Genomic DNA, 264,385 nt, shown 5'->3' with positions numbered 1-264,385 from the left:
CAATATTCTATTAATTTCCTTCCCCCACCTTATTAGCCGACCATGATTTGCTGCCTCCTCTTTTCTGCTCTCATTGTCCTCTTCCTATTTCTGGTCAAGTCTTTCTCCTTTCATCGCTCTCTCTCCCCTTCACCTTGACAGCTATTTGCCTCTCCTCTACCTTTTCCTCTCCTGTGATCTTCACTTTCTGACTCATATCCTATATTCTTTCTCCTTCACTCTCCCCCCCCATCTTTCCTTTCCTCCTCAGACCCCCCGCTGTTTGTTTGGATGGTGGATCAGTTAAGTAGAAGATGCCCCATGTGGTGGGAGACATAGAGGGAGCGCTTAAAGCCTTGCCGCTCCCTGACTTGAGCATGCGGTCCGTTCATCAGCCTGCAAGCTGTCGGAGGCAAGAACCCCATCATGTCAAATCAAACGATCCAGCCAGCTGCTGAAGATAATTGAGAACCTCTCCTCCGTCTTCCCTTTCTTCTTGCCCCTTCATCTGCTCTTCTTCCTCACTTTCTCCTGCTGCTTATGAGCTCCAGATGCAAACAACAGAAGCAATATAAACAGAAAACAAACAAGGTAACTGAAGAGTCAAGTTTCATCCTTTGGTTTCGAACCACTCTGAATCTGTATATTGTTTTGTTGAGAGCTTAGAGGACTGTGTTGTAATTCTATGTTCTATTGACTGAGGCTTTCCTCCCAGGCTCTTGTGACTCTTTTCATTCACATGTATAAATGTCCCTGAAAGGATGTTGGTACATTTGGTTTGAAGCACGTTCTGAGTGAATACAAGAAGGTAAAATGGGAAGATATTCATTCTTAACAATTACATTGTGCAAAACTCACCGTGATGTCACCGACCGTCCTCCCCTATACATCTGATGCTCATTTCCAACTGACCAATTGCCAATTCAAATAGGCACCATCCATCATTTCATATTCAGAGAGGAGTAGTCTGACATTAAAGGAAATACACAAAATCGCTTTCTTTCCGGGCGATAAAGGAGAAGATTAACACTGCCGTTGTGTTTGTACGGTATATACACTTGGCAACAGCTAGCAGCTGGTTGGCTTAGCTTAGCACAAAGCAGCACCACTAAAGCTCACCAATTAACGTGCTGTATCTTGTTTGTTTAATTCCTACAAACACCTTCATGTAAAAATGGAGCGGGCGGGGATGGACTTCATTGAAGTATCTGTTTTGGGGTGACGTCATCTCTTCCTTCCCTCAGTGTCATCATCCCAATTGGACGAAATCCCTCTTGGATTGCATTCAGATGCCATGAATGGAATATGCATTACGAGGAGAGTTACATAAAAAAAAAAAGGACTCGTAAAAGACAGGCCAGCATAGAGAAATATGTTGCGTGACAGTTGACAAAGGAAGTCATTGTTGATCCCGCAGCAGCGGTAACAGCTTGCCTCCCTCTTACCACCTGCAACTATTTGTTTTTTCACACTGCATGTGTGACTTGTAGAGAGGCTCCTTCATTGCTGTTCATTGTGGGCATGACGGCAATCATTGTTCCTGACATCTGACCTCCATTCTGTAAACGCGGTTCTGGGGTGTTACTATTCTAGAAGAAGAAGAAGAAGAAGAAGAAGAAATTCCACCTCAGATGATCAATGCAATCCCTTATTCTGCAATGTATCACTCCTTTATGTGTTTATTCGTCCATGCATGACCTAAAGCAATAATGGTGAACGATACATTTGTTAGTTGCCTGCACAAGGACACACACACACACACACACACACACACACAGTATAATCAAATGTCAGTTCCAAGCAATGTCTGCTCAGTTTGCAGGGCGCACACAAACGCACCCATGTCCACATGCTGTCCAGTTAAACATTCACACAGCTGACTGTGTTTACCTTTCCGTGGAATCGACAGGGAGCCGTGTGGGTTGTGTTTTCATACACACTATCAAGCACACACACACACACACGTGCACTGGAGTATCACAGAATGTAATTTCACAGGCTATTGTTACAGAATATTATTGAAATAGAAAAAAATAGAGGAGGACCAAACAAGCAGAGGGAAAATAAAAGACTTTTGATCTCTCGTGTGCGACCTTTCTCTGCGCTACAAACACATTTAAGCCATTGTCAAGGGGGACATGATGGAAAAAGGTCAATTCCTGACTGAGTATAGCTCCTGACAAAGTAGCTGCCCCTAAAATAAATCACATTCCCACAAATCAATTAGGACCAAAGTCTTGAGTATTATAAATTCTTATGTGGGCCTTGGCCCAACATGTCACCCCCCCAGGTCCACCAAGGCTCAAACCTGGAGCTTCAGTACGCCTATCTGGCTTCAGATATACATGAGGTATGTCACAGATGCTTATTACATATTTTATTTATAGTTCTTCACTTTCGTATGCAATTGGTGCAAAACATTCACAAATTGCCAAACTCTTATTAGGCTTGTAGGTCGTGGAGAAACATATGAAAACACAGGCGGAATGGACACGCTCAACACACACACACACACACACACACACACACACACACGCACATGCACATGGTGTTCAGCACAGGTAAACACTGTCTATCAAAACAGCAGCCCGGCGGCATCATTTCCTCCAGCTCCCTCTCCTGTTTACAGTCAGAGGGGGGAAAAACAACAACCAGCGGAAGCCTCCACGTTTGCTTTCCCACCATCCCTCTGTCCCTGTGAAAGCATTAAATCATCAGAGACAGATGAAAAATAAGCCTGACGTTATTAGAGAAACACACGTGCTCCTGTGAACGCCCCATGTGAGAGACAAAGAGGCCAATGGTTATTGGTCACAACACTCACAGACTGCACATGCAGACACACGTTCACGCTCATTTTATTTCATTTGAGACGCCGCTCAGCGCCGTGTGTCAAGGTTTTTCGAGTCATAAATTTGTTGTCGACATTGCGTTTCGTTGAGGTGAAAGTTGATGTTGAAGTGTAAAAGGGCTTCGAACATTATGATGGAGGCATATGATGTCATCCCCATGCTCACTTATGTCTCATTAGTTGTTGCAGCAAATTTTGGATTGATACCATTTGTTGCACAGATTTGATAGAACATGTTACAGTTTTTTGACCATTCGAAAATGTACACAAATGGTCAAAAATCCCTCAAATCTACCACATTAAGACTGCACTACTCACAACAATAAAATGGCTACTATGAGAACTAACATCAACACACACGAATACAAGTGGGCACTTTGAATCCACAAGAGTCTCAGCTTTCTTTTTTTTTATTAAACTGCATGCAAAAACCTGCATGGTTTTGTAGTGTAGAGTGAGAGTCTGATCATCTGATGGCTGAGACATTTATGGTGCAGGTGCAGAGAACCACATGCCATCTCCTCAGTTGTCTTCAGTTTACCCGTTTATCTTTTTCCGGTGTGAATTCTTGTTTGGTCTGTCTGTCTGTCCTGCAGACAGTCTGTAGCATGAGCCAACGCCAGACACCCACATAGAACAATGCTGTGCCGCCAGCAATAGCAGCAGACAGGAGAATGTTCTGAGGGTGTTAATGTCGTCGTCCACTCGACATCTTTGGCCAGAACAAAAGATGAAGAACTGTACTCAACTATATGTAGGGGACAGAGGATGTTGTGAACACAGCATTGACATATCATCATCACCTTTTAAGTCGATACGGCAAACAGTTGCTTGTTTACACATCCGAAGGACTTGGAGCAACATCTGTATTGATTTTACAGATATGTCTCTGGCCACCTGAGGAATGTGTGGTCCAGTATTTACTCTCTTTTAGCTCTGTCTTTTGTCTCTACCAACCCCTGAGAGAAACGTATGCTTCATTAGCTGTTAAATGCTCCACTCTGTTCACTAGCTATAGTCACAAGCTGTATTGGTTTGTAGTTTAGTGCCAAGTCGGTGGGCTTTGAGAGCTTTTTTGTTGAAAACACATGTCTGCTGCAGCCAGAAACGATACAAAGAGAGCAATGAGGGTGAACCGAAACCGTAGGTGCAGGTCAGGCAGCTAAAGAATGGGCTGAAACTCACATTGGAAACATTGTCATTTGAAACAAGTGTGTGTCCGTAGCCCTGCCACATACTGGCAAATATCTCCTTCCTTCCTTCCAGAGGCATGCTGGGATCTCGAGTAGAAAACGAACAGATAGATTCAAGGAATACTGCTTTTTTTAAATAACTTTTTGTAATGTGACAGGAGTCACTCTTTCCACAGGGAATTATCACCTGACTCTGCAATTCCCCTCCGCTATATGGAGCATTTTAGCCAACCTATTCTCACCCCCAACTCGTCAAGCACTGAAGTTAGGTCAGTATCCCTCAGCATCTGGTACCGACTCACCTGTGCACCCTTTAGTGTCTGTATGAGACGCACCAGGCTTTCAACCAACTCCAGTGTAAACCCATCCGTGTCATTATTAGACCGTCAGAGCAACTGATGGAGTATGAAGAGTGAAGTGCACTAAGGGTGGCCTGGAGGGTAAGTTGGACTGATCAATCAAACATGGAACTGTTACCCAGGAGACTGCCGTTCATGTCAAGTCAATATTGAACTATTTCCCTCGGGAGTTGGTGGAGACCAAAACGGAGCTAAAAAGGTGAGTAAATATTGGACATTCATTGCTCAGGTGAACAGAGAGACCATATCTGCTGGATGTGCAACAAATGTGATAGCGTGTCCTGCATTTCCTTCAAGCAGCCCAAAAGATCATTGAACACTGCCTTAAAAATCAACCAAATCATTGCCAGAACAAGCTCACTTTCATCATTATACTGCATCAGTGGACTGATGCAGTATAATGATGAAACTCATCTGTTCAAAACTCATAAAAAGGTGTCATTGTCCCTCCTAGCTCTTACAACACATATTCAGGTTTCCCGGCGCTTCAGTCTAATATACTAAATGAAACTAAGGGTCATTGGATCTGCCTGAGGTTTCAGATTGACCACGAGATTACGTTTGCCTCCAGGGCAGCTTGGCCTACAAAAAAATGAGACACCAAGGCTTCCACTCTGCACAGAGGCCAACTGTGCTGTAAAAAGGAAATCAGCCCTTCCATTCATGAGCCAGGTTTAGCATCATAAATCAATTTTCCTGCTCCTTATCCATCCATCTCTCCATTTACCCTGTTCACAATAATCCATTCATCCATCCACTCATCAACCCATCCAATAATCCACCCATCTGCAACCAGTTATGGAAAGTGATCTGTGCTGTCTCTTTTCCCTGTACCATTATGAGCTTTGGCTTGTGGAGCTGGACCCTGTTGGCCAGTTCATTATACAGTGTCAGACCAGTGCAATGCATCTCAATAGGGATGAGTCAAACAACGCAGGACAGGAAATTGATAAGCACAGCAAATTTATCAAGGGAAACGATGGAGATCACCCTCGTGTTTATGCCGCTATAAACTGGTGCCGCTGTCGTCAGCTCAACTGAATTAGCACGGATGATGATCCTAAAACTCGTCACAATTTGGTACTGTACAACCCGTCCTCTGATTTGCTACATTGTGTTGTCCCTCCAGCTGTAATTTACACAAATTTACGCCAATTAACTCAGGCAAAGAACACATTGATGCCTACGTACTAGTCACTGTAAATTACAGTAATCATTGCTAACGTAATACTTACAAACAAGATGAACTGATAGTGTATATGTATTCGGGGGGTTTCTTGTAATCCAGGGCGTCATTGGGTTACGCATCTCAAGCTTATGCTGTGTGGTAACGGATGCTGTTGTTTTTAGTACAGGGGGTGGACACATGTGCTGCAAACTCATCCTCTTTCCAGTTGGCAAGTAAACAAGCAGTTATGCGGTGACAGCTAAATGCATTTCTTTATCTATTCTTGAGTAGCCCTCCTCCCATAAAAACCTAAACAGAGAGCAAATACACAAGGAAGCCAAAGTGACAGGTGCGTGCCAACTGCATCGACAGGACAATAAAGACAACAAAACAGTCATTTGCATAAGAAAGACATGAATACTGTACAACGTGCATCCATTCAAGTCCAACTCAAAGAAGACACAGTCCGAAAGTGTATGCCATTATCCCCATTTGTACCATTCGACGCATACTGACACCTCTCTTCATCATCTCTTTCCTCCACCTTCCCTCTCGTTTCTGAAACCCTTTGCTAATTCATCACACCATTTAACTTCTCTCCCTTCCTGCTCTTCCCCCCACAGCTCTCCGAATCTCTTTCCATCTTACCCTCCCGTAAGCTGTCCCCTCCCCTCCCCTCCCCTCCCTCCCCCGCCATCAGTGGCAAATGAGGCGAGAAGCCATTGAGCGCTGCTTGCGTGTAAACAAGAGAGTGGCCCTGTCACCGTAGGTCGATACAGCTGCCGACTGCCGCGTGATTGTCGCAGCAGATTGATGGGAAACGAAAACAATGTAAGATCATTAAACGTGATTAAATACTAAAAATGCCTGCAAGCGCCAGTCGTAGGCCGTCGCCGAAAAGGCCATTTCCATCAATCATGAACAGAAAGTCCTCTGCATATTTAATAAATCATGATTCGACCATTAATGAACTATAAATAGATTTTGGATTGCAGTTATTCTTGCTGCAGTCCTGACGCTGAAAATGACGCCAGCTTCAGGAAGTCTTTAACGACAGTCCCACACTGAATATGTTAAGGGTTACACAATCGAATATATTCCCCCATTAAGACCGCATGTGACAGAAGAAAGAGGCTTCAACTTCCTCATCTTTCCCTGGCCACCAAGAAACGTGCGTCATCTCTCTGTGGAAGGCTCTCTTCAGTCCGCCCATCGGAGGAGATTAACGTGGTTTTTCTAATTTGATCACAGTCATTTCATGAGTCTGTCAACCAGAGGCCTCTGTCGCAGTGACGGAGGCTGCTCGCAAAGAGGCCTCTCATTTTGGCTGTCAGTCTGAGGATGAGTCACAGCAAGCACAGAGTGGCAGCGTTCGATCAGTTGGCCGCTCGGTGTTTGCCGGGGGAGTTAGTGATGAACAAACGCATACCAAAATGAACACATAAAATACCATTTCCCTCATTCCTCTGTTCCCCTCGACGTTTTCTCTCACACATTGAAGCACTGACTCTCTTCCAGCCAGTCTCTTCCTCCTGCTACCTCCATCCTCTCTTTTTCTAGCACACACTACAAAATACACTCACTGGCTCCCCTGGACCTGCGAATGAACTAGGTCTAAAGCTACACCCCACACACACACACACACACACACACACACACAACTCTTGCCCTGGATCAGGCCACTGTGACATCCATATACAAACATACCCTTTGTCTCGATAATGCAAAGACATTACACAAACTGTTTGATCCTGCCCGTGAAATTAGTTTGCAACCGCATGACTGCTAAAAGCAAAATGTATGATGCTTACCTACGTCAGCAGTTGCTGAGTGAATATGCGTGTCGTGTGCTTATCGTGGACACACTTGTTGACCGTGGAGCCACATTTCTGTAGAGGAGGTGTGCGGAGCTGCCGTTGTGCTCTTGCACAGTGTGGGGCTTATCGAGAGAATGTATCTATGAGCAAATTCCTGTGAATTCATCGAATTTACATGCAAATTATTAGATTCATAGCGAGAGCGTGAGAGCAGAAATCGAGTTTGAAACACACTGAGCAAACTGATGAACAGTTTGAGGCAATTTGCTGGATATTTGGGTACTTTTTTTGTTGTTTTTCTCAGTCAAACCGGGCCACTGCTGGAATTGATTATAACTGATGTGAATCCGAACCGTCACGCTCTGTAAAAGAACAAGACGTATGACTTCAAAGTTATAATTAGTCGGATTTTCAGTCCTTGCTGTTTTGGTTGTGACCGGCAGTAACAGCAAGTGGGGGTTTAACACGGCTGTGTTTGAGCAATAATGCTCTGATACAGCTGAACTGTAAAGAGTGAGGCTGATATGCATGAGGTTAAATAACAAAGGGTAGCGCTTGATTGGATGCATACATTGTTTCCTGTGAATCCCTCATGTGTAGGTAGTATCACTCCCTCCAGTAAATACACGACACCTTGGTTCTCTCAACTGATGGATTTATTCTTCCTCCTACTTCTCCGTCCACAGTCGAACTGTTTAAATCACATTTAGACATACAAAACAATCAGACGTTTACATTACATAAAAACACAGTTTGCGCGCGAATGTGCGCAATGGCGAATGTACATAAATAACGTACCTCACTGGCTGCACACAACTGAGAGGGAAATGAGTCCACTTGAAACACGAAAGATGATCCCTTGAAACTTGAACTGAAAACTTAGTTGACTTACTTTACTTTGACTTTGTTTACTGACTGACTGACTGACTTATGACGCTTCGCGCCCTTCTGCTGTCACTGTGCAACGGTCAAACACGTCCCGGTACAACACAGCACGCAACAATAGTTCCACCCCCCCCCCTTTTATACAAAACAAAAAAAACATTCGCATTAAAAACAAACCTTACAAATAACAACATGTAAACAAACATACTAAACAATGAGATAAATAACCTTATGGCAGTTAAAGGTAGGTCATTTGAATCCAGCAAGGAAATGGCGGATTTAACTTGACTTTATCTCCCAATGCTGGTTTCAGAAAGGTAGCGGCCTGAGCTGCAATCGCTGTGAACGACTTCCTGTCTGCACCAGTCACCAAATCGATCATCTCTAACAACACTGGAACTTGAGTGTTAGACCGTCTTATTGTCACGGTTCCCTTTATTCTTCTTTGACATATAACTTACTGTATATTTCCGACACTTGTATGTATTTTATCAATTTATCTTTATATATATCTTTAAATTATTTATTTTCTTACCTGTTCTTTATTTATTCTCTTTATAATATATTCAGGATGACAAATGAGGCCGTATAACAACATTGTATGCAAGCTCGGTCTGGGGCCGCCAGTATATGCTATGAGATAATCTTTGGGATTTTGTCAGCAGATTCGAACAAAACAGACGTTCATCCTTCACGAAACACATCTCTAACAACGAGACTTGCATTTCAGTGATTGACCTTCTTATTGTTTCCTATATTCTTCCTAGACGTGAAACTTTAGGCAGAGCACACTGGATAACATGTAAAAGAATTTGAGTCTGAGATGAATACAAGAAACCAATTAACAGAAACAAGAGAAAGAGAAACAAGAGAATACAAAAGGAGGGGAAATGAATTTTACATAACCCATCATGTCCTGATTACTTAACAGAGGTCTGAATCACAAGGTGCAGGCAAACATTACTGTCGACCTTGAAGAGAAACAGGATGGTGCTCTTGCCATTACCGGTGAGTTCTTGTTGCATAAAGCGGAGAGAATCAGAGTGCTGATGAGAACACCCACATCTGACAGGTGAATGGTCCGTCTCTGATGCTTAACAATGTGCTCTCATTAATTACAAAGTTTCGAAAGTACACTCAACAAGGCCGTCGCTGTCCTAAAATGCTTCCAAAGGATCCTTAAAAACACAACTTGATGCACACAGTTTGTGCTGCTGGTCTTGCACGGCTTCATTCGGTGGCATGACTAATGGAGAGTTACTGTTTAACAAGTTTGCATAACTATTCCCTCAGCTGATAATCTGTAACGCTCATTGTTGACTATTAACTATATGAGTAAACGGTATTTCAATCCGGAGAGACGAGTGAATGAAGTAAAGTCAATTATTTATTACATCAGATGATGTGTGATAATTAAGAATTGACAGAAAGTCTACAAGGAGATGTTTAATTAATCGAGGGGCGTCTACCCAGAGCATGTGGAAAGATAAAGGATGATGATGAAGCTGATGAATCCGTGAAGTCTGGGCGCTGTTGGGGAGGAGGAGCACGTGCAAAAGCAGAATGACCGTACTAGAGAGGGTCTTATTTATAAGAGACAGCTGCAAAGTGATAGGCTAACAATGGAGGTGTGTCGGTGTGCTATTGGATAGATGTGACCAGCTGATAAGAATGGCTTTTATTGTCGTTTTTTATAATGGCAGCGTGTGAGAGAAAAAAAAAAAACGACAGGCCAAAGAATAGTCTTCCTGACTAAATTTAGAGCTTAATGTCCTATAGGAGCTAATTCGTGAAAGTTGCTTTTCACGTGATTTCAAGCAGAGACTCTGAGCAAAAACCTGCCCGGACCAGAGGCCTACTGCTACTACCTACTACGAGTTCAACACACCCGGGGTACCCAGCTAACAGCTGCGATCCTGCTAAACGGTCCTACGACAGTGGTTACCAACTGGTTAAGTCAACCCAGGGTTTCTCTCTATCTGGCTGTGAGCGTGTTCACATCAAAGGCCGGTGTTTGCAGCGTATGACCAATCACAAACATGGACAAGTCTGCTGTCAGCAGAGCAGCATATTTTACAAGAGGAACAAACTGTAATTTTAAAGAAATACGAAGTAGTTAACACCATCCAGGCTGAAAGCAACACAGTTGCAGCTGCTAAATTAAAAGGACAGCTTGCAAATGATCGCAGACCGTGTGAATGATTACTTAATAATAATACTATCACTGCCGCATCCAGGGTACAAGTACATCTGAATATAATTACATTTGTGGAAGTTAATGTGATGCTGAGATGCAATCTTTTATTATAATAGAACAGAAGATAATGTATTCATCCCCTTGGGTAAATGATGGCGTGTGTGTGACCATATTTTAGCTTTATACTTTGAGATGCAACACCGGTGGTGTGCAACGCAGGAGACAAAGAATAAATAAAAGAATATATTCATAGCGGGAAGCAGGCATACTTTCATTCTCAGGATTGTGGCTGAGCAAACAAGGCTGGAATATTGTCATACTGTATACGCCATAAGAATATCAGCACATTAATTTCACTGACACATGTTATAGTCATATATACTGAGCACGATGTGGGACAGTGATATTATAAATCTGTTCATTTACACATTCACACAGTCTGTGCTTTCTGCATTTGGCAGTTTAAACTGTGTTGCTTTTAGTCTGGATTAAGACTTTTAACTTCTTCGTATTTGTGTCATATTATCATGTGATGCGTTCACTGAGCTTTGATTGGTCAGTAGGCGGTGCTTTTATACGAGTTGATCTCTGATCTGGGAACATAAAGGGCACAAAACAGGGCCTGAAAGAGGCACAAAACCTTGATTTCTGGTCTTCCTCTCGGTACTTGTCCATATCCCCTGTAAAGAACCATGAATCAGCAGAAACATTTCTCTGCATAAACATTGATGAGGTGCTTTGCATGGTTGAATGTGGACGTGTAGAAGGCGGGATATGAGGCTGATCCACGTGCGCACATGTCCAAGTTGTTTTGTGATTTATAAAAGGAAATTGCGTACTAGCAGGTGTATGCGTGGTTCTAGTTCACGGTCTTTTGTGTGAACACAACGCTCTGTATTATATTGAAGACTGCTCCAGAACAGGTTAGTTGTGCAGCATTTATTACCATAAATACCAGTCTAACCCGCTAAGAAGTGAACCAGCGTAGGACTGTAAAACCAGGGTTAACCCTGAAATAACCTCGCAAATCCCAAATCCTGCTCCGTAGTATTAGTTGTATTATTATATAGCCAGATTAAAGGAGAGCCGCCTTCATAACAACACACACAGCACTGCTGTTGCTTTCGAAGTGCTGGTTGGCATATTTTTGAAGTTTGTAAGCAAATTGAATCTTTGCTTTTGGAGGATCTTGGATTTGTTCATTTCTCCATGTTCAATAAAATGTTCTCATTTCTGGACGGCAGTCTTAATGTCGGGATGAGCAAGAAGGGAGGACAAACATTGGTAGAGACAGGGAGGACATCTGTGGTCTCTGTGTCTTATCCTGCTGCTATAGGTGCTAGCGTGTAACTGTACACTGAAATCATGGTTCAGTTCACACCCGAGTTTAAGAGTCACCAATTGGTGCGAGTTCGGTACAGCGAGAAAACAAAAACAAATGCGGAAATAAGGAACATTTTGGACACGAACACTGAACAAACACTTTCCCAAAAGGCAACAGGTCACAATAGGGAATACAACTGAAAGGATGTCTTAGGCTATGAAATTGAAAACACAAAATACAGGTTGCGTTTTCCTCGTTCCGGTGACCGGCACATCTGGGAATGTTCTGTGTTTCCATTCACACGCCCTCAACGGTCGCTCAACGGCGACACATCGCAGAAGTTACTCGCTTAGGCTAATATTTTACATATCTGGTAATTTTGTCAAAATTAGAGGACTTGTGCTTTTCCTAACGCTGGTAGAAATGTCAAACTCTGCATGCAGGTTCAGGGTAACTTTTTTAAATGTCAAATGCACTGCCTCTACAGTGGAAGTTCATCGTGCCCATACAAATTATTGTACCATCTGCTTCCCTGTATTCAGTGCTGCATTTGGGCACCAAATGTTCTCGTACAAAATCTCCCTATTACTCTCCATCATTGTGGGAACCTTGGGTGTAATTACAGAACACACACACAGCACTTTCAACACCTTCACTGTGTGGGTGTATTTTTGTGAATATCATATTATATGTCTGGTATACTTTTGTGTGCGGGCAATGCAATAAATGTGTGACGATCTGTGTGCATGTGTATTTCTATCTCTTGGCAACAGCGAGACGATGATAGCTTGGTTTCGGACACGTGCGCACTCAGTTTGATGTCTTCATTTTGGCATTTGAAGATCCAAAATCAATCGATCTCTTTCTGAGCTACACTCGTCCTTTTCTTTTCCGTTCTCTCACTGTATTGTTTGCAGGAAAATTCTGCGGAAACCCAAATATCCGTGCCTGTCGACCTGGCTATTCGTTCGTTGACCTAACCTTTCATCCACATGTCTTCATTCAATATGTCTGCTTTGTCACAAGAGTCCTTTCCTTGCGTCTTAGCCCCTCCCACCAGGGATGCATGGAGGAAACCATGCGACAAGAGAGGAACAAGGAAATGACAATTAAGACACTTGGGATGTACCCACTGAGCGCACTTGTTCAAGGACAGGAGGGGCCAGGGATCGAATCCCCTCCAGAGCTAATTCGCATTGTTTTTTTGCATTTTCCTCTAAAATTTGCTCTGTCTTCAGTCTTTAGGTTTGAAAACGACTAGAACAGAAAACAATCAGACAGAATATAACATCCCAGAAGTTTTTAGAAGTGAGAAGACACCAAGCAGGCAGAGACACAGTAAGCTGCTAATCTACAGGTGGATGTGATGTTGTCTGTCTCACCATCACAGCGAGAACAGCACGTACAGACTATAGGATCCAGCTCACAAGCAGCACTTGCTTCTGTTTCCACATGTCTACGATCCCCAGAGTGTCGATCTGAACGGACTGCGCCGTAACAGGGTGAACTAAAGCACATTAAACCGACAGGAAAAGTCACATGCGTTCCATTTGAGGAATGGACAGAGGCAGTCAACATAATACAGCCTCAGTCATTCCGGCATTAACACGGGAACTCGTAGCACATGATTACACAAGACGAGCCTCATTTGCATGGAAGGACGTGATTGGAAAAGCATTATTCATGATTTGTCCTTGAGTGGAAAAGACACCACGATCTGGAACTGACAGTCCGGAGAAAGAAATGGTTACGGCTTTCAAAAAAGAGAGATAATGGGCACAAAAAGAGAGAGAGAGAGAGAGAGAGAGAGAGAGAGAGAGAGAGAGAGAGAGAGAGAGAGAGAGAGAGAGAGAGAGAGAGAGAGAGAGAGAGAGAGAGAGAGAGAGAGAGAGAGATTGATTAAGAATCAGCCACCCTCCATCCTCCCCATCATTACTGACCATTCTTCCCAGAGCTCTCAGTGAGTTACAGTGTGCAGTGGGAAGAGTGAGGTAGAAAGAGAAAGTGGTCAGTATGCACACGTTTAGTCACCACATGAATTGAAAGTTGTCATCTTTAATGAGTTCGCACCATGCTGCTTTAACGGTATGCACCCCGTTGCCATGGCAGCGGTGGCAATGGTGAGGACAGTCGGTGTTTGATTTTAAGTCGCACTGTTTTGTCAGAGAACGCTTTTTTTGTTGTTGTCGTTTTTTTTGTTCCAACCAGTGATTGCACGGCAGTGACACAATGTCCAGTCTGAAATAAAAGCACAAATCCAAGTGGTTTAATTCAAATCCTGTCATCGTATTAATGAACAGATTTTACCGTTAAAATTACAGTTGACAGAAACACAACTGCGTGGATGATTTGCATACACTGCTGTACACTATGTCCAGTTTGTAGAAAAATTAAACAATATCAATATATTTCACTTCAATGTACCGCACACAACCTGGGGCTTTTGAGGTGCATCCTTGCCTCTTTAAGTGGTTATCATTGTGACCTCGTCCTGACCGTCAAAGCTTTAAAGGAAATTCTTTGGACAAAGACCAAACTGTTGACCGAAAACGATTTTCTGAGGTATTCTGCTGAGAGACAAACAAAGAAAGGGCGAAGTCATTATCGTTATTACAATCAATATGCGGCGCAAAAGAGACCAATGCGCTTTACTCAGGTTTTGTCCGTTTTGAAAGGGTATTGTGATCAGCTCTTACAAAACTTGAAGGCTTCAACAAACCTCAGTGTTGGATGATAATTCTCTCTCATTGCATCAATTCATTTCACCCTTTGCATACATGAAGAACATTAATAAGAGCAGCTTTTGCAACATTCTGCTCTCACAAGATATACATCGTATCGTTTTGTGAGGTCTACGTTGGATGTCTCATGTATGAGCCTGCATGAAGGGGAGCTTGATTTTTGCAAATTTTTGTATTTGTTTGAATGCTAGAAAATGCAAAACAAAGCTATTTAATTTTAGCCATTCAGTTAACAATACCCTTTTAATCATTTTAGCATTTCAGTCCTTAAACAACAGAGATAATATTTCATATTTAAGTGAGAATTCTTTTTGTATTTATTGAATGCAATTGGTCAGTATAAGGAAGATCAGTTTGTTCGCACATTTAAAAAAAATGTAAAATCCAGTCCCCCATCAGGTAGGCACTCTTTATATTCAAAAGTGCAGCAGATGCAGACTGACAGCAGCCAGAAACAGATGGAGGGAAACGATCGCTTTCTTGTTCGAGTGTTCCGTACTCGGTGATCCCTCGAAACGAGACTCTGCCATGATGCAATGGCTGACTTGTCACGGGGCATGGTGGAGGACTCAAGCGCAGACCAGGCAGAGTAGTATGAAGAGAGTAATTTTAATGAACAAAACAAACCAAATGTAGACCATACAGGAATCGGCAGGGGATCCACAGAGCAGAACAGAGACGAGGGAGGAAATTCCAGCAGGACAGGGAAGACAGACGGGAAAACCGGGAACAGGACAAGCCGAACGGGCGGGTAGACAATACAAGGATCTGGCAAGGAGTGATTGAGGGGCAGGAGTTTATGTAGGGGGAAGAACAGGTGAGAGGAGTTGTGCTGATGAGGGGGAAGTGCTTGATTGGTGATCAGAGGCAGGTGAAGGGAATAGGCTGAGGGAGTGACTGACAGGTAGAGTGAGGAGGGTAGAAAAACACAGAGGCAAAGCCTAATCATGACATGACTGCTGGAAACTCCGGAGGAAATATGGGCTGTATATTCAGCGGAGTGATGGATACATGAATCACTGCAGGGTTGTGTTCTTGGTGAACAGGTTTACTGTGTTCTCACAGGGTAATCCCTCACTGACTCAGGTTACTTAGAACACAGTGACATCCACACTGTGCGTGAATGTGTGTATGTGTGTGTGCGCGAGTGCACTCTTTGTACAAATTCGGACAAAGTCACGGCAATCTCCTGTTTTAATGATACTCACTTGAGATGTCCTAAGGGACACATAATGACTTTGTGCTCTTATCACATATAGTAATGGGAAAGTTGGGTTTCGGGTGGGATTTTTGACCACATGTCACAAACTCATGGATGCCTTCTGTGAGTCTCTATTTGCCAGACTTCATCCCGGAATTGGTCGCTGACAATAAGTTTTAAAATTGGCCAGAATTTCTGCCAGATCTCTTGTTGTTTGGCGTTCAGTTTGAGGGGGTTGGTATCATTGCCTATTGGCTGTGCGACAATTGGATGGATATCTGGCATGTTCAAAATTCAAACTGTCTTGCAGCTTGAACAGTTCTGTAATTTTAAATATCATATCTGCATCTTCCCTGCCATCAACTGTTCCAAAGCAGGCCTGAAGTGGCGCTTTCCGATCTAATAAGGGGTTCGTTCATATTGTGAGCACAAAAGTCATAAGTTTGAACCATGCAGAAATTATGATGATGAACCCAGGTCTAAGCTATTGTGAACCTAATTTTGGTCCGCCTGGTCTTCTTTTGTAATAATGCACCTCAAAACTGTATTTCACAATTGTGTTTCACTATATTGACTGCTTCCCCTGCTTGGACTGCCTGCATGTACACAGGTCCCACATCCATACAAGGTTATACTTCAAACCAACACAATTTATTCAGCTACCGTTATCGCAAAGCAAACAATGGAGTGTGCAGATCAGCAAAGCCAGTGATGGAAGCAGTGTATGTTTGGCATGTGTGCTGTGGAGGTGCAAAACCAAAAAGAAGCATAATGCAGGGTGAACGTCCAGCTGTGGGAAGATGAGAGTTAACGAGCACCAGCTTTTTAATCTGGGAGGCCCAGGTGAGCTTAATCAGGCTAAGGACCCTCCCTTGTCAGCCAACTGCCTGCTGACGGTGGTCAGGACAGCCTCCAACACAGTGGGACACACATGTCAAAAATAAGTCATAAAAAAGCCATAGTTCAGAATCTGAAAAAAGTCTAAGCATAGTGTGACAACAAAGTCATTGTATAGTGTGAATAAAAAGTCATAAAATAGTCATTGTATAGTATGTCGAAAAGAGTCATAGTTTTGTGAGTCTAAAATGTCTAAAAAGTAATATTGAAGTATGCCAAAAAGGGCGTAGTTTGGTATGTCAAACATGCATAGTAAAGTAATTCAAAAAAGGTTTTAGTTCAGGAGATCAACAAAAATCATAGAATAGCATGACGAAAATAATTCATTAAAAGTCATAGTTCTTGCATGTTAATTAAAAAAGGTCAAATTTTAGTATGTCATAAAAGTCCTAAAAAAGTCATAGCATAGTATATTGAAAAATTCTCAAAAATGCATAGTATAGCATTTATGAAAAAGTAATACATTGGATTGTGAGTAAAAACAAAAAGATCAAAATACAGTACTTCAAAAATGTGAAATTCAAAATATTATAAAATGACTTTTAATAACTTTATCTACACACTATACTTTGACTTCCATGACCTACTTTTATACATACTATTTAATGGCATTTTAAGAGTATGTTTGACAATCCGTCAGATTTGACACCACTTTTCTTAGCTTGGCCTCTATCATCTTTCCGCCTTGGATCTCTTTCTTCACCTCCTCCGTGGATATTTCCAGGGGTACATTTGAAATCACACCTTCCAACTGTGACGACATTCCTGTTACGTGTGCCGTTATCTTTCTGCCATCAAGGTAACCTGATTACAGAACCCCTTCTTGCTAGATTAGAATCCTTCTATTACGAAGCAATTTGGTAAGCTTTAGTTTTCCAATTTCCTGCTTTAGTCAATTGGACTGGATGGATGTGCCCTTTATTATTATCGAGTGTACAACAACTTTCTATTGCTCATAATTCCTTTGCAATTTAGTCTACTCTTTAAGAACAGGCCTTCGCTCTCCTCAACTACTTTCCTTCAGACCATGACTGTTTCCTTGTAAATTCTGTTTGTCTAAACTCCTTCTCCGAAGGCCACTTGCCTCCGTCAGAACTCTCACCCATTGCTACACTCTCACGATACAGCTTGCTTTCCAAGAACTTATGTGACACATCTAAAGATAAGGAGAACTTCATAACTTAAAATAAGCATTCCAAAGTGGAATGAAAAGTTGCTATATTCTCAGGAATTCAAACCGGCAACTTTCCAACAAACTATCAACTAAATCTGATTGGATTTGTGATGCCTCTGAGCTTGTGTTGTTCATGTTGACGTGTGACAACTTCCCAAATGCGCCTCTGGGAATCCATCTAAAAAGGTCATTGGTGAAATAAAAGGCCCCAGGGGACCTTTGACAAACCCAGGCTGATGAGATTCTAGTCTGCATGCCGTGCATGTCTACAAACAACAATGTATTCCAGTCTGTGACTCATATTTTAACACAGCCCCGAGGCTATGTCCACATCTAACTTGAGCTGCATTGTGAGTGATAAATGCACCTAATTTGCCTGTGCACGACTGGAAGACATTACGCCATACTGGATGGATCCCCTGATCCCCTCCAGGGCTAACTTTGGCTGCTTAGTCATGAGGCTGTCGGTGGTGCTTTGTTCATTTACTTTTGGAAAGCAGGTAGAGAGGGCTCTGAAGTTGTGCTACTTCCTGTTGGAAAATATTTCAAATACACAATTTGGACTGGATTCATTGAGTCAATGAGCAAAACTACAGAGGTAATTATGAGAGCATGTGGTGCCAATTAAGACTTTTGTTTGAACAATTTAACTGCCTTCTTATTTGTATGTTAGTGTCAAGCTCTGTACAGCTATATTTTCAGCTCAATGCTAAGATTTGACAATGCGAACATGCAGAGCTCAGTGATTACCGTGTTCACTATCTTTGTTTGGTGTGTTAGCATGCTAACACAAAGAAAATAACACAGCAAAGGATGAATAATAGCTGATCTGGTTCATATTGACAAAGGCTGTGAATGAATTAAGATGTACTGAGATGGGCGAAGACAAATATAGATCAACTTTGTTCTCACCACAAAGCAATGGGGGAAAAAGCATTAGCACATCTATTCAGTATTATCTTTTTTTGATTTACATTCATCCCAGTAGATACACCAGCAATCACTCCTCCACCATCTCCCTCATCAGCTTCGGACTCCACAGTCATCACGGGACCAAATCAACTTACAAATGCAGACAATGTATACAAGTCCTCATCAATCGCAGGGCTAAAAATACTGTCCATTAAAATCATGCCCCATCATCTCTGCACTTACAGAGTGCGCTTTCCCTTTTGAAATTACTGCGGGATTAAGGCCCCACAAGGGCACAATCACTCTCAAGCCTGCTGCCACAGTCATGCTACCCTCCTTTTAGAGCAGCCAAGTAATTTCTCGGGGTTGCTAAATGGTTGCGAACGCCAACCTGATTATTTGGGGGGGTCACGACTCGAAGTGGTTGAGAACCACTGCTTTAAAGTAGCAGCAGAGGCTGCACACGGTAAAAAATGAACCCAAAGAGTCCAAGCTTCTGTTAGACACAGAAGGATTGCTGAATCCCTCTTTCCATGGCAGATTTTTTCGATATGAGATTACAGCTACAATCATTCAACCTTCTCTCGTCAATCACCGATGCAACCCCATGCACATACACAGATACACACTTATCTGCCAGAAAGTGAGGTAACCTGCGTCCATAAATCCTCAATGGGGAAAATCCAACACTCGACCAGCCAATGGTGTGACTTCATCGCTCAGTTAGTAAATCAGGGACAGACTTGTACGTTTATGGGGCTGGATTGCTGCGGTCCAGCCAAAAGAGAAAGGCTCAAATCAAATGTGGAGAATTACCTGCACTTGCAGACTTAGCTAACTTGTATTCATAAGGTCCAGAGTGCAAAGAGCTGTACTCAGCAGGGGCCTTTTTAGCTTTTTGCTGAATTTTTCTACACATGAATTTGTCACATATTGTATATATTTAGTTGGATTACATGGTCAAGATTACTGCCATTGGTCATATTTAGATTACTGCCATTGGTCATATTTAGATTACTGTCATTGGTCATATTTAGATTACTGTCATTGGTCATATTTAGATTACTGTCATTGGTCATATTTATGGCATCCTTAATGCGCATTTAGTGCATTTCAATGCCCAGTGCCCTTACAGACTTGATAGGATGACAGTAAGCACTTCCAACACATCACACTAAAAAAGACAAACGGGCCCAGTCCGTAGGACCAACAGTGGAAATATTTGGATTCAGCCACAATATAAGTTAATTGGAGAAATTTAAGCTATACCTGTTTATAGCATGGCTTTGTCTAAGTGCATCCTACGCTTTGCAGGGAGGAGTGGCTTACGGAGGCAAAGTCAATATTTTCTTGCAATCATTCTTATCTAGCTCTTATTTACATTATAAAAACTGGATTATGGGACTCAAAAATGGCGCTAATCCATTCAAAAAGAAATTGCTCGCCCAGTGTATATGCCGAAAAAAGCTAGCTTTTGTTGAGGCTGGAACTTCACGAGAGGAGGTAGGCTGCAAACTTTCGCCGCTGCTGACTTCCAGCAACGGAGACTAATCAAAAACGAACTGGATCCACTTAAAAGTCAAAAATAGTATTTAATAAAAAGATAGCAGATACAACTGCAACCACGAAGGTAAACAATGCAAACTGATGCACTCAATTGCAACCTAATGTTTTACAAATGCAATCTGAAATACACCATGCATGGTAATGTTCTCGAGAACAGAGTCCACGTGCAATTTCACTCACAGGTCCGACCTGGCCGGGTTCTGAAAAACGAATATTGCCGAGAACTGAAACTTTCTCTCTCAAACATTCTTTTTATGTTCTTTGATGGGCGGAAAGCGCCCCAAGCCGTCGCAAAACATAAAGGTCGTCATCCGGGGTCAGTGATTGGTTTCCGATTGATCTGACCCCACCTCTATCGATCCGTTGCTCATCTCAGTGGCTGGTTCCTTGTGACATCACCTCTGACATCACCTCTGACCTGGGACCGCATGGTTTTTCCCAGGAGTCCTCTCTGTTACTTTATGGCCGTCTGCTTCCCTCCGTCGTCTCCGGTTCTCCTCCTCCTTCCTTGGCCATTTGTCCAGCACCTCTGTGTCCCCTTTGATGTCTCTGAAAAGCCTTGCCTTGAATTCCCTAACTTTCCCTGATGGCTATTCTTTACAGTGTTTAAATCCTCCAGTGTTTATGCATTCATGATTTCAATACATTCAATATGTCAATATACTGTAACATATAATATCCTTCATGTAAACATATTACAAACATAATTCATTCTTCAGTAAATATTTTGTGACTCTTACATATTTTACATTTTATTATTGTGACACTTCTATTCACCACTAAGGGTGCTACAAATTCTACTACTTCTACTTCTTAATACTGTAATTCTCCACACTTTCTGTCTTTTCCGCCATGCGCGGCCCTCTGTAAATGCGAGATTTTGTATTGGGATGACGGGTTGAAATTCCTAATACAGTCACATTTGAGTTTGTTTGTCCTGTCAGCAGTTCTCCAAACGATCTATATGCAATACCACAGTTTATAAGTGTGGGCAAATTTGAGGCCTTGTAACCACCTCTTCTAAAAACATCCATCTGCCTTTCCTGTCAAAATCCACTGGCACTGTTGGCCTTAAGCTGATGTGAGGGTTAAGGAGTCACATTGTCCTTAACAGAGATTGCTTTCATTGCTCGTTAGTTATGTTGCACAATCCGATTTCAAACAGCCCTGCTCAGAGTAAACACTAATGAGCAGAGGATACATGGTTTGCAGACTGCAATGAGACGGTTGATGGTATGTCTCTTGAATAAACTGTCCTAACTGGTTATGACCGGATAGCGGCGAGCTAGCAAGCTAGCTGTCCGATAGTTTCCAAAGCGTGTTCCTTTGCTGGTGAGCAAATTGACCGGTGTTTGTGTATATAATGTAACGAATGAAAGGTCATCATTTGTGTGTTTTGTGTTATCAGTGGCTCGTGGATAGAGGCAGAGGTTGGGAGGGAGGAAAGTGTGTGTGTCACACTAACATGTTTTCCTCTTGCCTGCATTTTTATCTCTCACCTTGCTCTCCATGCACGCCCTGGCCCCTCCATCAGTCCTTGTGTTAAATGTGAATGAACACAGTACGGTAGTTGCACGCGGCCCATCCTGAGTACTCCACAGGAAAGCAAACAAACCGGGCAGAGCCTGTGTGTGTAATGTGTGTGTGTCGCAGCGGGAGGTTCTCCTCACTGTTTGTTGACGTTCTTCGGCTGAGTGGAAAGGAGGAGGCTTATCTTAATGGGACTGCATTGCTGGAAGGCCAGTCGTCTCCACAACAGAAATATGGGAAACCCATGTCATATACTGTAAAACAATAACAGAGCAAGGATTTATCATATTCTATCCATTACATTTCACAGATCAAATTGTAACTTTAACTATCATTATATTTGTACAGCTATCTCTTTTATCTTTGTGCCCTTTTTATTCTGCGTTGGACAGTCTGTTTGTTCTACGAAATCTCAGTTCCTGTCCAGTACAATCTAATCCAATCAATCCCAGACAGGTCAAATCATTTACAGTCCAATATGGTCCAATCCAGTCTGGCCTAATCCATCCTAGCCCTCTTTAGTCCTCTAATCTAACCAAACCCAATCACAGTCCTGTAAAATGTAATTCACCCAGGTCTAGACCAATCTAGTACAATTCATCCCAATCTAGTCCAAACCAGTCCAGGTCAGTCCATTCCACTCTAATACAATCACACCCAGTTCATGTCCAGTGCAATGCAATCCAGTCCGATCTAATCCAGTCCAATTCAGAGCAGTCTAGTATTCAAGTCTCATCAAACATTATATCCTGTTCATTTCGGTCTGTTCCAATCTAACCAAATCGGGTCAAGTCCATATCAGGCCAATCCGGTCTATTCAAATCCATTCCAATCAGGTCCAGTCCAATCTAACCCAATCTACTGACCCAGTCCACTTTAATCTGGTCCAGTCCAGTCCAGTGAATCCCAGTCTGGTCCAATCAAATTCAATACAGTCTATAGTGTAGTCCAGACCAGTCTAATTCATCCCAAACCAGTTCAGTCAAGCCGTGCAGATCATTCTTCACGTATCCAATCAAAGTAAATCCAGTCCAATCCAGTACGACCTAATCCAATCCAGTCTAGTTCAGTGCCTTCCAGTCCAATCTAATTTATAACATGATGTGACATGACCCAGTGAGGTTACGAACATGATAGATACAGCAGAAAAAATGACTCTGTAAAAAATGATATATAATGTGGAAATATGCCTTAGACGTTCATCTGTAGCGCACACAATTACGTTCTATGTACGACAGACGCCCCCTGGCACATTGTGATTTGACTTAAAAGCACTGTTAGGACATTGTGGAGATAGTAACAACAGTGAAAATGAACCTGGGCGGTCGCTAGTTTAATCCTCACGGCATGCAGTGCCTTTCATGATTGTAACATCAGACAGTGATCATGCTGCTGACTTCACTGTCTGTCATTGCAACAAGGACCAGTGAGTCAGGAGGAGACAGACAGATAGACGTAGACACAGACAATGACAGCAACAAACCCCAAAAAAAGAACAAAAAGACCACCATGTTCCCCATTACTCATTCTCTGTTCACTGTCTCGTCCTATAAATAGCTCAGATCTTTGTGTGGTGTCGTTACATGCAGTGTTACTGCTCCAGGCTACTTCACACACTGTGAATAGGGATCTTTCAAAACAGCACAGCTCGGTTGCTGTGCGAGAGTGTGCGCAGTTAGTACGGAGCACTTAAATGAGCTGTATTTAAGATTCTGAACAGTACTATAGCATCAAACAACCTTTGTCTATGTAAAGATACAGGGGAGTAATGTCTACCTGAGCAGAGAATGAAGTCACTTTGTGTGCTGTTATCCGAGCTTATCCTTGCTATGTTGACTTATAGCCGGGGAGGCCGTGCGTGCTTTTAGTGCACGTTACTGGCCACCACTGGCTAGCTCACGGCCCTGCTCTGCCCTGCTCTCACACAGCGTTTAAAGCTGACAACGCCATCCCGACCGACAGCGTCGTCGCGAAAGCAGAGAGCCCCCACCCTCCAGTGCCCCCCTCGAGTGAACACCGTTCGCTCTGTCAACACTTTTGGTGTAGTGTGCGCTGTTAGCGCCATCAGCAATATTAACCCGTGGCTCACGGCCGCCATGTTGAGAGCCGTTGAGAGGCAATCGAGAATGCTCCTAATCTCAGATATTGCACCTTTATGGATTTTCTAGAAATTTAGAAGACCTTTTTGCCTTTTAACCTGGAGCCAACAGGTGATTTGTTCGTGCCGGACTGTGTTGACCGTAGTCCTCCTCCTCCGAGGAATCAGCATTTCTACACACACACACACACGCATCACATGGTTTTGTTTGGGGTTCCTGGTCCCTTTAGTGCAATAGAGTGGACTGCTTGGCAACTCATGATGGATGAGACTACAGGAGAGCCATCAGGGTTATGGTGCCCTCAGGTCGGGTTAATGGCACATGTAACAGATGGCCCTAAGTCATATGAGGGCCTCTGTTAGCAACTATGACCCTCTATTATTTACTTATTCACACCATTGCACACATTTACACATATTCGCGCAGCATGGTCACTCCTGGACTCATTCTCTATCTCCTGCTTGCCTCTCTGTTTCTGTGGATAGAAATAAAAAAAATAAAAAAGTGGAGCATTTATGTTCTCATGATTAGGCTCCATATACGAATAACTCATTGGCAAGTTAACCTTTAGACAATACAAATGTACAATAAACCAAGACCCTCAGCAGGAATAGAGTGTGGAATCTGCTGGAGTACTTCACACATGGCAGGGATCCAGGGGGAAAGGGGCCCCCATTGATCTCCCCTGATCATCCACCCTCTGGAAACTGTGGATGTATACCTGGACAACCTCCGCGTTTCCATAATGTATAGCGCTTACAGCAGACTACACATAGCAGCTTCATTATTTGCCCTGAACTGAGAGACCAACCCATAGAATGGACCAACAGCTATATTCCTATGCTGGAGTACCTTCCCCCTTGCACCTTGTGAGCACAATATGAACCAAGGTAATAAAACTCTCAAAACTAAATATTGTGACAAGATCGGTCCACAACGAGGATCCCCAATCTTTAGGTTATGACACCTTGTAAAGAAGCCGAGTCTACACGTGGCCCATCATCGTTACTTAAGCACGACGTAACATCACCTGCTCCATTGTATACATCACGTGGCCACGGGAGTAGCTCATGCAAGATATTGTATGGCAATGGTGCAAATTGTATAACCCATTTGCAATAATTAAAATGACCGCGGGGCTAATTCAGAGCAAATTGATGTAAAGTTCCAGGCTGGAACGCATGAAAATGTAACTTATTAATCACACTGTAGGACCCATTGAGCTGTTTCAAAAACAGTTCATCTTAAAAATGTAAAACACAAAGTTGAATGCATTTTTTTTCTCCTCATCTCTTACATCAGTCCAGTCTTGAACAACACAGCAGTGAGCAACAAGTGCTGCCTGTGGCTGCACAGCAAATCTGTAATAGAAGTCTGACCCCTGCTGAGCATAGAAGGCATTGCAGCTTGACCCAGTTTGACTGCAGAGGGCCACTGTATTCTGATCCTTTTTACGCAAATTCAATTACTAATATCACACTGCATCACAAATGTATGAAATAATAAGTACAAATATTGGAAGTATTAGATGTAAAATGACTCAGTAAACACAGAAAGTCCTCACATGACATGTTATCACATGAAAGATGACTGGCTAATCATTTAGCTGCACTTGTAGGCCTATGTATTGTTGAGTGGTGTCATTTATAATTATATTTGAGGAACTCTTTGTGTTTTATGTGCAAAAATCTTCATCAAAGATAGTAGTAAGAAAAAATGTAAACTCACATTGTAACTACAGCTGTCAGATAAATGTAGTGGTGGAGAAGAAGTACAATATATAAGGATGAAAGTGGCATGAAAAGAGTACCTCAAACGTGTACTTAAGTACAGTAAATGTACTTGGTTACCTACCACCACTGCCTGATCATGAGTGTGAACACTTTTGCATTGTGGAGGACTGATATTTGTATGCGATCGCATGAGATTGTGATTCATTAAGCAACACCAGAGGTACATGTGAGGTTTATAACAGCCTGGGAGACGTGGCTGATGAAATGAAGGATCAATCGGTCACACTTGAAGCACTTTCAAGCTTTGTGTAGTTGCAGCGCGGTTGCCATAGAAGATCAGGTCAGCGTGCCTGCCACTCATCTCTGATTAAAGTCATTGTTCCGTGACCCAGTGTGTGACAACACTGATTCAGGTCAGGCCCACCTTCTAATGAGTGCCACTGAGAGAGAGAGAGAGAGAGAGAGGGAGATGTTTGTGGGCGTCATTGTCATAATGTTCCAGGCCGGGACGTTTTAAGGAAATTGGAATAACTATTAGTCAGAGCCTGAGTGAGAGGCCTGTCGATCGCGTATACACGGAAAAGTATTTTCCCCCTCGCAACGAGGGACACAGTAACAGAAAGAGAACACGAGATTGAGCCAAAGTGGACAGGAACGCTAATCAAATGAAGTACGTCTTCGTCTTCAACATCAAGTTGTGGGCAAAATTGGTCTAAACTGAAAGCCTGAAGAAAATCAACCTCATTCATATGACTGTGTTAACAGGATAAGACTCCTCATAGTTGGTTAGCGGAGGTTCTTATATTGAAGGATCCTCAAATCCTAATCTGTCTTAATGAACATGGAATACATTTGTACTCATTTGATATGATGTTATGGCGTTATTCATCTGAGCTTGCAGATTTCTCCGAAATTAGGACTAAATTGTTCATAACATGTGCGTTAACATGCAACACCAGTGCAGAATGCATACACAGAACACACGTCTATGTTTACAAACGGCAACATTGCTGCAAAGAGGACTCCACCATCAAACAATATGCATTATGTGTCCATGTCTTTAAAGATCCCCTCCAGACAGGTTTTATGACGCACATACAAATAATTTGTGAATAGTAATCTGTGACCGATATGGTTTATTGACAAGAAAAGTTCAGTTACCATTTCTTGAAATTACATCTCCTCTCTTGTCTCTCATTGAAAGTCCACAATCTATGAATGAGTAAATGTTTTTTTTTTCAATTCAAAAGTTTCACTGCTGGACATGAAAGTCCATTGTCAGTGTTCACCGGAGGTTCCAAGGCTCCACATCGCACTTGTGTCACAAAATCCTGCCAACATGAGCACGAGCTGAGCTGAGGTCTAAGCACAGAGAAACTCCAGGTGACGTAACAAAGAGCAGAACACGTTTCTGAGAGGAGGGGGGGGGGGGGGGGGGGGCTTTGTCTGGGCTTTTTGGAGAAATGTCATATGACAATGCATGTTGTGTATCGCACTACGTCACTAGAGATGATGCATGTGAGTGGCCTGCTTCGTGTATTAGAATTCATTTCTCGTCATGAGGGGGTAGTATTAGATATTATGAGGTCATATTTAGTGGGATTAAAATGAGCCATGCATGTACATTGTTATCTACAGTAGTCATTTTTTATTTATTTTTGTAAATACATGCAAAAGATTTGGTGTGTTTTGTAAGAATGTCCGAGCTGCTAGCGTGGCTGAAAACATTGTATACTGAGCTTTGTCATGTTGCGTCTGCAGTCCTCACTGATTAAAGCTTCACGATTCTTTTCAGTGCTAAAATGTGCAAATAAATAAAAAATACAAATAAAAAAAATTAAATATATAAATCTATCTTCACTTCCTGCAGCGGGTCATGATGTTCTCTTGCTCACCTGTGACATTTGTTTGTGGCATACTGTGTTGACCTGCTGTTGGTCCTTCTCCTCTTTCTCCTCTTCCTCTTCCTCTTCCTCCTCCTCCTCCTCCTCCTCCCCTTTCACTTTCTTCTGCCATGTTACAGAACATCACGGTGGATTAGGTATTGACCGATGAAGAGTTAAAAATGTTCCTGCACTTGCACTGTGTTATATTTGAGTCGAAAGAAAACGGTTATTTTATTATTTTCTTTTACTCCCAATGTTCCACACCCACACCGCTACACACCGTGTGCCCCCCGAGGTTAGTGCGGCCTGGCCTCTCAGTCTCCACTCTCCCTCCCACCTACTTGCATAATGAAGTGTCAGGTATCATAAACATTTCTAAGAGCACACGTGATCTTACTGGCTGCTTCACAGGATGAAGGGACACTTAAATAGCAGAAGACTGAACAGTTAATTACAGGGCACATCAATTACAACATTTCATCTGACAGCCTTTGAGATATATACTTTGTTTTATTACTGAGGTGAAAACTATCAAATCAATGAAGATATATACAATAGCGCTGCTACTTAAAGGAGTAGTGCATAGGATTAAAGGGGATCATTTTTATAATATATAATATTGATTATATTCAGTTGGTTGCAATATGCAACCTCACCACTAGATGCCACTAAATCCTACAAACTGGTCCTTTAAATAAGCACAGCAAAAAGCCTTTAATGCACCACCATGGTGCACTCTGCATCATTTAACAACGTAAGAAAAAGAAACCCTATCGTTCTATGAGGCCTGGCTTCCACCCGTGGAGACAGGTACGGGTACGATTTCAGGGTTTGTGCACATTTCATTCTTTCTATTTCACTGCGATTCATTTTGAATCTCCAGCCTTGTTTTGCTCGTCTCTTTAAATTACGTCCAAGACATTCGCAGACCTAAAGCAAAAAATGGAAATGTCCACATGGATGAAACATTGAGATGTGGACTTTTATTAATCAATGATGCAACAGCGACCATTAAGAGCAGAAGTAGTAGAAAGTGTTTTGAGTAATTTTGGCAGAAACAGGACTCTTTGGCTGTGTTGTCCTTTGTGTGGCATGCTGTCTTCAGGTGTTTCCGGTCACTTGCTTTGGTTATAAATAACTAAACATGTGTGGAAATTAAAGTGTATACGTCCAGTGTTACTGTACATCCATGAAGTCATGTTTAACGCGGTGTTGAAGAATCAGTCACTTCAAAGCTACCGAAGATTCAAAAGGTCAACAGAAAGCTGGATGTAGGCACGAGACTACGTCAAACATTGAATGATTAATATGGTTTCAAACTGTAAATAAAGAAAAGAAGAGACACATTGAACTTCTTCCTGTGTGTTTAATATACCCCACCTGTATTCTTGTCCCAGTGCTGATGGTAAGACGGAGTCAGTGCAGTCGGTGTTATGGTATGTCCAACAAAAAGGGGGCCTTCAAAGAGTTCCAGGTTCAGTCTGTTCCAGACCTGAGACCATAAGGGGGTACCAGAGCTCGGATAAAAAAAGGACAAGAAGGTGAGGGTAGCCAAACGGGTCATGTGTTGAGAGTGTGTGTAGCCGTAAAAGCAACACAAACCGGATTAAATGTTCTAAGGCAGTGTAAAGAGATGGCGCTACATCAGACATAATCTAACCAGCCTCTGTCCATGGAGCAATAACAGGACTCGGCCACACGGCGGCGGTCTAGACCCACGCGTGCGCTTCATCGCTGGTCGTCCGCAGGCAAGAACAACTCATTCACTGTTGATTTGATTCTTTATTTGTGAACACTGGAGATTGATACGATACAAATCATTTCAGTGAAGATACAGTATACATAGAACAAGTTTACACTGATTCATACTGAAAATCTATTGTAAAATCTGGATATCAAGATGAAAGCAAATGTCATTGTATTTATAGTATTTCATGGTACAATTTATATTTTCAACACGAACAGAAGGCAGAATGAAACATGATAAAACATTTCACAAAAAAAAGTAAAAAGATAACAATGCCCGTGGAACGCCATAGTTCATCAAAGAGCCAATAACAGTTGGTACATCTCTACGCAACAACAGGTAAGCTATTACAAAACCCCCCAGGAGGGAAACACAAGAGAGAAAGAGCTTCAGTCAAACCTTCCTCTCGCTTTCACACATTCTAAACACTTCTACGAGGTTCACTTTTTTACATTTTCTGATCATGATTGAAATGTACAAGACTGGCACTTTGCATATCGGCTGTGTTCATGTTTATTTTATCTTGCTTGGACATTTTTTAAGCATTGAAATTAAGCCTGGCGAAGTAGAGGAACAAAAAAATCTAAACATCTGTTGTTTAACATTAACATTTATACAATATTCTGTATAGTTGAAAATTCAAAGTATACGTACAAAAAGTGGAGGATAAGCGATGTTCTATAGAACCTCTATCTCTAAGTCCACTTACTAGCTTTATCTGCAGCTTTCAGCCACATCTCATGGTCTTCATCTGAGGATGGAGTAGATCTGTTGAATATGTAATAAATCAATATCGTCATGTTATGTTAAAGCTGACCGAGTCAATCCCGACTTCATCAGAAGATCGACTCCATGTGCCGATGAAGAGAGTGCGATGTGACGAAGAGCTCCATAGAAAGCCAGTGCTGTAAGTGGACCTTAAAACTATATTTTTCTTTCCCCCAACTTCTGTTTCCAAAGTCAAGAATGAACCATATACGATCAATATAATATTTAAAAACAAATCCCAGTTAAAACCAGATTATACATGTACCCTGTTGCTTTGTGTCACATAAACGATGTTATTTGTCTCTTGCACTTTTCTTTCCTTTTCTCAAGAATGACCATGCTGGGAGTGCTTTCTTTGAAGAAATAGCACTCTCCTCTTGCAACGAAGCATGTAACTGATTTCACCCCAAATCTGCCAGCCGCTTTGAATATTATCGGCCGATTTAAATGTCCGTTAACAGTTAGAACAATAGAAGTAAGGTGGTGTTGCCCTCCTCAACCTCCTAATTGGCTCAGTAGGCTGTTATCATCTATGGTAAACCGGATTACCGGAGGTTCATAATTGTTTGGTGGTCGTAGTAATTACGACGGGAGCAACGGTCCGCCGTAGTATATAAAGAGCAGCAAAGTCTGCTTATTGGGAGGAGGTCGGTGTGGAGGGATGGGTCAAACAAACACAGGACTTTCACCCAGGAGTGTTTGTGTCCCGTGTGACGCTAAAAGTCAACACGTTGACTTATTTTAGGTTATGTAACTTACGTAACATATGCAATATACGTAACATACTACGTACTTATCTTATATTACATCACCATAACACTTATTTTAACCCAAACCATGACCTTTTCCTAAACCTAAAGCAGTTTTGTTGCTTCAATCTAACCTGTTAACCACATGTTACAAACTGCTACCATTTCACAACGTGCAGGTAGCTGCAGTTTGCCCCGTCTGAAGCATATTATTGGTCGTGATAACAGCTGGTCATGGCAAGTCATATATTTTTATATTGAATATCGTCTAAAATCACGGAGGGAGGTTCTTAATGCTAAAATGCTTCACAGAACAATCTGCGTATAAAAAAGGTAAAGAGCTCAAAATAAATTCCACACATTAGTATAATAACAGTCATGACCATAAAAAGCGTTATCACGTGATATCCTGTACACAACGGCACACAGTGCCATTTGGCAGCTTACATTAGGTGCAATATTGTATCTGTACACGTACGTTCATGAGATCTAATATTTCTATTTACTTTCAGATTGATTTGATACTCAACATGTTTGTGTCTGTATTCTTCTGTTTCAACAAGACAGGCATTTACAAACTACAAAGCTTCAGGGCACCAAACTAAACTTACACTGATAATATGTACATCACACGCGTGAATGAAATGGATTGACCGAGCTACGAAGTAGACGTACAAACACAGCCGTACGAGTGTGTCCGTGTGTGTACATGCATGTGTATGTGCAAGCATGTATCGGAGTTATATTACATTCACAGTTGCAGAGGATAGGTGGGTTGGGGGAGAGAGAGAGAGCATACTGGCCATGTTACCACTGATAGAAATATTACAAACACTGAGAATTGCATGATAATTCCCAGACACAGCAGATGAATTACTACTTTAATGGAATGTACCTGTTCTCTCCCTCTCTCTATCTCACACACACACACACACACGCGCGCGCGCGCGCCAACAGGCATAAGGATATGGTCTACGAGCGGCAGCAGCCGACAGTCCTCATTTCTTTGTCGACGTACTGCTGCAGCTGAAACTTTGGCTCATCGGGCTCCTTCATGGTCCTGTGCTTCAGCTCTCTGAGAGAGAGAGAGAGAGAGAGAGAGAGAGACAGTGGAACATGAGGCTGCGCTAACTCTGCTACTGATAGGTGGCGACAGAGCAGAGCGGAGTCAAATACCTCCAAACAGAATGTGAAAATCAAAATGTTTCCATTCATTTCAGCTCTTGGAAACTTGATCCAGGTACCATTTCAAAACAGTGTTTGGTTGATGAATTCCAGGATGGCCTGACACGACCATCTGATTTTACAGTTGGATGCTTGTAGCAAGAGGAAATATGTCGGAATTATGCTGCTGTCTTTGCCATCAGCTTCAGAAATTGCCATGAATTGCTTTCCTGTTTTTTTTTTAACATTAGTTTCATCATCTGGGTTGGTGTTTCCTGACAGATGGTACTAGAATTACCGCCCCGTCAGGTTGCAGTTTACATCAATGTCTGTCCAAAATGTCAATAAGTCATAATTGTATCCGATTAAACATGTGTATGAATTTGACATTCTGATTCATTCTGGAGTTACAGCCAAAAACGTGTTTTGTGAGGTCGCAGTGACCTCTGAGCACCAAATATGAATCGACTCATCCTTGAGTTCAAGTGGATGCTCGGGGCCAGATGTAATGAAACTCCCTCGAGGCGTTCCAGAGACATCGCGTCCACACACGTACAGTAAAGATCAACAAAATATATATTTTTTCCACAATTAGTTTGACATTTTAGAAAATACAGTGATTGTCCAAAGTAAGAGAAGAAGATGTTTATGACTCTCATATCAGTCCGTCAGATGTGAAGCAACAGCCAGAACGTGTTAAGATGGGAAAGCTCAATGTTCCCGTCTTAATTAGCTCATTAGAGCGAACAGAATGGTGACCTGTTGACCTCTGTACAGAACCTTAATCGATAAACCTGGATTATCTTTCACTGTAAAAAAACAAACAAAATCCAAGCAACGAAAACAAGTGAGGAAGAAAAAACTGAATTTACAAAGAACAAAGCATATAAATAGATGCATGATGCTTACGTTACTGTAGTCAATTAATGAGTAGTGTGACAAGAGACCATTGTCGTTGACAAGCATCATTATCACAGTTTCCAGGTGATTCATTTTTTTTTTTGTACCCGTTCTTTGAGGCTTTTAGTTTGCATAAAGCACTTGTGTGTTTTATGCAAATAAAGCACTCACAACGTGAAATGGACTGCAGCACGATGCGGTGGAAGAGTGAGGGATGAGAGCGGATGGAGAAGTTTGGAGTGAGCGGGCCAAAAAAAGAGGAGGATGCAAATAGTGAAACGGTGTTAACATGAGCTAGAGGACGGCAGCGAGAACAGGGCTGCTCTCGTTTTTCCGTATATATCTGCATGGTGCTGTGTGCCAGACTGTCACGCTATTCTTGGCAACAACCATACAATGCCAGCCTGTTGCCATAACGAGGCTATGAATGTAAAACAACTCCCACACAAACTGTCCGACACCACACATTTAAGTGAGACACAGAGTTAAAATAGCATCCTCATTATAAAGAGAAACGAGATGGAAATAATGGAAGGAACTGTCGGATGTCTTGCTGTCAATACAAACTTTTGGTTTGGATAGTAATCTCATCATAACAGCTGGATTTATCAGTTCTGTCTCTTTCTATTCGAATGCTGGAGATACCATGGCTGCAGGGAACAAATACAAATGTACATTATGTCAGAAATAAATGACCCTCCTGTGCCCTATCATTACCAGACTGGTCTTGTTCATACGTGGTTGGTATTGCTAAAGTCTTCCATCTGCACCTGTCCGCCATTAGCGATGCAGAGTTTTTTTTTTAAACGAACATAAAAGACCTCAAATAACTTCACACAAAAATGTTTCAGAAATCTCTGTGTGAGAGCAGCACTGCAGCAGAAGTTCAGCTGATCCGACCTCTAAAAACGGCTTCATCCGTGCAGCTGACGGAGCCATTGTTCTCTACTCTGTGGTTTATGGAGTTGACCTGCTTTAGCATTGATGTGTTCCACTATATATATACCTCAAGAGAGAGGGCATTGTCCTTTCTTTAACACTTTATTAAGGTATTAGGCTGATGTTCTCACAGAGAGAAGTGCACGAGGGTTTGGGTGGGTTGTTTGACACATGCACTATTTAAAAAGGATATGTGTTCACAGGAAATAACTTGGTAAAGTTTCGGTTTGTGGTTAAGATAAGTAAGTAACCACTTCTAATAACTTTACTTGCGTAACTTAAAATAGGGCAAGGGTGCCTTCTGGTTTCACACGGGACTCGAACAGGGTCTCCTGAGTGAAAGTCCTGTGTTTACTGTCGCTCTTTACACCGTGGTCACCTGACCTCCTCCTTTACTCCCACCATAACTGCGGCCACCTAGAGCATCATAGTTTGACACGTAGGGTCACTGACCGAGCTGCTATGAACAAGTCGGCGGCGGGAACGGATTATTGGAAGTTTATCATTATTATTAAAAAGTACTTTTCTCACACATCATGTCTAGAGCAGCAATTCATCCTAATATCAGTTTAATGTCAGTTTAATATCAGTGTTCAGGAAAAAAGGAGAGCAGATTCACAAAAATGCAACACATTCATGTACCTACTTACAACTCATAATTCCCCACATATAATTAAAGGCTACTTATGATGTTCCCTTCTCATTTTCAAACTGATGCAATGTAACAGGGGACAACTGATCCTAGCTAAGCCCCACCATCCCAGTTACTGTTGATACGCAGCAAGTTTCCCCATTCTCAAAACGTCACGTTTTCCCATTCTAGCACGGCACAAGTGCACCGTTGTAACGATGGTTTCCACTCAAAAATATATATTTTTTTAAACAATAGATTTTTTTGGATTTCACACCAAAGTAAAGGAAAGCAGGTTCCTCTCGTGCATCAGATGGATTTTGTCGGCTGAAATGACGCCTGTTGCTATCAGCTTCGGCTATAGCTACCGTGAGATAATGGCAACGGTGAAAGCAAAGGCAGGAAACAGACCGCTGTCTGGTGAGCTACAGCGTGATAACTTTGTGTTTTACTTTTGTGATAAAACCATTGAAATGTTTATCTGTGACGTTTGAACCGAGGAGGCCTGTGTTTGAATGCTTTAACACTTGTCGGCTATACTGTTCATGCAACACCGGAGCTGTCGAACTCAAGGGCCAGTACCGTTCTAGTCGTCATCGCTTGGGAACTTTTGAGAGTTTGTGTGCTCTGCCATTGTGTGTTCCTTCATGCTGCGGTGTTTTGTGTTTGTGTGTGTGACTCACTTGGCCACTGCAGTGAAGGCCAGCTCCACATTCAGTCCAGATTTAGCACTCGTCTCCATGAAGGGCACTCCAAACTCCTGCACAGAGAAACATCTGTTATTAGGGATGTGTGTGTGTGTGTGTGTGTGTGTGTGTGTGTGTGTGTGTGTGTGTGTGTGTGTGAGTTGCGTGATGTGGACTTGGCACTCTTATGTGTCTGTTGTCGAAAGAAAAATTAGGTTTTAGATTCATTTAGGTTTAGGTCGATACCAATAATTCAACAATCATTTTCATGGGTGCTGATGTTTCTGGCTTTGAAAACCAAATGTTCTCCCCTCTTTGTTGTAACTTATAAGAAAGAAAATGAACACAGTGTGTAGTCAATGAAAGATGCTCCCAGGTATAGCAATCTCATTATGTCTGTGTGTCTGTGTGTGTGTGTGTGTGTGTAAACATGTCAATATTCCCGCTGTGTGTGTGTGCCTCTACCTTGACAGCTGCAGTGCTTTTCTCACTTCTCTTCATATTTACTCTAACACGCCTCTCAGAGCTTATCTGAGCGAAACATGGCGTGGAAAATTAAGTTATCAAGCCCCCGTCATTTATTCCAAACAATAACAACACTATGTGCCTCCATGAATACGTAATTGCACACACTGATCAAGACTCAGCAGCTACATGGGGGGAGTTTTAGAGTCCACGTGGCTGCGTGGGCAGAGCACAGTACGTCTTTTATCCTTGTTACATGTGTCAAATTGAATGTGAATGTGTGTGTTGTGTGTGTTGAGTGTGTGTGTGTACGAGGAAGTTCACCTTTGCCAGTTTCTCTCCCTCCTCTCGCTTCACCATCCTGTCATGCGTGGAGTCGACCTGTAAAACAGTTAGAAAGTGTCATTCTCACACACACACAACGTTTGTCGTCCATGTTTGACATATGTAGCATCACTTTGTGTTATTTGCTATTTTTGGTTTCGATTTTCACGACCATCTCCTGAAAGAAAATGTAGGATTTGGAGATAAATGTCAAGGAAATAAGATGTATAAGACGTTGACTGCATTAATGACTTATTTTGGTTCACTTGGATGCAAGGCAGCGCCGTAACAAGCAAAACAAATGCTACATCTGACATTTTATCGCCTTACAAAACGTGCAAACAGTTGCCTTATTTGCAATTTTAACAGACGCAGAGAAACATTAGCATACATTTGGAGTTGTATTTCTGGCTACCTGAAAAAATGTAGGTTCATTTACTCTTTCTTGAGCTCGGTTTTGGTCTCCACCAACTCCTGAGAGAAATACCTGGCTCGATAGCTTTAGCTAGCTCTTTAGCTAAACACTCCACAGTGTTCAGCAACTAGTTGCATTCATTTGGCACCGGGCGGGTTGAGTATACTGAATTAATCAGAGCTCTTGCACTGAAAACAGCTGCCTCTTGAGGCCACAACCAAAGTGGACGAGAGCGGTGAGAATGAATCAAAACAGCGCAGTCGTAAACTAAAAGCTAAAAGATGCTAAGCTACGTAGGACTGAGTGGAACTGCAGAGCTGTGTGATAAATCTCTTTGGTTGGGCTCTGTTCGTATTATTTGATTTATTGTTAACATAAAATGTCATATATTGATGAGTTAAGTTAAGATAATTAGATCAGAGGATCTGTTGAAATGACCAGTACCAACTCCAAAGTCGTTTTGTGTGAATTACATCTCTTTCCCTCTTTCCAGACACATCCATAAATCCACTCCAGCTCCCGCCACACCCCCCTCCATGATCCTCCCCATCCCTCCCTCTATTGAGTCCATCTGTCCATCCACATCCCAGTGTTGGCAACAAGGTCTCACCTTGTTGCCCAGCAGCATGACGACCACGTCCTGCTGAGCGTACTCATGGATCTCTGTCAGCCATGCCTGGAGACAGAAAGAGGGCACAAGAGTGGTGAAGCGATCCAAAGCGGGAAGGGGGGGACAGGCGTGATGCGAGGGAGGGATTGGAGAAAGTGTTGAGAGAGGAGATGGATGGAGCCGCGGAGATGGAGAGAGGGAGAAAGACAAAAGATAAATTTATTGTTCACTGGCTCCAGATCCCCTCTTCATCGTTCGTCTCTCCTCCTGCATCTCTAACCATCCGTCTTCTTCCAATTACAGGCCAGTAGTGTCTTGGCTCTCCGCTACCTGGCTTTGTTAAAAAGCACTTCATCTCTCTGGGGGTCTTCGACCCTCTGATACTATAACTCACACGCACTCTCCTCAGGAGATCTCGTCGTTTAGTTCACTCTGCGTCGAGACAAAGAGAGTTTCACTTCCACTTTCACACAGCGGGTTGTGCGAACTTTCGAAATGCAGCGGGGAGCAGCTGAGAAACGGAGTTACACGGGGGTGATGAATGTAGCTAAAAATAAGGAGAGTGAGAAACGGTTGCAGTCCTTCCAGATCTGATTAGTATTGGACAGGTCAGTCTTTAACTGCCAGCTGATATTTCATCTAATTTCATCAAATATTCCAGTACACTGATTAAAGTTAACACAATCATGAGGGGCTCTGTGTGTATGTGGGATCAGCAGAAGTAGATGTGACATCTCTGTGAGGCCGTGATGGACGTACATTATACATCATTTTGATTTTTTTTTAAATGTATTTACCGTTGTCTGAGACCTCGTCCTATTCTATTCTAGTCTAAGCAGAAAAATATGGGACAAATCACTTCTCTTATTGATTTATTAAGGGAAGTGAATTATATTTTTCTGTACAGGAAGATCCAGTATTATACAAGGCAACTGTAGCCTCCAGTTATTTTGACTTGTCTGCACTGCAGTGTGGCGTCTTTTCTCTGAACGGTAGCTCTGTGTCGCTCTCTCCGGGACATGAGCAGAAACACAATCTTGCTGAGACACATATGGGCTTTTAAAGTCCAGGGGTTTGTAAATGAATAATTCATGTATCATTTAGGCGGACTTCAAAAACAAATAACACGGGAGAAAATAGTTTGCCCTCAAATCACATTGACAATGCAATTTCATTGTACGGGAGCGTAACATTTAGGAGACTGTGAAAAAAGATAAAATAACTTTCCACCATTGTGCAGTATCAAATTACGTGGAAAAACCTTCTGGTTTCTTCCAGAAACAGGATTTACTCTTTATATGTAGCTCTGATCCCCCCAGAATACGAAACCTGTAGCTTATCACTGTGGTTGTGTCTCGTCACGATGACCGTGAGCCGTTATTAGAATAGGATTGTTAATGCAGGCTGCGCTAATTTGCATTCAAGCCGAGAAGCTTCCCTACTTTCATGTCTCTAATAAACCCAGATGATTATGGAAATCATTTCAGGGATGGTAATTACTGTCCCTTATCATTCTCTGAGCAGATACTGTATTGTGTGAGTGTACTTTTGTGTGTGTGATGAAATCTAAATCCGATCTCGCTTTCAACCGTTACACGTGGAAAAATCCTGAAAAGTTTTTTTTTTGGGCAGTGAAATAAATTCTCAGAGAGCTGAGATACTAAATAATGAGCCACGAAGGATCACAGGATTCGTATTTACTTTTTTTTAGCCTGCCTGTTTTTTTTTGGGGGGGGGGGGGGGTTCACGGGATATCATAACGGACATAGATTCCGCTGCTAAGCCTGGATAAAGAGTGAGAAGAAGATGAAGGTAGGTGTAATGAAATGGAGAGCTTATGCAACAGAAAGGTTGTGTCAGAGCACCTCTTGTGTTTTGAGGGAGGAGAACAGGAAGGTTATGACAGAACACAATGGGACATTTCATCAGTATTGCAGTTAGTATATAAGAAGCTGGAAAAAAAAAGACATCCAAATGTGTAACTCTTTGTCTAAGATCGTGGGAAGAAAGTAAATCGTTAACAGCAATTTCTAAAAGAGCGAACTGAATTGAAAAGATCCCAGCATGGGGTTTTCTAACAGTGACGTGATCTACAGAAGAAATGTAGCCTAACCTAACCTTAGAGAGGGCCAGCTGGGCAGACAGCTGCTGTTAACATGTCAAGCATCAATAAGCACACATTGATCGCTTCGGACCGGCGGTTGGGGGGGGGGAGGTAGAGGTAAATATATTTCATTGCTATCGAGTGAAACACTCTCTCACACTCACACACACACGTACTGCACTGTGCACACACATTTCCTCCTGCCTCCCTCCATCTCACTGCGAGTGTATCATCGGGCGAATAATACTCGGATCAGCTGTAATCCCTCCTCTCGTCTGCAGGTTTACAGTACTCTGCGCTCCCTCCCCGGGGCTTTACCTCACTTCATTACACAGAGATTAATGTACCGGAGCCCTCACCTAGAAGCCCCGACTCCCGGCAACACGCCAACCTGCCAATTACTCCTCACACAGGCCTTGGAAAGATCTCGGCGGCCTGTGGGTGGATTACGGGGAAGTGAAAGCGGGAGCGCGGCTGCTGCGCCCCAAAGTGATCAAACTTCAAAAGGCTCGCTGTCGACGTGGAGCGTTAGAAGTCACGCGGTGTGTGTGGGAGCACGGGAGGAGGACACGTGTGGTGTGTTGGTCCGCATGTGACAGCTCTTGACACGCAGTCAGATTAACAGCCGCGGTGCAGCTTCTGATCGACAGACGGGGGAGACAGAATGTTACGGCCATGGGTTTCGAAAGGGCCCATTGCTGAGTCATGATGAGTTTTGCTGGGTGCTTAACTTTTTACTAACTTAGAAAGGTGACATAAGTGCAACCTAATGCCAAGAGAAAACGAGTTGAATCAAACCAATTACAGATAGCGTTAGCGGTCACCAGAGGTCACCAGGAAATGTCCCGTCCTAATTTGCACAGAGGCTAACAGCTCTCCGAACTTTGTGGGTTTCTTCAAAAACAGATAAGCCCCCTGTTTGAATAAAGTTTCAACATGAAGAAGTTGTCATGACGGTGGGCTGCCAATTCAGAGTTTGAAAAGAGATTTTGCATTTTTAGTGACCAAGCTGGTATTAATATTACTTTTGGTAAAAGAAACGTTAAAAAAGTTTTAATAGAAAATTAACCAAAAACATTTTCTCATCAATAAGCAGCTATGGCCCTTTATCTTTCAAAAATATTCTCATGACACACAACACTGACTGTACGTCACCAGTGTTTTGGCAGCACTCACATGGAAACACACAGGCTGTGGGTGAAATGGCCTTCTGCACACTACTGTAAGGGTTAAGTATGCTCTTACCAGCGGACTGTTCACACAGAAGTAAACCTAAAGCAATGTGCCTTCTCTGCATCACATGACTGTATCGATCACCACGTCACCGGCCCTCTACTACCGTTTCATAAAAATGTATCCTCACAAATCACAATCAACATCTTCCACTCAAGGTAATAACAATCTAAAGAGCCGCAATGCATTTTGGGGGAGGTTGAGTATGTCCAGGAAGCTCACATCGGAAATTCTTGCCACACACATCCAGCCTTTTCCAAGACGCTGATCTTTAGCAGGTATCGTGTTCACCTCGTTAACCGTCTCAGCTTAGCGTGCTAGCATGCTAACTTTGCTAAATAGCACCAAACAAAAACGTACAGCTGAGGCTGATGGGACAGTTAGTTTTGCAAGTATCTGGACGTAAACCAAAGTGTGAACAAATGTCTGTACCACAGTTCACTCAAAACCACAAGTGTCAACCTAATAGTCACACTACGGGCAGTTGTGAAATGCAGTTGTGAAAACAGCCGTTAATCAATCAACCTTGACTAGTGTGTGTGTGTGTGTGTGTGTGTGTGTGTGTGTGTGTGTGTGTGTGTGTGTGTGTGTGCACCGGCGCACCTATCCAACAGTGGGCTTAGGCGTCGTTACACAGCCACTAACTGTGCACCGAGGAACAAACAGGGGACATTTTTTAGGTCCCCTGATGGTCATGCCTTATATCAAGCTGAAATCATGTCCAAAGCCCTCTGGTAGATTTTTTTTAATTTTAGCCAAGTGGGGACTTGCATGTGTGTGAGTGTTTAAGTCCATGCGCAGCACTTATCCTACAGGCTGGGGCAGGGATTTTAATGAACCCATTCACACACGTCGTTTAAACACTCCTCCATTGTGTGAATGGCTTGCAGCCCCAAGCCTGTCTTTCAGACTGTGGAGGGGCTAACAGGCCACTTAGTGAAGACATCAGTCTCTTGAAACATGTTTGTTTTAGAAAAATGGTAACAAAATAATCAACTTTAGTGGATACCTTAAGTTTTATTTTTGGCACTGTATTAATTTAAATGGCTACCAAGAAGGCAGGAGAGCAACGTGTATTTTAGAATCTAAAAGAATGGAAGAAAATACAAAAACCAGGGTTAAATTAAGAATATAATACTTAAGTACCTAAATACTTAATAAGATTCTTTCTTTTCAGTTTTAGTTCACTAAAAACTGATTTGTCATCAGCCTTTCCAAAATACTTGCCTGACCGGTTTGCACAAGCACTGGATGTAAATCAACTTTTCAATATACTAGTGTGCTCAGTCTACACTTGGATTCACTTTACAGTAAAAAGGTCCACACTTGTACTGTAAGGAATGACAGAGGTCCACCGTTGGTTGGTAAATAATGACACAAGTTCCCTCTTGGATAGCATGGAGTGACATTAAAACTCCACGTATGAAAAGAAATAAGCTAAATTAATAGTACTTGTGAAACAAATTATCTAAACTAAATAATTCTATATTATTCTTTAAACATGTTGTGTTTTTGAAAAATATACATAAAGGCACAGCTGTAGTGGATGGCGTAACCATTTTCAATCTCAACACTATTAAAATGAAGTGTTACCCAGAAGGCAAGGAAGTAATGAGAACTTCAAAATTTAAAAAAAACAGGAAAAAAAACAGGATGAAATTAAGAATAAAATGGTCACATTTGGATCCTTTCTTTTCACTTTTAATTTTTTAAATATTTTTTATTATGAGATTTTGCCCTTGGACAGTTTTTACAAGCACTGGATTTCAAACAATTTTACAATGCATCTCTGTCCTCAAGCTTTATTTATTGGAATTATTGTTGTTGATTCATAGTACAGGATGAAAAAGGTCAACACTTGTATTGTATGGAATGACAAGAGGTCCACAAAAAAAAAATCAATATTGTATGTCAAAAACATTAAAGGTAAAGTATGTCGAAGAAAGTCACAAAGTCATTGTATAGTATGCTGAAAAATTATCAAAGTATAGTGTGTCGAAAAGGTCGTAAAACGTCACAGTATAGTTTGACGGATATAGTCACACTGCCACTGTCACAATAATATGTCATAGTTTAGTATACCATAAAGAAATCGCCCCAAAAATATCAGATACAATAAAAATTAAAGCTGCAAGCAGCATTGACCGGGCCCTCGCACATTCACGCACGTCGAGGGTACTGGCAGGACTCTGGAGGACGCTGCCGTGCGTTTCTGTGACCATCAAACACTGCGTGCATGAGTTAGATGATATTTCCTGCGTCGACCAGCAGCGTAACAAGATCGCGTTGACAGGTCTTAAGCCTCAAATGTGTTGAGGGTACCTCCAATACAATCATAAATGAAAGCCTGTTAAGATCATCAAGAAAATGAATGTGCGTGAATGCGCTTCAGGGTTAGTAACATAACAGACTGTCAGTTTACTGGGATGGGGTTCAACTCCCTGCAGTGTCCTGATTTTATTTGGACTTACATGAAAGTTAAGAAAACAGTAGTATCATTTGCTTTTACTTGAACACTTTAATTTAACACCGTTTTCTTTTTAAGCTCTTCTGTAACTTGTAAAAAAACGACACTATAAATTCATACAAAATTCAAAATGGCTGACTTCTGGTTGGGTTTAGAGCTTAGACCCCTAAGACCTTTTTTTAAGTCTATATGTGATACACCTACTTCCCAAATTTTATACATCTAGGTGTGACGTACTGCGAGGGCTGAATCGTCTAAATATTGTAGGGGGCGCCATCGAGCCGACTTGCCTCTCTGAAGCATTAAAATCACATCAGATCACTACATTCACGCTTTTAAATGTGTGTGACAAGTTTCGTTATGTTTTGAGCATTTTTGGCCCCTCAAAAACACCTTAATTTTTCATGGCGAAGAATGCGTTGCCACGGCAACAGCTTTTCACGAAACAACAAGTTTTGAGTAATTTTTCATCACAAAGGTCTTTAGATTGTACTGACCAATTTTAAAGTTGATTCGATTATTTCCCTAGGAGGAGTTCGTTAAAGTGCAGCGCCTGGAAATGACAAAAACGACACTAGAAATTCAAAATAAATTGAAAATGGGTGACTTCCGGTTGGGTTTAGAGCATGGTCCCAAGAGACTTTTATTTAAGTCCACATGTGACACATGTGCCCACCAAATTTTGGAAATCTATGTGAAACGTAGTGCGAGGGCTGCTTCGGCGAAATGTTGTAGGGGGCGCTATTGAGCCGATTTGCCACTCTGAACGAATAAAAGCATATTATATAACTACATTTTGGGCTTGTAATCTGCGTACAGAATTTGCTTATGTTTCGAGCTTTTTTAGCCTCTCAAAATGAGCTTCGTTTTTCACGGCGAAGACTGCGTTGCCACGGCAACGGCGTTTGACGAAACATCAAAAGCTTCATGAACTGGCATTATGAACTTCTTATATTTGTGTGGAAGTAGTTTGATGTTGATCTGATTTACCTACTAAGAGAAACAAGGCAAAGTATAAAGACTTTAACTTACTGTTACCAGTAGGTGGCGCTATGACTATGATTAAAAATTGGCCTGCAGATGTCTTCAGGCCTGGAGTCTAATCAAACATGTGAAACCTGGTAAAGATCTGATGATGTGGATTCGAGTTACATCAGTTTATTCGTTCATGGCGAAGGATCGAAATTCGCCGAGCCGCCACGTCGCCGCCCTTCGACAACTTCTTACAATCTTCACAATGAAGCATGATCAAGGTCTTAAGGCTTTCCTGGCAACATTTGAGAGGGATCTGATTAATCTGTGAGGAGCAGGATGTCAAAGTACAAAACGTACAACTTCCAGTTGCCAATAGGTGGCGCTCTTACTATGATTCAAAATTTTCATATAGATGTGCTCTGAGTCAGGATGATATGACATATGAGAGATTTGGAGCAGATTAGACAATGTACGGCCGAGTTACAACAACTTCCTTTTTCATGGCGAATGGTGTCTTTTTGACGCCACGCCACGGATACATAGTTCGATAACTTTTTGATCTTTGAGTAACATTTCACTGCCAAGGCGTCAAGAGCATACTGACCAAGTCTGAAGTCGATCGGGTTCAATCTCTAGGAGGAGTTCGTTAAAGTATGATGCCTTGAAACGGTCCGAAAACGCCATACACTTAAAAATGGCCGACTTCCTGTTTGGTTTGGTGAAAAATTCCAAGAGGATTTTTTGTACGCCCCATCACGTTCCACATACCTACCAAATTTCATACAGCTAGGTGAAACCCAATGTTGGGGCTACTCAATAGGGGGCGCTAGCGAGCCAACATTTCATAACGCAGCTGGACACCCAAATCAGATCAAAATTTTCACAAATTCTGGCTTGCGTGCAAAATTTCAAAGTTCTGCCAGTATCCCAAGCACCTCCTTTTTGAGCAAAAACAGTAAAAATAATAATAATTAAAGCTGCAAGCAGCATTGACCGGGCCCTCGCACATTCACGCACGTCGAGGGTACTGGCAGGACTCTGGAGGACGCTGCCGTGCGTTTCTGTGACCATCAAACACTGCGTGCATGAGTTAGATGATATTTCCTACGTCGACCAGCAGCGTAACAAGATCGCGTTGACAGGTCTTAAGCCTGAAATGTGTTGAGGGTACCTCCAATACAATCATAAATGAAAGCCTGTTAAGATCATCAAGAAAATGAATGTGCGTGAATGCGCTTCAGGGTTAGTAACATAACAGACTGTTAGTTTACTGGGATGGGGTTCAACTCCCTGCAGTGTCCTGATTTTATTTGGACTTACATGAAAGTTAAGAAAACAGTAGTATCATTTGCTTTTACTTGAACACTTTAATTTAACACCGTTTTCTTTTTAAGCTCTTCTGTAACTTTAGACTGTTTTGTGAAGCATTCATTGTGACATTTAACCTGATTCTCGTGTAGAAGCTCTGGACAGATCATTTATACTAATGTCGACTGATATGGTTTGGATAACCTACTGTTATCTAACTTTTGCTCTCCAAGCATCTTAGTTTGCACATATTTAGATCAGAGAAGTCTTTTTCTCATGGTGTGCCCACAAACCCTTTTAATAAGTTCAGTGTTTGGTCCGCTGTAATTATAGAATCCTGCTTACGTCCGTGCTTATCAGTAGGTGGCGCTATGACTATGAGTTAATATTGGCATGCAGAAGTCCTAAAGTCATGACAGTCAACAACCATGTCAAGTTTGGGACAGTTTTGACAAAGTACAGTAGAGTTACAACAGCTTGATGGATGATGGTGAACCATGTAAAATGGCTGCCACACCAAAACCTAAAGCTTTTAGTAACTTTTAATCACTAAGGTCTTGAGATTGTTCCGATCAAATTCTAAGTTGATCTGATTATTTCCCTAGGAGGAGTTCGTTAAAGTGCAGCGCCTGGAAATGACAAAAACGACACTAGAAATTCAAAATAAATTCAAAATGGGTGACTTCCGGTTGGGTTTAGAGCATGGTCCCAAGAGACTTTTTTTTAAGTCCACATGTGATACATGTGCCCACCAAATTTTGTAAATCTATGTGAAACGTAGTGCGAGGGCTGCTTCGTCGAAATGTTGTAGGGGGCGCTATTGAGCCGATTTGCCACTCTGAATGAATAAAAGCATATTATATAACTACATTTTGGGCTTGTAATCTGCGTGCAGAGTTTGCTTATGTTTCAAGCTTTTTTAGCCTCTTAAAATGACCTTCGTTTTTCACGGCGAAGACTGCGTTGCCACGGCAACGGCGTTTGACGAAACATCAAAAGCTTCATGAACTGGCATTATGAACTTCTTATATTTGTGTGGAAGTAGTTTGATGTTGATCTGATTTACCTACTAAGAGAAACAAGGCAAAGTATAAAGACTTTAACTTACTGTTACCAGTAGGTGGCGCTATGACTATGCTTAAAAATTGGCCTGCAGATGTCTTCAGGCCTGGAGTCTAATCAAAGATGTGAAATCTGGTAAAGATCTGATGATGTGGAGTCAAGTTACATCAGTTTATTCGTTCATGGCGAAGGATCGAAATTCGCCGAGCCGCCACGTCGCCGCCCTTCGACAACTTCTTTCAATCTTCATAATGAAGCATTATCAAGGTCTTAAGGCTTTCCTGGCAACATTTGAGAGAGATCTGATTAATCTGTGAGGAGCAGGATGTCAAAGTACAAAACGTACAACTTCCAGTTGCCACTAGGTGGCGCTCTTACTATGATTCTAAATTTTCATATAGATGTGTTCTGAGTCAGGATGATATGACATATGAGAGATTTGGAGCAGATTAGACAATGTACGGCCGAGTTACAACAACTTCCTTTTTCATGGCGAATGGTGTCTTTTTGACGCCACGCCACGGATACATAGTTCGATAACTTTTTGATCTTTGAGTAACATTTCACTGCCAAGGCGTCAAGAGCATACTGACCAAGTCTGAAGTCGATCGGGTTCAATCTCTAGGAGGAGTTCGTTAAAGTATGATGCCTTGAAACGGTCCGAAAACGCCATACACTTAAAAATGGCCGACTTCCTGTTTGGTTTGGTGAAAAATTCCAAGAGGATTTTTTGTACGCCCCATCACGTTCCACATACCTACCAAATTTCATACAGCTAGGTGAAACCCAATGTTGGGGCTACTCAATAGGGGGCGCTAGCGAGCCAACATTTCATAACGCAGCTGGACACCCAAATCAGATCAAAATTTTCACAAATTCTGGCTTGCGTGCAAAATTTCAAAGTTCTGCCAGTATCCCAAGCACCTCCTTTTTGAGCAAAAACAGTAAAAATTAAAGCTGCAAGCAGCATTGACCGGGCCCTCGCACATTCACGCACGTCGAGGGTACTGGCAGGACTCTGGAGGACGCTGCCGTGCGTTTCTTTGACCATCAAACACTGCGTGCATGAGTTAGATGATATTTCCTGCGTCGACCAGCAGCGTAACAAGATCGCGTTGACAGGTCTTAGGCCTCAAATGTGTTGAGGGTACCTCCAATACAATCATAAATGAAAGCCTGTTAAGATCATCAAGAAAATGAATGTGCGTGAATGCGCTTCAGTGTTAGTAACATAACAGACTGTCAGTTTACTGGGATGGGGTTCAACTCCCTGCAGTGTCCTGATTTTATTTGGACTTACATGAAAGTTAAGAAAACAGTAGTATCATTTGCTTTTACTTGAACACTTTAATTTAACACCGTTTTCTTTTTAAGCTCTTCTGTAACTTTAGACTGTTTTGTGAAGCATTCATTGTGACATTTAACCTGATTCTCGTGTAGAAGCTCTGGACAGATCATTTATACTAATGTCGACTGATATGGTTAGGATAACCTACTGTTATCTAACTTTTGCTCTCCAAGCATCTTAGTTTGCACATATTTAGATCAGAGAAGTCTTTTTCTCATGGTGTGCCCACAAACCCTTCTAATAAGTTCAGTTTGGGCCGCTGTATTTATAGAATCCTGCTTACGTCCGTGCTTATCAGTAGGTGGCGCTATGACTATGAGTTAATATTGGCATGCAGAAGTCCTAAAGTCATGACAGTCAACAACCATGTCAAGTTTGGGACAGTTTTGACAAAGTACAGTAGAGTTACAACAGCTTGATGGATGATGGTGAACCATGTAAAATGGCTGCCACACCAAATCCACGTCGTTTGATGAAACCTAAAGCTTTTAGTAACTTTTAATCACTAAGGTCTTGAGATAGTTCCGACCAAATTCTAAGTTGATCTGATTAATTCCCTAGGAGGAGTTCGTTAAAGTAGAGCGCCTGGAAATTGCACAAACGACGCTATAAATTCATACAAAATTCAAAATGGCTGACTTCTGGTTGGGTTTAGAGCTTAGACCCCTAAGACCTTTTTTTAAGTCTATATGTGATACACCTACTTCCCAAATTTTATACATCTAGGTGAGACGTACTGCGAGGGCTGCATCGGCGAAATATTGTAGGGGGCGCTATTGAGCCGACTTGCCACTCTGACACATTAAAGTCACATCAGATAACTACATTCATGATTTTAAATGTGTTTGACAAGTTTTGTTATGTTTTGAGCATTTTTAGCCCCTCAAAAACACCTTCATTTTTCATGGCGAAGAATGCGTTGCCACGGCAACAGCTTTTCACGAAACAACAAGTTTTGAGTAACTTTTCATCACAAAGGTCTTTAGATTGTACTGACCAATTTTGAAGTTGATTCGATTATTTCCCTAGGAGGAGTTTGTTAAAGTGCAGCGCCTGGAAATGACAAAAACGACACTAGAAATTCAAAAGAAATTCAAAATGGGTGACTTCCGGTTGGGTTTAGAGCATGGTCCCAAGAGACTTTTATTTAAGTCCACATGTGATACATGTGCCCACCAAATTTTGTAAATCTATGTCAAACGTAGTGCGAGGGCTGCTTCGTCGAAATGTTGTAGGGGGCGCTATTGAGCCGATTTGCCACTCTGAATGAATAAAAGCATTTTATATCACTACATTTTGGGATTGTAATCTGCGTGCAGAGTTTGCTTATGTTTCGAGCTTTTTTAGCCTCTCAAAATGACCTTCGTTTTTCACAGCGAAGACTGCGTCGCCACGGCAACGGCGTTTGACGAAACATCAAAAGCTTCATGAACTGGCATTATGAACTTCTTACATTTGTGTGGAAGTAGTTTGATGTTGATCTGATTTACCTACTAAGAGAAACAAGGCAAAGTATAAAGTCTTTAACTTACTGTTACCAGTAGGTGGCGCTATGACTATGATTAAAAATTGGCCTGCAGATGTCTTCAGGCCTGGAGTCTAATCAAACATGTGAAATCTGGTAAAGATCTGATGATGTGGAGTCGAGTTACATCAGTTTATTCGTTCATGGCGAAGGATCGAAATTCGCCGAGCCGCCACGTCGCCGCCCTTCGACAACTTCTTACAATCTTCACAATGAAGCATGATCAAGGTCTTAAGGCTTTCCTGGCAACATTTGAGAGGGATCTGATTAATCTGTGAGGAGCAGGATGTCAAAGTACAAAACGTACAACTTCCAGTTGCCAATAGGTGGCGCTCTTACTATGATTCTACATTTTCATATAGATGTGTTCTGAGTCGGGATGATATGACATATGAGAGATTTGGAGCAGATTAGACAATGTACGGCCGAGTTACAACTACTTCCTTTTTCATGGCGAATGGTGTTTTTTTGACGCCACGCCACGGATACATAGTACGATAACTTTTTGATCTTTGAGTAACATTTCACTGCCAAGGTCTCAAGAGCATACTGACCAAGTCTGAAGTCGATCGGGTTCAATCTCTAGGAGGAGTTCGTTAAAGTATGATGCCTTGAAACGGTCCAAAAACGTCATACACTTCAAAATGGCCGACTTCCTGTTTGGTTTAGTGAAAAATTCCAAGAGGATTTTTTGTACGCCCCATCACGTTCCACATACCTAGCAAATTTCATACAGCTAGGTGAAACCCAATGTTGGGGCTACTCAATAGGGGGCGCTAGCGAGCCAATATTTCAAAACGCAGCTGGACACCCCAATCAGACTGCAATTTTCACAAATTCTGGCTTGCGTGCAAAATTTCAAAATGTTGCCAGAATCCCAAGCACCTCCTTTTTGCGACGAAACATGAAAAATAATCGGAAGAATAATAATAATAATAATAAACATTACGATTACAATAGGTCCTCCGCTCCGACTACGTCGGTGCTCGGGCCCTAATTAAAGCTGCAAGCAGCATTGACCGGGCCCTCGCACATTCACGCACGTCGAGGGTACTGGCAGGACTCTGGAGGACGCTGCCGTGCGTTTCTTTGACCATCAAACACTGCGTGCATGAGTTAGATGATATTTCCTGCGTCGACCAGCAGCGTAACAAGATCGCGTTGACAGGTCTTAGGCCTCAAATGTGTTGAGGGTACCTCCAATACAATCATAAATGAAAGCCTGTTAAGATCATCAAGAAAATGAATGTGCGTGAATGCGCTTCAGTGTTAGTAACATAACAGACTGTCAGTTTACTGGGATGGGGTTCAACTCCCTGCAGTGTCCTGATTTTATTTGGACTTACATGAAAGTTAAGAAAACAGTAGTATCATTTGCTTTTACTTGAACACTTTAATTTAACACCGTTTTCTTTTTAAGCTCTTCTGTAACTTTAGACTGTTTTGTGAAGCATTCATTGTGACATTTAACCTGATTCTCGTGTAGAAGCTCTGGACAGATCATTTATACTAATGTCGACTGATATGGTTAGGATAACCTACTGTTATCTAACTTTTGCTCTCCAAGCATCTTAGTTTGCACATATTTAGATCAGAGAAGTCTTTTTCTCATGGTGTGCCCACAAACCCTTCTAATAAGTTCAGTTTGGGCCGCTGTATTTATAGAATCCTGCTTACGTCCGTGCTTATCAGTAGGTGGCGCTATGACTATGAGTTAATATTGGCATGCAGAAGTCCTAAAGTCATGACAGTCAACAACCATGTCAAGTTTGGGACAGTTTTGACAAAGTACAGTAGAGTTACAACAGCTTGATGGATGATGGTGAACCATGTAAAATGGCTGCCACACCAAATCCACGTCGTTTGATGAAACCTAAAGCTTTTAGTAACTTTTAATCACTAAGGTCTTGAGATAGTTCCGACCAAATTCTAAGTTGATCTGATTAATTCCCTAGGAGGAGTTCGTTAAAGTAGAGCGCCTGGAAATTGCACAAACGACGCTATAAATTCATACAAAATTCAAAATGGCTGACTTCTGGTTGGGTTTAGAGCTTAGACCCCTAAGACCTTTTTTTAAGTCTATATGTGATACACCTACTTCCCAAATTTTATACATCTAGGTGAGACGTACTGCGAGGGCTGCATCGGCGAAATATTGTAGGGGGCGCTATTGAGCCGACTTGCCACTCTGACACATTAAAGTCACATCAGATAACTACATTCATGATTTTAAATGTGTTTGACAAGTTTTGTTATGTTTTGAGCATTTTTAGCCCCTCAAAAACACCTTCATTTTTCATGGCGAAGAATGCGTTGCCACGGCAACAGCTTTTCATGAAACAACAAGTTTTGAGTAACTTTTCATCACAAAGGTCTTTAGATTGTACTGACCAATTTTGAAGTTGATTCGATTATTTCCCTAGGAGGAGTTTGTTAAAGTGCAGCGCCTGGAAATGACAAAAACGACACTAGAAATTCAAAAGAAATTCAAAATGGGTGACTTCCGGTTGGGTTTAGAGCATGGTCCCAAGAGACTTTTATTTAAGTCCACATGTGATACATGTGCCCACCAAATTTTGTAAATCTATGTCAAACGTAGTGCGAGGGCTGCTTCGTCGAAATGTTGTAGGGGGCGCTATTGAGCCGATTTGCCACTCTGAATGAATAAAAGCATTTTATATCACTACATTTTGGGATTGTAATCTGCGTGCAGAGTTTGCTTATGTTTCGAGCTTTTTTAGCCTCTCAAAATGACCTTCGTTTTTCACAGCGAAGACTGCGTCGCCACGGCAACGGCGTTTGACGAAACATCAAAAGCTTCATGAACTGGCATTATGAACTTCTTACATTTGTGTGGAAGTAGTTTGATGTTGATCTGATTTACCTACTAAGAGAAACAAGGCAAAGTATAAAGTCTTTAACTTACTGTTACCAGTAGGTGGCGCTATGACTATGATTAAAAATTGGCCTGCAGATGTCTTCAGGCCTGGAGTCTAATCAAACATGTGAAATCTGGTAAAGATCTGATGATGTGGAGTCGAGTTACATCAGTTTATTCGTTCATGGCGAAGGATCGAAATTCGCCGAGCCGCCACGTCGCCGCCCTTCGACAACTTCTTACAATCTTCACAATGAAGCATGATCAAGGTCTTAAGGCTTTCCTGGCAACATTTGAGAGGGATCTGATTAATCTGTGAGGAGCAGGATGTCAAAGTACAAAACGTACAACTTCCAGTTGCCAATAGGTGGCGCTCTTACTATGATTCTACATTTTCATATAGATGTGTTCTGAGTCGGGATGATATGACATATGAGAGATTTGGAGCAGATTAGACAATGTACGGCCGAGTTACAACTACTTCCTTTTTCATGGCGAATGGTGTTTTTTTGACGCCACGCCACGGATACATAGTACGATAACTTTTTGATCTTTGAGTAACATTTCACTGCCAAGGTCTCAAGAGCATACTGACCAAGTCTGAAGTCGATCGGGTTCAATCTCTAGGAGGAGTTCGTTAAAGTATGATGCCTTGAAACGGTCCAAAAACGTCATACACTTCAAAATGGCCGACTTCCTGTTTGGTTTAGTGAAAAATTCCAAGAGGATTTTTTGTACGCCCCATCACGTTCCACATACCTAGCAAATTTCATACAGCTAGGTGAAACCCAATGTTGGGGCTACTCAATAGGGGGCGCTAGCGAGCCAATATTTCAAAACGCAGCTGGACACCCCAATCAGACTGCAATTTTCACAAATTCTGGCTTGCGTGCAAAATTTCAAAATGTTGCCAGAATCCCAAGCACCTCCTTTTTGCGACGAAACATGAAAAATAATCGGAAGAATAATAATAATAATAATTAAAGCTGCAAGCAGCATTGACCGGGCCCTCGCACATTCACGCACGTCGAGGGTACTGGCAGGACTCTGGAGGACGCTGCCGTGCGTTTCTGTGACCATCAAACACTGCGTGCATGAGTTAGATGATATTTCCTGCGTCGACCAGCAGCATAACAAGATCGCGTTGACAGGTCTTAAGCCTCAAATGTGTTGAGGGTACCTCCAATACAATCATAAATGAAAGCCTGTTAAGATCATCAAGAAAATGAATGTGCGTGAATGCGCTTCAGGGTTAGTAACATAACAGACTGTCAGTTTACTGGGATGGGGTTCAACTCCCTGCAGTGTCCTGATTTTATTTGGATTTACATGAAAGTTAAGAAAACAGTAGTATCAATTGCTTTTACTTGAACACTTTAATTTAACACCGTTTTCTTTTTAAGCTCTTCTGTAACTTTAGACTGTTTTGTGAAGCATTCATTGTGACATTTAACCTGATTCTCAGGTAGACGCTCTGGACAGATCATTTATACTAATGCCTACTGACATGGTTTGAGAATCCACTGTTTAACTTTTGCTCTCCAGGCATCTTAGTTTGATCATATTTAGATCAGAGAAGTCTTTTTCTCATGGTGTGCCCACAAACCCTTTTAATAAGTTCAGTGTTTGGGCCGCTGTAATTATAGAATCCTGCTTACGTCCGTGCTTATCAGTAGGTGGCGCTATGACTATGAGTTAATATTGGCATGCAGAAGTCCTAAAGTCATGACCGTCAACAAGCATGTCAAGTTTGGGACAGTTTTGACAAAGTACAGTTGAGTTACAACAGCTTGATGGATGATGGTGAACCATGTAAAATGGCTGCCACACCAAATCCACGTCGTTTGATGAAACCTAAAGCTTTTAGTAACTTTTAATCACTAAGGTCTTGAGATTGTTCTGACCAAATTCTAAGTTGATCTGATTAATTTCCTAGGAGTTCGTTAAAGTAGAGCGCCTGGAAATTGCACAAACGACGCTATAAATTCATACAAAATTCAAAATGGCTGACTTCTGGTGGGGTTTAGAGCTTAGAGCCCTAAGACCTTTTTTTAAGTCTATATGTAATAAACCTACTTCCCAATTTATATCCATGTAGGTGAGACGTACTGCGAGGGCTGCATCGGCGAAATATTGTAGGGGGCGCTATCGAGCCGACTTGTCACTCTGAAACATTAAAGTCATATCAGATAACTACATTCATGATTTTAAATGTGTTTGACAAGTTTTGTTATGTTTTGAGCATTTTTAGCCCCTCAAAAACACCTTCATTTTTCATGGCGAAGAATGCGTCGCCACGGCAACAGCTTTTCACGAAACAACAAGCTTTGAGTAACTTTTCATCACAAAGGTCTTTAGATTGTACTGACCAATTTTGAAGTTGATTCGATTATTTCCCTAGGAGGAGTTCGTTAAAGTGCAGCGCCTGGAAATGACAAAAACGACACTAGAAATTCAAAATAAATTGAAAATGGGTGACTTCCGGTTGGGTTTAGAGCATGGTCCCAAGAGACTTTTATTTAAGTCCACATGTTATACATGTGCCCACCAAATTGTGTAAGTCTATGTGAAACGTAGTGCGAGGGCTGCTTCGTCGAAATGTTGTAGGGGGCGCTATTGAGCCGATTTGCCACTCTGAATGAATAAAATCATATTATATAACTACATTTTGGGCTTGTAATCTGCGTGCAGAGTTTGCTTATGTTTCGAGCTTTTTAAGCCTCTCAAAACGACCTTCGTTTTTCACGGCGAAGACTGCGTCGCCACGGCAACGGCGTTTGACGAAACATCAAAAGCTTCATGAACTGGCATTATGAACTTCTTACATTTGTGTGGAAGTAGTTTGATGTTGATCTGATTTACCTACTAAGAGAAACAAGGCAAAGTATAAAGTCTTTAACTTACTGTTACCAGTAGGTGGCGCTATGACTATGATTAAAAATTGGCCTGCAGATGTCTTCAGGCCTGGAGTCTAATCAAACATGTGAAATCTGGTAAAGATCTGATGATGTGGAGTCGAGTTACATCAGTTTATTCGTTCATGGCGAAGGATCGAAATTCGCCGAGCCGCCACGTCGCCGCCCTTCGACAACTTCTTACAATCTTCACAATGAAGCATGATCAAGGTCTTAAGGCTTTCCTGGCAACATTTGAGAGGGATCTGATTAATCTGTGAGGAGCAGGATGTCAAAGTACAAAACGTACAACTTCCAGTTGCCAATAGGTGGCGCTCTTACTATGATTCAAAATTTTCATATAGATGTGCTCTGAGTCAGGATGATATGACATATGAGAGATTTGGAGCAGATTAGACAATGTACGGCCGAGTTACAACAACTTCCTTTTTCATGGCGAATGGTGTTTTTTTAACGCCACGCCACGGATACATAGTACGATAACTTTTTGATCTTTGAGTAACATTTCACTGCCAAGGTCTCAAGAGCATACTGACCAAGTCTGAAGTCGATCGGGTTCAATCTCTAGGAGGAGTTCGTTAAAGTATGATGCCTTGAAACGGTCCAAAAACGTCATATACTTCAAAATGGCCGACTTCCTGTTTGGTTTAGTGAAAAATTCCAAGAGGATTTTTTGTACGCCCCATCACGTTCCACATACCTACCAAGTTTCATACAGCTCGGTGAAACCCAATGTTGGGGCTACTCAATAGGGGGCGCTAGCGAGCCAATATTTCATAACGCAGCTGGACACCCCAATCAGACTGCAATTTTCACAAATTCTGGCTTGCGTGCAAAATTTCAAAATGTTGCCAGAATCCCAAGCACCTCCTTTTTGCGACAAAAGAGTAAAAATAATAATAATAATAATAATTAAAGCTGCAAGCAGCATTGACCGGGCCCTCGCACATTCACGCACGTCGAGGGTACTGGCAGGACTCTGGAGGACGCTGCCGTGCGTTTCTTTGACCATCAAAAACTGCGTGCATGAGTTAGATGATATTTCCTGCGTCGACCAGCAGCGTAACAAGATCGCGTTGACAGGTCTTAAGCCTCAAATGTGTTGAGGGTACCTCCAATACAATCATAAATGAAAGCCTGTTAAGATCATCAAGAAAATGAATGTGCGTGAATGCGCTTCAGGGTTAGTAACATAACAGACTGTCAGTTTACTGGGATGGGGTTCAACTCCCTGCAGTGTCCTGATTTTATTTGGACTTACATGAAAGTTAAGAAAACAGTAGTATCATTTGCTTTTACTTGAACACTTTAATTTAACACCGTTTTCTTTTTAAGCTCTTCTGTAACTTTAGACTGTTTTGTGAAGCATTCATTGTGACATTTAACCTGATTCTCGTGTAGAAGCTCTGGACAGATCATTTATACTAATGTCGACTGATATGGTTTGGAAAACCTACTGTTATCTAACTTTTGCTCTCCAAGCATCTTAGTTTGCACATATTTAGATCAGAGAAGTCTTTTTCTCATGGTGTGCCCACAAACCCTTTTAATAAGTTCAGTGTTTGGGCCGCTGTAGTTATAGAATCCTGCTTACGTCCGTGCTTATCAGTAGGTGGCGCTATGACTATGAGTTAATATTGGCATGCAGAAGTCCTAAAGTCATGACAGTCAACAACCATGTCAAGTTTGGGACAGTTTTGACAAAGTACAGTAGAGTTACAACAGCTTGATGGATGATGGTGAACCATGTAAAATGGCTGCCACACCAAATCCATGTCGTTTGATGACACCTAAAGCTTTTAGTAACTTTCAATCACGAAGGTCTTGAGATTGTTCTGACCAAATTCTAAGTTGATCTGATTAATTCCCTAGGAGGAGTTCGTTAAAGTAGAGCGCCTGGAAATTTCACAAACGACACTATAAATTCATACAAAATTCAAAATGGCTGACTTCTGGTTGGGTTTAGAGCTTAGAGCCCTAAGACCTTTTTTTAAGTCTATATGTGATACACCTACTTCCCAAATTTTATACATCTAGGTGAGACGTACTGCGAGGGCTGCATCGGCGAAATATTGTAGGGGGCGCTATTGAGCCGACTTGCCACTCTGACACATTAAAGTCACATCAGATAACTACATTCATGATTTTAAATGTGTTTGACAAGTTTTGTTATGTTTTGAGCATTTTTAGCCCCTCAAAAACACCTTCATTTTTCATGGCGAAGAATGCGTTGCCACGGCAACAGCTTTTCACAAAACAACAAGTTTTGAGTAACTTTTCATCACAAAGGTCTTTAGATTGTACTGACCAATTTTGAAGTTGATTCGATTATTTCCCTAGGAGGAGTTTGTTAAAGTGCAGCGCCTGGAAATGACAAAAACGACACTAGAAATTCAAAATGGGTGACTTCCGGTTGGGTTTAGAGCATGGTCCCAAGAGACTTTTATTTAAGTCCACATGTGATACATGTGCCCACCAAATTTTGTAAATCTATGTGAAACGTAGTGCGAGGGCTGCTTCGTCGAAATGTTGTAGGGGGCGCTATTGAGCCGATTTGCCACTCTGAATGAATAAAAGCATTTTATATCACTACATTTTGGGATTGTAATCTGCGTGCAGAGTTTGCTTATGTTTCGAGCTTTTTTAGCCTCTCAAAATGACCTTCGTTTTTCACAGCGAAGACTGCGTCGCCACGGCAACGGCGTTTGACGAAACATCAAAAGCTTCATGAACTGGCATTATGAACTTCTTACATTTGTGTGGAAGTAGTTTGATGTTGATCTGATTTACCTACTAAGAGAAACAAGGCAAAGTATAAAGTCTTTAACTTACTGTTACCAGTAGGTGGCGCTATGACTATGATTAAAAATTGGCCTGCAGATGTCTTCAGGCCTGGAGTCTAATCAAACATGTGAAATCTGGTAAAGATCTGATGATGTGGAGTCGAGTTACATCAGTTTATTCGTTCATGGCGAAGGATCGAAATTCGCCGAGCCGCCACGTCGCCGCCCTTCGACAACTTCTTACAATCTTCACAATGAAGCATGATCAAGGTCTTAAGGCTTTCCTGGCAACATTTGAGAGGGATCTGATTAATCTGTGAGGAGCAGGATGTCAAAGTACAAAACGTATAACTTCCAGTTGCCAATAGGTGGCGCTCTTACTATGATTCTACATTTTCATATAGATGTGTTCTGAGTCAGGATGATATGACATATGAGAGATTTGGAGCAGATTAGACAATGTAGGGCCGAGTTACAACTACTTCCTTTTTCATGGCGAATGGTGTTTTTTTGACGCCACGCCACGGATACATAGTATGATAACTTTTTGATCTTTGAGTAACATTTCACTGCCAAGGTCTCAAGAGCATACTGACCAAGTCTGAAGTCGATCGGGTTCAATCTCTAGGAGGAGTTCATTAAAGTATGATGCCTTGAAACGGTCCAAAAACGTCATACACTTCAAAATGGCCGACTTCCTGTTTGGTTTAGTGAAAAATTCCAAGAGGATTTTTTGTACGCCCCATCACGTTCCACATACCTACCAAATTTCATACAGCTAGGTGAAACCCAATGTTGGGGCTACTCAATAGGGGGCGCTAGCGAGCCAATATTTCAAAACGCAGCTGGACACCCCAATCAGACTGCAATTTTCAAAAATTCTGGCTTGCGTGCAAAATTTCAAAATGTTGCCAGAATCCCAAGCACCTCCTTTTTGCGACGAAACATGAAAAATAATCGGAAGAATAATAATAATAATAATAATAATAAACATTACGATTACAATAGGTCCTCCGCTCCGACTACGTCGGTGCTCGGGCCCTAATAATAATAAACATTACGATTACAATAGGTCCTCCGCTCCGACTACGTCGGTGCTCGGGCCCTAATAAACATTACGATTACAATAGGTCCTCCGCTCCGACTACGTCGGTGCTCGGGCCCTAATAATAATAATAATAAACATTACGATTACAATAGGTCCTCCGCTCCGACTACGTCGGTGCTCGGGCCCTAATAATAATAAACATTACGATTACAATAGGTCCTCCGCTCCGACTACGTCGGTGCTCGGGCCCTAAAAAGACATAAAGGTCTATGGTACCAAAGTGAGAAAATAAAAGTTACAACTGACTGCATTTGATAAAGGTTCCAAAAAATAGAAACACACACGGCTAATTTCACCCTTTAACAGGAAGCAGTCTCACAGGCAATATACATGTTAGCCCCATTGAAGCGTGTTGTCTCCACTTTTGTTTAGAGCTCTGCTGTATGTTAACATGTATTGGCGAAACAACCGTGTTCTTTTGACATTTACTTATTCTGAAAACCACTCTGTCCATATTCTCCACCTCTTAACTCCACAAGGAAGTAAAGAACGGTCATCAATGGCAGAAAGTGTGTGAACTGAATCACTTCTCTGTGCCCACTTCACGCTCAGTGGGAAATATTGCATCTCATCATCGTGGTTAGCAAGACCAAACACTTTAGAAACAAATTTCTCAAATCAAACACTATAGAAATGATCCCTGAAAATATAGTCTTAACAATCTTATGGCTGAAAACAGTAAGTCATTCACAGGACAATAATTCCCTCTGAGGGTTCCTCTCTGCCATCAACAAGCTCCTCCTCATCCTGCATCTCATCCAGTCATGTGTGTTTATGTAAATTACACAATATTTCACAGCTAATCTCTGCATGACTCTGACAGCACAGCGGTGATACAAAGAGATATCAGATACAAAAAAAAAAAAGACATAAAGGTCTATGGTAACAAAGTGAGAAAATAAAAGTTACAACTGACTGCATTTGATAAAGGTTCCAAAAAATAGAAACACACACGGCTAATTTCACCCTTTAACAGGAAGCATTCTCACAGGCCATATAAATGTTGATCCCATTCGAAGCATGCCAACTTTCAGAAAGCACAGCGGTGATACGAAGAGATCACAGTTCCGTTTTTCTCATACTGCACGCTCACTAAGATAGCAAGCCTGCAGTTTAAGTACTTCAGAGATCCTACAGCATCGTCCTCCTTTACTGGGACCCCAAAAAGAGGAATTTTAGAAAGCTTTCAATTAAAAATGAATATTTGTACTGAGAGTCCACAATACCTTTTACATTTTAAACATTAAGCAGAACATCCTTTGTCGCAAAATATTATGGACCAAGTCAAAGAAAAGCCACATTACAGTATGTCTAAAAAGTTTAAGTATTGTATATTGAAAAAAGTCATATAAAGTATGTCCAAAAAGTTTTTGCCAAATCCATGCAGCATAGCTAAATTACAGCTAGCTGGCTAACCTTAGCTTGCTTGCTCGCTAACATTGTAGCTAGCAAAATATGAATTACTTCACAAGCTAAAAAAGTCATAGTTTAGCTTTAGCATGTCGAATAAAGTAATAAATAAGTCACAGTATAGCATATTGAATAAAGTCATAGTAGGCCTATATTATGTCAAAAAAAGTCATAGTAGTAAAATGTAAATTGGGTAATCTTTTCTTCCAATCAGAGCGGTGAAACGTGCCACGCAAACAAAAAATAATTAATAGAAAGACTTATAATTATTATTTAACTATTAACCACCAAATACTTCAGTTCAAAACAGTTTTAAGGTCTTAAATCCATCAACTGACTAATTCCCAAACTCAGGAGCAGGTGAGATTGGATGTTGCTATAGTTACCATCAAGTACACGGGATGCAATATATTAGCATTTGAATATGAATTTGCAAACATAGACAGCTTATTAACTTAAAAGGAGAATTTGTTGAGTTACTTGCAACAGCTTAAACTTTTGTTCTGACTTGTGACTCTGCAAAGCAATAGACACATTTTATTTGTAATATACTGGGTTATTTCATTACTGCTAACGAGTCATAATGTGTGGAGTTTTGTGAAAACTGTGCCATGGAAAACATAGTGAACGCTGGACTAGCAAATAGTGAATCCCTAAAAGAAGACATTATCTGCCCTTGAGAATAGAATAGAATGCTGGATGGAACATGCACTGTTCTGTGACTCGAATAAATTAGAATGTTGACGTGTCATCTTATGTATGAAGCCAGGTTAATATGCAAATTAAACTCAGTATCTTCCAAAACTTTACAGAGGACAGCCGGACAGCTCTGAGGCTCTGAGGTAGGCCGTGGGAAAACAACTGCTCATAATTTATAGTACAGTTTTATTTTATTTGACTGTGGTCAGGCTTCCTGGGGGGCTCCCTGTTGACGTGAAGGTCTATCATCCGGCTCGTTGGCTGAGGCTTTTCAACCTATTACAGTCGGGTGTTGCCCTTTCATGTAAGCAGATTCATGCTCACTGTGTTGAGCTGTTTGGAGAGTGTCCTGCAGTATATGTTAACAACTACATTCTGGTTAGTAGCCCATGGCTTCTCGAAACCAAAGGTGACGGTGAGCGTTCGAACTGTGGGGAAGACTCAGTAGCGCTCTGCCAACTGCAGTTGTAGAAATGTTGTATAGTATGGAAAAAAAACAACTCCACACAGGACAGCTGGACAGCTCTGAGGTAGGCCGCAGCATATTTTCAGAACTGCCCCCCAGGTAGTAGCTGGCTTCTCGGAGCCATGCTGACGGTGAGTGTTTGAACTGGGGGGAAGACTCAGTCGCGCTCTTGAGTCCTGCCAGTGTTAGCTCGCTGTGTGGGGCAAGCCGCAGGCTGCCGTCAGCAGAGTGTAAGGATGGTCGGCCAGTTTTCAGTGCTACCTGGGGGCAGGAAGTCTTTGTGCCAGTCTGCCTCAGAGCTCACTTCAAGCTTCCCGTGGGTCTGATGTAGGATGCTGTGGTAAGATACTTGCACCAAACTCCTGTCGTGTAAACCAGTAGCATATCTGACCTGTAACTTTGGATTCAGAATAGACTTTGAGTGCTACCACTTTTTGTTATTTGGCTCAGGATGTTTGGTGCCACCAGACTGATTTTAGGATTACCAAATCCCTCCTTGAATATCAAATTGTTCACATTGATTATTTACTTAGTAGAATAAAAAAGAGCTTAGCTTACAGGACAGAAAGGGAAATGTAGACATCTTTATTTAAAAAATATAATGAAATTAAATGTATTATAGTCGTCATTATATACATATGAAATTCAAGCTCTGCATTTAACCAATCCCTAGCATATTGGGAGCAGTGGGCTGGGTTTAGTGTCTTGCTCAGGTATACTTCGGCACAGGACATGTAGCAGCCAAGGATGAAACCGCCGGCCTTGCGGTTACCGGACGACCCTCTCTACCCAATGAGCCACGGTATTTATAATCACACAGTTGTAGAAATGTTGTATAGTATGGAAAAAAACAACTCCATAGAGGACAGCTGGACAGCTCTGAGGTAGGCCGCAGCATATTTTCAGAACTGCCCCCAGGTAGTAGCTGGCTTCTCGGAGCCATGCTGACGGTGAGTGTTTGAACTGGGGGGAAGACTCAGTCGCGCTCTTGAGTCCTGCCAGTGATAGGTCACTGTGTGGGGCAAGCCGCAGGCTGCCGTCAGCAGAGTGTAAAGATGGTCGGCCAGTTTTCAGTGCTACCTGGGGGCAGGAAGTCTTTGTGCCAGTCTGCCTCAGAGCTCACTTCAAGCTTCCCGTGGGTCTGATGTAGGATGCTGTGGTAAGATACTTGCACCAAACTCCTGTCGTGTAAACCAGTAGCATATCTGACCTGTAACTTTGGATTCAGAATAGACTTTGAGTGCTACCACTTTTTGTTATTTGGCTCAGGATGCCTTGATTTTTGTACAATTACACTTGTTTTAACTTATATTCAGGAGGTTTTCATGTCACATAAACATGAGCAGCCTCCCCTCTCCAACCCAAACACATTAACCAATGTACCTGTAGTGTTACCTCAACAATTATGGATATAATAGAATAAAAATAAATACAATGAAATAAATGAAAGGAAATAAAGGAAAAAAGAGAGTTCTGTCATCGCCTGTATTAATAGAGAGCTGGCCAACCAGATTTTAACTTGAGTTTTGTTCAAAAGGCAAATTATTATTTCACTTTTGTTATGACTGCGAGTCATAATATAGGATTTTATATGCTGTGTGCCTCCCTGCCTGAGGTTGGGGCTGTGTAGTGTGACAGTTTTCAGTGCTACCTGTAGGTGACCGGTGATTGGACGGGGGACTCATGAGGCGGGACATAAGAAGGCACCTGTGGAGGCCGGCCGTCTCTCTCTCTTCTCTCCGACTCCCAAACGGACCGTGCTGCATCGGATACAGATCGGGGCGACCGCCCTAGTGCATTCTATAAACAGTCCCTGTAGTGGTAGGGGTGAGCCGCTCTTTTGTTTACTCTGTTTTCTCCTGTTTTGGGTAGGGAGTTAGGGAAGCTGCCTCTCTTTTCTTTTGTTCAGTTTGGGTAGGTTAGATAGTTGATTAACGAAGCTTGTTTTGTTTATTATTTTGGGCCAGGCTCACCCTGACGTATATCGCTACCAATGGCGTCACTAATAAATATCATGGACTGAACATTGGGATAACTGGTCGTTCTTGGGAGTGGGAGAGAGAGAGGAAGTCCTTATACTGTGTTGCGTCCAGGTTCCCCTAGACCGGGCGTAACACTTTTCACAATAAAATGAATGAATGTGAAAAGCAAATTCCTTCTTTAAGCTGAAAAGGACAATTTGTCCGAAGAAGAATGTAATAGATTTCTTTTTTTCTGCATTGTAACATAAATGTACATTATTTCTGCTCTTGAGAAACATTTTAAGAACTCCAATATGTTGATACTCTTTGAAAAAAACCTGCTTTTTGTGTGCTGCCAACCTAAAGTCCTCACGTGAAGTCATTCGATCAGAGGAAACGCTTCGTCAGGCTTCACGTGAAGAGTATGTTGTTTGAAATTCTGCCTCAAGTTAGTGTGTGTGTGTGTGTGTGTGTGTGTGTGTGTGTGTGTGTGTGTAGGTGTGTGTGTGTGTGTGTGTTTCTTCTGGGTGTTGGTTTGAGGAAGCTGTGGTCAGATGTTCGTGGGTCCCTGGGTGGGGAAATACAGAGAGAGAGTGATATTAACAAAGAGATGTGAGAAAGAAATTAGTCCCGTTTGGATGAGAAGTAAGATCCACGCAGCTCTGCAGGTAAACAATGTTTTATATTTTTATAATCACATTGTAAACATGTCAGTGTTCATTCCTCTGTGTTTAGGTATAATAATTTGATTATTTTAAAGTACTACGTTTTAGTTTACCGATTGAGTTCAGAGTTTAGCTCAGTTATTTGGTGAGAATGTTTATTGGTGTTTGCAACACAGCGGTAGTTTAATCGAACCTCTTTATTCATCATTTTAAGCAAGACTGTAATTGTTGCGAGGAAAATAACACAATCCCTCAAGTACAAAGCAGAATTCATGGTTAACATTAAAACTGAATATTTAAAGAATGCACTGCTGCAAAAGCTCGACTTGGTCTGGTATGCTGACCTCGTCTTTTTCTGGTGTGAAAGTGATCAAACTTGAAGCTGTATGAAGAACACAACTGAGTTATTTGTTCCAGTTACAATAGCGATAGCATTTTAGGTAAAAGCTTAACAATAGTTGAATAACTATATAAATGTCATAAATACCTTTTCATATTTAAACAGGTGGTTTTCAGTTGATCAACAACATCCTTTTATAAATCCACACTGCGGCTCATATCTCTTGGTTGTGAAACTTTAATGTGAGAAGTAGAGATGGGCGTTTCCTGTTCCTCTTTTCAAAACTGAAAACCAAAACCCTCCCTGCGTCCTCTCATGTTCTACACGTTTGACTTCACAGGGTTATTCATGCTCGCCAGACCTGCCCAACACTTCAAGGAAGATGAATAAACGCTCCCTCGCTATTAATGGCGGTGCTCGCCCAGCCTGCGGCAATGGCAGCAACGCTCAGTGTGGCCAGCTGAGTGAAAAAGTGTCCGAAGCTGATCACGTGCGCCTCAGCGCACAGAACCGAGACTGCAAGAACAGACGAGGACCGGGACATGTCGCAACACGCAGCCAGCAGCCCAGAGAGCGCTCTTCCTCAACAGTCTCCGTCTCTAACGTGACGCCACGTTCTCACCAGCGGCGGTGGTCACACGACTTTGGCAAGTGTGGGACCTCGCCGGTCATCACTGTGAAGAAGGACAAGAAGGAACCGCAGCCTCCTCAGCGCGGAGTGTCTCTCCCCCGACCCCACGCTGCACCCCATCATTCATTCAAACGCTACTCCTGCCCCCCCTTCGGAGTCTTCGGCTCATCCTCCTCTTCCTCGTCGTCCTCCACTTCTTCCTGCTCCTCTCCTCCTCCTCCTGTCCAGACATCCGTCATCACCGGCCACGACCCTCTAGGTTGGAAGCTGCGTCCCAAGTCCAGCTCCACGTCCCCCCGGGCTCGCGCCAACAGGCTGTCTCTGCAGATCCCCCTCCCAGTCGTCCTCCCCGAACCCGAATCTAGTCCTGCTGTTAACTCACGACCAGTCGACGCTGCTAATCCGGACCCCCCTCGTGAAAACAAACCCCCTCTCAGACCCAAACCACCCCGTCGCCGCCACTCCGACTCCTCGGCCTTCCTCGGGTCCCTGGTGACCCCTCTGCCCGTGGTGACCCTCGAGGAGCTCCGCGACGTGCACCTCCGCCCGCTCACCCTTTTGGACGAGTCCGACGACGTCTTTGAAGAAGAGGGGGCGGGGGGGACCGCTCGGCCGCGCAAAATTCCGCCACCGGTTCCAGAAAAAACGTCCATGGCGAGACAAATAGCAAAACTGATGACTCATTCACACCAACGTCGTGGGCCTTTGACAGCTGATGAGGAAATCACTTACAGCAGTGTCATAAAGCCACGAGCTAAACGTTCACACCAGACCGAGGACCACAGCGGCCTGAATGCTGGAATCACTGGTAAGCACTAAAATCTCCCAAATCCACTGCTATATGAGGAAGAATGCTACATGGACACAAAGACAGAATTCAACATGCAGAACGTGTCCGTGGGTGATTTTAAAAGTTAGGATCCAACGGTGTTGAGCACAGACATCCTCCTTGGAAGCAATATTTATTTTCAACACCAACATGGAGAATAACTGAACCGGTGGTAAAACATCAGTAGGAATGATAAAAGTACAAGACATTATGCTGCAGGGATGGTGACAAACTGATGGGATCAACTGGAATAATGAATGTACTTGAACGCAGAGGCTTGCTCTTCTTTTGTTCAATATTAATGAAGCATTCATCTTCAATGATTTTAATCATTCAGGTTCAGCCACAGGATTAGAGTTAGAAGAGAAGGAACACGAAATGTAAAAGAAGAAATAAAGATCGTCCTCCAATGAGGAGGGCGGAGGTTTCCATTCAAACTGTTTTCTTCCAGCTCCAGCTAAGATACCCCTTATGACACCACCAGCTGTTCTTTATACAGCTACTAGTAGTACGAGTAGTACTCCTCATGCTGGTGCAGATATGTGTTTAAGAGAAATGTGTTGTACTGTACATGAAGATGATGCACAACACTGTCTTCAAAGTTTGCAGAAGATCTAATTTGTAGATGCCCGGGTGCCTTTCCTCCTGATTTACTTTCGATTGATTTCCTTTCTCATGTGCTGAGAGGAGAAGTGGGGCGTTACAGTAGCCAGTCAATAGTAACAGCATTGTCTTGTGTTTCAGCAGGACTGCGTGTGGACACCAGCTGTGACAGGGAGAGGTCAACGCCACGCTTCCCCGGCTGAGGAGACACTTCTTAACACTTCCAACACCCCGAACTACCAGGAGCAGTTGTACAGATTACAGTCCATGCACTGTATGTCCTGGGGTTGGTTGGCACATCATGGTCCACTTTTTTTACTCAAGCGTATGAGATTGCTGGAGTTGAGAGACACTTTTGAAGCCGCCCCTCTGACACAGATGACTATTATTACGTCAGCACTGCGGGATGTTTAACCTCTCCGCCATACAGTCCGGTTAGATATCTGCTGTGAATATTTGGCTAAGCGCTCTCTGTTGTGGAAATATTAGTTTGTTCTTTGTGTGAGTATTGCTTTTTAGGCAAATGACGTTCACTTCCAACTAAACTGCATTCTCAATTAGGCTGCGAGGGAAACATATTTGCTCCCGAATTACAGTTTTAAACCCGCGATTACCGTTACGAATTGAAACAAACCACAAATGCAACAAAGCTACTTGGTTATGTTTAGTAAAAGATCAAGGTTTGGCTTTAAAAGTATGTTTGTTACGTCAATCGAGTAATGTGTGGAACGTAAAACCTTTAAAGTAACATTAAAGTAATTTGATGTTGACTTTTGGTCTCACAGTTTTTCATTAATGTTAGTTGAATACAATATTATCAACTTTTTAATACATTACTTTGGTCTCTGGTAAGGTGTGAATGTTATTTGTGATATTTTACAGATGATTTAACCTGTTAAAAGACGATCACAGCCCTAAAATGATTGGAGCCATGCGAGTGTAGAAATAGGATTACTGTTGTTTATAAAGTTTGTGAAGGATTCGTGCTTCTTTTGCTTGTTTTTATCAGCAATTCCCACAGTCTGATACCTCTGACACTCTGCCTCCAGATGAATGTATTCTGCTATGCTCCAGTTCAGGCTTGGCAGGCCCCTTACTTACAATACAATTTTGCCTGACAGATGCAAAAACACACACTCACAATGCGCGGCAGCAAACATCTAACTTGCTTGTGGCTGCGATGTGACTGGAATCGTAGGCGGACTACACACAGGTGCAAAGTGCTGAGAATCTTGCTGCTTATCTTCACGGTCAAATAAACAGAAAAATGGGCTCACGATGGCAAAAAAGCTTAAAGTTTACACAGACCGTCAAATCACAAAGGAACAGCTGCTTACTGGGAAATCGCTGGGATAATTGCAAGAAAACCACGTCTATGTTATCTCTGTGAAAATACTGGTCACAACTACAAACAACAGTCTTATAAATGCCAAGGAAAGCCCTTCAGACACATGGTGTTTATACAGCAACAGTAAAAGTTGCAATTAAAACCATTGAGAGGACCCAAAAGACAATATAAAAACACAAAATATTGGCCTAAATTCAAGAAGTAGCAGCCAAAGACCAACACTTGTTTTTTTTTTACCTCTTGTTTCCTCTGCCCAGGTTTGCAGACTTACCGAATTACAATTGTTAAAACACAACTAAATGTTGCAAGAAACTGTCCCGTTGCCACTGTCCCAGAGGCGTAGCACCCACCCTCGGGTTCCCCCAGAGGTAAACACTATCAGCTCAGTCAGCACGTTTGCCGTGGTATTAGCGCTGTCAGCGCCGTTAGCAAGAAAGGGGTAGGCTAGTATGACTCAAGGTCCACTTACTATATTTTTTCAGAGCTTATATCGGCGTCTCGAACCAAGACGAGATTTTCTAAAGCAACCTAATGAGATCTTTCCTATATCAACCTAATGAAAATAACATCTTTCACAGTCAAATATTTAGTCATATTTCATCAAGATATAGTTCAAAGAAATCTATAAGTGTTCGAATATAAATGAAGGTAAAAAAAAGATGCAGACAGAGAAGTCTGGATGCAGTCAGTTGTGTGAATCTGGGTTTGGTCCGCTGAGATGAGCTGCTGGGTGTCGAGCCGAGCGGAGAGAGATCTGCCGTGCAGGCTGGAAGCAACGCTGCAGGCAGGTGAGCGAGCGGTGGGACTACGGCGCTGATCATCATTCGCACACATAAACACATGCAGAGACCCCACACCCATACACACACACACTCTGTAGCAAACCCTGCACATGCAGATCTGAAGCTGCTGCATCTCAAAGAGGAATCATTCCACAACATATCTATTGCTTTCAGTTAAAACTAGCTCACACACTGAACACTACTTTCAACTGTGGTAAGGCCTCTTTATGTCCATCAGCGACTGGGAAATCAACTCTTACTGTCAAGAAGGGACGGCAGCTCTAAACTCATTGCAATAAGACAAATACAATGAAGAGGAGTCTGGTTACACAAGGGTCATTACAGAATCCCTCTGGCAAAACACACTGTGTGCAATCAGACCTACAGTTATTTGCCTTTGCTTCAAGTACGGGATGGAAAACAGAACCGACTTTGCGTCGTCGTATTTGCTTTGTATCCGACCGTCAAGAGTTTCACTATTCATTTCTCCTTCTGTGGTGACTTCTAACGGGACTGAACCTGATCCGCCACATTGTTCGTTACACAGAACCATCTGAGAGGCCGTGATTGGAAACTGTTTGGAAAAAGGGCAGGCGCTTTCAAAAAAATACTTGGCAGTTGATTATATGAACCATCTGTCAACCGAACCTCTTGCCCAGGCTCAGAAATGCTCTCCAGTTCTGATATAACTGATGCAGCATCTATGCTAATCTCTTCAGGAGCCGCCATTGTTGTTCAGAACGGTCACCTCTCCGTGGCGTACTCACACGCACCGAAGCCAGGCCCGTAGCTGCCTGTAGCTCCTCACGGGACGTCGATTGGTCCGTGTTCTGGACACAAACGCGTTACTCGAAGCCTGGCAGAGATTTCCGTGTGATCTCGTGACATTGACAGAACTGCAGCTGCAACATAAAACGAGACTGCTCTCCCCAAAACAAACGGCAGAATTGGACAATTGTTGGAACACTTTAAACAAGCAAACAAAATGTGTTTCGGTTATCCTGACAAGTGTCCTGTGATATTTACATTTAACGACGGAAGTCAAATGTGACTCCCAAGGTGCATTGCTGTAGGCATCATCCAATCACTGATTCTAACAATATGTTTGTGTGTACCTGATGCGCGGAGGAGTTGGTAGTTGAGCTTTGCACAACTTTGTGAATAATTTCATCAGTTGGATGATGATAGATTAGGCATTTTATCCCCATTGCAATGATGAATGCAACACACACACACACACACACACACACACACTGGCTGCATCGAGCATTGCATCATTTGATGCCCTTCGTCAAGATCCAGTAGCTGGGACGTGCCAATCCAACGAGTGGCGGTGACAAAAGCGCTGCTTCGCTGTAGGACGTTGGTGTGTGTTGACGCTGCCAGCGTGTGGCCACACATACACATAAGGCCTGTCGCCTTTTGTTTTGATTATGGAGGTATTCAGAGAACTGGATGAAGCGTTACAAGATGGAGCTCCATTCATTCTAATATAAGATGCTCACTGGATGCATTTGGCAAAAAAAAAAAAAGGAAGAATGAGAGCCTTTCAGCGAGCTCCTGCATACTCTGCTTTATGGTCTATTTGACTCTAAATGGACCATCATTTACTAAATGAACATCATGCTGTATTGAAGAAGACTTGAAACTAGAGATTGAGACCATAAACTCATGTTTACTGAAGTAATATATCAAGAGAGAAGTGGAGTCCTTTTCTCATAGACTTCTTTACAACCAGACTTTATTTTGCAACCAGAGGAGTCGCCCCCTGCTGGTCAGTAGAGAGAATAAAGTTGCCACCGGGGAAAGACATAGCGGGTTTGGTAAACACCTTTATTCTCACTTGGTGGGAATAAACCTCAGAAATACAGCAAGCTTTCCCTCCAACCGAGAGATTAATAACTAAGGCTTGAAGTGTAAAAGAAGTAGCATTATTCTCAAGTGGGATGCACTCCACCTCTGAGGAGGAACACGGAGAGGAAGATGAAAAGGCAGAGAAGAAGAGATCATTCCCCATTTCAGAGCGAGGCAGAAGAGTCTGACACTTATTAGCCTGCTGCACTCTCACTCTCGGTGTGTGTGGTTTGTGTGTGTGTGTGTGTGTGTGTGTGTGTGTGTTTGGGATAGCGTCAGGTTTTGTGTTAGTGGAACGTGTGCGTTAGAGAATTTACATGCGTGTGTTCTGGGTCGCGGTTAAAACAAGCTACCTTTAGCTTCCTTACATGAAACCAGACTCCTAATCATCTTCAGTATGAAACCCTCCTGTAGGCCAGAACTACAAGATTAACATTTCCCTGAAAGAAGTACGTCTTTTGTTCTATGAAGTTATAAAGTGTGTGGGAGCCTCAATAACAATACCGTACACAGTACTGTAAACAAACTAATCAAACAGCCTGCAAGACTATACTCTGGTAACAGAAAATACTGCATTGTGGTGGCTGCATATCTAGAGGTGTCTGAATCTGCTTCTTTATAATTAGATAGCATCTTTCACTATATATATATATGAGGATAAAATAATGTGTCACCTGTATTACAAATATGATACAATGATGAAAATGTGCATTCAGCTTAATATATGAAAATATCCATCATTTTGGGGTGTACCACACGTAGTGTTGGGATTTGGATTCCGTGTGATAGCTGGCATGCGTCTGATGTGAAGATCACTGTGTGAGTCAGAGTTTAGGGCAGAGGTGTCAAAAGGGCCCGAGTGCCAGAACCTGTTCGCCAAAAGGAGTGTGAAAATTGCAGAGAAGTCATTATTTCTTTTTAATTCAATGCACGGCTATTCCTATTTGTCCACTGGATTTCGTGCTGTCCTAATAAGAGCAGCAGGCCCTGTGTTTGATACGCTCTTATAGATCCAACTGGCTTACCTACAGGCTATAGTGAAACAACAACACTGTTGAGTGCAGGCTACTGTTCATGCAGAACAATGGACCAGTTCCTATTTCTTCACAGAGGTAAATGGGAAGCCGGTGTGCTCGGTGTGCTCATAGCGCCGTTCAGTGCACAAAGAATATAACATTCTGTGCTACTGTCAGACTCATTATGGCAAAAAAAGATACAAGAACTTGCAAGGACAAGAGATGATGAATGAATTGTTGGCCGGTTTGAGGAAACAGCAGCCTGTTTTTTATATCAGCCAAGAGATCAGCGAGACATCTTAGGCCGTTCATCATCTGTTTTTTTTCTAATGGATTGTTCATTAATTGGGAACGTTTTTAGAATGTAATTGTACTTCTTTACACTAAAAGAAAAGGAGGGAAATTTGTAGTTCTTGATTTTTTTTTAGAGGTTATCATGCAATGTTTTCACTGCTCCGGCCCACTTTAAAATTTGGGCTGTATTTGGCCCAAATAAAATGTTTTTGACCCCCTTGTGTAGGGCAATATCACATGCATGAGTGTGACTGTGTGTGGACTCTTGTCAGGTACTTAACATACTGCAATAACTCAACTACAGATTCAAGTTTCTGACAAATCCCCCGAAAGACTAAATAACCAATTAGCATCCAAAGAGCACAAATCGCATCCTAATCTCCTGCTCCTTGTCTTCTACATATTCATGAGACACTCGTCGGCCCTTTCAAGCCTGTTTTCTCACTCCTGTCTGATAAGCGGTGGCCGACGCTGGGAACGATTTTAAGTAAACTGGCTAGAAATGAAAAAGAAATGCTGTTGCTAAAGCCGTTACTTAGGGTTGGAGAAGAGAGAGAAGAAGAAGAAGAAAAACTTGGATTTAGAGAAATAAACAGAGGGAGGAAGAAGAAAGTGAGACAAAGTGTGAGGACTGGCGGGATGTCGCGTGGTAGATGGAGAAAATAAAACAAACATGCCCGTGAGTCAAAAAGAGAGACTGACAGAAAGGCAGAGAGAGGAGGGAGCTGGAAGGACAAACATTATTTGATTTAGTTCAATAAACGAGGCAGAGAGCTGGAGTGTCTTTTTTAATTGCTTTTCGTTGTTCGCCCCAAATCATTGTTGGAGTCCCTGCAGCTCAATTAGGCACTGAGATTCCTCGCCTATGTTAGTATTAGAGAAGCTGTGCTGGAACTTTATCGTTTTTCTTCTTTTATTTTGGGAAGCCAGCCCCCCCCCACCCAGTCTAATTTACTGTGATACATATTAAAAGTTTGTGTCCCATGTGAAACCAAGGCAACATTGACTTAATAACAACAGTTATCAGAATCAGAAACGGTTTATTGCCAAGTATGTTTGCACATACAAGGAATTTGGCTCGGTGATTGGTGCAATAGTATCAGACACAATTGAAAGATAAAAATATGAAATATGAAACGTAACAAGCATAGCTGTTTTACGGAACAAACATTTATTTTAACCCAAAACCATGATCTTTTCCTAAGCCTAACCAAGAACTTAGTAGTTTTTTGGCAAAGTAAACCTTAAAAACTAAGGATTTCTACGTTGGAAGTATATTTTGCACACGCTGTCCCCGACTCGTCCAAAAAGGGATGCTAGAGCGTCATAGTTTGAAGCGTGAGGGCCACTGAGCAAATGTCTGTGTTTGAAGAGTTGGGAGTGAGAATGGGTTGGACCGTACAGAGGATCAATGTGTGTGGAACTGATTGGTAACAATACATGCATTCATTTTTGTCAAGTCTACCTTAATGGAATACTAACATGCTGTAAGTCTGAAGTGTTTTTTAGTGCCGGTGATTGTTCGGGCTGTCGGTTGATGGAAATTACCGCCTCGCGTTTGTATGCCTCCGCCAAACCCTCATGTTGCAGATTAAATGTCTTCACTCACTCACTTCATCACTTTTTCCTCTTAGATGTTCGTGTGATATTGTCATACTTAGCACATGAATTCTTGAATCGTGGACAAAAACGTGTTTTGACAGTGATCTTGACCTTTAACCACCAAAATCTAATCAGATCATTCATGAGTCCAATGGGGACATTTGTGGCAAATTAGATGATCACTTGATTGGGATGAAGTCGAGGACACAGTGACTTTGACCTTTGAAATCTGATCAGTTCATCCCTCAGTCCAGGTGGACGACTATGTCAAATTTAAAGATATTTCATCAAGGTATTCCTGAGATATCACGTTCACGAGAATGAGCTGGATGTGAGATAGCATTGACTTTTGTCTTTCACCACCACAATCTCATCACAGAATGGACAGGATGGACCGGGTGATACACTTGTCATAATTAGCATAATACTTCTTGAATTATGGACAAAAACGTGTTTTGAGAGGTCACAGTGACCTTGACCTTTGACCACCAAAATCAACTATTCTAATCAGCATCAGTTGCCTTTGATCTAAATCTAATTAGGGGATGGACAGGATGGGCGGACGAACAACCCAAAAACATAGTTCCTCTGTCGCTGGATCTTACTGAAGCTGTGGTCTTACAACAGCTATGACGCTGTGTGCGTGATTTGTCTTTAGGTGACACTTCCGGTTAACCACATGTTGACACTTGTTTTTCCTCCCTATCATAATTGCAAAAGAGAGATCTGCCTGTTCCATCCTTATCTTTGATTGAACATTGGATGTAAAACATACGGAGGGGTTTGCAATATATTTGTCACGACATGAGTTGCAAGAACACGACGCAAATGTAACAGATTACACAAAAAGATAAAAATCTCCACTGATCGTATTTAAACAAGGAGGCTGTAGTTCCGGTCGCTACAGTCTGTTCCACTGCTTTCCCCCCCTCTAAATATTCAGCTGGCCATGCGCCAGCTGACCCCGAGTGTACATCAAATAGATTTTTACTTACTTGTTGTGGGAATCTTTTGAACAACAAAGCCTTCCTGCTGTGAAAAGGCCGTCAGTAATTTAATGATTTTTCTCTGTGGCCTCCAAGCGTGCTGGTCGATACCAATAAAACCTGTGTGTGTGTGTGTGTGTGTGTGTGTGTCGCCGCGTATATTCATGTGTGTGTTTGGCGTGTGAGTGAGTTGTCTCAAGCCAACATGGAGCCAAGGCAGCAGCTGTAAAGCCCTGATATGAGGTTCTTCTGGATTCAACGGTTTAAAGACACCAGGCTCCTGACAAATTAACACTAGATTTACATGAATGCAATAATACGTCCAAAATGAATATTGCAACATGGGGAAAAAAAATAACCAGAAAAAAAAATCTCAAGCTCATCGCTACGGCGCGGCTATGGCGGCTACGGTTAGCAAAACATTTTCTCTCCGACTCTTGTCAGTTTTGCGATGACGTCATCTCAAAAGGGCTTTACAGGCCCAAAGTTTGCAAAAAAGACAGTAACTCTCATAGAATTTAAGCAATATAGATCGCATCTATATCACAACCACTATCGGCACGATGTTTGAAATGAATACCTGCACTAGTACTCGTACAGGTTACTGTATGAAGCGCATGCATGTGCCCATGCTCATCTGGTGGGAGGGGCTAAGGACAGAGAGGGGAGAGCTGCAGGATGAGGGCTGTATGTACGAGGTGCTGTACTTTTAAATGCTTTTTGCCTTTTCCAGAAAACAGCCTACCCCAGCGTACCACTTGAAATACAATATGCTGAAAGCTTATTATGACATTTTTGCCAAGTTAAAAAAAAAAAGAAAAAACTACCCTAGCCTTAATTTGAATCCGACCATTATGGTTTCCACAATGGGAGACAATCAAGGTCCAATCAAAAATGCTGTCGATGACGGTGGAAGTGATTGCCGTACTGGTGCTAAAAACTCACAAAAAAAAGGAATCATTAACCAGTTGTCATGACAACCATAAAAACACAACATATTCGATCAGCATGTCCTTGACCAATGAGGAACCCGAAGATTGTTACAGATTGTAGAATCATGCAGGGCATTATGTTTTACTAAAGTAATGATAGAGGTTCATGAGGTGTGTGTGTGTGTGTGTGTGTGTGTGTGTGTGTGTGTGTGTGTGTGTGTGTGTGTTCATTGCATGTGTGCATCTGGAATTACTTTGTAGCCTTGAAATGTTTCTAGTGTGCTGCTCTATAGATAGTTTTCTTTGTTTCTTTCTTGTGACAGGACAACATACAGTAACTGTCACACATGAAGAGAAGCAGAGATGGAGACCTCTTCCCTTTAAGCCCTTCATGTATTGAACGTCACTAATTCATTGTCTTTACTGCCAGCAATGTTGTAAATTGATCGTGACGCAATTGGAGCAAAATGAGAATAGATTTTTTTTTTTGTTGTGCTCTTAAAAAGGCAGGACAAGACGCGTTTCCAACCTCTCTCTGTGTGGAAGCAGCCGTTGCGTTACTCTCAAAAGATTCAGTTCCAAACTAATGAAATTCTCATTGTGTAGTAGTGACTCAGGGCTTATTCATACGCAAGACCTACGCGTTCAATTAGCAGCACATTTACGTAAGAAGGTACACGCCTGAACGGGGAATTAGGAAGCCAACTGCGGGATGATTGTGGATTGTTTTTGTTCCCTCTATACTTTTATGACGACGATACGCATTTATCAGAATCCCTGCGAAGGTACTGGTCTTAAAAAAAATACACAGAATGTTAAGCAAAGAAAAAAAGCTGGACTGGAAGAAACATGGAGGCAGAGAAAAGGGGCAGATAGAAAGCAGCAGTGGCCGTGGCCATGGTCACAGACGGTATGGGCAGTGAAGAGAGAGGTGAAGGAGCAAAAGAAACACATGGGAGGCAGAAGAAGAGAGGGATGAGTGATGGAAAGCACTGGGCACAGGGTCTCCATCTCTTTATCAACCAAATGCTCTCCGGCCTTCAGCCCAGAGGCTCTGCTGCTAATGGATTTACACTGTGGGAGACATCAGTGTGTGCGGATATAGTGTGCTGCAAAAGCCTTGAAAGAGAAATGTGGACAGCGAGACCAGAGCCTTGAACAAAGAATGGACAGACTCTTAAATGTTCATTCTTCCCTAAGCCAGTATATGTCTCATATGTTCAGAGACCGTAACGGTTATTTATAGCGACCATGTGAAGCGCCGCTACGAGATAAAGTACAAGTCCTTTGAGCAAACGTACCCACTCACATCCGAAATGAAGACACAGATAATAAACAATCTAAGAGCCCAGAATCCTAACCGTGTTATGTTGCCTATTTTATTTCTAAATGCGTCCCTTATTTCACATGAGATGAGAACATTTGTTTATGAGTGTTTATTATTTAGAATTCATACAGTTCAATTTGAAAACTGAGATATTATTTAATTGAACTTTCATTATTTTAAATGACAGTCGGTTGTCGACTGCATACAGATGTTGATACAACTACTAGACTACTTCAAAATATATGGAACAAAATCATAACGCAAGTTAGACATTATTGTGATGTTCCGGTATATCTGATATATCTGCTCTACTCCCATCTGGGTTAAAGCTCAAATGGGTCATTTGCAAACCTTTTGATTTTATTACATGTCTGTTTGGCTTTATTTTTGCCACTTTGGTAGCTTTCACGGTTGCTTTCTGTGTATTTAGATGTGACAGCTGGTGGAAGAATTCATAAATGTGACACATAAGCAGCAGTGAGTTGAGTAAACAATACTAGTATTTAATAATCCACGGGTACTGCATTCAGATTGGTACTTAACTCCTGATCATAACTGGAAAATATGTATTCAATTTCAGAATGATCTTTCGTTTTTTCACAGTCGGGGATAGCCTCATGCAAACAACATTGACTTTGTATGTATGTAAGTATGGATTGGTACACAAGAGGAAAAGCTCCACATTTTGGAATAAACTTGTTTTCCAAATAGACATATTTCCTGAAATTTTAAACTATGAATGCGTATATCATTATACAAAATCACCATGTGTCTTACATGTACAATCTTCATCTGAACCAGTTAACCAGTTACATTTTAGCCGGGAAACACAAGCAGTGAAGTAAAAATTATTTTTCACTTCAAAAGTTTGATAGTAACATAGAAAAGAAAAATGTAAACTACAAATACCTAGAATTATGGAATAAGTACGGTACTTGAGAAAATGTTTTGAGTTCACCTTACACAATGTACCCACATTAAGGTGTGTGTGTGTGTGTGTTTGCACACAGTAGGCCTGCTGGATCTGCCCTTCAGTTGTAATTAGAATTGAATTGCTTTATACGTAGAGGATATGATAAATACCACAAATAACGAAGACAAATGATCAAAGGGACATTGGAGGGGAAAAGTCATGTCGGATAAAGGAAGATTTATTATCTGAGCCCAAACTCTGATATTTAAGACGTGCAGTAACACACAACCAATACACAAAGTAAGTAGAGTGCTGTTGCTTCATGAATTCAAATTAAGCAAACAAATCGATGCGCGAACCTTGTGCGTGCCACAGGTACACGCTCCACCTATACATCACCTCATTTAGTTCCATCCCCAGTTCCAGTTTGAACACGTTTTCTGATTTAAAAGCATCAACACTCCTTTTGTTCCTGTGTTCTCTGATTGCTCCAACAATAACTGGCACTGTGATAGGAGATGCTCCTGTGGGTTTTTAGGAACACTTACACGCAGAGACCCATGACCTGATTGTGCCATTTGTGGCTGTGGGACAAAGCGAGTCACCCTCTTTTAGACTCATCCCATACAGAGAAGCAGCCAGCTCAAAATACTGGAAAACAATACAGTTTAGTGCATCCAGGACAAGGACCCATTTATGAAATGATATACATTTAAAGAGGAGGTCATAGGACAATTTGGTGTTCCACCCAGTACCGTGACAGACTGTCTTAAACCATGAGACATATTTGTTCTATTGTAAGGCTGTTATAGAACATAAGAAAAGATAGGCTAGCGTGTGTTGAATGAACCTGCCCGGCACGCTGATTCCAGCCAAACATTAAATTAGCTGTATCGGAACCGATTTGCAAGTTAATGATAACTTTACGTTATCTTTAGCTCGCTAATCGGACAGGATTTGGCTGAAGAAATGGGACATTCCCGAAGGTGCCGTATCAAAGAGTCGGCTCTTTTCAGTGTACCCAACCAATCTGGACTAGTGCAGGTGGCTGTTTCTTGACTTAATCCAAGAGGTTAAGGTGGTGTAGAAATGTAGGAAATTTGTTTTAAATTACGATTCATGGATCTTTCCAAATTTGCTCACACATTTTGAACAAAATCATGCATCGGTTTCTAAAAGGTGGGAGGCTAAAAGTTAAGGTTGAACCATAAATAATACCAGATGGAAGATAATTACTGAAACAATATGAGTTCTAAAAAAGTAAGTTGAAAAAATACACTTTGTTGTGGATTTATGGTCATTTTTTCTCGTCTTGTGCGTTGTCTTGATCCTGAAAGTAATTTAATACGCTGCTGACTGAAAACAACCCTAGACACCAACTTGACGAGGGTAAAACAGCGTAATATGTTTGGTGTAATGGGGAAGAGTTGTGCAACACACACACACACACACACACACACACACACACACAGTCTCCAGATGTAAATGCATCAAACCTGACAGCCGGCTATGGAGCCATTACTCTCCTTTATGCGTGAGAAACACACTCTTGTAATGGCCATATTCCGCCTTTAACTGCACTCTGCGCCAATCAAAGGAGAGTAATGCGCAGACATAGGACGAGGGGAGAGGCACCAAATGGGGCAGGAAATGGCCGGATAATCACAGTAGGAGCAGAGACATGCTGCGACTACAAAGAGATGGCTCCATTTGAGGAAAAAGTGAGCTCTAATCTATGATCATTTGTTGCCACTGGGGTCATCGTTCATCATCCGAACCCTGCTGCGAGTAGAAAGCACAGCGGGACCTCCACGCATCACTTTGAGCACTTTTGTATTCAACTGCACGTCCAGTGGAAGAAAGACTTTCAGTGAGCACTATCCAAAAGAATTTATGTTTCTGCTTTGTTTACATGAAGGGGAATCATTTGACATTATACAGCATTGGATTGATGGTGTTGTTGTCCAAAGAAATATACTAATCTACAATTTGTGTCAGACAACATGAATCTACAGAGCTCTCAAACAGGCAGCACCATTCACCTGCACCGTCATCTACATATTAGAGGGGCAATGAATGAGTATGTAGCACTAGGTATCATTGAATTTGTTCTTTCAGTGATTGCAAGCACCCATGAATCATTGCACCCTCTCAATTCAGGCAACCAGACAATGTATTGCTGGTATAAAGAGTGGAAATAGTCCTGAACATTGTTAATATACAAAATAGCCACTACATTCAATTTTCCCGCCTCTTCTCTGGATAGTCCAGACAAGAGACGCACGGATACTGACCCAAACAGCTGGATCGGGTATCAGTGTAATGGGCCGATCTGGTATTGGATTGCCAAAGAATGATCCCAGGCAAACAGCTTATTAATGTAACACTGGTATCAGACTGGTACTCTGTATTGGCCGATACCCAAAGCTCAGGTATCAGGACTGAAAGAGCTGACTCGGAGCATCCCCAGCCAAGACATCCCTCTCCCCAGCAACGTCTTCCAGCTCTTCCTCTGGGATCCCAAGGCTTACCCAAACCAGATGATACATATAATCCCTCCAGCGCACCCTTAGTGCATGTGCGGACCACCTCAACTTGCTCCTTTCAATGCAAGGGAGAAGCGGATCTATTCCAAGCTCCTTACCCATCTTTTGGCGGTGAGCCAAGACAAACTAGGGAGGAAACTCATTTTGGCCACTCGGTCAGTATGCCCAAAAGGGGGGGATGAGTGGTGAACAGACAAGTCCGAGTGTGGTTGTTCTTACCCGGATGTTGTCGAAGGATGCTTTGTTGGTGACGTCATAGAGGAGGAGGAGAGCTGAGGAAAGAGAGAAGTAAAAACATTAGCAATGCTCCTGTACCTGACTGTTCCAAACACAATCAGTGATCTGATTTAGAGAGTCATTAGATGATAGAATGCTCATGGGGAACATGCTGGCGATTATCAATCCATACTTTACAAATTCACGAATAGCTACAGTGAGTAATTTAACAAACACTGGTCATGGCCACGCTGCTGTGGGAATATCATAAAGCTTGACAAAGAGCGTGAGGACATGAGAATGAAATGGAAAACATGTAAGTGAACATGGCTCAAGGTTGTGATGAATCATGGCATCGCACAACATAACAAAGTGAAGTCTCCCTGTATTCTCATTCCAATTATCTTTCACAGCATCATTTTCTTTTCATCCTCAGCCTAAAATGCTCTGTAATTCTGTCTTTCATCTCTGCCAGAGTTTGTCACAAGCAGCAAACCTGCGTAGCCATTTATTTTCAGCGTCCTTGTCGTTATATGGGAAGCTTTTGATCCAGCAACAGAGTTACTGTATCTATTAGCAATGACAAACAACAATTTGCATTGATAGCTGATGTTATTTCCCGCCTACAGCGTCAATGTCGCCTACACTGGGGGACCCCTGGGGATGAATAAAGTATCCATCCATCCATCCATACACAGTAAAGACAGCAGCATGACAAAACAATAAACACAATTAAAGAAGCCTCTTCAGGACGGTTTTCTGTAACATGATGTTTTTATGAGATGTTTGCTTACAAATAGTAATGCTAGTTACTTATGGTGAATACTGCAGTACTGGGAGTGTGATGTCAAGCCCTTTCCCATTTGCCATTATGGTCTACAATGCAAGAAAGCAAAGGTCAGTACCCCCATAAAAGCAAAAGACACTAGGAGCTAAGATCTCAAAATTTGTATTTGCAAGAAATCTTCAAAATTAAAAGATATAAGATTTACTTAGGCCATAGGCGACTGTCCTCACCAGAAAAACGTCAGGATCGGTCATTGGTTCAAAGACATATTTTGGATTGCATCATATAACTTAAGTCACAATGGACGTTTTTTTAAAGAAGAATGTGATAAAAATGCTAAAAGTGGCAAATGTAGCCTCAAGCTGCAAGCCTTGAGAGCAGAGATCTTGAGAGCACCTACCGAGGTCTGGTAAGACATCTAAATGCATCCTGTCTCCTGCCAAACGTCAGCATTGGTTTCTTTGAACCATTACCATGACCTTTCCCTACCTGTAAGTAGCTAAAGATACTCAATGGGCATGGTTGTGAGATTGTTTTGTCAACTTGTTGTTTCAAAGTTCAAGAATGGACTTTCACTCTTGAAGTCCTTCAAGTGCTCAGAGGACAGGAAATTAAGAGTTTCTACAATTCCATGACAAATGGGCAAATATCTGCTGATCCGATAGAAAGTTCTGGAACAACTACTGCATGGACCTTGTGTTAAGACTGTTGAGGGAGTTTCGGTTGCTTAAATCTGAACAAACCTTAAAACTGAGGTGACAGATCAGAAATCTGTCGATGAATCTTTGCTGTAATGTTCATTTTGTTAAGGTTTTGGAAGGCACAAACGTTTTGTGATTTATATATGTGGACTTCCTGGTGCAGCCCCAAGATTTATTCACATTGTAAGACACATGTATCCTATCTTTGTCGAGCACTGTGGGCATTTTGATGGCGATTTAGAGCTTGTGGAGCGTTGGGGAATGTATGCCCTGTTCAATTATTTCATGCCATTATTTCATACCATAAAACAGTTTTTGCTCAGAACTGGGCCACTCTTTAGTCGCAAATTTGCAACAAATGATGTAAATGTGTTAAATAAATCAAAAGCACGACATGTCCTGTTGTTTGACCTTTGAAAGAAAACTGCTAGCTGAGCAAAGTGCTGAGCACTACCATTGAACACAGCATTAGTATCGCACATTAACCACCCATGTGAATTCTAATTACCTCCAAGTGCACCACGCTGCCATGCAGAAGAATATCACCTCAGGTGTTTTTCAGCACAAGCTGGAGGATGTGCATCATAAAGCTCTGTCAGACAGAAAAACTCATTACACCTACCAGGGCAATTGTAACTCATTTTCTCAGCTGGATCAACTTTCACTTGGGATGATTAGCCTAAGCTAATTACATCCACGGCACCATCTTCTCCTTTACTTACATCACTCCCCGTCCTCATTCCAACATAGTTTTCTAACCTCTACGTATACTTCATCTTCCCTCTCGGTCCTCTCCAACCCTCAACCGTGGCCGCATTTTCACCAATCTATTTTGGATTAAGCCCTCCATTTGTTTGTTTCTTCCAGCCAGACAAGTCCGTGAAGAGTGTTTAATGAGTCGTTATCACCGTGAGCGTGGCCCGGCTGTGTCAAACTGAGAAAACACACTGAGTAAAGAAAAAGAGACAGAGGGAGGAAGAGGGGGAGAGAAAGAGAGAGAGAGAGAGAGAGAGAGAGAGAGAGAGAGAGAGAGAGAGAGAGAGTGAGAGAACCTGCCCCATGAGTTCATTTCCTCTCGCGTGGCTCTTCTGTTTATCACTCACCAGAATATCTGAGTAAACCACAAGGGGTTGCTATCTTTCACCCTCCCCTAATCCAATTACGTCGCACAAGCTGGACAATGCTTAGGAACTTTTTCACAGCAGAGGAGACGCAGAGGGTTTCGTCATTGCAGGCAGCTGCATTGTGGTTGCAAAGCAGAATGCACAGGACTGGGAGACGGTACTTTGAAAGACGGGAGAAGTCAAGCCCAAGGGCAGAGGGAGAGACGGAGAAATATAGAAGGCGGTGATGGTGAGAGAAGGACTGCAGGTGATGCAGACAGGCAGAGACAAAAAGGTGAGCAACATCAACCGTGCAAAGGGAGATAGACATACTGATGGATCGGCCTTTTAACCTCACCGAGAAACGGAGAGACGAGACCATCATGACAATAAAATATGCTAATGAAAGAGGCTGACGGAGAATATAAAGTGCATTCCTCTAGAATTTTGTAATAATGGCTGTTTTAAGAAGAAAAAAAGTTGTATATATATATATATATATATATATATGATCAAAAGCAGCATTGCAACAAACCAGCGTAAAGTAGATTATAAAAAAATATCAAACCCAACACCCAGCTCAGTGTTGCCAACTCTTTTCCAATGAAAGGAGCTAGCAGCACTAACTCAAAAAGTCGCTAAATCGAGTGAGAAAGCGGACAAGTAGGAAACACCCATCACTTTCAGTCTCCCTCCAAAGCCACACCCCCAAAATTATCATTAAAAACGTAAACATATCAATGTGAACGTAAACTACGTAAATGACTATTGTTAGTACTCACAGATGTCAAGCTAGCCTCTTGTGGTGATGTGCAATGAGTGCACAGGCAGAATAAGCGCAGGCAGTCAGGTAGGTAGACAGGTAGGTAGGTCGTCCAATCAGGCGTCCAATCATGTCATTCGGCCCAAATGATTGGCCGTCGTGTTTACATGCGTGTCTTGTTTACCTCGAATTTTTTAAATATTTTTTTTCACATTCAAATGTCTCAATAATTAAAAGTGTATTGCTCTTTGAAAGGTTGTACTTTACATTACATTATTATTCTATTCTATTATTTATTATATCAGATGCAATAAATGGTATTAAAATGACAGTAACATTGTTTATCACAATTAAAAGTAGTTATCATGGGCAGTTAGTAGAAACTTGCATTTATATTTTTGTTTGATACTGTGCTTTATGCTCCATGTTCCTGGAAACAGAACAACAAAACCTTCAACCCACGTGTAACCCGCCGGCACACCAACACTACACACATTGACGCCTGCAGGATTTGACTTTGTGAGCCACTACTCCCGTGACGATCAAAGTACCTGCAGGAGACTCTGAGCGGGAAGGGTTGCAGGTTGATGGAGTGAAGTGATCCAGAAAGAGCACTGCCATCCTTCATCTCTAAGATGATAATCTGTGTAAATAATCACTGGCTGACCTTGGCTGCTCTGCTTCCCATCAATGTACGCCAAATAAATAACATGACAGGCAGGAATACACATATAAATATGAAATACACATAGGCCTGCAAAACACCTTGGGTTTTGTGACTTTGGTCCATAACTACTTTTAACCACATCACCCTTTATATGATGGGCTGACAGCATAGAGAGAGGGAGTGTTGGCATGCATCCTAAACCAAAGGAGTATTACAGGCAAAAACAATGTCACAGATTAACAAGAAATCACACAAAATGTGGAAAATAGTTATATAGTTATTTCCATTTCGCTGCTTTAAATTTCTATTTCGCTCAATCTCCAGGGTGAAAAAGCTCTTTACAGGAGCTACATTCTTTGGGAAAGATGGATGGTTGGATGAGAGGACTGTCCGCTACATATGAAGCTAAAGCCAAGTGATGGTTATCTTAGCTTAATAGCATAAAGACTGAGAGCAGGGGGAAAGAGATTACAAATGGTTAAATGGTTAAATGGTTAAATAATTGACCTGAAATAATTTTTTGGGATGGTGGTGAAGAAAGTCTGGAGGCTTGTCGTCAAATATAGTTCTTAAAATCAAAAATCAGAGGGACAAAATTGCAATCGCTGCATCTCTTATGTCAGCATGAAACTCCCTGTAAAAAAGACAAAGCTTGCAGTTTTTAGACAGGCATTTTTGAAAACAGGGCCAGGGTAGCTGTTTCACCCTGCTTCTATTATGTGTGCTACTCTATACTAATCACCTGCTGGCACCTTCATATTTAGCATGCAGTGGTACCTTTCATAAAGAAAGCAAATAAGAATATTTCCCAAAATGTCAATGGCTAACTAATCCTTTAAGTACATTTAGCTGACAATACTGGTGTACTTTTACTTCAGTAAAACATTAAATGCAGTACTTTGACTTGTCTGTCTTATTGATAGCGTTTCTACTGTCACAGTATTTTTCAGTAAAGCATACGAGTGCTTCTTCTGCAGTTTGAGAGAAGTTCCCTATTGTGACAAAAATAAAGTTGGGGTTTAGAGGTGACTTTTGCAGATCGACTCACTTGGGCATTAAAACTGCTGCCAGAATACTTCTATCAACTTCCAAACAGCAGCTAAGTACCAAAAGTCCCTCGTCTACCTTCAAAGTACCTTGAAAACTAAAAACACACCTTGCTCCACAGTACATCTTCTAATGAAAAGCCAGTGTTTGTGTGTGTGTGTGTGATATCTGACTGATGAGTTTCACTTTACTCTCTCAGGCAAGTTGCTGCCCCGGCATTGATGTCGCTGTATGACAAAACGAGAGTGAGCATCTGAAATCGCTACCGGCGTCCCCCTCCTCCCATCACCTTCATTATTCCCGTGACAGCTCCAGCAGCAGTTGTCATTTCTACCTCTTCTCCGAGCTAAGCACGGCCCGCAGGGCTCCCAACTCTACGGCCTCCATCTTACAGAGGGGCGGCTCAATCCCGGCGACAAGCGATTGCTGAATTCACCAGGCGTAGTGACAGCTTAATGTTTGAAGCCAGTCCTTTTTGGATAAACGTTAAGAGAGAAATGAACAGGTAAAGCATGCGGAATATGATAGCTGGATCAATATTTGAAGGCGATTAAGTGAGACGGATATTATACTGTATGGACAATTAGCTCAATGGGGAGTAGAAACGGAGATACATTAGCGAGCGCACACACCTCGTTTCCAGCTTCCTCTCAGCTCACTTCACACAGATAACAGAGAATAAAGCCTCAGAAACGTCTTTGTCTCTGACCTTGCACATCTGTTTTCATATGCAGGAAGCCAGAAAGGCGCGTGTGTTTCTGTGTGCGCAGGAAAAAGACACACAGAGAGAGCTCGATGACGGATCGCACAGCTCACGGCTAGCGGAGCAATACCTCCAATGTTTTGTTTCCAATCCCTCTTCTCCATCCATCTCCCTCCTTCCCTTTTACTCTTCCCTCCATCACTTTCCCTCACCCCTCCGCTCAGCTCTCCTCTCCTCTGCCGCTGTCCATCCTCCCGCCTCAGATGGGACAGGCTTCGCCCCCACAATCAGCCGCCACCGCCGCCGATTAAGGCCTCCAGTCGCTCATTAGTGACGAAAGTACCGACCCAAGAAGATGGAATAAAAGATGATACAGGCAGCATGGGATGGGGCAGAGCAGAGCGGCGACATAATGAGGTAATGACACTGATTCGGTATGCAGTTGAGGTAGTCCCCGTGAGACCCACAGTCGCCGTTTGTCACGACTTTTCTCTCTTCTCGTGTCCTTTGCTCCTTTCCGCCATGTCGGTGGCGTTGTGGCACTCAGAGTCGACAACAGGTCGAAGCAAGAGGTGAGAAGCTATTAATAGCAGAGCGCTGCCCATTACGTGTGAAGTACCTGGACACAGCATCAGGATGATTAATTGCCATGGAGTCAGTTAGCTGTGGGCTACATGTGAGCTGTATTAATTTGTATTGTGTCAATCTAGATACAATGTCTTCTGCCCCCCCCCCCGTACCACGACGGTTCAGCATGAATACGCAAACCGTTACAGCCTCATACGACACCCACGAGTCTTCGCCACTGCACACGAGCAAAACGACCTGGGAGCTGTAGTTGTAGAATCGTTTTTTGATTGTTGTGTTGTCTCGGTCTAGAATAATTGCACATCAATAATCAACAACTTAATTGCCACTGACATTTATCAGGTAGGGTGACTTTCCTGTGCACTTGCCTCACTTGAAGAACAACACTTCCTTTATAGTTTCACTTCGATGAAATTAATGAGCGGTTCGAATCCCCACTTGGGCTTAGAATATAGACAGAAAACCTCAAGGAATAACTCCGAAAGAGGATAAAAGAAACCCTCTGTGAGGATATCCGCTGAGTTACAGACGCTGGTGGAACTGAAGCTATCTAGGGGAGAGGGAGTCGGACGCCGACTCTGATGGAGGCCATTAATAGGGGAACAAAGCAGCCAAAGCGCCTCATTCTGTGCAACACAGCGCGGCACAACCCTTTTAATCTTATATACCATCATTTGAAGCATTCATATGTAAGGCAGCCATAACTCGTGCCGTGAAATGTATTAACTCTGTCATTCTGTTCCTTAACATTCATCATGTTTTTTTATTTCCCGCGATAAGGTAATGGTAAAAGGACATTAGAGGAGTTTCATTTCAAGCGGAAAGGTCCATCACCAGAACATGTGCTATATCTATGTCAGACAGTGACTGCTCTCACAGAGGGAACGGTGGAGACAGGCTGCTCACTTGGTGATTCCTCAGAAATAAAATTGTTTCAAAACTATACTTTTAAGGAACACGTTAAGTAGCACATCATTCGTCATGAAGGATAAGTGTGTGAAGGGGCTGCTCACTCTCCTCTTTCACCTGAGAGCGCTCTTGACAACCTTGAATTCAATTATCCTTTATTGCCTCTGTACTCTTAATAGGGTGCAGAGGCCGAATGCCACTTCATTACAGGGCGAGCTTCCATTGAAAGCTCTATAATGATTTCTCTCTACCCTATAATGTCTCCTGCTCTCTTTCTCTATACGTTGGGGGATTCGTCCAGCAGTTGTTGTTTTTTTCGTTTTTTGGGCTTCCAGCCTCAGCCAGCCTGGAGGGCTAAAGACAGGTGGTTTGCATATTTGAACATGTTTCCTTTGGTGATTTCATAGATTACATGTATCTTTCATAATATTTCCTTCATCTTTTACCTTGTCCCACTCAATCTCTCAATATCCTCTCTCCTATTTTACATCTCTGTCCCTCCCTTTCCCGTCTGTCCCCCTTCATTACCTGTCTCCCCCACTGGGTCTGCTTTTGTCCTCTTTTTTAAACACCCTGCGGTTTGGCTCCATGCTGTTGGAACGGCGAACTGTCAGCTCCACTGGGGAAGATGGGGGGGGGGGGGGGGGGGGGTTCTGGACCTTCTTGGCGCTCTGTACACCAGATGGGCCAACAACCAGCTCATTTGCATTCACTGTCTGGATCGTCTTGCTTTCTCATTAAGGCTTTGATGACAGCAGAGATTGGGGCCAACGCGGATTAAAATAATAGCTGCAATAGCTGCTTAAGGGCACAGTATCAATTTGGGATGTCATTAAATGCTTTAAACTGTAACATTTGTACGCTTCCGAGGTTGTCGCATTCTCACTCCCAACTCCTCAAATACCAACGCTTGGTCAGCTGCCCCTCTAGTGTCGAGGCAGGGACAGCGGGGCAGTTTGCACTCGTCATGTGTCTTTTCAAAAATAAACTTCACAGGAAGTTAGGTTCAGGCAACAAAACCACTAAGTTAGGTCGAGGGAAAAGAGCGTGGTTGACGTGAACTTGACGAACGACTCATGTGACTCACAACACAATCGTACTCAACGCGACATGAATGTCAACATTTCTTTTTAGTTTCGCACGTGACCCTGAGCGGACCGTCTCTCGCTCTTTATAATCCTAGAGTTGCTCTGAGCGTCGTAGTGACGTGGGTCATCCCTCACTGAACAGGAAAACTGAGTGTGTGCACAATGTATGACCAAAGTTAAATCACAAACTCGGTGTGGTTCTCGGTTTTGTCTTAACACTTGGACTACTCCTGCTTGCCCCCTCAAGACTTTGTTTTAGCATTCCCACATCTGAGCGATTAACAGGTTGTGTTAAGTGGCAATAGTACTAATATTAATAACAAGATACAGATTTGAGGAAGCTGGAATTGCCAAGAAACTTCTTAAATAGCCAAACATGTATCTTTGCTGCCAGACTTTCTGCACTGCGGTGTTTTTTATCAGATGATTCATACTAGGTATGACTTATGAAATATGCTGTGATGCTGGGTTTACATCCGCCTCCAACCGAGAGAAACAGCCCGCTAAGCAGACGTGTATTCATAAGAAAGGACTACGAGTTATGACTCATTTGAAGAATATGCTTTTTTAGCTTGAGTGGTGACATCAGCGGCAGTCTGGAGACGTTCCTGTTTGCTGGCAGGCTGGCTCACTTGACATTGTCGTTGAGACTCGTGGACACTTTTTTCGGCTTAGCACCTTATGCGCTCAGATCTCTTTCTCAACTAATGGCAGATGGCGGTGGAGCCGTTTGGTGGCAGAAAACTTGGGCTACAGGGAGGGGCTCCCGAGAAATATCTGCCACAGAGAGAAAGGAGAGGACTCGCCCGGCTACTGTTTCATGTCGAGATGAAAAAGAATGATAAATACCAAGAAAGATTTTAATCTACATAATTAGTGAGGGAAAAACTGCACCATGCCACACACTCATATGGATCAATGAATCATTTACTAATAATAACTACAGACTTTAACCCCCTTGCAAGTATTTAAATGATTCATTTTTGGCAGTGTTTGTGTCCAAAATGGATGCGTCATGCTTTGGAATGTAGATTTAATGTCGAGGCACAGCAATCGCTGAGTCTTTTTTCAAGACATCGGACTCGCTCACTTCTACCTGTCGATGCTGAGCAACGCGCCAGAGCCCTCGGACTGTCGGATCTTTACATTTCAATGTCGGGAGTCACGGAAAAACCCATCCATTAGCTCACAGGAATTGACTGCTTCCGTGACAGCTGCACTCTCGCTGCTTCTTCTCCCCCGGTCCTGCCCGTCAGACCGAATGGGCTTTATTTAAAAGTCAGTAACAGACGGACAAATCGGAGGAGCTGGTTCGGGGAATACTCCCTGGGTGCCTTGTTAAAGATCACAGAGGCTAAACTGTTGACAGAACAGAATAACACCGGGCAACTGGCCACACACACACACACACACACACACACACACACACACACACACACACACACACACACACACACACACACACACACACACACACACACACACACACACACACACACACACACTGCAGTTACAGATAACGTGAAAACACATGTAATTCTATACATGTGCATACCCATTTAAACATAAACCTGTACACACACATGCAGACACACACTCGTACATAAAGATAAAAACACCCGTTACGATGCTATTTTGTATGCAGCCGAATGGTTTTCTAGTTTGAGATAATACGTGTACAGCAGCGTGTGTGTGTGTGTCTGTGTGTGTGTGTGTGTGTCCCACAACACCTGCTCATTGAGGTTGGCCCTGAGGCACACTGCTATCTGTACTCAGCGGGGTTGTTTCGTGATATTTCTGCTACACACACACACACACACACACATGGGACTAGCTCATAGCTGTACACCCCCCCCCCCCCACCCGCTGTGTGAGAGGCAGGCTCATTTTCCCACCCAGTGGTTAGCCTTTCTCGCTTAAGGGAACCTGCACTCCACAGAGCCTCTGGCGAATGCCTGCACACACACACACACACACACACACACACACACACACACACACACACACACACACACACAAGTCAATCAAATCAGTTGCAACTTGGGTGTTTTTTTTGCTATCCCAACAGGAAAGAGGCAGCAACAGCGAGACTGACGTTGTCAATCACACGTTTGAAGTAAACAAGGGATGTGAGACATAATTCGAAGCAGCTTGGCTGTGTCAGGAGGAAATAATAGAGAGTAGAGGGGAGGATGTCAGTCACAATCAAAGAGGCTCACAGAAACCAACACAGAGGAATCCTACCGTTAGCATCGCGGTAGTAAGCGTGCGTGACACTCCGGAAACGCTCCTGTCCAGCAGTGTCCCAAATCTAAAATGGAAAAACAAGAGGACATCTTTATCATCATCATCATCATCAGTCACCATGACATTGAGCATGTCATTGATTTTGCTACAACGGTAACTGCAACTCATTTCTAGACATGCTGAAGTACCTTTCTCACTTCCAACTCGTCAAATACAGCAGCTTTTAGTCAGTGGCCCTGCGCTCTAAACTATGATGCTCTAGGCACCCCTCTAGCATCAGTTTGGCATGTGTCAATTGCATGCACACACCTTTCAAAATATATTTTTGTATTCTTATAGATTGTGTTTTGGGTTAAAATAAGTACGTTTGTTACGTAGTTAAGAAGGCTACGTTACGTACGCAACACAGAAACGTTTACGTAGGCCTAACGACAATAAGGGGGTATTTATTGGCATATTTTATATCGTAGAACAAAATGTTGAAATCTTCATGTTAGACAAAGACCTTATTTCAGGCATATACCCAAAGCCCATTAAAAAAAACATTGACTCTGAGGGAACTAGAGCTGCAAAAATGCTGACTTATTTCCGTGTTTTAGGACCGATACCTGCAGAGCTCTATAATTACAGCCATGTAGAGCGTCATAGTTTGACAGGTACGGCCTCTGTTGCCGTATTGGATTTGATGAGTTTGGAGTGAGAACGGGCTAAAGAGGTGTGTATGGAGACTGAGTTTGAGTGACTTGGTATTTAACATGGAGGGTGTTGCCTTTTTTTAGCCTTTCAAAAATAAAAAAAGGTGAGACACCAACAGCGTAAGGAAAAGACAGTGTGTGTTGAAAACACAGAAAGTGTGTCTGACCTTACATTTTTCCTTATCGTACTTACAATACTGCACCTGTGCTTTGTATTTCATTATTATTTTACAGAGGCAGATTCATTACAAAGATAATGACACTGACAATGATCACTGGATGTTTAAAGGGCATTTACATTTGTATCTGACCCCCCCATATTGTATTCCTTTACACCCTGTTGGAGCTTTGGTACACTGTCTCTGTCATTGTTTTCCTGATTGATTATTTCTCACAGGATCTTGGTCACGTTTTTTAACTTAAGTTCAGGTCATTTGTTCTAATCGGAGAAACATTTAAGATAGAATAATAAAGTTTATACAACTTTACAATGAATCAAATCATCCTAAGAGAATGCGTCCTAAAACAAAGTCAGGCACAAAGGCAAAAACATGGCCAGTAAATGGTAAAGAGGACATTTTCCAAAATAAATTTATTTAAAAAAATGCAGATGCTGCAGTGCTGATGCAGATTAACTTATCACGTCACACAGCTGGTGCAGGTGCCCTCAGCTCTACGGACAGTTTTAGCATCTTTGAGCTCATTGTTTTGGTTTCACGGCCCTCAACTTTAATATTTTCACTCCTCATTGGTTTCCAGATGAAGCAGGCAACTGAAAATGCTCAGCTAAATGAACAGTGTGCTACCTGTCCTGTTAGTGATTACCTGGTGAACATAGTGGAGCATTTAGCAATGAAAGAAACGGGTTTGCAAAACTGGACCTGTGCAGGACTCTGCTGTCATGTTTTAATTTAATTTCTGTTTCACAATTTCTAAGAAATGTGCCTGCAACTTATCATGAAACCTATCCCTGGGAAATCACCTGAAATATCACATTCGACATGTGACTGATGGATGAACACAGATCCATTAAAGATGAGGAAGATGGAGGGAGCGAGAGCATGAGCGTTGTGTAATTGACGTGAAAAACTCATCAGACAGTATCTAATGCTGTTTTTTGAACGACGAGGATTCACCGGCATCTCTCTCTGTCTCTTGCTGATAACTTCCAGGCCTGGTAATCTGATGGAAAGTCTGTTATTCCCCCTCGTGTCTTCAGTCAGGCAGAGCAGCGGGCTAATTGACTGATAGAGATTAACTCAGGCCTCATTAAGTCATCGTTTCCTTCGTCTTAGCCCTCCCAAGGCAGGCAGTGAAGATGTATGGGAGGCATGTGTGCCATGGGAAACAGTCGCTGGTGATTTGTTTTTAAAAAAAAAGAAGAACTTTGACGAAATGAAAGCCGATGAAGACAAAAAGATTCAAAGAGATATATTGTTCTTACCTGCAGTTTGACCTTCACGGCATCAATGCTCATTACTTTATTCTGAAAGACAAAAGAAAATCATAATTAAAAAACTTTTGAAAGCAAGGAACAGAAAAGTGATGAAGACAGATGATTTCAAAACAGCTATTCAAAACATTACAGAGGCTTCAGAACCAGATTAAATAACGATGCTTTCAATGGCCGCCGACGGGGAACACTCTTTTCTAAAGGAGATAGAGTTTGGAAAGGATATAGCTTACTATCTAGGGTTCTATGCAAATGAACACACACACACACCTTTTGTTTTGATGAAGACCTTTGTTTCAGGGAGTTGCATCATTTACCAACACTGTAGCTGCCAAGCAGTTAAGCATAGTGCGCACACACACACACGCACACGCACAAGCACACGCAATAGCTTCCCAATACCTCTGTGATATCTTTTCATGGGGAATATAAATGGTCGCCTGGACCTTTACAAAATGACACCAACTTGACGGTCACCAGTTGAAGCAGCCAATCTATTTGACCAAAGAGAGGGCAGATCTAACTTTGCCATCTATCATTACACGGCATGTGATACGATTGGCAAACAAGATTGATGAGCACAAAGCCTCGGTCAGGACCCGGTGGGAATATCAACAGCCCTGTGTTTCACAGGGAGACAGGTTTCAACTGGTGCAAGCGCGAAACATGTGTGTCTCTGCATTTTAAACGTGTCTTGTTATCCCCTGTTGGGGTAAATCCGACGCACATCGCTGTCCATTAATGGCTTGCTGGGATGCTATTGCTGCCTGCGTCTGTGCCTTGATGAGGATGATGATCCCCGGACGCATTATAGATTTGCTTTATCCTGACAGTCATCCGATATTCTGCCTATCAGGATGAAGCAGAACAGGATGGCAGAATTTCTGCATGCAGATGCTAAGGCTGCATACACTCTGGTGTTCCTTGGAGGATTAGACCAGAGATTTGCAAATTCAGTCACATGCTCTGAGGTCTCTGTTGGGCAGAGGATGAAGATCTCAGGGGAACTGCGTAAGCACAATCACGTTCAAGTTAGAGTGATACTCGCCATCTTAACAGTTTGGAGGTTGCTTTCTTTTCTAGTCCTAAAGTTAACATGCACAACTATAAAGACACATTTAAAAAAAAATCTAAAGTACATGGTATCCCGCAGACTGTATATAAGAAGTGGATGTATTCACAGTGACGACAACCATTGGCCTGTAGACTGCTGTTTTGAGGTCTCTAGTTTGGCCTTTTGGCAGTCGCCATCTTAGTTTTTGGCTGTCGCCAATGTTCGCTTTTTGCAACTAGAAGTAATACAAGAAGGTGGAACTTAGTACAATTGAACGCTGAATGAAGACATTTCTAGGCAACCAAAATGTTACAATCACTTTTTATGAACTGAAAACACACTGTGAAAGGGTTAAAGTTGTAAGGCGGAAACAACGACAACTCTGACCTGTCAATCACAAGGTAGCCCCATCCTAAAGCATACCCTGCTTTATGGTCTATTTGACTTTAAATGGGGCCATACTTTACTAAATAAACATCATGCTGTGTTGAAGAAGACTTAAAACTAGAGATTGAGACCATAAACTCATGTTTAAAATCGTTACTGAGGTAATAAATCAAGTGAGAAGTAGTCATTTTCTCATAGACTTCTATACAATCGGACTTCGTTTTGCAAACCAGAGGAGTCGCCCCCTGCTGGCCAGTAGAAAGAATGCAAGTTTAGGTCACTTCCGCAATGGCCTCCCTTTTCAGACCTGGAGGTTAACCAGTCAAATGACTCAACAGTTTAAAACTTCTACATGTTTGTCCCCCCCTGGACCCATTAATGCGAATACAATAACTTTTTTTGCTTAAGTTGCTCATATACCCTGAGACCAGTGCTGAGGATACAGTATGCACATCTTGGGAATAGAAACTATGGTAAAAAGGTTTAGCATTTTCTCTTAGAGTTGAGTATTAACAAGCTGACCAATAGTCCAGTACTGTCCTGTCCAGCCCCCCCCCCCCCCCCCCCCGCGACCCTGAATAGGATAAGTGGTTACGGATAATGGATGGAAGGAAGTCTTTTTTTTTTCTCCAAGTGAAGAACCCGTTACAACAAGTAAGATGAATGTGACATGAATTGAAGTTTATAGTTCACTCTCTCCAAAAGTGAAGGTTAGTCAGATAACTGCATCAAAATCCCAGATGAAAACCGTTTGGGGTCTGATCTGTTGGCCCATACTCAGCAGAGAAATTGAAGTTGTGATTGCTTTTCACTCGCAGTTGAAAAAGCCTCTTTTTTTTTTATTGAGGTGGCATCTCCTCTCAAACCCAACTAACCACAGCGGGCAGGTTGGCAGGTCAGACAAAAAGAAGACCTCAGCATGAAAGAAAGCAAGTGACCTTATGATAGAAAGCGGCTGAATATAGTAGGAGGAGGGTACAGTAGGAGGCAGTCGACGTTAAAAAGCATGTCATACACGCAAAACTGCATTCCATCAAATTGAATTGAATAACTGCTGGCTAGGTTGAAGTGGACTATATTAAAACTGAGTACCAAATCACAGGCTGGAGCGATCCTGCAGGCAGGTGGCTCAGCACAGTGTGCGTGTGAAAATAAGGCTATCACAAGAGCAAATAAAGCCTAAATTATGTGGTCACTCTGTTGAATGATGCATCACCTGCACCAAAAGGGTTTGCATCCAGTTCTCTGCCTTAGAGTCAAATTGTAGATCCTGAGGCTGTGTTGGTGGCTTTGACGCCTTGAGCAACTGGCCCAATCACAGGCAATGTACTTTCCCCTCATTCTGAATGCATTTCATCCATATTGCATGGGGCACGGTGAATTATAGTTGGTTTACCTTACAAATGGGAAACACTTAACATCTTCGAAGAAGCATTTGCTGCATGTTTACTGCAATATAAGCCTGGAAAGAGTAACTGCCCAAGGGCAGCCTCTGGAAACAAACAATTAGGTTTTGCAGCGGGTCTATGCCCATAGAAGCTCAGGAGAAGTCTTTTATGATGGCTGTTGAGAGAGAGTTACAGACTAGAACGTTAATTACTGTAGCAATCTGAGACACTCCCTAATTTCTGAGCAGCTCAATGAAATACATGTTATTAAATGTAAGGAGGATGGCTCCATCAATGGCTTTTCTAGCCTAACCCAGCACCAAAACTCAAGAGTTGCAATGCATAACGTTTTTTAAATTTTTCTCTAAGCCTATAAGCCTAAATTCGCTTTCAGACGGACAACAGCCCTGCTTGAAAATCACAGTCACTCCGCCAAGGCCGCTGAGTGCAACAGCATGAAGGGTTCTCCGACAAAAAAAGTTGACTTTTGATAAAACAGGAGACTGTCTTCCCAAGCAGAAGACGGTATCAATTGTTCCAGCAAGTGCCCCAAAATGGCATGTTTGCATTCAAGTGACAAAGCCCTCAAGCAGCCGTTGGAATCATGAGTGGACAAAATATTGGACTTCAACACGGGAAACCTCTGTTGGTTTTATTTTCCAGCAGACCGTCAACGCTGGTTTCTCAAATCAAGATCGTCTTTGAACCTTAGCGTTTGGTATTACAACCGTGACAACGAAGCTTCCCTTTAACTAAAGTAACTTTAATCCAAACCATGAGTAGTTTTTGTGCCTGTCAAACCTTAACCACTTGCATCATAAAACAAGATTTTTTTTGGAAGGTACTGACAATGTCAGTCGTCCTGCCGAAAAACACATTTTGTCATTTCAGTCGTTTAAAAACCTATTTCTTTTCACTGGCCTGTCACCTTTGATCTTAACATGGCACTTTTGTGTGATTTGTGTCAGTTTGTCTTGATTTTAATGTCACTTACTCTTATTAATCCAGTCGTTGTTTGTATGACTGCTTATCTACTGTATGTGCAGCACTTTGGGCAACCTTTGTTGCATTTTAAAAAGTGCTGTACAAATACATTTTGATTGATTGATTGATTTAATGTGGAGGACTTAATACGTGCAAGCACAATTCCAGGTGGATCACTTACTTGAACGGCTAGATCATTTTACATCTCACCGGCACCTGAACACACACCTCTACCAATACAGCCCTGTTTTTATTACAGGCCTGTTCTGTGGCCTGAACTGAGTGCTTGAATTCCCTTCCACCAACCAACTACAAGGCCATGACCATGGGTCAGACCAAAACTGCAGGCCATCAATTTTGCAGTCTCTTCCCCAATGGGGGCCAGGAGGTTAAAGCCACTTAGCTTTAGCCTTGCTGACCTCATAATGTGCCACAAACAGGCCCTCACAACATCCCATGTCTGACTGTCTCCCAAAGAGGGAATGTGTGTCCGATAGAAGTGTCTGAACAGAGCACAGGTCAAGAAAAAGACCCGCTTAACACTTAAACCCTGAACTACCACCAGGCAAGCATTACTCACAGCCAGCGCATTGTGCCACAACTATTTCCTGGGTTTAACTGCGCCGATTCTTCATAGGGGAACTTATCGGGATCTGATACAATAATTTCATATAACTAAAAATAATAACCACGTTGTACATTGCCCAGATGTGTAATGAAAAAAGAGGAAGCTGAAGTTGAAAAAGAAATGAAACACTGGGTGAGATTTACAGGTGCAGCCATTCCAAAACCCATTTGCTATTCAGCTGCTAGGAGCGCATATTTCAAGGCCATCATAAGTAACCAGAAATGGTTATTCTGACTCACTGGTAGTTTGTTGAAATATGCAGGTGTTTTTGTGGGTTCTTTTCATGTAGGAGTCAACTAAGGCGTCTGTGTTAATGTCTGATGGAAGCAGGACTAACAGGGGTCGGTGATGGAGTGCTACAGCGACAGAAAAGTGTTACTCGTGTTGTACTTTACACACTGTGTGTAGGCTGGGTGTTTATATAACTGTGAGTCCACGACACCATCCGGCAGAATGTTTCAGCTTTGATGTGAAATCTGTCAGCTCTCTGTGATGAGCAGATGAAGATAGGAGAAGGCTTTATGTAGAAATTAAAAAATTACAGGAAATAATGGTCCATGTGTTGTATTTTTCTCCTTATACATGAGGAGATCAGAGACCTAAGAGATCAAGCCTCCTCATATGATTTGTGTTGTCTTCAAATATTTTTTTTAATTCCTGTTTGATATAGGCAACCTTTAAATAAAGTTTGATTTGACTTATAAAAACTTAAACAGCTACACATAAAGATAACAGTGATCTCCAGCTTAATGTGGCATTTACACTGAATCTAAAGGCTCATACCTACTGACCTGGAAAAACAAACAGAGGCTGGGCATTGGTTTTACATACAAGGACACATATGTGAACCAACACACCTGTACTCATGTAGACATAAACACACACACACACACACACACACACACACACACACACACACACACACACACACACACACACACACACACACACACACACACACACACACACACACACACACACACACACACACAAAACCAAAGATGTGGGCGTCTCAGAGCAGGAATCCAGTCCTGAATAGCCCTAAAATTGTAAGATATTAACTTTATTAGCCCATGAAATGACTCTTATTGTACTTCTGCTGATATAAAAACTAGTCCTAACCTGTTAGAAGTTACCAAGACATGGTGTTTTTGTTGCAGTATTGTCGATTGTGTGGCATTACCAACAATTTGGCCAGTGAGAGTCAATCTTTGATAATTCTTAATGCACCTAATTTCCCCAAGCTGCCTTTAGCTAAATCATAGTTTAAATATGTATCCGTTGCTGTAAGTACTGATGGCAGAGTGAAAATAGTTGACAGATATATTGTTAGCCGTGGTAGTGAGTGGCTCTCAATGTCTGTCTTCTGGCCCAGACTGAAACATTTGATGGGTTGCATTGAAAATTTCGTACACCAATTCTTGGTCCCCAGAGGGTGAATCGTATCGACTTTGCTGATTCCCTGACTTTTACTTTAATGCCATCATCAGGTCAAAATGCACTATTTTAAAACTTTGTGAGTGGTGAAATCGCATTACCTTGATACCACGGTCATGAGACTACCGCGGGGTTGAGCTCATTACCGTAATCCTTGTAATATTTGGGGGGGGGGGGGGGGGATTTCATTTTTTATTGCTGGTGAAAGTTACAGGAGCTCTATATGATGCGTGATATGAAATATAATAAACACCATAATCATATAGCCATCATCCCCAACATCTTTGTCTGTTTGTGTTGGATTTAGTGAAAGGTGATCTGCATAGACAGCTGTTTAAATCACATAAATATGCCGCTGTAGATGTCTTTTGAACTTATAAACTGTATCTACATTGATTGATCAAGGGTCCCAGTCTCCCAACAGGCAGATACACTCGCTATATGGCCCGGGACAATGAAATCAATGAATCAACAAGCCTACATACCAACACTAGATTTCCTCCCATGGAGCCGACATGAAAACTATTTTGGTTTCAGAAAATGTCTACTGTCAAGTCAATCTGGTCAGAGACGGGGACGATTGGACAGCTCACGTCTCGCATTGTGAAGTAGTCTCATGGCAGTTAGTAGGTTACAGTTTGTCCATAAATAAAAACTGCAGCTCCTAAGAGTTCCCAAAAAATCCACACAGCTAGAGACCAGCATCATCTAATGCAGCAGAGTCCAGCTTATTTTCTTTTAAGGCCAATTGAGTTGCTTGACAGTTTTGAGTTAAAAGCTGTTCTGCAAATGACGAGCTATTTATTAAAAATCAAGTTACTTTCATTATTTGCCTATATACATAAAACAAACACATTCAAAAGTGGTACCCTTTTTCTGTAAATACAGTATTTCAAATGCAGCTGTACAAAGCATCATCTCAACTTCTGCTCTGCGGCTTTGAGTGTCTTAAAACAGTGATGTCACCCTCTTTATGAGGACTAGTCCTGAGCCATGAGAGCAAGTGTAAAGGTCTTCATAAATAACTCTTGTGTCAAACTCTGAAATATGAGTACTGTTAGCCCAAGTTGAATTTTCAGCACAAATACTGAGATGTTGGATAAATCCGGGCCCAGGTCCCTCCATCTTTGTTCAGCGCTTCTGAAAATGGTGGAATTCCATCTTTGCATGCACCAAACAACTCACACACATGTCATCAATAGGAACTTAAATCAAAGTTAAAATTCAAACTTTTATGTTGACAAATCATCCTCATTGTGAAGGAATCACAGACATTCCCGCCCTCTTACTATTGCCCACTCATATAAGCAGCAACCTGCTTTGCTGATCGATAATGATTCTTCAATAACCCGATGCTCCAACTCCATCTCATCTTCTCTCTTATCTAACCCTCTTTTTCTCATTGTACCCTCGACCTCTTCACTTACTTGGTCTGTTTTTACTCTCCCTCTCGTTTCGATCCCCTTATATTAATGATGAGGTCTGCCAGAGCTGCTCAATAACCAAAGTAATAAAAGTAGAGACCAGCGGAGAGAAGGACGTCTGAGTTAAAGAAAACATTAAAGGTTGAAAATAAAGAGTTTGTGTGCGATTTTGAGAGCTTCTCTCTCTTTGTTTTCTCCCCATCTACAATATCAACAGACATCTGTTACACCAGAAAACTACAGTCTTCCAGGGTCATTTTTGGAAGAACATCCACATTACTCATAATAACAAGTTGACAAAAACACAGAGAGTTAAGTGTGAGCTCAAGGATGACTGCGGTCCAGCCTACACACCTTGAACCACATCCAAATTAGATTACACTAATGTGGGTCAACGCAAGCCAGCTCATTACAATAAAAAGGATTCATTCAGGATTGTAGCTCATTGAGTCGTCGCCTCAATTTAAGCCTTTCAGAGGTGCTTGTACTATACTTGATTATGCCTATTTTACTCTTATTTATAGTTCCAATTTACTACATTTCAGAGGCAATTATTAAACTCTTTACTCCACTTCTTTCATTTAAAAGCTACACATTAACTAGTTTATCATTTTACAGGTCATACAACATATATGATAAGCTTATAAAACAGAATGCACTGTTACAAGTTAGGGCTGCATGGGGGTGTGGTGGCTCGAACTGTCACCTCACAGCAAAAGGGTTCGATTCCCGGGCTGGACGGCCCTTCTTTGTGGATTTTTGCATGTTCTCCACGTGTCAGCGTGGGTTTTCTCCGGGTTCTCCGGCTTCCTCGCTCAGTCCAAAGAGGACTTGATGACTCTAAATTGCCCGTAGGTGTGCATGTGAGCATGACGGTCTCTACAGCCTGGGGACCTGTCCAGTGTGAACCCTGCCTTCGCCCAATGTCAGCTGGGAGCCGCGCTGATCACAGCAAGCATGAAACAGGTTTAAGCCCTGCAAACTTCAAACCAGTTGGAGGAGCACAACAAAAATTCAGAAAACTTGTAAAGGCCCAAAGCCACCATGCAGACACTCTATCGTGCAGTGTTGGTTTAAATGTCTTACGAAACGCTGCGCGCATTTCCCTTTGGCCCTTCGTCCCAAAAATAAAATAACAAGCTTCAATCGGGAGCTGAGGAAATCAATGCTGAAAGCTGACACAAAAAGGTCTTAAGTCATAATTTCGACTGTGTGTGTGTGTGTGTTAGCTGATAAGGATGGAGGCAGTTAAGTGGAAGATCGTGGAATGGGCTTTGACAGACTGACGCACTTTTTGTGTACTGTGCGGAGTAGACACACACACACACACACACACACACACACACACACACACACACACACACACACACACACACACACACACACACACACACACACACACACACACAAAAATGTACGTGCAAACGACAGTAAGGAAGACTGACGCACACATATTCGGCGACAGCCACACATACTGAACAATTAATAAAACACAAAGACAAAAGCACTTGATAGTTACAGGGATAAAAAGACAACACACACACACACAGACATACGGGCTGAGAATAAACACACATGCCACATTACCGCAACGTCCACTATTTCAACACTATCCTGTTACATAAAGGTTAACATGCAACAATAAAGTATCTTTAAAAAAAAAATAACTACACACAATGTTGAGCTATTGACAAATGACCATCCATATTCATCAGCAGCCTCAAGCATCAGACAGCTCTAAGCTAACTGTCAATCAAGCTGCCTGAACAGCACGTACTTTGAATACATATGGATAATCAGGACCCATAAGAAGTCATCCAAACAAAGCAAAAACTACCGTGACTGTCGCATGGCTTTCCCACTCAACCGTGTTCATTTGTTTGCCCTGGCATTAATTAAAAGAACTGCTTTGAAGTTTCATTCATTCATTTTGAGAACTCTCTGCTATCATTTCTACAACAGAGTGCCCGCAGTGAGGTTTGGACACCAGAAATATCAACAACCGACGGTGTAACATCAGCTGACTCGCTGGTATTGATCGATCCATTACAAATGCTGCACTAACACTGTGGCATCGTGTGTATCGGCCTCTCCGACACATCAGACGCGCCGCAACCAAGTGCGCTAAAGTGTTACAGCAACAAAGACCAACACAAGGAGACGACGACGGAGAAACATCTCGAGGTCAGGGAGCGGTGTGGCAGATTTATGCGACGCCTTGTCCACACTGGCTTCATAGCGAAACGGCTCATCGGCCACCCGGAGTCTTGCCGTCACAGTGATGTTGCCAGGCAACTAGAGGAGACTCTAGAAAGTGGCTGTGCCAGGCCAAGAAATAGTCCCGAAACACAAACCCCCTGTTAAACTACAGCGTATCATTTTTACACATCAGTGTTTGTACAGATTGAATAAAATGAGATGTTAATTAGTGAGCTGTAGAGGTGCTGGTCTGTGGATTTTATTACCTTTGGACGAAGGTGCAGGAGGCTAGCTGTTTCTACTCTGCATGCTAAGCTACGCTAACCAGCTGCTGGCTCCAGCTTCTCATGATTCTAGTATCGGTTTTCTCATCATCAACCATCGGCAAATAAGTGAACAAGAGTAATTCCCAAAATGTTGAACCGTTCTTTTAGGTCCTCTACCAGCATCTACTGTACATTGGATGCGTTCATTCACAGTAGTATTGTGCACTAGAAGCAGCTCCCACACCCCAATGCAAACTGTAACCAACACTTATTTTCAGTTATAATTCATCTGCTGCTTATTTTCTCTTTTCATTAATTGGTCTAAATTACATTAATTGGTCCCAAATTGATGTTGACAGGCCATCTGCCTTTTCATGTTTCCTGCCCTCGCTGATTACTTTTTTAGCAATGTTGCTACGTTGCAAGATCTGGGCAATTAACGCACAATGTGATTAGTACTGATGGGAATCGGGTCCAAAGCATGAACATAAAAAAGCCCTAAATTGTAATAAACCCACCTATGTTATTATATTTGAATTAACTCAAAATAAATCGTAAACTCTAATGAGCGAAGCCAGAGGGTAAGAACTTCAACTTTGAGCTGTCAAATAAATATCTAGCATAGAACAATGGCCAGGTGCCTTTCTGGCAAAGCAGCAGATCTGACAATTTTCTCCCTTCATGGCTTCTACTTCACTACCGGGAGGAAAACAGTGAAACTGCCAGCAAACTCCATCAAAAAGCTTTTAAGACACACAAACACCTTCACATTACCCATGCATATCTCAACAGTACACCGTCTAATTAGTGCTGACTTAATGAGAGTTCATTATTTAGGCATGCTGGCTCTTCAAGTTTTGAGGAAGGAAACGAGGGCTCAGGCAAAGACAAATTAAGAGAAAACCTTGAGTGGTTTAACGAGAGATGAATACAGAAACTGCTGTAGGAACTTGCGTGACAATGACGGATGTCCTCTATAGGGGTTACTGAAATCAAAAGTTCCGAAATAAAAGGAAATAAAAGAAAGTAATTTCCTCTCACTGGCCTTGGGTTCAAATAAAGCACTGTAGCATGAACACCCACTTTTCTTGTCTGTCAAAGAAGCTGGCCCTGCACCGAAATATTGTTAATGAAGGACCTATTTAACTGTCCAGAACAAAATGAAATCAATGAATCCCTGGTATTACACCGTAATAAGCATAACACACCCTGCTGATTTTGATTGGGATCTTTGTTCTCTTAAGTGCTTAATTATCGCATCAAAGCTCATGAAATTATAATATTACCTTATCGTTATGTGCCACCAGTTCTTTGCCGATTCAAACACAAATGGCAAAACTTTCACTCAGAAGTTATACGACCGCAATCTGAGGTATAAGAAGACACACCAGAGGTGCAACTCAGTATGGCAAGTAGCAAAGTATTTCTACTTAGAAAAATACTAAAGTATTAGAAAAGTCTTTAAATACTCAAAAAACAGCATTCATTTACTTTTTTATTGGCCACTTGGAGGCAGGGAAACAAGCTACAAACGCAAAACTGACATCACCTCATAAAGTGTTTGGAAACAGTCACCCCCTGAGTTCATATCTCCAGAATACACAGATCAACATTAGCATTCATGGGTTTGTGTCCAATATCTGCTTTTGGCTTTTGCTTTGGTCGCCACCAACTGCTAAGGGAAATATGTGACTCTGTAGCTGCTAAATGCTCCACTGTGTTCACCAGTGAGTTGCTAACTTTGTCTGTTTATGGATTGATGCTGGACAGGTAATGTACAATGGGTTCATCAGAGAGTTTTTTGGGGGGATTGATGAGCCAAAACGGTAAAAATGCGGGATAAAAAACAGTAGGCTTAAAGATGGTAAAAAGCTCAGTAGAGCTGAGAGGAACCATAGAGATGGTGAGAATTCGCTCTTACAACTATGACAGAACTCTTGTATGTCTATTAATAATATCAAAAACATTGCAAAGTGCAACTTTGATGCAGCTTTAACAAATTAAGAGAGCATTGATTCATATCACATGCCGTAAACAAAACAATAGACACAACCAAAGCACAAAACAGGCTATTTGATATAATTTAGAGTTAAAAGGTGAGATGGAAGATAATTGGTAAGTGCAGAAAAGGACACTAATGACGCCTACATGTCCACAGTGGAAAGGAATACCAATTGTTTGCATGTTTCAGCAATACCTGCTACCTCCCATTTTCTGCCCTTAGAATAACGTTCAGAGGAACGATATCACCTGAAAGACTCGCGTAGAAATGGATTTGTCTTCTGGTTCATCATTAAGTGGAAGATTGTGCACAGCAGTGCAACAATTGACTCGGGTCAAATTAGTTCTGTATACAGCGAAAAGGCCACGCTGTCGAGATGTTTTTGAATCACACTCAGAGATCATCTGTTGGCAAATATTACTGTATTTGACTGTTTTTTTTAAGGGTAACTTTAAACAAAAGCTATGGCAGCCAAGTGAGTGGTGCATTTGAATAATTACTGTAGATTAAACAGAGCATTTATCAGACAAAAAGGCTGGTCCAATAGGCTACAACGCACTAGCCATTAACACAGTAAAACAACACACCTAACCCATGTACACACACATTGAGCGTTCCCAGACCAGAAGTCCTAGTCTCCTCCACCCCTCCTCCTCCTCCTCCTCCTCCTCTCCACTCATGTTACAGTGGTTTGGCAGAGAAAGGCTCACACCCTGCATCTGGCAATAAGACCAGCTCATCCTGGATTTGTCACCCTGTGTGGCTCTCGTTTCTTCCCACTTGTACTTCTACTTCTTTCCTGTTTTGGTCTTTTCATAACCCCCAGCTTCCCTTTCAAAATGCCATCTTCCCTGCTCAGCCCCCCCCCCCCTTTTCTCCCTCCTTCTCCCCATCCCTAGATTCTTGTTACCTCATGCTGTGCTTTGGCCCTGACCTCTGTGATATCTCTGTGACATCTTCAGCCTTGTGTTCCTGTTCGCACATCAAACTCAAGAGACAAGACCCTCACCTCACCGTCTTTCTTCATCCTTCACTTCCCATTTAACAATCCAAGTCTTACCCCCTCCTTAACACTGACTATTCCCTCTGTGGACCAGCTTCGTAAAATGAGATACTTCTCTCTGGCTGTCTCAGAGAGGTCTGGCTTAGGGGTTGGATAGCTACAGACCCACAGGGGCTCTCTCCTTCTCTTTCCCTCTTTGTCTCACTGTCAAAACTCTCAGCAAAGATTTAAAGACCGGGGGCAGCCAACCAAGCTGAGTTTGACTTGTCCACTTTAAAGCTTGGTCCGTCTTGCTTGTCTTCTCTTTCCTTTCCTTTCCTTTGGAGAGAGCATTAACATTGCCCCAAACCTCTGGCTTTACTCAGGTTCCCAGTGGAAATCACTCCCTGCTGCGGTGGAAAATCTGAAGGGGGAATTAAATCATGATATTCCATCCATGCTAATTTTATTAGCAAGCACTATTTTATGGGCCTTCATTACAACAATTATGGTAATAGCAAAGTCAATTCAAAGACAGAGAGCAATACGTTTTTGTGCTTTGTGATGAGCTGCATGACCGTCACACCATTCTTGGTATCCTGTATGCGTTGTCCCATATCATAGGAGCACTGCAAACACAACACTGAAAGTTGATATTTGCAGAGAATAACACTAGCATTTATTTTGTGGTTGTGTTTCTGTCCACCTCGCAAATGAGTCCAATATTCACCCTCATTTTATCTCTATTTTGGTCTCCACCAACTCCTGAGGGGAATATCATATTTTTAAGCAGGGTACAAAGGAGCTATGGGGGCCCTCAGCTCCCCTGAGAGAGTCTTGAGCTCCCCAGAAAAGCCTCATTTGAGAAATTAAAGGCGAGCTCTCAAATATTGTTACTTTTTATGCCTCCTAGGTCTGGTCTGTTCAACAAAGTAACGCACAAATATTGATTGTCCACCGTGCATTGTCATTGTCATTGTTTCTTGGCAGAGAGCGTTTTGAAAATAACATTGCAATGGTGAATAATATTAGTTTCTTTGTCGTCCAAGGCTAAGTATTCTCCATTTTTTTAATTTTAGGACACAGGTGGGTTCCTTGTTATATGAGCATGCATATGTACAGTACCCTCCCAGCCCCACCCCTAACTAGCGCTCCCCGAAAGTCATGGTTTACTAAAAAAAAACTGCTCCTAAGCTTCTAAATGCTCTAACGTGTTGTGCAGCTATAGTTTCAATGTTTGTCGGTCTGCAGGTAGCGATAAGTCAGTTTATCAGAGCTTTTTGCTGGAAAACAGTAAAGCTGCTGGCTGCAAAACCCAAACAATGGGCAGAATGACGCTTAAACGCTCCATGAGCTGAGGGGAACTGCAGCCAGGTGTCAATTATCTCGGGGTTCTTTACCACAGCACAACACCTTTCACATTACACAGTCATTTTTTCCCCTACTGTTATTAACATTTGTGCATCTTTAAAATGACAATGCATGCTTGAACCATATAGTGTGCCAAGCTCTCTAAGAATATATCTGGGCTATTCTTTTCTCCAAGGTACCACAAGATGCTCGGCTCTCAGTCTGGGCATTAGAATAGACTCAATAGAACCCCTTATTTTAGTGTACAGCATGTAATGCCCTTGTAAACCATTCAATCCTTGCCAAGACGTGATAAAATAATCCCAACAATAGGCTGGGAATCCTATTAGGGCATGTCGCACTCTGCCAATAAGTCTTACTGGGTTTTAAAAACTTCTTCTGAAGCCCAAGTGTTATCTCTCCGTGATTAAAGGACACAGTGTGAAAGCTCTTTTAGTATTCTAGGAGCACTGTGTGATATTACAGCGACGCATTGAGGCTTTGATATTGTTCAGTAAAGTGGGTAGGGGCTGACAGCTTGATAAATAGTCACCGTGCATCTCTGCGTTCTGACGAAGATGAGGGAGTTTTCTAAAGGCTGCTGTTTTCTAGATGGAGTCCTGCCTGCTTGTATGTGTAGGAGGCAAAGTGTTTGCGCCAGATACTCAAAAGCTGGAGCGTAAATGAGATTTGACCAAGTAGAACATCTTGGCAGTTGTTGTCTTACTTCATCGCCTTTATTTTCTTGGGAGACCAAGAGTTTGATTATTGTGATTACTGAGCAGTGCCGACATTTGTCATCGCAGTTTCGGAAGATGGAACAAGCAAAAGGATGGAACGGGAGAGAGAGAGAGAGAAAGAAAGAGAGATACAGCTTAAAAGACTGAAAGTGTATATCAAGAGGAAAATGGGTTGAAGGAAGTGAAGATATGAAAGGACAGAGGATGGAAACGGTGTCTCGGGCATCAGAAAATGTATTTATTCTGTGTGTGCAGTCGTGCAGTTCATTGCTTTCTTGAGTGCAGTATGTGCCGCTGCCCCCCCCCCCCTCCGCCGCTGCTGTGCAGTTCATCCCTCACTCTCCAGGGTCAGTGATAGGCAGTGTTGCGCTGTGATAAAGGAGTTGCCAGAATAGCATTACACACACATGCACACTTTGAGTTGAGCTTGAAATGTGTTTCTTTTCTAAATAGCACTTCAATGCTATTTGAAAAGCCACAAGGGTTTCTGAAGTCTTGATTAAGGAGTTCACCAAGGAACCTCCTGAGGTCCTTCAACAATAGTTCAAACCAGCACTTTGAGCTTTTATTTCAGACTCTCTATTCTGTCCTTTATCACTAATCCAGGATGACCTCAATGTGTGCCTGTACTAACGTGGATTCATCAATTTGAGACATTTTTGAAGTGACATTAGTCAAATCGCTATTTGCTGGAAGGTTCCATGGCAGACAGTTTTCTTGGTTAGGATTAGATAGATGCAACGAGCCAAAAGTCCAGGGAGTTACTGGACCCGACCTTAGTCCAGCACGTTCTACAGTTCACAGCAGATGTTTTCACACTCATTTCAGTAAGCATTTAAAAAAAGCAAATGTAACCTAAATCATTTAATACTCAAAATGATATTTCATGCGATGAACTGTGTTCTAGTGTCAGACAAGCTCAACATTTCAATAGCATAAAATTGTGCTCAAAATCATAACTGGATTACATACTTGTGTAAAATGATGACACAAAATGTTCACATCATCTCAATAAGATTCTACTGAAAGTCAAGAAATCATAATTAGGGCTGCAATTATTTTCTTCATCATAATCTCATTATGTTAGTTGGATAAGTGTTCAAAGGTCAGAACAAAATGGTAATATCTTCAAATAGCTTGCTTTGTCCAATTAATACTCAGATACAAGTACAATACATTTTGAAGTGATTATCAAAATAGATTGGGATGAACTTTCCGATAAACCAAAAGTATTTGTTTCCCCACCAACGCTAACATCAAACTGTGGCCCAGAGTTACTTTTTAAGTATATTTTGGCTGAAATAATACTACAAAAGGTAAAAAAAACACCATTGTGACAAGGTGACAAGAGTTGCTAAAGTTCTGGTTGTGGTTCAACTGTGTATATTAGGACAGTACTCATCATATCTCCACTGAGGCACGGTGCTACTTCCGCTCTACTATAAAATTCAAAAATAAAAAAGATTTTTCACGTGCAACATAAATTGAAGGGTAAATATGACGCAGCTGTCACCCAAACAGAGATTAGCAGAGAGCACTGACACGAGTTCTGTGTTGGATTAGCCTTGAAATAACTACAACAGAGAGCAAAGCTATTTTCGGCAGCATGTTGATGAGCTTGTCAGAGCTTTGAGCTCCAGTCCTCGTTGTTCAGTCAAAAATACCTTTTTCCTCTTTCTCCTGAGCGCTTTAGTTCCACTCATCCACAGCTGTGAGAACGTACCTGCATTTGTTACCACGTGAGGTCTGTACAATTGTGTTTACAAGACCATGTTAAAATGGAAGGCTACCGAACATATTTGACAAAACAATAGTTGATTTCTGTGCTGGGAGACTAGTTTGATCCTATTAGAACGAAGAGGAGACTGTTATATAATACCCAACCCAGCAAGACATAGACTATACAATGTCTTATTACGTGATAGAGTAAGAGGCAATAATGTCTCGTCATCCTCCCAACTTCTCATCCTTTTAGTCAATGTCAACTACCCTTCAAATACTCCGTGAGAGGCCGTTTCCTGCTATCATTTTAGGATCATAACCCTTAAGAACGTCATATCCTGACGTGGAGCTCCTGGTTATAAGGAACGAATTAGCTCGGTGAGCAACAGCTTAGAATTAAATTAAAAAGTGAAACTGTAATAAAGCCATAAATTCCCAGAATGCTACAACAACATTGACTGTGTATGAAAACTGAGACATAAGCTGTAACAGTGAGGTAAGCAACTCTAACCCGACCAGTCTAGAAACATGGACGCCGTCTCATTTACCATGCTTTGTGGGTGTGGCCGTTTTGCTGCGTCATCGCCATTCATATCTATACAACCAATTGTTAACTGCGCAATGGTGGAAGAAGTATTTATGTCTTTTATTAAAGTAAAAGTAATACCACGGTGTACAAGTAAAAGTTCGGCATTGAAAATATATTATAAATATATATATAAAAAATATTGAAAAAGTACAAAAGTATTAGCATCGAGAGAGACAGAGAGAGAGAGAGAGAGAGAGAGAGATTAAGAATCAAAATCCACTCCACCGCCGTCTTCAGCAGTGATTTGTGAGTATCACTGTAGTGGGTCTAGAGTTGATTCATTAGGGTTGGCTGAGCGGTGAATACATTATTTCCACAGGAGACGCCTCGCAGGAGCATGAATTGATCACCTCGGTACCCCCCCCACCCTACCGCCACATTAATTATAGGATTAAATATGAAGGAGTCTGATCTATGACATGAAAAGGGAGGGAGTGAGCGACAACACACACAATCGCTTCCTCTCGCTCTTTATTTAAATAGGAACAGAATATAAATAATACATATTGGTTTTGGTATTCCCTGTCTCACTATAAGCACTTAATGGGGGTGACTTTCAATCCAAGTACACCATATTTTGCGTCCAATTAATCAGGATACTCTGAGCGCGACACAGTAAAGTCGGCTGATTGATGAAACCGCGTTCCTGCTTTTCTTCGTTTTAACGCCTGAAACATCTGTTTTTGGAGGTTTATGAATATGCATGATTTTGATGTGGCGATTCACGCTTTCGGCTCTGCTGGTGTGGTCTGCGTACTTTTACTTGTGGGTAAGGTAATCCTGTAAATATAGCTTGTGTGGCCTCATGACAGGTCAAATTGTCGGGTGGTTCCTCTGAATTCAGGGTCAGTGTAAGCTGTTCTTCCCCTGGATGTTCCCCATAGGAATTGTCCTATCTTGTTTTAACACAAATGTAACTGCACAAAACACAAAAACACCAAACTGGACTCCCAACATGGCAACCTTCCAGTCACCAGCTTTTACCCAGAATACAGTAGTGCTTTCAGCTCAGAGCAGGGTTCCCTCTACATCATAATGGTAAAACATGATGTGTAAAGGTGCCCTTGGCACCCAAATGTTGGTGGAAAGGAATTGCGAGTCGTGTTTTCCAACAGCAGCGTGCGGGATTTTCTTCATTCATGCAGCTTTATAATTCATCTTCACATATTTGGATGACATCCATATCTATCTATACTGTCACTTGAAGCGTTTCAACCAAACAGTGGTATACAAAGGATGGGCTTTACCATGTATTCATTTCATACAGAATATTTATTTATTTAATTACCAGAAAACATGCTATTGTGATTAAACGCGTCTTATTCTCGCCGTCTTTCTTTTCTGCTGTATTGACTAGTTTGAAAACATACCATAAAATACAGTTGATGAGAATCTCGCCCAATTTATTTATGTGGTGAAAGCTCATTAAAAGTGCTCAAATGTATTTCCGAAATGTTTAACCATTGCTTATTTTGTTCTGGGAGGTTCTCTGTATTTCTACAGTTCATGATTCCGTCTTCCTTTGCACATCTAATGTGACCAGATTAGGGGTTTATTTTGGGGGGGAATTGGGAGGAAATGTGATACAATTTGCCTTCCTCGAGTCCCTGGAGGCCTCGGCAACCACCGTCCCAAATATTGTGGGACAGCTCGAAGTGTTACGTCTGTGTAAATCATTTGTTAGAACCAATTGAAAAGTATTGTAGTGTGAAGCCGCGCGGCGGCGTTTCCAAGCGGCAAATCCAGACGCGCTCAAGATGGAGAGAACAACAGTGAATACAGCCGTGTTGTGATTCCTCATTACGGTGACAAATTACAGAATGAGAGAAATTCTTTTCCTCACAGCTTCGAATGAAGGAGTTTGTGAACAACAACCTCTTTTCTGTCCATCCATCTTTCACTAATTCACTCACACTAAAGGAAACAAAGCTCACGCACGGAAACATCATCTGTCATCTTTGAGCAGAGCGAGTGCCAGACGGCGCTCCGTCGCTGTTGGATTGGAAAGCAATTCTTTTGATTTATTTCCCATCACGGCCTCCTTACTTTAAAACATCTAATTATAAATGTCATCTTCACCGGTGACGACAGTAACCGGAGGGGCAGCGGCAGAAGTTAAATTCAGATGTATTTATAAAAACACATTAGAACAACCAAAGAGCGTACGAAGCCAATACAAAGAGAAACTCCCAGGGGCATGAGAGACCCCCAGATGCCAGTTTGGATCCATGCAGCTGCAGAGACAATGTGTATGGGGGAAGTGAATGAGCAGTGTGGTCCTCTGCTTCAACAATTCAACAGTTGTGGTTTGCGCTTTAGCAAGGCATGGATGTGTGTAATTGAATTGGGAAGCTACCAGATGTGCATTTGTTTGTTTCTAACTTTCTAATTTTAGTCTTCTAAGTGGCAGCTTCAGTGCTAATGCAAGGAACTGATGTTTTAATAGAGGAGGAGGAAGAAGTGAGGAGGACAATCATATCCCACGTTATACCACCGCTGGGCTTTTAACAATTCAGCCATGAACATGATCTTTGACCTCAAATCGAGTCATTTTAATTGGCTCATCTTAACCTCACTTCACTAGTTTAAGGCTGCGTTGAGTTTTTCCTGTAAGTGTAAACGGCTACTACGGTTACTCAAAATGTTATGGAGGCGTGGCCCAGGTAGCCAATTAAGGTATTGGCCAATTAATGAGCTACAGGTGTTCCAAGCTGTCGTTACTGTATCGGCCGTAAAGCTCTCCTATCGGACGACCTCTCCTGGTGAACTCACCGGACGCTTCCTGCTCAGCAGCAAACAGCAGACCGGTAAAATGAACAACTAGCTGGAGAACATTTATATCTAGATATTTCCTTCAGGCGGACACAAACACAACTCCAAATGAATGCTAACGTTGCTTTATGTCTGTTGGATGGGGGAATAGCGTGTGGGGCATTGGGCCAATCCAAATTCCCACACCCTCCCCAGAAATATAAATCTTGTTTAAGTGTTCAAATATGTTTCATGTAAGTTCTAGCTTCCTGCATGGCTGCTTCAAAGCCTTATTGATAATGCCAGGAATATCACTCTGTTGATGAAATACTATTTACGAATATCTAATTCTAAGCAGCTCACTATGTGCAATTCATGTTGTTCACTAACTATCCCAGCATGTTTTGTCACAGACAGAAATCTGCTCATGTGAAGGCCAAATCCCAATGTTCCCCCTCACGGACTCACGGACTTTGAGGCGCGCTCCCGCGAAGTCCGTGAGGGTTTAGGGCTGTCCCGTTGTCAAATCATCGAGTGTTTGAGGGCTCTCTCGCAGACATTTTGAGCCCTTTATGAACCCTTTCCGTAAGTCAGCATGGGATGCTGACTTAGCCTAAAGGAATTACCCACAAATCATTGCAATGTGACGTTAAACACGGGGTAACCAGTGGACGCATGGAGAAGTAAACAAAGAGGACGGCTCACGTGTGTTCAGCCTGGAGTATTACATTTACACAGAAACATTAAGGGTTAAAGATGGAACAAAAAATAAACATGAAATCAGAGAATATTTATTTATTTATCAAATATTAGATTTTTTCATTGAAGCTGTTTTGACAAAAACGAGTAAATAGATTATATGAAATCACTTCTCAGCTTGTGAGTAAAGATCCTGGAAGACGTTCAAATCAGGGAGTACAAAGTATAAAATAAATACCCACAATTATACATCATATTTGTTGTCGTTTTCACGGTAACGTGATATGTTGTAGCAAAGTGCTGTCCCATTCCTATTTACACCATCTCAAGCCCTCACAGCCTCTCACACTCAACCACTCACCAGGTGACGTCAGTAAGTCTTTGAGGGTTCAGGGTTTGAGGCTTTAGGGGGGACATTGGGATTTGGCCGAACTCTTTGGTGGCGCACTGATCAACACTTAACTTGCTCCTGTGGAGATGTTCTGTGGGCCTTCAGCGGAGGACTGTGATTGAACTGGAACGCTCCCAAATTCTGGGCACACTGAACTGTGAAGCAAAGCGATGAATGAGCCCAAACCTGCCCTGAACGAACACCGGCACAAAAACCCATCTGTGAATTCGTCACCAAATGCAGATTTCGGTCTCGGCCTCAGTGTTCTGCAACGCCAACCAAACCTCCCCCCCCCGACCCCGGCTGAGGACGTCAGCAAACCCCTGAAGCTTCGAGAAAAGCCTGAAAGCCATCTGCCAGACCGAACCAGCAGAATCTGGTAGAAGCCGTTTCCACGCAGTCGTTGCTTTGCATCGTTGTCATGGCTACTGCTCCATAACGACCGTCTCCTGGGAACCCAACAAGCACTTGAGGAGTCGTGTGACGAAAAAAGGGTAAAACGGTAAAAAAAAACAAGCAGACCAACGCCTGTCTCTGTGTGTGCTTCAGGTCCACTTCACTGCATCATATTACATAACGAGCTCAATGTAAATGACAAACCCCGCAGCAAAGATGATTAGCAATGAAGGGAAAGGGAAGTGGAATGAAGGGTTATGTAAGAGTAGAGAACATGTGGCTTTGACTTTGAACGGTTCCTGGTGTTGTTTTTCCCGTGGCGGCCTATTAGCATGAGTGTGTTTCATCATTTTGCTTATTCATGAATACTGAAGCGCATCTGCATACGGCTGATTTTCAGCCGACACCGCAAGAGTGGAGCGAGCAGTGTGGCGCAGACCGGCGGGAGGCTTTGTGACAGCCGCGATGCCGACGATCCATTCTGTGCTTTCATTGTTTGTTTTGTTGGTTTTTAAGTGACGCTTGACATCCCAATTTAGAGCATTTTGACAGGTTTATTTGGTCATTTGCATCAAGTTCAATTAAAGGTAAATGATGATGGATTGAACACTCCACCTCCAGCAACACTTCTCCAACTTCCAATGCAACTTTTGAACGTCGTGGTTATATTTCATTATTATTAAGTAAGAGTGTTGTGCATAACTGAATGTGCTCATGTTATTAGTGAGAGGTGAACCGAATGTATCCGTCTGCAACTAACGGACGTGAGCGCCGATAACTCTCAGGACGGCTGACGGCGTTACGTCAACGAACTCGGTGCTGCGTGAGTAGATCCTGGTGAGAGACACAAAGACCAGAGACACAAGCACGTGAAACATGGATGTACAGCGAGGCCCTGAAGAGGTCAATGATTCATCCCACACTAATAAACTGACTGAACGATATGGAGACAGAAGAGCATTTCCACTGTGTCCCGGTGTGTGTGTGTGTGTGTGTGTGTGTGTGTGTGTGTGTGTGTGTGTGTGAGAATTACAGATCCAATCTGTGTCTGTTTGAGTGTGAATGTCCGTGGCAGTGCTTGCATGATGTCGACGAACTTCCATGTAGTGGACAGGAAAAGAAATGTGCCTTTGGGGAGTACCTGTGCATCGTTACCACGGCAATCAATGTTGTCCAGTGAAGTCAGCGGTAAATTTCAAAAGCGGACGGTCGAAGCGGACGTTTTGAAAGAAATCATTGGATTTGCCTGCAATCTGACTGCAGAGCTACAGTCATTACCGGGACAATTAAGATTCACAGCCACAATAAAAAAATAAAAGGCGTTCCAGGATCGATGGACGACATCTGGGAGCCTGAAGAGCAGCGGAGGGACTGCAATCATCATCATCACCATCATCATCATCATCATCATCAGTCCTCTGCTGACTGGGGTCTGTCGATCAGCATACTAAGGCCGGCCCATTCTAAGTATACACTTCGTACGCTTGCATCAAAATGTGTAGAATTACAGATGTACATGCGTGCAGGTACAGGTTGGGACAATCAGGTACAGGTTGGGACAAGGATTCCTGTTGATGTGTGGGGGCCGAGAGGGAAACAAGTGATCCAAGCAGGAACAACAACAACAACGGGCAACTAAATTCACCGCCTTTTGAAATCAATAAGCCACTAAACTAAACTTGTAGACCTCAAATGAATCATTGTCTTGTGAGAGACGTGACGTTTTCTGAGCAGCTTGTCACCGCTGGTTCTTCCTCTTTGTCTTCACCGAAGAGGATAAAACATGTTGAGAGGGATTTCTTTATTATCCGCTCGCTCCTTCCGCCATCTGGCATCGCACTGAAAACCTGAGCTCCATTTGCTCTGGAGGAATAACTCGTTCTGTGCCATAAAGCAAAACAGCATATTTTCCTCTAAATCTCGATTGCACCATAAAGGCTGACTATGCAATGTGTGCAAATGTACTGACGTTTAAAAACCCAACACGCTGAACCTTTAGCTCATTCTGCTAATGCTAATGGGCCATGATACTGCCGGAATTTGAAACAACAAATAAAAGAAAACTAAATATTCTGAGTGAGGATGTTTTCCCTTTTCCCAAAGCTGTTACTGCTGACAGAGTAGGTCGCAAGTTTTAGCACACACACACACACACACACACACACATCGCATCCTCAAACCGAGCAACATAGCAATTAGTTGTAAAGGGCGGTGAGGTTGGTCAACATGATCTTCCCGTCATGGTCTGACAGGCCAGCCACACACACACACACACACACACACACACACACACACCATGTGCGTCAGTGCGAGCCGTTTGTTTAATGATCAAGCGGCCCGGCGCTGTGCTGCATCACTTCGAGCGGAGTGAATAGGTGATGAAAGGGAAACGAGAGGTAGCACACATAAATTAAAATGCACACGTCACGGACGGTGGGGACGAGAAGCAGAAATACACCAGAGACTCAACAGAGATTCTAACAAACTTCTACAAAGAGTCAGGAGAAATATAAATAGATGAACAAAAGCAAGCTGAAGTGATGTTCAACTCTTCCCCCAAGAAATATTGTTATCATGTGTAAAAAAGGTCACACTCTGCGCATTCCCAACGTTGCTAAAGATGCAGGTTCTTGATGCGGCAGCCAAATCAACTTATAGCTAAAGAGCAGCATATTGTTGCGGATATTTTTCAGCGTTTCTGTCCCAGTATATCTGCTGCTAATCTTTAAAAAAAAAAAAAAGTGTAACATCAGCACCCTACGGACACAACAGCTCCGGTAATTTAGTCTGACACCATATCCACACTGTGAGAAATCAGGCTGGAGGTGCGTTTGTTTCCTACGAAGCCGAACAGTCGGGGTAATCTCGTCGACGTGTGAACGGAGAACAAGCTTGTTTTGTTCCACTACTGATATGATTTTGTGCTTTAGTACAATTTGTACATTTTAGCCAGAAATGTGCAGCTTTAGCTTCTCACATTGCCCACAAACAGACAGACAAAAGTACCTGTAAAAACTACTGACAAAGTAAGCTGAGACTGTCCATAACTTTGAAAAACAAAAGTTATACGTATATCCCGATGTTCTCTACAACCCCGCCCGACGGCTTTGAGCAACAAATAAGCCTCTTCTTGATGTTTACTTTGTGACATATTATCTATATGACCATTTTAATTAAGCTCAAAGATACAGTGTGTGGGCTGCAGGCTGCAAATGCACTGCCAAAAATGAATTGCATCTCCTCAAATATCCCTGAACAGAATGAATAACAGAAATGTACTTTTGGGGTTTTTTGCCCTCCGGTCAAGCACCCATGAAGCTGGTCGCAGCTCGTCAACGTTTCCGTCACACGTCGTCTCTCTCAAGGTGGGTAACATAAAAAAAAACGAAACTATATCATTATGACAAAAACAAAGCGGATACTGAAGTGTTCACCGTGCAGATCGTTTTCATGGCTACGCGCATTGATGTCCTGATCGTATGTTAAGTAAGCTGACGAAGCAGACCCGATTTCAAAAGACTGCGACAGCGTTCTGCAGTCTCAGTGGCCCGAGAGTTTCTAAAAATAAAACTCTTTCAACCAACAGATCTGTTGCACAGTGCTCCAGACATTAAAAAAGATATGGGCAGAAGCAGGAGATTAAAGAGAAGCCAGCTTGAGGAAGAACAGTGTGACTGTGTGTGTGTGTGTGTGTGTGCTCTCTCGTATATCTATCTTTTTAAAAAACCTCGTTATATTTTGAACCCTTTTAGATCTGCAGGCTGAATATGAAGCTAAAACCAGGAGATGGTCAGCTTTAGTATAAAGACTGGAAACAGAAGGACCTCGAAAGTTCCCTAATTAACACCCTATGGGCCCTATTTAAACGACCAATAGACCATGGACTGAAGTGCATTTAGATTGTGTCCAACTCAAGGGGCAAAGGAGTTGTATTTAGTCTCTTAAAAGATCACAAGTGTGTTTTTGGCGTAACATGAATCAAACCAGAGATTAAAACATGTTGGAGATTTTGGAAATGATTAGATCTATTTTTTTTTTTCGATACATTTTGACTTTACAACACTTTAGGTATTAAAAATATTTGGATTAGACCCAGTTTAGCCTTTTTTATGCTAAGCTAAATTTACAGTATAACGGCTCTCGTTTCATATCTTTCATACAGACATGAAAGTGGCCTGAATCGTCTCATATCAGTCTCAACAAGAGAGCGAAATACCCAAAAGTGTCTGGTGCAAAATATTAAGGGACTGCACTGACCCAAAAAGGGTCCTTACAAGTATAGAATTACAAATGTGTGTCTGCGAGTGCTGATGTGATTGTACACTGGAAAATAGAGAAAACGACAAAGAAAATGTGTGATTACAGATACGTGTGCTGTGGCTGTGAAATGACCAAATAAATTATTCATCCCAAAAATCTGCTCAGAGTGTCACCTTTCAGTATTGCACCAGGGAAGACGGTCCCGTGGTGTACCGTAGGAGTGATAATGAGGGCAGGAACGAGGCAAAGCAGCCCCGCATCACACCGACAGCTTCCAACACGTTTAATGAAGCAGCGTTTCACAGAGACCTCCACGGAGCTTTGTCAGGCGAACAATAAAGCCTTTTGATCCCGATGCCTGATAAAGATTTCGGATGTGCGTGCTCAAATATACTCTCTTTGTTTCAGGAAGTGATAATGAGCAGTTTGGCAAAAAAACGTTGCTCCATGTACACAGATATTAAAGATATTTTTGCTATTTGTTTTTCGTTGACTGCCTATGAAAAGACTCTTATGAATTCTTTAGTGAATAACTGTGGTGGTCCTGTTAAGGTAGCACGCCGCGGAGCTTCCTATTTGTTCTCCGGGTGTCAATCACCACGCATCCTGCTGGGCTGCATCAACAGTATGCTTTCAGAGTTAATATCCTGGAGTTTAACCACCTTTCACTCCTCACGTGTTCTACAGCAAGTCGCTGTGGATGACAGCATCTGTGAAACAGGAGCTGAGAATGCCTCCTCCGGGAAAGCTTCGTCTGATTCTGCCGTTATAGCGAACTTGCGTGAAAACCACCAGAAAGCAAAAGACTGAATAGGGCGTCTGCTTCTGGTCCACTGCTGTGACACCTAAAGTAAAGCCGTTTGTTTTCAACACCACTGTAACCCTCGTTGGAATTTCCCCACGGGGCACAATAGGCAGAGAATGGGTTAGCCATTGGGAGTAAACCAAGGATTAGAGCGTCAATAAATAACCTCACTTTAAATTACCTTTTTAATTTAGCTTGATTCAGTTCAAAATGTGTCGTGTCCCATTGGGGAGATCTGGAGTCGCCGGCAGGGTTTAAAACACCTCACAAGTCACCTCCTTATAAGCACGGAGACAAAAGGAAGGGAGCCAGCTTCTAGACTATTAAAGCTCGGTTGTTGCAGCTGCATGGCATGTCTTATTAGAGTATAGAAGCACCCATGTTGTCCATTTGCCCCGTTGGCCTCACTTGATCTGTATGGCTCACGGAACATGGAGCTTTAGTGAGAGCAATACTCGCCATCAAAATGATGTGGAGGGTCATTCATTTGTATTTAACATCTCCAAAACAAGAGTGCAAAAAGTGTATCTACTCGAATAGAAGCTGCAAATGTTTGTATATCAGGCTAACTAGCTTTCTAGCTACAGTTAGCACTGGGCGATATGGATATGGATAATATTTTGATATGTTTAGGATATGCCTTCGACATACACTGCTCAAAAATCACCGTATAACACCAAGTAAATTAAACCTCTATGATCTCGATCTGTCCATCAATTTCACCCGCTTTGGTGCAAAATGAAGGCGAGAACGAGTGGACAGGAGAGGCAACAGCAAGACATCCCCTGAAAGAGGAATGGTTTCTCAGGTGGTGGCCACAGACCATCTCTCTCTCTCTCTTATCCTTCCTGCAGTTCGTGAGGGAACACAGCTCGTATGTGACATTTTGAAATTCCTTCTCAGAATATCCTGGTATTGTCTGACTGACACTCTGAGGAGGTCTGCTACCATTTTAAAGTGAAACTGTTCTCTGGACGTCTCTCTCATTAAGTTTGATCAACTATTCCCACAAATGTTCCACGTTTGCATGTAAGCTAGCGTACTCGGATGATACTTCACATTCACGTGTGTGATTCTTTTACACTTGCGCAGATTGGGATTGGGATTGGCCCCCCCCCCCCCCCACCCAAGTATAAAAGAACACACGAATCCACGCATCCACTAGGGAGCAGTGTCATATTAGCAAAGAACATTCCTACACCTTCATTTTGTACTTTGTACACGTTTCCTCTGACCGTGTGTGTGTGTGTGTGTGTGTGTGTGTGTGTGTGTGTGTGTGTGTGTGTGTGTGTGTGTGTGTGTGTGTGTGTGTGTGTGTGTGTGTGTGTGTGTGTGTGTGTGTGTGTCCTTACCCTGAAGTCAATGCCCACAGTGGAGATGAAGCTCCCGGCTAGAAAGGCTCCATCTTTGAAGCGAACCAGCAGACAGGTCTTCCCAACACCTGAATCCCCCACCAGCATCACCTGAGACACAGACAGACAGGATAGGAAGAGAATGGCTCGGATGTTACAAGTCAAAGTCCTGTGTCTGTGTGTGTGTGTGTGTGTGTGTGGGTGTGTGTGTGTAGGTTTTTGACGTAGGGGGAAGGACACAGCTCAGGTGAGAACCTATCTACAAATACACAGGAGTGTTAAGGAAACTCAACACACACACACACACACACACACACTCCCCAAACTCCCATCTACAGAGGAAACAGAGCGTCACACTCAGTGCAGTGGGAGAGAGCAGATTGTACAGACCAATGGGACAGAGAGGGAGAGAGAGGTGGGAACCGGAGATTGTTTGCTTTCCATTTTTCTGCCATCAAACAACACAAGACTCTGTTCTCTTTTATGCGAGTCGATACGTCGGCAGTATCTATCTATTGCATCAATATACTCTGGTATGAAGGTTTAATGGTTTGACTTGCCGTGAGCAGAGGTGGTATACCTGTGACACGGCAAGCAAATATTTCACAGTTTTGGACCATTAAAGACCTGTTTTACTGGTAGCCACAGTATGATTTGATAAAATCCATGCAGAGACATAAAAGTGTGTATTTTTTGGGCATTCTACCAAGTAAAGGATTACTTTTATTTATGATTATTTTCATTGATATATACATTTTAAAACCTGAAAATGTATTTGTTTGGTAAAAAAAAAAAAAGAAGCTGAAATTGTCTGATGCATTTTGGGAGAGAGGAGAATCAGCCAGATGTTTTGTCCTCATGTCCACTGCTACAAAACCAAAAAGCACAACACAGCCCACCTCCTGTGCTGCTGGTAATTGATCTCATACATAACAGAAACCCCTCTGCACCATCTCATTGTGTTATTGCACCGGATTATAGATGTGGTGCACGTAATGTTCCTGTTGGACAATAAAGCTGCGGTTCCTAAACGTTTGCATCAGCAGGGACCAGAGTAGAGACACAGCGGACTATACCTTACTGTACTCTACAGTTCTGAGACTGAACATGAAAACAAAACAATGTGCTTCATCATTCATTTTGGGACTGTGCCATCGGTGGGAAATAATGGTGAAATGATACACATAGTGCAGGCACATTTATGGAAGTGAAAGCAGAAAGCTATGCACAATAAAGAACACAAATCATGCTTGTTAAGTCCCATTATATACGTAAAGTTACAATATAAGACACAATTGTGAAATAATGTGTCCAACTTGAATTCTGTGCAACATAACTATAATATTATAAGTCTAAATTTGAACTTTCAGTCAAAATCATGACACTTGTTCAAAATGTTGACGTACCATGAGCACGTTTTTTTATTATCACGTCAAACTTTTCATGTAGCTAGGCCTTTTCTTTTCTTTTTTCTTGGTCTCACACGTCCCTGAAAACGTTCACAACGTGTTTACAAAAGAGGACAACTAATTATGAAACCTAACGCACCTTGCTTTAATCATTTATACACACACACACACACACACACACACACACACAGACACAGACACAGACACACACACTTAAATCATCAAAACGACGCTGCAAAATAAGTAGAATTTCAACTTCGAACATATACCAACTGGGATTGGACAAAGGGTTGTTGTCATTGGCCGCTTCTAACGTATCACCTGCGGTTCATTTACTAATTGATTACTTGATTGAACGCACCCTCGCAGAACCTCTCACTTAAGCCCGAGCTGTCCGCTCACCTTGAAGGCGACGTCGTAAAACTCTCCGCTGTTGCTGATGGACGGTCTGCTGGGATAAACCAGTCCGGAAGACGGCGCGGCGGCGGCGGCCAGACCTTTCCCCGTCCTCCCGCTGCCCGGCGACGCCTTGGGGCTCCTGGAGCTCCCTTTGCCTTTCACTGCCTTCTTCCTGGACATGGCTCCGACAACCTGTTCGGCTCCGATGGGAAGAGTGAGGAGGAGAGTTCGAAACGCGCGAGACGTTCTCAAAACACCTTTCCCTTTCGGAGTTGTGGTCGAGGCGAAATAAGTTCACCTGTGCGTTAAAATCATGACTGTGTAAAGCGTAAATTGGAGACGGTTTAACGGACAGATACGGGCTGTAACTCGAAACAGCTGTTGTCCCGGTGGTGCAGCTGGATGACTATAAATCTGGTTCACAATGTAAACAGCTCTCACTCCTCCCTCTCTCGTATTGTGATGTTGGGAGCGCATGCAGGCATGGTTGTTTCAGTGCGTTTAAAGGGAAAGTCCACCCTAAAACGGAAATAATGTACTTTTACAACAATGTTAGACATCAGTTAATTAATACCCCCCCAAAAATACTGTCTCTCTCTAAGCTGGGGATAAGAACACTCAACTGACGATGTGACATTTCTGATGCCACAGCTTTGATGATAATCAACGATTGGTAGACAGTAAATATGTATCTAATTATTCTAAATCCAAATAAATATCAGCTGACAATCCAGGTTTCAAAATGCACTGTCTGGCGGCTGGCATGTAGATCCCATCCATCACTGCCCAATCTATTATATAAAAACAGTGTAATAAAAAACAATGTAATTTCTAGTGTTGGGGTGTATTTTTCTTTTAAAGGCGCAGGTCTGTGTGTCAGCTTGCAATGGGAAGCTTCACATTTTCTCCAGACATTTTGAAATACAATGCTGCATTACTCTCTAGTCCTCAATATACAGACCCTCTGCCTTCTGGGTAACGGTGCACGAGTGCACCAGGCAGGCGTGCTGTAAAATGAGGGCCTTAACGATCAATGGAGTGTGGCCAGCAGGTGCATGCTTTACACGCTAAATGGACTTGTACTTGTATAGTGCTTTTCTAGTCTTCGGACCACTCAACATGCTTTTAACACTACATGTCATTCACCCATTCACACACACCCCATCGGGAGCAATTTGGGGTCAAGTGTCTTGCCCCAAGGACACATCAACCCGCACTAGCTTCAGAGTGAGTCGCCTCATGAAGCATTTGGGATTCAGAGTTGCTCTCAAACGCATTCATTGGTTAAGTCTCAGTGGCTTTAGGTAATGCGAAGGAAGCCCACAGAAAAAGTCTGCTTTTATCAGTGAAGGTAGATGTATTGTGGATAGGCATGGCCACACTACCGTTACACTGGAGGACTGTAGGAAAGTACTGACAGGCTGGGTGGCATGAATACATTAGCATATATTTAAGGCACATTTCAGGCTTCACGTGAGTAGGTGTCTACATTTATCTGTGTTTAAACAAACACGTCCAGCTATGAGTCATACACTTGTATATGAAAGGAGTCGCACAGAGTGACGAACAGACAGCTCTCATCAGCATCTTTTTGGCTCATTGTTGGTTTTCCTGCTTGCAACATTTGCATTTTGGTTCACCCTCACCACCGTCATCGGAAAACGTAGGGAAACAGAAACATGACTCAAGTGAATGTCAAATGTGCTAAAGCCTCATTACGGAATTTAAGGCATTCGCTAGTACCTCCACACGGCTCTAAACACGGCAAAAGGCTGAGCAGCCAGCGGTGCTAACAGTGCAAACGACGGCAACAGTGCCTTTTTAATTTAGAGCCCAACCTCTCGTGGAAGGCACTGACTTTACATCTTAAAAGAAAAGCGGCCATTATTCCCATTAATGTCAATACAATCTAATGGAGCCGGCATCGAGTGGTCCTTAGAGGATCTGCAAGAGAAAGCCTGCTCTCTGTCGCTACCATATTGTGTGAAAACACCACATGAGTCACTCCGTATGTTTAACGGAGCGCTTAATCTATCAGCTCGCAAACAAGTCATTGTCCTGCATCAGCTGTGACGATGCATACTATATACAGCATTTTACGCAACCACGAACAGATGGACGGTCTTGTCCACTGCACCGGTGACTCACTGGAGCGTCTTCTTCTGCAACAATCCCCCCTTTAGTTAGAAGCCTCCACACCTGAGACCTGTACAACCAGTAGCCATTGGGCGGATGACTGACTTGTCGATTTGTCTCGATGGCTGTGATCAAACCAGAAAAAGTCTTTGAACACTGCTGCCGACCCCACTTGTAATATTATATCAGAGGACGACAGGGGAAAATAGTGATCCGGCGTGTGTGTGTGTGTGAGCTGTAAGTCAACCATCAAAGTCACACGAAAGCTGCGAAAAGCGATTCTGCGGGGAAAATGTATTTGCAGTCCGAAGGCGGGGATCACAACAAACGGGACGCAGAGACGTTTGATGATGCTATTAAAAAAAAGCCCATGCTGTGAGAGCGCTGCATCGTCGAAACACCCATCCACCACTGATGATGATGATAAGAGTGATTGGAACCTCGCCCTGTTTGTTTAGCCTTCAAATCATTTTTCACTTCATATAATCATGGAGCCCTAGAGTTCAATATTGAATAAATAAACAACACATTAAGAAATAATCGTGTGTGTGTGTGTGTGTAGGATTTGGCGCCATTGATCGGTGGGGTTGCACATTGCAACCAATGGAAACTTCTCCATGTGCGGCTGATGTGATAACGCAAATGGCCCTCTCATAGAGCCAGTGTTTGGTTTGTCCATTCTACTGTAGAAACATGGCGGATTCCGTGACGACGAGCCGCTCCATAGGTAGATACATTCGGCTCATATTAAAGTAACGGAAACACAAAGATTCAGATTTTCCGGTGATAATACAAAACATGCATTAATATGATATTCCATTTCGGCCAATAGCTCCCTACTAAACCGCTACACGCGGCTCCTTTAAGCCAGCAAGCAGCCATTGGTAGAGCAACAACATCAAAGTGATTCTGAATCAACTGTGAGGCTGCTGTTGCACAAGACACGTGTCAGGAACTGGAAGTAGAACCGTCCATATTTAAGCTGCACGTACTTGTTTCAGGCAACTCTTCATCAGGTAGAACCCAAAGACATACACGAGTCAGAGGAGCGTTTGATAAATTAGGAAGAGAAATATTCACATTATGTTTCAATTTATTTGCAGGCGCATTATTATTTGGGCCTTTTTTTGTTGTCAGGGACAAATATATACACCAGACACCAGACTCCGTGCAGGTCGGTTAACTTTGAGGAGCAGTGATGAACCACAAAGCCCAGATAGATGAACGAGCTGGAGAACGGCACCATCCAGTGTCCGCCTACCGACACTAGAACTCCATGTTCATGAAAACATTTCGTACACATTTTTTTTATTTTATTTCTGATTGTTTTTTTCCTTCATAATCAACTCAAACCTTCTCATTTAAATTAGCTTTATTGTCAAATACACTCACCTGATTTCATACACGTTTTCTGATTATATGTAATCTATATATCATTACTTGTGGTGATGATTAGAGATTGGTTGGTATAAACAGTGCTGATGAGACAAACTCCCTTTGTAAAGCCATTTCAGAGACAATTGGTAAATATCTGGATGTCAACAGCCTGTCGAGCATCAGAAAGCTCAAAGATATGGAAATTTGACTTTTTTTTGCATTTGAGTATATAATGCCTTTGATTTAAATGATCCCTTTATGATCCAGTTTGAGTTGCGAGGATAAAGTCCCACTTATTGATCCCACTTATACACCCTCAATTGCAACTGATCTCAACTTGGAAGACAGTAAACAGTCTGTGAGGGTAAACAAAGCAAGCAGACAAAAAAAAGAGAAAACAGAAGAGGGCAGGAATGATGAAAAGGCAAGCACACAAGAATAGAGACAGGATGCTGCAGCTGCACAACGGACAATGTGTCAAAGGAAGAGAGGCCAGTGTATAAACACAGCGGGGCTGATGAGGGACAGGTGAGGCTTAATGTGAGGAAAAGGTGGAACAGACTGAGTGCACCTGGTCGTCAGGTGACAAAGTCGACGTCTGGAAAGTTCCATCAAAAGAGTATTCCTCCAATTTAGCATTGCACGGCTAAAAACATAGCAGACTCACGAAGACTAGAGATCTTTTCTTCTTTATTCCACACGTTGGTGTGCGTGTCGTGCTAGCAGCGGCTAATGTAGCCCCGTCTAAACCCCAGCTGAGCTGGTCAATGCGAGGTTGACACAGAAACAGTCCCGAAATGTTCAGCCCTGACACTCCTCATCGGAGGGGAAAGGTCGAAGGGAAATCACAATTTAAATTGAAGCAGTTTTAATGTTGAAACGTTAAGTCAAGTCACATTCAATACTCATTGTTTTTGTGAGATACACGGGGCAGTAATGTATTTGTGATTCATGGATTCATTCCTTTAATGAAACCTTGAAAAGCATCACATTGTTTGAGTAAATATCAGGTTTTATGAAATATTGCAATGTGGAAAAAAAACCACCTGATGGCATCCGTGGTCCTTTGAACCCGTGTTCCACACCAGCGGCATCGCACTGAATCTGACTTCTGGATAGTCAGACCCTTGATACTGTAGTCAGGCGCCGCGGCTCTAGCTCCTGCCTGGCGCTAGGTGCGGGTGGGGCCAGCTCCGGGACTTGAAGTAGCCCCTCAGTCCTTCCAGGTCCACGGGAGGGAAGTAGGCTCCGATGCGTTTTCTCAGCCACCACTTCCCCTCAGCAGCGCTGGTGCTGCCCGGCTGGCTGAACTTGTATCTGAAATGTTCCCCTCGAACCCACCTGAGGAGGAGGAGGAGGACACGAGGAAACAAAAAGGCATTGGAACCGCCATCATCTGGTCTCATTAAAGCAATTATGACACTATTATTAATATTTGTAACTATAGGTACGCAGTATGTTGTCCAAACAAATTCAGCTACATATTTCAGTTTTTGTATTGCAGCAAAAGCGGGACTATGTGCTTGTTGCTCCACCAGAGGGCGCTATAGCACAGAGAATAACTCATGAGCAGTATGGGTTTGTCATTTGATTGCTGCCAACTTTTTAACAACAGGTAGCAACCAGAGCATGATCATAAATAGGACACACGTTTGCTGAGGTGAGGTTGATGTGGACATGAGGGGCTTTATGCTCTGCAGAAGGCATCTTTTCCCTGCGACTGTGTGCTCTGGGTTCACCTGGGAGGCTCTCTGCCTTGGAAGGGGTCGCCGTCGAGCAGCGAGAGGACCGCGGTGTCGTTGGACAGCAGACGTCCCGCGATGTGGATCACCCACTCGCTCTGCTCGTAGGTCTGCACGGAAACACGGAGACAAGGTGTTAAAAGGAAAGGACGGGGAAATGAGCCAAAGAGAAGGAGACACGGGGTGTGAAAGAGGCGGACATGTGGAGTTAAGGAGGCAGGGAGGGACGGAGGGTGTGGTCAGAGTCTCTGAGACTAAACAATAAAGAATAAGACTGACAGAAGATGAGAAACGGAGAAAAACAGATAGACCGACTATACCAAAAGTCTCCTTATTTTTAGTACATGACACTACTGCCCCCTTGTGGCTTGACACGCTTAATGCCACATAGGAGGATAAACCAGCTAAACTCATTCCTCTATTCCTGTTTTTTCCTAGTTAACTTCATATTGTCAGAGGCAACAGGGTATTTTTCTTTTAATGGAAATCTGACATCTAAAAAGATACTGATTAATGGCATCCATTTTGGCACTAACATCAGCCAAATCCTATGTCCACATACAAAACTACAGCCCAGTGAATAGGATTTGTAGGCCGGTGGTACACTTCACTCCCTACACAACTCCCGCAGCGTCTCACCTGGAAGGCAGCAAACCACATGAGCCAGTCCAGCCGGTAGTGGTACGGTGATACGACGCATGGCCGCCGGTAAACGTCCCCCGGCTTACACAGGAACTGGTACTCCTCCCACAGCGCCTCAGGGTCCTTGGGGTCCTGGCTCAGAGTGCCCTGGAAAATCACCTCGGTACGCTCCTTGGTGATGCTGGACAGAGGGTTGGGGAGGAATCGGGTGAAAGTGGGGACGCGGATTTGTAAAACAACACTAAACGCTTCATAAACCGAGGGGCAGAGGGTAGAAGGCTGCAGAGTGGATGTGTACGTATGCAAGACTGCAGACATGCAGGACACCGTTTAAAAGTGCAGAGGCCTTAACGTGCACAGATTGTGTGTAATGGCAGCAGGAATGTGGCATAATCACTTACTAACACATTTTCAGACCCAGGTTCTGACCATAATAGTTACATTTATTTGAAATGTCCTTCCTCCGCATTGTGGTGGAGTTGCAGCAGGACTAAACTTTTGGAATGGCTCTGAGCAAAACATATATATCTATTTTTTTGATAATAATGGACCTTCAGTTAGCAGCGCTAGAAGATCAAATGAACCCAGCTCTTCCATGAAAACCTTTTTTCTCAGAATTCTGAGGTATTATTCTCTTCAACTCGATAGATTTTTCTTTCCAGGAAAACCTTTCTTAGAATGAGATAATAATCAGAAAAATGACGCATCACATTCATTTCAGCTGCTTTTTTTCAAGCCGATCCACAGATACCTGGTCCGACCTCGCCACCTGAGCGACCCCGTACCTGCCAAAGGCCCCGTAGGTGTTGACGATGCGCAGCGGGTCGAAGGAGGTGTTCATCACCTGCCTGGAACTCAACAGGTTCATCACCACGGGAATGCTCAGGCAGCCAATCAGAACGCCCAAAGAGATGTTCACCACCCGGCGTATCAACATACCTGTAATGCATACAGTATGTACACACACACACACACACACACAAATACAAAGAGTGGCATAGCATGAATCAATGGATAAACTGCAACATTAGTCATCACACTCTGTCTAGACACTGCTCTGCTCTTAAGGCACATTGAAAGTAATTGCAGGTCTTGTTTTGCCTGAGGAAGGCACGACAGCATTTCGTTTACTTTGTAGACTATTAGAGAAATATTGCATCTCACGTTTCCAGTCCACGATTTCAAAATGAGACCGAGGGGCTCAGGGGGAAAACATCAAGGCGACATGTGTGTCAGTGTCTGGCTGGTTTGTGTGCGTGTGAACAGAATTAGTGCTGTTAAGCGTGTCCGTCTGTGTGCGTAATATGTATAAGTGATGACGTCAACACTTCCTCGGTGGAAGAGGTTTGAGCTGTTAGGATCACGGGACGGGCTGGTGTTGACAAATTGAGTCCACGAGTTCCTTCCCTCCCGTGTCTGCCTGCTTATGCCACGCATGTTAAAAGACATCAGCATAGTCACACGGAAACCTTTCGCTGAATGGTCAAATGATTAAAAACGTGCTCACGCAACCAGGTAGAAGCCTGTTTTATATTCAACGTCCTACGACAAAGCAAAGACACTCATGGGTCCCGATGAGACCAATTAGAGAGGGCCGGCTGTTGCTTTCACCACATTGTAAGCGGTGTGTATTGTAAAGATGTAAGCCACATACCATTCACTTCCTGTAAACCATATGGCATACCTGTACTGGCTTCTCAGCTGTCCAATAGCTAATCCCTTTTCTTCCCATAATGCCCTTCCTCCTGTATCCATTAGCCTCGACTGTTAGAGACACCGACACTTTCTTTACTCTGGACCCATTGTGTGCAGTCGCAGAACATGGAAGTTGCTGGTGTACCGCTGCCTCGATCGCTTAGTTAGGTTGTGTTATTGTGGGACTTTGGTGAATCTGATCTAACCTTTAAAAACACCAAAGTCAAACACTAACACTAACTAACTCACCGATCGAGGCAGCGGTACACCAGCAAGAATGTCTGCTTTTGTCAAAGGAGCACATTGTTCAGCTTAAGTGGAGGAGTGACACAATCCCACTTCAAAAACAACCTGAACTATCCCTTTAAACGGCCACTTTGCTTTGTGAATTACTCTCTCACACTAATAACATTTAGGAGTCCTAAAGCTAGGACAGACATGTGCGTTGTTTTGAGGAGTTGTCGCCCTACTTTTGGCCTCAGGTTGTTTGGTGAGTACCTTTGGTGGGTTTGGGGGTGCGTCCAGCTGAAGCCTCGTTCTGCATCTCGAGCACTGCCCCCTTGGCTCCGCCTCGAGAGTAAAACAGGAAGTCCAGCGATGCGTCATCAAAACAGGCCAGACTGGGAACAATGGTCAGCCAGTTAAGGAAACTCAGGTTCCCACTCACTATCAGGACCACCTATAGCACAAGAGACACACAGGTGGTACAGAAAACATCAGAACAAAATAACCGGTGGATTCATTACATTGCATCACTTTAGCAGGATGAGGCAAGTTAGGTACCGACTCATTTTGAGCCATGCAAAATCAACTACAGCAGCATGAGCTCTGACACCCACTGCACATGATTGCGCACGTGATTGCGCGAAAAAGTGCGAGTTACCTGGAACAGGATCTGGACTGCTCCGTTGAACATGCGCATCCGCCGGCCCAAGAAGGTGAAGAGCGGGAAGATGAGCTCGATGAGGTGGTTGGAGAGCGTCTCGAAACGATGAAACCACCACGGGGAGCAGTGCAGGTAGTAGGACATGGGGTTGGGAACTGGCTGGGTCTGGGAGACGGGAGGGAGGACAGTAGTCAGAAAAATGCAAAACCCAGACTTATCTTTAAGCTTCTGATGAGGCCAGAGACGGCGCTTTGCAGCAGCAAGTGTCAGAAAATGAGGGGTTTGTTAATATCATGTCCTTCAATCCGTGGGTTTTAGTACCATGCATTTATGCATAAAAGTTTTAAACCTGTACCAAACATTTGATTAAACGTAGACTTCTTCTACTGCCTTAAAAATGCACGTTTTCTCAGCTTCACTTTGGCGATAAAATATCGCCTGAGCCCAGGATGGAGAGAGGAAACATTTCCATGTCTAAATATAGGTGGAACTTTATGTAAATGAAGGCAACCCCACCTACACACACACACAGACAGACACGCATACAAAAACACTCGCACAGAGCTGTGCAGTGTGCGTGTACGTATGATTAAGTGTGTGTGTGAGAGAGGTGGTTGCACGCAAACCGTGTAATAGCTGGACATGCAAATAGTGTCAGGTGAGGCGGTGAAAAATAAATAGGGCACAGAAATAGGTGGTGTGGAAAAGACAACAAGACACTGGCACACTAGTCTATACTCTTATTGTTTTTGATGGAATGGAAGGAAAAGAAATGGCGAGGCGGAGGGGGGGGGGGGGGGGTATTTAACCTGTAGCTCACCGAACCACCCCTGGACATTTAAGGGCAAGGAGCCTGCAACCTCAGGCGACCAAACAACCCCCACCTGGCCCGCGAGCTAGCTGCGCTACAACAAACAAACCCAAGCAAATAAAACGCCGCCTGTGCCGAAACACACCCAACGCAGGAGGGGATCTGAAAGAGAGCAGTGTGTCAGAAAGGGGGGGTAATAACGCCTCACCTGGCGCCAGCGGCTTTGCGAAAGGCTATTTTCTCTGTTTTCAATCATTGTACAATGAATATCTTTAGACTGTTCATCAGGCAAAACAAAGCATATATAAAAAACAATGAATCAATAAAATAATGACAGAAAACAATCAGTGATTGCAGCCCTGAAGCAAATTATGGTTTCCATTTCCGTGGAAAGCACGAAAGTTCTTTCAGGAAGTCTGAACAGCTGATGATCAGGCTGGTCAGTTTAATCAGTTCATAGCTGCGGCGCGGCACGTACTGCATTTGGCTGGCTAACTCGATAGCATGAAACAGCGCACGCACCTCGTAGTGGTAGTCCATGCAGGTGAGGTCTCTCCAGCATTTGTCGCCTCGGATTTTGATGAGACCCTGAAAAAGACACGAGAATACAAACATACAAGTTTATCACATCAAATAAGCGACCATCAACAGCCCATGAGAAGATCAGATTGCATTCGCTCAAATCCCACAATTACCTGAAATGATCCAAAAGGAATAAAACCTGATTGGGATTCGACTTCCCCTATAGGTGGTGCGTACATGAAAGGAACAGCAGCTATAAACACATTGACCTCTACTAATTAATACCCAGCTATGCTCTGGCACGGTTAGCCAAGACGGAGAAGATGAAGGAGGCATGGTCATTGGTAGATAGGAATCTATAATCCATGTAGATAACCACATCAAAGATGAACACGTTCATGTCATTAAGAGGACATAAAGTAAAAGGAAGGAAGAAGTGAGCTGCAGTGTGGTGCGGGTGACTGTGCCGTTAGTGCGCATTTAAATTAGACCTTCAGAACTACTGTGCATTGACTGTTTGCTAGGAGACCGACTTTAGTTACAGGTTAAGTACTAATCATATGTATGTATGTCAATTGATCCACTTTAAAGTGCCCTCAAAAGTACAACAATGGAATGAAACAAGACGAGGTGGAAACCTAGTATTTGGTTAATGTGCTAAATTGTGGCCAAACTGATACGGGGACACTCAACAGACTCTATAATATTAAAGATTAGTCTGAAATGTTCCGTACTGGTGCCAGTAATATTTGCCCTTAAAGCGTACTGAAGTAGCATATCAAATGATATGGTTATGCTACGTTTGAGGTACTGCTTTAATTTATTAAATTCAATAATATAATTATGCTATTTTTGAACAATTTCTTGAAGTATTCTTGTCCTATCTCAGTCGACAATGCACAGTGGACGGGTGGGAAGCACATGGGGACACTTTGTTTACTTCACTTGGGTCTTGAGCTTCAGCATTCATTCAAAGACAAACTGAAACATGCACTTCAGAACTTGGGACTGGGATTTATCGACTTCCGACTTGACATGAAGTCATGCGACTGTGGTGTTGTTCGTCTATGGCCTTACGTTAGCTTTTCACTTCTGGCGATTGCATTCATCTTCAAAAATCATAAAAGTGTATTTACTGCAGAGCGTATTTTCTGCAATAATCCAAAACCCAATGGCTTTTTGTGTGGAGGGCACCAGTGCGACACCAACTTCCGGGCTGGCCTACGGAAACACGTCATCTCTGAATCTCTAAATGGCGACAGCCAATGGGCAAACTCCATCTCGACCCACCAATGGGGTAACTTCATCTCTCGTTCATGGGTCCGGCCTCACCTTGCTGCGGTCCAGCCAAAAAAGTAGGTTCCATAGCATGTACACTTTCTGCAACAATCCCACAATGCAATGCATCTTATACTTGTTAAAATAACAGCCATGCAAGTGAATGATGTGGATTCATTAGTATCCCCTGTACATGAGTGAGTGTCTATATCCTGAAATATATGTATCCTTATATCTAGGGAGTCGTGAAGGAGTGAACGAGGGAGTGATTTTGGACACAGCCGAGAGTTGCTCCAGGGTACTGGTGAGCTCTTGAAGGTCAGGGCCTAATCATGCGCAAAGGTCAACAATTTTTCAGTCAACATTTAGAAATGAAATATAATCTTTTCCTCTCCGTGCCGTCTTTCTTGGAGTTTTAAGATTTTCAAATATTAATGACAAACTGTTTAATGACAACAAAGTGCCACACATCTAGCAGCCCTTATCAGTGATAAGGGTTAATCCTGCGGTCACATGGCAAAGATAATCTTTTCTTTGTCATTGAGAGAAGACTATTCTGATACTCTGATCATCTGCACGCTACAAAGTGGACAGTCTGCCTTAAAGACCAAAATCTGCAAGAACAAATTGAATCAGCTTGCTGTCTGAACACATCATGAGGTGCACTGGCCTTCAGCACTCAGTCCCACTGACAGAGAGGTACACACAGATAGGCAATAAGCACTAAATACTATACAGGGTGTTAGGATCTGAACACTGTTTCTAAAAATCTGAAGAGAAATGCTTCTGTAGCTCCAGGCCTGTCTTCATTTTGGGGACTTCAATGAAATCACCAACTGAGGTAGATGACACAGGTAATTACCCCCCCCCTTATTATCACAGAATTCATTGGGAAACACTGAATGTGTCCTCAGCTCCAAGCCTGTTTTTCACCAAATGAACTAAATAAAGCTATCCAGGACACGAGACCGTCAATATTGACACATCAGCCGGCCGCACGGAATGCAGAATAAATCATCCGCTAACTCCTGCTAACCAGATTTAGAAAAAACCTTTCACACTGATTACGAGCTTGGCTGTTGACTGCAGCTGCTGGCCGCCGAGATGACGCGGCCGTAGATGTTGCCGATAATCCAATTCAGTCATGAGACCCTGAAATGTCAACAATTACAAGCTGACAGACCTCTGACATGAACAGAGCCCAGAGCTCTGGGGGAAAGGATACCGATGGAGATTTAGCAAATTTCCAGGAAGAACGCTGAGATTTATATTAAGAGAGTAACAAATACTTGTCCACAGTAATTTGATACTAAAATATATACAAACCGGTTGCTAGAAGAAAACAAAAAAGGTAAATTCTCAATGTTCATCACTGAAAGAGGCCATGACAAATTATATACCAATAAGTCACGGTGAGAAGATCACAAGTTCTGTCTTCCGTGCAAACGGAGACTTCGGGAATGGAAATCGAGCAGCAGCGCCGCCATTTTTGGAGGATCTCTGTGTAGATTCAGAGGCAGACTAGGGCAGGTCATGGTTTTGCCATCCCGTAGGGAAAAGAAATTTGGCCTGACATTATCTGTCATCGGTCTTTCTTGTGAATTGTCCGTCATCAGCCCATATAAAGAGCAAAGGAGTGATATATATTACATAACTGAAGGTAGGGAATGACATCAATCCTTACGAATTAGGAGACACAAAAAGGTCAAAGAACCTTGACATTACGGGCATTGATCCCGTGTTTGCAATAGCAATTGAAAAAATGTAATTTAATGTTCAATGTACAGGACCTTCAGATCTACAAGCCAAATGAAAACTACCCAACCATCCGGACCAAGATAAGCTAGCTCATGTTATGGCAACAGAATGCTAACACAGCGTTGGCCAATCATGCATAATAAATATCCCGGTGTCCAGCAAAACCCATAACGTTGAGTTTAGTGTGTCATTGTTTTTCTTCATTCTCACAGCTCCCATCTGCCTTTTTCAGCAAAAGTAGACAGCCGTTATCGGCAAAAACATGAATGCTAATGTTTCTTCACCTCAGGTGGGTGTGAAAATAAGCAACTGTTTCCTAACATGTTCACCATATCAACCCTAAAAGTTGACAATATGTCAAAGTTGTGTTTGCAGCTTGTTTCTGCTGCACCCAAGTAGCCACAAAATCAGTTGGTTTTGTTACTTCAGATTAACTGTAATCATTTCAGATCATTTGATGTTTTGTTTTTTTGTGGTTTAGGAAATCTATTTAGATTTTGTATTTCCAAACATAGGAGAGAAAGACAAATGGGGGAAGGAAAGGATGTTTTTCTTCAAGCTTTTATCCTGGTTTTAGTATTGCAGATAATTCATCTTTGAACATTTGAAAGTATAATCACATTAGAGCAACCATGAAACAAAACTCTTATCCTTATATGCCAGTTATCTACCAGACTGTTCCTTGTAACTTCTCATTGGTTAAAGAGAGGGACACTTGCATTGCAACAGTAAACCAGCACCACTGGACCTCATCATCAACTACACTTGTACCTCAAAGTCAAGGTCACTCCAGATATTTATCATATTAGTCAAGACACACCACTCCATTCCAGTGGGCCAGTTGTCTGCCAACACCCCGGACGAGTTAGTACGCCAGCAACACACGAAATCCCGAAATCAATCCAGTCCGCACTCACAAAACACATTCTCACGCTTACTCTAATCCCAGTTAACACCCCGAACTCCACACCTAGCGTGGCATTTCCGACTGATGGAGTGTTTAATGCAGATGTTCCTGCCAGCAGTGAAATGTGTAATCCAATTCAAAATCTCAGTGCCAGCACTTTAAACAGGAAGCTCGTAAACATTAGCAGAAAAACAGAGAAGTTAATCATTTCACCGTTTCTTCACAAGAAATGTCCTCAGGCAACTCATTCTGTGATTAGTTAAAAGATCAAGACGCCCATATTCACAGGCTTTATTATCTATTAAACAACATGATTCATCCAATAGGTTTTCAGTAAGGCAAAATGAACTCACAGTGGTAAACAGTAAAAACTCTAACCCTAACCCAGCAAGGCTAGCAGTTCTCCCCCACTTCCAATCTTTGTGCTAAGCTAAATCAATGCTAACCACGTTCTGGACATGTCTTTGTACTCGACGAACAAAGATTAAATTGATATGTGCCTTCTTATGTGATCATGAAAAAGCATACAAGCATATCTCCTAAAATGTTTTTCTCCTAGCAAATGCTATGCTATCAGTAAACGGCTAGCAAGTAAAAACAGGTGATTTGTTTTGATTAATTTAGCTTGTTTAAAACTTTTGGCGGCATGTTAGAAATGAAGCCGAGGTAAATATGCTTCGTTCCATTTGAAATTGACGAGATTTCAACTGGAAAACTACCTGAAGTCGGATTTCGGATTCGGAAGCGCATCAAACGGTATAAAAACTAGAGTATTTTGCTGTTAATTAGCGCTTTTGTCTTACTTGCATCTCATTAGATCAGTCAGTACAGTACTGTCCAACGTCTTTCTGTGGACATGTTGCTACGGTGTTTGTGTCAGCTGTACAACTGCGTTAGTATCAACTGTTATTGCTAACAATGGCTAACCTGGCTGGAGCCAAACCCCATAAACCTTTATGACTTGTTGTAGCTACTGGGACGCAGTCAACTCACATGTGAAGTCATTCCAGGTATTCGGAATACTGCAAAAGACTAGAACAGGTCAAATTAAATGCTTCCATTATTATATTTGTTAGGGCTTTACAGGGACAATTAATTCACTGTAGCACTAAGTCCCATTGAGTAGACTGAGAGGCTACCAGCCTTTAGTATGATGAAGAACTTCAGTGACATGGACAGATGGTGAGAGGCTGGGGAGCCTGTAAACAAGCACACTAAAATGTATCACCCAGGCACAATAATTAAATAGCGGAACCACATCTTAAAGGGTTATTGCTACATTGACGTCCACTGAAACCTCAAGCTAATTTATAAAAGAGGAAATAAAAAAAGGTCTATAGGGCTGCATATCCATCTGCACTACTTTCCCGCTCTGCCCTTATGTAAACATGACTCATAATATTTCAGAATATTTACTGTAAGCCACCACGGTCCTATAAAGACCACATTAGCTATACTTTTTCATAGTTTATCGCCCGATTACCCGCAGAGGCTGATGATGCAAACAAGCTGCTGCAGCACAAATCACCAGCTGCTTAATGTCCCAACACAAATCACATGATATACGAACACATTCAGCTAATGGGGACACCAATTCATCTATTAATAAGCAAATACTTCTGTTAGGACTCTTGTTTAGCATATGGTCAGCAGATACTTTTTTTCGATTTTTGCAGCCACATGTTGGAAATTATTATGTTTGGGCAACCTGCTGTGCCAATAGTGTGTGTTTGTGTGTGTGTGTTGGAAGTTCTGTTCTGGTGAGCCAATTCATTCTTGTATGAGGTGGTGCTTTATCTAGCTTAGCAGAGTTTATTATCAAAGGTAACCAAGGAAACAGGAGCATTTGATTCCTTCGATATTAATTGGATACTTTTCCACAACATCTCATTAATGCATTATTTTAGCATTTGTGCTGAATTATTGCAACAGCTGGTTCAAAGGATAAGGGGACGATGCGACTCAAAGCATATGAGCCCATCCCAAGTATTAATATAAGCTACCAATCGTAATGCATTTTGAAAATATGGATGTGACAGAAAAAAGAAGCATCACTTCAAACATTAGCAATCAAAAGCATGTAACCAGAGTGTGACAATTTCTTAGGCACGCTACGAAAAAAGAAACGCTCAACAAACGCGATGGGTGGGCTCATACACCACTGGTTTCCTGCGAGGGGAGGGGTCTTTTGGATTGTGCGCTGACTCATGTCGTCCTCGCAAGCAGAAACTGTGTAGCGGAGACGGAGCAGTGGTGAACCACGGGCTGTCACACAGATAAAGGACTGTGACCAGGGTGGATCAAACACTGAGGGACTGTGGCAGGGGCCGTGCTGTACTTCACTCCGCTGAGCTGCTACACAAGGACACTGTGACGGAGTCTCAGCTCCTCCTGGTCGCCTACAAACTGGAGCTCTCCCACCGTATCATCCTGCAATCTGGAATGGATTTCTATTTGCAAATGCTATTCCTAGGAACGTTCGTTACTCATTTAAGTTTTCACAAAAACACAAAAGACATGTAGCCGAGTAGTTTATTGTGTGACGTCTGGATTTGATTTCCTGACAAACATTCAGAGTTCTGGATGTCTGACATTCTTGCCGGCACTCGAATGCAGCATTGTTACAAATTACGGTGAAAATAAAAAAATGAAAATCTCATTTTGGAAATCCCGCCTAAATCTAATCATCTGAGCGTTCCGTTCCAAAATCTGCTGAATCTTTCTGGGAACAGAAGTATTATGTTATGGGCCAAAAACTCTTTTAGTTCATCATTTCTGTCAACTTAACATTTCCTTCCACCCTTTACAACAGAAATGCAGCCCAGCATACCATAGACGAGGTGACTATGGGGGTTTTCTAACTTTACATCTAAACTCTCACTGACTTTGCATCTTGCTGACTGGTCTCTCCAGTCAAACGGGGCTGAGGCGGTGCCCCCTTGTGTTTTCAGCTCTCCTCGTGGTCCTTGTAGGAAAAACCCTGCTGGATTTGTGGCGACTGCAGTGATTGGCAGATCAAACCGAGTCGGTGGTCTAAAATTCACCATGGAGACTGTCAAACAACCAGACATGTTGTTTAGCCGACCATATATTTGGGTTGGATTTCTAAATACTGGCAGTGTTTTGTAGCAAAGCGCTGCTCCAAAAGAAACGATCTGAAGTCAGGAGGACAAACACTGAAATGCCCAAGGGAATTAAACTGTTGCAAACTGGCTTTATTTCTCCATGTTGGCTTGCTGGATGTACTCAGGTATGCGTGTGTGTGTGTGTGTGTGTGTGTGTGTGTGTGTGTGTGTGTGTGTGTGTGTGTGTGTGTGTGTGTGTGTGTGTGTGTGTGTGTGTGTGTGTGTGTGTGTGTGTGGTGTGTGTAAAGTACATGCCTTTCTGTTTAGACTGGACTATTATTAATGTCTGTGCAGGGTCTCCCCACAGGAAATGTGTAAGTCGAGGTGCTGGTGGCAGTGAATGGTTTTTAGGAATAAGACACGTTCTGAGTCAACTCCAATCAATTATGTCTTATTGTGTTTGACAAGTTAAAACGGCTGCTTTGCAAAAAAAAATTAGTTTTTAAATCATCCAAAAATGATATCATTGCATCCAAACAGTCTCTTGTTTCGGTCCGAGAGATGCAGCGTACCTGTGTGTGTAACTGTAAAGGGCTTTACTCACAGCTCCCAGCATGATGCGAACGATGAGCCATCTGAAGGTCCAGATGCAGATGAGGGAGGGGGGGCAGCGGCGGGGGACCTGGGACAGAGTCCACACCGGACACAGGAAAATGGCCAGAAATCCCGTCTCCAACAGCTGGCTCTCCCAACCTGGACAAATAATCAGAGCGTCATTTGTAAAAGTTCCTCTAAACTACAATTTGTCACAGAGCAAATGAAGCTTAATGCTATTAGCTGCACACAGAACACTCAAGCTAAACCACAGACATGGATTTTTCTTTTTTGGCTACGAGTTGTTCATAGCTCATAGCAGAACATGATATACTGTAAGTAAACAGGTTGATTCTATGGTAAACACTGGTGGACGGGCTTTTTTACACAGCACACTTTGCTTGGAGCTGCTAAAAACAGTTAATCATTACAAACGTGGTACTAGCGTATGTTAACATTATTGCCTGAGACCTAAATGCTCATGTCAGTTGGATAATGTGCTTGCAATGACAACGCACATGCTGATGTTTAGCAGGTATGATAGAAGCTTGCTAGCATTTGCTAATAAGATGGCGCCGGAAAACCAACGTTTTTACATTCATCAGTCGTTAGGATACATCCTGTAGAAACAATGAATGTCCGTACAAGATTTTACACTGATCCATCTAGTAGATGTGGAGATATTTCATATGATAAGTGAACTCTTTGACCTGCTGGTGGCGCTAGATGAAAGGTCAAAGATCACCAGAACCAGTAGGCGTCATCCTCTGGGGACCATGAATGTCTGTATAGAGATCCACTGCCATCTTTAAAAACAGTTGAAATATTTCAGCCTGGTCCAAAAGTGTTGGACCAACGGCCATGCTGCTAGCTTGGCAAGAAATCACACTAGAAGTGATGAGCAGAATGGAAAGTTTGAAATCTGCAGTTTGATTACAACCGAGCAAACTTCATCTGCTGATGACGACCATGTTATATGGTCAAAAGATGATTTAACTTGCACAATTTCTGTCAAGCATGCTATTCCAGAGACTAATGTCCCTATGAAGCAAAGCAAACATGTCCTCTGGTTTTTAAGTCTAGACTTGGAAACAATTGTTGGAGCTTAAGTCTGCAGACTTAAAGCTGCACTGTCAGCTACAGGGTGATAATAGGTCCAAAAGAAAACAGGGAGTGAGGGTGGAAGACAGTGAGAGTGAGAGAAGAAGAGAAGAAAAAAATAAATAAGACGTTTTTGAAAAAGAGAAACAGAAGCCACAATCCCCAACCACAGACATTGGCCCGGCGTCTGACTACAAAGTGTCATTAACCAATCACAGAGCTGCCACTGACCTCGCCACTTATCTGGGCCGGAGCCCTACGTACCACCTCCTATTTATACTTTCCTTTCTGCCCCCCCCCCCTCCTCCTCTTTATTACTAAGTTCATGAGAGTTTATTGGGTTCACTGTGTAAATAGGCACTGGCCTGCACATCAGTAAAGCAGCATTCTGTCAGCGACTGCGTTTTAACCAAAGAACTGTCTGTGAACTTTTTGGGGAACAATCATGAGAAAGCTGAGTGTGTCAGAAGCATAAGTATAAAGCAGATTCATGCTGTGATTGAGCTGTTTTTATTTTTAATCTTTGAGGTTAATTCCCAAGAAAATCATACAATCCTACTTGAATTAAATAATAGGATGGGATATATATATATATATATATATATTTTATATGTTTCTATAGACACACTAAAATTATATCCAAACCTGAGCGTCTCACATAAATGCTTTCCCTTAATTTCACGACTTCTATTTAATGTGGAGGAAGAAAGGAAGCGGTCCTGGATTTTGTGTTACGGGTGAAAGCTTCGAGGCACTTGGTGTCGACCGTGTTGTTCACTTACCGAAGGAGTACCTAGAAAGAGAAGAAAACAAAAGGAGACGGCAATATTTAAAAAAAAAAAAAGAATCTGACATTTTATAACCTAATAAAGTTATTATGGTAAACCTAGTGGTATACATAGAGTTCTTGTTACAGTTTGTCATCCACATATAATCCCAGTTTAAGTTGGTGTACGTCCCAGACTCACCACAGCTGTCCCACGCTGACCAGGGAGTGGTAAAGCACCCACAGCGTGACCATGACCACCATATTGGCCATTCCCGTCACGAGGACGAACGCAGACAGCGCCATCCCCCCCAGGGCGATGCCATCCAGGTTGGCATCCATGTCGCTCCAGTCTAAGAGCCAGAGGACGGAGGGCGTGTAGGCGAAGGCGGCCGGGCCTATCCTTCCTCCCACGTAGCGCTTCACGCTGTTCAGGTAGGTCTTGCACGGCATTAGGCCACGCTCGCCTATCAGCTGCTTGTTCTGGTTGTACGCGACGCTGAACGCCACCACTGCAGAGAAGAGAGGAGACAGATTCCGTGATTCATTCAATTCATGCTTGGTCACGTCTCCTGTATCGAGGCAAATCTGAGGTCAGAAGAGGGTCAAATTAAAGAGAAATTGAGCTGCGTTTTGTGGATGATGTCATTCTGGCTTCACTGGACCGTGACTCTGTAATCATTTTCTGCTGAGTGGGTGAGATGTGGTCGGGTGGACGATCAGCTACAGCAAGTCAGAGAACGTGGTTTTACCCATGCAAAACATAACTGATCTGTCTAGGTCATGGAAACACAGGAAAGCTGCTGGGATTCCTAAACAGGAAGTTCATTTGCACTGAGCGTTGAGATGGTTTGCCCACAAACGTAAGACCCCAGGCGGCATATCGTTCAAGGGCCTCGGGCATTATTGATTGGGAGGAGACTACAGTACAAACCTTGGACACCGTGGAGGGATTTGCATCTTCTAGCTGGCCAGGGAGCACAGGAATACCCCAAACGAGGAGGTGGAGGAATGCTAACATCCTCACACTATTTCATGTAAATGCAGGACTTCTGCAGTGGGGTTTTACTACTTTACCTAAATAAATACAGACCGAGTGGTGCACTTTTAACATTGAACAACATTGGGACAGGTGACAGCTTCAACTGAAGATAGTAAGCCACCATTTCTACACCAGCACACTAACAGGAGAATACGAGCAAAGAGCTAACTTATTAACTAGCTAGCTATAACTAAAATAACGACTCCGCATCTCTTGTGGACTTTAGCTGAAATGACTCACTGCTACTGAGCGCCTCACCAGTAACGTTAAACGTCAACGTGCTTACAGTAAATAAAGGCGACGGAGCGCAGCAGCACGACCCGAGTGAGCCAGTAAGTCCCAGTCTGTAACGACCGGGGTCCCTTTTCTTCCTCCGTGTCCTCGCTGCTGTCCGCTCCATGCTCCTCGCTGCTGTCGGCACACTTTGCCTCCGTCTTTCTGCTGTCAACACGTCTCTTCCTCACGGAGGTCTCACAAGCGCCACTGGTGGCCGCCATGTTTGCGGGGCTCCACGGTCACGTGACTACTACAACGCGGAAGTGCTTTGTAATAATAATAATAATAATAATTAATATTATTAAATTAAAGATAATAAAATCATCATTATTAGTATTAGTATTGGTATTATTAGCATTTCTTGCAATTGAAATTATAACGGAATAAATTAGATGAAGAATGAAGAAAAAATGGGATAATTGAAAAACTCTGTCTGTTGTAATAATATAAATAAATAATATAATAATAATATTAATAGGCATTGACCGGATTTTAATTTTAGACTTGCTCAAGATGGAGCCAAATTAAAGTACTTATTTATACTGTTGCAAGGTCTAGTGTATTAATGTATAATACATTGTGAGATCATCTTTTGTATATAAGAAATACAATAAAGAAATAAAGAAATACTCACTATATAGGCCTACGTATATTTAGAAGAATACTTTATATTATTTGTCTCTTAAGTGTAGTGAGGTAGGCCTAGATGTGTTTATCATAAAATAACACAACATTGAAATACTTAAGCAAAATACTAAATTTCTGTCTCTGAACGTGGAGAAATCAAACCCAGTTCGAATTGCTGGTATCTGAACCACCATACAATTTTGCTTTACATTTTCAATGTAATATTGACTCTCAACAAAATCTGCCTCCTCCTGCTCCGATAAGGCAAACTAGGAGGAACTGTGGTTGTACAATTTTGCAAAAGCCAATGGGACACGAGGGGTGGAGAGATGCACGTGGGCTAGAAAAGAAAGTACTAAAGGGAAAATATAAACTGGTCAAACTCTGCCCAACTGTGGCGGAGGACGCAGAGGGGAATAGTTCAAGACGAGAGATTTTGGATATATCGTGATTTTGGGGTGAAACAGTCTTCCTGCGGAGCCGTGCGCATTTACGCACTTGGAGAGTTCCTCGGGAATCGAGCCACCAAGCAACGTTTTACCCGCCAAGAATGACGGAAGAGAGCAGGTCCTTCACGGACCATCCCTGCAGTCCAGCAGGCAGCGACAGCTCTGTTTCCCCCCGGCATGAAGCTGAATCAGAGTCGCCGACCTCTCCGGCGGGGTCCGACGCGCGGGAGGCAGCGCGCCCGCCCGAGATTACGCCCAAAACGGAGAGCGGCGCGGAGGCTGAGCGCTTCCCCGCCTGTATCCGCGACGCCGTGTCGCAAGTGCTGAAGGGTTACGACTGGTCGCTCTTACCGGTGCCCTCTTATGGGGAGAGAGGGCTGAAGAGCAAACCCCGCGTGAAACGGCCGATGAACGCGTTCATGGTTTGGGCGCAGGCGGCGCGGAGGAAGCTGGCGGACCAGTATCCTCACCTGCACAACGCGGAGCTCAGCAAGACGCTGGGCAAACTGTGGCGGTGGGTCCTGAATCTACACAACAGAGTCTCAACTTCAACTAAAGAGCACTTAGTATTTCATGCATCTAACTGTATTAATGAAGGTATTAAGCATTGAAATGATCCCACTTAATTGGCCGAAATGTTGCACAACTGCAATAAAAAAATGTATTAGAAAGTTAGAACGCATACAGAGAGTGTTTTTTTTTTAAATGAAAATAAAAATGAAAAAAACATAGTTTGCCCTGAAAACTGTATGTGAGTATAATTAGCTAAGTGCCCTTTAAGTATCAAAAGTAAAAGTACTCATAATACAGAAAAAAGACCCTATATGTGATATACTATATCCTATTTTGGGATTATTATTACTGATGCATTGATGTGTACGTAGCATTTTTCTGTCACTGCATGGGACTAATTCTAACTATTTTTACACACTCTTGGGTAGTTAATCTATGGCATCACACTGTATTCGCTCATCATATGTGTCGTGTGTTAAGTCTCGATCTGTTAGATAGTGGAGTAAATTAATGAATGGTGGTGAGGTAAAGAGCACATGTGCAAGAAATGTCACGAAGTAATAAGAGGGATTCTTATTTCTCATTTCCGGTCTGGTATTCAAGAGAATCCAACAGTGAACACGGAACACATGGCAACATGTGTACTGTATTGCATATGGCCTCTGCACTTGCTGGTGTTTAAAAGGACCTTTTAATAATCCGATGACTCTCTTCCTCAGACTCCTCTCTGAAACAGAGAAGCGTCCCTTCGTTGAGGAGGCCGAGAGGCTGAGGATGCAGCACAAGAAAGACTATCCGGACTACAAGTACCAGCCTCGGAGACGCAAGACCACCAAACCCGGGCAGGGGGACTGTAAGCCCGGACTGGTCCAGCAGCAGAAGCAGCAGCAGCAGGGCTTGTGTAAGACAGAACCAGGGGGGGGCAGGCTGGCTGGCACGGGGGAAGTGCACCATCATTACCAACCAGACAGGACAGGTTAGATGACTACCCTTTTTAAAAGTGCAGGTGTTGCCACTTAATATTATTTTTTTATACCTTTATTGCTTCAGTACAGAAATAGTGATCGGTGCTTTCTTTGGTTGTGGTTTCCAGGTCAGTCTCATGGACCTCCAACACCTCCCACCACCCCAAAAACCGACCTCCACATGGGGAGCAAACAGGAGGGCCTGCGGCCCGTGGACAGCAGCTCCGGCTCCGCCCCCCCCACCGGCCGCCAGAACATTGACTTCAGCAACGTGGACATGTCAGAGCTCAGCACCGACGTCATCAGCACCATCGGTGGATTCGACGTGCACGAGTTCGACCAGTACCTCCCCCCCAACAGCCACGGCTACGCTCTCCTGACCCCGCCAGACGGCGCCCACGGACACGGCAACCCCCCGCCGGGATCCTTCATCCCGCCCGGCATCCATTCCCACTCCCACAGCATCCCCACTTGGACACCCAAGAGTGGGAGTTCCACTGGTACGCCGCCATCGTCCTCGTCCGGCCACAAACTTCAGATTAAAACCGAGCAGATGAGCCCGGGTCACTACAGCAGCTCCTCCTCCTCCTCCACTCCGCCGCCGCCGCCACAACCCGAGTACACGTCCCTCGGCTCCTCCGCTTCCCCCTCCTCATCCTCCGCCAACCAATCCGACTACACTGACCTCCAGAGCTCCAGTATCTACAGCGCCTTCTCCGGGTACCCTGCCAGTCTGTATCAGTACCCGTACTTTCACTCCTCTCGCAGGCCTTATTCCGCACCGCTTATCAACAGCCTGGCCTTGGCGCCGCCTCCGCACAGTCCTCCCTCTGGCTGGGAGCAGCCTATCTACACAACACTCAGCAGGCCTTGAAGAGGAGGAAACCCCCCCACCCCCCCCCCCTCAAGTGTTTGGTTATATGGACAAAAACTTGAATGACTACTCAGATCGGGGCAGAACAGTAGCCCGCTTTCATGACTTTGAAGAGATTTGATGACTTGAAAGAGTTCATTCCTGAAGGTTTTGAGTGTGGATTTCTGAAGGACATGCAGCGCTGATATCTGTTGGGCCAAAGCTTCATATTGTGCGTCAATAGATTAGTTACATTTGTTCATTTCCATGGAAAGCAATTCAAGAGATTAACAAAGATTCTCTCTTGTGAGTGAAAAAGGACTGAGGCGTGACGTTTAAAACCTGCACTGGACACGAAAACGTTCCATCTGAACTCCACACTAATGAGATTTTGGGATGTGAGCAGCACCTATTTAAGACGGGGCGTTTCAGGTTTAGGAGCAGTTTTTTCCACCGAAAGAGCACAAGTGTTTCTTTACCCTGACCTTCACATCGACGGGGTTCAAAGCCAATGAATGTGTTCCTTTTCCTTTTTCCTTTTATTGGGCAGAATTATGTAAAGGGGCCTGCAGGAAAGTGTATTTTATTGAACCGTATAGAGGCGGAAGGATTGTGTCTTCTTCTAAGCAATGTAGGATATCTGATCAAAAAAATTAAAAAAAGATTGCAATTGTTTGACATTTTGGGAAACACACTTATGTACACTTTTCGTGCCGATACTTCGATGGGAAGATTGATACCACTCAGGCCCAGCATGTGATCATTATCTGTGGGTTCATCACTACGAGCGACCCCTTTCGCTTTGTTTTCACATTGTCATTTGATACATTATTAAAACAAATACAAATTATAGCCGCTTTAAGCTCTCTAATTAATCCATAAAATGTAGTCTTAACCTGAACCTAAACCCAAAGTCTAAATCCAATTTGGGGGTGAAATGGAGCTCATGTACAACCTCTCAAAACACTTTGTCTTGCTGGTATTATGAGATCATGTGTATGGCTTACCCATCCCGGTTATATATCGGAAAATTGTAGCTCTCAACATTACAGAGGCGCTAAAATAAAGGAATGCAAGGGTCAAGAGTCCCGCCGCTCGGCAGACAGTACACATTTCAAATCGGACGTTCTTGCTCCTGCCGCCGACCTGTCCCTCTCTCCTGCTGCATTACCAGTTGGTTTCCAATCCAGCAGCTGCTCCTGCTGGGTTTCCTGTGCGGAGATTAGCTAATTTCACAGTCGCAGCTCCGGTCGGGGGTGTCGGCTGCGGGGGCCCTTGACGGGACGGGACAGCTGGATTTCGGGTTTCCACGTACCATAACAAGAAATGCTCCGTTGATTTATGGCACAGAAAGAAGAAGAAGAAGAAGAAAAAAAGCATTGACCCGTTGGCATGAATCCAGTCGGACTGTTTTTAAATATATCTAAAGGGTTAACACTCTAATAACTCATAATAGTGTGTAATCCCCAAATGGTTCGAACATAGAACCCCCCCCCCCCTTCCCAAATAAATAAATAACCTGAGGCAGCAGCTTTGCTATTCATGAATGTTTGCTACACGTGCCGGCACCTCACCGACCACATTATCTTCAGGACAAACAAGGTGGCTGCTGTCCCAACCGCTTTTAAAACACTTCCTGTGTGGGTCCCCCACCTGCCTGCTGCAGCTCAGTGCCTCACTGTCTGGGGCAGTTTACCGCGACAACCTGGGTTGCCAACGTCAACAAGACGGGCCAGACAGAGGCAACATTGACTTTCCGCGCAATTCCGTGAGGCCCCCGGAGCCAGCGTGTGGAAGTTTTGTCGTAAGAGTGTGGCGAGATCATCAGGTGACATTTTTACAGCAGCAGACCAGTTCGCACTCTCCACACGTGGTGATGTCGTTGAGCAGGTGGCTGATGAGCGCCATCTGCTGGGACATAGAATAAGTGAACCCAGTTGGGCCTTTACAGAAAACACACACAGGAGTGCTGCACCTTATGCAGTTTTGCTTTGTGGACTTTTGTTATTTATTCACGTCTTTTTTCCTTAAAATAAAAAAATAAATAGTTTAACATGTTGGGAACTTCACCTATATCCTTTCTATTTCTGGGTTTGTTAGAAAATCAATCCCACTCCCAAATCTGTGCATTATGGAGGCGGAGCCAGAAGGCGATTAGCTTAGCATAGCATAGATCATATGCCTACCAGTGCCTCTAAAGCTCACTAAATAACACATATCTTGGAGAGTACTACTGCAGCATATGTGTGTGTGGGGAAAAAAAGGTGTATAAAGACTCGTGGCTCCAGAAGATCCCTGAAGTCTAATGACTAAAAGTTTATATATATTTCTTTTTTTAAAGAAAAGTACCTGGTGGCTTGAAATCAGTAAGAGGTGAGTTTACCAGACCTGCTCCTCACCTCTGCTTGAGACTTGCACTACACTTGCATCACACACCTGATCCTCTGTCTGCGGTTGAGTTGCATTGTGGGTAATGCGGGTGCCAGGCTTTGACGGGGAAGAAGAATGTGTGGAAAAAGACAGACGATATCTCTGATCCTGCTGCGTCGTTTATAATACTGAAAAAAAAGATATATTACTGTCCATTGTAAGTCTGACGTTACAGGAGCCCCTTGTTAATGCAGACATGACAGTGACTCTACTCCTCATCTAACCACAATGCCTTATTGTCCTGTCACCTGTCTGTGCCAGTGTTGTCCGGTGAGAGAACTCCCATTTGGAAGCAACAGAAGAGCTCCACCCGCTGGATAAATGCACGTAACTGCACTTTCAGTACAGGGTTTAAAAGGATCATGTATAATTATTTCAACTTGGGTGATACACCCGAATAATCAACCTACCCGGAGTTAAAAAAGTATCACATTTGTACAGTATGGAGCCTTAAAGGTGACACCGATATGCAGGAAAAAATCAGACTCCACGTGCCGCTTGATTTCAGGTTCATCTGTATTCATGTTAAGATGTTCATGATGAAACAAACCGCCGCTGTGATTCGAGGGTCAACACAACAATGTGTCTTTTAAAAACAAGATGCACGATGTCAAGAAAAAACTGTTGTAGAGTAGAAGTGTTGTATAAATTACAATCCTGTCACATTACAATCCTTTTGAAGCAGCGATAACTGTCGACGGTACAAATAAATAAGAGAACAGCTGTCGAGATTGAGGTCGTTGAAGAACCCTGCCCGGATGCAGATCAGCCACCTCCAGCTACGTTAACAGCTACGGTGATCACTGAGAGTTTGTGTCTGTGTGTGTCTGTGTGTGTGTGTGTGTGTGTGTGTTTCTTTTGTTTATGCATATTTGTTGTTAACTGCACTTTGTAGGTTTCAGGTTATAACAGGGTCTCAGTGCCAGAGGTTCAAACCTCACAGCGTCCTCAACGAAAAACATCACGATTCCACATACATACACACACACACACACACACACACACACAGACACACACACATACACAAACACACACACGCACACACACGGTAAGCCACTGTCATCAAAACTGTACATTCAATAAATTAACAATGCATCGTCTTTGTTAAGCGACCAGTGAAATGACTCTAGAATACATAATTACATTAGATTACAGGGAGAATGAACCATTCACAAGACGAAATCTGAGAGGGGGGGGGGGTTGCAGGGAAAGGGTCCACATGGCAGAGGTAAAGGTATGGTGATAATGTATAGCACAAAGGTTAGGTAGGCGCAATAGTGATGACATCATCTACCCTTTGGCCTCCTTTTCGCCGACGTCTCAACCCCACGATGGGCCCTCGGTCTCGTTAAGAGTTCAAGTCCTCCACACATAGATAGGATCCAGTCCCTCTGTCTTTTCCTCTTCATCATCTTTTCTCATCCCCAAATCCCTCCCACCCACCACCCGCCCACCCCCGTAAACCCCACCCTCACCCCACCCCCTCCAGCCATGGTGTCTGCTCACACACTGGGGTTGTTGTCTCGGATCTGAATGAGACCGGGCCGGTCCCGCTGAGTTGTGGTCGTCCTGCGGTCTTCAAGGCTTGTGTTTGAAATGGGCCTCCACTGCAAAGACACACACAAAAAAAAGATGTTATGGTGTACAGAGCAACAGACGCGCGTGCTGTTGGGGGAGCAACACTGGAGTCAAAGTTGTCATGTGGTTTGAAATAGCGTCACAATACGCCAGCTGGCCCACTCGTTTAAAGCAGGAGGAACCGCAAAAATCGTTCCGCACCTGCGTATTCCTGCGGCCTCATTGGTCGATTGATGACCCTCTGGAAGGCAGCTATCCAATCCCGTTGCTCGGCCTCGGTCTCGCAGGCGAAGAGGAACTTCCTGTCCGGCGTGACGATGGTGATGCCGTTGTTCCAGTGGTGGCCCTGTGTGGAGGAGGGCAGGCCGGACAGGACGGTGTAGCTGTTCTCCTTGCTGCCGATGAACACCTCGCCCCGGGCGAAGGCGTCCTGGGAGACAAGACAGAGAGGGTGAACGGGACGTCCCGTGGACAGACCAGGTGGTCCGTCGGAGCTAAAAAAAAGGACGGACGGTGAGGTCTCGTCTTACCAGAGGGTCTTTGAAATACATGAGTCTCCTGTCGTCCATAGTGAACCACCTCTTCTTGAAGCCCTCTGTGTGCTGCGGCAGAGCAACAGAGACAATCAGGGAGTCAGTGTCGCTTGTCGTAAGAGGCGTGACCAAAATGAAGCCTCACTTGTTAGTGTTTTTAAACCCATGGACGGCTTAGCTTTCAACAGCTCAAATAAATGTATTCCACAGCTATTCAAAGTGTTGAGGGGTTGCAGGCAGCACAAACCTTTGGTCCTGTTTTCTCCATGAATCCTTCCTTCATGAAGTTCCGGGTCAGTTTGGGCACCAGCTGGAGGAGAGAAGACCGAAGACACGAAGAATCACATGAAGTGAAAGCAAGCACGTCATGTGAAACACAATGATGCGTCGTGGTCACCTCCTTCACAACAAATCCTCACCTCCTCGTCGCTCGCTCCAGGGAAGGCCACCTGTAGGTAGTGGAACCTGGCCGCTCTGATAGCGTTGAACCAGTCGACCATCTCCTGCACAACACAAACACAACCCTCAGTGGCGACGTGTGCTGCTTGAAAGCACGCGGTTTCTTTCCACGGTAGGCGCTTTGGGATCAGAGAATGTCATGCTGATGGTTTCTCCCGATGCCAGTGAAGGCAGCAGCGAGGTGTACTCAAAGGCATCTGTGCTGTGTGGATGCTGCAGAGCTGTAGATAACTCCACCACAGAACAAGAGTCACAGTGACACTGAACGAACTCAGTGAACCCTCTCTCTCTCTCTCTCTCTCTCTCGCTCTCGCTCTGTCACAGACTGCAGTAACGCTACTCCACCAGCAGGGGGAGCAGCGCCGTTTCTGTCCACTCACTCTCCTCTTTCATCTTCTCTTTTTGTTTCCTTTTTCATTAACACGCTCTCTCTCTTCCTTTCTTTCTCTCTCTCTCTATACATATATATATTTAAACTATTTATAAAATGTATTCAAAAACAAAAATAAACGAGTGGGTAGTTAGTGTAAAGGCTCAGAACATCTGTCTCTATTTCCCCTTCATTAGCACTAAATGATCCTTTCCAGGAAACTTTCCAGGAAATGATATGGCAATTATGGGTGTTACAAGTGTTGCAATGGTGTTTGCAAATAATTCAATGGTTTGCTGCTGACCCCCCACACTAGACAAGGTAAAATACTTTGTATGTATTTCGGTCAGCTCAATATGTACTGCGCTGACATTTGGCCTCATCGTTGCCCACATGGAGGGACCAAGCTGAGCACAGCGGGGAGAGGGGAGGTACACTCCAACCCTGCAGGGGGGATGTGGGGCTTTTTCTCATGATTAAATTGAAATCCATTTAAGAAAACGAAAGCCACAATAATAAAACAAAAAAACAACATATTTCACGTTGGACGATACGGTGCGGGTCTGAATGAAGCAGGACTGCGACACATTTTCTGCCATGGTCTGCTTTCATCTTAAAATGAAACCATGCCAATGAAGGTTAAAGTGCTGAGTCTCAGCTTTAAGGCTGTTTGAGGTCACTCACGTCCATACTGGTCTCCACTGCAGCAGTCACAGCCTCTTTTCCCAAAGCCCTCCAATTTGTGAACAGTAAGTCAATTCTCACCCTCCTCCCTGAACGTGGACGCCTATGAACTAAAGCTGAATGTCAGCGGTTCAGCCCGGGAGTCTTTGTCTCGCAGCCAAAACAACACAAACTCTGTCACCACCCAAACACTTTGTGACATTTCCAAGTCCAAGTGTGATGAGCAAAAGCATGCATGTTGTACTACTTACCCCGCACTAGTGTACAGTACTAAAATGAACAAGTAGCGGTGTAGTTGCTGTGCTTGAACGGTGTACCTTAGCATCACTGTGGTAGACGAAGATGTTCCTTGTGCTGTTGTCTTTCAGGTAGGTGATCTGCAGGCCGCAGGGGTTGCCGATCTTGGCCGGTTGGAAGGTGGCGTTGAGGGTCTCGATCTTCATCAGCGCCTTGGGATCCCTGGCCTAGGGTGGAGGGAGACAACAGGACTCATTAGCTACCCCGCGCCTTGACGGTTTTTCAGACAACCCTTTTTCAAATCAGCGGCATCGCCTCGCTCACGTCCTGCTTGTTGAAGTATTTCAGCGCCCCCTCCCGCTCCGACAGGATGAACTTTCGGCTGAGGAACTGGCCGTTGTCTCGTCCTCGTTTCCATAGAAACCCCTCTCTGTACCCTGGGGCAGAGAGTGAGGGAAGAGAAAAAGTGTTTGAGGTTGTGGAGGAGAGATTAAACAGAGGAGGGCGTCTGCAGCGGTTAACGGCGAGGTGTTGTGACTGGCTTGTGGTAAGATGAAACTTCGGGGTAAGCACAAATCAAATATCGTTTGAAATTGCATTTAGAAGACGGGGGGAGGGAAAAAAAGGAGGCGGGGGAGACAGAAAACACACAAACAGACAAAAGAGGGACGAGGAAATGCAGCATGAGACAGCAAACAGAGAGATGTTATTTGTGTCCAAAGACCAAAGAACTTCCTTTTCCACGTTAATGATGCGCCGTTCTATTCATAGCCTGTGATGCCGTCTATTTTTGGGAACAAGCTCGGCCCACGCTGCCTCCTTTCTGTCTTCTATTTCTGACGTGTTGTCTTTCTAATCCGGGTCTATTTTTGGGGGCTTAATGGGCGGAAGATGTCTCAGCATAATCAGGTGACCGTCCGATATACATTTTAGCCATCCGACTGGAGATCGCACCGCTGACGTGCAGCGGGATTTATAACTTGCAACTGAACGTGAACGAGTGTGGGATGAGAGAGGAGTTAATGACTGCGTAGAAATGCCCAGATTAAAACAATTAAAACATGTAATAATACGTTTTGAAGAGAGATTTCTCATGTGTATAGAAGAGGAAACGATGGATAACGGCAGCATATATTAAGTAACAGGCTTTTACAAGTATCATAATACTTTCCTCTACTGCAACATACTCCATATTAAATGCCCACTGCCATTGATTACCTCTCCTCTGTCTTCTCGCCCTTTGCATTCCGCTCCATCCATCCATGTGTGTGTGTGTGTGTGTCTTTGCGGCTGTGACTTTCTGACATTAAACGTTCCCCTACACAGGCATTACCTCATCGATCAATAGCCCTCCTTGTCCCCACCCTTGCCTCCTTCCCCGACACTCTTTTTTTTTTTTCTTCCTCCTATCCTTTGCATACCGGATCAATATTAACATTGGCCGCGGTGGAGGCCGTGTTACTGCCAACAGTCAATCTCAGCCCCACACACACACACACACACACACACACACACACACACACACACACAGATGCCATGGACCCCATAATGAGTAATGAAGAAAGGATGAATGCAGAAATAGAGATGACAGAATGACTCATATTATTGCACTCTGTCTGCATGGTTCACGGTAACAATAAACGAATGAGGTCACTGCGAGCCAATCAAAAAGCTCCATCTTCAACAGCATGAAATGTATGCTAGTTGTCACAGAGACACACACACACACACACACATCCACCCTACACAAAAATACTGCAAACCCATCCACACACACACACACACACACACACACGACCAACCAAACACACTCACACACCTCCCTTCCCTGGCAGTGACAATTACAGTGTCATGAATTCCAGCGAGTGGCATCCACCGGGAAATGTTTGTCCGAGGTGTTTTCAAGGTTCTGCTTAGCGAACGGAAAAAAAACGCAAGATTGGCACGACAGCAGACCCTCCAATTTTTATCCTTTTAAAGATAAAAAAAAACTCTGTCTTCTAGTGTGCTTGCGCAGGCGTGAAACCGAGCAAACTATTCCTTCAATAGTGTTTTTACATAGAGGAGACCATTCATTATTATTCCAGTGGTGTGGTCTTCTTTCCATCAGAGTGGACCCTGATGAGGGTCTTCACAGGTGTAGTAATGCGACACACGTCGCTATGCGGGTACCTGCAGAGTAAGGCTCCTGTTTTTCGATGAACTCAAACTCATTCCTCTCGTACTTGGCTCTGATCCACTGCTCCCTCAGCATCCTGGAGACACAGAAAAAGAGCTTTCAGTTCACACTCACTGTCCTACACACACGTGAATCCTGTCCTACGCGGCATTACTTTTTACTACGCAGAAGTGTTACCCTAGCTTTAAGTCAATACACGTTTGTATTCTCACAGTGAGTACCATGATAAGGCATGGTTTGTCATTATAAGGCCTTATAAGGAGATGACTAGACTTTTCTTTTTCTTCAACGAGCAGTACATCTGTTTCTTTATCGCAAGTTTCACAGTATTTAACGTTATCGCATGTTGCATATTTCCCTCATATTGTGCAGCCCTTCTTCCGTACAGACACTGAAGGGTTAAGTATTATATACTCAAATGTCTCTTTTTAGTCAAATATGACTAAAAAGCATTTTGAAGCTTTGAGTGCATCCTCTGCGTAACACCGTTTGTAGAAGTCTCATTTTAAAAAACACTATTTATTGCAATTCTTTGTAGGCAAAATACAAAGAACACGCAAGGATGCAATCCCCCTAAATTATGTATACATCATTTATTTATTTATTTATTAACTAGTTCGAGATTTTGGGAAAAAAAATTTTTTTGCCTTTCTTATTATTACTGGTCCACCATCTCTAACCTCATATCTCTAGTTTAGCGGCTGCTAGCTATAGCTTAATATCACACACACACATATAAATGAGTGGTATTGATTCATACAATGACGGAGCATTTAATCCATTTTTCTCTATTGTTACTTTAAGTCCCGATTGTAAGCGAATAATGGAATAGTCCTGGAGCTCATGGTCTTCAACACTCTGTTTCCACAGTTTATACCAGAGCTGCATGCAAAGGAAGCCATCTCAGTCGTAGACTTGTCTTCTTCCTTCTTCAGTTCGGCGCGAGGAGAAACAAATGGCAACACTCGGGCACATCACCATGCCAACAAGCTCTCTCGTCCTGTTTCTTCTTCTCTACCTCCCTCCACCTGTCAGGCTCCGAAACAACCGGTCCATCAGCATGAGGAGGTAAAGCGCCGTGCTCTTAGCGGATATCTCTTTGAATGACACCTTCTGGGTGACACCGGATTGGACCTACCCCCCCCCCCCCCCCTCGTGGTAGACTACTCAAGGGAGACGAGTGAGTGAACTCGAACAGACAAGCATGGCACAGACACTGAGGAAGAGGACACAGCTATCTCTCACTCTACCCGTCTTGGTTTCTGTTTGTGTCTATTTTAATCAGATTTTGTTGAAAGGGAGACGGACACATGAGAGAGATGGATGGACGAGACAATCTGTGTCACTACCTCAGCTTTACACAACCAAAGTGTGGGAAAAGTTAGAAAAAAAGAAAAAGTATGTCATGTTTTGTTGGTGCAGGAAAGAGTCTGTACTATTCAGCGGAACTGTGATTCAAAGTTGCAAAGCAATAAAACATGTGTGAATACTTTTTATAGGCATTTTAGAGGAAGAGGAAGCTTTTTAAGTGATATACACAGTGAGAGGTGTAACTGTTTAATACAGCTTCATTTACAGTAACGACCCACTGCACACCATGGTGTACATCGCACTAATCAGCATGCAGTGTAGCCGCCTCTGCATTCAGCATTTTCTTTTCACATAGGACCGTGGAGCTCAACAAGGGCCAATTATATAAAGAAATGAGACTTTAAATCTGCACTTATTAATATCTCTGTATAATAAAACAAATGACTGTGTGGCGCATGAAAGGGGTTTCTGCTCGTAATGTGCCCACGGTTAATTAGCACCCGACTGTTGAAGAAAAGTTTCTTTCAGGTCCAATTCTGTGGCTGGTTCAGATGAGTTTTATTCACTGCACAGTGGAGACAGAAGTTCACAACAAAGCTGTAGAATTCTCTCTGAACCAGTAACAGAATTGGACCTGAAAGAAACTTTTCTTCAACAGATGTTATCTAGTAAGACCTGGATACTGGACTCAAAGATGGCAGCCAGTGAACTGAATAAAAAAAAGCCCATAGACTTCACATTGAGACGCCACATGAATAGCTTTCCTGACCTCTGGGGAGAGTTTTACTAATATGAAGCCACCATAACTTTAGAATTCATAATGCAAAAATTAATAATGCAGCTTATTTTTTACAGCTTTACATACATCTCTTTTATAGTCTCTGTATACATCTGACTTGTCATAAACCAAGAGCACAGGTGTTACTAATAACATTAACAACGGCTTCATTCTCTTCATCCATCATTCATTTTATTGTTTGCACCTGTGCTTTTCATACTATGAAGCAAATGTCAAGATGTCTTTCATTAATACAAAAGGCACTCATGTGGGCTAGCTTGAGCCAGCTAGCTCCTGTTAGCAATACCAACCTAAACCTCTCTCTCTCCCTTTACTATTTACAGAGGAAACATGTCAAAATATAAGTGAACTTACAAGTCACCTTTGATATTTTGTCCAATAACGGTTGTGTTACACATTGACACACAACCTTTAGGTGACGCTGGTGTCATTATGGAAGCTCAGTAGAGAACTGACTGTACTATATTGCCTTTAACACTGGTTAAGCTAGGCAGTTAGCCTAGCTAAGTGTTATCTGTCCGCTAACTAGCAAGTGGGCTAATTCAGCTAGCACATGTCTTCTCCTTTCAGACAACAGCTTGTACAGATTTCATACTGGCTGCACCTCAAGTGTTTGAAAGTCACTACTGAGAGAACTAGCACGTACTTGCAGTCAGTGTGTGTTGGTCTGTAGTAGAAAGCAGGAACCTTCTGCTCGTACTTGGCCTTGGCTGCATTGTTTCCGGTAGCAGCCATCAACTGAAAAGGAGACAGAACACAACACAACCATGTCATTTAACACTAAATACTGTTCAAAGTGGTCAATAGAATATACAGTAGGTTCCACAATGCTTCATTTATCATGTCCAGGGTGACCAATTTTATCTAACCATGTTGTTAACCAGCACCCAGTCTACCATACTGGCCATCACAGTTTTTAGTGGATCTACACTGCAAAGATATAATGGTTATAATAAGAGCCTATATGTTTCCAAGTTTACAGAGAGTGTGCGATTTTAATCACACAGATTATGTCTCCTTTACTTGTCAATTGGATTCCAAAATAAAATCATATCAAATGAAAGGAACACCAACATCTTTGCTGCCTTAGGACGTTATAAAATAGAAATTGTAAAATTAAATAACCAACACTTTTTACAGCAGACATTTCAAGGAAATAAACCCTCGAGAATGGTGGCAACAAAACTGCAAATGTGCTTAAGCATAGACAATATTAGGTATGACAGAACTTCTTCAGATATGGGATTAACTGTGGAATTGGCTACACTGCATTGGGATGTGTCTGCCTTCTTCCCCCGTTCTCTCCAATGTGCATTTCATCCAGGGATAATCCCTGAGCCCAATCCAGCTGGCTGAATCCCCCAAGCCGCCTCTCTTATCCTCTGAGGGGTGCTGGAAAGTGATGCAGCACTGTGGTGTTTTTATTGTCAAATAGCAGCAAAAAAATTCAACCGAACCACAAACCTCACGAGGAAGTCACAGAAATCAACGTGTGACACGTCCGCTGCCAAACTGTGATGCATCTAACACCACTTATGTGACATTTAGAACATGATATCAATGTCATCAAAGCAAAAGATCAGGCTCCATTTCATATTCACCTCTGCTTCATACGGTATGCTTTCCCTTTGTGCAAAGGGCTCACTATTCCAGCCTGAGAGATGCTTGCAACAGAGCATTACGTTCAGTTACCGTTCAACAAAATAACCAAATATTCATGATGACTTTTTAATTTGCATGGCAACAAACAAATGGGACCACAAAAGTCAAGATTCTTCCTCCCTCATATAAAACCAAAGAGCCGGGGCCTCATTAATAAAAACATGCCCACCTTCACGCAGTAGCAATGATAAATCTCATATGCTCTTCAGCCATACGCTTGTCCACGCGTACATAAGGAAACGGCCCCATGAGAATAATAATGAAGTGAATACGACCGTGGCTGTTTGACTAAAGCGTCTCCTCTGATTGTGGATGTTCAGGCTCCGGTAGCCTGAACAATAAAAGCCGACCCAGAGCTCCAATTACAGCAAGGCCGATTAAACACAAAGCCTTCCCTGTCCTTTTTCTTTCTTCCCTACACTGCAATCAAATCCAGTCGTCCAATCAACTAATACTCTTGTGTTTTGGTTTTATATTTAAACGCCCACCACTCCACCGTATTGCTCTTACATTTTAACCTCATACCTCGCTCTCCCCTGACATCAAAACCCTTTTTTACATCCCAATTATTGTCCTCCCACATCTCCAACCTCCTGTTTTACCTCACGACTCGCGCCAGCATCGCCTCCCCCACCAAAGCCCTTTTTGTGGCGTTAAACATGACATGATCCACTCGAGGGACGACTTCGCTCCTCCTCCGCAGCAAAGCACGAGCAACAGTTTGGACTCTCGTCTTACAAACGACAACCTCGGAGTAATTTGTTTGTGCGGCTTTGCCCACAGAGGTCGTAGTTCTTGCTGACGTATTTGTGAAGGAGGCATCTTTTGCTATATAGGCACACAACAGCTCAGCTTCTTTTTTTACACACACAAGGAAAGTGTAAAGTCTCACTCATGGAATGGTACTTCATTGATCCTCCTTCCAAAGGGAGGTCAGAGGTCAGGTGAAGAGCAATGATCTTCAGCAGATTTTTTTAACTGATTTGTATTGGCTATAATAATAAATCACCCGGCCTTTAAATCAGCGACATGTTTCCTCATCCTGCTTCATTTTCTGTCACATTGTTAAGAAAAAGTCCCCAGGCTAGTTTGTTTCCATAGAAACAAAAACAGTGACGCTACAGTTTAAAGACTCAGTTACCATGGACTCGTTGGAGAAACTGTCTAACTGCTCAGGCAGCAGCAGTGTGTTTCAATGCCATGATCATGTCACGTGAGTCCCATTGTCTGACTCGCTGGGCACAAAGCCTCCTGTACGACCCTCAAAACCTGTGCAGTGAGTAAACCAGCAGGCTCTTAAGGTAAAACACCCATCACCATTGTTACCGCCTCAGAAATCACAGTTTAAAGAGCTGGGACAATCTCAATCAAATTTAAAGACGCTTGTCTTGTCCATAAGATGCAGTCCGCCAACGCATCAGAGACTGTGACACTTCGATTTAGTTTAAAATCAGGGTTAAAAGACAATCAAGCGCGTGACGCTGTAATCCATTCAAATAACCTAAAACGTGCTTTGTTGTATGTTTTATAAGTATTGCTGTCCTTGTTTTAAAGTATTTCATGCATATTTTGTAGCAGTCAACTGGCACAGTTACAGAAACGTTTTCTTAATGTGCACCGTCCCTCTATAACCTTTAAGATTAATAAAAAAAAAAAGATAATTCCCGTAATAAATATGAAATCTTCTGTTGAACGTACCGGGATTCAAACACAATCAGGATGCAGACTTCAGAATTTTGATACAGTTTGTGTGATTATTTTGGACCACTCATTCTCAAAGGAACAGTTCCAACATTTTGGGAAATGTAATATGAGATTCTTGGAGTCAACCAACTGGTTGCTTGGCAACTGGTCTCACCCGTAAACTGTACACACAGTCCATGGTCCTCAACCAAGAAACGGTTTGGCACAAAAACTTTAGTTTGGATTAAAAAAACAACATATAATGTGTTATCTGCTGGGAAGCACATTTAGGGGAAAGACACTTATTTTAAATAAAGAGAAGGGGGAAGTGGTGTTTTATTTAGGATGTGGATGTGTTTTTGGATAGATACCTTGAAGTGGGGGATTTTTTTGATTATTCTTTTTGCTATCACTGCCCTACCTCCACATCGCTGGCGTCCCACGTGTCCTGGACAGACTTGACCCTGCTGATGTGGGGGATGCTCCGGTGAAGGAGCGAGCAGGCCTGGCAAACAAACACACCCAAAGTCAGCGACGCCCAGTCCGGCTCTGCAGGAGAGAGAGAGAGAGAGAAAGAGAGAGAGACAGAGAGAGAGACAGAGAGAGAGAGAGAGAGAGAGAGAGAGAGATGAGAGAGAGAGAGCAAGCACGGAGGTGAAGGGAGGGGAAGTGAGGTTGGGGAGCAAGAGAGAGGGAGAGAGAGAGAGAGGGGAGGAAATGAAATTGGGCAAAGCGGTACAGAGGGACGACAGAGAGGATGGCGGTGGGGTTGGGGAGAGATAAAGGAGGAGGGGTGAGAACATCTTGTCATAAAAGCGCCGCAACAAAGAGAACACCAGCTCAAGGTTCAGGCTGTAAATACTGTGTGCTGATGCCGGCACTGTTAAGGGGCAATAGGAGCAAAGTAAATGAAGCAAATATTACAAGAGTGTCCCTCATAAAGGAGAGCAGGGCGCCAAAATGGGATTTTGGGGAAATCCTATTTAGCTTACCGACAGGAAACAGACCGCCTGAGATCTGATCAGAACTCAGCCGAGGTAGTTATCAGGTTAGTTACATCACCAGACTCCGAAATACACACTCGTCCATGCAGACACACTCACAGTTGTATCTCCAATTGCCCGCATGCAATAGCTTTATAGACAACAGAAAAGAACAAACACATCCTGAAGAGCATGCACACAAACACACCGTGTGCTTTTATGCCAACTTGAGACTAAACGCACCCTTTGACTACAGCTCTACAGGCTCATCAGCAGTCAGAGAGAGCATGTGCAAAAAAAAAAGGATGAAAAAAAGTGTTTTAAAAGGATTTTCTGTGGCACAGCAGCAGCAGCAGCAGCATCCGTGGGTGTTCAGCAAAGGTACATTTGAGTCACCGTATCGCACGTAGACTCTGTCTGTGCAAGTGAAGCTGGGACGCAGAGTGTCAGAGAGGGTGACGGAGAGACAAAGACAGGGTGTAGTGAGAGATAAGTGTCGGGAAATGAGGGGGAGAGAGAGAGAGAGAGAGAGAGAGAGAGAGAGAGAGAGAGAGAGAGAGAGAGAGAGAGATGCAGATTTGGAATTTTGTACTGAAAAAAAAAATCAGATTGGTGGAAATGAAAGCTCATTGGGTAAATATAAATAAGCATTTTAAGGGCGCATATTAGTAAATGTAATATCTAATGGCTTTTGGACACTTGGTTGGTTATCCATCACATGCAACCTGATTAATAACCATATAAATGAGTTCTTCTAGTTCATAATACAGCATTAATGATGTTGGAAAGTACAAGGTAGAGAGGTCGATCCAGGGCAGCGTAACACATGGCTGTTTAAAAGGGCTTCCTATTAAGTCATATATCGGATCAGATGATCATTTTGCTGCCACTTATGCATTTGCACTGCCAATTCATCTGCTGGTAAGAGTTCCATAGTCCGAGGAGACATCTTTACATTTTTAAACATCAAAACCCAAAGATCATCAATTTAATTTAACGTAAAATGGAGAAAAACAGTAAATCCTCACATGTAAGGACGTTGAAGCAGACCTACTGACTGCAGTGATCTCCTGACTTTGCATTTATGTGCCACCAGCAATTTTAAGTTTTCCGTCATCCAGTGAAATATCTCAACATCTACAAGAAAGACCACTGTGTGGAAGCAAAGCCTCACGGAGCTACTAAGCGTCACTAAACACCCTGAGGCTTGTTGCTGAATAAATCCCAAACGATGAATCGATTATCAAAACTGTCGCTCATGACATTTCTGTAGATGTCCTTATCAGTGAATTGCTTCAGCACACATAGAAACGCCAATGTCTTCTTTCGTTTTTTGGTTCACAAGCATGACATTCATTCGAGCCTCGTCAATGCTGCACAGAGGGCTGCAAGGATGACATCGCAAAAAAAAGCTAACGTTAGGCTACACACACACTATACTAAGGGTCTACACAACGTATCCTCATACGGTTCGTATGATATCTTACGGAAAAGTTACGCTTCATTTTTTGTGTGAGTTTTCCTACAAAGGTCCAGTCACAAGTGTCAATCGTAACAGTCTTTTCAAAATAAACTTCCGTCCTCACAGGAAACAACTTAGTTAGGTTTAGGCAACAAAACAACTTAGTTAGGTTTCGGCAACAAAACAACTTAGTTAGGTTTAGGCAACAAAACAACTCAGTTAGGTTTAGGCAACAAAACTACTTAGTTAGGTTTAGGCAACAAACCAACTTAGTTAGGTTTAGGCAACAAAACAACTCAGTTAGGTTTAGGCAACAAAACAACTTAGTTAGGTTTAGGCAACAAAACAACTTAGTTAGGTTTAGGCAACAAACCAACTTAGTTAGGTTTAGGCAACAAAACTACTTAGTTAGGTTTAGGCAACAAACCAACTTAGTTAGGTTTAGGCAACAAAACAACTTAGTAGGGTTTAGGCAACAAAACTACTTAGTTAGGTTTAGGCAACAAAACTACTTAGTTAGGTTTAGGCAACAAAACTACTTAGTTAGGTTTAGGAAACAAAACCACTTAGTTAGGTTGAGGAAAAGGTTTTTGTTTGCCTGATGTTATGTCAGCCGATAGCTATACTGATATATTTTTTTTAATCAAAAGCTAAGATAAACATTTTTGATAAGAATCCTTTTAAATGCAGATATTCAGGAGTTGTGACAAAGACTTTTACAGTTGACATTTAACTCTGCGAAGCTAAAATCTGGGCTCGGCCATTACAATGTATTAAGAGGGCTTCATCTGGGATGTTGGCATATGTGTGCGTATATTAGCGCGTGTTAGCATGCATAGTGTATGCGTGGCTCAAGCGGCTGAGAGCAGCGTGTCGTCAACAGGCAGCACTCAGAAGTCACCACATTCTGTCTCTGCAGCTGCCATTTCTCAAGGAGGCCCTCCTCAGCGCGGTGAATACATGTGCATGCACGGCGAGAGTGTGTGATACTCATGGGGATCATTTGAGAGCCAAAGGAGAGGGGGGGGATACAACTCTTGCATTTATCTGTCCTCTGCTCTGGAGGCTGGAGAAAAGCTTAGATGGAGATGGAGAACAGCAAGGGGAGAGGAGATGAGGAGGCGATGGAGGAGGAGAGGTATACGAGGCACGGAGGAAGGGAAGGCAGGGCTCTTTATTGTGCAGCGAGATGATGTGAGCGCACAAAATCCCCCGGGGGCGTCGCTGGCATCCACGATAATCTTCCTTCGATTTATCTCTCTTAACCCATGACACCTCTTCAAATGTTTCTTTCTTTTACAAATGTCAACTCATCTTTTAATCATCCTGGCTTGCGATCAAGCACAAAGCGCGGGAGATGGCGCTTTGATGCGATCAAATCCAACCACTTGCTTTTTTTTTTTTATTCGTTACATCTCATTATTTCTTTTTTTGCCAGACACACACACACACAAATACACACCTACACACAACCCTGCTGACACGAAAACACACAACCAGCCATTCGGCGGTGAGGTCATCGCTGTCTGAGTCAGGCCTTACGGAGAAGCAGACAGCACTCATGGAGATTACTGTGGCCGCATGACTGACTAACCACACACACACACACACACACAACCACACACACACACACAGGGTTCCCTCTACATGTTCATAGGAGATGTTTCGCAACAGGATTGCTGGGAACAACAGATGCACAGTCGTCGTGGTGAACAGGAGGCGGAGAACTCCTGATGTAGTGTGACTCCGCTGTTTTGTTTCGCAGCGCATATGCTGTTTGGTAAAGAGCTGCTGCTGTTGAGGGCAAAACAAATATTTCAAAAAAAGTCCAGTTTCGCGGCCTGTTTGTTCTCCGACAAAACAGAGCTTTTGATTCCGACCGCATACGGTTGAAGAAAGAAGGCCCTGTAGCGTTACTGCAGGGCAGATGCTGGATAAATGAATGACGGGACGGGACTAGACGGGGGGTTTGATACAATGGCAGCCCCTGTGTCTTGGAGCATACGCTGGCGCTTTTCTGCATCTGCAGCATTTTCATTCGTACGTCTGGACGTGTACACGCCGGTCTGACGGTGGCTGCTTCCCGGTGGGGGTTAATGACGAGACAGTGGGGGCCAGCAGAGGTTGTGACCCTCTCATGTCTCGGCTAAACCCCCCCCCCCGAGGGCATCAGCGCAGGTTATTGTTTTCTGCAGCAGTGCACGTATGTTACTCAACTTTTGTTTAACCGGCTGTGTTAAAAAAATGGAGAAAATGCCCAAGGCTTTTGTGAGAAAATCATCGAGGTGTTAAATACGGTACACAACACAGAGGGTTCCACTTGCACCTGTTGCATTGTGTCTGTCTGTGTATAGCTTCAGCTTGTGTTATGTCACTTGCCACCACGGAGAGATATAGGTGAGAATGGGTTCTCACTGTGTTTTCCTAATTGATTTCCTGTGTTGCTAGCGTGGTGTGTGCATGCTTTCCTCCCGATTTCCGATTCACACAGCTGTATTACGTCTGTGTCATGCTACAAGTGTCTCGCATTTTCATGTTACACCCTGACACAGACCCACTGTAATGAGAGCTCAGAGGGCTTTGGATTTCCTTTTCCTTCATTTGCATATCATGCCTGCAAACCTCGACTCTGAACAGCATGTTTTGTGTAATTTAAAAAGAAAACAAATCCTTCTTCTCACCCTCGGGGGTCTCGTTTGTAGCTCTTTCCACCACCCCCTCCACCTCCGAATTAACCGAACCCTGGCGCGTCTCGTCGGGTTGTACGGTTCGTTATGCTGGTGTGAAAGCTGTCAATACAACCCTGGAACGGACCAACAACTGAACAAAGACCACTTGAAAAGGTGGGTCTGTGGGTTCAGTAAGTCCATTAAAAGGTGTGTGACAGCGATTCCACACGCCAAGTGTTCCCCAACGTTTACATCTGGGTGAGCACAGGCTTTTGTACAGTCCTGTGTCTAGCTGTCATCATTCATCATAACATGCAGCAGTAAATATCACCTCTTGATGCGGATGACACTCATTTTGACGACACTGTCAGTCCAACTGATCGGTCAACGCCAGCTAACTTAGATGCCTCTTGGATGACAAATGCTAATCTTAAAAAAAAAAAAAGGTCACTCCATTTTGACATTTATGTGAACTTGAACATTTTTTCATTTTATGCCCACTGACTGCTAAAAGCCTGGGAGCAACATTTGGAGCAGATCTAACGTTCAATAATCTAATAATATCACTACATTTTGCTTTTTTTCCACCAGGTAAGGATTAGACGGTCCATGACAAATGGCTACTACAACTTTTAGACCAGTCTGTTGTCATTTCTCTGACCTGAATACCCTTAAAAAAAGGTTTGATTCCTGGCATCTGCGAGAGTTAACCCTATGCATATTGGGGGGGGGGGGCAAAATGATGTTGGAACACAGCCTGCCACACCTTAAACAGGACAACGTGGTCATACCTCTGCCTTCTACAGCGGGATGGCAGTGCGACTTGAAGAAGTTGACTCGGGAAAACGTACAGGAGCATATTTCGCTACATAATTCACGAAAAGGTATCACAGGGATTTGAGCACGAGGTGCATCCATCAATTCACCGCTTGGGGAGGTCACAAAGGTTGAATGCTGTAGGTGTGCTATGGCTGAGAAACATTTGCAGACAAATGGGAGTTGACAGTGAATAAAAACATTGAAAAACCGTTTGGAAAGCCATGAACAGGCTGTAATATAGGAGCCTATACCTCCTCTTATCTCATCATAGTTCCTGCTGTTTCTGCTGTTCGACAAACACCTTCTTCACACCTCAGAGGATATGCTGAGGCTTCTCTCCGGAGGGAATCGCTCGTTCGCGTGTCCTTAGCGAAGGGCAGAACTACAACGCTGCTGAGCTATACGGAGAAAACCCTGACGTATAAGCTCCAGGCTCCTGGCTCTGAGCGGTCTCATCTGAGCACACCGGCAGAGAAAAAGATAGAGGGATAAAAAACCCGCAAAGGTAAGGAAGGGCAGAGTAAGAATGACGAAGCATGGGGGGGAAAAATGAGACTTTGTGTGTTTTCAGACCAATTAGAGCAGGGTTTCTGTCCGGTTAATGGATGCTGTGTCTGTGATGGGAAGATTGGACAAGGGTGAGGGAGGACAGCCAGGTCACTGTTGATGATGTGATAGTCTGTCTTTGCTTTGGAAGCCTGCAGATTCACATACAATATCTCAGAGTTGTCCATTAATAAGTGCTTTTTTTTTTACTTTTCAGATGGTTTCATCTAAATATTTTAAAGGCAAACAACAAAGGCCTTTACAGTATTAAACATGAAATCAGATTAGGAACAAAGGTAGCTTTCATTAGCCCCAAAGGCAAGAAAAATAATTGTTAAAAAACTGACTTTTAGAGATGCCCAAGTAATAGACGTGATCCTAGAGTCATCGGGAAGACATAAAAATGTTTTCGCACAATGAGAATGCTAACGCCCGTCATTTATCAAAAATGTAACAGTTACCTATAGGCTCATCAGTAGAAAGTATGCATCTATAAGGCTGCACTACTGGTTCCATCCTGCTTCACTGTCCTCCTTACGTCTTCCTATGTGTCCTTAGCTCACACCTACTCTAGCACACTGCATGTCTGTCAATTTACTTTGTGTTTTGAGCTGTAATGAAACTGTGATGTTTTTCTGAAAAAGTCACCGAGATACGGTCCTGTCCCCATCTGGGACACGGAGCCGCTGAGCCAACATCAATAATTCATATCTTGACCGTCATGGCGAGATCTGAATTATGAGCCTGGGAATGCCTGATCTGGTAGCAGAGGGCTGGAGAAAGGTTGTGTCCGGTTGATGAATCGCCTATCCTGACGCTTTTCATCTGAGCAGCCAGCGTTCAAATGCAAATATGGGGCGAAAGCAGCTGTTGGATTCAACCAAATATACTATAACTGTTGGCCACCAAGCAGATTCACCAGTGGTTGTTTTCACGTGCCTCGCTCAAGGGAATCTAAGCACTTGTTGAGGGATAAGAGAGCATGTATGAGTCCCTTCGTTAGCTGAGATTTCCCCAGCTGTGATCAGTCCCCGTTTAGTTACCAGCTTAACTGACTATTCCACAGCTGCTGCACACCACAGGACATCTGTCCCACCTTTGCTTCACCGGGGCTAAATTTGATTATGTAATACTTGTAAAGGGGAAAACGGCACGCCTGCCCCGCACAAACTGATGAATATTCAGAGCCAATGTTCCCTCTAGGCTCTTTGGATCGTTGCAGAACAGTTTAGGTTAAATAAAGGCCACATGGGTATCGGTAAGTGTGCCAATTTTACCCAAACAAGGCCATGCATGTCCGTAGCTGTCTCTGCAAGGCTGTAATAAAGCACAGTGGTGCTTTTAGCTAAATGCTAACGCTAGCAAAGCAACATGCTCGCAGTGTTAACATGCCGTCGTTTAGCGAGTGTAATGGTTACCATGTTCACCAAACTTAGTTTAGCGTCTTAGCGTCTGTTAAAGGTTCTCAATAAGAAATTCAGGGCATATCTATTGCCTCCAAACGGCTCTCAACGTGGCGACGGCTCGCAGCTAACGGTGCTAACAGCGCTAAGAGTGCAAACTATGGCGAAAGTGCCAACAGACACACAGACAGAGTTCATTCTCTGCTCAGGTAGACATCACTCCCCTATATCTTTAGATTACTAATAGTTGTTTGCTGCCATATGAATGCTATGAATATTAGGCTTTAATTAGCATTAAACACAAAGTATAGCTGAGGTTGATGGGAGTGTCATCTGTTTGCAGCTTTTGGGTCATAAACGTATTGGTTTATTTTGACCTGATTATGGTGCTGGAGGAAAACTTAGGGGATCACCAAAATTATAATTCAACCTGTGAGGACCATGAATATACCAAATGTCATGGCAATCTATCCAACTGTTGTTGAGACATTAGGATATAGGAACCGTGAATGTCTGTACAAACCTTTGTCCCAATCCATCGAGTAGAGGTTGAGATATTTTGCAGGATAAGTATAAACTTTTAACTGCTGGTGGTGCTGGAGGAATAGGCGATCGCCAAAATTCGCAGGATTCATCTTCTGGGAACCATGAATGTCGAACAAGTTTCATGGAAATTTATGATGCAATCGTTCTGGAGATATTTTTGACAAAGTGTGAATGAACTGACTATAGGCTGAACTGTGTTATGTAAATGAATGGTAAATGAATGGTACCGACAACCAAAAGGCCATATGAAAATTTCAGATGCTTGAAAGCTACTTGTCAACACACACACACACACACACACACACACACACACACACACACACAGCACCCACCATGATGAACGCCATTTCTCTCTGCTTATTTCACAACGAGATAACATCCTCTGTACAAAATGAAATCCCTCTTCAAGTGTCCTCCGCTCAGAACAATGCTATCTAATTCCACGAGGGCGCCTCCGGCTCCAGAAGCTGCTCCCAAACAGCCAGTCCTCAGAGGAGCCGTAACCAGGGCCAAGGAACAGGCATCCTGGGCGGGCTCGGCTCCAAGCGCTGGGCGCACGGCCCGGACTGGAGCCTCTGTGGCCACTCACTGGTTTATTGCCGTTTTTCAGTGAGAAGAAAAAGGAGGGGAGAGAGGACGAGGGAAGAGAGGGGATTTGAGGGGAGGCGCACGGGGAGAGGATAAAGAGAAAGAGAGAGAAAGGATGGAAAGATGAAGAAAGGAATGAAGCTTCTTAATGGAGAATAACATAGCCCTGGTTAAAAAAAATAAAAATAGGGCCATTTAAATGAAAAACACACACCAATAATTAGTGAGCAGGCTGTGTGGTGTTGCTGACAGTGTAGAACATGATGACAACAGACCACAATACCAGCAAACACACACTGAACACACCCACACACACACACACAATAGCTGTGGAGGGGAAAGTTGACATGTCTGTGCACACACACACATACATAGGCTACACACACACACACACAACAGGAGTGTTTTATGTGGTTATGGCTCTGACTAAGTCCAGAGTCCAGTCTCTTCAGGCCTTATTATACCTGCAAAAAAAAAATGGATGTAGATGTGTCCTGCCAGGCCTGAGAAATAATTTCTGGACCAAATTTCGCTGAGGCGTGTTTGGGTTTTTGGAGCACCGGTTGGCTCGTCTCGCCCCCCCTTGAACACAGCATCCTACACACATTAGAGCAACTGCGGCTGCATGCACCGGCTTACACCGGGACCACCGGCTCGACTCGGCTCGGCACTGCACGGCGGGGTTGGGTGGGTTGGGAGGGGGGGGTTGCCTACCTGGATTGCCGCAGTCCGCGCACGTTCCGTTTCCCGGTCTCGCCAGCACGTCTTGCAGGAGCCGGTTGTTCCCCTCCGGTTCCAGCGACATGGTCGGTGTTTATCCGTCCAGCCTCGCCGCGGTGGGAAGAAGCCCGAACAAGAACATCCGCTGCTGGAGTCCGACGGACAGACAGACAGGCTGACTGCTCGGTCACCTGTCACCTCCAATCTGAAGTGGAGAGGGAAGACAGGACGAGACTGGAGGATCCGAGCCGGTGCGCTCTCTCTCTCTCTCTCTCTCTCTCTCTCTCTCTCTCTCTCTCTCTCTCTCTCTCTCTCTCTCTCTCTCTCTCTCTCACTCTCTGTCTCGCTCTCTCTCTGAGTCTCACTGACTGCACAATAATTAAGCCCTTACGTTTCCATCACCTCCTCCCCGTCTCGTCTTCCCTCCTCTCCGCCCCTCATATCTTATGAAAGTGAGGCATCCAGCGGTGGACTACCAGAACACAATTAATTGCGCATCCCCCCCAAAACAACAATCTAACAATACAATGACCTATCTCTTTTAAAATCCACATTGATCATAGTTTAAACAATACATAATTTGGAGATGATGCAGAACATAAACAAATATATGAGAGGTATTAGATATAAATATGAAAATAATGTTAAAGTGCAATTAAAAAACAACAACAATGAAGCAGAATAAAGCATTAGTGAATACTGTACTTTATTTGACTTAGTGTGGAACTATTGTTTTATTTTATGGTTTTCAACTACAGGTTTTCAATTCATGGTAAGCCGTTTCACATTCCTAGAGTACCATATTATTATATTATATGTTGTATAGAAGAATATATTGTGCAGGATTGTCCTCTATTTCTATACATTACAGGATCATTTTTAGTTTATACAATTTAAAAAAATATATCATTACTATTAGTAATAATAATAATAATGTTCCTAATTCATTTCTTTTTTATCACTGGGCCATGTTGTGTCATATAGTGTATTTTCAGCAGGCTTTCCCTTAATCTACACAGGGTTATTATTTCTTTTTCTGGGCTTTGTGGTTCTCTCTCATCAGAATAAGTGTTGTCAAATCAATTGTTAGCCCAATCTCACAGATGGTTAGTTTAGAAATAAGAAAAATAAACCCAATTTAGTTTATCTTTGGTAAATATAGTGTTCATATTAATTTGTGTTTGCGATGTGTTGTTTCTTTATGAATGCATTTGAATTTAGTCGAAACCCCGATCGATCGATCGTCGATGCGATTGAATCGACTAGTGATGTCTGAGGCGAACCAAAACGTCATATTTACGCGACAACAGGGTCACGCAGCTGTGTCGCTGCGGACTTCGTATTTTGAGTCCTTTACAGCACACTAGCAGCTTCTTTTTTATTTGAAAAGAAAAACAAACGAAAACAAAACAACATGTCTACCGCCATGAACTTCGGGTCGAAGAGTTTCAAACCTCGGGCTCCCGATAAAGGCGCGTTCCCTCTGGATCATTTCGGTAAGCTAGGACACCGACTGTCCTGTTTGTGTCGGCTGAATAACACCTGTCTAGGTTCCTTTTGCTTCTGTCTTCCTTCTTCCCAAAGCTCTTTGATATACATTAGCTAGTAGTCGTTTTTTTACATCTTAATCTAGAGATAACTTGCTCATATCGTACTCCATGTCGAGGAATAACGTCTAACGCCATGTGCCTTATTTCAGGAGAGTGTAAGGCCTTAAAGGAGACGTTTATGAAATGCCTGAGAGACAACAACTTCGACAACTCCCTCTGCCGCCTGCAGTCCAAAGACTACCTGGAATGCCGCATGGACAAGTGAGAAGCTCCATCCACCTCCTTACAATCCTCATGTCTGGTGACTCGATACAGTTAAACACGCTAATGTCGTTGCTGTCTTGTGTGTTTTTTCCAGTCAGCTGATGGCCAAGGAGCCTCTGACCAAACTGGGTTTCAAGGACTTGATGGATCCTCCTCCCAGCCAAGCAGACACAGACCCTAAACCCTGACCTGCTCCTCCACCACAGCCGTTTGTGGGGGAAAACAAATATGGATGGATGGTGTTGCTGTGAACCGAACGTACCGAAGCATTTTGTTGTTAATAAGATGGCAACACGACAAAAGCAGATGAAGGGCAAAGACTGAGATGAGTGAAGCTGGGAGGAATGGCTCCAGAGACTTTGAGAATGTGGACTAGCAGGAGGACTTTGTGGTTTTTATATTGGGCTCTTAGTTTGTGACAGAGAACAAACTAATTAGTCCTCCGTGTGTGTATATAAGATGTAATATATATATAATATGTGGAGATGCTATTTTGGCATGTCAATAAATATTTTGTATTTGAACTAAAGTGACTGTGTGATACAGTCAGAATGGGGACACCTGCTGGCAGATTTATTCCATGATGATCAGTTAGTTGGGATACAAGTGGTCTTATTTTAATGTCTTCATTAAAGACATAAGTGAAGTTAGAAATCCATAAAAACAAAACATTCTTTTTACGTCAGAAGCTCTTTAATTCATTTAGCTGTGAGCAAGAAAGTATCCATTCAAATGTGATACAGAGTATTTAACCAGCCCATCCTTTATAAACCACAACACAGATTTAAATCTATCGTAACATGCCACACTATGGCAGCTAAAGAAGTCCTAACTGCCATTTCACTGCAACCTTAATGATTATACAATTAAACTGTACACTGAAACAGAGTCTACAACTTTAAAAAAGACATTACTTGAACATCTGTAATCTTAAAAGTAACTAATGCTGTCAGACAAATGTAGCGGAGTAAAAAGTACGATACTTTATGAGTTTGGCTACACAGGAAATACTTGTTAGTAGGATCAACTCACTGTTGGTCTTTATCATAAGGAAAATACAGAAAAACACCAGACTTGTCCTTAAAAGCACGATACGGTAAAATGGCTTCTTATTGTAGTGAACATGTTAAAACTGCTGCAAAATCATATTTATAGTTAATATCTTGATGTGAAAAACAATGGGCATTTTTGTCACATTTACAAGTTATAAATTAAGATTAAAAAAAAATGTAATTCCATAAATGCGAGGCTTTACGTGTAGACGTCGTGATGCAACATCTTCATTGTGACTATTGAAGGTGGCAACATATCCCTCTCTGTGGAGAAAACAGGTTAATATGTGGAAAATGTGTTTCTTCCATTCATACCACAATTGATTTTCCTGCAAATGTTAAGAGTATTGCTATTGTGAGAATGTGGAGTATGGGACAAATCATAATGGTATTAAAAAAAAAAAAAATCAAGATTTGCTCATTACCTATTTTGAAACTTACGTTTTGTAACTTTTGGAGTCTCACGCTGAGCCACTTGGCTTCTGGATCCACACAGTAGTGTTTTCTGTTCACGGTGGTAAAACTGTGTAGCAGCAAAGACAAATGGGACACAGAAACAATTCAATATTTGTTTGAAAAGAATTGCTGCTGGTCACTGATACCTCCAACTTGTTCTCCGGTTTGAGTTTAATTTGACTGAAATAATTTGACTTTGACGATGTCTCCTAGTGACTGCAATATAAGTGAGTGTTAACCCTGACGAAAATATCCCGTTGTCTGTTTGGGAAGGTAACGTCGGAGGATATTTCCTCCAAAAACGTGTCCAACGAAACAGTCGACCAGCCACACCCCTTAATGCTGACACGAAATGAGGCCTGTGTTAGAATGAGTACTCTTGCTTACATGAATGCGTGTATTCTACAGTGAGAAGAAGAAGTGGTTTCTTTCTGTTCAAAGCAGGAAACAAAAGCTTCTTCAATGAAGGCCGTTGAGACGCTCGAACAGCAGGGGGGACTGATAGATCCTGGACTTCTGGGCCAAGAGCTGTAACACTGAGGACGGCCTAAAAAAAACCCACACAAACACAGAAAATAACATTGGTAGCATTATTAAGACTGCGTGAGGGAAAATATTCTGAGGAAGAACACAAATCTGGGAAGTGCATTGACGGAATGGCGGCGTGGATTCAATCTCTTCCCCTTTGACTCTTAGTCTCTGTGGTCCTCAGTTTGAGTCATGCCAAGCACAGACAAGATGAATGAGTCCAATGGCCGTGTTGTAGCTGTTAATTAAGATAAGGACTTCCATTGGATTTTGGAGTATCGCAGAAAATAAGCTCTGTGGCAGACAAAAGTGTACGATACTAGGATGCTTCGCTCAGCAAGATAATCTAACGCTACAACTACAACGCTAAAGGCTGACTAGTGTTTGGCTTGATGACGTTTAGCCTTTTGTTATCAACCGCCATGTTTAAGACACATAAAAGCTTCACAATTCATGGGTGTGGTATTTACTGACGCTTTTTTATGTTTCAGAAAGTTAAAATCTCTATAATTTGTATAAACCACAGACAATGTACTGTCAGCAAGCTAGCTTGGGATTAGCAAAATAGCTAAAGTTAAGCAGCAAGCAAGCTAGCCCGGGATTAGCTCCCCTCTGTAAACGTTGAAATATTTTCAATACACGCGTACATTTGTGTCTACTTGTGTCTTTTCATTAACTTTGTCTGCAATGACGCCGCCTCTAAAACAAATGTATCATTCTGTTTGAACACACAACTTCCTCCATGATTGAACTTTCTTGTTTTCCCTTCAGCTACATGAGGATTTCTCAGAATCAGAAAACAAAAAGCCCTTTTCTTGTTGTCTGTATATCTTATCTTATGTTGAGTGTGGAAACATTCACACTGTTCTAAAGTCCTGTGCAGGCCTGAATCCGCATCTGTGTTTTAATTTGCCTCAATATTTTGGTGGATAACAAACCAAAAATGCATTTAGCAAAGAAATCCTAACATGTGCTGAGATACATATTGCCACTCTATGAAAATAAAATGTATTATCTTAGTAGTTTTTTATATTATCCAATTTCATATGATCTCATTTAATTAGGTAAGATAAACATGACAGTTGAGAGTGATATAAGTGGAGTGATGAACCCTCTCGTTCTAATTCAATCTGTGCTGATACACATGCTATTTCACACTCCGCTTGCTATTCTCAGCTGCCATGAAAAGACTCTATTAGTAGTCACTAGTAAAGCCACACTCACCTTGTTCGGGGAGCATCAGCAACACAGTTAAATACACGAGACACACTTGGTAAAAAGGCATCCTGGGTTCCTGGTGTCCCTCTGTAGGGAGATGTAGCAGCAGTAGCAGTGGTGGTGGTGAATAATGGAGCCTGATTCAGGAAAGTCACTGAACAAACGTCTGTTGAATCATGTGTATGAGGGGGCGGAGTGCTTGTCGTAGAGGGTGTGTGTGCTCAGGGACAGCTGCAGGGATGGGTGGCCAAAACATCTGGATTGGCTGTTGGAGGGCCGACCTGCTGTTTTCCCTGAACCGGCTGATGTGTTTATCTCCTCCTGCCACAGAGCAGCAGCAGCAGCAGGCCAGGCAAAGACCAACAAAAGAGAGCCAGCACAGAGATCTCTGTACCCAAAGCCTCCAGCTGCAGGACTTGCCTTCACGCCTCCAGTTTTCATTTCTCCCACAAGCCCCTTCTTCTGTCTGTGGTTCCCAACACACTTCCCCTCTCTCCATTCCTGTTTATGCCTGCTCCCTTCCAGAATACATCCTCAGACATACCTGTGCCACAACAGCAGAAACCAAAACCCCCAAAACACAGTCCTTCTACAGAGACTTGCCTTTTGTTACTGAGTCACCGGGATGAGTTCACCACAGGAAGGTGAATGGTTCAAACTGAAGTCAGACTTTAGTTTTTTTGGTTGTGTTTTTCAGAGCTTCTGTATCACTCAGTTCTGTTTTTGGACCAGCAGTAGTAATAAAGGTAGTAGCAGAACCTGATAAAAAAAGTGAGAGAATTGTGAAAGTGATTACAATTCATCCCGAGCCTGATCGCCTGATCACAATGAGCCCCAGAGGTTGATTGACAGGCTCGTATCATCTGGAAAAAAATGCATTATGAAGAAATAAACCTGCCTTAACAGGTACATAGAATATATTAAAACTTAAATATTAGAGATGGAAACATGGTTGGACAGCTGTTTTGTAATAACAGGACACACTACAAGAGGAACACATGTCTTATATATGTAGGAAGATAGTTTTCAGTTCAGGGAGAGTCAAACAAACAAAGGACTTCCAACCTGGAGCACAGTGTTTGAGAAATCAGTGTTTGTGTCCCAAAATGTTGAGTTATTGTGACGTTATGTGTCTTTTTCTTAGTTCCTGGTGAGTATAAAGACACAAACAATCTGCACCAACAATGTTTTCTTCATAAGTTTCTCTCCGCCGTGAATTTCAAAGTAAGAGCGTGTTCTCCAGACTTCTTCTTGTCTTCTTGGGAGCCAGCTGGACGTTGGGTCCACAGCATTGGTTCACTAACAGTGATACAACTACATGTTTGAATAGACAAGAGACCAACAAGGTTGTTTTATAAATAACTAATGTACTCTAACCCATGAACACAGCAATAATAGAACAGTGAGACATTTAGGGAATCCACTTATTCTTTTTCACGCCCAGAGTTAAATTTAGACGATGTTTACACCGCAAGTTGTTACAGCACATAACTTCCTCCAAAACCTCAACTGGCTGTTTCAACGTTTAGATTTTTGCATGAATTAAAAATAATTAGACATGACACGGTAAACAGCGAGCATTAGAGGCGCTGGCAGGCCTAGTCTTGAACTTTGGACACGTGGGGATAAACACGCTTGCTGTTCTTTATGCTAAGCTACGCTAATCAGCTCCAGTTCCACAATTAACACACAGACGCGAGAGTGAGATCGATCATCGTCGCGTATCTGTCGGCAAATGGACAAAAACAGTTAGATCCGTCAGCACTATATATATATATATATAATATTGTTTTTGCCAGATCTCCTTTATTTCTGGTATGTCTGATCACGATTTGCTGATTTCTACTGCATTCGAATAGCTGGGAATGAGTAATTCTACATTCGAGGGTGGAGGAACACTGTGGCACATTGACGTTTCCCTGCAATGCTAAACACACCCATGCGCCTCCCTAAAAAGATAAAAGGTTAAACATACTGAATTGAGTAATGGTGTAATGTAGTTGAGTCACTGACAGATAAGAAGGTGGTTTTTTTACAGTCCAAAACATGAATTTTATTGTCACTCCATAAGCCAACAAAACATGATTCAAGGGAAAAACTAAACGCACAAACGTCTAAATCAGGAGGTCACAGTGTGACACAATAAAAAAATTAGGAGGAAAAAGAAGAACCGGAATCCTGATGAGCCAGAAATAACACAACTACCCTCTGACCTCATTTTACAGACAATGAAATAATGAAGCAGACACATGGTGCTAACTGGCACTCGTATAGCTGCCCTTGTAGTTGACTATGAGAGGTAATGCTGGAGAATCACTCACAAATAAACAGGAGGGTTAGAGAAGGGGCGGCTCTAAAAGCACAGTACAGATTTAAACCGACGTATGACCAGTAGCACCATTTAACATCTGTAATGTAGTAATAGTATGTTATTACACTGAGTGTGAACTTCTGGGCCGTGCCGGGTGGATTTCAGAGAACACTGATTTGCCATAAATGTCCTGCAGGATGTTTTTAAGACGGGTTCAGCGATGACAACACAGACAGTTCATAATCTGAGCACGGTAGAGGATTTCCTCCATGCTAACATGAGGTCAATATACGATGGTGGGCTGTGAATGCTGTCACCATGAAATGCTTCATGATTCACCACGTTTCACACTGAGGACACAGCAGAGGAGCAGATCCAGTGAGGGGGGAGGAGGAGGAGGAGGAGGGGTGAGTTCTCTTTTTCACTAGCGGGAGGAGTTGGAACTAGAGCGTGAGCGGTGCCGGCGGCGGCCGGGCGACCGAGACCTGCGACGAACCGGAGAGCGACGCCGTGGAGACCGAGACCTGGGAGGGAGGGGGAGAGAAGACAGGCAGAAAAGATTGTATGATCGGAAAGAACATGAAAGGAAAAAAGAACACACATTTAACTTATATTATAGCCTGAATGTCAAAACGACAAACACTAAGCGTAGCGTGTTACAGTACACAGCGGCAGTTAAGGGATAATCTGCGTCATTTGCTTCCATAACCAGGCGCTGCTGCTGCTCGTCACACGGCGCTCACCTCCTCCTCATACGAGGGGGCGTGCGTCGCCACATTGGCGGCGGCGGGGGCATCCTGCGGGGGGGTGACAGCCTGCGGGGGGGAGGGCGCACCGTGGGAGTCAGCACAGCTGTGACTGTGATCTCCTGACCGTCGATCTGGCCTGGGAAGACAAACATTATTTTGAGATATTGAGGAAAGAGCCTCATCTACATTGCGTTAACACAACCAGGCATGCTGCGCCGCTCTCCGCCTCCTCCTACCTCCGTCCATGTGTTTCAGGGCCTTCTCCGCCTCCTCGGAGGTCTCGAACTCCACGTAGGCGTAGCCTTTGGACAGGTGGGGGTGGACGCGGTTCATGGGCATGTCGATCATCTTGATCTTGCCGTACGTGGAGAAGATCTCCTGGATGTGTTCCTTCAGGGGGAAAAAAGGCACGACAGAGAGCGCTTTGAGACGGGTCACACCTCGACACAGTTACACGGACAGGATCCCACTATGAAGGGGCTGCCAGACGGTCCAGATCAAATATTTAAAAAAATTGTCCGCTGAGGTTGATAAGAATAATTACAATTATGCTTAATGTCTTATAACCAGATTAATGCTGAAAAGCCGACGTGGATCACGAGAAGACTTCAAAAAGGTCTCAAAGATTTCACCTTGATGACGTTCCTGGTCAGCCGGCCGAGGTAGACCTTGGTGGGTTTGGGTGTGGGGCTCCTGCGCCGCCGGTCCCTGTCATCCTTCTTCGCTGATTTTGACCTAGAGGGACATTTATATTTCAGCTACTACTGTAGTCATTCATGAAATCACATTAGTGTTCATGCAGATTCATGAAGTCATCAGTTATACATAAAAAATATTCCTTACTTTGAGCGGGAGCGCCGCCTGTTGTTGTGGCGCTGGCGGCTGGGGCTCGGTGAGGAGGACGAGGAGGAGGAAGAGGAGCGGGAGCTGGATGAGCCAGAGTGGCTGGAGGCCGACGAGCTGGAGCCACTGGAGGAGCCTGAGCTGGAGCCCGAGCTGCTGCTGGAGCTAGGCAAGAGCAGACTTTAGGTGAGGACGGCTGAAACAATTTATGACTTATTATAACTTCCTCTGTCCCGAAAAGTAAATAACAACGACAAAACACTCGCTTGAGCTTCTGTCAAAGTCAGAACATAAACACAGAGCAGCTGGATATTGAGAAAAAGCCACGACGAGTCAGCATATCTAGTGTTGTTCCACGAGGAGAGCCTCTGACCTGCTGCTCCCACTGGAAGCACCGCGCCGCGTGCGGTTCTTGTCTCGGCCCCGGTCTTTGTCGGCTCCTTCTTTCGGGGCTCCTGACTTGTCCTTCCCTCGCTGCTTACTCTTGTCGTCTTCCTTCCTCTTGGTTGGGGATGGCGCCCTGTTGGAGGAGAAGAAAGCAAACAAAGTCAGGAATGAATGCTTTGGCAGGACGACATTTTGACAACATGCAAAACTGTTGTGTTGTCTCTGTTGGTTTTATTAGTACGTTATCTTATCTCACATTTCAGAGCATCTCCGTGTGCAGCAGTAATACTGCAAAAACATCTGCACTTTGAAATATGAATTACATTTCAGAATGTTTACGTGTGTGCTTCCTCATACAACGTGGGTTTAATATAAAAAAATATCTCGGAAGACGTTGCATGTGAAAAGTATGGTATTTAAGTACCCGATATTAATGTCCATTGCAGCTTTAAACTGCTAAATACAATTAAAAATGTCATTACACTCGGTGCAACCCAACGTTTTAGATAATTCAGCTCAATATTTGACCGCTCATTTCACTCATGCCATGGCTCATGAATAAATCCATAAGGGGGATGAAACGTAAACGCATCACTTTGAACGTTAAATACAGTAATGGCGTAACTCATTTCTAAAATACAGCTGTGCATTTTCTTTTTGTGGTTCCTCTAAAGACAAATGCTACTTGATTACAATGAATCCACTCGGAGCTGAAAAATAACGTCACGTTTTATCGGCGATTAACGTAAGCTCACCAAACACTAGCACACGTTAGCATTAGCTAGTGAGCTAATATTGTCTTATTATATGGCGCTGCTTAACACAAATATTAAAAAACACACATATTTTACTTAGTACGACTTGTCAATATTATTGCGTTGCTATTTATTGGCCATGCATACAATTGTTTTACAAGGAAGCATCGTGAACGAGTAGCGTTTACTCACATATTTTAGCCTACCCGCCACTCGCGATAGTAATAGTCGCATAGAGATGACGTGGGAAGCTAAGACCAATCAAAACACAGTCCGTGAACACGCAGATACCGTGATAATATTGGTATTTATGCCCTCAATTCGAACTGACAGGGTAATATTTCCTATTTCGGCAAATTGTGTAGACCCTGTTATCACTATTTAACACTTTAAGGAAATAGTGAACGCGGTAAAACTGCTGTAATATTACCGTTCAAACTTTTTCTTCGGTTTGGTTTCGCAGTGTGCTTGACTGTTGCTGGTGCGGTTGGCAGGTTATTGCCTGACAGGTCATACGAGGTGTGTAAATACAAAAGCGAAACCGGCTTCTACAGGAGAACGTGAACGCTTCTAACTGCACTGCAGCAATAACGTTAGCTTATTAACAGAACAACCAAGGCGTCTTCTACATCCCGTAAATTATTAAGCAAGGACGTTATCTATTACGCTAAATTGAAGCTGTTTAGAGCTAACTGCAGTGCTTAAATGCCGTAGGGACACTGAGGAAAAGGGCACGCGCGTTTGCGTCTCCTCCGGGACAGCGAGTCTTCAGATGAACTCCTCGTGCGAGCCAGAGGAAACCCGCAAACTCTCCGTCGAGCCAGAGGAAACCCGCAAACTCTCCGTCGAGCCAGAGGAAACCCGCAAACCCTCCGGCGGTACCAGGACCCTCGCTTTGACCGTCTGCTCCGCCGCCATCGGAGGCACCTTCCAGTATGGCTACAACATCTCAATCATCAACGCTCCCACCAACTACATCCAGAGCTTCATCAACGAGACCTACGCGGAGCGCTGGGGCACCGTCCTGGAGACCCCTCAGGTGACCCTGGTGTGGACCCTCATCGTGTCGGCCTTCTCGCTGGGCGGCTGGCTCGGGGCCCTGCTGGCGGGGCCCCTGTCGGTCCGCTTCGGCAGGAAAAACTCGCTGCTTCTCAACAATTCCTTCCTGTTCGCCGGCGCCGTGCTCGTGCTGACGTCCAGGGCGGCGAGGTCGTATGAGATGATCCTCGTGGCTCGCTTCCTGGTCGGGGTGAACTCGGGGGTCAGCATGAACGTCCAGCCGATGTACTTCGGGGAGAGCGCCCCAACACACCAGCGGGGTGCCGTGGCCTTTTCCTCCGCCGTGTTCACCGCGTTCGGGATCTTCCTGGGTCAGGTCGTGGGACTCACCGGGCTCCTGGGCGCCGAGCCTCTTTGGCCCCACCTGCTGGCGAGCAACGCGTTGCCGGGGTTGATCCAGCTGGTCACCTTGCCCTGGTTCCCCGAAAGCCCCAGGTACCTTCTCATCGACCGGGGAGACAGGGAGGCGTGCGTCCGGGCCCTCGCAAGGCTTCGCGGTGGCGAGGCCCCTGCCTTGGAGATGGAGGAGATGCTGCAGGAGCAGGAGCAGCAAAAATCAAAGTCTGGATCCGCGGCCTCCGCCAAGACGCCCTGCTCTCTGATCAAGGATCCTGACCTGCGATCCCAGCTCAGAACAGTCATGGCTGCCAGCAGTGCCATGATGCTGTGCGGCAACGACTCCATCTACTTCTACGCTTACTACATCTTCCTCGCGGCAGGGATCCCTCCAGAGAAAATCCAATACATCACCATTGGCACGGGGGCGTCCGAGCTGACCGCTTCGATACTGAGTAACCTGCTGATCGAGCGGGTGGGCCGCAGGTACCTTCTCGTGGGAGGGTACGGTCTGATGTCTTTCTGGTCCGTGGTCTTCACCGTGGCGCTCATCCTCCAGAGCCGCGGGGTGGCCGGGATGGCCTACGTCAGCATGGCGTGCGTGTTCGCCTACATCCTCAGCTTCGGTTTGGGCCCCGCCGGGGTGACGGGGATCTTGCCGGCGGAGATCTTCGACCAGACGGCCCGGCCGGCGGCGTACATGATGGCCGGCTCGTGCATGTGGATCAGCCTGTTCCTGGTGGGGATGCTGTTCCCCTTCATCGTCAAGTACCTGGGGAGCTTCTGCTTCCTGCCGTTCCTGGCCGTGTGTCTGGTGTCCGCCGTGTTCCTGGGGCTCACCCTGCCGGAGACGAAGGGCAAGACGCTGGCCGAGATCACCGCGGAGTTCGACAGGAAGAACGGCGTGAAGAAGAAGAAGGAGGAGGAGAGGCCATACATGGAGGTGGATGAGCCCGTTAGGGAGCACTACCAGCTGGGTAAAGCCCAAGACCTTGACCCTGAACTGAAGAATGGGGACTGTGATCCGAATTGAAGAAGACAGTGCCTTTGTCGCCTCTCTATGCACTTTTGGTGTTAAACATATTTCCTCCATATGGTGAAATCCCAAGTGTCCTATATATGAAAGATGATCTCTGTGTAATTTTAATTCTGGTTTCTTGAGCTCAGTCGACGAGAAGCTGCTTTACAGACTGGCCCTCTGTTAATCATCACCGACGGTGTGGCCACACAGATCAGTTTATTGATGCTTTCTGTGGAGGAGGACACTGAAGCTGAATAATGACCTCAGCGAGAGTAGCATGCTGATTTTAAATGTCCTCTCAATCTCCAGGGAGTCTCCCTCTCATTCAGTATGCCTTAATTCAATCGAAGAGGAACATACCCAGATCTTAACTAAACAATACACTTCTTAACAGTAGCTCAACCATTCTTCTATTTGTTTCCCCTCACATACACACAACTTTTACGCCAGATCTCTGATTGTCATTTTCAAAGTTTACGGCACTATTTGAGAATGTGAGACTTTGTTAAAAGCGCCGCGAGGTCCAAATATCAACGAAGCGGCAGAGCAGGGGCGATCGGTTTGAAATGCGTGTATTTAAGGATTACCTGCTCGTAATTCAGCATGTCTGCAGTGGGGAGATAACTGTGCTTTTTTATTGTGTGATCTGATTATACACTCTGGCTATCCAGTCCAGTGATCCATGCTTGTTATACATTTGAATGTATCCATGTATGTTTCTGTCCTTATTCATGCATCACCTGAACTGTACGAGTTGGACTGCCACCCTATCTTTCCTATTAGTGTCTCTAACAGCATGGTCCCAATTTAACCTCTTGAAACGTTTGCTGTGTATTCATGAATGCAGCTCTGCCAAACGGTCAGTAGATGGCCCCGCTGCTCACTTTCTCCTCCTCCTCCTCCTCATCGCTCGAATGTGAAGCTGTGTAATATCATCGCCTCACAGATGTAACACCTTAACCCAAGATGACACTTTTAAACTCAACAGCTGTCAGCCCACAGCCCTTCTGTTGACCATCTGTCACAGCCTCTAGATCTCCCGTTATTTTTAAAAGTATTTCGTAAACTGAATCAAGATGCTGCCCATATTTCATATGCAAGGTGCTAAAGATTTTTTTTGTCTTTTTCTTTAAATGAATGATCCAAATGTTCCTCTCTTATTCCCTGAAGAACTCCTCCTTTCTTGCTGGACGTCAGGTATTAACCCACCGCTGTAGCACGCTGGACTCTTTTGCACTATCCCAAACGAAATGTTGTTATACCAAAGCATGTGATGTCAATCCTCCATGATAATAATAATAATAAGGATTCTGTAAAAAAAAATCTTCCTTTATTTTGTAGGAAAATATATTTTGCACATTGCGATTATTTATTCAATGGTATTTATTCAATGAAAATATACAACCATAAAGATGAAAGTGCTGACCTACACCGTCGTCTCCTTTTGTGATTCACTTATGTTGACTGATTCAGCTGCTTTCTTAATTACATATAATCACATTACTTTGCTCCTCTGCGCTTTAATCCAACGGCTCCCTCTCACTCCTATTAATGCTGTTTATTTATTGAACACTTCCCTCACAGTTCAAGAACGCCGGCTCGCTGGACTCTCTTTATCGCATCATTTCAGCATAATTGAGTAATGTCTCCACGCTGTCTGAAATTAGACGACAGGAAAATGGGATTCGTATTTAAGTGCGTGCCCCGACGTGTGTGTGTGTGTGTGTGTGTGTGTGTGTGTGTGTGTGTGTGTGTGTGTGTGTGTGTGTGTGTGTGTGTGTGTGTGTGTGTGTGTGTGTGTGTGTGTGTGTGTGTGTGTGTGTGTGTGTGAGAGAGACAGAATCGCTGTAAAAACCCTAGGAATCAGAGCTAGAAGTGTTTCTGTTACAATCAGCAGGTAACATCTGAATATTTCTTCTCTCAACTTGGCCGTCTCTCTCGTCACGCAAACTACCAGAAGTAGCGTTCCAAGGTGAAAATCAAGATTTAGAGATGAAGGCGTTGAAAGAGATTCTATACGCTGCACATCTTAGATAACGTTCAAACGCATCCACCGTCGCCGGGTAAAATTGTGAACACACATTGGCTACTGATTCTGTGTTGTTCATCACAGATGTTGTCGTGTAAGGTAAGTCGTCTAAGGACATCCAGGGTTTCACATCCTGTAAAAACAATGACTCATCTTTCTAATAGAGGCAACGTGACATGTATTACTCTCTCGCTAGGTCTGGGAGAACTCTGAGCCCAGTGGCAGGTCTCACAGTTGGACAATGATAATACTGTTATTCATGTTAGGTGAGAAGATCCATTCCCACCGTCTCCGCTGTCCGATAAATAGGAAGCTAGCCAAGCACAACGGCTAGAAACGAAGACACAGCTAGTCTGGCTCCGTCTTAACGTAAGAAGATCGGCCCAAAGCTTCACGGTAATACGATAAAAATTAAAAACGTGCAGACTCGACAATGAATTGCTGACCTATTTTCAATAAACTGTACCATTGCGTAACTTCACGTTGCTTCGGACGCCATTTGTAAATGTGCTAAACCCTTGATTGAGTTCAGTGACTGCCGACGTTTCTCAACAGGTCCAATCGAGGGGAGGACTTGTATCAGTCTCGCTCATTTACTCCCAATCTGAAGAATCATTTTCAGTGCGACCATGTGGAGCGGGCACAGTTCGTGGCACCCGCCCAAAAATAGTAGCAGTCCATTGTGTGTGTGTGGGGGGGGGGGGGTGTTACCCTCTTCACTGAGACTCCGCCACCGTCTGAGCCAAGTTTCTCTACAAAAAACAACAAAAAACTGCTTCTTTGAATCTCCCTTGCTATCCGTGAATTTAAGAGAAAACGGATCCAGAACTCAACATCCAAAGCCTCTTTAAACATTTTAAAAGTGGTCATTTAATTTGTGACATTTGACGTTTTAAATTGACATTTAAATTGCACGTAGGCCCATGGGCTCTTTAGAAATGGATGAATGCTTTTGTCAAAGTGTTGGCAACACCGTGTCACGTTTGACAGGCCGCTTGATCTGAAGTTCATCCATTTTACATGAGTTCAGTCACTTTCAGCTTCTTTAATGTATTTTCTTTTTTGTTTGTTCAAAGAGGCGCACCGTCTCTCTGCTCCCAACGTTTCTGCTCCCAAGTGGTGCTTCAGCGCCTATTGTATGTGAATGTGGGCTCGGAGAAGTGGTTGGTAAAAGGTTTTGTTCTTTTTTTTTGTGCCTCATATGCGAAGTGCGGGTTTCCTTTGGCAACCAGAAGTGGGGTGCAGAAAAACTAGAGGAGATAAGAGCCTTACCTTAAATTTGCACTTCCTGTTAGTTTCTATGAAGATAAGCGAGGGATGCTGCCGGGGACATTGAGCTGGAACATGATTACACGGGCACTGCAGAGAGACAGAAAACAATATAAGATGCCTCTCCGCCTCTTGAGTTTTGTTGCATGCGCCCACATAATAGTCTGAATAATAAAAGCTGTATAGGCCTCTGTATGTGCTTTCCTAACAAAATAGGCGGATGACGCTGCTATCGTGATGCACAGAGCGGGTCACAGTGGACGTTCCACAGAGCATCATCATCATCATCATCGCCATTGTCTTCGACGCAGGCTGGCCTGCCCCTCTGATCCGAGCAGAAAGCGTCTTTATCACTGTTTGTTGTCTTGTGTAGGGGGGAAACAGGCAAAGACGTGCACTTCTCCATCACATATATTGAACAGCTGCCGTCAGCCTTTTATTTCAAACTGGTCAGGGTTCGATCGGCGTTGTCCACCATGATGGATAACCTAAAGTTTTTGCATTTATTGCATTAGTTTGTTGTTACTTTAATTGTTCCTGGATTATCATGCATTTTGGTTTAAAGGGAAAGTCCACCATGATTTTATTTTTCCGTCAAATATATTTATTTGATTATTTGCATTCTGTCCAAGAGTGAAATAATGAGATCCAAATTGGTCTCATGGCTTCACTTTAAAGCTGCTCGAATCATTTTTTAATATATATATTAATGGCTCAAATAATCAGGTGAAATGGGTAACTCGTAGTGGCAAACACACATACAATTATCTCCCGACTCTGCAGTTCCTGTCAGCTTTCGCTTCTTTCAGCTCCTTGTTTTGGTTTTACAGCCCTCAACGTTACTGTTTCGGTTCAGTCTCATCGTGCTATTCAACTTACCAGCTGCAGCAGTTATCTGAAAAAGACTAAAAGTGAAAATGAACACGACTGTATTACCCGTCCAGCTCCAAACAGCAGACACGCAAAAGTTAGCAACTATAGCTGGTGAACATAGTGGAGTATTATTGCAACTTAACAGCCCGGTATTTTCCTCAGGAGTTGATCATACAGAGCGAAGACAGTAAATGTTGGACGTTTGTCGGGTGGACAGAAACCAAACTCCAAATAAACGCCAAAGCTGCTCCGTGTCAGCGACGATGTGTAGCTGGCACCTTTGGCTCGAACATGTCGCGGTTTTGTTTTTGGCTTGTTTCACAATGCGTACCAGGCACACTGGTAAGGTGTATGGCCGGGGCGGCTGTTTCCATCAACTTCCTGTCTTTATGCTAAGCTAGGCTAACAACCTATTGACTCCGGTCTGGACTTAACGCGCAGGCAGGAGTTTGACGTGGATCTTCTCATCTCATTCTTTAAAGAAAGCATATTTTGCAGAATGCCAAGCTACTTCTTTAATCACTAAGACAACCACCGTGAATAAATATGGCTTGTCCAAATCCAAAACGCACACTGTGAAATTCAAATAAATGTCCTTCGCTTCCAAAATCACAGCCTCAGCATGTCTGTTGTTTTCGCACTAAGTAGTTCTTTGCATTTCTGAGCTTGTTGCTTTGAATGGTAATTGTATTTTATGTTCTAGGGGGTGGGGGTTGTGTGGTGTGGCTCTGCTGCTCTTCTACCGGTCCGATCACTATCCTGCCAGGAACTCTGGGAAGTGACCTGTCAGCCAGCCGGAGGGCAGCTTCTGTTTTTAGACCCTCGTCCCTCTGTGAATGTCAAACATTGAATGTTTAAAGCAATCAATGAAATCGATCTGCACTGCAGCTGCCTGTAGGAACCATTCTGTTCTTTTGTTACTTCTTGTTTTTGTGATGTATGTTAAACGAGGCTAGCAGATCAAATCTGCTAATAAAGCAATTAACGCTAAACCAAAAATATTTGGAGGCATTATACAAAAAGTAACCAACTCCCTTTTACAATGTCATTGCCTGGGCTGTGCTTTATACATGACAAGGATTCGTGCGGATTGTTAATCAAGCAGTCCTGACAATAATGGCCTTTGGCACATTGACAAGTTCATTGACAGATGGAGACAAAGGGTCGTCTTTAGAGGTCCTGTAACGGCACCGCTCCCTGCCATGGAAGCAGTTCTTACGGTTGTCCCAGTACAATCTCTGTGAACCCATCGGCTACCGGTGTGCTCGAACCTGATTGATTAATACTCCTCAGACAACAAACGGAAACTAGAATTTTCCGATACTGAAATGTTGTCCCGTCGTCTACAGATTCTGCATTCATATGGAGATATATTTATAGAAATAAGTCCCAGTATAGCCCTGTCCGACAATCTGGGATTCCACTACTACCTGTTGAAAGTAGTGTCAATCTAAGCTGTATCTACACGATAAATGTAGTTTTATAAACTATGTTCAGGAACGGGACCACGCCCAGAACACGGCTCATTTCAGCTCAAAGTATTTAAGCTCTACTAACCCGTTCACTTCCTCTTCGGATCTGTGCTCTCACGACGTGCGCGTCCTGAGACCCAACCTCGTACTTTCACAACATGGACGCGGAAATCACACTCTCTCCTTCTGACGACGACTTGTTCGAACACGACACGCCAGAAGTCCCGGAGTCGGTACCGTCTCCTATCATCTCTCGCCGCCAGCAAACTCGGCTGAGATCTACGATCCACGTCCTCCGCGGCTCCCGACATCCGTCCTCGGGCAATTCCGAAGTCGTCGGTCCTTCTCCGTCCAACGACCCAAGGGGGAGATCCCGACTACGGCGTCCGAGGGACATCGTCCCTCCTCAACGCCGCTCTTCCACCCGCTCGCGATCCAGCCGCTCGCGATCCAGCCGCTCGCTCAACGGCCAAATCCAGAGCGACCCTTCTCCTAGCCTACGCTCCGACGGGCCCCATCCATCCCGCATTTCCGAGTGGACAGTCGCTCGTCTGAAGCACTCACTCACCCAGCTCAACATCCATTTCCGCCAGTCCGACAGAAAAGCTATACTTTTCAAACTGCTCACGGACGCTCAGCACCACACCTCCCTCGATCGCCGAGCCACCAGAGCACTTCCGGGTTCCCAGCGCAGCGTCAGGCGCTACGTCACTGACGTCACGACGCACAACGCGGCCAGACAGGCCCAGCTAGCCACACCAGCCCATCCAGAGGGCCAGGTCGTATCGCACCCCCCCCACACGCTACTTGCATCAGGGATACCTCTCCCCGCAGTCTCTCTTCCCCTTTCGGCACTCCCAACCCATGCACATGCATCCCTTCATCCCAGTGTCTTTTCCTCTTCCCTCGCTCCTGCCTTTCCTTCTAACCCAACACAGGTTACCGTAGCCGCACAGAATGCTCAGGGAGTGGCAGGATTCTACGGCGGAGCCAACAGCCAAAACCCTGTGTTTCCTCCTGTCTCTGCTTTCCCCCCTTTTTTCCCCCACCCCCCTCCCCCTTCCCATAACCCATATGTAACTAACCATGCCTCTTCCAATGCACCCTTTCCCCCCACAGGTCCAACAGCAACCAACCCCAGCTTTTTTCCGACTCACCTTCCTCCACCCACCAGTTTTACCTTAGCCACAGCACTACCCCCACCACGGCCTTCAGCATCCGCCCGACCTTCCCCTGTGACACACATGCTCAGGCAACAGATTCTAGCAGGTAACTACATCGACCTCACTCAACTCATTCATCCATTCGCCTGCAATCCCCGTATCCAGAGGGAATTAATCACCGCTTTCGGACCCATCGAGCTCAAACAGCCACTCCCAACCCGATCCAAGGAACTTACCACGACTGAATTCGCCTACTCTTTTTCCTTGTACCGTGACGTCATCTGCTCAGCTTTCCCCGACCGCAGGGCCGAGTTGGACGACTACTTGGCGCTCATACTGGACCTAGCCTTGCGGTTCGGCGGTAACGGGTTCTACACCTACCACTTCTATTCGCTTCCGAAGCCGCCGGTCGCGTCCAGCAGTTCAACCAGGGAACATACTGGGGAACACTCGACCCGGAACTATACTGCCGAGTGTTTGCAGCTCGCGCCTCCCTCAATTGCGAGCACTGCGGCGCACTCTCCCATCCGGCCACCACATGCACCCTTTCAGCTCCCCTGCCCTCCACTTCAGCTTCCCGTAAACGAAGCCCCCCCGTCCACCGCAGTCTGCCTCCATTACTTCCCCCACCATCCATCACCCCGAAACCAGCAATTAACCAGCCAACCTCCTCCGGCTGTCCCCCCAGAGGTACGGACAAAAGAGGCAGACCAATCCTCTACCAGGGTGGGAGGATGGTCTGTAACAACTTCAACGACCTAGGATGCCAATCCTCCAGCTGCCGATTTCTCCACACCTGCTCCTTCTGCGGGGGGGCCCACGCAAGACCAACTTGTCCCCATCAACCAACAAAGCACAGCAAGTGTAAGTACCTCAGCACACCTATTAACACCCAGACCACCAGTTCACAAGCTTCCTCATCCAGGGTCTCACACACGGTTTCCACCCAGGCATGCAGGTGAAGCCAGAATCTTCTTTCATTTGTACAAACTTGCAATCGGCCATCTCCGAACCTGACACAGTCGACAAGCTCCTGGCTCAGGAAGTCAAAGACACATTTATGATAGGCCCACTCACTAGCCCACCTTTCCCGATTTTTAGAATCAGTCCAATCGGCATCGCGACTAGAAAATATTCAGGCAAAAAGAGACTTATTATAGACCTCTCATCCCCCCACGGCTCCACGGTTCCAAGCATCAACAGCTTAATTCCCAGCCCGGACTACGCCATGCAGTACACCACTATCGACCACGCTGCATCCCTCATTCGCCTTGCAGGTCCAGGAGCCTGGTTGTCCAAAGCAGACATTACCAGCGCCTTTAAAGTGCTTCCCATCCATCCAGATTACTGGCCTTTTTTCGGCGTCCTCTGGAGGGGGGCTTATTACTTTTCGGTGCTACCTCTACCCCTACCCTACATCCCTTCATCCCTTTACCCCTACCCCGCATCCCTTCATCCCTGCAACCCTCTACCTCTTCCACTTCCTCATCCAACAATCATTCCGTTATGCAATAAACCTCTCGAAACTCATACAGTTATGTGCGTGGTCCTTGTTAGTGAATGTTGGATGAGGTTTCTCGGAAGATAATGGATTTTATATCCCCCTGGCAGAGTGAGTATGTTTGATTTAAATGTCAGTTAGTTTAATCATGTAAGAGGCTGAACTGCCAAGAGATTTAGAGTGTTTATAAAACTGCCCAAAGCCATGTCTGAGGTGTCTAGATGAAGGATGCTAGTGGACTCCTGACAGCCAATGAAAAGGCAAGTATTTCCAATGGCCATAATATGGACATACATATGTTTTAAGGGTCAATTGAAAACTACTTGGCTCCTTCTAGTGGCAACATGTCTTTTAAATGAACATTTTAGGATAAAAATCAGTGCTGAAGTAATTCAGGGGACATGATTGATGCTGTGCAATCATGAAGAGGGCAGGTGTATGGATGCAGCTTCCTAGGGCAGCTCCCCCTGTGGGTTCCTCTGGGTACCACGACAGGGTGATGGAGAAAAATCACCTCATCTCACTCTCTCTCTCTCTCATCGCCGCTCACTGGAAGAGAATGCCTTTAGCGGTCAATGAGAGCCGTTGCGAACATAATGAGGCTCCTGGCAAGCACTCTAACAGCAGATTTCTATACAATTTGGCCGTAGCTGTCATCGGCGCAATGTAATGGAGAGTCGGCTCCGTCTGTACAGAGTGAGAAAGGTGTTTGCTGGTGGACCCAAATGTGTTCGTCTCTGCTTTGGAATTGCAAACGCAGAGCGGTGATATTACAGCCCTGAATCATGGCAGGTCGTGACCAGGTACACAAATTTTTTTTTTTGTTGTCACCCAGGATGAAAACAATACCAATGGAAAGTCTGTTAGGATCCTTTTTTCATGGTGGACACACAAATTAAATGCATCCATGTGACCATGCAACAGTCAGATCATGTGACGTAGTATCAAATATCAATAAAGATCATTTGTATATCGGGCTGGAGGAGAGGTGGATGGGTCCAACAAATAGGACCTCCAAACACGAGACTGGTGTTCAACACCGTGTTGTGGTTTCGTTGCCTAAACCTAATGTTGGTGACGGTATTCCTAAACCTAACTAGCCAACAGCAACAGCTGCAGAATTAGTCATCACATGACATCATCGCCACAGCATCTCTCTGCCTTTCAGCTTAATGAGCTGCTTTTCAAAATCAAATCAAATCTCAGCTGTATCGGCACAATAATGTTGGATGAGGTTTCCTAGAAGATAATGGATTTTATATCCCCCCGGCAGTGTGAGTGTCTTTGCTTTAGTTTAATCATGTAATAAGCTCAACCAGAAAAAATTCCAATAGAAGGCAATTAGTATCCTTTTTCATGGTGAACACACAAATGAAACACATCCGTGTGACTATGTAACAGTCAGATCAAGTGACGTAGTATCAAATATCGACAAAGACGATTAATGGCAGTTAGGAGGAGTGGTGGATGGGTCCAACAAACAGGACTTTCAACCACGATGCTGGTGTTTGATTCCTTGTTTTGGTTTGGTATTTGGCTAAACCCTAAAGTTTGAGATGGTTTCCCTAAACCAAACTAGCATACAGGAACAATTACATAATGATAACTACGTGATTTTGTTCCCTAAACCTAACTGTACATAGTTATTTTAAGCCCAACCTTGATGTTTTCCCCTTTTTTTTGGCTAAACGTAACTTTTGTTTTGTAACGTAGTGTCGTCCCGAAAATGAAGTTGTGCCGAGCAACACAGAAAAACAGAATAATTCCTGCCTCTGTACACAAAACCAATATGTTGCATTTCGTGACTATCTCCAGAACTGCTGTGAGACTGTTTTGGATATTCTACATTTACACATTTTTATGATGTAGTTATTGTTCTCAGCCAGTAGTAGGCATCCTGCTAGGAACCCTATTCAAGGAGCATTTTATTCTGTAATATATTGTGGGGTTACATGTAATGTAAAAAAAAAATAAAAGTCCAGCAACCCCAGCCAACCAATCTGAGATATGGTTTTGTTTGCCACACACATTAGTCCTAAAACTTTTATTTGCAACATAAAAAGTGATTGCTGTAAAGGATAAAGCAAACCTTTGTTCTGCTTGTCCATGTATAAGCCGCCAAACGGTGTTATATTAGAATGAGATACTGTTCATTATAAGAAGCTGCTTAAGGCTTTAACACATTGGGGGCGTGACAGAGAAACGACACAAAAATGCAAAATACTAAAGTCTTCACACTTGGCTATTAAAACTGATTTGGACTCTGTAAGTCCATCCCTCGCTTTCTATCGAGTTTCCTTTAAGATTAATGCTCTTAATACTACTAATGAATTTGCCCTGGTAAACAATTACTCAATGTATGTCTATGGGGTTTTATTGTGAAAGGTAAGAATGGAAGAATTGGATCTGCACTGCCTTTGTCAAGGTTGAAAGGATTAATACAGTTTGGTTGAAAGGACTAGTAAAGTAATGTCTTGCTTTCTACTGTGTAGCATACATGTTGTTGTATACTAAAGTGTCCATTTTGAATATGCCCTTTATTCACAACATGATTGGTTAATGTCTTTATTTGCATTGCGAAAGCTCAGAAAAATTGAATTTGTTCAGAGAAAAAGAATGATGGCGCTGTTTCGCCGCGTAATATTGGCATTCTGTGTAAAACTCTCACGACTGCAGCAACAGTTCAAAGACATGCATTGTTATGCGAATTAATCACACAAAAAAACAACAACCCCAGTGTGTAAAGGCTTTAGAATAGGCTCCACTGCAATAACAATGTTGTGTCTTTATTTTATGTGATCTTCATAAACATGTGAGGATGCAATTTTTTCTGTTTGGGATACGCAGCTTTAGCCTCAGTTAGCACGATACCATGTATGTGGCCATGTTTATGTTCAAGACCCCTTTTACAAGATATTGTTTTGTAGCGAGGCCGCTGGAAATGTTAAAAAGCCAGCTGAAAACAGCATTTTTAACTCAGAAAGCTAACGTCAGCTTAACTCGCTTAAGCTGATAAAAATATGCAAGCGACAGTTGAATGCTGGCTGGAGATGAGAAGACGGCTTTTTTCTTGCTCTGTTGGACATCAAAGACCTGTTGTTTGAAAAAATATTAAAATAACTCTAAACTGCATATGCCGTGAAAATGCAAAACTATGCAGTTCGCAACTTAAAGTTGGTTTAGCAAATGGAATGAATTAAAATACATTTGTCAGATATATTAATGGATTATATGTTCCTTCATGAGAACACTTCTTAAAAATCATAAACCCATTGGATTATATTAAACATACAAAGCTAAAGACAGGAGAGCAGTTGTTTTTCTTACCTTGTAAAAGGTGACATGGTTTTCATAGGAAAGCAACATGATGGGAACAAGCTATAACGATTTAGTACAGACGATCTGTAAATGTCTTTAGGTGTACATTACAGTGGCATTTGTCAATGTGAAGTTTCAATCGAGGTTTTGTCACATTGATTTTCTGTCGTCTGTTTTCGGTGTCAGGAAAAAGCAATCCCACCGGAAATTAAACCATTATTATCGAAGACCCAATCATTCTTCACTGTCATCATTTCCATAACAGAAAATGATCCACAGCAAGGAATAAATGGGATGGACGGCGTTCATTTGTAATCCCACACAGAGCCTCAGCAGCACCGAGCTTCAAAACCAATGACAATCTTTCACCAGCCGAAGCAGCATCGAATACTACATATTTCAGAATGTGAGCGTGCCAGTATATGACCTGTTCAGTGTGAAGAATAAAAAAAGTCTACACATGTGACCTAATATTTTCACTACAATGAGCTCTACTTTAGCTCTTCCTCGTTGTGGCGAGGATGCTAACTTTTTGCTGGGGTTACGCAGCTTTAGCTTTGATCTGTCAACATCATATGTAGTCATCAAGTGTATATTTCAGACACCTTTTGACAGGAGTTTCATTTTAAAACGAGCCAGCTGGAAATCCTAAAGGTGCAGGATACGAGATTGGGGGCATTTCGATTGCTTCTCAACACGGTGACAGCTGAGCCGGCAGGCTTGCGGCTAACAGCGCTAACTGTACAAATGACGACAAACGGGCTGACAGAGCAAACAGTGTTTATCTGAAGGGGAACCGCAGGGAGGGTGCTACGCTTCGGCCACGTCGCTGTCGGTCGGGACAGTGCTATGAGCTCGGTGAGATGAGTGCAGAGCGATGGGCCGTGAGCTAGCTAGGCACGCTACGCTACATTCGCATGCACTAAAAGCACACACGGCTGGAGAAGCTGGGATAACAACACACTGAGAAGGAGAGTGAATATGGAATATGGTCAACACACCTTACATATATTGTGTTATTAAAGACTCTCTTCCCTTTTTAAACACTTTTAAATCAAATTTTTTTCACCATTATTGCAACCCAGTTATCAAATTACTTCATTGCAACGTGCAGCTCTAATTGTCATATATATGAGAATATCATCAATGCAAAACATCTAATCGGGAAGAAGTGAAATGCGTAGGAGCAGGCAATATAGCTAATCAGGGCTCATTGAGGTTGGATTTGGTTTCTGTTTATTATTGAGTGTCTTGGAAAGCAAGAAAGAAATACTTGTGATTAGTTTTCTAGCTGTGCTGACTCACTGCTTTAAATTGGAAAATATTCAGAGAGGACGGCTGATGGCTTGTTAGAAGTTACAGTGGCTGAAAAACATGTATTACATGTTTTAAACCACTGAGGTAATGCTCATACAAAAGCTGTCTTCAACATTTTCAACACATTTTTGGGTGTGTTTTAGAGTGGCATAGTGTTTCACTCCTATCTTTACCTGCCTGTCTGGCTGTCTTGGATGTGGAGAAGCAGGCTTGCCAAGCATACATAATAAAAGGATGGGAGCACAGGAGCTGGGATACTGCAGAGATTCATTTTATTACCAGCCGCGACAGCCTGTGACTGGCATTGTTTTCACCTTAGGTGTCCGTGTGTGAGTAACCATGGCAAAATGTGGTTCTGGAGACACCTACTTTAGTGGGATCTTGCCACGGAGTCGTGTGTACTTTGATGTGAGCAGAATTTGTCAATGCGACAGCGTCACAGCCGAGCGAGATGCAGTCACGAAACTTCACAGGTGTGTATTTGAGATCTAAATGAAGGCTGAAGATGGATGTGGTCTGAGCAAAGGAGTCGGAAGTATAAAAGGGGCAGGGAGGAGCCATTGTCCACTTTACGCTCAAGGCCCAATTTGGCGTCATGGTCTCCAGTTTTTTATTTCACACCAAATTTGGATGTCATAATGCAGATTCCTAGAGGAAATGACAGAGTGTAAACACAACTAGAGGGTTAAGGGACGTGTTATGATATTTTGGTATATTTGGTATGAAATACAAAAACAAAACTGAAGGGATCACACCAGCCACTCTTTTTCAAACTAAATCCTTCATTTTAATCTCAACCACACACCTTAAGAATTTCGTGACTGCATCTTGGACGGCTGCGACGCTATCGCGGTGACAAAAAAGTCCCCAGACAGACAGAAATGTAAACACCTGGCAAAGTACTCAAAACTGTTTCCGTGGTAGTTCCCGCCACAGCGGGTGTCTCCGGGACCATATATTTCCTGGAGTGAAAACAACACCGACAGGTAATTACTGTCGGGTTTATAATTAAAGCACGATATGGCTTGATCACATGCCGTACGATGCATGCATCTAGTATTTATGATCATGGAGGGGTAGGCAAGTGAAGAGAAGTGATCTCACTGGAACATAAACTAGTAAAAATGTGTTTGTTAGAAACTTTGTTTTACAGTCTTTTAAAAAATGTAATACAATGGGTAGTGAAGCATTGTATAAAAGTCTCACTTCATAGAATTTGTATTCATTTTACACGTTCTATCCCGTCTTTGCTCCTCTACATACCCTGTTGCTCTTTCCATCGACCCCCACTGTCTGCAGAAAAAGCCAGGTGTCTGCTAGTTTCGTTGCTGTTGCCCTTGTGTTACCCTTCACTGCCCACTGCGGCCATCTGGCCCCTCCACCGTTGGTATGCATTAAAAGTGACCTCAAGCGCTGAGTCATTCTGCACCCTTTTGAAAGCATTTATCCTGCGTGGACAGACCACCAGACTTGGGGAGCGGATGGTAAAAGGAGCAAAGGGAGGGCTTGACAGAGCAGGCGAAGTGGGGAGGAGTGGGAGGCTGGGGGGAAGCCCGGGTGGGGGGTGGGGGGGGGGGAAAGACAGATGAGGTTAAGACCGGGGATGAGAAATTAGCTTGTTCTGTTGGGCATCGATGTAGAAACCAGGGAGAGAAGGAGACAGCCGAGGGAGGGGGGGGGGGGGGGGGCAGGAGTCCTGGGATGAGTCACCAGAAGGCCCTTCATTATCTTCAATCTGCAATGCCATCCTTTAGCTTCTCCGCAGAGGCAGTTTGATATTTGATAGAAAAGGGAATTCTTTTTATGAGCAGAAAAAGGCGCAGCAGTCAGGGTGTAGTGCATCTGAGGACACAGATAAATAACAGTCACGCTTCAGTGCCGCAGGGCAAATACAGCAGGAAAACAAATCCAACCTAATCACAGGGTGGGAGGGGATTTTAATTCAGAATAACTTCATTACAGTCGCAAACACTATTACAAAGGTGTGGCAATTAGGGGGTCGAATCAACAATTTGCAGCATTTAGTCAGTTGAGTCAGGGACGCCTGGGTCAAGGAATTGACCAATTGTAGCAGATGATTATGCAATTAGACTTGTCAGAATAGGCTCTTGCTCTTAGAGGAAGCTCTTTCAAGAATCAAATGTCAAATCTAAGCTAAGTACCAAAAACCTAGCACATAAGGAGAAGTATAAGGTGGTGCATGAACGCACAAAGTTAATTAGAAAGATCCGGTTATAATGGCCACATTGGACACCTGTATGAATATGATTGAACATGACTAGTCAGCCAGTCCAATATTCGAGGCATGTCATCCATATTTGACGATTCTGCACTAGCTGGAGAATGGGCATGTATAATTTAAGATTTCATGCGGGAGACCCGAGTCAGCGTCCTGCTACATACCTGCAGTTACTGTTCATATGTGTTTATGTACATTCTTCTCTGGCCATCGCGTTGAGTCATAGACATATTGAAGAAGTGGACGTCGTAGCCACCATGACGTAATTTGTTGGTTTGTAGATTAGCGTTTTGTATGGCTGTCGCCATCTTGTTTTACTCAAACCAGAAGTGACTATATTTGGACAAGAGGGTGGAGCTGGGGAAGAGCATGGCCGTGTGGGGCCAGGTACCGTTAGAAAAAGCAAATGATAAGTTACCGGATAACGCTAGCACTAGTTAGCTAACTTGGTTAGCAAGGGGCATTCGTATAGGCCTAATTCACATCAACTGTCTTGAAAATTGGGAAGCTAATTTTAGCTAGCAAAAAACAAAATGTACTTGCTTACTCCTTAAGAGTGTCTGTTAGTAGCCGACAACCAAACCATACCCTGGTTTAAGTTTAATTTACTCTGAATGGGACCATAATTTATGAGATGAACAATATTGTATTGAAGAAGACTTGAAACTAGCGATTGGGACAATAAACTCATGTTTACAATGTTTATTGAGATATTTAATATCATATATTACAGTCCAATATAAAATCAGACTATTTTTGCAACTAGAGGAGTCACCTCCCTGCTGGCTATAAGCAATAATTTATAATATATATAACTATTAAGAAGTGTAAGGCACCTCTACCTCTGCATTGGCTTCACTTTTCAGACCCAGAGGTTGCCACCTCGGTTGAATCAGCCAATGTAAGCGCGACTTCAGTGCCCTGCCTGAACTAACACATTGCACTATGTATAAATTGGAAAGACAGAGATTTGTGATTTAAAGTAACTGCTAGAAAGAGGCCAATATATACCGTGTCCAAACTGGAGGTGTATCCATCCAGAAGCAACGAAAAAGAAAAATGACTTTTGAACAGTTGTAGGGCAACATGCGGTTTATTTTGATTCGTGCTAATGGAAAACAGTGGTACAGCATTGCCAACTGGGCTTGGTGCGACCTGACGAGCCAATGAAAGACACCCGGCAGAAGCAGAAAATAGAGAATATCTCAAACCATGGTGTGTGTGTGCTTTTGTTGAAAATAACATTCTGACAAAAATAGACCAATTGAAATCCTGTTGGTGGTCTAACTAGCTGAGTCATTTGAATTTCCTTTTTCAATATGAAACAGGAGAGCAAAAGAAAATAGGACAAAGACAGACCGTTGATGTATTTTACTAAATCAATAACACGCCTAAAGGGATTTTTTCTTTTTTAAAGTGAGACTGATTCAAACAGTATATTCTGAAAGAGCCGGTCTTTTAACTTTTCGGGGCTTCCAACCGACATACTGAACAGAGCAGCATTTGTTCGGCTGAACACAAATTATCTCTAGCAACGAGTGGTTTGACAGGCGGAGCAGAAACACTGCATGGGGGAACTTATGAGAGGCAGGTGCGCTTGATGAGCTGATTGCAGGCAGGTGAGCGTGAAAGGGAGACCACGCCCACGCCGGCACACACATGCCGTGTTCAAAATCGCATACTAACATAGTATTCACACAAAGTATGACATAGACTGAGTATGTAGTGTCTTCACAATATGTGGATTTCGTGGATGTGAAAAATGCCCGGGTATTTACTACATTAGCCAGAATTTCTGTGCATGAAGTTGTGAGCTTACAAGCACAATTGCCCCACGATGCATTGCGTATGGGCGCCTTGAGACCAGCTGTCAGTATTTTAAGCCAGGCTAAAAAGCTGTTAATATGTCACTTTATATTGAGTTTAATGTTTTCAGGCAAGAAAGTAAGCGGGGTCAGTTCGTCCCCAAAAAACACCTGTTTTGGAAATTTGCTGTGATCATTTTTTAGAGATGTGACGGAGCCACTGGTCGCTTGAGCCTACTTCAGTGTGAACAGTCTGCTGGTAAAATCATATCTTAGTATAGAGAGAGAAACGCAAACTCAGCGAAGGGGAAACACTAGGGAAATGCAGGGCTGTAACAACTACGAATGAAATCTTACAGTCATTTGATCCATTGTTCCAAGTTTAAGACTCTTGATTCTTTGTTTTCACGTTGATATTTTTGACAGGGACAATGCTCCTTGATCCACAGCAACTCCTTGATCCACAGCAAATATGACAGAGTTAGCTTAAAAGGTACATTTCTAGCTGTTGCCTCTGGCCATTTTTGCTTCTTTGCTTACACACACTATACAGTACGTGGACACCCCTGTATATTTGGTCTGGGTGTGTGTGGTTTTTGGGGGGACTTGGGATAGGCCACTTCATTTCAACGACGGTTAATTGTAAACCTACAACCTACAATGATATTTTAGACAATAGTGTTTTTCCAACCGTTCGACAAAGGCTCTTTCCTCCTTTAACTTGGCAATATCCCTGAGAACTAAAGTAGGCCCAGACTGTGTGGAGAAACCTTGACTGGCCTGCAAAGTTGCACTCCATCTGTCAATTATTAAAAAATGATTGATGTGATGCACTCAATTAAAATTCCTTTGTGGGCTTTTTTTTAAGCATTCAAAATTAGAGCGTACAGATTAAGCAGTTCATTAGTTTGGAGCTAGCCACCTGAGCCATCTATGAATCCTGAATTAATCTTGATTTAATGGATTACATGTGGAAGATGTAGTTTATAATATATTAGGTGAATTGGGTGTATTCATTATTTATACTGGGGCAGTATTCGTGTTTCTCCACACGGAGCACATTCAGTATCTCCCTTCAACTTCTGTTTTGAAGCAAATATTGCTCTTTCTACAGATGTCATACTGTCTAAAGAAAAAAAGAAATGCCCTTTGAAATAATGCACATTATTGTGGCCATAATGGGAGCTTTTATCTGACAAGTGCATTTCTGTCAGTTTTGCTTTTTTCTCATCAAAGGTCTTTCTTTGTGAGTATGAAAAGGCATCGACGTATAATGCTATCAAAGTTCATCATTCCCAGACTCTGTCCATTTTGCTGCCTCTTTGTTCACATCAAATAGCCTGGACAGAAAACCAACAAGTGGTGCAAATATATTGCTTGTGAAATGGCTTTAAAGAACAGATTTTTTTTTTTTAAGTGACATACAACACATTTTGTATTAGTCTGTATTTCTTTGGAGGTCTCTTTAGAGAGGTCAGGGAGAGTGAACGCCACCCGGCATTTATTTTGCTCAGAAATGTTGGGACTGTGCCTACAAACATGGTTTTCTTGGCAGACAGATGGACAAAATCCTGGAGAGGGAGTGAGATCTGTCAGTGGTCACCTGCAGCCGAAGCTCCAGGCTTTTAACAGATAGGGAAACACAAACCAGAGGGATGACGCTCATCACATCCTGTGCACGAACACACAAACCACAATCGAGTATATGCACTATTTACCTTTCTAGATCCTCATCCCTTCCTCTCCGTCTCTTTCTTTAATACGTACGCACACTTCAACCGATATGATGAATTATTCATGACATCAGGAAAGTGACAAAGTGAAGGAGAAAACCCCCCACCATGTAGCCCAATTTGTCCATCACCTGGTCGCATATATGAGTCATCAATAGCGGAAATATTCCCCGGTATATGTCTCTCTCCGTAACACTCACATGGACAGATTCAAACAGGTTGTGTGTTTTTTCTCTTTTATTTGCTTTGATCCTCGGAGAAATCCTTTCCAAAGTCAATTACACAGACAAAATGAGGAAGTTAATAATCGGGGAAAGCTACAGCTGCGATGGACTAAGAAGAAAATTGACCTGTTTTCTGTTTGTGTGTGTGTATGGAGCAAATGTCCTGACAAGGATAGAAATAGAAAAATATGGATATTTTGAAGGTACACCTGTTCAGACGGTCTAGTTAAACATCTAAACCAAGGTTTAGGGGTAAGACTAGTTCTGAATTAGGGTAGGGGTGAATTAATTAAAGGACATATGTCATTTGTCTTCTTGCAGTGTTAAATTCACCGCAACTCATCGTACAGTTATTACAATGCTAGCTTTGCTCTCTTCTTGAGTTTGCCTGAAAGTTTGAACGACAATGTCCGTGTCAAGCATTTCATCTTTTTGTTTTGTAGAGAGCGGTGATGTTTCTTAAAGCTGCTTATGTCAATATTTTTATATAAAAGATGTATTAAATGACACGTCACAACACACGACATACAGACAAAGTTAGCGACTATAGCTGGTGAACATATTGGAGCATTTAGAAGGTAGGGGTCAGATATTTTTCTCAGGATTTAGTTGGGACCAGAATTGAGACCAAAGAGGGTTAATTGTCAACTTGCATTTGCTAGCTGGCCAGGAATGGGACAAACTAAATGTTATTGTTGCTGTGTCTGCTAGCTGGATCAGATCCTATAAATAGCATTTTAAGCTAGCTGTTTCTCCTTGCTTCCAGTTTATGTTGAGCTAGGCTAAACACATCCTGACTTAAACCAAACCGACTGTCCTCAAGCTTGTGATAGATACAGTCCTGTGCAAAGCAATGTATCAAGAGCAAAGATGCTGACTCATTTCCGAGTTTTGGGTCTTATTCCTGCAGCACTTTATTTGCTTCAACATAGTCTTGAGAAGGTGCCATCTAGTGGCCATTAGCGAGAACAGAAACAACAGAAGCCCTCACAAGTCCAGTAATACAAACCTGCGTGTGCGTGTCTTCCCACATGTGAGAGCCTGGGTCGATGACTACCCTGTGTGCTTGGTGAGAGCGGGATGCACCGCTAATGGATGAAACATGAGGGCTGGTCGAGAGAGGGTGGGAGAGATGGTGCTTCAGACAGCAGTGAGGCGGATATGTAGGAGAGAGGAGAGGCAGCCTGAAGAGGTGCTCAGCCTGGCTGCATATACATCCATCTTACTGACAAGGAGGCATGACTAACAGCGCCACCTGCGTTCTCTCTCTCTTTCCTTCTCTGTTTAAGCCTCACCTGGAATGCCAGGAGGACCATTTGGCTGTGTGTCCTTTGTATTGTACCATGTTCTTGAGAATACAAATAACACAATTGTTATATTAAAAAAGTTAAATCTTCCCAAAACACTTAAAGGGGTATTACGCTACTATAGCTCAGTTAGAGTACTAACTGATCTGCATCCGCTGTTTCATTTGCTCTCCACAATGGCTCATACAGCAGCTGGCTGTTTTTCCAGTCAGTGTGCAGTCTAGAACTACCTTACTAACTTTGTGTCTGCCCTGCTTCTGGGTAAGCTTGCCAGAGTTGTCTATATTTTAACGATCCACGACTTAAGTGTGTAAAAGTGCGGGCAGGATATCAATTGTGTGTGGGGCAAATGTCAATTCCCACTCAAACCACTCTTGTTTGCATCTTGTATACGTCTTGCGATGAGTCACACTGGATGAAAGCATCCGTTAAATGGTACACAGTTACCGTTGATTCCGAGCCGGTTGAATGAAAAGCGACTGTGAAAAACGCCTGAGGGCTGAGTAAGAGCTGTGATTCAGCAACGGGTGTAATGAAACCACATAAAGAAGGTTCAAACACCCTCCCGTGGGTAACTTCCCACACCTCTCCTCATCATTTAGAAGGGTGATCCTGTCGTGCGCCGTCGATGAGGGCTACTCGAGGTATCGCAAAGAACGGAGGAAGTAGGTGTGGAGGAGGCAGGTGCGTGAGGGGGAGATGAAAGCTGGAAGCCACTTGTCAGAAGAAGATTGCAATAGTGAGAAGCATTGGTGCCGTGTTACTGAAAAAGAGCATGTCTACACAGAACACCGGTCCTTAAATAAATTCTGCAGTGAAGAACTGTCTGAACCAAGACTTATTAAAGCAAGATGGTATCATGTTGGGAAAGTTTCTTAAAAAAATGTGTTACTCAATTAAAGAATTCATTGCATTTACAGTTACACAACAGTAAAAATGATTAGTTACAGTACTCGTCAATTTACTTTCATTGGTCAGCACAGCTCCCACCAACATTGTGGTTTGACCAGGGGTTAAAATTAAATTTGACAGGTGGGGGAACCCCCAAAAGGCCAATCCACATAGAAAGTGTTTTTTAGAAGTGTTTTTGACGTCTGTCACTCACTAGTCTTGTGGAACAGATACGTTTCCATTTGATTAAATGCAGTGGTGGGCCGTCAGGGCCTGCAAGACCTTCTCTGCTGGCCTAAACAGAATCTAAAGTTATAGCTATTTTATACTTTAATGATTTTTCTTAAATACACTACATGTATTATAATTTATTTTATTTTTCCCATTATCTTATTTTCTCATTGCACAGCTACTGTCTTCCTCAGTTGCTCTGCTTCCAGTGCAGCTTGTTTTAAGTAGAGCTTTTATTCAATCAGTTTTCACCTCTGTGTCTCTAGGTAAGAAGAGAGGCCCGAGGCCTGCAGACTCACCAGTGAATCCATGTGCAGTTTAAGTGAATGGGGACGATATTGTTGATTGTCATAGTATTCAACCAATCAGATCTTTAGTTTGACATGTCGGGCGTATTCTTTGACGTTCCAGAGCTGCTAGCTGGCCTACAAGTAGTTTTTTAACACTCAATGGCTGAAGGAGGAGAAACGGATTTGTGAGTTGGGATTTAACCGTGGGATTAAACTCTTTGTCAACAAAGAAAGGAGGATGGACTTTGTCTTTAAGTGAACAGCATTTGGTAAGTCAACTGCGTTTGTTTTTTTACATCTAATATCTGAATGGCCCTTGAGTGTGTAGCAGAATACTTGTTCCGCTGCAGTGTTGCTGGATTGATTTGTTGCTCTGTTGTCATATGAATATATGTGACTGTGAATAATGTTTTTGTGAGTTTGTTGTTGTCATTGTGTTAATTATATAGATTTGGACTGTATGCATTGTCCATTAACTACGAAGCATACCGTCATGCGCAGAGTTATTGTTTGTTAAGCTAGTTTAGCCTAGCGTCCTAGAAGTGCGGGGCCTCAGCTGTTTTTTTTTTGTTCTGGGTTGAGATGTCACAGCCCGGTGTCTCATACGTGAGCGCAGTCCACCGAAAACATTATATTTCCCACAATTTTGATGCCATCATGAGGTTATTAGGTGGTGTTTCAGCTGCTGGACAGCACTGAAGGCCCAGGTATAAAGTGCACGGCCCGCCACTGATTAAATGTAACACCACCGTTAGGGAATCCATCCAGCCTTACGGAGCCCCTGTTATAGCCGACATTAAGACCCCCCCCTCCCTCTCACACAGTGTTGTGAATATATTTACCGTATCTACAATAATTGATTAAAGCTCCCAGTCTGTGAGCTTTCCTGCTTCACTACTCATTACGTTGGGCGGGGGAAGTAAAACCAATTAGTCAATACATGTTACTGTGGAATTCTTGATTTCTGGATTGCTGACGTCTCGCTTAAGTCTCGCTTCCAATTCCGTTAGATCAGCCTGTGTATTGGTGCAGCGGGGGGAAATAGCCACAGGCACTACTTTCTCAGAGAAATGAACTCCTTTGACATCGTTATAATTGAAGCTGCCTATCAACTTTAACCCCTGGGTTTACCAAGCAGCCAGCCTCTGTTTTAGAGGTAACGCTAGCTCCGGTTCTACATGCAGCCCTCCAGAGACTCAGCTGACCACTAAATGTAGGCTTAAAATGTGAGCAAGCTAGCTAACCAGACCCATTGTTTTATTATAATAATTTTGGAGCTCCCAGGATGCACATTTCTCCTCATTTGTTCGAGGCTAAGTCTGTCAACTGGACACCAACATCAAACTGATATCCACTGTCAATGACACTCCTCAGTGACTGTATTTAGTCGAGGGAACCATGCATGATGCTAATACCCGGGGTTGGCCTACAAAAGTACGTCATCCCTTGAGCACTCTATTCCGGGAGTGCAGTTAGTGACAGTGTGGGCTCCATGGTAGCTCTGACAGCTTGAGTAGCAGTGGAAGGGCAGGGGTTAGCAATTACTGGAAATAACAATCACATTGTAATGCGAGCTTCACTGCCCAACACAACACATAAGCAAGTGTGTGTGTCATAAGCTGGAAACAAGATCTTTACAATCAGACATGCCATAAACACTTGCATGATCAACTGAAATCAATATAGAATATAGAAGAGGTTTGTTGTCTCACTGATAATCTTTGATTGGGATTCATTCTTAAATGAAATGAAATGAAATACTATTCCTAAATCCCACTCCATCATTACCATCACAACCACCACGTTTCACGAGCGACTTTTCCCACTTACTTTGCTCACTCTCTGCATATGGACGCCCCCTCTGACACATATGCCGGCCAGGCAGACGAGGACCAGAGTGGTAATGACTGTTGATGTCAATTCACACCTTGCTCTCAGCGGCTGTGGGCGGACAAGTGAAGGAGCCGAGAGTGCTGTAGGACCACAAGAAGAGCCATCCCCCCCGCCGCATGGCATGATGCACAGAGAGCGTAGGTGCAAAAAGAGAAGGGTACTTCATGACAGACAAAGGACAAAGGACATTGGCTCTACTTGAGTTCTTTCATTATTATTTCTTTTGACGTGATCTTTCACACACAACTCACTTACTTGCCTCCACACATGTTAACCAAGGTAGTTTACTTTGCTGGGAAGCCAATGACCTGTACGGTTTCCTTTTTTCCCCTCACAATTTCTCTTTCCAGATCAAAGTATGGAAAGGTCCCATTGAGGTTGTGCATGCGTGAAGTGAAGCTCACTGATATTTTCATGTCTTTGAGATCAACGTAGTGAAGCTGTTGACTTCTGTCTTCTTTATTTCCTGCAAACATTTAACGTCACACATCCATGTGTTTGTGTTATTTTTAGTACCCTGAAGGTTTTGATTTCCCACTAAACCAATTCTTGCAGGAGATGGAGCACAATTACGCTATAAAGGACACACTTGAGGTGATTAAAAAAAGGAAAATCAATTTCAACCCCAAACGCTGTTGTCTTCCTCTTCATTTCTCTTCCTGTCTCCTGTGACATTTTACCAGTCAACCCAGGAATGCACATCCAACACACCCACACACGAGCTCGAGTGTGTAAAGGGATCTAAGGCACTTCAAAAGTGCAATAAAAGTAATAAAATGTGACATTTTCAGGCGAAATGTAATGCCTGGTTTCTCTTTTCTGTTATGAGCCATAATCAGACACGTAGCACTGGGTGGGCTATTTTGAAAAACTTCCCGTAAGATAATGTAGAAGACAAGGGTAAGACAACCGCCCCCCCCGAGGTAAGAATGTTCTAAATATACAAGCTGCAAAATTACATTTTGAGTGTTTCTTAGAAACAGAGACATGTCCGCCCCCCCTCTCCACAAGCGATGCTGGCAAGCCTGCAGGGGCTGACACGCAGCAGAATGTACCATACGTCAGAGAAAGTTTCATCCAAAAAAACGATGCAGTGGATATTTTTTGTAAAAGTTTCGAATTCAGACGACTCGATTTCGCTTCACTTTTCGTGTAAGGAAATATAAGAAGAAATAGCTTTTTGGTGATTACAAGATTAACCAAAAAGTACACAAGTCAAAACGATGTACAGTACAGTATATACTGATTTCTTAGAAAAAGTGTGTATGTTTAGGTATTTCCCCTTTAATTCCACATTTACACAAACATGAATACATCTGGTGTGGTATTTGCACACAGTGGCGGCCAGCATAGTATACAATTCACTCAAAAACCACTCTCTGCACATATGCAAAGACATGCATGTGTGTCTCACAGCGCAGATGCCAGCTACCAGGCGCTGGCCTCCTCCCGGGTAGGCTGTCATTTCCGGAGCAAAAGTTGGAACTGAATGTCAGAGGAAGGACACAGCAGGGCAGAGGGGGGGGTGTATACCGCGGGAAGAAAAAAGAAAGTGGAAGTAACCAAATACGGAGAGAATGGCCTCCTGGCCAGTCAGGGAGATGTGTTTTTGTGAATCAGGGGAAGATATAAAAAAGCGAAACAGTGGGGGAGAGAAGTCTGAATATACAGACGCTATCTTCAGCCACTGACGACAAACCTTCCCACCTCAGCCTTTTGAACAGCTCTTGAAACAGAAAGGCAACAGATGGTCCACATAGGCATACTGTTTAACACAAGCAGACGCCATCGCCTCCATCAACGCCCTTACGAGGGAGCGGCGTGCGTCTGTGGGGGCTCATCTGCTGGGAAGGTTCACAAATAGCACTTCTGTGCACCAAAAGCGAGATACAAAACTGCCATTGAGCATTTAATGAAAGAATCCAACCTCTGATACTTTACCAGACTTGAAACCAAATTGGACAAATGTTTAACTTCACACAATTGATCGATGAGCTGCTCGCATACAAATTCAGCCAAATCAATCAAAGAATGTGAAGAAAAACAAAAATTCTCACACTTTTCCACAAAAAAAAATCCACATAAAACTTACAGCTGCACCATCCTGATTCTAGCTGAAGTTAGATGCGTAACTTTGGGGTTCCTCACAGACATGGCTGCAAGCAACAGACACAGGAGGAAAAGACTTTCCCTTTTGTCGGAAAAGATGTCCCCCAAACCGTTAGAAACCAATAACCAATTCATAACCCAACATTTCTGAACGTTCTCGGATTGAGTGTCTCTTGGCAAACATGTTCCCGCAACTGGCTACTTTGGTTTCAGCCATCATATGCCAGATCCTTTCAACAACAACGACATATAACACACAGCGGCATTTCAGCTACTAAGATAGCAGCGTGTGGGCATCGCCGTCTCCTGCGTCGTGAGTATCATGAGTATGTTCCACTGTCGGGAGTATTTGAGTTAATATGCACAGCAGCCTCATCATGAACAAAAAAACGTGACCACCGGGGAAATGCCAATCAGCAAAAGTGCAGAGCACTTTCTGTGTTTGCCGAGGCGAACAGCTAATCCATTTCTAATTTGGTGAGTTCGGCAAGGCCATTTAAGGCACGACATCAAATTAACTTGATATTGATTCCGCGGGGGGAGGTTTTTGACATTTCATTCAAGGAAAGCCGGCTGCTTTACATCAGTTTACCCTCAAGAAAAGTCAACTAGAGGTGTGAATCCAGTCTTACGTGCGTTCACATTGCTGGAATTCAGACGGTGTTCTTATGCAGAACAGGTAATACTGAGTGGAATAAATGAGCCAGTTTCTTGATCACTGAAAATGCAATGCTAGAGCCACCAAACCCGACCCGAGTCCAAGAGTGTGGTAATTGAGCCCCGACCCAAAAGGCATTGGGTTTTTTTATTATGTCCGAACCGATCTTAGCCCGACACAGTTACTATAACTTAAAGCACTGGGGTTGTGTTTTATACTTTAGAAATGCACAAAAGAAGAGTGTGAGACCCTGGTCAGGGGGACTATAGATCATACTACGAAGAGAGTTTGCTGTTCTAAAAACAAAAACATCCAAGCTGTCTGCTCGGGCTGCTCTGCCGAAAAGGAAGACAGATCTGTGATCACAGCAGATGGTGCTGGATGTTTATTCTCCCCATCATCCCCGTCATTTCTTTGCAACATAATCTTTTTTTCCCCACACTGGAACACAAAATATGATGTGTGCCTTTGACAAGAAGAAGTGCATTGTGTTCTCCGGCACGTAGAGTTGAGTCCTGAAAAACCTTTGCCATCCTTGTTTCAGACAGTTGTCGGAAAAAGTCTCAACCATTAAGCCGCGATTATTGTGGTAAAGAGATGGCTGCCATTGTCTTTTGGAGAGGTGCTTCCCTTTTTAGAGATAGAACAGAAATGGATTTGTTTTTTCTTTGTTCCTTTACAGCAGATAACATGATTCAATTATTGTCAAAGAAACATTTCTGAATGCTTCTGCTTGAACTGTTACAGTGACCTAACCTTAAAAAAGTAGACGGACAAAAAGAAAACATGTAAAAACTGGTTTATTTTTGTGTACAATCTGCAGTGATGGAAAGCAAGACATCCGGGCGGATGTTCACTCGTTGCAGTGAATTATATAATAAACAAAACAACTCTTATAATTCATTGACGTACAAAGCATACAATAAATATGCTCTCATCAAACCCACCAGACTCCAGTCAGACAACAGTCATTTTACCTCGCTGATCATCAAAAGACACGTCATTCATGCTCGACAAAAACAAAATAAAACTCATCAAAGCCGTCTTGGTTTGTCTTTCCACTGTTCCAGCAATCACCAACTCTGGTTTGAGAGTTTGAAAGAGAGAATGTTTAAGGAACAGATTAAAAAAAACTACAAACGGTGAAATTGAACGTGACACACCAGGGGGAAAAAACACAGAAAGGCATGCTTGTAAGATGGGAAAGGAGTCAATGATCTATTTTTAGAAGGTTTTCCTGTGTTCAAAAAAATCCTCCATATATACGCACACATTTTGGTGTTAAAAAGAAAATGGAAGGCCCATGGAAAAACTCTATTATAGTGAAGTTTCACACAGTGGAGAATCAGCCAGTACATTGCTATTGACTCGTAGTTAAGACTCAATAGATTTATTGACCCAGTCGGACAAAATACAGCCTTACAACCGCTGCAATCCAGTCCGAGGGCACAGCCTCGGAAACGACCACAGAGTTGCTCTTAACAAAATAAGAAGCCTTTTACTCAAGCGGCCATTGCACAGGAGTGCATAATGTTATCGTGGCCAGTCCCAGTATGCACGTGTTCACATCTGTGTGGCCATCTGTGCCCATTGATGTGTCACATCCCGGGGAAGAAATAGCCTCAATTGTAGGCAGCGATAAGGCGAAGCCGCCTTGTAATTGAACTGTCCAGGGTGTGACTGATAGCGTGTGCGTGTGCCCATAGCAGTCTGCGGGGACGATCATTGATTAGTGAGTCAGACATAGGCTCTCTCACATGGTATGGTCCGCAATTAATTTTCTTTTACTACACAGCAGTAACACACACACACACACAAAGAGACAGATCGAGATGAAGAACCAGATAGGAGATCCCATTTGTACTGCTGTCAGTCACCATCTGAGCGGGGAACACATGCTCCCCGCTCACTCATGGTAACACACATTCAAAAGAAGATTGAGGAGAACAGACCTGCTAAGAAACACCACGAGAGCTGGCGGGAAAATCCTGGAGATTGTGACGATAACACGCAGGGACATAAATGGAGATGAAAGATATTCATGGCTGTCTGTTAATATGCTGGCGCTGAGCGTGTTTCTCCAAAAGCGGATGACAGAGGCTGACACATTAATAAGCTGAATATAGTCATTATTTGTCACCACCTAACCACGGTGTGACTAATAGAAATGAGCTGAATAGCCTCTAATTACTTCTGTTTCAGGGGTTTGGTGTTTCAGGAATTCTGTGCTAATTTAACCCATGGTTAGGTTGGCTTCATCAGTCGGGGTTAACTGGTACTGTCATTCGTAGTAGATGTACTGTGTTAGTATTTGGGCACTGACTTAGTACGGGGATGGCTCCTGTAATGGATGGCGGTACGGATCCACAGTGGCTATTTTCTAATAGAAAAATACAGCCTAAGGTCTCTTCTTTGTTAAGTAATCGATTGAAGAAGAATCTATCAATTCCTAGAGGAGGAACACTGGCCCTTAATTAAGGCGGTGTCGGCCTTCCCTTGGGAGTTGCGCACGGCTCAGATTTAGCTATTTTCAGCTGTGTGCTCAAATTCTAATCATCTGAACTTTCACCCTGTTTCCTGCTGACCTTTCACCGCGTCCCTTGTTAGAGCCGAGAAACTTGGCTTCCCTTTTCTTGTGGTCCTCCAGCCAGTGACCTGGAATTCAATCAAAAGGTCCGCCAGCATCAAAGATTCCTCCAATCCACTAAGTGGGTCATGGAGGGGACATGAAGAAAGGAAAGAGGAATAACAGCTGCGACAACCATCCATATTTATTTGTGAGATCAAAATAAAGGCTTTTTGTCTTTCTGTATTTTCTGTTAAAGTGCATCTTTGCTCACTCGGGAAAAACACAAGTGTTCAAATGTTTGTCATGTACAGCATGTGACTTCCTAGTCACTGAACCTGCATTCTGTGCAAGTGAAGGGGCGAATAAAACATTCGCTTCCGATTGGCAAAGCCAATTTGCGTCTTCGCATAGCACGGAGTTTAACTTTGGCGAAGTCTCAGCCTTAACTAGCAGCAAAGACGTGTGTGTGGTTGACCTCACTTGGCACTGCCCACGTTCAGCACATATATCGCACTCGACAGGCGATGCACAAATCAAATGTGAATCAAGATGCCGTTACGACATTGCCTATTTCTCTCCTCTAAATGTTTTTGGGAACATATTTTAGCATGGTCTCGGCAATATTGCTTGCATTGGCATACTTGTTTACGGGGACAAGTCATTTACAGCAGTTCATCAGAAGGTAACACTCAGGGGACAGTGAGTGCTTCAGATGAAATGAGCTCAATTGGTGTAAGAGGATCTGAGAGATGGCTTTTGCTTCGACACTGCATTCAAATCGAGTCACCGTACAACTTTGACAGTCGGCGCCGCGGCTGCAGCGATATGTGGTCAGCTTCCAACAGGCACAGTAACGAGCCAAACCTTTGACACAGGGCCCGCCCGCAAATGACTGGCAACCGAGGAGAAGGAATCCGTGGCCGGCTCATTAACAAAAAAACCTGCTAATGAGATGATTTGTCCACGAGGCCGGCTGCCACCACAGCGGAGACAGATGACAAGAGGAGAGCAAATGTAAGGGCGAGGGAGGAGGAGAGGGAAGAAGCAATCAGCATGGGAGCATGGAGAGTGATATCTAAAAGGTGATTAGAGATCATTTACTGAAGCTTCAGCTGCTCGGTGATCTGTTCAACACACAAGTGGTAATCGCATGTAAGTTCAATCAGGAGAGACTTCATTTAGAGCCAACAATGCTTTGTTACACGGTGCGCGTTGGTGAAGAGTCCTGGGCAATGAAGACCCCTTTGAGAAGTAGAATTTTGAAAAGGGGTTAGCGATGGCGTGGTTAGTTGAAGAATATGTCATATAGATGTGATGAAGACTGGAGGTGAACGGGGCAGATGGGAGAACAGGTTGAAAATTGTGACAGCAACATTATGATCGACTTCGGTTAAAAATCTTGTTGGTTTAACTTAAGAGTGAACGGCCACAGTCAGCGGATAGCATAGGAGCCGGAGACAAAGGGACATGCAATTACTATCTGTTACTTAATCTCTATATTCCATTTTAAGTTAATCAAGTAATTAAGAACAGATTTTTTTTGGCTTCTTTGGGCCAACGACAAAATCTAAATCTATGATGAACTCTACAGCAAACAGTTGCCAATTAGCACATCCAGCAGATACAGAGCAACATTACTATATATTATTTTTTATATTATATTCATTTATTAATAATTTATTTGGAGTTGTGTTTGTGTTCACCAGATTAATTTATGGTTAATATTCCTCCTTTTAGCTCTAGGTTGTTCTCCACCGACAGTCTGAGATAAAAAATATCTGGCTTTTTAGCTGCTAAAATACTCAACCGAGTATCAGCGGCTAACGGTATTTGATTAGTCTGTCGTTAGTTGCTATGTCGGTAGTGTACAGTGGATTTTTGGAGCGAATTTAGCTGAAAACAGCTGCCTGCTGAAAATGATGCTGATGAGAACGATAAGAAGTAAACAGCAAATTTGTGGCTCGTCCATTCGAGCAGAGCCCTTTACGTATAAGCAGTCATGTAATCCATGGTTGATGTAAAAATGATTGATGAGTACATACTCAATTGCTCAATGCATACTCAATTTATAGACATTTTAATACAATGTAAATCACAACAAGTCAATATTTATGGACATGCAATCCTAGAAGTTTGTTGTGGGTCTGAAACGAAAATCTGTTGTATCTTCACTTGGTCTACATATGTCCTGCTATGTAGACCACGGCTTACTAACTACAGTGAAAATATTTGTTGCAATTGGACTGATTCCCGACTTTCACTCAAACACATTTTTCTCTCCAACCCTCTCACTGTCTGTTTTCCTTGCTTTCGACATCAGCCCGGGTTATTTTTAGCTCCGTCCAGGGGGAGAGGGAGATGGAGAGAGAATGACAACATCCCTAATAAACGGGTGGATGAGAGGAGGAGGAGGAGGATGAGGAAGAGGAAGAGGAGAAAGCGTGGGCACATTCAGGATGGGTGCTCATTTGAATATTCATAGAAACAGCTGCATTCACAAAGGGGTGATGAGCACCGATGCATTGGTGGAAATCAATAGAGACGCCGCTACTGAGAGTTTTTTGGATGATAGGCTCGACTAGTAAGTGGAGCATACTAATTAGAAGTTATGTGGGAAATGCTAATGTGATGGGGCAGTGACAATAATAGCGAGCGATGATTTGTTCTTGCATGAGTAACAGCAGAAAGGACATTTTATGCGGTAGTACTGAACGGTTTTGAAGATCGTCAGTAATCCCACCCTGGTCTGGTACTTTATATGTATATGTATATATAAATACTGTATATACAGTACCCGGAGAGATTTATGTTTTTTGAAAATGTTACGTTTCAACGTTAAAACCTGTGAAGCTAACATTAGCAGAGCACGTTAGCACATCATAGCGTTAGCACTTCTATGCTACGCTAGCTTCTGAAGGTGTACTGAATGTTTGAAAATGCTGGTTTCGCTTTTTAATGGTTAATGAGTTAAGACCTATCCGGCTTTACAGGAACAGTGTTGTTCCTTAACCACATGGTCTTTCTTTACAAATATCTGCAAACCTAATGATATTCCCATCATCCCTAGCTGTACTTTGTGTTTAATGCTAATTAGCAACTTTTAGCATGCTAAACTATGGATGAACATGGTTCACAATATACCAGCATGTCAACATTGTCAATGTGAGCATGCTAGCTTGCTGTTGTTAGCACTTTAATTTCGGATTGCTTAATTAAATGAGCTCAGACTTAAAACTATTTTTATTGTTAAAGGTCTTTTCAAATGTCATGTATGCCACATGATTTATATGAATGAAAGAGGCCACTGCATTTCACATAATACTGAAAATCGACCTTCAATAGGGCAGAAGCCGGTGTGAAAGACATTTAAATGGTATTTTTACTGTATGGAAGAAGTCATCTACAGTACCAAATGACGTAACTGATTGACAACCTGTATTTTTATTTTCATTTATTTTTCTGATATGCAATATATAGCTACAAAGTTACAAAGATAATGACACCAGCAGTGGCACGTACTTCCCTTGTTTACTACGGAATGAGTAAAAAGTAACTGACTTCACTAATGACACTAAATGGCATTTCAGCAGCAATTTCCCAGCATGGTGAAAAGAAACGATAACTGCAGTGCTTGTTTCAAAAAACTGACTTTTGTATTTAATCCAGTGCTTCAGCAGTTTACAGTAAACAACAGAAAACGTACACACATTTAAGAGAGACAAAAAAAATAAACCTCTTGATAAATATATTTGGTATTTCTGGTTAAGGATCCGTATCAAAGTGTGACTTAAGGTATTTTCATGGACACCATAACCCTCACACAGACTGAAATAATATTGAAATGTTTTTGCCTCTCTTGGGCTACTCTATTACTGGCACCAGTGGGCCTGCACAGCTTACAATAACTGCACTTTACAGGGAAATACTGATGTTGCAATTAAAAAAGGCACTCAGAGAAAAGCAGGGCCATGCCAATTAACTCAAAGCAAATTGACCACAACCACTTAAGCAACGGATTTGTTTCATTCCAAAACCATGGATATTTATTTCAAGTTTGGCTAAAAAAATAGACTATAGTTAAAACCCATTAGGTTTTTCACTGTAATGGAAAATGTTGGTTTCGTCATGTGGCAGATGCCTCATTTTGGAATGAAACACTTACAATTAACACTGCAGCGACACACTTGAAATCATCACAACCTGAAGGCTATTCGAAAGAGAAATAAAAACGGCAGTGTAGGTAACTGCCTCGGATAGATACATACTGTACTGTGTGCCTGAAGTTGCTCTGTCTACTTGAAATAGACGATACATAAATAGTCTGTACAAGGATGCTCATAAGACACTCACTGTTGGAGGTAACATTCAGAAATGAGGCTACACTCTTAAGATAGACACAGTATAGTATTCATGATATGTCGTTAACAAGAATACACAGTATTTCAGAACAAACGTGTGTGCACACAGGTGAACACATCGACACTGAGGGATCATCTTAGATCCTCTTGGGTCTGTGAAAGGACATGGAGGGAAATCAAGGGGATTAAGTGTAGCTTTGGTGTGCACACACACACACTCACACTCACAAAGTCGCAACTCCATGCAAAATGAATAAAATTGACCAGGTGTGAAGCCAAGTTAACATTTGATCAAAGAGATAGAAATCAATATCATCAATCAGATACAATAACATCGCTACAGCTGAAGAGAAGCCGCTGGGTCTTCGTCAACACCACGTCACCTTCTACAGAAGACCAAACACCATCAAAGTTACTGTGGAGGTAACACACTGCTACATTTTGACTCCACAGAGATTTTTTGCTCTTTCTTCAAGGAACAATTTACAAAGAATCGCTAGTTAAACTTCAGAGTCATCTGATTCTATTGTGTGGTGTTCAAGAGAGGACAATATCTAGGACAAAGGCAAGAAGACAGGTTTTCACAATAGCTACAGTACCACTCTACCACACAGCTAACCCTAATCCAAGAGGAACTACTGGTGCCATAATATCCAGTCGCCTCTATAAACAACAGTGTTAATCCATTCCTTGGAGAGCGGGAGAGTGGAGGCTGAAAAGGAAAAGAAGAAAAAATCAGATTTTTCCTCAACGTCCTCTGTTCGGCTTGGCAGGAGGCGAGGATCAGAGTAATCAGGCCGTCGTGCGCATTTGTCTTGGTTGGTGTGTGTTCGTTGAAGCGCGTCTGTAATGGGATTTCCTCGCCGTACAATGTACAAGTCGTCTGTGACAGGTCCAAGTGTGCTGGGGGGGGCAATTTCATGTGCCGCGGGACTGAAAGTGCATGCCATTACCACCGAAGCTTAATACTTCTCCGAGTGGCACTTTCTATTGATTCGGCACAGCTGGATCGTGGGTTTTTTTCTGTCACAAAGTGGTGGTGGCAAGAAAGAAAAGAAGTGTTGACCTTTCGGGCCTGATAACACAAAATTGTTCATATGTAGAGTGATTCACTGTGGGGGAAATGTGCCCAGCGCGAGGATAAGTGGTGTACGTGCGAAAGGGCACCTCAAATCTAGTACACCTATCTGTGCAATGTGCCGACGGCACAGTTAAACTAGCACGCACAAACCCGAGACTGTGATCGTTCCTCTGACGACTTCTAACGTATGCTGATGTTCCTGTCAGGCGTATCTGTTTGTATCTGTCCCACACATGCACACCTCTTTTTCATCTTTTTTCTTTGCGCTGTCAAGCTGCCGGTAGAGGTCCACAAAGTGTTGGATAACTATTCCTGAGGTGCCTGTCACACATATCCCTGACACAAGAAGCCAGTCTTGGAGCAATGATCTGAAGTGTTTGCTCTGTGATACAAATATATCCACGTTAAAGAAAGACAACAAAAGAACTAGGGGGAGTTTAGAGAGTGACGCACACTTAACCCATCTGCTTAGCATGGTGATGATGTTGCTAAACTGGCCTTTTCTGAATACACATGTGTCCTTTTGTCTGAGTCAACACTGTCTCAAAGTTTCCCTGGCACAATGTTTAAAGTATTACTCAAATCTTCTACTCTCTTCGTCCCTGTCCTAGTGCATAGAAGAGAAGCATGGATGCCCCTACATCACATCCTTCTTATTCAGTCCCCTTTCTCATTCAAAAAGTCCAACTTCAAGGGCTCTGTCCCGACTTACAAGAATCTGACTTGGAAGTGCACCCGCCATCACAAAGTGGCCTGATCGGCGGCGAAGAATCCACCTTCCTTCTTTTTCTTCTTCCTCAGTCTGTGGGCCCTCCAGCAGAGGGCTGCCACGAGCAGCATCACGACGCCGGCACACAGCAGCGCCACTGACACCACTTTGGTCTGGAGCAGCGTGTTGAAAGTGAACGTCACCCCGGTGCCCGCCATGCCAATCACCAGGGATATCACGCCGAACGGGAACACGCAGCGGTACCAGGACTTCTCTGTTCCGCCTGTAGCCTGGGCAAGTCTCTCCAGCGTGGGGAGAGTCTCCGGAGGTTTGGCCAGGTCTCTTCCAACACTTCCATGCCCTCCGCCTTCGTCTCCAAAGCCATTCAAACCCTGGTTCTGGTTCTCGGAGTCCTGGGGCAAGGTGTTGGCCTCGCTGCTGTCGCCGCAGTCCAGGTCCGGGTGAAGGACGGGGGGCTGGCGGCCTGAGGAGCAGCCCATCTCGGAGCTGCTGTCCTTGGGTAACGATGCGGGAAAAGCTGCCTGTTGGCGGCACTCCTCCCGGCGTGTGTCCAGCAGGTGCTGCTGGCACTTATGACGCTACAGGGGGGGGGGGGGGGGATTCTCCGAGGCTGCTCCCAATGCTGTCAATACCAGTGAGGTTGCTGCTGTTGTTGTTGCTCTCAGTACTTGCCAGCATGTGCCTGCAGTAGGAGAGATGAAAAGAGAAAAACAGAGCGTAGTAGATAAGATGAAAAAAAGCAGCAGATTGGAACATAAAAAAAAAGATGAAAATAAAGAGGTGAAAGAGAAAAGCTCCCCCCACACACACACACACAGCAGAAATGAGGATGCACTCACCCTGTATTCTAAGTGTCTATTTGTGGGTGAATGTTTTTAGTGCAGCCTGCCGTCTCCCGAGCAGCTTGTGGTGGCAGCAGCAGCGGCAGTGCGTGTGTGTGTCTGGTGATGTCCGTGGACTATATAATCACAGAATGTGAGAGGAGGGGCCTGTGGGAAGCGGTAGACAGTGTGCGAGGCTCTGGTTGGCTCCCTCGGCGGAGCGTTTTCAGGGAGGAGGGGAAGGGGGTGAGGTTAACTCATTCAGCGGATATTAATTCATTATTTAGTGTGACGAGGAATTTGAGTTGTCCCGTTGGTAGTGCCTCGTTTGGTGTCTGCTGTAGGCTGCAGAGGCAAAATGAGGCTGGCAGGAAGCAGAAGAAGAAGGTTTTGCACAACCAACACCGTTGCAGTTTGCATCAGAACATGCTTTCAGCATTGACTTCCTCCGCTCATGTGTGTTGCACTTATTATTTTGTGAAAAAACCTTGTTTTTCTTTTTTGCAAGGCTGTGCAAGATTTCCACTTCAGGGAGATGATGGAATATAATTACTGACAGGTGCAAACCTTGTATCTCCAAAATGTCACCCTCACTGGGAAAACGCTCGTCTCCAGCCTGAGGGTGGTTTCGCAAATGCTCTATTCTCACAGAGAAGCATGACGTGGCATAATTAGCGAAGACTTTAAAAAAGCAGCCAAATTGTAATTAAGCGGTTTTCACATGGCAAGCAGCGCCATGTGATTCAGGATTTCAGAGAAAACACCCATGCCATGTTAATTGAAAACGCGGCTCTTCCCGTTGCCCCTCCACATGTGCGTCATCCGTGTTCCCCTTGCACAAATACGTGACAGTCAGCCTTGTCACGGTCGCCGTCCTCGTCACATTTCCCCCATATATGTCCCCTTGCTGTTCACGCTCCCCCCTTTCTCCTCTCAGACAATGACAGTGGGACACATGAGCCGGTGGCACGCATCCCTGGGGACAGCTCGCATCACCAGAAACAGAGCCCGCAGTGCATCGTGGGTATGTGCGTGTGTGCACACGTCGACGTACACGATCTCTTTTCTCCACGATTGCTCTGAGGCAATGAAATCTCCCAATCCACAACATCTGCAGCAATTATCCACGTCTGATTTTGGCTGATATCTCGCAGGCACAGCTGCTCGGAGGGAACAGCAATCACATTGGTTGAGTAAAACCTCAGATGGTGGAGCCACAGTTTTTTATGACTGAAGCCCAGTGAAAATGGCAAAGGGTAAGAGCAGAGTTAGAATCTGGGTTTATTATGCAGCCCCTTTAATGATGATTGCCACAACACAAAGGGCTGTAAACATTTTTCTTTGAGTTAAATATGTTAAGTACCCTAACGTTGCCAAAGCCAACGCGTTATTGTTTGTCTGAGGTGTAATTAGCAGCATTAATTCCAGTAAAGTTCCATTTAAATGTCCCAATATGCCACGCCAGTCAGCGACCGTGAACACCACAAGGGCACTGAAACTTACACGCCAGAATGAAACGCTGGCATTAATAATGTATAATTAATTACAGCTGCGCTTTTGCTGCTACGGCATGTCAAATTTTTTGTGGTGAAAAAGGCCCACCGGGGCCAATCAAGTTTGAATTATTTGGTCGGCTGCAGCTAATAGTTTAAAGCAACATGAAGGTGATGGAACTTTACAGATTCAAACTTCACTTTATATGAGGATCCCAGTGCCAATTATCATCATTTCATCTTACGAGTCATACGATACATTACTCATGATCAGTTCCTGTGTATATAAATAAAATATAATCAAGTACTTGAGAGTATATCTACTGTATATTTGCTACATATAACATGAATGATGCTACTAGTTTGGGTAAGTTATTCCTGATTTACAGGTTGTGAGCCTGTGCGTTGTGTGCGGGCGCCTCTCGCGCACGCCAGGCATACATTGTACTGCAATGTATTGTACGAAGCATCTATTCACTCTTTGTGGAAGCTCTGCACAAGCAAGTTTTGCTTTTGTACGACTACGAAGTGGTGGTGACCAAATGCAACATTGTTATAAAAAAAAAATTAAAAATCAGACTTTGGAATGATCCGGCACAAAAATGTTCTTTACAGTGTTATTCTGTTTTGCAGTCAGCATTCAAATGTTTGTAGACTTCATGTGCAGCACACATCCGGTCCAAGCTAAAAGGTGCTAAATTGGAAAATTCGGTACATATCTTTTGCCTCCACGCAGCTCTAAACATGGCGACGGCTAGATGCTAACAGCGCTAACGGTGCAAACAGCGGCACCGGTTCTGACAAAGTGTTTACCTGAGGGTGACCCGGAAGGTGGGCGCTACGTCTCCTCGACGACAATTATATACTCAATACATTATATACTGGAATTTCATTTCCTGTTTTAAGTTTTCAGATTTTCTTAGCTGCATTAAAAAGGTGTTTTCTTTAATTGTAACTCCTGTTTAATTATAGAGCTATTTTTACCAAGGCGCTGGTGTACAATTTATTATTTTCACGATAGATGACAATTCAGTCACATAGGAAACGTCTCATTCCGACTGAAGGCATTAATCAAGGCTGCGTTCCGTTCTCTGCCGTCTCAAAGTTGCTGGCTCACTCGAAGTTGCTGGCTCACTGACGAGACGTGCCCGCACACCTGGTGCTGATTGGAACCGTCGTTAATGTCATAAGCGACACCTGTGCTTTCCCACCACAAGTCAAAAAAGTCCACAATGAGAGAGGTCTGTGATGGATATTATTATACTCGTATCAACGCTACAGGTTTCCCTCCCCTTGCTATCAAATGACTAGAGTCTGAGTTAAGGGGTCAGTGCCTCAGCGCTATTCATTAGCATGCTAGCTAGCGAAGCAGAACGCACATCGAGTACCCGAGTTACTCCCTGTGTACTCACCATGACGATGACAGATTGGCTTATCTCATATTAATGTGGAACCAACACAGTGTATGACATTGGGCGGCCCCATGACAATACCCCTTGTTGTTGGATTAAAAGCATCCAAGTTCAGCTGAAGGTAAGCCAGTAGGTTTTCTATTTCAGCTTCGCTCGTTGTCTTATGCGTCATAACCTCAACTTCAGAGCCCTGACTCATTTCATCTTTATTTATTTTTTTTCATGCTGTGTTTGGTTGTGCTAATTAAAGCATTAGTGGCCTCCAATGTTATTACTGCACTCTGGGTTGGTAATCTAATTGTTGGTTTTGAAAATGGGCATCACTATGATTTGGTGAAAGATGTTTTTTTTTTTTTAAAGATTAGACAGGTGTAATCCTTGCCATTCGTACATCAGCAGTGAGTTTATTGGCTATAAGAAGTACGTTGACGGCTTTTTGATGTCACTCGTCTTGATGACGTCCCATCTGGCCTGAAGCTGAGGTAAGCAGCCTCCATGAAGCATCTGCTGAGAAGCAGCACAAAGAGCCAGCAGAGCCAGTAGTAAAGCAAAGGCTGAGATAATCTGGAGACATGATCGCTTGTGACAGAACTGGCAGTGAAGGCATTATTGTGCCAATACCTAGACGTAGCTTAACGGCTAATTCGGTGCCGCAGGTTGTTTCGTGGGCGTCTTCATATGTGGAAGAAGGTCATTTCAATAACAGTTAGCAGCCTTCAATAATGGATAGTGTGAGTGCTTCAACACACGTGGTGGGAAAAAAACAAAACATGGAGGGAGGAGGAAGAGGAGGAGGACCGGATGAGAGCTATAGAAAGATCTTACACGCTACTGCTGTGCTGCCGTCAGACATTCACGCTCGTAAACAATGAGGAGCTTTGTGCCCAAGATAGGCATGCCCAAAAACACATACACACACACACACACGCGAAACCACCCAGCGCACAGACACAAACGCAGATTCCTTGTGGGTCAGTGGAGCCGTTGATCGTTTATCAGTAATGAACAAAGAGAATAACTCAGGAAGTTGAAGCAGTAATTTAGTGTATGTGCACGAGTGTGTGTGTGTCAGCTCATGAATGCGTGGTTGACAGTAGCAATGCATAGTATTTATATTAATACATTTTATTTGTGCAGATTAAGTTGTTTGTATTCAATTCCGTGCCAGAAAATGAATCACAGCAGTTACGTACTTTACTGTGTCATCAGGCGAGGGAGAACAGCACTTTTGTATTATTAGATTTTAAGAAAAAATAGCTTTTCCAATTTAAAATTTTCCATATCGAAAAACCCGAGCAGAATAATGCTTTTGATAGTCATGAATTGTTAAATGCACAGAGTTTACTCAATTACTCTGAAAGCACAGATTAAGGGAATATTTCAGGTCAGGTGTTAATTCTCTTTCCATGAGGCACAAAAGAGATTTACACCACTTCTCATTTCCTTCTGAAAGGATTCGGGAAGGGGAAAGGGAAGAAAGGTTTGATGGGTAATTAGACAGACTTTTGCTTTACTTTAGCTCTCGAGCCGTTAATATCTCACCCAACATTTGTATTCTTCATCCACGGCTAGCCATGCTCACCTGATGGGTGTGACAGGAAATCAGCCTTCCCGTGGGATGAGTAATTAGAGAGATGGAAGGGTCGGGCTGCATGTAACATCATTTTGATTACAGACCAATCCCTCAGTCTCTAGTTACCTGAGGCACCTATGAATGGGAGGTTGTAGAGGGCAATGGGATGTTGCTGTCAGCTGCATCCCCATTAGGGTGACGCTGATGTGATTTCATTGAACATCCTGCCAAATTACGTCTTTAATAGAGTACATTAGAAGAAGATTATGGGGTGCCAGAGGCATATGTGTACGGCGTGAGTACTTGGACGCATGTACTGTACACACGAGTGTTTGATTTCTATTTGGCCACGCCCAGACCAGCAGCTTTCTCTCCTATCTGTTCTATTGGGAACCAGCCAGCGTACTGTCTGTGCAAACAACCGAATCAGCCATCACTACATAAAAACATTTGTGTATATATATATATATTGTTTTTTGTTTTTCCATTGAAGTCATGCAAATGACACATTATACAGACCCCAGGAAGAGTACAGCTACTGCCCTTCTTGTAGCAGCTAATGGGCATCTCAACAGTCCAACACACGGACAGGATATTGGTGCGGTGGCAGTGCTGCCGGGGTGGCCCTTGGCAGGTAGACTGTTGCCTCGCGGTTCATGCTGTCAGGCCCATCTGGCAGCGACCAGCGCCAAACCATGCGCCACCCACCCACACCCTCAACTACGAGGATGCCACCTCTCCACATTCTCCTTCTCGTTCCTCTCACTTCATGCAGTCGTCTCCCGCTTCTTCTCAACTATGGTACCCCAATGGTGTGGCCGGGGTCATGTATTAAGGAACTACTTTCTTAACATTGTTTAATTTAAAGTAACCAGATTACAAATAAAGGTCATTTTTGCCTCAAAGGTTCAGTGCACCCAAATTGTTTAACAACATATATTCTCACTACTTGCAGTTGTATCTAGGGCTACCATTGAGGACGCTGACGGTCACGTTCTTGGCGTTTTCCTAGAAATGTTGAGGTTTTAGCATAGACTCAACATTTTATACAGCATTGATTAATTCTGGTTTTTTGGGGACATTTGGGAGCAGCAAAACAAGCTCTAAACATAGCACTGACATATTGTCACCATATAAAAGTGATGTAGTGGACATCAGTTACACACTCCCTCATCCAGCAGACACATCAGCATTCATTTGAAGACGTATTTTTATCCGTCTCTTTAGCTGTTAAAGGCTCCACTTTGTTCACTCACTGGGCGCTCGCTTTGTCGTCTGTTGTTTTGAGGCTGAAAGCAGCTGCCTGCTGTGGCTGAACAGTGTTGATGAGAGCGGTGTGACTGATCCATAACAGTAAAGCTGCAGGCCACACCAAAACGGAGAGCTGAGGGGGAATAAAGAGGGGGGGGGGAATTCCTGTAGCTTCATCACTACGAGCGACACCTTTCACAAACAAGTAAACAATTCAATAATTGTGTACTTTTTGCAATAGAATTAGATTTCTGGCAATGTGGAGAACGCTTTGAAACAACTGTTCAACATAATGTTAACATAAAAATAAACTGTTATATGACTCAATCAGATATGAAAAAATATATATAAATAGATCTTATTAAATCAAATGGTTTCAGCACCAGACAAAGAGAAATCCATTCACCTTCATTGAAATAGAAATTCACATTTCCATCATCATACACAATGTTCTGTAATGTGTTGAAGGCCACCCACAGAAACTTTAATCGTGAAACAAAGCAAGAAGAGCATCACAGTACAGCCCACACTGTTTAACAAGTGTGGAAACGTAATGGCACCAAAGATGATGGAGGCCATATATATAGTCTGCGCATCACCTCTTTCAACTTTGTCTGAACCCACCTCCTCTTGTCTCGTGCCCACAGGGGAACAATACTTATTTGATGTTCCCGTCCTTCTATTGTTGTCAGGTTCTCTCCACCTCCGCAATCCACATCAGGAACTGTAACACTTTACTTGTGAAGAATCCCCAAGATGCTCCTTTAAAGACTCAATAACGAGACAATGAGGTTAGAACAGACAGAAAATCACCATACGCAGCGCAAAGATGATCACACCAAATACAAAATAAGATAATAAATTCATATAGGTAACATAAAATAGCCCTGAAGCAGAGAAGATGAAGGCTTTTAATAGAAATAGTGTGTTCAGTTTCTACCAGAAGAGAAAACGATGAGAATGACAACAGTGTGTAGGTGTTTGTGGGTGTCGTGTTACTAAGGAAATAAAAACGTTCAATTAGTTAAAAAGAAGAAAGTCCATATTTGAGGCTGTCGAGAGCAGCAACTTCATCCGCAGTTTCAGCTGAACATGTTTCTGCAGAATCAGGTGGTCAAGTCAACCATCACAACTGCAGGTGTCATTTACGTCAGTGCCAGCAACACCCACACATAACACCAGTGATGCCAGGAAGGCAGCAACACCTCCCAGACCCCTTTCTGTTGGAGGAAATATGTGGTTATAATGTCTCATTCCTACAAACAGCCTCTAAGGGGGAATTCATCTGCTTTTCACCAACACTAACTATGTTTTAGTCTAAACTTGTGATTTATGGAGGATACAGAAGCTGTGGATTAATATCTAGGGAGATTGGGAATTGACTAGTGTTCATTTAAATCAAGGAAGTTGTCACCTAGTGCAACCGTATGGCTCACTGATGGGTTTTTAATCGGTATTGGACAACAATTAAGCTCAATGGCACAGAGGAACAAGAAAATATCATGCTTTGAATACACAGGCAGTACTTGGAAAGTAGGATAAATGCATTGTTGGTTTTGGCCTTTTAGAATATCACTGTTGTGGAAGATTATCATATTCTTTTAGTTATAACTTGCATTGCTTAAACCCCATCCGGACTCATTTAAACCCAAATAATAAATGTTATCATATCGAAGGTATTTTCATGTCTAACCTTCTTCCCGCAAAAACAACTCCAAGGCTGGGAACCTAACCTTGGCGGATGCATCGGCAGGCAGAAGAGGAGGACATCTGCAAAGGGGGGAGGGGGACGACGACGACGAGATAATGTGCATATATTACTTTCTTAAACTATTCCTTATTGTTAGACCTCCGAACCATCTGTGGAGAAACGGCTCTATCCATTCAGCTGAAAGTGTAAAAATGTTTTTGATATTTTAAGAGTTTTCTCCTCTCGGTTATTTCTCACAGGGAGGTTAAAAAGACGTATCCTTAATAAAAGGGATATCTATGTGCAACATCTACACTTCAACTGTAGATGAACTGAAGTGACACCTAAAGTTTAGCAATTACGCATTTGGGAGTACAATGTAATAGTAGTAATATAGTAGTATAGTATTTAGAAAACTGTCAGAAGGCGTGTACTAAAATGAGCCGTGTGTTCTGCCTCGTGGTTGTATGCCCTCCGACGAGCAGTTGCAGTTCACATCCATGTTTGTCCAAAATGTCATTATTTTATCCTATTTGACATTTCAAAATGTCATCACTGGTCATTCATCAACCAATCAAGTCATGTTGAACGTCCACATACAAAACGGACACCATAGTGGAGAACAACACCGAGGCGCCGCAGTCCGAACGATACGACAAACTTTATTACTCCTTTCAATCTTGACAATGGCAGCGCATACAGGATCCACTCCTTCCGTTCTTGCCTTTTCACAATAAAAGCCTTAGACATGGTCACTACTTACCAGAGGGAACTCATTTTGCTAAAAGGAAACTCGTGAAATAAGTAGCTTAGGCTGTACAACACTTTAACCTTAGACACACTCTGGGTCAATGGGACTCACTCTAGTAATATGATGATAAAAAAAGAACAAAAATCTGCTTCACCGGGATACAATGATGACATTTATAAATAAATCTACAAGCTCCTCAGAGACCACTGTCAAGTTAGGCTTACCTCTCTTTGGTTTAAAGGCCAGTCTTCTTCTGGACGGTGCTATTCACAGAGCGGACTGAAAATGTAACCATTTTATCATCAGTATTCGATATCAGATGGCCACGAGGCAATTACGGTTTGGTTCTGCTGCCTGCATTTGATTAAAGTCGTCCTCATTGTTCCATTACCCGTTATCGTGCGGACGTGGAAATGAGAATCAGTGGACTTAGATGAGGCTCAAGCAACGTAAACAAAGCACACACATATTACACACACACTCATTTCCCCATGAAATCAGTCCGTCTCTGTTTCTCTCTTGTCATTCACACACTCTGATACACACCCACACACACACACACACGCTCACTATGACTCATGCAATACTCTACGTTTCAAACACGGACGGTCACGACTAAGATAAGGAGAAGCTGTTGGTGTCTTAAGTACAAGTGTGCAGCAGGGACACACACACACATTGAGAAAGACGCAGTGTGTCGCTCACCACGCACACACACAGTGAGTAAACTATACTCGGACCACCATCGCCTGGATGCTGGTGCTTTGTGCTTTGGACTAATTGGCTGGGTTTGCTGTCTTGTTTTCTCCCCTATTTTAGCCTTTTAGCTGACACGTTCATTACAGTGCAGTGGCTGAGTGAACGTCATTATGGAAATCACAAACATCACAGCCCAAACCAAGGAGTGTCAGAGCCACAGCGCCCTGATAGAGCACGCTGTCCACCTTATTGGACCCCCTGATTTATCATTCAGTTCCTGTAGTGACTTTCTATCGAAAATCTCAGACGTGTGTGTGTGTGTGTGTGTGTGTGCACCGGCGCACCTATCCAACAGTGGGCTTAGGTGTCGTTACACAGCCACTAACTGTGCACCGAGGAACAAACAGGGGACATTTTTTAGGTCCCCTGATGGTCATGCCTTATATCGAGCTGAAATCATGTCCAAAGCCCTCTGGTAGATTTTTTAAAATTTTAGCCAAGTGGGGACTTGCATGTGTGTGAGTGTTTAAGTCCATGCGCAGCACTTATCCTACAGGCTGGGGCAGGGATTTTAACGACCCCATTCACACACGTCGTTTAAACACTCCTCCACTGTGTGAATGGCTTGCAGCCCCAAGCCTGTCTTTCAGACTGTGGAGGGGCTAACAGGCCACTTAGTGAAGACATCAGTCTCTTGAAACATGTTTGTTTTAGAAAAATGGTAACAAAATAATCAACTTTAGTGGATACCATAAGTTTTATTTTTGGCACTGTATTAATTTAAATGGCTACCAAGAAGGCAGGAGAGCAACGTGTATTTTAGAATCTAAAAGAATGGAAGAAAATACAAAAACAACCAGGGTTAAATTAAGAATATAATACTTAAGTACCTAAATACTTAATAAGATTCTTTCTTTTCAGTTTTAGTTCACTAAAAACTGATTTGTCATCAGCCTTTCCAAAATACTTGCCTGACCGGTTTGCACAAGCACTGGATGTAAATCAACTTTTCAATATACTAGTGTGCTCAGTCTACACTTGGATTCACTTTACAGTAAAAAGGTCCACACTTGTACTGTAAGGAATGACAGAGGTCCACCGTTGGTTGGTAAATAATGACACAAGTTCCCTCTTGGATAGCATGGAGTGACATTAAAACTCCACGTATGAAAAGAAATAAGCTAAATTAATAGTACTTGTGAAACAAATTATCTAAACTAAATAATTCTATATTCTTTAAACATGTTGTGTTTTTGAAAAATATACATAAAGGCACAGCTGTAGTGGATGGCGTAACCATTTTCAATCTCAACACTATTAAAATGAAGTGTTACCCAGAAGGCAAGGAAGTAATGAGAACTTCAAAATCTAAAAAAAAAAAAAAAGAAAGAAAAACAGGATGAAATTAAGAATAAAATGGTCACATTTGGATCCTTTCTTTTCACTTTTAATTTTTAAAATATTTTTTATTATGAGACTTTGCCCTTGGACAGTTTTTACAAGCACTGGATTTCAAACAATTTTACAATGCATCTCTGTCCTCAAGCTTTATTTATTGGAATTATTGTTGTTGATTCATAGTACAGGATGAAAAAGGTCAACACTTGTATTGTATGGAATGACAAGAGGTCCACAAAAAAAAATCAATATTGTATGTCAAAAACATTAAAGGTAAAGTATGTTGAAGAAAGTCACAAAGTCATTGTATAGTATGCTGAAAAATTATCAAAGTATAGTGTGTCGTAAAACGTCACAGTATAGTTTGACGGATATAGTCACACTGCCACTGTCACAATATGTCATAGTTTAGTATACCATAAAGAAATCGCCCCAAAAATATCAGATACAATAAAAAAAAGACATAAAGGTCTATGGTATCAAAGTGAGAAAATAAAAGTTACAACTGACTGCATTTGATAAAGGTTCCAAAAAATAGAAACACACACGGCTAATTTCACCCTTTAACAGGAAGCAGTCTCACAGGCAATATACATGTTAGCCCCATTGAAGCGTGTTGTCTCCACTTTTGTTTAGAGCTCTGCTGTATGTTAACATGTATTGGCGAAACAACCGTGTTCTTTTGACATTTACTTATTCTGAAAACCACTCTGTCCATATTCTCCACCTCTTAACTCCACAAGGAAGTAAAGAACGGTCATCAATGGCAGAAAGTGTGTGAACTGAATCACTTCTCTGTGCCCGCTTCACGCTCAGTGGGAAATATCGCATCTCATCATCGTGGTTAGCGAGACAAAACACTTTAGAAACACATTTCTCAAGTCAAACACTATAGAAATGATCCCTGAAAGTATAGTCTTAACAATCTTACGGGTGAAAACAGTAAGTCATTCACAGGACAATAATTCCCTCTGAGGGTTCCTCTCTGCCATCAACAAGCTCCTCCTCGTCTTGCATCTCATCCAGTCATGTGTGTTTATGTAAATTACACAATATTTCACAGCTAATCTCTGCATGACTCTGACAGCACAGCGGTGATACAAAGAGATATCAGGTACAATAAAAAAAAGACATAAAGGTCTATGGTAACAAAGTGAGAAAATAAAAGTTACAACTGACTGCATTTGATAAAGGTTCTAAAAAATAGAAACACACAAGGCTAATTTCACCCTTTAACAGGAAGCATTCTCACAGGCCATATAAATGTTGATCCCATTCGAAGCATGCCAACTTTCAGAAAGCACAGCGGTGATACGAAGAGATCACAGTTCCGTTTTTCTCATACTGCACGCTCACTAAGATAGCAAGCCTGCAGTTTAAGTACTTCAGAGATCCTACAGCATCGTCCTCCTTTACTGGGACCCCAAAAAGAGGAATTTTAGAAAGCTTTCAATTAAAAATGAATATTTGTACTAAGATGAGAGTCCACAATACCTTTTACATTTTAAACATTAAGCAGAACATCCTTTGTCGCAAAATATTATGGACCAAGTCAAAGAAAAGCCACATTACAGTATGTCTAAAAAGTTTAAGTATTGTATATTGAAAAAAGTCATATAAAGTATGTCCAAAAAGTTTTTGCCAAATCCATGCAGCATAGCTAAATTACAGCTAGCTGGCTAACCTTAGCTTGCTTGCTCGCTAACATTGTAGCTAGCAAAATATGAATTACTTCACAAGCTAAAAAAGTCATAGTTTAGCTTTAGCATGTCGAATAAAGTAATAAATAAGTCACAGTATAGCATATTGAATAAAGTCATAGTAGGCCTATATTATGTCAAAAAAAGTCATAGTAGTAAAATGTAAATTGGGTAATCTTTTCTTCCAATCAGAGCGGTGAAACGTGCCACGCAAACAAAAAATAATTAATAGAAAGACTTATTATTATTATTTGTCTTAATAACTATTAACCACCAAATACTTCAGTTCAAAACAGTTTTAAGGTCTTAAATCCATCAACTGACTAATTCCCAAACTCAGGAGCAGGTGAGATTGGATGTTGCTATAGTTACCATCAAGTACACGGGATGCAATATATTAGCATTTGAATATGAATTTGCAAACATAGACAGCTTAACTTAAAAGGAGAATTTGTTGAGTTACTTGCAACAGCTTAAACTTTTGTTCTGACTTGTGACTCTGCAAAGCAATAGACACATTTTATTTGTAATATACTGGGTTAATTCATTACTGCTAACGGGTCATAATGTGTGGAGTTTTGTGAAAACTGTGCCATGGAAAACATAGTGAACGCTGGACTAGCAAATAGTGAATCCCTAAAAGAAGACATTCTCTGCCCTTGAGAATAGAATAGAATGCTGGATGGAACACGCACTGTTCTGTGACTCGAATAAATTAGAATGTTGACGTGTCATCTTATGTATGTAGCCAGGTGCTTGTGCAAATTAAACTCAGTATCTTCCAAAACTTTACAGAGGACAGCCGGACAGCTCTGAGGCTCTGAGGTAGGCCGTGGGAAAACAACTGCTCATAATTTATAGTACAGTTTTATTTTATTTGACTGTGGTCAGGCTTCCTGGGGGGCTCCCTGTTGACGTGAAGGTCTATCATCCGGCTCGTTGACTGAGGCTTTTCAACCTATTACAGTCGGGTGTTGCCCTTTCATGTAAGCAGATTCATGCTCACTGTGTTGAGCTGTTTGGAGAGTGTCCTGCAGTATATGTTAACAACTACATTCTGGTTAGTAGCCCATGGCTTCTCGAAACCAAAGGTGACGGTGAGCGTTCGAACTGTGGGGAAGACTCAGTAGCGCTCTGCCAACTGCAGTTGTAGAAATGTTGTATAGTATGGAAAAAAAACAACTCCACACAGGACAGCTGGACAGCTCTGAGGTAGGCCGCAGCATATTTTCAGAACTGCCCCCCAGGTAGTAGCTGGCTTCTCGGAGCCATGCTGACGGTGAGTGTTTGAACTGGGGGGAAGACTCAGTCGCGCTCTTGAGTCCTGCCAGTGTTAGCTCGCTGTGTGGGGCAAGCCGCAGGCTGCCGTCAGCAGAGTGTAAGGATGGTCGGCCAGTTTTCAGTGCTACCTGGGGGCAGGAAGTCTTTGTGCCAGTCTGCCTCAGAGCTCACTTCAAGCTTCCCGTGGGTCTGATGTAGGATGCTGTGGTAAGATACTTGCACCAAACTCCTGTCGTGTAAACCAGTAGCATATCTGACCTGTAACTTTGGATTCAGAATAGACTTTGAGTGCTACCACTTTTTGTTATTTGGCTCAGGATGTTTGGTGCCACCATACTGATTTTAGGATTACCAAATCCCTCCTTGAATATCAAATTGTTCACATTGATTATTTACTTAGTAGAATAAAAAAGAGCTTAGCTTACAGGACAGAAAGGGAAATGTAGACATCTTTATTTAAAAAATATAATGAAATTAAATGTATTATAGTCGTCATTATATACATATGAAATTCAAGCTCTGCATTTAACCAATCCCTAGCATATTGGGAGCAGTGGGCTGGGTTTAGTGTCTTGCTCAGGTATAATTCGGCACAGGACATGTAGCAGCCAAGGATGAAACCGCCGGCCTTGCGGTTACCGGACGACCCTCTCTACCCAATGAGCCACGGTATTTATAATCACACAGTTGTAGAAATGTTGTATAGTATGGAAAAAAAACAACTCCATAGAGGACAGCTGGACAGCTCTGAGGTAGGCCGCAGCATATTTTCAGAACTGCCCCCAGGTAGTAGCTGGCTTCTCGGAGCCATGCTGACGGTGAGTGTTTGAACTGGGGGGAAGACTCAGTCGCGCTCTTGAGTCCTGCCAGTGTTAGCTCGCTGTGTGGGGCAAGCCGCAGGCTGCCGTCAGCAGAGTGTAAGGATGGTCGGCCAGTTTTCAGTGCTACCTGGGGGCAGGAAGTCTTTGTGCCAGTCTGCCTCAGAGCTCACTTCAAGCTTCCCGTGGGTCTGATGTAGGATGCTGTGGTAAGATACTTGCACCAAACTCCTGTCGTGTAAACCAGTAGCATATCTGACCTGTAACTTTGGATTCAGAATAGACTTTGAGTGCTACCACTTTTTGTTATTTGGCTCAGGATGTTTGGTGCCACCATACTGATTTTAGGATTACCAAATCCCTCCTTGAATATCAAATTGTTCACATTGATTATTTACTTAGTAGAATAAAAAAGAGCTTAGCTTACAGGACAGAAAGGGAAATGTAGACATCTTTATTTAAAAAATATAATGAAATTAAATGTATTATAGTCGTCATTATATACATATGAAATTCAAGCTCTGCATTTAACCAATCCCTAGCATATTGGGAGCAGTGGGCTGGGTTTAGTGTCTTGCTCAGGTATACTTCGGCACAGGACATGTAGCAGCCAAGGATGAAACCGCCGGCCTTGCGGTTACCGGACGACCCTCTCTACCCAATGAGCCACGGTATTTATAATCACACAGTTGTAGAAATGTTGTATAGTATGGAAAAAAAACAACTCCATAGAGGACAGCTGGACAGCTCTGAGGTAGGCCGCAGCATATTTTCAGAACTGCCCCCAGGTAGTAGCTGGCTTCTCGGAGCCATGCTGACGGTGAGTGTTTGAACTGGGGGGAAGACTCAGTCGCGCTCTTGAGTCCTGCCAGTGTTAGCTCGCTGTGTGGGGCAAGCCGCAGGCTGCCGTCAGCAGAGTGTAAGGATGGTCGGCCAGTTTTCAGTGCTACCTGGGGGCAGGAAGTCTTTGTGCCAGTCTGCCTCAGAGCTCACTTCAAGCTTCCCGTGGGTCTGATGTAGGATGCTGTGGTAAGATACTTGCACCAAACTCCTGTCGTGTAAACCAGTAGCATATCTGACCTGTAACTTTGGATTCAGAATAGACTTTGAGTGCTACCACTTTTTGTTATTTGGCTCAGGATGTTTGGTGCCACCATACTGATTTTAGGATTACCAAATCCCTCCTTGAATATCAAATTGTTCACATTGATTATTTACTTAGTAGAATAAAAAAGAGCTTAGCTTACAGGACAGAAAGGGAAATGTAGACATCTTTATTTAAAAAATATAATGAAATTAAATGTATTATAGTCGTCATTATATACATATGAAATTCAAGCTCTGCATTTAACCAATCCCTAGCATATTGGGAGCAGTGGGCTGGGTTTAGTGTCTTGCTCAGGTATACTTCGGCACAGGACATGTAGCAGCCAAGGATGAAACCGCCGGCCTTGCGGTTACCGGACGACCCTCTCTACCCAATGAGCCACGGTATTTATAATCACACAGTTGTAGAAATGTTGTATAGTATGGAAAAAAAAACAACTCCATAGAGGACAGCTGGACAGCTCTGAGGTAGGCCGCAGCATATTTTCAGAACTGCCCCCAGGTAGTAGCTGGCTTCTCGGAGCCATGCTGACGGTGAGTGTTTGAACTGGGGGGAAGACTCAGTCGCGCTCTTGAGTCCTGCCAGTGATAGGTCACTGTGTGGGGCAAGCCGCAGGCTGCCGTCAGCAGAGTGTAAAGATGGTCGGCCAGTTTTCAGTGCTACCTGGGGGCAGGAAGTCTTTGTGCCAGTCTGCCTCAGAGCTCACTTCAAGCTTCCCGTGGGTCTGATGTAGGATGCTGTGGTAAGATACTTGCACCAAACTCCTGTCGTGTAAACCAGTAGCATATCTGACCTGTAACTTTGGATTCAGAATAGACTTTGACTGCTACCACTTTTTGTTATTTGGCTCAGGATGCCTTGATTTTTGTACAATTACACTTGTTTTAACTTATATTCAGGAGGTTTTCATGTCACATAAACATGAGCAGCCTCCCCTCTCCAACCCAAACACATTAACCAATGTACCTGTAGTGTTACCTCAACAATTATGGATATAATAGAATAAAAATAAATACAATGAAATAAATGAAAGGAAATAAAGGAAAAAAGAGAGTTCTGTCATCGCCTGTATTAATAGAGAGCTGGCCAACCAGATTTTAACTTGAGTTTTGTTCAAAAGGCAAGTTATTATTTCACCTTTGTTATGACTGCGAGTCATAATATAGGATTTTATATGCTGTGTGCCTCCCTGCCTGAGGTTGGGGCTGTGTAGTGTGACAGTTTTCAGTGCTACCTGTAGGTGACCGGTGATTGGACGGGGGACTCATGAGGCGGGACATAAGACGGCACCTGTGGAGGCCGGCCGTCTCTCTCTCTTCTCTCCGACTCCCAAACGGACCGTGCTGCATCGGATACAGATCGGGGCGACCGCCCTAGTACATTCTATAAACAGTCCCTGTAGTGGTAGGGGTGAGCCGCTCTTTTGTTTACTCTGTTTTCTCCTGTTTTGGGTAGGGAGTTAGGGAAGCTGCCTGTCTTTTCTTTTGTTCCGTTTGGTTAGGTTAGATAGTTGATTAACGAAGCTTGTTTTGTTTATTATTTTGGGCCAGGCTCACCCTGACGTATATCGCTACCAATGGCGTCACTAATAAATATCATGGACTGAACATTGGGATAACTGGTCGTTCTTGGGAGTGGGAGAGAGAGAGGAAGTCCTTATACTGTGTTGCATCCAGGTTCCCCTAGACCGGGCGTAACACTTTTCACAATAAAATGAACGAATGTGAAAAGCAAATTCCTTCTTTAAGCTGAAAAGGACAATTTGTCCGAAGAAGAATGTAATAGATTTCTTTTTTTCTGCATTGTAACATAAATGTACATTATTTCTGCTCTTGAGATACATTTTAAGAACTCCAATATGTTGATACTCTTTGAAAAAAAACTGCTTTTTGTGTGCTGCCAACCTAAAATCCTCACGTGAAGTCATTCGATCAGAGGAAACGCTTCGTCAGGCTTCACGTGAAGAGTATGTTGTTTGAAATTCTGCCTCAAGTTAGTGTGTGTGTGTGTGTGTGTGTGTGTGTGTGTGTGTGTGTGTGTGTGTCCCTGCTTTTCTTGGCTTTTGTTGGGGAACGCTGCAAACGGCAGCCCCAAAAACGGGCTGCAATGTCATAACTCATAAAAAAAAATCTGTTTGTCATTTAGTGAAGCATTACTCGCTCAAGGAGAAGTCTCGTCTGAGATCTGAGAGGAGTAGGCCTCTTCCGCATTGTCGAAATCAGTGAAATATTGAGGCATGGCATTGAAAACACTCTAGATAACAATATACTCTTCGTGGCACTCCTCTGCAACACACACTTAGGTTTTTCCACCGCTGTCTTACAGCGAGAACGAGACTTCTCCTTGAGCGAGACTTGGTTTGACATAGAAACAAACAGATTGAATCCAGTGAAATCGAGCACTTTTAGCAGACGTACACTGGTGATGCGCAATTGCCGGGAAGTATTACATGGCAGCCCTTGGCAAAATGTAATCTGATGTCAGGAACTCAAACAGTGCAGGAGGGGAGGAAAACCATCCCGAAACATAATATGATCATAGAATCATCAGGCATGCTGACAGGAATAAGAAGAGAAAGAGAGCAGCACCACTTGCTGGTGTCAGAGGGAAATCTGCAGCTTGACAGTGTGTATAATGTGGGTTGTGAGTGTGGGCACGCAGATACAGTCAGTGGGTGTTTGGTCCAAAGGTCGCGAGCCAGGGAAATGTGGGTGGGCAACATCTAGAGCTGAGGTGCCCTTGAGCAAATAAGGCTCTAAACCAGCTGGCTTCCAACAAGAGGCTTGGGCTCACTTCCAGCGAGCGGTGTGGAGCTTCTTGCCGTCAGAAACATTTTCCTGTATCCGAATGTTGAATGAGAAAAAAAATCATTTTTTCGGATGTGCGGGCAGAGAAACATACAATTCATTACAGTTTCAAGCAATACATCGACACAGCGGGACTTGAAATATCCGGATTTTAAAGGTCTGTCAAGCGTTGTGTTGATAAGATTCAATTCAACGTGAGCTTCAAAAGACAAAGGCTTTGATGACATGAAACGGCGCATTCAGAGTCAGAGTCGTAAGTAAGTAGTAAAAGGGTGCGTTTGATGCTCTTTGATCATTTCACGATGAAGGGTCTTCTGTGACGCATATTTCAGCAACAAAAGTAGGACAGAAGATCAATATAATGAGATATATACGTTTGTTGGCAAAGACGAGAACAAAAATCCTCCATCTGTCCGTCACAGAGCTATTTTAAAGAAAAAGCTCTAAACCTCAAATGACTTTAATAATGTCAACATATCTTAGGATGCAATATTATCCCTTTGAACAAAATGCCTCGACCTGTTAATTTGTGTCATATTCAAATAGGCATGTATACTCTCAAGCTCTTCCACTTGAACCGCGGGCAATTTGTTGCACCCCCAGCTACATGATGCTGATCCGACTGGCCCGACGGTAGGAAGAAGTGGAAACCTCCTTCAAAACACGGAGCGATGGCAGGTTATCATTACTGTCGATAATAGGATGGAGCAAGAGAGAGAGAGAGAGAGAGAGAGAGAGAGAGAGAGAGAGAGAGAGAGAGAGAGAGAGAGAGAGAGAGAGAGAGAGAGAGAGAGAGAGAGAGAGAGAGAGAGAGAGAGAGAGAGAGAGAGAGAGAGAGGGGAGAGAGAGAGAGAGAGAGAGGGGCTGCAGGTCAGCAGATGAGTCACACTCGCACTCTGTTTGCATCCGGCCCTTTTTATCCACGCTGTCTTTTAAAATATACATACACATATAGTATTGATAGAGAATCATCGTAGAGCACGAGGAGATGGCTTCCAAACAAGTCGCTCTGAGCAATGACATGATCAAATGTAAGGCTCACTGTAGAAACAAAACAACACTTGAGGTCGTCAATCAGCTTGTTTTAATGGTGGCTCAGTACATGGGGGGGAAGATGCCACTTGTTCCATTAAAGGATCACGTCTCACTGTGGTCGAAACGCTATTCCTTAAATGCTCTGTCACCTCAGACTCTCCTGGTTTAATGCTCATTTTGTTCTGGAAATAGAAATCCACTGAAATATCCATCCATCCATTTCCCTGCTTTTTCTTCATTCAGGATCCCTGGAGGGCTGCCGCTGATCCCAGCATGCACTGGGTGTAGAGCAAAGAAGCAGCCTGGACTGGTCGACACGCCACAGAAGTGCCCAATATATATATATATATGAAGTGGGAGGGGATGCTGGTTTCAGAAATGTTTTTTCCCCATTCTGTATTTGTCACCTTGGGTTTCGTTTCGTTGGTTTCCTGTTTTATTTTTTATTTCCCTGCCTTGTGTCCTGTGTCTCATCACCTGCACCTCCTCAGTGTATTTAAACCCTGTGTCTCCTGTCTCAGTGTTGGTTGGTCTGTTGTGCTGTCTGTGCTTTGCTTTGCTTTGCTCTACAATGATTCCTGGTCTGTTGCCGGCTTTGATCCCTGCTCTTCCCTGCCGTGTTCCCTGTTGAATAGTTTTGTTTTCTTGGACTTTTTGTTTCACATTTCTTTTGACTCCCCCGCTCTGCAAGTTTTGTTTTGAACATTTTCTTAATAATTAAAGTCACTGTTCTTCATCCCTCTGTGCCCCCGTGTCTCTCTGTGTTTGGGTCCATCCCCTGCTACCATTTTTGCCCTGACAGTATTTCGATATCAAAAGTTTCTTTTGAAGGTGCTCAACACGAAATTTAGAGCTTATCTAGTGCCTCCACGCGGCTCCTAACATGGCGACAGCTGAGTCACCGACTAGTAACTAACGGCGCTAACAGTGCAAGCAACGGCAATGTAGACAAAGCAGAGAGAATAGCCAGTTCAGAACACTTTGCCAACAAAACACAGTGACATATTTTCTGAAATCATCCAAAAGGACCAGATATTATCAAACGAGTTCATGTTATGTATTTTTATGGAAACAGACCTGTTTTAAATTTGCAGTAGTAAGCATCCAGAAAGCCAAAATGGCTGACACCAGGTGAGTCACATTTGGTTAACAAGTCCTTCAAGTTAAACTACAAAATACATTTTGTCTTTGCAGAACAACACACAGTTTACAATAGAAGAGGACAGCATCGTGTCCTGGAACCCTCCGAAGCCGTTACAAATCACAAAAGTAAAACCATCTGATCTGAACACTGTGGCGAGAGCTACAGCTGGTAACTATAATACAAATAACTTTTTGTCATATTAGCTCAGACTATAGCCTGAGAGTTGTAAAGAGGAGTGAAAAAATCTGGTTCCTTTTTAGTGCTCTTAAAGGCATTTGCAAGATTCTACCACGCCCGTAGGAGATCAACCAATCAGAGCCGAGGAGTCTCCAATACAGCTGTCATTCACTGCTCGTAGAGCTCGTCACACTGTAGGCAGCACTCATCAAATATGAATCAAGGTTCTGCATTGTCTATTTTTCACCTCCAATCTTTCATGTAATATATTTCAGTGTAAAATGAGAAAGTGTTGTCCAGCCGGTGGGCGGTGCTCGGCTTTTGTCTCGGCTGTTTTCAACATGGCGCCCGGCTCACAAACTTTAATAAGTTTACAGAACAATTGTGTCCATTATTAAACCTTTCCACTAAAAACACATGCTGTCTCTTTTAAAGGATACCATCCACCTGGTTGCTGGACTGATTGCCGGTCTTGTGCACTGACGGCACTCTGGAATTGGCCCAAATTTGCTGTTCCGAATCCAGAGCAGCCACTGCTAGCTGAAATTATGATAACTGGAACATGTGCAGCTGACTTATATTGAGCTGAGTGCACCAACACCACGCCATAATTGGCATATCTGCTCCTAAATAGGCAATCTAAGCTCATGGAGGCATTTTGAATTGGAAATGAAGTGATTTGCAGGAACAGCATACGGAACGTCATTTACAAATGTATTACTGGATGTGAGGCCGAAACAAACCAAGTCTATATATACACACAGGTTAAAGTCTACATACAACCTCCATATTATGTAGAAGCATACATGTCCCTCTCTCTCAATTTGCTTTAATTTCACCTCAGAAGCGTGTCTGGTGGTGTTTATTGAGCTTAATAACAGCAGCACTCTCTCTGACACGACAACACCGCCTTGGTTTCAGCTGTATTTAGTCCTCATCATCCCTTACAGTGTCTGCTAGCTGATTGGCATGCTGTGCACTGCAGAGGGATAATTAGCAGGTAGCTGAGATGCGGTGTTTTTAGTCCCGATCACCTGCAATTACGAGGTGCAAAGTGTGTGAAATCAGTCCGTCAGCACAGAGTTCGACGGCAGCAGCAGCCCCCGCTTCTTCGCTGATGATGATTTAGGGCTACATCACCTGTGAGGTGTAATTTACCTTCGTGCAGTGTTAATGTCTCGCTTTTCCGTCACATTGTTTGAATGCTCAGCGCAGTAGTTGGAGAACAAAGGCTCGCTTTTCCCGCAGAAGGTTCTGTTAAGTCCTGCGCAGCATGAAAACCAGCTTTCACTTTGACGCAATCAATCCCAGTAAACACAAAAGCCTCCATTGACTTCTGGTCAGGGGTTATTTATGGTCATTTCTAATGTTTCAGACATCAAACGCACAGTTAGAGGGGTTTAATGGAGCATGTGAAATGATTGGGGGGGGGGGGATGTGATTGTGAACCTGATGAAAAGAAAACTAAATCGGGTTTGAACCATTAACCTTTACAATCAGACAGACGGAAGCTTTGGTCAATCTTCAGAACATTTGCAGTTTGAATCTTCAACCTGATCAAGTTGATATGGCAACAACAAGTTAGCAAAAAACTTTATTATACATTCAGCGGATACGGAGCAACATTAACATTCATCCTCCATTATCTTCACCCAACACAGTCTCACAGCAAAAACTTCTTTCTTTAGAAAACATTCATTACAAAATGAAAGTTAGGTTGAAGCAATAAAAATACTTTGGGACATGTGGTTTCGAACATCCCAAGTCTCTTATTTATCGTTTCGTGGCTCCTTGCTTGAACTTGTTCTGCTCCGCCATATTGACGGCCATCCCAAAGCTCTTATTGCTGCTCTGAGGAGCGAGGGTTGAGGATTGAGGATGAGGAGGGATCACTGAGGAGCAGTGAGTGAGGATGGATGTCAGTATACCCGATCCGTTCCAGCTGCTCGATCCGCTCCGCGCATGTGTGGGAGGGGATTGTTCATCAGTTATGTGATTGGGCGCTGCAGCTGATAGGACTGATCTGTTATTTCTCAATAGTAATAATGATCACAGATTAAACTCAAATGTATCACATTCAAGCTGTATATCTGGTTTGTTTTCTGATTCATTCATTTGTTTAACATATATGTTCATTGCAGGTCTGAACAACAAAAGCACCACAAACAACTTTCTTCATTTATGAGAAAGATTTCTCTTTTCATGATCTTGTTATTTCACCCGATAACTTTTATTGTGGATACAGTTAAAGTCAGAGAGCGCTGGAGAGTCTGTCTGTGGGCAAGAAAAAAACGTTTGCATCATTTATCATCATTTTTGTATTCAGTCAGGTGAGGCTGAGAAGTCCTGAGCGCCGGGTTTGATATTAGTTACATCATTTCAATTTTTCCCCGAAACATTTATCACAATCAATACTTTCCAGTGTTCAAATGACACCATAATCATATTCTGGGTTATCTAAGAATGACTTCACAAACAGAATTTCAATACATACAGACAATAAATAACATTAACGCAATCCGTCGGTAGAAATCGATGCTGCGCTCAGAACATGGAGCACAGTATAAATACACAATACAGTTTGTTAAACAGATTGCAGCCTACATAGCTGATGATAACCGTGAGTCTTTATTAGTATTGGCACAGTTCACACGTCTGCAGACACAAAGTCCATCAAAAGTCTCTACAGCTGTTAAAGCCGATCCAGCCGTGATCAGCTGATCCGCCGTTATCAGAACCAGACGTCCCTTCACCTGACGCTGCAGAGGAAAGGACGTCTCATTTTCTCTCCAAACATATTTCCTCGTTTCCTCTCTCCTCGCAGGAAAATTTGCAAGTGAGGGAAACGTGGACGCAAGTGTAGTTAGTTTAGGTGATAGCCAGTCTGCTGATTAGTGCTGCGTTGATGAGAGCCTTGAGACTCAACCAAAACAGTGACGTTGAGGGTCGGAAAACAAAAACAAAAAGCTGAGAGATGATAAAGCGCACCGTAGAGCTGAAACTGGGTGATACTTTCCTGTGGTCCATGAGTGCAGCTTTAAAAAAGCAAATTTGGAAATATATTAAAAATAAGTCATGTGACAACCGGAATTAAGATATTTTAATATATATATATATATATATGTGTGTGTGATGTAGTGGTGCAGTCATAAAAAACATGACATCCTGGGTTTGAAATTTTACTGAATTTTTTGTAAGTATTGTATTGTTTCAAAGCAGTATTGGAGCCCACAGGTACTTATGTGTCACACTGTAAGCATTGTGAGAAATAGATCACAATGCTACTTGAGAAAGATTGAAGGGTATCATAATCAGGGTTCTCTTTAAATGATCATGTTGTCTCTCACTCTGCTTTGTTTTCCGAGCTTCCTCTCTGTATTTCCTGAAAAATAGTTGCATCTTTGTATGCATCCTTCGAGAATCCCCCGGTGGGTGCGTTGCCAAGAATTGAGTCTCGCCTCAGTGGGTAATTGCTAAAATAAGGAACAGACAGAGATAGCGAGGGCATGAGGATGGAGTGGGTTGCCTTTGAGATACAGATTGAGCGGTTTAAGAAAAGCACTCGGCCCAGCTCGCCCACATCCAACATGCTGGCTTTCTATCAGAGAGGAAATGATACCTTTAGGTTTCATCTTTCAGCTTTTACAGCTGCAGCACGTAACACTGACAAACACATGTAGCTTTCCTCAACGTCGCTCCTTAACAACCGTTTTTTTCAAAGTCAGCTGAGATGAGTCAAATGCCTGATGATGGTTTGGTGGTTACAGGAAGAAACTGTCCCGTTGGTGAGCTGACCATATCCTGAGATAAGAACACTGATATCAGGAGGCTCTCGTGGGTCCCATGTGTGGTTTAGAAAGAGAACACCAGCTAAAGCAGAGTAGTCATGGTTTCATACAGTTTCCATGAGAACGGTTTGATAGCAACTGGTATTATTTCATTCTCCATTAATCTGCAATATGTCTATCACAGACACAAACACATTGCAAACATTCTTCATCGAAATGAACCCAATTTCTAGAGATGCAATGCAGGAATGAGTCAGTAGATGGCACCAGGGCCAAGTTCCTTTTTACATTTTCGGTTGATGATCACAGCACAGAAGCTTTTATCATCCTAACTTCACCATTCGATGAGCAGGTGTGGTCCTCCAGCTCCATAGTTTTTATTTGCACTTGCATTCTTCTCATATGGGATAGATAGGATAAAATGATTCCACTAACGTTCCCCCTTTGCGGTTGTTTTAGGGGTCTTGTGTAACTCGCAGTGCCACACACCGTTTAGTTGCCGCAGACTCGCTTTTATCAGCCCAAGCTGTCATGTGGATGTTCTGCCTGTGTCTGCAGAGAACTCTCGTGGATGGGTTATCTATGAACTATTCATTCTTAAACATCGCCCTTCACCGTGACTTTCAATTATTTAATAAAATCGATTTATCTTCCAGCTCTACTGACACTTTAAAGTAAACATGTGTCAGGCTCACAGAGCCAGTTTGGTTTGTCCTTTCTGGGCTACTGTAGAAACATGGCGAGTAGCTCGATACGTAGATATGAAGGGTCCATTCTGACTAACTTATTCTAACCAAACTAACGGAAACACAGCATCTTCTTAGTTTCAGATAATTATACACCTGACAGAATTAAAACATAATAATGAATATTATATATTATTTTTGCAACCTTGGGATCCAAGTGACCCAGTGGAGGGAAAAGTCCACAATATTAAAGTTATGGCAGGTTTAATAGGGAGGATGATGATCTACGTATGTGTTTATTATTTTACCTTTTTTTTATATTGTTTGTCACTGAGTCTGACTGTCTGTATAGTTAGCCATCATGTTATATATATATATATATATCACTTCTTTTTTAGGGTAACATTTAGCGTGTAACATGTAGAGACTGAAAATAAAATGGGTGAAAGAAAGAGGTTTTGCAACTCTGGGTTCCAAGGGACCCCCGAAGAGTTAAGTCCACAATATTCATTCATATTTAATTGTTAATAAAGGTTCAATATGGAGGATGATATGTTGGTGTGTTTTTGTTTTGTGTGTGTCTTAGTCTGATTGTTTGTACAGCCATTATGTAATGTACTATTCTTTTAAAGGGTAACATTTAGCTCGTAACCTGTATAAAGTGAAAAAAGAATAGAGCCCCCTTAGTCCTGCACACTGGTCCTTTAGGTACTGGGACGGCATTCCAATTTCCCCGTAATCCTGCTTGGACAATTTACATACGTCCACACAATCCATCACCAAATGATGACGATGATGGAACATTACCATCAAAGCATCTTTCTGTTAACATGCTAATGTGTCACTAGAAATGACAAGCCACTGATGGACCACTCGTATAGTTAGTGGGTTCAAGAAACGAGGTCACACTGTCAGGCTATAGAGGAAACTTATCTCTCTTTATTTGGGCAACTTGTAATGTAAAGTATTATCGTCGCAGTGGTTGTTGCTTCATCATATGATCACCATCTACCTTTCCGTGGATAGTTTGGCCTCAGCTTCCCCCAGCAACATACTTCCATATTCACAGCACACGGTGGCAGCAGCGCTCCACAAAGAGTTCACTCATACTGTTGGCTGTTGAGCCCACATTCAGCCCGGAGAGCTTTCAACTTGCCACATAACGAGCATGTGTTAAATGGACAGGAGACAAGGCTACAGGACAGCTCCTTTTCCTCTACAACAACCCCTCAGATGGAAACCCTTGACTTCCTATCTACACCCTGTGTTACACGGACAAGTATTCAAAACACACTTGTTCATTCAGTCGTTAGTGAAGCTCTCAGGTGTTCCCTCTTTTCTCTCAGTGAAGGTGTGGTTGTTCATGAAAGATAGTATATTTTCAGATCTGTAAATACATAAATCTGTCTTTGGTGATTTAGATACCCCACAATCCTTTTATTCTGAACACGCCGCCGCAGTGCTGCGCTGCTGGGAGAATAAATGGTCGGAGCTGAGAGACGACAGGCCGTGCTTGTGTGTTTGTGTGTTTATGTGTTTGTCTGTTTATGTGTTTGTCTGTTGTTGCTTAATGGAGCCAGAGATATCTTCATTCAGTCACTGTTGTCATGAATGTATATTAAATTTTTTTTTCAGCCAAACCAAAGTGTCTCCCAGGTGGCGCTGCACTAAACCGCACCACCTTAGCAATGGCACTAATGTTGCTAGCAGCAGATTACTTTGTGTCAGGACCCAAATGCTGTTTTGAATCTGGTAGCTGCATGCTGTCGCCGAGCAAATGTCTCTTTTTAAATCCGGCCTTGACGTAGGGTCAGTTTGTTATTGTACAGTTTAGTAAATTCAGAGACAAGCAATTCGTTTATCGTCCGTCTTTTAATTCTCCCCCCCGGCCGCAATGCTACCTCACCCATCAAGGCGCAGTGTTGGCCAATCAGGCACGCTCCTGTGGGATGACTTTGCATTGCTTCTGTTTACCTGGCAAATGTTGCAGCAAAAGATAAAACAGTTGCTGCCATTTTAACTTTCCAGAGTTGTTACAATCCTCTCACTATCACTCAAACTAGACTTCCTGGACCACAATTCATTGCCCCTCGTGTTTACTTTAATACCACTTTGTGTCTGTAAGCCAACGCTTCAGTTTGACCCAACAAGACCCGCGCAAGATCAGCAGGCTTTGTGCAGCGCCTGGAGAGTCTGGCTTTGGTCATTTTGAAAAGTTTCACATCGACTATAATGGTATGTTGTGAGAGTGGATTGGGTTGTTTTTAATGGCCATTAGTATTCTAATCATCTCTCTACATTTCTATATGTAATTAAAGGATATCTCTCTTTGTCTCTCCCCCCATTCTGTTACGTATTGCATGTTCCTGTTGCCTCTCTCCTCTTTGCAATGTTTCTCCTTCCTCCTTTTTTATCTACATGTGATCAGCAATCATTTCTCCCCTCCCCTCCTCTCCTCTCCCCTCCCCTCCCCTCCTCTCCTCTCCTCTCCCCTCCTCTCCTCTCCTCTCCTCTCCTGGGGGTATCTCGTCCTCTCTTCATCCATCCGGAACGTTCCCTGGCTTATGCCCAGTACCCTGCAGCTGGTCCCCATTGAGCCTCCCTGGGACTTTAACCCCCTCATCTCCTCTTCATCCCCTCTTTTTTTTCCTCCTCCCCACCGTTACACTCTAAAAAGTAAAAACAAAAAATAAGTTAGGGAGCCATTTTGCTCTTTGTGTTGCAAAATAGTCCACCCCACAATTCTTTAGGGTGGACTTCTTCCACCATGGGTTCATTAACCCACAAGATGAGCCTAAGAACATGAACACACTTCAAAAAGGAGGCACCTCATTACAAACCTCCATACATCGGAAGGTTTTGTACGCATCGATTGCCCCCCCCCCCCCCCAAAAACAGTTAATTTGTTTCAGAAACCTATTCCTAATGTACCTCTTTCAGGAGTTGAATCCCAGCTGGAGCCCATGTTTTTAGAGTGTAGAGTGAAAAGGAAGTTAAAGAGTCGGAGAGGGGGAAGGTGGAAAGATGTTTCCGATTGAAGAATGTAAGTAATTAACCCCTGTTCCTCTCAAAACAAAAACACTCTCCTGCAGCATGTGTGAGGGAGATTGGTGGGGTCAGGGTGGGGTGTGTGTGTGTGTGTGTGTGTGTGTGTGTGTGTGTGTGGTGGGGGGGGTGCGGGGGCAGACACATGCATCCATGCACGTGTCTTCTGTACATAGGGTGTTTTTTGCTAATTTTATATACACATTAGTGGAATTGTTTATCATTTTTAAAGCCGAAGTTCGAAAGACTAACATGCGCCCACACACACACACACACACACACACACCCTCATTCTCTGAGCTCCCTTACCACAACAGACTGCGACACCTCCTAATTGGGATAGATGGATTTCATTATGTAGCATCAAGAGAGAGTGAGAGCAGTGATGGAGGGAGGAGAGGGGAAAAGAAAATCACATTGCGTTACAATAACAAACATTACTACAGTCCTCAGCTCCTTGCTCACTTAAAACACACACAGACATTACACAAGTCGTAGGATGACGTACACATGTTTACAACATGGCCCCAACTCTGCCTCCGTCTCACGTTTTATCTCACTTTCAGACGCTACGGGCCCCCAGGGGCCGACCCATGGCCAACAGTAACTCTTTGAATCCCTCCTCTCCCTCTCCTATCCCCCGTAGACTTGTCCCCTCGCATGTCACCTCGCTAATGGCGTCTCCTCCCCTCGCCACAAATCCTCGCTGCTGGTGTTGCCTTTGCGCTGACTCAGTGCGCTAATGACCCCGAGCAAGCAGCGAGACGATCATCAAAGGCGCCAAAGACAGCCCGCTGATGTGTCGCCATTTGGTGACCAATAAAGTGTTCATGTCGATTCTTTTCTCTTTAAAACAATATCTTTCACAGGCGTAACGTCAAGCCATTTGCTTCAGTGGAATATATGTGAAGGGATGTACAATGCCAAACCACACGCACAGAAAGGAAAAATAGAGTATTATTGTACGACAAACGACAATGTAATATTTTGTGCTTATTGTAAATGACAAATTGATGGACTTCTGAGTGTTGTTAGCTTTTGCTTGGAATAAAAGAGGTCGGTAGTATCCCTGTGGTGAGTTAAACGAAAGGACTGTATATGTACTGAGGTCAAGACAAACTAAAAAATTTTCTTTTTTTCATGTATTCAGTTAATGGGCCAGTGTGTAGTTTCTTTTGAAACTAAGAATCGTGTTTTCGTTAGCTTAGAAGGAGCCCTTCATGTCTACATATGGAGCGGGTCCTCCTTACGGAGTTCGCACCCATAGACTGTATTTAAGAAGTAGACGTGGTCATCGTGACGTCACCCATTGGTTGGTGGACAACCGTTATGAAGCCTCGACTTCAGCGATTTCGCCGCCGCCATCTTGACTTTTTGTAACCAATGATCGGAAGTTGGAATGAGTGCCGTAGAGACGTCATATACGGCTCTGGTAGCGGCAGCGACCTGTCAATCACAGTAAGCCCCGCCCTAAAGCATATTCCGCTTTATTGTCTATTTGACTCTAAATGGGCCATAATATACTAAATGAACATCATGCTGTGTTGAAGACGACTTTAAACTAGCGATTGAGACCATTAACTCATGTTTACTTCGTTAATAAATCAAGTGAGAAGTAGCTTCATTTTCTCTTAGACTTCCATGCAATCGGACTTCTTTTTGCAACCAGAGGAGTCGCCCCCTGATGGCCAGTAGAGAGAATGCACGTTTTTAGATACTTCCTCATTGGCTTCACTCAGCAGAACCGGAGGTTGCCGCCTGGTTGCACTGCCATGTTTCATCTACAGTAGCCTGGAAAGGACAAACCAAACACCGGCTCTAGAGAGGGCCTTTCTCATTTCGACATGGCTTTAAAAGGAAAGAGTGAGCGGAGGGGAAATCTGCAACCTCACCACTAGATGCTACTTAATACACGGCTCCTTTACAGTTTCTTCCTTCATAATTTAAACACGTCTCCACTTTTTGCCTATGTTAGCTAGCAGTGATTTTTAATGCCACAGCTCTACGGAGCGTTTTAATGTCTAAGCTCGCAACTTCACTGTTTTGGTTCAGCCTCACTGCTCTCATCAGCATCATTACTGGTTGCAGTGTTCATTTATTTTTTTCATTTTAATTGAGAACATTACCATTACAAACAAATGTTTAAATGTCTTTCTTCAAGTTGAGCAAGATCAAAGTCAAATCAAATGCAAAAACCGAATACATAAGAAAATAAAATACAAACAAAATCAGAGCTATCTCAAAGTAACTTAAAAGATATGAAAGAATACATTTTCTTTAGCAATTTCTGGCCGCAGTAGACTATCGACTATCTGGTGACCATAGTGGAGCATTTAGCAGCTAATAAAGACAGGAGTTGGTGTGTTGACTGCAGCTGAAAGGAATATTGGACATTCATAACAATCACAAGTGTAAAAGAATGGGTAACCAAGCATCTGTTTGCTTAGAAGACTTTCACAACAACTTCACATGATGATAAAATGCCACAGTTATGTTTCTAGCTCATTTCTGCTGACCCCACATGGCCACATAATCTTTTAATGCAAATTGAAAGCAACTGGGTATTGGAAACTTTGTTTGATGATCTTAAATCTGTCCAATACGTTCTAGTTTATGAGGACGTGTTAGCATGGGGCTAACTGGAGATAATGATCTACAGGGGACACATGTTTTGGGGTTACGTGTGCTTACTAAGAGTTATATTACGGCGAATTGTCAATAAAAATGTGTTTTCCCATATTTTATACAGGTGGACGTTGATCATTAGAAGCAGAAAAGGAAATATGTTGTTTTGATAATAGTTATAAATAATGGTAAAAGTCAAAAAGCCTTCACATCCATCCCGCTCATCGGACTGCTGAGAGGAGTTTGGGCTGTTTTAGCAACTCGTGTGTTCATCTGTTCTGAAGCCAACCCAAACACACAGAGAGTATATATAGATGTGTGTACTGAATGTGTCTGTAATGCTAAAGTTGTACATATGTAGTGTGTAGTAAACATACATTATGTGGAGATGTGTGTGCAGGACCTCTGGCGATGTGTGTGGCGACTAAATAGCACAAAGCATACAGTACTTTGGTCGTAACAGAAAGAGCAAAGATTTAGGTCTCTAAAACTCAGCTCTCAAATCCCCTCCATCACACACACACACATATAATGTATACACACACACACACACACACACACACACACACACACACACACACACACACACACACAGTGTGGGATTAGAGTCCATGGCAGTTGGATCCGGCTTGGGCTTGTTTCCTGCATTGTTAGACGTTGGAGAGCGATAAGTCAGTTTGGACCGCTCCGAGTGGGACGGTCCTCTGCTGTTTGATACCCTCAGCCTTGCTTTAACTCTCTCCTGCCACCTGCACTAAATCCAACACGACGGCTCCAAGCCAAGATGGCAAACTGTATTACTCCTTGCAGCCTTGACAAAGGCCTTTTCACAATAAAGCATATACAGTCAAATAAACATATACAGTACACTGCGTAACAGTTTACCAGAGGGAAGTCAAATTCACTTACAGCCTTTTGGAGACGAAACTCAATAAAATAGTGTCCAGTAGGTTAGGCTATACAACAACGTTCCCTAGACAGACTGGCAGAAGCTGCTCTCGCTGAATAAGATTCCGGTTGTTGGTAACCTGCCTGTGCAAATCTATTCGAACCCTCTCTTGAAAGAATGTTGGGATCGTTATGAGTAATTCAGATTTTTTCCGTATTGCTTATTTTTTTTGGTTTCACGCGGGACACGAACGCTGGTCCCCTGAGTTAAGGTCCTGTGTTTGTTTGACCCATAGACCAACATCCCACCCGCCCTTTGAGGACTTTTGTGCTCTTAAATACTACGTCCGTTGCTCAGGGCGTCTAATAATGACGCAGATAGGTTTACATTGGACGCCGAGGGCCACTGACCAAGTGTCAGTATTTGACGGCCAGGGAGTGTAGACCAGGGTGCAACTGAGTCCTGCATTATTTTTGTAATAATTAACACACAGAAATCAAGACTCCAGCCCATGCCGACATATAAAGTTTGTTGTTCTCATTCAAGAGCAATTTTTTAAAATACAAAAAAGGTTTGGAAGTAGATCAGATGATCGTCTTTTGTTGAGTTGTTTTAGCCATACCCAAAGGTGTGTGATGATCATGTTGTGGGAAAGAAATTGAAAACAAAGAGGTGACAGATGTGATGAATGCTTTATTAATAATTCTTCCTGTGTGGTTTGGTGTAACAGAAAAGGTAGCGACGAGGGCAAGGCCTCTACACTATCAGGTGTGGTCTAAGCATCTCTAATCTATCTTCCTGTCTCCTACAAAATAAAGCTCCCATTCAACGAAAAAGCATTTTCAGATGGATTACGGTCTCAGTTTCTATCACGTGGTTAATGTTGTAAATTGAAACAAATCAAAAATGCAACAACATTACTTGGTTTGAGTCTGGTAAATAAAAAAAAGCGTGTTATTAAAGTTACAGACATGAATTCAAACCAATCATGGTTGACTTTTGGTTTCACAACATGAACTGCAGTCTCCTGAATGAGAGTTTAGTGATTGTTAAATATTAGCATGTTTGCAACCGTGTATTAAAACTCCTCATGTAGTTTAGGTCATTGTGCCAAACAATGCCAGATCCATTCCAATAATTACCAGCAGCCTTGAGTTGTTCAAGCAGAGTCAGACTGTAACCTGAAACAACAAGGGAACAAACCCAGAGATACGGCGTTTCTAGTTGGAACGAGACAAATGATCAGCAGTTCCTCATGCTTGGAGAGCCGAGTGTGTTGACCTTTTTTTTTTTTCTCCGAGACATGTTGACCTTTTTTTTTTTATGTCTCCCGACACTGTGAAACAGAACTCGGGAAGCAGTTGTCCTCAGTTTACAAGAAATAGTAGTTCCTCTTCCAAACGTGAACACCCAGACTTAGTTTTGTTTTGTAATTTGTGCTTGTGTCCGCATTGCTCAACAACCATAATGAGTGTGTGTTCAGCCTGGTGTCTGCTTGGTCTCGTGTGTAATAAGCTGGTGTAGCACAGGGAGAGCTCATATAAACACAAGGTGACTAGAGAGGATGATCTGAGCTTGTCTGTACAAACCGCAACCTTATCCAAACTACCACATTACACACACACACACACACACACACACACACACACACACACACACACACACACACACACACACACACACACACACACACACACACACACACACACACACACACATCCATGCATATACAGACACACAGACAATGGATTTCCCCTCTTTGCACAAATCTAATTGTCCCAGCTTTGACCTACAAGTTTATTGCAAGTGTGTATGGTGTTTGCGTGAGAGAGACAGTAAATTGAGATGACAGGAAGAGCTGATATGACTTGTACATTTATTATGGGATGTATAGTATGAGGCTGCAGCATCATAAGCACATGATTAATAACAACCCACAACTGTAAGCTATGTTTACTGTACATTACAATACATTTATTCATTTTTAATAAAAAAAAATTTTAATTACATTTTTTTAATTTCAATTTAATTTAAAATTTTTGTAAATTTTCGTTTTGTTTTTGATATTTCGTTTTTTTAAAACATCCTAATGAATGAAAGTGAAAACTGTGTATATGTCCAAGTGGAAAAAGAACTTGAAGGCATCTGTCATCCTTCCCACAAAGCGCCTGAACCAGCCGCGTTGGTCCCAGATTAAATGTCTGGCCCTTTATCTCCTAGACCGACTGAGAAGTCAGCCATGTGGGTCCTGTAGTTCTCCTTCAGTAGGTTGAAGTCTTGCTGGTTCTGGATGTGTCCCTGTCTTCCAGACCTGGTGGATCAGCCTTTAGATGTGAAAGGTGGCAGAAGCTTAGAGTTCTGGGGGGCATTTTTCAATTCTAGCACAAATTACAACATAATATCTTTTATCTTAAAATCACTATAATTTGGGTCGGTGGATTGTGGTATTATTCATAATTTCCAAAATTGTCACGTATTGGAATGACACCTTTAGACTATATAAATGAACGGCAAAAAGGAAGAACACATTTCATCTTTTTGTTTTATCATGTCATGCACTATTATCTGCATCAGTGGGTTGCAGTTACTTTTTTTTAGCTCAGTGCTAAATAGTTGTAAAGCATTCTGAAGTTCAACCACCTCTACTCTATGTTGGTTCAAGATCGTATTGATGAAGATTATTTGTCAAACTAGGGATGTAACAATACACAGAAGTCAACGTTCGGGTCATAAGGCGGTGCGAGTTCGGTACAGCAAAAAAAACAGAAAAAGCATATTTTTGCTTGCCAATCCTCATATTGTGATAAACTCAGCAAACTTTGCTAACAGCATGCGGCTGTTGATATTTAGCTGCCAGTTTGTCAGTTAATTTGGCATTAGTCCAAAAACCAATAAACTCCATTTCTCGAATGGAAATATTCACACTTTTTGGTGTGTTTTCTCAGTTCCCCATCTCAGATTTCTTTCTTTTCTTTAGGTTTTCCAAATAAGATAAACACAAGGACGTGCAAACACACACTGACCCTCTCCTGGTGTCCCCAGATAACCCACGGTCTCACAAATGCAAAGAAACAGCAACCAATTCATGCTTCCTCCATTTGATTGTAGCACTGTTGAGGAGGTCAGAATCCACTTGTAGGTCCCCTGTGGTTTCGCTGACTGCTAGCTGTGTCTCTGGAGCAGCATTCCTCTGCTGTATTTTTGTATCGGAATGAAAAACGACTCGATGGGACACCGTTTTTTTGATGTGTTTGTGTGTGTGTGTGTGTGTGTGTGTGATCATTTCAACATTTTTGAAGGTATTGTTAGTTTGGAGCATTTGGTATAGCCGATGCAGTATACAGTATATATATCTCATACATTAGTTTGAAGTGTGAGGAAAAGAAAAGATTTTATGTAGATCTGTTTGGAAGATCTTTCAACATCCAATGATGCATGGACATCCGAGGTACATTACATTGTACAGACAGGTCATTTCTCAAATTTATAATGGATTATAGTGTTGGAGGAAATGAGAACTGAACTGTCTTCATCTGTATCTGCTTTAAAAGAAACCATCTGCTACAGTGGCATTTTTGTTTCGCAAGCGTTAACCTGAGTCAGGTCATATCCCACCATGGAGGTTCCTTTCCCTTTCTTCTGACCCGAGACTCATCTCTCTCTGATCTCCGTATGCCTTGGCAAATCTTCAAAGCTTCACCCTGGCACATAGCCGTTATCTCCTCTATTCCTGGGGTGAAAAGAACAAAAAAAAAACTTTTACCCAGAGAGCATCCTGGAAAGCTGTGGAAATGCTCCTGCTCTCATTTCTTGTCTTTGAAGTGCTCACTTCCTGTCTACAGCCTACGGCAGAGAAATGCTATAAGACAATGTGAAAATGCTCGTCAATGAGCTCTTTCATTCAGCGTATTAGGACATAAACATACAGCGAGTATTTTTACATCTTTGTTGCGATCTATCACAGCAATCAAAGAGCCCCTTCAACTGACAGGTTCTTCCCTTCCAAATAGCTTTGAGGTTGAAGTCGAAAAAGAAGACAACACACAAGCAACACTCCATGTTATGTTTCCCCATAACGTAGAAGAACACGGTTATAGTATCTCTAATGGCACTGATATGTCTCTAAAGGGACATCTTGAACGGGACACGGCGCTGCTTTATTACTGCACTACATTCTCAATGCGCTAGCTAGCTAACGCTAATTCTTGTCTCATTTGTGGTCTGATGAACAGTGCATCAGTACTTCCATGTAATATTTTTACTTTTTCGAAAAGACACAAAAAATGACAGCAGACAACAAACCAAGATGAGCTTTAGTCATATCATGACACTGGTCAGTTAACTTGTGTAGGCTTTGTGAGGACATTATTACATTGCTAGCATCAGTGGATGTTGAATTGCTTGCTAGATGCTAGCCAGGTTTTGTCAGACTAGCCAACAAGCAAGCTAGCTTTGTTAGGATCGAGTTTGTACAAATGACTCATGTTAATATAACACAAAGCGATTACTTAGCTTAGTTTGCCCCACTTGTTTCATCACAACAATGGTAACATGATTTCAGAATTGAATAAAAAGTGAGTTCAGTCTTAGAAGCGAACGCATATAGCCACTGATTTCACTGACGTGAAGAGGACAATAAAGAGACTGGGCGAAGGTGTTTTGTCCAAAGTAAGGTGAAAGGAAAATTCTGCACCTTTTTATTACGGATGTACCGATACTAATATTGATTATGGGGCCTATAATTACTCAAATGACTATGACTGTTGCTGGCGCTGAGGCGTTGAAGTCTGATTCGTGATCCCAAAGAATCTTCCCTTTGTCAGTCTGTCTGCAGTTCATTTGGTACGAGTGTGAAATTTGCATTTTTTTTGTACCAATGTAATGGGAATAGTTGAGTTTTCTGAAAAACATGCCTATTGAAGGCAAACTAATTTACTTGTTAAACTCAGGAGTTATGAGCTAACATGACTCAGCTTTTGTGCTCTTTAAAAGATCGTATCAGTCTTACATAAAACATTTGATAAACTGCCACTTGGTGTTCAATACTTCAGCTGAAACATTTCTCAACATAAAAAGTTGCACCAACCGTATTATAACTGTACAATAAAGAGGTAAAAACGGGGGTAACATGCATCTTTGTTCAGGAATAAAACAAGATAAAAGGCAACATAAAAACAAGGGGCGGCTTTTATTGTGTAATAGCCTTGCCGGGGCCAAAGCAGTGCAAAAATAGAAACAAAATTTGATCCACCGGTGTTACGCAACTGGTTATGGGTAGAGGACTCTTGACATGTGTTATTAAGTTCTGTAAGGCTGCCATATCCAGGCAGCGTGTTTTGCTGCTGTTGAGTTTCACGTCAGAAGGAGAAGGAAGGAGAAAAAAAGAAGACCTCATATTTCACAGAGATCCAGATCCATTAGAGAAAACTAATAACTGTATGGAACACGATACCGCCTCTCTCAAGTTCTCTCTTTCAATCTTCCTTTCTGTCAGTCTCGCTGTCTTTGCCCTGTGTTTGTACAAGCTAATGGTGATACTTTATGTGTATCTGAGTGCATGTGCGTGAATGGGTAAGCATTTCTATATATCTTGTCTCTAGAATATGAATTAGCTAATTCTTCAGCCCCAATGCCTCATGCAAGCTTTTCAAGCTGTATATTGGGTGTATAAAGGCTATGATCAGTCACAAGTGGTGGACACACACACACACACACACACACACTCTATTCTATTCTCGGTATCAGACTCCTACAGATAGTTGTCAAGGACAGTAGCCAAGGCTAGACAGCAATTCTTCCTCTGGACACCATGCACAGCGGCCTCTTTGCTGGTACAATGGCTGTATTGTTACAAGACACCAGCCAGATGCGAGCATGGCATGTCTGCATATAAAACTAATAATAATGAACTTTATTCATATAACACCTCTCTAAACACAGTAAATCAGTGCTTTTTATAGTATAAAACAAAACAAAAAAAACGGAGAAAAATCTGGGTAAATAATGCTGAAATAAGAAGAATAAAAATATAACTTATGGACATAACTAAAATGGTTGCATATGGTGTAACAGTACAGAACAATCCTCTTCTACAACCCACTGTCTGCCTTCTCTCCATCTATTTTTTTAAACCCTCGTCAATCCTCTTTTTAAAACTCATTAGACCAGACTTTCTCGCTGCGTTCGCATGTGAACGCACACCAAACACTGGTGCATGGACGCATCGGAGCCCATGAACATTGCTTTTTCTTTCATTGTTTGCATAGACCAGCGAGTTCCTAGCCTGTGAAGTCATATGGACATTGAGATTACGGGCCTCCATGGGCTCACCCATAGCTAATATCACACACAGTTTGAGTTGGGGATTTGACCTCCCCACTCTTTAAGGCTGCTGTGTGTTTGATAAAGAAAAATAATAGAGGGAGTGCTGCACATAGAGAGGCAGCATGTACAAAAAAAATATCATCAGTGCCTTCCCCATATTGGCCAAAGTGTAGTCCACTGGTCTTAAATAAACATGTAATAATAATTTCTTAAGCTCCAAGACGAGAGCTCACACTGCCTGCCCTTCTCCTTCTCTCTCCTCTCGCTCAGCCCAAATCCATTGTGGTCGGATGATTATGTGCTTATTACACAAACCCACCCCGACACCCCCGCCCTGCGACAAGACATATTTGTCCATCACAAAGTGCCGCATTAATAACCCATCACACGTAGCTTTCCCAACGCTGTATGTTTCTCTTGGCCTTTGCCTGGTGGGCAAGCAAAAAAAACAGGCCACTGCGGTGGATCGGGCGGCGCGAGAGAACGGAGAATGCGGCCCCGGGTATGTTCGATATGCCACGGGCGGTTTGTTTTGAGTTGCGAGATTTGGAGTGGTTAAGTGAAGCGCTGGAATTAAATAGTTTGCCGGAGTGACTTGACGGATTCGTTAGCCTGCTTTTTTGGAGTCCAAGTGGATTTGATCCCCAGATATAATCCATGAAGGGAAAGTTAACTCAAAAACCTTTTTTTTATTCGGTGTGATATTCAAGAAAATAAACAATCTGTAGGAATTATACAGTACAAAAGGAAAAAAAGCAAGCCTAGGGAATTTTACCGTGACAAAGCTAGTGTTAGCGCTGCTAAGCTCGATGTTGCTGATGGGACAAGCATCAGGGTTAGAGCCTGCATGGGTAGAGAATGGCCGGATGAGGTTGAGAGTATTTAGATTCTTAAGGCATGGTTGACCGCCATCACGTGGGCGTCAAATTCAAAGTCACTTTCATTTACTTAAATTGTCAAAATTCCGAAACTCAAAACTTTTTGAGCAAACAATGAAGTCACCCTTGTTTGTCGTAATATGGTTAAGTGGGTGGAAATAACTGTGGTTTATCGGTCACTATGGAGGACCAGTATGAGGATGACAAATGTCATTTTCTGTCTTGATTTCAAAAGTAACATTTGCTCAATATACAGTATGACTTAAAAATTGTGACAACTAAATAATACCAGGTAGTACACAAAGTACGATCAGATACTCCGTACACATGTCTATTGTATCTGTCCGTCTCAATCCCCCTAAATTTTTTCTTCTATTAGTTATTCTGGGCTATACAAATGAAAATGACCAGACACCAGACTTTTGGCTTGTGTGTTCGGGGTGACTGAATATTTCCTAACTTTACCTGCCACATATAGTACCTTTGCTCTGTGCGATCTGTATAACAATCAAAGGACCAGCCTTTTGTAAATAAGTATCACTCATTGGTATTACAACTTGTATGCAGCAGCAATTCACTACTCTACACTGCACTGAAACATTTGAGAGAGACAAAATACATTAGAACAGTTTGTGAAAACGTTGGCGTGTCAATCTGAAAGAGACGTGCACTTGGATGATGAGTGATTGCAGCTTCCCTCGTCTCATTGCCAATGGTCTATAAGGTAACCATTGGTCCAAACTCACCATGCATTTCCTGCTCTGTCCCAGCAGGAATCTCTGAGGGAACGGGCAGCATTCTGCACGCTCCATCCCCCAAGCCACACTTTCCCCGCTGCCCTAGGATTCAAACTGGCAACCTCCCGGTCACAAACGTCTCCCGTCTCCCTCCACGTCTCCAACACGCCATTGCCTCATATTTTCATTTGGTGGGTGATAGTCCTGTGGCGCGAGGAGGTTGGAATACTAACATATCATTACTGGTCCATTGGGAGAGACTTGAAAAGATTAATGATCCTTTCAGTCAATATGGGGAGTTACGGCTGCTGCCGTTGTCGTGGTAACGGGCTACAGTTGAGCGTAGGTGGGTAAACAGTGTGGTTAGTGTTTTTGGATATGTGCAACACGGATCCCACAGTGTGTGTGTGTGTGTAATGAATTTGTATGTGTTGAGTGCATGCACACATTAGACTTAGTGTGTTTGTGCTTGTGCATTAGAATGTGTGTGCAAATGGGGAATGTCTCTATATTTGTTTAATGTGCGCGTTTGCATACAATATACATGTTCTGATTGTGGTGTGTGTGTGTGTGTGTGTGACAGCGTGTGTTCTGCTCCCTGGTTTTCCTCTCCCCTCAGACCCTCCGGGTCTCGTCAGATAACGGTTTTCCCACAACTCCCCAGCTTTCTTCGAATCTCATTCATCTCAATGAAACTGCAGCAAAGGACGCTTTCACCTGTCGACGTGTCGCAATCTCACACGCCACACACACACACACACACACACACACAGTAAGACTTCTCACAAAGCATGCAAGAAGAAAAGCGGACAGCATAAAGTTGCACTTGTATGATAACATGGATCTTGACGTTGCAACATGACTTGCAAAGCGAGAGGCTCGCCAGTGCATCGCAGACACATTCCAGATATCCAGCGTGCTAAACATCCAGACCTGTCGGGGAGTCTGCCAGGGAGCCAATGACATCCAGAGACATGGGCTGAGGGCCGGTCGCCTGTAAATATGGGGACTTTACTGTATGTGCCGCATTTGTAACACACCACCAAACTTGTTCTTGCACCTATATGGTGTTGAATGTTTGCATGAATAAACACATATTAAAGGGACAGACATAAATAGTAAGGAAACAGGCTGTTATTTGAACATGTGTGCTGACGACAACATCAACAAGCATGACACGCCATGTCAATGCTCGTGTGTTTTCGTGACTAAATGCAGTTTGGAGATCTCACCTTTTCACAATATTGTTGGGTTTTTAAAGAAAATGTCCAACGGTTCACAAATGCAGTGTTATTTAGCAGGCAACGCGTCCTAGAATGCACCATGCAGGAGCCTCGGCTTGCCATTGCATTGAACGGAGCTTCGACGAAAAGCGAAAGGCTTTTTACCGTGATGGATGACTAAGCAAGCAAGTGCAAATACTTCTTTATACCCGTTGTGAAATAAATGGGAGCGCATGTGGCCAAACCAAATACACACTCCTCACTCCGTGGAATCTGTAGGGGGGGGTGTAGTCCTATTTGTTATACTGTTTTAGTAATACGACATGACAAGTGAAGCAACTACAACAGATGAGAGCTGAGATTCTCCTCCTCTCCTTGCCTGTGCAGTGACACAGTCGGTAAAGCCGGAGAGATATCGGGGCTCATTGTGCTGCTTTAGGAAACAGTTGCCTCAGCAGCTTTTTTGGTTTCCAGTTGTGTCTGGAGGTTACATTGACCTTACATACTTGGTTTGTGATTCACTGTTAACATACAGTAGTAAAAGGGTACTCCAGTGATTTAGACATTTCTCAAACAGCTTTGACAGGCTGAGTGTGTCATGTTTAAGAAGTGGCCCTTTAAATTAGTTTTTAAACTTTTTTTTTTGATCCAAAAATGTCCAATTATGGCAGATTTTTAAATGAGGCAAAGGCTTGCGACACAAAATAAACGGGGAACATATTTTTCCCAAACCAGATGGAAGTGTCATTTAATAAGGCCCACCTGCTGCAGGACTGCACCATCCTGGCAATGCTGAGTGCTCCTAAATGGAGGAAAATATTTATTCTTTTTCCCTTTGGGAATTAAAAGTGTCCCTAAAAAAACCCTCAAAGTGCCAAAAATCCAAAGCTGAGTCCAAAGCTAAGTTGAATCCTTCATTTGTTGTTGGAAATATCAGTAATAGGCTTTGAGTGCACATGAACAACGTAAAAAAACCTGGCAAATGAGCTGGAAAAGTTTTAGCTTGTTGGTCAAATTATGTATTTTTTAATAGTTTTGATTGGTATCCTGTAAAAAAAAAAAGGTCACTGACATTGCTTCATGGCATGACAGAAACTGCGACACGTACAGCGCTTAACAGAGATGAAAATAAGAAGTTTAAAATGTTTTAATTCATGCTTAAAAACAGTAAACACAGTGACATGAAAGGAAGTAAATCACAAAAGAAGAAAAGAAACCGTGATGAAAACCATGTCTGACATATCTCTCAGTATCTTGCTCCTTCTCGTCTTTCCCTCCCTCTCTCTGTTCGGTTCCACCATAAACAGCGCTAATGCTAACAGAGTAGCCCTTAAGCTTGCCTGCAGGGTCCGTCCCCATGGCAACAGGGCCAAACACACAGCCCTGACAAAACCGCTAATATATAGCAGAGGAGGCTTCTCAGCTGTCGGGCTGCGGCGCATACACACACACACACACACACACACACACACACACACACACACACACACACACACACACACACACACACACACACACACACACACACACACTCTTTTCTCACACAAACACATACACACGCGCACACACTATTGGGCAAGCCTGTTAAACAGACAATGGAGCAACATGGAAAGTGAATTCATGTGGCATGCTGTGTGTGTGAGTTTGTGCGTGAGCCTTACAGTACGGAGATGGAGCGCGAAGGGACACATCTGCATTTTACACACACAGACACACACACGTGTTGTGTGTGTACACAGCATGTTCCAAAACGTGTGTGAGAGAAAATTGCCTGTGCATTTTCTTTCTTGTATACAACGTGTCCATATGTGCATCTGTTTGTGTGTGTGTGTGTGTGTGTGTGTGTGTGATGGTGTGTGTGTGTGTGTATGTGTGCGTCCAGATGGTTCCATTTAACCCTTTCCTTTGAATGTGACACCATTTAACCTGTGGGCTGCTGCAGTGAGACTCCAGTTCACACCACATTTCCTGTTCGCGCAGCTGCATCTGGATGCAAATGGACACACACGCACACGCACACACGTTAATCAGTGTTATTACCCTTGACTCAGCTACATCTGGAGATGCAAATGCAAACACGATCAGCACACTGCTAACACACTGCCATGTGCATGTGCCCACACACACTAATCTAAAACAAAGACAAAGTCAGTATGTCGTTTTAGTTCACCCCGAAAGTTTGTTATATTGTGTTACTTGTGCACATCAGTCATCGGGCAGAGATGATGAATGACTTTGCTTTATTTCGAAAAATGTTTTTTTGAATGAGACCACAACGTGATGAACTGCAGTTGACAAGAATAATAATGGAAACATGAAGCCGAATCATGGAAATGAATCAAAATGAGCGTCCCAGCTCGACCAATAACTTGTTTTGACTTAAGTAAGTCACCATAGAAGTCTGCCGCTCCATACAGTAGCCGAGACCCAGCAGCACATTTAAATCTTATTTTAGTATTTGTGTTGTTGCATTTTTAAAACAGGAGGTCCACAACCCCACAGGAGCAGCATCGGGAGTCCCTCACTCACATCAAAAAAACATCTGAAAAAGCCATTCTCCGCTGCGTCTTGTTATTGTGCTCTTGTGCGTTTGTTTTCCTCATCACCTCACACCTCTGACGGTTAGGAGGAGGCCCGGTGTCTGAGCTGTCAGCGAGAGGACAACCCGTCAGCACCTTTTCCAAGAAAGATTGTCATGTTTTCACCCTCCCTCCTCCTCTTTTCCACTGTATCAATCTTCTGTTACCTTTCTTGACAGGTGCCAGCAGCAAGGTATTTCAATGGGTGGCTCTTTGGGGCAATCTGTCGCCACGTCCGTTGTTGCACCACTGCACCACCGGGACCGATGTCAGTTATGGGCGTTAATAAGTCTGAGAGGTTTTGATCAACCGGTTGCTGACGCTACGAGGCAAACCTTCTGCGCAAACAATAAAAAAAAAAGTCTGACGATTCCGTTGGCTGTGCTGCAGCAACTCCCTGGGATGGAGGGGTAAACAGATCAGATATCTCTGTCTACATTGAGCTTTTAAATTGCGCCGTCTTTGGCTGTAGAGTCGTGGTTACTGTTTGAAAAAAAGCCAGGTTCTGATGTTCCTGGAGCCGGTTTGAGGTGTCAAACTTCCCAATCCGATTTCTTTCCGTCCCGATGGAAGCTCATCAAAGAGCAGGCGATCAGCAACCAAGTGAAAGTCAACATAAGTGGTTAGTTCAGCGGCCTTTGCCGCATCACTTCTCATTGATCACAGTTGAAACAAGCTTCGAGAAGGAGACGGACAGAGTCGCAGCTCGTAAAGTCATGGTTTTTTTTTTTTTTTAGGTCTGTTTGGCTCAGCGGTTATTTCCACTGAGATGGTCCGATGCTTGACTGGGAATACTAATTGGGACAATGTAGATGGAGAAAAAAAGGAGGGAATAGAGAAATGCTGGATATAAGAGAGAGAAGACTGGGAGTTCACCAAGTGTACCAAATCTAAAGAAAATCCATCTAGTTATTGAGATATTTCATCCAAACCCACAAATCTAAAACCACATGGTTGTAATAAAGGAACAGAAGGGGGAAGTCATTAGGATTCATTCTCTGGGGACCATGAATACCTGTACCACATTTCAATGCAGTAGTTGTTGGTGGACAGATGGACATCCATAGAACCACTCCTCTAGCATGGCTAAAGACTGTAGTGAAAATGACAATGACTTATTGCATTAGATTATAAGCATATTTATATGCATATCCTCACTTCATTACTCTCTCTCCGAGTTTTCGTCAGCATATGGTTGACATCCTTTCGTTGGGGAAACACCCCTCTTGGCTATGGTGCTGGTCTGGCTCTTTAGTACGATGTCTGGTGTTTTTATCACTTTGTGATATGACGGGCATTCCACGGGCATGCTGTAATCTGCTGCCTTGTTCAGAGAAGCGAGCAGGGTTGAAAGCGCGGAACCTCGTCATCACGTGAGATGGTCACTGAGAAGACACAGATGCCGATCTGCTTTAGTCGGTGCAAACCGAGGTGAAGGCTCATCCACTCGAGATGCAAATGTTGCAGCTTCAGTGAGAAAAATTAGAAAAAGTAAATGCTGCGTTGGTTTCGAATCCCAGACTAGTTGGGACAACTTGTCGGTACTTTCGATTTACACGGTCCCTTGATCTCTACTTGCTCTTGGTACACTGTTTCCTGATACCAGTTATATTCTTACTTGCTAAGTAACGGTAATGGTTGGTAAGTAATACATCCTTGCCATGTAAACGTAAAAGGCTCAACTGTAAGTCAGCATCAGTATCTCATCATTTGGCCCGGTCAACTGGCCCCGTTGCACTGAAGATGTTCTGCAGTCACCGGGCTTGATGATTTGTCAAAGTTAGTGTTAGCATTAAGTGAGACATCGAGGCAGTAAAAGTCACAGGGCTTAAAATTCTTTTTATGGATTTGGTTGGAAATAACTGCCACCCCCCTCTGCATTTCCAACCAGGTTTTATGTCCTTCATTAACGTCAAGTATGAAAAAAAGGAATCCCAAACGGAAACCGCATTTGAAGAAGCAAATCTTTCGACACCCCAAATAACTCACACCAGCTACTTCAAGTGCAATTCTTGTTGACGTCAGCCGTAATTCTGTTATTGCTGCGACAAAGTATTTTGGCGGATCACTTATTAAAAGAAAACAACTGAGATTTAGTGAGAAGAAAGAATGAGAGCTTTTCTCCGGGTCCTCCAAGAAAAGTCCCTTCAATCAAGCTGCAGTAAATAAATGCCCCCCCAGTGGCTCTCTTTCTGTTCCTCCCTCACACATTGTCCTCCCATTGATTTGACTTTCTCTTTCCCAACCTCTCTATCATCAGTATCGATCTGAAGTTACAGGGGGTTATGAACTCTTCACGTAGAATACACTAAATACGCATCTCAACACTCCTCTCTACAACCCAGAGAAGCGAGGCCACAGCTTCCTGCAAAGAAATTGTCATTCTAAAATTTCAACCAAAGGACTATAGAATGTTTGGGTTTGCAATATGGTGTTGAGCGCTCTTGACATGTGCTTCCTAAGGAGGGAAAAAACAACAACACTACACATCTAAAGTCAAACAACAGGTCTGGCTGGTTGTGTTTGACTGCACTCATGGGAGAGAGACATTAATTAGCTTTTCTGACTGCATTAGTCCCGCCTCTTGAACGCCAATCATAGCGTAGCTTAAGCCAGTGCCGACCAGGGTCCCGCTCTGCTCCATAGACTCTAATGCAATCGTTTCAGATTTGATCATTTTCAGGCTGGTCCTGTGGATTTGGAGCTAGTCGTGATTTAGCATTGTGTAATAGTGATACCCGTTACCGGAGAGGATGGAAGGAGTTATACGGTCCTAAAACGTATCGAGGACCCACCC

General features: G+C 43.0%; 9 protein-coding genes and 1 long non-coding RNA gene across 11 annotated transcripts; 4 read left to right on the top strand and 6 right to left on the bottom strand.

Moving 5' to 3' along the window:
- Nucleotides 1-31,748: 31,748 nt before the first annotated feature.
- rab26 (RAB26, member RAS oncogene family) lies at nt 31,749-122,581 on the bottom strand (the record flags this gene model as incomplete). The annotated part of the gene is made up of 9 exons (XM_079182328.1): nt 31,749-31,851; nt 35,094-35,170; nt 35,886-35,942; nt 36,911-36,976; nt 80,040-80,092; nt 90,637-90,703; nt 92,779-92,820; nt 120,594-120,704; nt 122,405-122,581. 9 exons carry the CDS (start codon nt 122,579-122,581, stop codon nt 31,749-31,751), a joined length of 753 nt encoding a protein of 250 aa, XP_079038454.1.
- Nucleotides 64,540-67,125, top strand: LOC306712876 (uncharacterized protein; the record flags this gene model as incomplete). Its single annotated transcript, XM_079182329.1, has 2 exons — nt 64,540-65,596; nt 66,365-67,125. The coding sequence occupies 2 exons, from the start codon at nt 64,540-64,542 to the stop codon at nt 66,421-66,423; spliced, it is 1,116 nt and encodes a 371-aa protein (XP_079038455.1). The 3' UTR covers nt 66,424-67,125.
- A 3,130-nt stretch (nt 122,582-125,711) lies between the features above and the next one.
- Nucleotides 125,712-143,221, bottom strand: lmf1 (lipase maturation factor 1). Its single transcript, XM_079182820.1, has 11 exons — nt 143,010-143,221; nt 141,884-142,193; nt 141,698-141,708; nt 139,825-139,973; nt 132,213-132,278; nt 130,877-131,044; nt 130,492-130,672; nt 129,084-129,237; nt 128,296-128,479; nt 127,654-127,766; nt 125,712-127,255 (listed from the first exon to the last, which is right to left on the bottom strand). Exons 1-11 carry the CDS (start codon nt 143,218-143,220, stop codon nt 127,069-127,071), a joined length of 1,734 nt encoding a protein of 577 aa, XP_079038946.1. The 5' UTR covers nt 143,221; the 3' UTR covers nt 125,712-127,068.
- Nucleotides 143,222-144,176: 955 nt separating this feature from the next.
- sox8a (SRY-box transcription factor 8a) lies at nt 144,177-146,427 on the top strand (the record flags this gene model as incomplete). The annotated part of the gene is made up of 3 exons (XM_079183029.1): nt 144,177-144,589; nt 145,308-145,564; nt 145,682-146,427. 3 exons carry the CDS (start codon nt 144,177-144,179, stop codon nt 146,425-146,427), a joined length of 1,416 nt encoding a protein of 471 aa, XP_079039155.1.
- Nucleotides 146,428-150,320: 3,893 nt separating this feature from the next.
- On the bottom strand, nt 150,321-170,380 carry LOC306713528 (arf-GAP with dual PH domain-containing protein 1). The gene is made up of 11 exons (XM_079183258.1): nt 170,062-170,380; nt 160,753-160,880; nt 157,633-157,724; nt 154,870-154,952; nt 153,022-153,134; nt 152,778-152,924; nt 151,367-151,450; nt 151,195-151,257; nt 150,945-151,016; nt 150,616-150,844; nt 150,321-150,443 (listed from the first exon to the last, which is right to left on the bottom strand). Exons 1-11 carry the CDS (start codon nt 170,150-170,152, stop codon nt 150,415-150,417), a joined length of 1,131 nt encoding a protein of 376 aa, XP_079039384.1. The 5' UTR covers nt 170,153-170,380; the 3' UTR covers nt 150,321-150,414.
- A 997-nt stretch (nt 170,381-171,377) lies between these two features.
- Nucleotides 171,378-173,347, top strand: cox19 (cytochrome c oxidase assembly factor COX19). Its single transcript, XM_079183128.1, has 3 exons — nt 171,378-171,563; nt 171,767-171,878; nt 171,976-173,347. The coding sequence occupies exons 1-3, from the start codon at nt 171,482-171,484 to the stop codon at nt 172,067-172,069; spliced, it is 288 nt and encodes a 95-aa protein (XP_079039254.1). The 5' UTR covers nt 171,378-171,481; the 3' UTR covers nt 172,070-173,347.
- Nucleotides 173,062-175,256, bottom strand: LOC306713446. Its single transcript, XR_013767588.1, has 4 exons — nt 175,142-175,256; nt 173,777-173,936; nt 173,375-173,456; nt 173,062-173,197 (listed from the first exon to the last, which is right to left on the bottom strand). It is a non-coding gene; the product is annotated as an uncharacterized lncRNA (long non-coding RNA).
- Nucleotides 175,257-177,178: 1,922 nt separating this feature from the next.
- On the bottom strand, nt 177,179-180,407 carry LOC306713555 (RNA-binding protein with serine-rich domain 1-like). 2 transcript variants are annotated; one of them, XM_079183293.1, is made up of 7 exons: nt 180,373-180,407; nt 179,412-179,558; nt 179,039-179,203; nt 178,828-178,930; nt 178,432-178,585; nt 178,190-178,331; nt 177,179-177,970 (listed from the first exon to the last, which is right to left on the bottom strand). In XM_079183293.1, coding segments are annotated over exons 1-7 (813 nt in total). In that variant the 5' UTR covers nt 180,375-180,407; the 3' UTR covers nt 177,179-177,870. The 2 variants fall into 2 exon arrangements, with proteins under 2 accessions (XP_079039419.1, XP_079039420.1); XM_079183294.1 differs by having other exon boundaries at nt 179,039-179,197.
- Nucleotides 180,408-180,952: 545 nt separating this feature from the next.
- On the top strand, nt 180,953-183,893 carry LOC306713219 (solute carrier family 2, facilitated glucose transporter member 11-like; the record flags this gene model as incomplete). The annotated part of the gene is made up of 1 exon (XM_079182867.1): nt 180,953-183,893. The coding sequence occupies one exon, from the start codon at nt 180,953-180,955 to the stop codon at nt 182,606-182,608; it is 1,656 nt and encodes a 551-aa protein (XP_079038993.1). The 3' UTR covers nt 182,609-183,893.
- A 33,774-nt stretch (nt 183,894-217,667) lies between these two features.
- LOC306712863 (transmembrane protein 100-like) lies at nt 217,668-218,135 on the bottom strand (the record flags this gene model as incomplete). The annotated part of the gene is made up of 1 exon (XM_079182305.1): nt 217,668-218,135. One exon carries the CDS (start codon nt 218,133-218,135, stop codon nt 217,668-217,670), a length of 468 nt encoding a protein of 155 aa, XP_079038431.1.
- Nucleotides 218,136-264,385: the final 46,250 nt, after the last annotated feature.

Source organism: Pholis gunnellus (assembly GCF_910591455.1).
Source record: "Pholis gunnellus genome assembly, chromosome: 21".
Taxonomy (NCBI): domain Eukaryota; kingdom Metazoa; phylum Chordata; class Actinopteri; order Perciformes; family Pholidae; genus Pholis; species Pholis gunnellus.
The sequence above is the reverse complement of the archived record's forward strand: the minus strand, read 5'-3'. Positions and strand labels throughout refer to the sequence as shown.

Coding starts and splice junctions, on each gene's coding strand:
- LOC306713528 (XM_079183258.1), bottom strand. CDS start 170,152: ATGTCGCTGGAACCGGAGGGGAACAACCGGCTCCTGCAAGACGTGCTG. Junction 154,953..157,632: donor CCAACACACACTGACTGCAA/GTACGTGCTAGT, acceptor CTGTGTCTCCAG/GATGCTGAGGGAGCAGTGGA. Junction 153,135..154,869: donor ACAGGAGCCTTACTCTGCAG/GTACCCGCATAG, acceptor TCTCTGCCCCAG/GGTACAGAGAGGGGTTTCTA.
- cox19 (XM_079183128.1), top strand. CDS start 171,482: ATGTCTACCGCCATGAACTTCGGGTCGAAGAGTTTCAAACCTCGGGCT. Junction 171,564..171,766: donor GTTCCCTCTGGATCATTTCG/GTAAGCTAGGAC, acceptor GCCTTATTTCAG/GAGAGTGTAAGGCCTTAAAG. Junction 171,879..171,975: donor CTGGAATGCCGCATGGACAA/GTGAGAAGCTCC, acceptor TGTTTTTTCCAG/TCAGCTGATGGCCAAGGAGC.
- LOC306713555 (XM_079183293.1), bottom strand. Junction 178,931..179,038: donor AGGCGGCGCTCCCGCTCAAA/GTAAGGAATATT, acceptor ATGTCCCTCTAG/GTCAAAATCAGCGAAGAAGG. Junction 177,971..178,189: donor CCCCCTCGTATGAGGAGGAG/GTGAGCGCCGTG, acceptor CCTCCCTCCCAG/GTCTCGGTCTCCACGGCGTC.
- lmf1 (XM_079182820.1), bottom strand. CDS start 143,220: ATGGCGGCCACCAGTGGCGCTTGTGAGACCTCCGTGAGGAAGAGACGT. Junction 130,673..130,876: donor CAGTCCAGATCCTGTTCCAG/GTAACTCGCACT, acceptor CTTGTGCTATAG/GTGGTCCTGATAGTGAGTGG. Junction 128,480..129,083: donor ACCTACGGGGCCTTTGGCAG/GTACGGGGTCGC, acceptor CCCTCTGTCCAG/CATCACCAAGGAGCGTACCG.